General features: G+C 49.6%; 6 protein-coding genes across 19 annotated transcripts; 4 read left to right on the top strand and 2 right to left on the bottom strand.

Moving 5' to 3' along the window:
* The first annotated feature begins 765 nt into the window (after positions 1-765).
* Positions 766-86,199, top strand: LOC121286697 (SHC-transforming protein 2-like). 2 transcript variants are annotated; one of them, XM_041203675.1, is made up of 16 exons: positions 766-819; positions 1,418-1,568; positions 9,137-9,194; positions 27,761-27,919; positions 36,624-36,694; positions 61,466-61,526; positions 62,096-62,215; positions 62,758-62,811; positions 63,613-63,664; positions 69,078-69,204; positions 70,398-70,566; positions 73,640-73,727; positions 77,751-77,927; positions 78,909-79,240; positions 79,944-80,080; positions 84,799-86,199. In XM_041203675.1, the coding sequence occupies exons 2-15, from the start codon at positions 1,564-1,566 to the stop codon at positions 80,070-80,072; spliced, it is 1,602 nt and encodes a 533-aa protein (XP_041059609.1). In that variant the 5' UTR covers positions 766-819; positions 1,418-1,563; the 3' UTR covers positions 80,073-80,080; positions 84,799-86,199. The 2 variants fall into 2 exon arrangements, with proteins under 2 accessions (XP_041059609.1, XP_041059610.1); XM_041203676.1 differs by lacking the exons at positions 766-819; positions 1,418-1,568 and adding an exon at positions 8,996-9,010.
* A 5,056-nt stretch (positions 86,200-91,255) lies between these two features.
* On the top strand, positions 91,256-94,282 carry tpgs1 (tubulin polyglutamylase complex subunit 1). The gene is made up of 2 exons (XM_041203814.1): positions 91,256-91,492; positions 91,909-94,282. The coding sequence occupies exons 1-2, from the start codon at positions 91,286-91,288 to the stop codon at positions 92,485-92,487; spliced, it is 786 nt and encodes a 261-aa protein (XP_041059748.1). The 5' UTR covers positions 91,256-91,285; the 3' UTR covers positions 92,488-94,282.
* Positions 94,283-102,725: 8,443 nt separating this feature from the next.
* On the top strand, positions 102,726-126,723 carry LOC121287323 (ubiquitin-conjugating enzyme E2 R2-like). Its single transcript, XM_041205103.1, has 5 exons — positions 102,726-103,187; positions 120,248-120,334; positions 121,563-121,660; positions 121,850-121,984; positions 126,246-126,723. Exons 1-5 carry the CDS (start codon positions 103,011-103,013, stop codon positions 126,460-126,462), a joined length of 714 nt encoding a protein of 237 aa, XP_041061037.1. The 5' UTR covers positions 102,726-103,010; the 3' UTR covers positions 126,463-126,723.
* Positions 126,724-143,085: 16,362 nt separating this feature from the next.
* sin3b (SIN3 transcription regulator family member B) lies at positions 143,086-198,868 on the top strand. 7 transcript variants are annotated; one of them, XR_005945115.1, is made up of 23 exons: positions 146,528-146,668; positions 150,801-150,965; positions 152,424-152,542; positions 153,756-153,915; positions 155,106-155,426; positions 159,302-159,454; positions 160,545-160,673; positions 161,868-161,957; positions 167,442-167,560; positions 168,546-168,756; positions 172,714-172,830; positions 173,196-173,434; positions 174,132-174,315; positions 174,923-175,517; positions 175,828-175,997; positions 180,076-180,249; positions 181,226-181,318; positions 181,676-181,770; positions 182,001-182,205; positions 184,271-184,933; positions 190,402-190,526; positions 197,125-197,216; positions 197,957-198,868. XR_005945115.1 is itself a non-coding variant. In XM_041204245.1 (20 exons), exons 2-20 carry the CDS (start codon positions 150,801-150,803, stop codon positions 184,499-184,501), a joined length of 3,570 nt encoding a protein of 1,189 aa, XP_041060179.1. In that variant the 5' UTR covers positions 143,086-143,151; the 3' UTR covers positions 184,502-187,052. The 7 variants fall into 7 exon arrangements, 3 of the variants coding, with proteins under 3 accessions (XP_041060179.1, XP_041060178.1, XP_041060177.1); XR_005945114.1 differs by having other exon boundaries at positions 197,937-198,868; XR_005945116.1 differs by lacking the exon at positions 197,125-197,216 and having other exon boundaries at positions 197,957-198,867.
* A 3,568-nt stretch (positions 198,869-202,436) lies between these two features.
* Positions 202,437-203,461, bottom strand: LOC121287414 (protein S100-A12-like). 2 transcript variants are annotated; one of them, XM_041205272.1, is made up of 3 exons: positions 203,325-203,461; positions 202,856-203,033; positions 202,437-202,646 (listed from the first exon to the last, which is right to left on the bottom strand). In XM_041205272.1, exons 2-3 carry the CDS (start codon positions 203,006-203,008, stop codon positions 202,512-202,514), a joined length of 288 nt encoding a protein of 95 aa, XP_041061206.1. In that variant the 5' UTR covers positions 203,009-203,033; positions 203,325-203,461; the 3' UTR covers positions 202,437-202,511. The 2 variants fall into 2 exon arrangements, with proteins under 2 accessions (XP_041061206.1, XP_041061205.1); XM_041205271.1 differs by lacking the exon at positions 203,325-203,461 and adding an exon at positions 203,181-203,215.
* A 10,974-nt stretch (positions 203,462-214,435) lies between these two features.
* Positions 214,436-239,986, bottom strand: LOC121287171 (protein S100-A1-like). Of its 6 annotated transcripts, none has more exons than XM_041204783.1 (3): positions 239,939-239,986; positions 218,774-218,949; positions 214,436-214,741 (listed from the first exon to the last, which is right to left on the bottom strand). In XM_041204783.1, exons 1-3 carry the CDS (start codon positions 239,952-239,954, stop codon positions 214,580-214,582), a joined length of 354 nt encoding a protein of 117 aa, XP_041060717.1. In that variant the 5' UTR covers positions 239,955-239,986; the 3' UTR covers positions 214,436-214,579. The 6 variants fall into 6 exon arrangements, with proteins under 6 accessions (XP_041060717.1, XP_041060719.1, XP_041060720.1 ...); XM_041204785.1 differs by lacking the exon at positions 239,939-239,986 and adding an exon at positions 232,896-233,035 and having other exon boundaries at positions 218,774-218,946; XM_041204786.1 differs by lacking the exon at positions 239,939-239,986 and adding an exon at positions 232,949-232,996 and having other exon boundaries at positions 218,774-218,946.
* Positions 239,987-243,793: the final 3,807 nt, after the last annotated feature.

Below are 243,793 nucleotides of genomic sequence, written 5' to 3'. Positions count from 1 at the left end.
CACACACAAATTACCACTATGGTCCTTAATGGACCCTACTCTTTCCCTAGTTATCCTCTTACTCTTAATGTACTTGTAAAATAACTTTGGATTTTCCTTTATTTTACCTGCCAATGTTTTCTCATGCCCCCTTTTTGCTTTCCTAATTTCCTTTTTAATTTCTCCCCCTACACATTCTATACTTCCGCTGTCTTAAGCCCTCGGTATCTGCCATAAGCCTCCCTTTTTCTCTTTATCCAATCCTGTATATCCCTCGACATCCATGGTTCCCTGGATTTGTTGGTTTTCTTTACTGGAATACATTGGCCCTGTACTCTCCCTATTTCCTTCTTGAATGAATCCCACTGCTCTGATGCAGATTTACCTAAAAGTAACTGCTCCCAATCCACTCTGGCCAAATCATATCTGATCTTACTAAAATTGGCCTTCCTCCAATTTAGAACTCTGATTTCTGGCCCATCCTTGTCCTTTTCCATAACAACCTTGAATCTAACGGAGGGGCAATAGTTAGATTCTCTCTTTTTGAAGATGGTTATTGCCTGGCACTTATGTGCCGCGAATGTTACTTGCCTCTTGTCAGCCCAAGGCTGGATATTGTCCTGGTCTTGCTGCATTTGGACATGGACTGCTTCAGTATCAGAACCTTGTGCAATCATCAGCGAAAATCCCCACTTCTGACCTTATGATGGAAGGAAGGTCACTGATGAAGCAGTTGAAGATGGTTGGGCCTAGGACACTACCCTGAAGAACTCCTGCAGTGATGTCCTGGAGCTGAGATGATTGACTTCCAACAACCACAACCATCTTCCTTTGCGATAGGTATGACTCCAACAAGCATAGAGTTGTCCCCCTAATTCCCATTGACTCCAATTATGCTAGGGCTCCTTGATGCCATACTCAGTTGATGCTGCCTTGATGTCAAGATGACAAGATCTCACACAATGACTCTCACTGGGTTCCAAACACACTGACTGTAGAACCCATACCCCAGGGACACACACTGACTCTCACTGGGATACGGGTTCCACACACACTGTCTCTTACTGGGGTATGGTTCCACAGTTGCCAGTTGCCCTATGTACCTCCACTAAGCTTCTGTCTTGCCTGGAGTAACACTGAGATGTTGAGCTGTTGAGGTGATATCAGGAATCAGACGCCTCACTGAGATTTTCCTGCCTTGTCAAGGGATCTCACAGGCTTACCACGGATCAGTTGTTGCTCATGTGGTGTCTTGGATGAGCTGCTGTGTATAGGTAACTGACTGGACTGAGCCATGGGGAGTAAAGTAACAGGATGCTCCTAATGATTCTGTTTGGCTGGTGAGAATGAGACCTGAGTGTCCAGTCAAATATGATGATGAGTGGCTAAACCAATGGTGCACAAGATACCCTCAGATTTGTTTCCTTTTATTTGACAGAATGAAGAAGGGACCAAAACAGGGGAATGAGGGGGATGGGAGAGAAAATCAATTTTACTGAGCATAACAGCATTAAAGACATAGGTTGAACAGATCATCAGCTCTTGAAATATTGTGGAAAACGGAGGGTCAAAGCCTGCTTGAAAATGCTGTAAGTAATTTGGAAAACTTTACTCCATGGGTAGGTACAGAAAGTGGGATTGGAAGAGGGATTGAGTGGTGAGGGATTCATGAAAATAATCAGAGACAGCCTTATCTGTGATTGAGACTGTGGGAATAGAGATGCCTCAGAGGTCAAGGGGATAGTGGTGAACATGAGTAGGGGAATTTCTCTGTAGAGAGGGGTTAAGGGAGGATAGAAGGTCAGAGAACTCAGAGGAGAGAGAGCATGATGAGTCCGCTTTGATATTAAGAAGAAAACCAACAAATATTTTTTAAAAGTAATTACAAACTTGTAAATGTTGATGTTCAGAGGGACTTGGGTGCACTCATTACAGGGGAGGCGATGGTGTAGTAATATTGTCTCTGGACTAGTAATCCAGGGACCCAGGTTAATGCTCTGGGGACCCAGGTTTGAATCCTGCCATGGCAGATGGAATTTAAATTCAATAAAAATCTGGAATTAAATGTCCAATGATGACCATGAAACCATTGTGGATTGTTGTAAAAACCCATCTGGTTCGCTAGTGCCCTTTAGGGAAGGAAATCTGCCATCCTTACCTGGTCTGGCCTACATGTGATTCCAGACCCACAGCAATGCGGTCGACTCTCAAAAATTAGTGATGAGCAACAAGTGCTAGCCAGCGACGCCCACAAGCGAATAAAAAAAAAATTGTCACTGCATTAGTAATTCAGAGACCCAGGTAATGCTCTGGGCAGGTTCAAATCCCACCATGGCAGATGGTGGAATTTGAATTCAAGCAATTAAAAATCTGGAATTTAGAAGTCTGATGAGGTCAATTGTCATAAAAACCCATCTGCTGTCTTTATCTGGTCTGGCCTACATGTGAGTCGAAATCCACTTTTAAGTGCCCCCCTGAAATGGTCTAGCAAGCCACTCAGTTGTATCAAACCACTAGAAAGTCAATGAGGAATGATACCAGATGGACCACCCTGCAACGACCGAGACACTGGAAATGATAACAGCAAACCCAACCCTGTTGACCCTGCAAAGTCCTCCTTACTAACACTAACATTCATTACAAACAGAATTGGGAGAGCTGTCCCACAGACTCGTCAGCAACAGCCTGACATAGTCAAATTATGTAATCATATCTTTCAGACTATGTCCCAGACACCACCACCATCATCCCTGCGTATGTCCTATCCACCAGCAGGACAGGCCCAGCAGAGGTGGCGGCACAGTGGTATACAGTTGGGAGGGAGTTGCCCTGGGAGTCCTCAGCATCGACTCTGGACCCCATGAGCTCTCATAGCATTAGGTCAAACATGTGCAAGGAAACCTCCTGCTGACTACCGCTTATGACGCCCCACACACCCCCCACCGCGGCCCCCCCCCTTCCCCCCCCCCCCCCCCCCCCATCCCCTCAGCTGATGAATCAGTACTTCTCCATGTTGAACACCACTTGGAGGAAGCACTGAGGGTGGCAAAGGCTCAGAATGTGCCTGCAGGTGGTGGTGTTCCCATGTGTCTGCTGCCCTTGTCCGTCTAGGTGGTAGAAGTCATGGGTTTGGAAGGTGCTGTTGAAGGAGACATGGTGAGTTGCTGCAGTGCATCTTGTACATTTTACACACAATTGCAACTGTGCGTCAGTGGTGGATGGAGTGAATAAGCTGGTGGATGGGGTGCTGATAAGCAGGCTGCTTTGAACTTCCTGAGTGTTGTGGGAGCTGCACTCATCCAGGCAAGTGGAATGCATTCCATCACACTCCTGACTTATGTCTTGTAGATGGTGCACAGGCTTTGGGAAGACAGGAGGTGAGTTACTTGCCTCAGCATTCCCAGCCTCTGACCTGCTCTTATAGCCACAGTACTAGACCCTGGCTGGTCTAGTTCAGTTTCTGGTCAATGGTAACCTCCAGGATGTTGATAGTGGGGGATTCAGCGATGGTAATGTCAATGGGAGACTGTTAGCTTCTCGCTTGTTGGTGATGGTCACTGCCTGGCACTTGTGTGGCACAAATGTTACTTGCTACTTGCCAGCACAAGCCTGAATGTTGTCCAGGTCTTGCTGCATTTGGACGTGGACAGCTTCAGTGTCTGAGGATTCATGAATAGTGCTGAACGTTGTGCAGTCATCAGCGAACATCCCCACTTCTGACCTTATGATGGAAGGAAGGTCATTGATGAAGCAGCTGAAGATGGTTGGGCCTAGGACAATACCCTGAGGAACTCCTGCAGTGATGTCCTGGGACTGAAATGACTGACCTCCAACAACCATAACCATCTGCCTCTGTGCTAGGTATGTCTCTAACTAGTGGAGAGTTTTCTCATTGATTCCCATTGACTTCCAGGGCTCCTTGATGCCACACTCAGTCAAATGCAGCCTTGATGTCAAGGGTAGCTACTCTTGCCTCTTCTCTGTAATTCAGCTCTTTTGTTCATGTTTGAACCAAGGCTGTGATGAGGTCAGGAGCTGAGTGACCCTGAGCAGGTTATTGCTGATTAAGAGCTGCTTGACAGCAATGTTGATGACACCTTCCATCATCACTTTGATTAAGAATAGTCTGATGTGGAGGTCAGGTTAGATTTGTCCTGCTTTTTGTGGACAGGAAATTTTCTACTTTGTCAGATGCCAGTGTTGTCGCTGTACTGGAACTGCTTGGCTAGGGGGATGACTAGTTCTGGAGCACAAGTCTTTAGTACTAAGGGATGTTGTCATGGCCCATAGCCTTTGTGGTATCAGCCATTTCTTGATATCACGTGGAGTGAATTGAATTGGTTGAAGACTGGCATCTGTGATGCTGGGGACCTCGGGAGGAGGCTGAGATGGATCATCTACTCGGCACTTCTTCCTGAAGATGGTTGCAAATGCTTCAGCCTTATCTTTTGCACTGATTGAGGATGGAGACATTTGTGGAGCCTCCTCCTCCAGTGAGTTGTTTATGTGTCCACCACTATTCACGACTGGACGTGGCAGAACTGCACCCCACACCCAATCCCTGTCAGGAACCCCAGATCCAATCCGATCTGGGGACCCATGCACTCTGTGTGCGGATATTGGGTGAGAACAGGTTCAGCACCTCCAGTGATGACTTAGTCCAGTAACAATTGTTCCTGGTCGGATGAAGACAGGTCAGATTGTGAGACTCCCTCTGAGGGTGTTTAAAAGTGTTCGAATGTAAATCGATGAAGCTTCTTTCACTGAACTGGAATCTGGTCAGCCTTCTCCCTCTATAGCTGTGGATGTGCCAGTTCATGGTTTCTTATTTCAGGTGTGTCATCTTGTTGAGCAGTTTGTTTGTAATTTTATGTTGTTGTAGGTAAAGCTGGTGTGGCCCCAGGTTGAAATGTTGTGCAAAGTTCATCAAATATTTAAACAGCTTCCTGGCAGAGGACCACGTGTGGAATCATACTCTCCACTGCCAGATGTTACAACAGGTGCTGGAACAATCCTTTTATCTTTTTTTTTACTTATTCTTTCATGGGATGTGGGCGTCGCTGGCTAGGCCAGCATTTATTGCCAATCCCTAATTGCCATTGTGAAGGGGGTGGTGAGATGCCTTCTTGAACTGCTGTAGTCCGTGTGGTGTAGAGTGCTGTTAGAGAGGGAGTTCCAGGATTTTGACCAAGTGAGAGTGAAGGAACGGCGATATATTTCCAAGTCAGGATGGTGAGTGACTTGATGGAAGCTTGCAGGTCGTGATGTTCCCAGGTGACTGCTGCCCTTGTCCTTCTAGGTGTAGAGGTCGTGGGTTTGGAAGGTGCTGTCAAAAGAGCCTTGGTGAGTTGATGCAGTGCATCTTGTGGATGGTACAAACTGCTGCTACTGTGCGTCGGTGGTGGAGGAAGTGAATGTTGAAGGTGGTGGATGTGGTACCAATCAAGTCCTATGTCCTGGATCGTGTCAAGTTTCTTGCGTGTTGTTGGAGCTGCACTCATCCAGGCAAGTGGGGAGTATTTCCTCACACTCCTGACTTGTGCCTTTGTGCCTTGCAGATGGTGGACAGGCTTTGGAGAGTCATGAGGTGAGTTACTTGTCACATAATTCCCACCCTCTGACCTGCTCTTATAGCCACACTATTCACATAGCTGGTCCAATTTCTGGTCATTTGTAACCCCCAGGATATTGATAGCGGGGGATTCAGTGATGGTAAGGCCATTGAATGTCAAGGGAAATGTTTGGATTCTCTCTTTTTGGAGATGGTCATTGTCTGGCACTTGTGTGGCGCGAATGTTACTTGCCACTTATTACCCAAGCCTGAAAGTCGTCCAGGTCTTGCTGAATGTGGGCAAGGGCAGCTTCAGTATCTGAGGAGTCGTAAATGGTGCTGAACATTGTGCAATCATCAGCGAACATCCCCAATTCTGACCTTATGATGGAGGGAAGGTCATTGATGAAGCAGCCGGAAATGGTTGGGCCCAGGACACTACCCTGAGGAACTCCTGCAGTTATGTCCCTGGACTGAGATGACTGACCTCCAACAACCGCAACCATCTTCTGTCGTGCTAGGTATGACTCCAACCAGCAGAGAGTTTTCCCCCGATCCCCATTGACTCCAGTTTTGCTAGGGCTCTTTGATGCCACACTCGGTCAAGTGCTGCCTTGATGTCAAGGGCAATCATTCACTTCACCTCTTGAGTTCAGCTCTTTTGTCCATGTTTGGACAAAGGCTATAATGAGATCAGGAGCTGAGTGGCCCTGGCAGAACCCAAACTGAGCATCAGTGAGCAGGTTATTGCTGAATAAGTGCCACTAGATAGCACTGTCAATGACCCCTTCCATCACTTTACTGATGATCGAGAGTAGACTGATGGGGCAGTAATTGGCTGGGTTGGATTTGACCTGTTTTTTTTCCACAATGCCAGTGTTGTAGCTGTACTGGAACAGCTTGGCAGAGGGCGCGGCAAGTTCTGGAGCACAAGACTTCAGGACTATTGCCGGAATATTGTCAGGGCCCAGAACCTCTGCAGTCTCCAGTGCTTTCAAGCTGTTTCTTGATATCACATGGAGTGAATCGAATTGGCTGAAGACTGGCATCTGGGTGATGCTCGGGACCTCCGGAGGGGGCCGAGATGGATCATCCACTCGGCACTTCTGGCTGAAGATTGTAGCAAATATTTCCCGAGAGCAGCAAACCTGGAAACAATGAACAAGCACCTGATGGGGAGTGGGCCCCCTTTCTGCTGTCGCGTTAGGTTAATGTGGCTCAGCAGCTCACTGCCTGAATCCATTGCCCAATGGGCAGTTTCCCCCCTGTACTCTGGAATAATTTGTTTGATCTGTCTCTGGGTTGTAATTTTGTAAAATCTAAGTTTGGTTTTGATCGAATGTGACGAAGATCCACAGGAGATGGGTGTGTGGCTGTTCAGCTTCTCATGATCACACTAATGCATGTGAAAGGAGTTCTGAAATTGAGTCTAGGTTTCTGTCCTGGTGTAAATATGAAAGCAATATTGGCAAAAGGAAAAAAATGGGTAAAAGCTCCTTAAATAAACACTGTCTTATCTCCTTTCTACCTTTCGTGATTGCCAGAAGCAAATTGGCCAGTGTTTACCTAAACTTTTAATGTGACCGACTAACCACAAACATTTACTTACAATAGAGAAATGATATACGTCGTGAGATAGGAGGTTAACTCTTAAAGTATACCTGTCTCTGTAGTTAATTAAGTCACTGTTTGTTTATTCAGCAGGGTAAGGGTCACTCACTGTGTAACTGTACAGAATCACTGTTTATTCAGGATAAGGGTCACTCACTGTGTAACTGTACAGAATCACTGTTTATTCAGGATAAGGGTCACTCACTGTGTAACTGTACAGAATCACTGTTTATTCAGGATAAGGGTCACTCACTGTGTGACTGTATTCTGTTGTGCTCATCACTGAGGAAAGTTAATTCAGTGCAATGAACCAAGGGCAGGAGAAGTTTCCTCGGGCCAGAGGTTGGAGCGTTTGGTAATTTAGTGAAACATTCAGACAACCCAGATGGCGTTTACGGCTCCTCTCTCTGACTAATGGAGCAATTGGACAAGAGCCCACAGTTCCACAAAGCCTCATTACTTATAGACTTACCTCTGAAGGCAAGAGCACTTTTGGAGAGAGATGACTCTCTAAACAGGGGCACTGGTGCCTTCAGAGGCAGCAAGCTCTCTGGGAGCCCACACCATGTCTGGGACAGGTAAGGTGGCCAACGCTGGCTGGTGGTCTTTGCAGGCATTTCAGGACTTCCTCCCAACAATTGCCTCCACACTGCTGCCATCGATCACAGACTCATCCACTGTCATGGTGGCCTTCCCCCCTCATGCTTCAGCCATTGGTCATCCTTCACATTCTGCTCACCCCATCCTGCCTTCCCTTTGTCAACTGGAAAGCAAACAGACCTCCCTGTTACCAGATTGGATGATTCCTGATATCAGCCTTTTTATAATTAATATCAAAAACATTGAAAGTTTCTCTTCAATGCTTATGGGGAAAAAGTGGGGAATGGGACTGACTGGATTGCTCTACAGAGAGCCAGCATGGGCTCACTGGGCTGAATGGCCTCCTTCTGTGCCATAATGACTCGAATGTCTATTTGACATTTTTCTCCTGGGTTGTCCTGGTGATTAAACTTTATTTACCTGATGTTCAGGCAGCACTTTGAGCATCATTGGTCTGTGCCAGTCTCCTGCAGACTGGTAGATTGGAGCAACTGAAACGTGAACCAGCTGCACAAACACAGCAGCGAGGGAGCTGAGTCATATTACAGAGTCCCTTCTAATGGAGGGAGATGAGGTATTTTTGGATGAATATGGGAACCTCACTTTGGGAAGAATGTCAAGGCCTTGGAGAGGGTGTGGAGATTTATAGAATGGTGCCAGGGATGAAGTACTTCAGTTATGGGAGAAGCTGGGATTGTTCTCCTTAGAGCAGAGAGGTTGAGAGGAGATTTAACAGAGGTGTGCAAAATTATAAGGAGTTTTGATAGAGTAAATAAGGAGAAACTGGTTCCAGTGGCAGGAGGGTCGGTAACCAGAGGGAAGCAGATTGAAGATAATTGGTAAAAGAACCAGAGGGAGAGATAAGGAGAAAGTTTTTACACAATTAGTTGTTGTGATCTGGAACATGCTGCCTGATAGGGCGGTGGAAGCAGATTCAATAATAACTTTGGAAAAGGTATTGGATAAATACTTGGAGGGGGATAATGTGCCGGGCCATGGGGAAAGAGCAGGAGAGTGGGATTAATGGGATAGTTCTGCTAAAGAACCAGCACAGGCACAATGGGCCGAATGGACTCCTTCTACACAGTATCATTCTAGGGTTTGATGGTCGGCAGTTCAACAGAAACACTCCCAGTATTTGCTGTCTGCTGCTAGCTCTGTTTACTGTAATTAGAAACTGCCGCCCACTGTTCACCATCCCTGCAGCCATTTCCTTATTCTGTGGGAGCAAGAAACACAGAGAATCAGGCTGAGGCAGCCAGTCAGCAGGTATCTGAGCTCTGAGACTCAATTATGAGGAAGTTCAATGCTCTAGCCATGTCTGGTGGTCATTCTCAAAGCTGACGTTTGTTGTGTGATGTCACAGTAAAACTGATTTGCCGTCTGTATTTTCAGAAAACACTTGTTGAATGGAGTCTTGACACAGGGAGCACGGCACCTGCAGTCAACTGAGGTAAGTGTAAGAGTCGGAGGGACGGAGCCAAGGGTGTGCAGCGCTGTCAGCGAGGAGGTGCCGAGGGTGCACAGCGCTGTTGGAGGGGCGGTGCCAAGGGAGCGCCACGCTGTTGGAAGGGCGATGCTGAGGGAGTGCTGTGGGAGCACTGTGCTGTCAGAGGGGTGGTGCCGAGGGAGCGCCACACTGTTGGAAGGGCGATGCTGAGGGAGTGCCATGGGAGCAATGTGTTGTCGGAGGGGCGGTGCCGAGGGAGTGCATCAGTGTTGGTGGTGACATCTTTCAGATGAGACTTTAAATCGAAGCTTCAGCCAATGTGAAAAATCCCAGGGTTCCTATTCAAAGACATCAGGTTCACTGGCTGTGAAACACTTTAGGATGTTCTGAGGCAGTGAAATGCTATGTAGAAATGCAAACAAGTGGTTTGTTCCTTTTCAATTTATGTGAGCAGCCTGGATCCCTGAATCTGTTCAGACATTGGCTGAGGAAGGATTTTTCTCAGCTGTGAGACTCTCCTTGGTCAAATAGCCTGAAATGAAGAAAAGTCCTTGAGTACAGAAACTACCTGGCAGTTGGGAAGCCCACAGTCCAGTGCTGCTCTCAGGGAAGAGTGGGTGGGGAGCTTGGTTGAGAGTGGGATCGATTGCAATGTCCACAGGTTTTGACTTTCACTGGGGTACGGGTTTCACACACACTGACTCTCACTGGGGTATGGGTTTCACACACACTGATTCTCACTGGGTATGGGTTCCACACACACTGACTCTCACTGGGGTACTGGTTCCACACACACTGACTCTCACTGGGGGTACGGGTTGCGCACACACTGACTCTCACTGGGGTACGGGTTCCACACACACTGACTCTCACTGGGGTACAGTCCCACACACACTGACTCTCACTGGGGTATGGGTTCTACACACACTGACTCTCACTGGGGTACGGGTTCCACACACACTGACTCTCACTGAAGTATGGGTTCCACACTCACTGACTCTCACTGGGGTACGGGTTCCACACTCACTGACTCTCACTGGGGTACGGGTTCCACACAGACTGACTCTCACTGAGGTACGGGTTCCACACTCACTGACTCTCACTGGGGTACGGGTTCCACACAGACTAACTCTCACTGAGGTACGGGTTCCACACACACTGACTCTCACTGGGGTGTGGGTTCCACACACACTGACTCTCACTGAGGTACGGGTTCCACACACACTGACTCTCACTGGGGTACGGGTTCCACACTCACTGACTCTCACTGAGGTACGGGTTCCACACAGACTAACTCTCACTGAGGTATGGGTTCCACACACACTGACTCTCACTGGGGTGTGGGTTCCACAGACACTGACTCTCACTGGGGTACGGGTTCCACACACACTGACTCTCACTGGGGTATGGGTTCTATGGATGCTTCACCATTTTGTCTAAATTGCTGTGGACAAAGTATTGGCAGAATATTGTCACCTGGGAGGAGTAGTAGAGAGAGAGAGAGAGAGAGAGGTCTGATTAACGCGGTGTCCAACCTGAGCACCTAACCTCTCAGATTAACAAACTCAACACAGAGCTAGGCTGATTCAGTCACTCACTGTCTTTACACTCCCTTCTCTGCAGCCTCTCTTTACAGAGATTGTTCAGGTCCAAGTAACCTCACTGCTACACTGCAGATTGTCCAATCCTCGATCACCCCACACCCCTTTCTCATCAATCTATATGTATCAGTGCTCGGTTTGTCCCTCACCACCCCCTCATCAAGACAGGACAGAGAGGCACATCAGATGACAGTGGACCCTGAATCAAGGAGATTTTAGGAGGAAAACAAGTAGTTTGTTCAAAAAGCCGGATATATGGGAGAGTTTTCAAGAAAGAGAGGGAAATGGAGAGCTGCAGAGGTTTAGGGAGGGGTTTAGCTTGGGGCTCAGGCAGCTGAATGCACGGCCGCCAATGGTGCGGTGATTAAAATCAAGAGTGCTCAAGAGTCCAGAATTAGAGGAGTGCAGAGATCTCGGAGGGTTGTGGAGCTGGAGGAGGTTACAGAGATAGAGAGGAGAGAAGCCATGGGGGGATTGGAAAGCAAGGATGCAAATTTCAAAATTGAGGTCTTTCCAGGCTGGGAGCCAGTGTAGGTCAGCGAGCACAGGGGTGATGGGTGAATGGAGTTGATACAGTTTTGGATGAGCTGAAGTTTCTGGGAGGTGAGAGACCAGCCAGGAGAGCATTGGAATAGTTGAGCCTGGACCTAACAAAGACACTGGCCGAGAATTTGAGTAACATTGAGATGGAGATGGAGGGGGCCGGTGATAGGATGAGATGGGGATGGAGAGGGAGTGGGATGGGGTTGATAGGACTGAGATGGAAGGGAGGGGGAGGGGTGATACGAATGAGATTGTGGGGAGAGGGTGATCAGACTGAGAAGGGAGAGTTGGAGATAGGACTGAGTTTGGGGGAGGGGGAGGGGTGATAGGTATGAGATGGGGAGGGGGAGGCAGTGAATAGACTGAGATGGGGGAACGGGAGTGGGGGGTGATAGGACTGAGATGGGGGTGAGGGCAGTAGTGATAAGACTGAGATGGGGAGGGGGAGGCGATGATAAGACTGAAATGGGGGGAGGGGGCAGCAGTGATAGGACTGAGATAGGGGGAGGGGGCAGCAGTGATAGGACTGAGATGGGGGGAAGTGGAGGGTGGTGATAGGACTGAGATGGGTGGAGGGGATGGCGGTAATTGGACTGAGATGGGGGGAGGCGGTGATAGGACTAAAATGGGATAGAGTGGTGATTGTTGCTCTAAGGCCAGCCTTACTGACTAAGGATCACATGGTCTAAACAGCCAATCAACACTGAGTGTGGGAAGGGATGGAGTTTTCCTAGTCTGGGGGTGTGTGTTGTAGCTTTGGCAGAGGCCTGCAGCTAATCCAGCAGCTCTGTAAATAAAGTTCATTGTTCAACTAAAGAAGCCTCTTGGTTGTACATCTCTACACCTGGTGACGAGGATAAATGATCCTGGCACTGCCTCTCACCCCACAACTGTGAGTATCCCGTTTTAAAGAAAGGAAAAAATATATACTCACCAGGATGCCTCTCTTTGGGAGGATCGACCTATTTGACTCCTCCATGGAGGACTGGACTCAATACATCAAGCGCCTTGGGTTTTATTTCCAGGCCAATGAAATAGGGGAGGAGGCAAAGTGCAAAACAATTCTCTTGAGGGTCTGTGGGAGTCAAACCTATAACCTTATTCGTAGTCTCACAGTCCAAGCACGCCCAACTCCAAATCGTTCAGTGAGTTCATGGATTTCGTGAAGGGACATTTTAAACCCAAACCATCTGTCATTATGCAAAGATTCAAATTTAATACAAGGGGTGAGGGCCCCAGGCAAATCAGTCGCGACTTATATTGCTAAGTTGAAGCAATTGTCAGAGCATTGTGATTTCGGAGCAACCTTGACCAACATGCTATGGGATCGGTTAGTTTGTGGCATGTGCAATGATGGCATTCAGCATCGAATGCTGGCAGAAGTCAATATAAATTTTAAACGAGCAATGGAAATAGCCCTGGCCATGGAATGCGCTGAAGAAGATTTGCAGGAAGCTACAGAGCTTGCAAAAATGGCACCATTTACCAGTTAGGGCAGGAACCTGCAGCCAGGCGTGGCACCAAAACCGCTGAAGCAGTCGTGAAGTGGGAATCATTCCCAAACACCCAGAAATCAAAAAAATATTCTGGAGGCAATCAGACAGCGCTCCTGAAGTTGGAATGTTACTGATTTGGGAGTAACTGCACTCCTGAAACATGTGGATTTAAGGAGGCTGAGTGCTATTACTGTCGCAAAAGAGGACATTTGATGAAGCAGTGCAGAGCTAAGTCCAGACTGCCAAGTAACCAGCCAGCAAAGATGTTAGAAGTACATAATATGAAAGAGCCTGAAATTACTGATTCTGACATTCACTCTCTTTTTATTCTTAAAGCCTTCAAGGCAAACCCTATTACTGTCACACTCCGTATAAATGGGAAGCCTGTAGTTATGGAGTTGGATACAGGGGTATCAGCCACAGTGAGGGTGAGCACACATTTCAGTACCTGAGAGAAGGTACCCAATCCTTGAGCCTGGAGAGAACTTCTGCTTCTGAAGATTTACATGGGAGAAGCCATAAAAGTAAAAAGCACCGCCATGGTACCTGTGAGCCAAGGGCAGCCGTCAGTGCAGCTCCCAGTAATAATAGTGACTGGGGAAGGACCAAGCCTTCTGGGCCACGATTGGCTAAAAGAAATCAAGTTAAATTGGTCCGAGATTTTTCAAGTGCAGGCAGGAGGACTGCTAGAATTGTTAAAAGATACGACAGCATCTTTTGCAACGAATTAGGAAAAATCAAAGGCTTGCAAACCAAGATTTATGCTAAACCAGAGGCAACGCCATGATTTTTTAAGGCAAGACCGGTACCATATGCCTTAAGAGAAAACAGGTTGGAGGAACAAGGCATCATACAGACATTTCCATTATCAGAATGGGCAGCATCTATCATCCCTGTAATGAAACTGGATAAGACCATCTGCATTCGCGGCGATTATAAGCTAATAGTTAATCAGGCCGTCAAGTTGGATAAGTATCCAATTCCAAGAATTGAACACTTGTAAGCAAAGCTGGCAGGAGGTCAATGCTACACTAAGCTGGGTATGAGCCACATATACCAGCAACTCGAGTTAGATAACACATCCCGGGGGTATGTCACAATAAACACAAAGGCCTATTCGAGTATACGCACCCACCTTTTGGCGTGTTTTTGGCATGTGCAATATTTCAAAGAATGATGGAGAGTTTGCTACAGGGATTACCATAGGTCGTAGTATACCTTGACTATGTCCTCATAACAGGATTGACAGAGACCGAGCATTTAGCAAATTTAGAGGAGGTATTAAAAAGATTTCTGGAAGCAGGAGTTCATCTAAAAGAAAGAACTACACTTACCAAGCCACCAAGGTTCCTATCTGGGGCACCATGTAGACGCAGTGATGTGGATCCATATAGAATAGAAGCACAGAAAATGCTAGGAAATCTCAGCAAGTCTGACAGCATCTATGGAGAGAGAAACAGAGTTAACATTTCGAAAACAAAAACAAAAATACCTGGAAAAACTCAGCAGGTCTGACAGCATCTGTGGAGAGTTTTTCCAGGTGTTTTTCTTCTAGATTTCCAGCATCCGTGGTATTTTGCCGTTATCTTAACATTTCGAGTCCATTTGATTCTTCTTCAGAGCTAAAGAAAAGTAGAAATGTGATGAAATGTATACTGTTTAAGGAGGCTGGATCAGGTGAAGCTGGATAGAAGATCAGCAATAGGTGGAGGCTGAGGAGAGACTGACAAAGATGTCATGGACCCAAAACAAAGGGAATGTGGTGGTGGCTAACGAAGGTGCTGATAGTGGCATAAAGGTAAAGAAAGCAGAATGTGTGAATGGCAGAACAAGGGTCAGCACTCTGTGAAAGACCAACATAGAATTAGTAACAGATGGCCCTTTTGGGGTGGGGCGGGGGGAGTGGATGGTGATTGGGGAAAAGGATAGATCAAGGAATAAAAAAGGTGGATAAAACAATGAATAAAAATAAGTAAATGAAAAATTTTAAAAAGGGGTGAAGATGGAGGAGAGAAGATGGATGGTCTGAAGTTGTTGAACTCAATGTTAAGTGCGGAAGGCTATAAAGTGCCTAATCGGAAGATGAGGTGCTGTTCCTCCAGTTTGCATTGGGCCTCAGTGGAACATTGCAGCAGGCCAAGGACGGACATGTGGACATGAGAACAGAATGGTGTGTTGAAATGGCAAGAGAAAGGAAGGTCTGGGCCATGCTTGCGGACAGACCAAAGGTATGACGCAAAGCGGTCACCCAGTCTGCGTTTGGTCTCCCCGATGTAGAAGAGACCGTCTTGGGAGCAGTGAATGCAGTAGACTAAATTGAAGGAGGTGCAAGTGAAGTGCTGCTTCACCTGAAAGGAGTATTTGGGCCCTTGGGCGGTGAGGAGGGAGGAGATATGCGATTGCATAGGAAGGTGCCATGGGAAGGGGATGAGGTGTTGGGGGTGATGGAAGAGTGGATCAGAGTGTCCAGGAGTGGACCAGAGGGTCCCTACAGAATGCTGACAGGGGGTTGAAGGATGTGTTTGGTGGTGGCATCATGCTGGAGTTGGCGGAAATAGTGGAGGATGATCCTTTGAATGCACATTCAAAATGGATGAAGATTTTTGAGGCGAAATCACATACATCACATGCTACCATCGAAAAGTTATGCCAGTGCTTTTTGACTCACAGATTGCCTGAAGTCACTATATCAGACAATGGACCCATATTTACAAGTGCTGAATTTCAGAACTTCACCAGTCTAAACGGTGTTAAACACATCCAAGTTGAGCCTTACCACCCAGCATCAAACGGACTAGCCAAGAGAACCGCCCAAACTTTCAAGTCAGGACTAAAAAAATTGTCGGGTGGAACCTTGGAAACCAAAATCTCACGCTTCCTTCTTAGCTACTGCACGACTCCACATACAACAACAGGTGGTCCACCAGCAGAACTGTATATGAAGCGTTGTCTCAGAACGAGACTGAGCCTCATATTTCCAAATTTGCCAGGGAGGGTAGAGAAGAACCAAGGTAATCAGATAACAAGTCACGATTTGCATAGTAGAGCCCGGAAATTTATGGTAGATGAAGCCGTAAATGTAAGAAAGTTGGTTGCGATCCGAGTTGGATCCCAGGGATTATTGTTTGTGAGACTGGACCCCTTTCATACCAAGTAGATGTGGAAGGCCAGATTGCTCGTAAACACATGTATCACCTGAGGAGCAGGGAGATTCTTCCACAGTCAGTGTTGCCACAAAGGAATGTTATCAAACCCGTAAGCACCGAAGTACCTGATCGACCTGTTATGGACATTATTGATGTCTTAAGACAAAAGCAAAAAACTATGGATGCTGGAAATTCACAACTAAAACAAAAATACCTGGAAAAACTCAGCAGGTCTGACAGCATCTGCGGAGAGGAACACAGTTAATGTTTCGAGTCTGAATGACTCCTCATCAGAACTAAGGAAAAATAGAAAAGAGGTGAAATTTAAACTGGTTTAAGGGGGGCGGGGTGGGACAGGTAGAGCTGGATAGAGGGCCAGTGATAGGTGGAGATTGCCAAAAGATGTCATAGACAAAAGGACAAAGAGGTTTTGACGGTGATATTAGCTAAGAAATGTGCTAATGGTGACATTAAGGGTAGAAAGCAGGACGAGCAAGATACAAATAGCCCTAGTGGGGTTGGGGTGGGGGAAAGGGATCGAAATAGGCTAAAAGCTAGAGATAAAACAATGAATGGAAATACATTTAAAAATAATGGAAATAGGTGGGGAAAGAAAAATATAAATTATTGGAAAAAGGGGGATCGGAAAGGGGGTGGGGATGGAGGAGAGAGTTCATGATCCAAAGTCATTGAACTCAATTTTCAGTCCGGAAGGCTGTAAAGTGCCTAGTCGGAAGATGAGGTGGTGTTCCTCCAGTTTGCGTTGAGTTTCACTGGAACATTGCAGCAGGCCAAGGACAGACATGTGGGCATGAGAGCAGGGTAGTGTTGAAATGGTAAGCAACAAGGAGGTCTGGGTCATGCTTGCAGACAGACCGAAGGTGTTCCGCAAAGCGGTCACTAAGTCTGCGTTTGGTCTCTCCAATGTAGAGGAAACCACATTGGGAGCAAATCTTCATTGAATCAAATAGTGATGAACTGCCTGTGCCAAAAGAGGTACCCGTTATCGCAGTTCCTGTTAATGTTGATCCTGTGGAAGAGCCTCAGGCTATAGAGTTACGCCAGTCTGCCTGAAACATAAAAACTCCTCAATGATTTGATTTGTAATTACAGGACCTATGTGTATAAGTGTATAAGCTGAATTCAAGAGAAAGTGCAAGTGTGATTATTTCTAAGATTTTTGATATTGTTTTCTATTCACCTGTACAAAGTAATTTGGGTAAGGAATGTAAAACAAGGAATTAAAGGGGGAAGAGATGTGGTGGTTGTTGCTCTAAGGCCAGCCTTACTGACTCAGGGTCACATAGTCAGAACAGCCAATCAACACCGAGCATGGGGAATCTCCTAAGGGGTGGAGTTTTCCTAGTCTGGGGGTGTGCTTTGCTATTAGCCAGCAGTTCTCTAAATAAAGTTTGTTGTTCATCTAAAGAAGCCTCTCATAGCACATCTCTACAGAGGGGGAGGCGATGATAGGACTGAGATGGGGGTGGGGGAGAGGGAGGTGGTAATAGGACTGAGGTGGGGGAGGGGGAGGAGGTGATAGGATTGAGGTGGGGGAGGGGGAGGAGGTGATAGGACTGTGATGGGAGGGAGGGGAGGCGGTGAGGATAGATTATACAATCTGAAAGGCACTTGGGAGGTACAGCAGGACATTAGTCAAATTGCTGATGAGTTGTTGACATTCCAGCTGAAGGAAACGGTTAACCATTAAAATAAAATAGCCACAGAAAACAAGTGTTAGCAAATCAGTCTTCGAAAAGGAAGCAGTGATGGTTTTCTAGTGTCATTTAATGGGATTATTATGGGCTGATTACTGGAAAGCTGTTTACACTCACTGACAGGCTTTTTTTTGCTGACTCTGTATTTGAATGATACATGAAGGTGGATGTGTCAGATTCTAAGGCTTGAGTATGGATTGTGTTTTGGGAGCAGTTAACTCACCTCGATCAGTGTCAGACCTATCATGGAGGGGCAGTGCTGCATTTTATTTTAGAACAGCCCCTGTTATAAACTATGAGGTACAGTAGTCACAATGCACAAAACAAGCTCCCACAATAGCAATAAGATCATCCTGAGGGGGCAGATGTGGCCTTGGTTTAATGTCTCATCCGACAGTGCAGCACTGCGATGGGAGTGTCAGTCGGGATTATGTGTTTAAATCCTTGGAGTGTGTCTTGAACCTACGACATTCTAATTCAGAGGAGAGGGTGCTACTGAGCTGTAGCTGGCACCTTTAACTCTCAATGTACAGAGTTCACTAACCAAACCGGGTCAAGTAGATGGGAAAATATTCATTGCTGACAGATACACAGACACAGCTGTACAGACAGTTACAAATCCTGCAGCTTTACACATATTATACCCAGCTGTTGCAGAGCCATAGAGGGTGAGGAGATGGGAGGGGCAGTTTCACACACTAAAATTTCTCACTTGCCACAAAATATTTCATCCAAACTGTTCACACCATTTGTATAAATCTCCACCTCCTGCTGCTGCAGCCAAATGACAGCTGAAGCAGTGAAAATGGGCAGACTGTGGACATTTCTTGCTGAAGGTCTTTCAGTGATGGGTTGGCAGGAATTGCTTGTTCTGTACTGTACATTTCAAAGATCAGAAATGAGTGGTCTGAGGATGCAGCTGTCCAGAAGGTGGCAGATGTGAAATTCCATCTGTGAGACGAGCAACAGAAGTGAGAGAAAATGTTTCTAAAGCATTTCTTATGCTCAGTGAGAGGTGTCAGAGAGCTGGCATGGTGACTGTGTCAAGGGGTATGTTTAAGAGGGTCAAAGATGATAATGTGGTAGATCACTATTTCCTCAGGTGGAGTGGGTAGTCCAAAACAAGGGACAGAACCTTAAAATTAGAGTCAGGCTGTTCAGAGGTGATGTCAGGCAACAGGAGGAGAGGGTGGCATAGTTGTATTGTCACTGGACCAGTAATCCAGAGACCTAGGGTAATGCTCTGGGGACCCCGGGTTCAAGTCCCATCACAGCAAAATTTGAATTCAATTTAAAAAATCTGGAATTAAAAATCTAATGATGACCATGATGTCCATCTGGTTCACCAAGGCCTTTAGGGAAGGAAATCTGTTGTCTGGCTTACTCCTGGTCTACAGCAATGTGGTTGACTCTTAATTACCCTCTGAAATAGCCTAGCAAGGCACTCAGTTGTATCAAACTGCTAGAAAGTCAATAAGGAATGAAAACCAGACACACTGACCTAAGAATGGGAAATTACAATGGCAACCTTAGCCCTGTCAACCCTGCAAAGTCCTCCTTAGTAATATCTGGGGACTTGTACCAAAATTGGGAGAGCTGTCTCACAGACTAGTCAAGCAACAGCCTTACGTAGCCATATTCATGGAATCGTACCTTACAGATAATGCCCCAGACATCACCATCCCTGGATATGTTCTGTTCCTCCAACAGGACAGACCCAGCAGAGGTGGTGGCAGCACAGTGGTATACAGTCGAGTGGGAGTTGCCCTGGGAGTCCTCAAGATTGACTCTGAACCCCATGAAGTCTCATGGCATCAGGTCAAACATGGGCAAGGAAACCTCCTGCTGACTATCACGTACCGCTCCCAAGTTCTCAGCTGATGAATCAGTACGTTCAAAGCCACTTGGAAGAAGCACTGAGGGTGGCAAGACTGCAGAATGTACTCTGGCTGGGGGAGTTCAATGTCCATACATTGACATAGCTGCTAGACTGGGTCTGCGTCAAGTGGTGAGGGAACCAACAAGAGGGAAAAACATACTTGACCTCATCCTCACCCATGAGCCTGCTGCAGATGCATCTGTCCTCGATCAGTATCAGTAAGAATGAGCACTGCACAGTCATTGTGGAGTCAAGGTCCTGCCTTCACATTGAGGATACCCTCCATCATGTTGTGTGGCACTACCACTGTGTTAAATGGAATAGATTTCAAACAGATCTAGCAACTGAAGACTGAGCATCGACAAGGTGCTGTGGGTCATCAGCAGCAGCAGAATTGTACTCGAACATAATCTGTAACCTCATAGACCGGCATATCCCCCACTCTACCATTACCATCAAGCCAAGGGATCAACCCTGTTTCAATGAAGAGTGCAGGAGGGCATGCCAGCACCAGGCATACCTAAAAATGAGGTATCAACCTGGTGAAGCTACAACACAGGACTACTTGTTTGCCAAACAGCATAAGCAGCAAGTGATGGACAGAGCTAAGTGAGTCCACAACCAACGGATCAGATCTAAGCTCTCCATATCTGCCACACCCAGTCCTGAATGGTGGTGGACAATTAAACAACTCACTGGAGGAGGAGGGTCCACCTGTATCCCCATCCTCAATGATGGGGGCGCCCAGCACAACAGTGCAAAATATAAGGCTCAAGCATTTTCAACAATTTTCAGCTAGAAGTACCGAGTGGGTGATCAATCTTGGCCTCCTCTGGAGGTCCCCAGCATCATAGATGCCAGTCTTAAGCCAATTCGATTCACTCCATGTGATATCAAGAAACGGCTGAAGGCACTGGATACTTCAAAGACTTTGGGCCCTGACAATATTCCTGCAAAAAATACTGAAGACTTGTGCTCCAGAACTTGCTGCACCCTGAGCCAAGCTGTTTCAGTTCAGCTACAATACTGGCATCTATCCAACAATGTGAAAAATTGCCCAGTTATGTCCTGCATACAAAAGCAGGACAAATTCAACTCAGCCAATTACTGCCCCATCAGTCTACTCTCGATCATTAGTAAAGTGATGGAAGGGGTCATCAACAGTGCTATCAAGCGGCACTTACTTAGCAATAACCTGCTGACTGACGCTCACTTTGGGTTCCACCAGAATCACTCAGCTCCTGACCTCATTACAGCCTTGGTTCAAACATGGATAGAAGAGCTGAACTCTACAGGTGAGATGAGAGTGACTGCCCTCGACTTCAAAGCAGCATTTGACCGAGAGTGGCATCAAGGAGCCCCAGCAATGGGATTCAAGAGGAAACCTCCCCTCTGGTTGGAGTCATACTTAGCACAAAGGAAGATGGTCGTGGTTGTTGGAGGACAATCATCTCAGTTCTAGGACATCACTGCATGATTTCCTCAGGGTAGTGTCTTAGGCTTCAGCTGCCTCCTCAATGACCTTCCTTCCATCATAAGGTCAGAAGTGGAGATGTTCACTGATGATTGCACAATGTTCAGCACCATTCGTGATGACTCAGATATGAAGCAGTCCATATCCATATGCAGCAAGACCTGGACTATGTCCAGGTTTGGGCTGTCAAATGGCAAGTAACATTCGCACCACACAAGTGCCAGCCAATGACCATCTCTAACAAAAGAGAATCCAACCATTGCCCCTTGACATTCAATGGTATTACCATCACTGAATCTCCCACTATCAATGTCCTGGGGGTTACCATTGACTAGAAACCGAACTGGACTACCCATATAAATACTTTGGCTACAAGAGCAGGCCAGAGGCTAGGAATCCTGTGGTGAGTAACTCACCTCCTGACTCCCCAAAGACTGTCCACTATCTACAAGGCACAAACCAGGAGTGTGATGGAATACTCCCCACTTGCCTGGATGAGTGCAGCTCCCAAAACATTCAAAAAGCTTGACACCATCCAGGACAAAGCAGCCTGCTTGATTGGCACCCCATCCACCACCTTCAACATTCACTCCCTCCACCACCGACGCACAGTAGCAGCAGCGTGTACCATTTACAAGATGCACTGCAGAAACTCACCAAGGGTCCTTCGACAGCACCTTCCAAACTCATGACCGCTACCATCTAGAAGGACAAGGACAGCAGACTCATAGGAACACCACCACCAGGAAGTTCCCCTCCAAGTCACTCATCATCCTGACTTGGAAATATGTTGCCACTCCTTATCTGTCGCTTGGTCAAAATCCTGGAACTCTCTCCCTAACAGCACTGTGGGTGATCCTATACTACACGGACTGCAGCGGTTCAAGAAGGCAGCTCACCACCACCTTCTCAAGGGCATTTAGGGATGGGCAATAAATGCTGGCTTAGCCAGTGATGCCCACATCCAATGAATGAATAAAAAAAATACAAAGGATAGTGGAAACCTGGAACTTTCTCCCCAAATACACTGTTAAGATTGGAGGTCAGGTGAATATGTCAAGACTGAATTTGATAGATTATGTTGGGTAAGAATCATAGAATGGTTACAGCACAGGAGGGAGGCCATTCAGCCCATCACATCTGTGCTGACTCTGTAAGAGTAACTCACCCAAAATCCCTTCCCCCATTTTCTCCCTGTAGCCCTGTACATTCTTCCTTTTCAGATAATAATCCAATTCCCCCTTAAATGCCTTGATTGAATCTGCCACCACCACACTCTCAGGCAATGCATTCCAGACCACAACCACTCGTTGTGTGAACAAGTTCTTCCTCATGTCACCATTGCTTCTTTTGCCAATTACCGTAAATCTGTCCCCTCTTGTTCTCAGTCCTTCTACCAATGGGAACAGTTTTGCTCTATCTACTTTGTGCAGACCCCTCATGATTTTGACTACCTCTATCAAATCTCCTCTCAATCTTCTAACATAAGAATATAAGAAATAGGAGCAGGAGTAGATGACACAGCCTGTCGAGCCTGCTCCAGCATTCAATATGATCATGGCCGATCTTGGGCTTTGACTTCATTTTCCCGCCCACTCCCCATATCCCTTAATTTCCTGAGAGACCAAAAATCTGTCTATCCCAGCCTTAAATATATTCAATGATGGAGCATCCACATCCTCTGGAGTAGAGAATTTCAAAGATTCACAACTCATTGAGTAAAGAAGCTTCTCCTCATCTCAGTCTAAATGACAGTCTAAATGATCAGCTCCTTATCCCGAGACTGTGCACCTGTGTTTTAGATTTCCCAACCAGCAGAAACAATCTCTCAGTGTCTACCCAATCAAAGCCCTTCAGAATTTTGTATGTTTCAATGAGATCGCCTCTCATTCTTCTAACCTCGGGAGAATATAAACCCAATTTACTCAGCCTCTCATCGTAGGACAACCCCCTCATCTGAGGGACAAATCTAGTCAACCTTCGCTATACCGCCTCCATTGCAAGTCTATCCTTTCTTAAATGCAGAGAAAAAAACTGCACACAGTATTCTAGATGTGGTCTCACCAAAACCCTGTACAAGTAGAGCAGGATTTCTTTATTCCTGTACTCTAATCCCCTTGCAATAAAGACCAACATGCCATTTGCCTTCCTAATTGATTGCTGCACCTGCATGCTAACTTGCTGTGTTCCTTGTACGAGCACACACAAAATCGCTTTGAACTTCAACACTTACAAGTTTCTCACCTTTCAAAAAATATTCTGCTTTTCTATTCTTACAGCCAAAGTGAATAACCTCACACTTCCCCACATTATACTCCTTCTGCCAACTTGTTGCCCACTCACTTACCTGTCTCTTTGTAGCCTCCCTGTGTCCTCCTCACAGCTTACCTTCACCTAGCTTGGTATCATCAGCAAACTTACATTACTCTCTATCTCTTCATCTAAGTCATTAATATAGATTGTACATAACTGAGGCCCCAGCACTGATCCCTGTGATACTCCACTATTCACTGCTTGCCAACTTGAAAAAACCCCATTTATGCCACTCCTTGTTTTCAATCCGTTAACTAATCCCCTATCCATAATAATATATTACCCCCAACGCCATGAGCCCTTATCTTGTGTGGCACCATACTGAAGGCCTTTTGGAAATCCAAAGGTATACTACATCTACTGGTTCCCCTTTATCTACCTTACTAGTTACATTCACAAAATAATAAATTTGTCAAACAGGATTGCCCACTAGGAAAACCATGTTGACTTATTCTAATCATACTCTGCTTTTCTAAGTGCATCGTTAATACTTCCATAATAATAGATTCCAGCATTTTCCCAACAACTGAAGTTAGAATAACTGGCCTCTAGTTCACTGTTTATCTCTCCCTCCTTTCTTGAAAAGTGGTGTAACATTTGCCAACTTCCAATCGAGTGGGACCTTCCTGAATCTAAGAAATTTTGTAAAATCATAGCTAGCACATCCACTATCTCTGCAGCTATCTCTTTTAGAACCCTAGAGTGTAGGTCATCAGGTTCCAGGGGTTTGTTGGATTTTTGAGTTTCTCCAATACTTTATCTCTGCTGATATTAATTTCCCTAATTTCCTCATTCATGTTAGCCCCTAGGTTATTGTCAGTTTCTGGTATGAAACTTGTGTCTTCTACTGTGAAGACAGACATAAAATATTTGTTCAATGCCTCTGCCACTTCCTCATTCCGTAGAGTGGTAGAGGTCTACAGCACAGAAAAATGCCCTTTGGCCCTTTGATTCTCCGCCGGTCAAATAAGTACCTAACTATTCTAATCCCATTTTCCAGCACTAGGCCTATAGCCTTGTATGCCATGGCATCGCAAGTGCACATCCAAATATTCTTAATACTTCCCCATGATAATTTCTCCTGTCTCTGTTTCTAAGGGACCAACATTCACTTTAACTACTCTCTTCCTCATCTTCTAGACCATTCTTACCAATTTAATTGTTCCAGTCTATATGAAAATTATTATATTGTCTTTGTTACAACTTCCTATAATTTCTTGTATAATGCTGTGCTCAACGGTATAACTTCTGTTAGGGGGCCTATAAACTACTCCCACCAATGTTTTCTGACTCTTGCTATTCCTAATTTCTACTCATACTGATTCTACTTCATGATCTTCAGAGGCCAGATCCTTTATCACTAATGTCCTTATGTCATCCTTTACTATTAGGGCTACCCCACCTTCTTTGCCATTTTGTCTGTCTTTCTGAAATATTATGTACCCTAGAATATTTACTTCCCAACCTCGATCACCATGTAACCATGTGTGTGTCCTGGTGATTAATCTGAACCATTTACCTCTATTTGTGCCACTAATTTATCTATCTTATTGCAGATGTTTCATGCATTAGATAAAGTACCTTTAATTTATTTTTTTTACTTCTAATCCCTGCAATAACCTTATTTGTTGATGTACATTTTTGTTAAACTCTCTGTCGCTTCCTATCCCACTCTGCTTGTCTTCACACACATCACTATACTGTTCCAAAACCTTGAACTTTCTCTTCAGATTTGTAAGTCTCCCTTCACCTGAACCCCCCATCCCCTGCCATTCTGTTAGTTTGGTAGTGCCTTCTCCAATTGGAAAACAGCCTCAGCTTCTCCAATCTATCTACATAACTGAAGTTCCTCATCCCTGGAATCATTCTCATGAATCTTTCCTGCACTCTCTCTAATGTCCTCACATCTTTTCTAAAGTGTGGTGCCCAGAACAGGTCGCAACACTCCAGTTGAGGTCGAATCAGTGTTGTATACAGGTTTAATATACTTCCTTGCTTTTGTACTCTTACGCCCCTATTGATAAAATGCAGAATACTGTATGCTTTATTCACCACACTCTCTGTCCTGTCACCTTTAATGATTTATGCAGGTTCCACTGCTCTTGCACTCCCTTTAGAATTTTATCTTTTATTTTATATTGTCTTTCTGCATTCTTCCTATTAAAATTAATCACTTCACACTTCGCATTTGGTGGTGCCAGGGGACTGGAGAATTGCACACTTGTTCAAAAAATGTTGTAAGGATAAGCCCAGCAATTACAGATCAGTTTAACTTCAGTGGTGGGCAAGATTCTAGAAACAATAATTTGGGATAGAATTGGTAGTCACATGGCAAAATATGGGTTGATAAGGAAGACCCTTTCTAAAGGGGAAATTGTGTTTAACTAACTTGCAGGAGCTTTTTGAAGAGGTAACAGAAAAGGTTGATGAGGGTAATGCTATTGATGTGGTGTACATAGACTTTCAAAAGGCATTTGACACAGTGCCACACAACAGACTTGTGAGAAAAGTTATTGCTCATGGATAAAAGGGACAGTAGCAATGTGGATACTAAATTGGCTGAAAAGTAGGAAGCAGAGAGTAATGGTCAGTGGATATCTTTCAGGCTGGAGGAAGGTTTGTAGTGGAGTTCCCCAGGGGTCAATATTGGGACCTTTGCTTTTCCTGATATATATTAATGACCTTGATGGGCAGGGGACAATTTCAAAGTTTGTGGATGATACAAAGCTTGGGAGTGTTGTGAACTTCAAGGAGGATGGTATGGAACTTCAAAAGGACATAGACAAGTTGGTGAAGTGGGCAGATAGATGGCAGATGAAGTTCAATGTGGAGAAATGTGAGGTAATGCATTTTGGTGGGAAGAACATAAAATAAGGGGTAAAATTTTGAAGAGGGTGCAGGAGCAGAAAGAATTGGGTGTATATGTGCATAGATTATTGAAGGTGGCAGGACAGGTGGAAAGAGCAGTTAATAAAGCATATAGTATCCTGGGCTTTATTAACAGGGGCATAGAGTATAAGAGCAGGGAGGTTATGTTGAATTTATATAAGACACATGTTAGACCTCAGCTGGAGTTTTGTGTACAATTCTGGGCGCCATATAGTAGGAAGAATATGAACACACTGGAGAGAGTGCAGAAGAGGTTTACAAGAATGGTCCCAGGGATGAGAAACTTCAGCTATGAGGATGGATTGGAGAGGTTGGGACTGTTCTCCTTGGAGAGAAGAAGGCTAAGAGGAGATTTGATAGAGATGTTCAAAATCACGAGGGGGCTGGACAGAGTAGATAGGGAGAAGCTGTTCCCACTCGTCAAAGGATCAAGAATGAGAAGGCACAGATTTAAAATGATTTGCAAAAGAAGCAGATGTGACGTGAGAAAAAACTTTTTCACACAGTGAGTGGTTCAGGTTTGGAATGCACTGTCTGGAAGTGTGGTGGAGGCAGGTTCAATCAAGGCATTTGATGATTATTAGAATAGAAACAATGTGCAGGGGTACGGGGAAAAGGCAGGGCAACGGCACTGGGTCATAATGCTCATTTAGAGAGCTGGTGCAGACACGATGGGCTGAATGGCCTCCTGCGCTGTTAAAATTCTGTGATTTTGTAAATTTCAACTGCCACTTGTCCACCATTCCACCAACTTGTCTATGTCCCTTTTGAAGTCCATCACTCTCCCGACGGTTCAGGTTTATGCAACTAGCGCAGGTAAATGGGGTTAAGCTACAGGTCAGCCATAATCTAATTGGTGGAACAGGGTGGAGGGGCTGAATAGTCTCCTCCTGTATCTGTATTCTTAGTTCCAATGGTTTGGCGGGGGGGGGGTGTCTCTGATTTTCAGATCTGATGTATCAAAGAGAGCAAATAAAAATCAGAGAGAAATTATGACAGTGTGCCCAAAGGAAGGATCAGCTCCAGTACAGCTGTAGCTGTCTCTCTATGCATTCTGCCTCTCCCCTGAGCTCGGACCCTTTCTCTTGCCTGTCTGTTGGTTAATGGATGATTAATTCCCCAAATGACATCAGCGGCTGAGCTGGGGAGTGTGGAGAATCAATCCCAGTCTTGAGACAGTTCAGGCAGGAGAGCTCCGCTGATGAAGCCGAAATATGACCGATTCAGGAGCGAGTCGGTGACCTCAGCTAGGGGCTTACTGCACAGTCTGACCATGAACAGCCAGCTCGGTGCCGCTCCCGTGGCCGAAGAGCCGGAGGATTCCACTACCTTCTGCACTCTCATCCCGAAAATCCCGCATTGGAAATTCTCGCCCTCCTCCTCCGGCTTCCTGAGCGGCCGGAGTCCAGCCAAGGAGCTCCCTCCCCCCCGCGCTGCCCCCCCGGCCCCCGGGCTGACCACCGTCCTGGGATCCTGTGACTCGCTGTGCCCTCCTCCCTGCGCTTTACAGGCCATGGCCAGGCTGCCCGGCAGGAAGGTCCGAGTGGAAGGCGTCAGACTGGGCGGAGAGGAGTGGAATCGCAAAGGCAGCTTCATCAACAAGCCCTCGGAGGGCTGGCTGCACCCGGACAGCAAGATCCTGGGCTCGGGAGTCTCCTACATCGTCCGAGTGAGTAACAGGGGTGGGGTGGGGTGGGGTGGGGTAAAACTGATCCCCCCCTGGGGGTGCTGAGACTCAGTACCCAGACAGCTGCTGGTACAAAGGGTGGGTCCACAGCATCCTGTGTTCAGTTGGTATGTGGCCTCCCATTCCGTCCATTCAGCCGCACACACAAGCTGTGCTGAATTGGAGATTGGGTTCAGCAGAATTCCACCCCCCTCCCCGGGCCCGGTCATTCTTCAGAAAAGGGGCTTTAGAGGAAAGTTTTAAAACAAGTTGTATTGTTGGGCAGTCAGTCATTCTGAGGATGTGTCAGGCATTGTTGTATGATTATGAGACAGAAACCAGGAAATTATAGACCTGTTAGTCTAACATCTGTTGTGGGAATATTTTTGGAATCCATAAGGATAGATTGACTGAGCACTGAGAGAAATTTGAGTTGATTAGAGAGAGCCAACATGGATTTGTAATGGGTAGTTTATGCCTAACCAGCCTGATTAAATTTTTTGAGGAAGTAATTAAAGTAGTGGGCAGGGGAATGTCGATGAATATAGTTTATAAGGATTTCCAGAAGACGTTCTGTTATAGGATAATTACAGCACAGAAAAAGGCCATTCAGCCCCTCACATGACAGGGTAGATGCTGAGAGAATGTTTCCTCTCATGGGGAATGGGGGGTGGGGGGGCAGAGTTTCAGAATAAGGGGTCCCCCATTTAAGACAGAGGTGAAGAGGAATTTTTCTCTGAGGGTCATTAGTCTGTGGAATTCTCTTCCCCAGAGAGCAGAGGAGGCTGGCTCATTGAATATATTCCAGGCTGAATTATTCAGATTTTTGATTGACAGGGAAGTCGAAGGTTATGGGGGACAGGCAGGAAAGTGGAGTTAAGGTCACAATCAGATCAGCCATGATCTTATTGAATGTTGGAGCAGACTCAAGGGGCTGAATGGCCTACTCCTGCTCCTACTTCATATGTTCTTATGTTCATTTCAGCTCCTGAAGAACACCTCAGCTAGTCCTACTCCCCAACCTTTCCCCCCCATCCCTGAATATTTTTTTCTATTCAGATAATTATCCAATTTCCTTTGGAAACCTGTGATTGAATGTGACTCCACCACACACTTAGTTCCAGATCCTGACCACTTGATGCGTAAAAAAGATTTTCCTCATGTTGCCTTTGGCTTGTTAGCTGATCACCTTAAATCAGTGTTCTCTGGTTCTTAATCCTTGCGTCAATGGGAACAGTTTCTCTCTATCTACTGTTTAGACCCCTCATGATTTTGAACACTTCTATCAAATCTCCTCAAAGTTCTCTGAGGAAATTAACTCCAGTTTCTCTAATCTATCCATCTAACTGAAGTTTCTCATCCCTGGAACCATTCTTGTGAATTCTTTCTGTACCCTCTCTAATGCTTTCACATCCTTTCTAAAGCATGATGCCCAGAATTGGACACAATTCTCCAATTGAGGCCAAACCAGTGTTTATAATCTCCTTGCTTCTGTACTCTATATCCCTCTGTTTATTAAGCCCTGGATCCCATACACTCTAACTGCTTTCTCAACCTGTCCTGCCACTTTCAATGATTTGTGCACATATACCCCCTGGTCCCTCTGCTCCTGCACCCCCTTTAGAATTGTATTCTTCACTTTATGTTGTCCCTCTGCATTCTTCTGACCAAAATGAGTCACTTCACAAGTCTCTGTATTAAATTTTACATGCCACATGTCCTTCCAATCCACGAGCCTTCTATGTCCTCTTGAAGCCTATTGTATTATCCACACATTTTGAAATAGCGCTATGCACACCCAAGCCTGGGTTATTGATATAGATCAAGAAATGCAGTGGACCTAATACTGATCCCTGGGAAATACCACTGTATACCTTCTTCCAGTCTGAAAGACAACAGTTTAGCACTACCCTCTCTCTCCTGTCATTCAGCCAACTTCATATCCATGCTGCTATTGATCCTTTTATTCCATGGGCTTTAACTTTACTGAGAAGCTGTTGTGTGGCACTTATGAAATTATTATTAAATAATTATTAAATTATTATCAAATACTTTTTGAAAGCCCATCTACACCACATCAACTCCATTATCCTGATCAAAAAGCTCAATCAAATTAGTTAAACATGATTTTCTTTCAACAAATCTGCACTGGCTTTCCTTAATCAATGTACTTTTGTCCAGGTTACTTAATTTTGTCCTGAATTATAACTTTTTAAAGCTTCCCCACCATTGATGTTAAACTGACTGGCCTGTAGTTGATGGGCTTATCCTTACTCCCTTTTCTGAATAAGGTTTCCCCAGACCTCTGGCACCATCCCTTATCTCAAGAAGATTTGAAGGTTATGGCCAGTGCCTCTGCAATTTCCATCCTTACTTTCTTCAGCATCCTTGGATACATCCCATCTGGTCTTGGTGTCTTTTCAACTTTTAAGTATATCTAACATTTCTTATACCTCCTCAATATCAATTTTTGGACTACCCAGTATCTCAACTACCTCCTCTTTCACTACGACTTGGTAAAGACATTTTATTCATTTAGTGCCCTATGATGCCCCCTGCCTCTGTGTGTAAATCCACTTTTTGGTCCTTACTTGGGCCCCCTTCCCCTTTTATCACCTTTATACTATTTAAATGCCTCTAGAAGCTTTTTGGATTTTCTTCTATGTTAGCTGCCAGTCTCTTCTCATACTTTCTCTTTGCTTCTCTTATTTACTTTTTAAATTTCCCTCTTAACTTCCTATATTTAGCCTGGTTCTCATTTGTATTGTCAGGTATGACAGACCTGACATCTGTCATGCGTACACCTTTTTCTGCTTTGTCTTACTCTCTCTTTTGTTGTCCAGGGAGCTCTGGCTTTGTTTGTTATACCTTTCACACTCATGATAAGGTTCCACGTAAGAGAATATTAGCTCAAATTAAACCTCATGGAATTGAAGACAAATTATTGACCTGGTCAAAAGATTGGTTAGATAGTAGAAGACAGAATAGGGATCATGGGTATGTACTCGAGTTGAAAAGAGGTGATGAGTGATGTCCCACGTGGACCAGTGTTGAGGCTTCAACAATTCACCATATAGATTAATAACTTAAATAACACAGTAGAGAGCCATATAACCAGCTTTACCAATTCCACAAAGATTGGTGGAATAGTGAGTAGTGTAGACGGGAGTATAAAATTACAAAGAAACATTGATAAAATGAGTGAGTAAAACTGTGCCACAAGGAATCAACACAGGAAAGTGTGAGATCATCCATGTGGAGCCAAAAAAGGGATTGATCCCAGTATTATTTCAATAGTGTAAAGATAGAAACAGTGGAGGTTCCCAGAGATTTAGGAACCTCTGTATACAGATCATTAAAATGTAATAGGCACTAAAAATAATCAGAAAGGCTATTGGAACGTCAGCCTTTATAAGTAAAAAGCGGGAATATAAAGGGGAGTATGATCTACAGTTATACAAAGTTAGACCACATCTGGAGTAACAAAACCTTAAATCTGTATTCCCTGGCTCTTGTACAATCAGTTAATGAAAAGAGATTTTTTTTTGTCTGCCTTATCCAAGCCTTTCATCATCTTGTGCACCTCTGTCAAATCTCCCTCAATCTCCTTTGCTCCAAGTAAAACAACCCCAGCCTTTCCGACCTAACCCTGTAACTAAAATGCCCCACCATCCCTGGAACCATTCTGGTAAATCTCCTCCGCATCCTCTGAAGGAGCCTCATATCTTTTTGAAAATGTGGTGACTGGAGCTAGACACTAATACTTTAGTTATGGCCTAACCCAGATCTTTAAACAGTTTCAGAATAATTTTCCCTGCTTTTGTACCCAACACCCCTTTATATGAAGCCATACAGCTTTGCTAATTTCTCTCTTAATTGTCCTGCCACCTTCTGTAATCTGTGCCCATGAACCCCCAGGTTTCTCTGTCCCGATACACTCTTTAGAATTGTGCCATTAAGTATATTGATCTCCTTATCCCTTCTGTCAAAATGCATCATCTCACACTGCTCATTCCATCTGCCACTTTTCTGTCCATTCTGCTAGTCTATCTATGCCATGCCTGTACAAGGCATTGGTGAGACCGCACCTGGAGTACTGTGCACAGTTTTGGTCCCCTTACTTAAGGAAGGATATAGTTGCATTGGAGGCGGTTCAGAGGAGGTTCACTAGATTGATTCCAGAGATGCGGGGCTTGTCTTATGAGGAGAGATTGAGCAGTTTAGGCCTATACTCGCTAGAGTTTAGAAGGATGAGAGGAGATCTAATCGAGGTATATAAGAAGCTAAAGGGGATAGACAAAGTAGACATGGAGCAGATGTTTCCCCTTGTAGGGCATTCTAGAACAAGAGGCCATAGTTTTAGGCTAAGGGGTGGTAGAGTTAAATCAGAGATGAGGAGGAATTACTTTGCTCAAAGGGTCATGAATCTGTGGAATTCACTATCTCAGAGTGCAGTGGATGCTGGGATGCTGAATAAATTTGAGGCTGAGATAGACAGATTTTTAATTAGTAACAGGTTGAAAGGTTATGGGGAGAGGGTGGGAAATTGGAGTTGAGGTTGAAATGAGATCAGCCATGGTCGTATTGAATGGCGGGGTAGGCTTGAGGGGCTGAATTGTCTACTCCTGCTCCTAGCTCTTATGTTATGTTGCAGTTGATTGGTATCATCCTCAATCTGTATCACCCTATTTTCCTCTATTTACACAGACTGACTTGTTGCTTGGTCAGTGTCAGTTTCCACTGTACAGTGATACGTGGTTTGTACCCGAAGTGAAATGTGATGAGTTCAGTCTCGCATGTATTGGGCAGTGAGAGATGATAGTGGTTGAGAGATGCTGGGCAGAATCCTAAATGATTCAGCACTTTATCCATTCCCAACATTATTTGTGCCCTGTGTGACCTTGCCTCCTCATTTGATGCAGTGGGAGCTGTGATGAGCTACTTAAGAGACCAAAATGTAATTTGAGCAGCTGTGAAACTCTGTTTCCAACCCTCCCGCAGCCAGTGGTATCCCTCCAGCCTCTCAGGCAGTGCTGTCAGCTCTTCTCTGCATTAATTCTGATACATTACCTCTCAGACACAGCCCTGAATCTTTGTGTGAAATGTATCTTCCTAGGTTTCAATCATGTTTGTATTGTTTGTGTGTATGTGTGTCTGCGTGCATATGCGTGTGTGTGTGTGAGTGCTTCTTAATGTTCTTCTCTCCTGAAGACTCACTAACCATCCCCTTGATTAGCAACCTCAGTCACTTCCCAACAGTGACTGGACAGTGATCAGGAGCAGGAACCCTGGCTGGTTTTCCCCTCTTCGGCCCTAAATGTAAAGGAGCCCCATGTGTGGCTTGTCCTCTCTGAATACAGATACAGGGGGAGAACAAATTGAGAAGCCTATTTAAAACAATAAGCGTCCAGGCTCTTTGGTTTTATTAGTAATGGATTTGAATACAAAGCAAGAAAGTTACACTGAACTTTTATTAAGAAAGTAAGAAATAGGAGCAAGTGACCATTTGGACCCTCCAAAACAAAAACAGAATTACCTGGAAAAACTCAGCAGGTCTGGCAGCATCGGTGGAGAAGAAAAGAGTTGACGTTTCGAGTCCTCATGACCCTTCAGCAGAACTGGGTGAATCCAAGGAGAGGGGTGAAATATAAGCTGGTTTAATGTTGGGGGGGGTGTTGGGTGGGGGGAGAGAAGTGGAGGGGGGTGGTGTGTGGTTGTAGGGACAAACAAGCAGTATTAGGAGCAGATCATCAAAAGATGTCACAGACAAAAGAACAAAAGAACACAGGTGTTGAAGTTGGTGATATTATCTAAACGAATGTGCTAATTAAGAATGGATGGTAGGGCACTCAAGGTATAGCTCTAGTGGGGGTGGGGGGGGCATAAAAGATTTAAAAATAATGGAAATAGGTAGGAAAAGAAAAATCTATATAAATTATTGGAAAAAACAAAAGGAAGGGGGAAGAAACAGAAAGGGGGTGGGGATGGAGGAGGGAGTTCAAGATCTAAAGTTGTTGAATTCAATATTCAGTCTGGAAGGCTGTAAAGTGCCTAGTCGGAAGATGAGGTGCTGTTCCTCCAGTTTGCGTTGGGCTTCACTGGAACAATGCAGCAAGCCAAGGACAGACATTTGGGCAAGAGAGCAGGGTGGAGTGTTAAAATGGCAAGCGACAGGGAGGTTTGGGTCATTCTTGCGGACAGACCGCAGGTGTTCTGCAAGTCTCTCTGGAGAGACCAAACGTAAACTGGGCGATCGCTTTGCTGTTTCTTCCCCCTTCCTTTTGTTTTTTCCAATAATTTATATAGATTTTTCTTTTCCTACCTATTTCCATTATTTTAAAATCTTTTATGCCCCCCCACCCCCCACTAGAGCTATACCTTGAGTGCCCTGCCATCCATTCTTAATTAGCACATTCGTTTAGGTAATATCACCAACTTCAACACCTCTGTGTTCTTTTGTTCTTTTGTCTGTAACATCTTTTGATGATCTGCTCCTATCACTGCTTTCTTGTCCCTACAACCACACCACCCCCCCCCCCACTTCTCTCCCCACACCCAACTGCACCCCCCCTCCCCCCACCTTAAACCAGCTTATATTTCACCCCTCTCCTTGGATTCACCTAGTTCTGTTGAAGGGTCATGAGGACTCAAAACGTCAGCTCTTTTCTTCTCCACCGATGCTGCCAGACCTGCTGAGTTTTTCCAAGTAATTCTGTTTTTGCTTTGGATTTTCAGCATCCGCAGTTTTTTGTTTTTATCTGTTTGGACCCTCCAGCCTGTTCTGCCATTCAATAAGACCATGCTGACCTTATACTACAACTCCATCTTCTCGCATTATCCCAATAATTCTTAGTTCCCTTAGAGTCCAGAAATCTATCGATCTCTGTTTTGAATATACTCAACGACTGAGCTTCCACAGTCCTCTCAGGTAGAGAATTCCAAAGATTCACAACCCTCTGAGTGAAGGAATTTCTGCCCATCTCAGTCCTAAATAGTCAACCCCTTATTCTGAGACTGTGACTCTTCAATCCAATTTCCCCAGCCAGGGGAAACATCCTTCCAGCATCTAAGCTGTCAAGCCTCTTAAAAATGTTATATGTTTCAATGAGATCGCTTCTTATTCTTCTAACTCTAGGGAATATAGTTCTAGTCTACTCAAACTGTAGGATTTATCCTAGGAATCAGTCTGGTGAACCTTTATTGTGCTCCCTCTAAGGCAAGTGTATCCTTCCTTGGATAAGAAGACCAGAATTGTGCACAATACTCCAGGTGTTCTCTCACCAAGATTCAGTTGTAGTATGACGTCTTTTACTCTTGTACCTCAATCCCTTTATAATAAAGGGATTTCCTCTTCCTAATTACTTACTATACCTGCATGTCAACTCTCTGTGATTTATGAGCAAGGACATCCAAGTCCCTGTCAGCTGGAGTGTTGTGTGCAATTCTGGGCACCACAAGGAAGGATGTCAAGGCCTTGGGATGCAGAGGAGATTTATGAGAATGGTTCCAGGGAGGGAGAACTTCAGGGATTTTTCTTTCTTTATTCTTTCTTGGGATGTGGGCATTTGTTGCCCCAAAGTGGGCAGCCATTTCAGAGGGCAGTTAAGAGTCAGCCACATTGCTGTGGGTCTGGAGGCACATGTAGGCCAGACCAGGTAAGGGTGGCAGATTTGCTTCCTGAAAGGTTTCATGGTCACCATCACTGAGGCTAGCTTTCAATTCCATATTTTATTACGTTAATTTAAATTTCACCAGCTTCCCCTCTCCTAAGAGCAGAGAAGATTAAGAGGCGATTTAATAGAGCCTTTCAAAATTATGAAGGGCGTTGACAGAGTAGATAAAGAGAAACTCTTTTCACAGGCAGAAGGGTCGGCAATCAGAGGACACAGATTAAAGGTGATTGTCGAAAGAACCAAAAGCGACATAAGGAAACTTTATTTAGACAGTAAGTTATGATGGTGGGGGGGAGACGGTGGCATAGTGGTAATGTCACTGGACCAATAATCTAAAGGTCCAGGCTATTGCCCTGGAGACATCGGTTCAAATACCACCATGGTAGCTAGTGGCATTTAAATTCAATTAATTAAATTTACATATTTGTTAAATTCAGTTAATTATTAAATCTGGAATATAAAGCTAGTTTCAGTAATGGTGACCATGAACTTATCATCGATTGTTGTAAAAACCCATCTGGTTCACTAATGTCCTTTAGGGAAGGAAATCTGCCATCCTTACCCAGTCTGGCCTACGTGTGACTCCAGATCCACAGCAATGTGGTTGACCCTGAACTGCCCTCTGAAATGGCCTAACAAGCCACTACCAAACTGCTCCAGAAAATTCAAAAGGATTAAAACTGGACAGACCACCCAACATCGACAGCACTGTGGGAATACCTGCAGTAGTTCAAGAAGGCAGTTCAGCATCACCTTCTTAATTAGACCTTCGGAATTAGAGAAGGGCAACAAATGCTGACCTTGCCAGCGAGGCTCACATCCCATGAAAGAATAAAAATTCACGATGGAAGCAGGTTCAACAGTAACTTTTAAAAGAGAATTGGAAATAGCAGGGCAGTGGTACAGGATGGCTCTTTCAAAGAGCTGGCACAGGCATGATGGGCTGAACGGCCTCTTTCTGAGCTGTGATATTCTATGATTCTGTGTCTAATTTTAGTTGTATATATGTTTTATCCTGGATCTTCTTGTTGCAGTATATGGGTTGTATCGAAGTGGTAAAATCAATGAGATCCCTTGATTTCAACACTAGAACACAGGTCACAAGGTAAGACACTGTATATATTGCTGACAGAATGTGCACAGGATGGGTCAATACATGGGACTAAACCTGTTTATGATCATTGATTGTTATTCAACCAAAGAAGCTTAGAACCAAATAAGTTAAACTGTAAATATAATCAATATTCAAATTTCACCCTCAAAGATGTTTCTTCAGGATAGCATCTGCTTATTGGGTTGTTTTCACTTGGGGAGTCAGTCACTGGTCATTCTTCACAAATATGCACACATTCCCTCTCTCTATTTCCTGCATATCTCCCTTCCTCGTCCACGCTCTGTCTCTTTCTCTCTCAATCTTTTTCTGTCACTCTCTAAGACTACCTCTTGGAGTTTGCCTCTCTGTCTCTCTGAGTCACTCCATCTCTTTCTCTCTGAGTGCTTCTCTCTCTCTCTCTCCCTGAGACTGTGCATGTTTCTCCACTTGTCTGTCTCTCTGAGCCTGTGTGTGTTTCTCTCTCTCTATGTTTCTCTATCTGTCTGTCTCTCTGGAGCCTGTGTGTGTCTCTCTCTCTCTGAATCTCCCTGAGTCTGTCTCTCTCTCCGTGTATCCCTCTCTCTCTCCCTGAGTCTCTCTCTCTCTCTTTCCCTGAGTCTGTCCCTTTCTCTCTCTTTCTCCGAGTCTGTCCCTTTCTCTCTCTTTCTCCGAGTCTGTCCCTTTCTCTCTCTTTCTCCGAGTCTGTCCCTTTCTCTCTCTCTCTCCCTGAGTCTGTCCCTTTCTCTCTCTCTCTCCCTGAGTCTGTCCCTTTCTCCCCCTCTCTCCCTGAGTCTGTCCCTTTCTCCCCCTCTCTCCCTGAGTCTGTCCCTTTCTCCCCCTCTCTCCCTGAGTCTGTCCCTTTCTCCCCCTCTCTCCCTGAGTCTGTCCCTTTCTCCCCCTCTCTCCCTGAGTCTGTCCCATTCTCCCTCTCTCTCCCTGAGTCTGTCCCATTCTCCCTCTCTCTCCCTGAGTCTGTCCCGTTCTCCCTCTCTCTCCCTGAGTCTGTCCCGTTCTCCCTCTCTCTCCCTGAGTCTGTCCCGTTCTCCCTCTCTCTCCCTGAGTCTGTCCCATTCTCCCTCTCTCTCCCTGAGTCTGTCCCATTCTCCCTCTCTCTCCCTGAGTCTGTCCCATTCTCCCTCTCTCTCCCTGAGTCTGTCCCTTTCTCCCTCTCTCTCCCTGAGTCTGTCCCTTTCTCCCTCTCTCTCCCCGAGTCTGTCCCTTTCTCCCTCTCTCTCCCCGAGTCTGTCCCTTTCTCCCTCTCTCTCCCCGAGTCTGTCCCTTTCTCCCTCTCTCTCCCTGAGTCTGTCCCTTTCTCCCTCTCTCTCCCTGAGTCTGTCCCTTTCTCCCTCTCTCTCCCTGAGTCTGTCCCTTTCTCCCTCTCTCTCCCTGAGTCTGTCCCTTTCTCCCTCTCTCTCCCTGAGTCTGTCCCTTTCTCCCTCTCTCTCCCTGAGTCTGTCCCTTTCTCCCTCTCTCTCCCTGAGTCTGTCCCTTTCTCCCTCTCTCTCTCTCTCCCTGAGTCTGTCCCTTTCTCCCTCTCTCTCTCTCTCCCTGAGTCTGTCCCTTTCTCCCTCTCTCTCTCTCTCCCTGAGTCTGTCCCTTTCTCCCCCTCTCTCTCTCCCTGAGTCTGTCCCTTTCTCTCTCCCTCTCTCTCTCTCCCTGAGTCTGTCCCTTTCTCGCTCTCTTTCTCTCTCTCCCTGAGTCTGTCCCTTTCTCGCTCTCTCTCTCCCTCTCCCTGAGTCTGTCCCTTTCTTGCTCTCTCTCTTTCTCTCTCTCCCTGAGTCTGTCCCTTTCTCCCTGAGTCTGTCCCTTTCCCTCTCTCCCTCTCCCCGGGTGCCGTTCCCTCTCCCTCCCCGAGTCCCATTCCCCACCCCGAGACCCATTTCCCCCCTCCCCCGCACCAAGATCCTTTCCCCCTCCCCCGCCCCGTCCCTTTACCCCCCCTCCCCGCCCCGAGTCCCTTTACCCCCCCGCCCCGAGTCCCTTTCCCCCTCCCCCTCTCTACCCCTCCCCCTCACTCCCTCCCGCCCTCCCCCTCGCACCGCCTTCCCCTCCGCCCTCGCCCTCGCCCTCCCCGAGTAACTCTCCTCCCCTCTGTCCCTCCTCCTCCCCTCTGTCCCTCCACCTCCCCGAGTCCCTCTCTCTCCCTCCCTCCCCGAGTCCCTCCCTCCCCGAGTCCCTCTCTCTCCCTCCCTCCCCGAGTCCCTCCTTCCCCGAGTCCCTCCCTCTCCCTCCCTCCCCGAGTCCCTCCCTCTCCCTCCCTCCCCAAGTCCCTCCCTCTCCCTCCCTCCCCGAGTCCCTCCCTCTCCCTCCCTCCCCGAGTCCCTCCCTCTCCCTCCCTCCCCGAGTCCCTCCCTCTCCCTCCCTCCCCGAGTCCCTCCCCCTCCCTCCCTCCCCGAGTCCCTCCCCCTCCCTCCCTCCCGAGTCCCTCCCCCTCCCTCCCTCCCCGAGTCCCTCCCTCTCCCTCCCTCCCCGAGTCCCTCCCTCTCCCTCCCTCCCCGAGTCCCTCCCTCTCCCTCCCTCCCCGAGTCCCTCCCTCTCCCTCCCTCCCCGAGTCCCTCCCTCTCCCTCCCTCCCCGAGTCCCTCCCTCTCCCTCCCTCCCCGAGTCCCTCCCTCTCCCTCCCTCCCCGAGTCCCTCCCTCTCCCTCCCTCCCCGAGTCCCTCCCTCTCCCTCCCTCCCCGAGTCCCTCCCTCTCCCTCCCTCCCCGAGTCCCTCCCTCTCCCTCCCTCCCCGAGTCCCTCCCTCTCCCTCCCTCCCCGAGTCCCTCCCTCTCCCTCCCTCCCCGAGTCCCTCCCTCTCCCTCCCTCCCCGAGTCCCTCCCTCTCCCTCCCTCCCCGAGTCCCTCCCTCTCCCTCCCTCCCCGAGTCCCTCCCTCTCCCTCCCTCCCCGAGTCCCTCCCTCTCCCTCCCTCCCCGAGTCCCTCCCTCTCCCTCCCTCCCCAAGTCCCTCCCTCTCTCTCTCTTCCCCCCCGAGTCCCTCCCTCCCCGAGTCCCTCCCTCACTCTCTCTCTCTTCCCCACCCCGAGTCTCTCTCTCGCTCTCTCTCTTCCCCCCGAGGCCCTCCCTCTCTCTCTCTCTCCCCCCTGAGTTCCTCCCTCTCTCTCTCTCACCGTCTCTCTCTCACCCTCTCTATGCGACCCTCTGCCTCTATGCGACCCTCTGCCTCTATGCGACCCTCTGCCTCTATGCGACCCTTTGCCTCCCTCTGCGTCGCTCTGTCTCTCTCCCTCTGCGTCGCTCTGTCTCTCTCCCTCTGCGTCGCTCTGTCTCTCTCCCTCTGCGTCGCTCTGTCTCTCTCCCTCTGCGTCGCTCTGTCTCTCTCTCTCTGCGTCGCTCTGTCTCTCTCTCTCTGCATCGCTCTGTCTCTCTCTCTCTTTGCGTCGCTGTCTCTCTCTCTCTGCGTCGCTCTGTCTCTCTCTGCATCGCTCTGTCTCTCTCTGCGTCGCTCTGTCTCTCTCTCTCTGCGTCGCTCTGTCTCTCTCTCTCTGCGTCGCGCTGTCTCTCTCTCTCTGCGTCGCTCTGTCTCTCTCTCTCTGCGTCGCTCTGTCTCTCTCTCTCTGCGTCGCTCTGTCTCTCTCTATCTGCGTCACTCTGTCTCTCTCTCTCTCTCTCTGCGTCGCTCTGTCTCTATCTGCCTCGCTCTGTCTCTCTCTATCTGCCTCGCTCTGTCTCTCTCTATCTGCCTCGCTCTGTCTCTCTCTATCTGCCTCGCTCTGTCTCTCTCTATCTGCGTCGCTCTGTCTCTCTCTATCTGCGTCGCACTGTCTCTCTCTATCTGCGTCGCTCTGTCTCTCTCTATCTGCGTCGCTCTGTCTCTCTCTATCTGCGTCGCACTGTCTCTCTCTCTCTCTCTGCGTCGCTCTGTCTCTCTCTCTCTATCTGCGTCGCCCTGTCTCTCTCTCTATCTGCGTCGCCCTGTCTCTCTCTCTATCTGCGTCGCCCTGTCTCTCTCTCTATCTGCGTCGCCCTGTCTCTCTCTCTATCTGCGTCGCTCTGTCTCTCTCTCTATCTGCGTCGCTCTGTCTCTCTCTCTATCTGCGTCGCTCTGTCTCTCTCTCTATCTGCGTCGCTCTGTCTCTCTCTCTATCTGCGTCGCTCTGTCTCTTTCTCTCTGCGTCGCTCTGTCTCTCTCTCTCTGCGTCGCTCTGTCTCTCTCTCTCTCTGCGTCGCTCTGTCTCTCTCTCTCTCTGCGTCGCTCTGTCTCTCTCTCTCTCTGCGTCGCTCTGTCTCTCTCTCTCTCTGCGTCGCTCTGTCTCTCTCTTTGCGTCGCTCTGTCTCTCTCTCTCTCTGCGTCGCTCTGTCTCTCTCTCTCTCTGCGTCGCTCTGTCTCTCTCTCTCTGCGTCGCTCTGTCTCTCTCTCTCTGCGTCGCTCTGTCTCTCTCTCTCTGCGTCGCTCTGTCTCTCTCTCTGCGTCGCTCTGTCTCTCTCTCTCTGCGTCGCTCTGTCTCTCTCTCTCTGCGTCGCTCTGTCTCTCTCTCTCTCTCTGCGTTGCCCTGTCTCTCTCTCTCTCTTTCTCTGCGTCGCCCTGTCTCTCTCTCTCTCTCTCTCTGCGTCGCTCTGTCTCTCTCTCTCTCTCTCTCTCTCTGCGTCACTCTGTCTCTCTCTCTCTCTCTCTGCGTCGCTCTGTCTCTCTCTCTCTGCGTCGCTCTGTCTCTCTCTCTCTGCGTCACTCTGTCTCTCTCTCTCTCTCTGCGTCGCTCTGTCTCTCTCTATCTGCCTCGCTCTGTCTCTCTCTATCTGCCTCGCTCTGTCTCTCTCTATCTGCCTCGCTCTGTCTCTCTCTATCTGCCTCGCTCTGTCTCTCTCTATCTGCGTCGCTCTGTCTCTCTCTATCTGCGTCGCTCTGTCTCTCTCTATCTGCGTCGCTCTGTCTCTCTCTCTCTCTGCGTCGCTCTGTCTCTCTCTCTCTCTGCGTCACTCTGTCTCTCTCTCTCTATCTGCGTCGCTCTGTCTCTCTCTCTATCTGCGTCGCTCTGTCTCTCTCTCTATCTGCGTCGCTCTGTCTCTTTCTCTCTGCGTCGCTCTGTCTCTCTCTCTCTGCGTCGCTCTGTCTCTCTCTCTCTCTGCGTCGCTCTGTCTCTCTCTCTCTCTGCGTCGCTCTGTCTCTCTCTCTCTCTGCGTCACTCTGTCTCTCTCTTTGCGTCGCTCTGTCTCTCTCTCTCTCTGCGTCGCTCTGTCTCTCTCTCTCTCTGCGTCGCTCTGTCTCTCTCTCTCTGCGTCGCTCTGTCTCTCTCTGCGTCGCTCTGTCTCTCTCTCTCTGCGTCGCTCTGTCTCTCTCTCTGCGTCGCTCTGTCTCTCTCTCTCTCTGCGTCGCTCTGTCTCTCTCTCTCTGCGTCGCTCTGTCTCTCTCTCTCTCTCTGCGTTGCCCTGTCTCTCTCTCTCTCTTTCTCTGCGTCGCCCTGTCTCTCTCTCTCTCTCTCTCTGCGTCGCTCTGTCTCTCTCTCTCTCTCTCTCTCTGCGTCACTCTGTCTCTCTCTCTCTCTCTCTGCGTCGCTCTGTCTCTCTCTCTCTGCGTCGCTCTGTCTCTCTCTCTCTGCGTCACTCTGTCTCTCTCTCTCTCTCTGCGTCGCTCTGTGTCTCTCTCTCTCTCTCTCTCTCTCTCTCTCTCTGCGTCACTCTGTCTCTCTCTCTCTCTCTCTCTCTCGGCGTCACGCTGTCTCTCTCTCTCTCTCTTTGCGTCGCTCTGTCTCTCTCTCTCTCTGCGTCGCTCTGTCTCTCTCTCTCTCTCTCTGTGTCGCTCTGTCTCTCTCTCTCTCTGCGTCGTTCTGTCTCGCTCTCTCTCTGCGTCACTCTGTCTCTCTCTCTCTCTCTCGGCGTCACTCTGTCTCTCTCTCTCTCTCTGCGTCGCTCTGTCTCTCTCTCTCTCTCTGCATCGCTCTGTCTCTCTCTCTCTCTGCGTCGCTCTGTCTCTCTCTCTCTCTCTGCGTCGCTCTGTCTCTCTCTCTCTCTCTCTGCGTCGCTCTGTCTCTCTCTCTCTCTCTCTGCGTCGCTCTGTCTCTCTCTCTCTCTCTCTCTCTGCGTCGCTCTGTCTCTCTCTCTCTCTGCGTCGCTCTGTCTCTCTCTCTCTCTCTGCGTCGCTCTGTCTGTCTCTCTCTCTCTCTGCGTCGCTCTGTCTCTCTCTCTGCGTCGCTCTGTCTCTCTCTCTCTCTCTCTGCGTCGCTCTGTCTCTCTCTCTCTCTCTCTGCGTCGCTCTGTCTCTCTCTCTCTCTGCGTCGCTCTGTCTCTCTCTCTCTCTCTCTCTGCGTCGCTCTGTCTGTCTCTCTCTCTCTCTGCGTCGCTCTGTCTCTCTCTCTGCGTCGCTCTGTCTCTCTCTCTCTCTGCGTCGCTCTGTCTCTCTCTCTCTGCGTCGCTCTGTCTCTCTCTGTCTGCGTCCCCCTCTCTCTCTCTGTCTGCGTCCCCCTCTCTCTCTCTGTCTGCGTCCCCCTCTCTCTCTCTGTCTGCGTCCCCCTCTCTCTCTCTGTCTGCGTCCCCCTCTCTCTCTCTGTCTGCGTCCCCCTCTCTCTCTCTGTCTGCGTCCCCCTCTCTCTCTCTGTCTGCGTCCCCCTCTCTCTCTCTGTCTGCGTCCCCCTCTCTCTCTCTGTCTGCGTCCCCCTCTCTCTCTCTGTCTGCGTCCCCCTCTCTCTCTCTGTCTGCGTCCCCCTCTCTCTCTCTGTCTGCGTCCCCCTCTCTCTCTCTGTCTGTGTCCCCCCCTCTCTCTCTGTCTGCGTCCCCCTCTCTCTCTCTGTCTGCGTCCCCCTCTCTCTCTCTGTCTGCGTCCCCCTCTCTCTCTCTGTCTGCGTCCCCCTCTCTCTCTCTGTCTGCGTCCCCTCTCTCTCTCTGTCTGCGTCCCCCTCTCTCTCTCTGTCTGCGTCCCCCTCTCTCTCTCTGTCTGCGTCCCCCTCTCTCTTTCTGTCTGCGTCCCCCTCTCTCTTTCTGTCTGCGTCCCCCTCTCTCTCTCTGTCTGCGTCCCCCTCTCTCTCTCTGTCTGCGTCCCCCTCTCTCTCTCTGTCTGCGTCCCCCTCTCTCTCTCTGTCTGCGTCCCCCTGTCTCTCTCTGTCTGCGTCCCCCTCTCTCTCTCTGTCTGCGTCCCCCTCTCTCTCTCTGTCTGCGTCCCCCTCTCTCTCTCTGTCTGCGTCCCCCTCTCTCTCTCTGTCTGCGTCCCCCTCTCTCTTTCTGTCTGCGTCCCCCTCTCTCTCTCTGTCTGCGTCCCCCTCTCTCTCTCTGTCTGCGTCCCCCTCTCTCTCTCTGTCTGCGTCCCCCTCTCTCTCTCTGTCTGCGTCCCCCTCTCTCTCTCTGTCGGCGTCCCCCTCTCTCTCTCTGTCGGCGTCCCCCTCTCTCTCTCTGTCGGCGTCCCCCTCTCTCTCTCTGTCGGCGTCCCCCTCTCTCTCTCTGTCGGCGTCCCCCTCTCTCTCTCTGTCGGCGTCCCCCTCTCTCTCTCTGTCGGCGTCCCTCTCTCTCTCTCTGTCGGCGTCCCTCTCTCTCTCTCTGTCGGCGTCCCTCTCTCTCTCTCTGTCGGCGTCCCTCTCTCCCTCTCTGTCGGCGTCACTCTCTCTCTCTCTGTCGGCGTCACTCTCTCTCTCTCTGTCGGCGTCCCTCTCTCTCTCTCTGTCTGCGTCTCTCTCTCTGTCTGCGTCCCTCTCTCTGTCTGCGTCCCTCTCTCTGTCTGCGTCCCTCTCTCTCTCTCTCTGTCAGCGTCCCTCTCTCTCTCTCTCTGTCTGCGTCCCTCTCTCTCTCTCTGTCTGCGTCCCTCTCTCTCTCTCTCTCTCTGTCTGCGTCCCTCTCTCTCTCTCTCTCTCTCTCTCTCTCTGTCTGCGTCCCTCTCTCTCTCTGTCTCTCTGTCTGCGTCCCTCTCTCTCTTTCTGTCTGCGTCCCTCTCTCTCTCTCTCTCTCTGTCTGCGTCCCTCTCTCTCTCTCTGTCTGCGTCCCCCTCTCTCTCTCTCTGTCTGCGTCCCTCTCTCTCTCTCTCTCTCTCTCTCTGTCTGCGTCCCTCTCTCTCTCTGTCTGCGTCCCTCTCTCTCTGTCTGCGTCCCCCTCTCTCTCTCTCTGTCTGCGTCCCCCTCTCTCTCTCTGTCTGCGTCCCCCTCTCTCTCTCTGTCTGCGTCCCCCTCTCTCTCTCTGTCTGCGTCCCCCTCTCTCTGTCTGCGTCCCCCTCTCTCTCTCTCTGTCTGCGTCCCCCTCTCTCTCTCTCTGTCTGCGTCCCCCTCTCTCTCTCTGTCTGCGTCCCCCTCTCTCTCTCTGTCTGCGTCCCCCTCTCTCTCTGTCTGCGTCCCCCTCTCTCTCTCTGTCTGCGTCCCCCTCTCTCTCTCTGTCTGCGTCCCCCTCTCTCTCTCTGTCTGCGTCCCCCTCTCTCTCTCTGTCTGCGTCCCCCTCTCTCTCTCTGTCTGCGTCCCCCTCTCTCTCTCTGTCTGCGTCCCCCTCTCTCTCTCTGTCTGCGTCCCCCTCTCTCTCTCTGTCTGCGTCCCCCTCTCTCTCTCTGTCGGCGTCCCCCTCTCTCTCTCTGTCGGCGTCCCCCTCTCTCTCTCTGTCGGCGTCCCCCTCTCTCTCTCTGTCGGCGTCCCCCTCTCTCTCTCTGTCGGCGTCCCTCTCTCTCTCTCTGTCGGCGTCCCTCTCTCTCTCTCTGTCGGCGTCCCCCTCTCTCTCTCTGTCGGCGTCCCCCTCTCTCTCTCTGTCGGCGTCCCTCTCTCTCTCTCTGTCGGCGTCCCTCTCTCTCTCTCTGTCTGCGTCCCTCTCTCTCTCTCTGTCTGCGTCTCTCTCTCTGTCTGCGTCCCTCTCTCTGTCTGCGTCCCTCTCTCTCTCGCTCTGTCGGCGTCCCTCTCTCTCTCTCTCTGTCTGCGTCCCTCTCTCTCTCTCTGTCTGCGTCCCTCTCTCTCTCTCTCTCTCTGTCTGCGTCCCTCTCTCTCTCTGTCTGCGTCCCTCTCTCTCTCTCTCTGTCTACGTCCCTCTCTCTCTCTCTCTCTCTCTGTCTGCGTCCCTCTCTCTCTTTCTGTCTGCGTCCCTCTCTCTCTCTCTCTCTCTGTCTGCGTCCCTCTCTCTCTCTCTGTCTGCGTCCCCCTCTCTCTCTCTCTGTCTGCGTCCCTCTCTCTCTTTCTGTCTGCGTCCCTCTCTCTCTCTCTCTCTCTGTCTGCGCCCCCTCTCTCTCTCTGTCTGCGTCCCCCTCTCTCTCTCTGTCTGCGTCCCCCTCTCTCTCTCTGTCTGCGTCCCCCTCTCTCTCTCTGTCTGCGTCCCCCTCTCTCTCTCTGTCTGCGTCCCCCTCTCTCTCTCTGTCTGCGTCCCCCTCTCTCTCTCTGTCTGCGTCCCCCTCTCTCTCTCTGTCTGCGTCCCCCTCTCTCTCTCTGTCTGCGTCCCCCTCTCTCTCTCTGTCTGCGTCCCCCTCTCTCTCTCTGTCTGCGTCCCCCTCTCTCTCTCTGTCTGCGTCCCCCTCTCTCTCTCTGTCTGCGTCCCCCTCTCTCTCTCTGTCTGCGTCCCCCTCTCTCTCTCTGTCTGCGTCCCCCTCTCTCTCTCTGTCTGCGTCCCCCTCTCTCTCTCTGTCTGCGTCCCCCTCTCTCTCTCTGTCTGCGTCCCCTCTCTCTCTCTGTCTGCGTCCCCCTCTCTCTCTCTGTCTGCGTCCCCCTCTCTCTCTCTGTCTGCGTCCCCCTCTCTCTCTCTGTCGGCGTCCCCCTCTCTCTCTCTGTCGGCGTCCCCCTCTCTCTCTCTGTCGGCGTCCCCCTCTCTCTCTCTGTCGGCGTCCCCCTCTCTCTCTCTGTCGGCGTCCCCCTCTCTCTCTCTGTCGGCGTCCCCCTCTCTCTCTCTGTCGGCGTCCCCCTCTCTCTCTCTGTCGGCGTCCCCCTCTCTCTCTCTGTCGGCGTCCCTCTCTCTCTCTCTGTCGGCGTCCCTCTCTCTCTCTCTGTCGGCGTCCCTCTCTCTCTCTCTGTCGGCGTCCCTCTCTCTCTCTCTGTCGGCGTCCCTCTCTCTCTCTCTGTCGGCGTCCCTCTCTCTCTCTCTGTCGGCGTCCCTCTCTCTCTCTCTGTCTGCGTCTCTCTCTCTGTCTGCGTCTCTCTCTCTGTCTGCGTCCCTCTCTCTGTCTGCGTCCCTCTCTCTGTCTGCGTCCCTCTCTCTGTCTGCGTCCCTCTCTCTGTCTGCGTCCCTCTCTCTGTCTGCGTCCCTCTCTCTGTCTGCGTCCCTCTCTCTCTCTCTCTGTCGGCGTCCCTCTCTCTCTCTCTCTGTCTGCGTCCCTCTCTCTCTCTCTGTCTGCGTCCCTCTCTCTCTCTCTCTCTCTGTCTGCGTCCCTCTCTCTCTCTGTCTGCGTCCCTCTCTCTCTCTGTCTGCGTCCCTCTCTCTCTCTCTCTGTCTACGTCCCTCTCTCTCTCTCTCTCTCTGTCTGCGTCCCTCTCTCTCTCTCTCTCTGTCTGCGTCCCTCTCTCTCTCTCTGTCTGCGTCCCTCTCTCTCTCTCTCTCTCTCTCTGTCTGCGTCCCTCTCTCTCTGTCTGCGTCCCCCTCTCTCTCTCTCTCTGTCTGCGTCCCCCTCTCTCTCTCTGTCTGCGTCCCCCTCTCTCTCTCTGTCTGCGTCCCCCTCTCTCTCTCTGTCTGCGTCCCCCTCTCTCTCTCTGTCTGCGTCCCCCTCTCTCTCTCTGTCTGCGTCCCCCTCTCTCTCTCTGTCTGCGTCCCCCTCTCTCTCTCTGTCTGCGTCCCCCTCTCTCTCTCTGTCTGCGTCCCCCTCTCTCTCTCTCTGTCTGCGTCCCCCTCTCTCTCTCTCTGTCTGCGTCCCCCCCTCTCTCTCTCTGTCTGCGTCCCCCTCTCTCTCTGTCTGCGTCCCCCTCTCTCTCTCTGTCTGCGTCCCCCTCTCTCTCTCTGTCTGCGTCCCCCTCTCTCTCTCTGTCTGCGTCCCCCTCTCTCTCTCTGTCTGCGTCCCCCTCTCTCTCTCTGTCTGCGTCCCCCTCTCTCTCTCTGTCTGCGTCCCCCTCTCTCTCTCTGTCTGCGTCCCCCTCTCTCTCTCTGTCTGCGTCCCCCTCTCTCTCTCTGTCTGCGTCCCCCTCTCTCTCTCTGTCTGCGTCCCCCTCTCTCTCTCTGTCTGCGTCCCCCTCTCTCTCTCTGTCTGCGTCCCCCTCTCTCTCTCTGTCTGCGTCCCCCTCTCTCTCTCTGTCTGCGTCCCCCTCTCTCTCTCTGTCTGCGTCCCCCTCTCTCTCTCTGTCTGCGTCCCCCTCTCTCTCTCTGTCTGCGTCCCCCTCTCTCTCTCTGTCTGCGTCCCCCTCTCTCTCTCTGTCGGCGTCCCCCTCTCTCTCTCTGTCGGCGTCCCCCTCTCTCTCTCTGTCGGCGTCCCCCTCTCTCTCTCTGTCGGCGTCCCCCTCTCTCTCTCTGTCGGCGTCCCCCTCTCTCTCTCTGTCGGCGTCCCCCTCTCTCTCTCTGTCGGCGTCCCCCTCTCTCTCTCTGTCGGCGTCCCCCTCTCTCTCTCTGTCGGCGTCCCCCTCTCTCTCTCTGTCGGCGTCCCTCTCTCTCTCTCTGTCGGCGTCCCTCTCTCTCTCTCTGTCTGCGTCTCTCTCTCTGTCTGCGTCCCTCTCTCTGTCTGCGTCCCTCTCTCTCTCTCTCTGTCGGCGTCCCTCTCTCTCTCTCTCTCTCTGCGTCCCTCTCTCTCTCTCTGTCTGCGTCCCTCTCTCTCTCTCTCTCTCTGTCTGCGTCCCTCTCTCTCTCTGTCTGCGTCCCTCTCTCTCTCTCTCTGTCTACGTCCCTCTCTCTCTCTCTCTCTCTCTGTCTGCGTCCCTCTCTCTCTTTCTATCTGCGTCCCTCTCTCTCTCTCTCTCTCTGTCTGCGTCCCTCTCTCTCTCTGTCCGCATCCCCCCCTCTCTCTCTCTGTCTGCGTCCCTCTCTCTCTCTCTCTGTCTGCGTCCCTCTCTCTCTCTCTCTCTCTCTGTCTGCGTCCCTCTCTCTCTCTGTCTGCGTCCCTCTCTCTCTGTCTGCGTCCCCCTCTCTCTCTCTCTGTCTGCGTCCCCCTCTCTCTCTCTGTCTGCGTTCCCCTCTCTCTCTCTGTCTGCGTCCCCCTCTCTCTCTTTGTCTGCGTCCCCCTCTCTCTCTCTGTCTGCGTCCCCCTCTCTCTCTCTCTGTCTGCGTCCCCCTCTCTCTCTCTGTCTGCGTCCCCCTCTCTCTCTCTGTCTGCGTCCCCCTCTCTCTCTCTGTCTGCGTCCCCCTCTCTCTCTCTGTCTGCGTCCCCCTCTCTCTCTCTGTCTGCGTCCCCCTCTCTCTCTCTGTCTGCGTCCCCCTCTCTCTCTCTGTCTGCGTCCCCCTCTCTCTCTCTGTCTGCGTCCCCCTCTCTCTCTGTCTGCGTCCCCCTCTCTCTCTCTCTGTCTGCGTCCCCCTCTCTCTCTCTCTGTCTGCGTCCCCCTCTCTCTCTGTCTGCGTCACCCTCTCTCTCTCTGTCTGCGTCCCCCTCTCTCTCTCTGTCTGCGTCCCCCTCTCTCTCTCTGTCTGCGTCCCCCTCTCTCTCTCTGTCTGCGTCCCCCTCTCTCTCTCTGTCTGCGTCCCCCTCTCTCTCTCTGTCTGCGTCCCCCTCTCTCTCTCTGTCTGCGTCCCCCTCTCTCTCTCTGTCTGCGTCCCCCTCTCTCTCTCTGTCTGCGTCCCCCTCTCTCTCTCTGTCTGCGTCCCCCTCTCTCTCTCTGTCTGCGTCCCCCTCTCTCTCTCTGTCTGCGTCCCCCTCTCTCTCTCTGTCTGCGTCCCCCTCTCTCTCTCTGTCGGCGTCCCCCTCTCTCTCTCTGTCGGCGTCCCCCTCTCTCTCTCTGTCGGCGTCCCCCTCTCTCTCTCTGTCGGCGTCCCCCTCTCTCTCTCTGTCGGCGTCCCCCTCTCTCTCTCTGTCGGCGTCCCCCTCTCTCTCTCTGTCGGCGTCCCCCTCTCTCTCTCTGTCGGCGTCCCTCTCTCTCTCTCTGTCTGCGTCTCTCTCTCTGTCTGCGTCCCTCTCTCTGTCTGCGTCCCTCTCTCTCTCTCTCTGTCTGCGTCCCTCTCTCTCTCTCTCTGTCTGCGTCCCTCTCTCTCTCTCTCTGTCGGCGTCCCTCTCTCTCTCTCTCTGTCTGCGTCCCTCTCTCTCTCTCTGTCTGCGTCCCTCTCTCTCTCTCTCTCTCTCTGTCTGCGTCCCTCTCTCTCTCTCTGTCTGCGTCCCTCTCTCTCTCTCTCTGTCTACGTCCCTCTCTCTCTCTCTCTCTCTGTCTGCGTCCCTCTCTCTCTTTCTGTCTGCGTCCCTCTCTCTCTCTCTCTCTCTGTCTGCGTCCCTCTCTCTCTGTCTGTCTGCATCCCCACCTCTCTCTCTCTGTCTGCGTCCCTCTCTCTCTCTCTCTGTCTGCGTCCCTCTCTCTCTCTCTCTCTGTCTGCGTCCCTCTCTCTCTCTCTCTGTCTGCGTCCCTCTCTCTCTCTCTCTGTCTGCGTCCCTCTCTCTCTCTCTCTGTCTGCGTCCCTCTCTCTCTCTCTCTGTCTGCGTCCCTCTCTCTCTCTCTCTGTCTGCGTCCCTCTCTCTCTCTCTGTCTGCGTCCCTCTCTCTCTCTCTGTCTGCGTCCCTCTCTCTCTCTGTCTGCGTCCCTCTCTCTCTCTCTCTCTCTCTGTCTGCGTCCCTCTCTCTCTCTGTCTGCGTCCCTCTCTCTCTGTCTGCGTCCCCCTCTCTCTCTCTCTGTCTGCGTCCCCCTCTCTCTCTCTGTCTGCGTTCCCCTCTCTCTCTCTGTCTGCGTCCCCCTCTCTCTCTTTGTCTGCGTCCCCCTCTCTCTCTCTGTCTGCGTCCCCCTCTCTCTCTCTCTGTCTGCGTCCCCCTCTCTCTCTCTGTCTGCGTCCCCCTCTCTCTCTCTGTCTGCGTCCCCCTCTCTCTCTCTGTCTGCGTCCCCCTCTCTCTCTCTGTCTGCGTCCCCCTCTCTCTCTCTGTCTGCGTCCCCCTCTCTCTCTCTGTCTGCGTCCCCCTCTCTCTCTCTGTCTGCGTCCCCCTCTCTCTCTCTGTCTGCGTCCCCCTCTCTCTCTCTGTCTGCGTCCCCCTCTCTCTCTCTGACTGCGTCCCCCTCTCTCTCTCTGACTGCGTCCCCCTCTCTCTCTCTGTCTGCGTCCCCCTCTCTCTCTCTGTCTGCGTCCCCCTCTCTCTCTCTGTCTGCGTCCCCCTCTCTCTCTCTGTCTGCGTCCCCCTCTCTCTCTCTGTCTGCGTCCCCCTCTCTCTCTCTGTCTGCGTCCCCCTCTCTCTCTCTGTCTGCGTCCCCCTCTCTCTCTCCGTCTGCGTCCCCCTCTCTCTCTCCGTCTGCGTCCCCCTCTCTCTCTCCGTCTGCGTCCCCCTCTCTCTCTCCGTCTGCGTCCCCCTCTCTCTCTCCGTCTGCGTCCCCCTCTCTCTCTCCGTCTGCGTCCCCCTCTCTCTCTCTGTCTGCGTCCCCCTCTCTCTCTCTGTCTGCGTCCCCCTCTCTCTCTCTGTCTGCGTCCCCCTCTCTCTCTCTGTCTGCGTCCCCCTCTCTCTCTCTGTCTGCGTCCCCCTCTCTCTCTCTGTCTGCGTCCCCCTCTCTCTCTCTGTCTGCGTCCCCCTCTCTCTCTCTGTCTGCGTCCCCCTCTCTCTCTCTGTCTGCGTCCCCCTCTCTCTCTCTGTCTGCGTCCCCCTCTCTCTCTCTGTCTGCGTCCCCCTCTCTCTCTCTGTCTGCGTCCCCCTCTCTCTCTCTGTCTGCGTCCCCCTCTCTCTCTCTGTCTGCGTCCCCCTCTCTCTCTCTGTCTGCGTCCCCCTCTCTCTCTCTGTCTGCGTCCCCCTCTCTCTCTCTGTCTGCGTCCCCCTCTCTCTCTCTGTCTGCGTCCCCCTCTCTCTCTCTGTCTGCGTCCCCCTCTCTCTCTCTGTCTGCGTCCCCCTCTCTCTCTCTGTCTGCGTCCCCCTCTCTCTCTCTGTCTGCGTCCCCCTCTCTCTCTCTGTCTGCGTCCCCCTCTCTCTCTCTGTCTGCGTCCCCCTCTCTCTCTCTGTCTGCGTCCCCCTCTCTCTCTCTGTCTGCGTCCCCCTCTCTCTCTCTGTCTGCGTCCCCCTCTCTCTCTCTGTCTGCGTCCCCCTCTCTCTCTCTGTCTGCGTCCCCCTCTCTCTCTCTGTCTGCGTCCCCCTCTCTCTCTCTGTCTGCGTCCCCCTCTCTCTCTCTGTCTGCGTCCCCCTCTCTCTCTCTGTCTGCGTCCCCCTCTCTCTCTCTGTCTGCGTCCCCCTCTCTCTCTCTGTCTGCGTCCCCCTCTTTCTCTCTGTCTGCGTCCCCCTCTCTCTCTCTGTCTGCGTCCCCCTCTCTCTCTCTGTCTGCGTCCCCCTCTCTCTCTCTGTCTGCGTCCCCCTCTCTCTCTCTGTCTGCGTCCCCCTCTCTCTCTCTGTCTGCGTCCCCCTCTCTCTCTCTGTCTGCGTCCCCCTCTCTCTCTCTGTCTGCGTCCCCCTCTCTCTCTCTGTCTGCGTCCCCCTCTCTCTCTCTGTCTGCGTCCCCCTCTCTCTCTCTGTCTGCGTCCCCCTCTCTCTCTCTGTCTGCGTCCCCCTCTCTCTCTCTGTCTGCGTCCCCCTCTCTCTCTCTGTCTGCGTCCCCCTCTCTCTCTCTGTCTGCGTCCCCCTCTCTCTCTCTGTCTGCGTCCCCCTCTCTCTCTCTGTCTGCGTCCCCCTCTCTCTCTCTGTCTGCGTCCCCCTCTCTCTCTCTGTCTGCGTCCCCCTCTCTCTCTCTGTCTGCGTCCCCCTCTCTCTCTCTGTCTGCGTCCCCCTCTCTCTCTCTGTCTGCGTCCCCCTCTCTCTCTCTGTCTGCGTCCCCCTCTCTCTCTCTGTCTGCGTCCCCCTCTCTCTCTCTGTCTGCGTCCCCCTCTCTCTCTCTGTCTGCGTCCCCCTCTCTCTCTCTGTCTGCGTCCCCCTCTCTCTCTCTGTCTGCGTCCCCCTCTCTCTCTCTGTCTGCGTCCCCCTCTCTCTCTCTGTCTGCGTCCCCCTCTCTCTCTCTGTCTGCGTCCCCCTCTCTCTCTCTGTCTGCGTCCCCCTCTCTCTCTCTGTCTGCGTCCCCCTCTCTCTCTCTGTCTGCGTCCCCCTCTCTCTCTCTGTCTGCGTCCCCCTCTCTCTCTCTGTCTGCGTCCCCCTCTCTCTCTCTGTCTGCGTCCCCCTCTCTCTCTCTGTCTGCGTCCCCCTCTCTCTCTCTGTCTGCGTCCCCCTCTCTCTCTCTGTCTGCGTCCCCCTCTCTCTCTCTGTCTGCGTCCCCCTCTCTCTCTCTGTCTGCGTCCCCCTCTCTCTCTCTGTCTGCGTCCCCCTCTCTCTCTCTGTCTGCGTCCCCCTCTCTCTCTCTGTCTGCGTCCCCCTCTCTCTCTCTGTCTGCGTCCCCCTCTCTCTCTCTGTCTGCGTCCCCCTCTCTCTCTCTGTCTGCGTCCCCCTCTCTCTCTCTGTCTGCGTCCCCCTCTCTCTCTCTGTCGGCGTCCCCCTCTCTCTCTCTGTCGGCGTCCCCCTCTCTCTCTCTGTCGGCGTCCCCCTCTCTCTCTCTGTCTGCGTCCCCCTCTCTCTCTCTGTCTGCGTCCCCCTCTCTCTCTCTGTCTGCGTCCCCCTCTCTCTCTGTCTGCGTCCCCCCCTCTCTCTCTGTCTGCGTCCCCCCCTCTCTCTCTGTCTGCGTCCCCCTCTCTCTCTCTGTCTGCGTCCCCCTCTCTCTCTCTGTCTGCGTCCCCCTCTCTCTCTCTGTCTGCGTCCCCCTCTCTCTCTCTGTCTGCGTCCCCCTCTCTCTCTCTGTCTGCGTCCCCCTCTCTCTCTCTGTCTGCGTCCCCCTCTCTCTCTGTCTGCGTCCCCCTCTCTCTCTCTGTCTGCGTCCCCCTCTCTCTCTCTGTCTGCGTCCCCCTCTCTCTCTCTGTCTGCGTCCCCCTCTCTCTCTCTGTCTGCGTCCCCCTCTCTCTCTCTGTCTGCGTCCCCCTCTCTCTCTCTGTCTGCGTCCCCCTCTCTCTCTCTGTCTGCGTCCCCCTCTCTCTCTCTGTCTGCGTCCCCCTCTCTCTCTCTGTCTGCGTCCCCCTCTCTCTCTCTGTCTGCGTCCCCCTCTCTCTCTCTGTCTGCGTCCCCCTCTCTCTCTCTGTCTGCGTCCCCCTCTCTCTCTCTGTCGGCGTCCCCCTCTCTCTCTCTGTCGGCGTCCCCCTCTCTCTCTCTGTCGGCGTCCCCCTCTCTCTCTCTGTCGGCGTCCCCCTCTCTCTCTCTGTCGGCGTCCCTCTCTCTCTCTCTGTCGGCGTCCCTCTCTCTCTCTCTGTCGGCGTCCCTCTCTCTCTCTCTGTCGGCGTCCCTCTCTCTCTCTCTGTCGGCGTCCCTCTCTCTCTCTCTGTCGGCGTCCCTCTCTCTCTCTCTCTGTCGGCGTCCCTCTCTCTCTCTCTGTCTGCGTCCCTCTCTCTGTCTGCGTCCCTCTCTCTGTCTGCGTCCCTCTCTCTGTCTGCGTCCCTCTCTCTGTCTGCGTCCCTCTCTCTGTCTGCGTCCCTCTCTCTGTCTGCGTCCCTCTCTCTGTCTGCGTCCCTCTCTCTGTCTGCGTCCCTCTCTCTGTCTGCGTCCCTCTCTCTGTCTGCGTCCCTCTCTCTGTCTGCGTCCCTCTCCCTCTCTCTCTGTCGGCGTCCCTCTCTCTCTCTCTCTGTCTGCGTCCCTCTCTCTCTCTCTCTCTCTGTCTGCGTCCCTCTCTCTCTCTCTCTCTCTGTCTGCGTCCCTCTCTCTCTCTGTCTGCGTCCCTCTCTCTCTCTCTCTGTCTACGTCCCTCTCTCTCTCTCTCTCTGTCTGCGTCCCTCTCTCTCTTTCTGTCTGCGTCCCTCTCTCTCTCTCTCTCTCTGTCTGCGTCCCTCTCTCTCTTTCTGTCTGCGTCCCTCTCTCTCTCTCTCTCTCTCTGTCTGCGTCCCTCTCTCTCTGTCTGCGTCCCCCTCTCTCTCTCTGTCTGCGTCCCCCTCTCTCTCTCTGTCTGCGTCCCCCTCTCTCTCTCTGTCTGCGTCCCCCTCTCTCTCTCTCTGTCTGCGTCCCCCTCTCTCTCTCTGTCTGCGTCCCCCTCTCTCTCTCTGTCTGCGTCCCCCTCTCTCTCTCTGTCTGCGTCCCCCTCTCTCTCTCTGTCTGCGTCCCCCTCTCTCTCTCTGTCTGCGTCCCGCTCTCTCTCTCTCTGTCTGCGTCCCCCTCTCTCTCTCTCTGTCTGCGTCCCCCTCTCTCTCTGTCTGCGTCCCCCTCTCTCTCTCTGTCTGCGTCCCCCTCTCTCTCTCTGTCTGCGTCCCCCTCTCTCTCTCTGTCTGCGTCCCCCTCTCTCTCTGTCTGCGTCCCCCTCTCTCTCTCTGTCTGCGTCCCCCTCTCTCTCTCTGTCTGCGTCCCCCTCTCTCTCTCTGTCTGCGTCCCCCTCTCTCTCTCTGTCTGCGTCCCCCTCTCTCTCTCTGTCTGCGTCCCCCTCTCTCTCTCTGTCTGCGTCCCCCTCTCTCTCTCTGTCTGCGTCCCCCTCTCTCTCTCTGTCTGCGTCCCCCTCTCTCTCTCTGTCTGCGTCCCCCCCTCTCTCTCTGTCTGCGTCCCCCTCTCTCTCTCTGTCTGCGTCCCCCTCTCTCTCTCTGTCTGCGTCCCCCTCTCTCTCTCTGTCTGCGTCCCCCTCTCTCTCTCTGTCTGCGTCCCCCTCTCTCTCTCTGTCTGCGTCCCCCTCTCTCTCTCTGTCTGCGTCCCTCTCTCTCTCTGTCTGCGTCCCTCTCTCTCTCTGTCTGCGTCCCTCTCTCTCTCTCTGTCTGCGTCCCTCTCTCTCTCTCTCTCTCTCTCTGTCTGCGTCCCTCTCTCTTTCTCTCTCTCTCTGTCTACGTCCCTCATTCTCTCTCTCTGTCTGCGTCCCTCTCTCTCTCTTTCTCTGTCTGCGTCCCTCTCTCTCTCTCTGTCTGCGTCCCCCTCTCTCTCTCTCTGTCTGCGTCCCCCTCTCTCTCTCTGTCTGCGTCCCCCCCTCTCTCTCTGTCTGCGTCCCCCTCTCTCTCTCTGTCTGCGTCCCCCCCTCTCTCTCTCTGTCTGCGTCCCCCTCTCTCTCTCTCTGTCTGCGTCCCCCTCTATTTCTCTCTGTCTGCGTCCCCCTCTCTCTCTCTCTGTCTGCGTCCCCCTCTCTCTCTCTCTGTCTGCGTCCCCCCTCTCTCTCTGTCTGCGTCCCTCCCTCTCTCTCTCTGTCTGCATCCCTCCCTCTCTCTCTCTGTCTGCGTTCCTCCCTCTCTCTCTCTGTCTGCGTCCCCCCCTCTCTCTCTGTCTGCGTCCCCCCCTCTCTCTCTGTCTGCGTCCCCCCCTCTTTCTCTGTCTGCGTCCCCCCCTCTCTCTCTGTCTGCGTCCCCCTCTCTCTGTCTGCGTCCCTCTCTCTCTCTCTGTCTGCGTCCCCCCCTCTCTCTCTGTCTGCGTCCCCCTCTCTCTCTCTGTCTGCGTCCCCCTCTCTCTCTCTGTCTGCGTCCCCCTCTCTCTCTCTGTCTGCGTCCCCCTCTCTCTCTCTGTCTGCGTCCCCCTCTCTCTCTCTGTCTACGTCCCCCTCTCTCTCTCTGTCTGCGTCCCCTCTCTCTCTCTCTCTGCGTCCCCCTCTCTCTCTCTGTCTGCGTCCCCCTCTCTCTCTCTGTCTGCGTCCCCCTCTCTCTCTCTGTCTTCGTCCCCCTCTCTCTCTCTGTCTGCGTCCCCCTCTCTCTCTCTGTCTGCGTCCCCCTCTCTCTCTCTGTCTGCGTCCCCCTCTCTCTCTCTGTCTGCGTCCCCCTCTCTCTCTCTGTCTGCGTCCCCCTCTCTCTCTCTGTCTGCGTCCCCCTCTCTCTCTCTGTCTGCGTCCCCCTCTCTCTCTCTGTCTGCGTCCCCCTCTCTCTCTCTGTCTGCGTCCCCCTCTCTCTCTCTGTCTGCGTCCCCCTCTCTCTCTCTGTCTGCGTCCCCCTCTCTCTCTCTGTCTGCGTCCCCCTCTCTCTCTCTGTCTGCGTCCCCCTCTCTCTCTCTGTCTGCATCCCCCTCTCTCTCTCTGTCTGCGTCCCCCTCTCTCTCTCTGTCTGCGTCCCCCTCTCTCTCTCTGTCTGCCTCCCCCTCTCTCTCTGTCTGCGTCCCCCTCTCTCTCTCTGTCTGCGTCCCCCTCTCTCTCTCTGTCTGCGTCCCCCTCTCTCTCTCTGTCTGCGTCCCCCTCTCTCTCTCTGTCTGCGTCCCCCTCTCTCTCTCTGTCTGCGTCCCCCTCTCTCTCTCTGTCTGCGTCCCCCTCTCTCTCTCTGTCTGCGCCCCCTCTCTCTCTCTGTCTGCGTCCCCCTCTCTCTCTCTGTCTGCGTCCCCCTCTCTCTCTCTGTCTGCGTCCCCCTCTCTCTCTTTGTCTGCGTCCCCCTCTCTCTCTTTGTCTGCGTCCCCCTCTCTCTCTCTGTCTGCGTCCCCCTCTCTCTCTCTGTCTGCGTCCCCCTCTCTCTCTCTGTCTGCGTCCCCCTCTCTCTCTCTGTCTGCGTCCCCCTCTCTCTCTCTGTCTGCGTCCCCCTCTCTCTCTCTGTCTGCGTCCCTCTCTCTCTCTCTGTCTGCGTCTCTCTCTCTGTCTGCGTCTCTCTCTCTGTCTGCGTCCCTCTCTCTGTCTGCGTCCCTCTCTCTCTCTCTCTGTCTGCGTCCCTCTCTCTCTCTCTCTGTCTGCGTCCCTCTCTCTCTCTCTGTCTGCGTCCCTCTCTCTCTCTGTCTGCGTCCCTCTCTCTCTCTGTCTGCGTCCCTCTCTCTCTCTGTCTGCGTCCCTCTCTCTCTCTCTGTCTGCGTCCCTCTCTCTCTCTCTGTCTGCGTCCCTCTCTCTCTCTCTGTCTGCGTCCCTCTCTCTCTCTCTCTCTCTGTCTGCGTCCCTCTCTCTCTCTCTCTCTCTCTGTCTACGTCCCTCATTCTCTCTCTCTGTCTGCGTCCCTCTCTCTCTCTTTCTCTGTCTGCGTCCCTCTCTCTCTCTCTGTCTGCGTCCCCCTCTCTCTCTCTCTGTCTGCGTCCCCCTCTCTCTCTCTGTCTGCGTCCCCCCCTTCTCTCTCTGTCTGCGTCCCCCTCTCTCTCTCTGTCTGCGTCCCCCTCTCTCTCTCTGTCTGCGTCCCCCTCTCTCTCTCTCTGTCTGCGTCCCCCTCTCTCTCTCTCTGTCTGCGTCCCCCTCTCTCTCTCTCTGTCTGCGTCCCCCTCTCTCTCTCTCTGTCTGCGTCCCCCTCTCTCTCTCTCTGTCTGCGTCCCCCCCTCTCTCTCTGTCTGCGTCCCCCCCTCTCTCTCTGTCTGCGTCCCCCCCCTCTCTCTCTGTCTGCGTCCCCCTCTCTCTCTCTGTCTGCGTCCCTCTCTCTCTCTCTCTCTGTCTGCGTCCCTCTCTCGCTCTCTGTCTGTGTCCCTCTCTCTCCCTCTCTCTTTCTCTCTATCTATGTCTCTCTCTCTCTCCCTGGGCCTCCCCCTCCCACTCTCTCTCTCTCTCTCTCTCTCTCTCTCTCTCCCCCTGAGTCTATGCCTGTTTCTCTGCCTGTCTCTCCTTCAACAATTAGTAGTTGACTGTGAGTGACGGGTGTTTGTGAGGTCACTGCACAGGGGCTTGAGGAGCAGACAAGACCCTGTGCTGACAGTTTTGCACTTAAAGATGATCAGCTCCTTTGCAGTGATCAGCACAGTAAATGATGCGTTGATGAGAGAGTGGGAGTAGGAATAGCAACAGCGATCAATAGGGTAAAGTGAATGCTGACTGCAGCACTAATCTAATATTGATGATGTTCCTTAAAGAACCAGCCTCGTTCTTATATAACTAAGAATGTCTGGATTGGTACAAAGCAGAGACCAACCCACAAACAATGAATAAAATTATAAAGATCCTGGGTGGAAGATTGGATGCCCTGTTGTTTGGGCATTAGGGATGCCATTTGGCGGGTAGTAACTTCATCTTAAAACTGTACCCAACATGTTCTTGGTAAAGGACAAACAAGAAATGTCCCTTTCCCACATCTGAGCAGAAATTAATCATGTTTGACACAACTCCTGCCTGTGCGCAGCATGTAGCAGAATTTATTTTGAAGTTGATTTTGTTTTAAAATTTATTATTTGCTTAATATTTACATTTGCAAATAATTGGACCAACAATGGCAACTTATATACAACACCTTTTAACATAATAAAATGTCCCAAGGTGCTCACACTTGTTTCTAGACTCTGCTGCAACTTTGCTTTTTCTGAGGCAGCTGGCGCTCATTGGCTCCGGGAAACTCAATGCTTAAAAAAAGGCAAAATCTTCCGATAAACACCATCTCTGCGAGTCCTGAAATCTCCAATCTCCGTTCTTCCTTCTCACCCGGGTACAGGTTTCCCTCCTCTCCTGAAGGTGCTGATTCTCATTGGAGTGCAGGTCCCCCTCCTCTCCTGAGGGTGCTGACTCTCATTGGGGTGCAGGTCCCCCTCCTCTCCTGAAGGTGCTGACTCTCACTGGGGTGCAGGTCCCCCTCCTCTCCTGAAGGTGCTGACTCTCACTGGGATACAGGTTCCTCCCTCCTCTCCTGAAGGTGCTGACTCTCATTAGGGTGCAGGTCCCCCTCCTCTCCTGAAGGTGCTGACTCTCACTGGGGTACAGGTCCTCCTCCTCTCCTGAAGGTGCTGACTCTCACTGGGGTTCGGGTCCCCCTCCTCTCCTGAAGGTGCTGACTCTCGCTGGGGTACAGGTCCCCCTCCCCTCCTGAAGGTGCTGACTCTCACTGGGGTACGGGTGCCCCTCCTCTCCTGAAGGTGCTGACTCTCACTGGGGTACGGGTCCCCCTCCTCTCCTGAAGGTGCTGACTCTCATTAGGGTACAGGTTCCTCCCTCCTCTCCTGAAGGTGCTGACTCTCACTGGGGTACAGGTCCCCCTCCCCTCCTGAAGGTGCTGACTCTCACTGGGGTACGGGGTCCCCCTCCTCCCCTGAAGGTGCTGACTCTCACTGGGGTACAGGTTCCTCCCTCCTCTTCAGAAGATGCTGACTCTCACTGGGGTACAGGACCCCCTCCCCTCCTGAAGGTGCTGACTCTCACTGGGGTACAGGTCCCCCTCCTCTCCTGAAGGTGCTGACTCTCACTGGGGTACAGGTTCCTCCCTCCCCTCCTGAAGGTGCTGACTCTCACTGGGATACGGGGTCCCTCTCCTCTCCTGAAGGTGCTGACTCTTGCTGGGGTACAGGGACCCCTCCTCTCCTGAAGGTGCTGACTCTCACTGGGATACAGGGTCCCCCTCCCCTCCTGAAGGTGCTGACTCTCACTGGGGTACAGGTCCCCCTCCTCTCCTGAAGGTGCTGACTCTCACTGGGGTACAGGTTCCTCCCTCCCCTCCTGAAGGTGCTGACTCTCACTGGGGTACAGGTTCCCTCCTCTCCTGAAGGTGCTGACTCTCACTGGGGTTCGGGTCCCCCTCCTCTCCTGAAGGTGCTGACTCTCGCTGGGGTACAGGTCCCCCTCCCCTCCTGAAGGTGCTGACTCTCACTGGGGTACGGGTGCCCCTCCTCTCCTGAAGGTGCTGACTCTCACTGGGGTACGGGTCCCCCTCCTCTCCTGAAGGTGCTGACTCTCATTAGGGTACAGGTTCCTCCCTCCTCTCCTGAAGGTGCTGACTCTCACTGGGGTACAGGTCCCCCTCCCCTCCTGAAGGTGCTGACTCTCACTGGGGTACGGGGTCCCCCTCCTCCCCTGAAGGTGCTGACTCTCACTGGGGTACAGGTTCCTCCCTCCTCTTCAGAAGATGCTGACTCTCACTGGGGTACAGGACCCCCTCCCCTCCTGAAGGTGCTGACTCTCACTGGGGTACAGGTCCCCCTCCTCTCCTGAAGATGCTGACTCTCACTGGGGTACGGGGTCCCCCTCCTCTCCTGAAGGTGCTGACTCTCACTGGGGTACGGGGTCCCCCTCCTCTCCTGAAGGTGCTGACTCCCTCTGGGGTACAGGTCCCCTCCTCTCCTGAAGGTGCTGACTCTCACTGGGGTACAGGTTCCTCCCTCCCCTCCTGAAGGTGCTGACTCTCACTGGGATACGGGGTCCCTCTCCTCTCCTGAAGGTGCTGACTCTTGCTGGGGTACAGGGACCCCTCCTCTCCTGAAGGTGCTGACTCTCACTGGGATACAGGGTCCCCCTCCCCTCCTGAAGGTGCTGACTCTCACTGGGGTACAGGTCCCCCTCCTCTCCTGAAGGTGCTGACTCTCACTGGGGTACAGGTTCCTCCCTCCCCTCCTGAAGGTGCTGACTCTCACTGGGGTACAGGTTCCCTCCTCTCCTGAAGGTGCTGACTCTCACTGGGATACAGGGTCCCCCTCCCCTCCTGAAGGTGCTGACTCTCACTGGGGTACAGGTCCCCTCCTCTCCTGAAGGTGCTGACTCTCACTGGGGTACAGGTCACCCTCCTCTCCTGAAGGTGCTGACTCTCACTGGGGTACAGGTTCCTCCCTCCCCTCCTGAAGGTGCTGACTCTCACTGGGGTACAGGTTCCCTCCTATCCTGAAGGTGCTGACTCTCACTGGGGTACAGGTTCCTCCCTCCCCTCCTGAAGGTGCTGACTTTCACTGGGGTACAGATTGAAATTCCCACTGCAGTACCGAGGAAGTGCCATACCATGGAAGGAGCCGTTTTATGGCAACTAATTAAAAACCATGGCCCCCCTCTACTTCCTCAAGTAAATGTAAATGATCCCACAGCCACTATTCAAAGATGACGGCAGGTGTCTTCCACAATATTCATACCTCAACCAACAGCCTTAAAAAACCATCTGACTTATTTTACATCACGCTGTTCATGGGATCTAGCTATGTTGATATTACATTACAATAGTGACTACACTTTGTAAGTGGGTCATTGGCTGTAAAGCACTTTGGGATGTGCTTAATGCAGGAACGATGTTTGAGATGATTACCCAGAGCAGCATCTGTTATTCAAAGCTGGAACTTCTCACATAAATTATGTTTCCTTTTGCAGGGAAGCCATTAATCGCCTGCATGAAGCTGTTCCAGGAGTGAAAGGCGTCTGGAAAAGGAAGGTACAAACCAGTACAGTGAGCGAGCTGGGATTGTGTCTGATTTATTGCACATAGGGTGGGCTGCCCTGCTTCATTTTGGTACATTGTCATGGTGATGTGAGGATCAGATAGCTTTTGGAGAACCAGAGATTGGGTCTCACACTCCATGTTCCGCCCTCCTACTTATTGTACCAGTTCTCCCCTTGGAGGCTGAAGATTCTCAATACCCATTGTGACAAGCGAGGGGGTCTTCCCCCAAGACTCCACAGTGACACTCAAACCCACTCATTGAAGAATGGGAATCAGATAGGGAATGGTAGTGATGAAGGAACATGAGGAATGTTCTGAGGATACAGGTTCCACATGCACTGACTCTCAGTGGGGGTTGGGCTCCACGGGCAATATCTGATTAATCCTTTTGCTAACCCTAAGGATGATGGGGCCACTGCAGTGCTGGTGCATCAGCTAAGTGCATCACCAGGACTGATCCTAGGAGTTCAGGATTGTGTGGCTTGGTTATTCACTAGCTGGTGACCAGTTAATTCTGTTTGGTAATTATTACCCAGCCTTATGTGTTTGATCCCCTTCAGCCTTCGAACCAATACCTGCAGTCAATCCTTGGGAGAAGCAACCTGCGGTTTGCTGGGATGAGCATCACTATCAATATCTCCATCGAAGGGTTAAACCTGGCGCTGCCGACCACCAGACAGGTAAAGGCAGGGTGGCAAGTGAGGGAAGGGGGGTAATACGGAGGGGGGTGGGGGAGGGGTTTGGGGGTGGAGAGGGGAATGGGGGCAAGGAGGGGTGGGGGCGGTGCTGTGTTGTGCTGTATGGAAGGGAAAAGTAGTCTGCACTTATACGATACAGGGTTTGTGAACAAACCCATGTTGAAGACACACTGGCTCCGGCTTCCTCTTTGGCCAGATGGGTGTTCAAAGAGTTAACACGTTTTCACCCTCACCCCGACTCTCCTTTTCCCTTCCCACACTCCATATATCATCCTCCCCCTCCCCAGACAGTCAGGCACCCTCGCTCACACTCAGACAGATGCAGGCACATCGGAAGGAATTTTCAGTCCAGCCTGGGTTCACCCTGAGTTTCTGATGCCCAGTTGAAAATCCTCCTCCCACAATGTGTGGTTATGCTGGTGTCTGTGGGACTAAAGGCTTGGGAAGTAAGTGTCAGTGTCTGCATGAGGCTGGGAGGTTCAGACTTTCTGTTCAGTGAAATGTTTTGTGTGTTTCATTCACAGATTATTGCAAACCATCACATGCAATCCATCTCCTTTGCTTCTGGTGGGGATACGGTAAGGAGCTGCTTGACCTGACATCGTCTCTGTCTCTCCTCTCCACTGCTCGTCACAGCAGCAGCTTCAGATAAAAGTCCAAACACTCCTTTTAAATCCCCCCATTGTGTTGGGCAGACCTAGGATCTGGGGTGTGGAGGAAGTGCTTAGCAACTGCTTGTTGGGTGTTTGTCAGAGGGTCTGTGTGACTGCTCTCCAATTTTTGTCACTCCCTGTAGAGAGAGCCTGATGCTGTGTTTTGTGATTCCCTCCCCGTGTTGAGACGGTAGGTGATGCCAGCCTATATATTATTGTGAGGCATCCTAGCAAGGATGGCTATGACATCCACATGTTCACTCTCACTGGATTGAGATCGGAAGCGGCAATCCTGGGGGATTTGGAGCACAGGGAGGATTCCTGAATCAGTCCCACACTCTCATAGCACGACCAGAATGGCCTGGTCCCCTAACCTCCTGAACAACATCTATTCTGTAATCATTATTCTGGGAATACTTATAAGTGTTGGCACAAAATTCCTCAGATTGCTATTTTAATGGAAATGTTAACCCGTTAACCTGTTAACCCATTAACCTGTTAACCTGTCTTTTAAGCAGGTTTGTTCTTTCATAAAAATACCAGAGAAAGAAATTTCAGAAAAACATGAGAGTCTCTGAGTTCTCTCCACACACAGCGTTAATTAGGACATGTTTACAAAGTTCTCCCCTTGTTCGAGACCCTGAAATCTGCAGTCAGGTTGGATAATGCTCCCTAGTTTTGATTGTCGCTAGAAAGTAGTTGCTAATTGGATCTCTTCTCGTACAGGATACCACAGATTATGTTGCCTATGTAGCAAAGGATCCTGTAAATCAGAGAGGTGAGTATTTACTGCAACAACTGTGGCCTTGCTTCACAGGGAGCGATTATCAAACAAAATGTGACACCAGGACATGTAAAGAGATATTAGGACAGAAACACAATGTTTGGTGAAAGAGGTGGTTTTTAAGAAGCAAATTAAAAGGAAAGGTTGAAAGGTTTAGGGAGGGAATTTCAGAGCTTAGGGCCCAGGCAGTGAAGGCAAGGCCACCAGTGGTGGAAAAATTAAAATTGGGGATGAGCAAGTGGCCAGAATTGGAGGAGTGCTGTGATCCCAAAAGGCTGTGGGACTGTAGGAGATTACAGAGATAGGGAGGGGGAGAGGTCATGGAGAGAATTGAAAATAAGGATGAGAATTTTAAAATCAAGGTATTGCAGGTCCAGGAGCCAGTGTAGGTCAGAGAGCACAGCGGGTGATGATTGAACAGGACTTGGTGTGAATTAGGGTACAGGACAACAAAGGTTTGACACACAAATTATGTCGCCAACTGGGCGGGGGTTACACTGGAACCTATTCCAGATATTAACTGTGATCCAAAACATATGTAAAAATTCATTTCAGTTGTGACAATGTAACATGGTGTCATTTTCAGGCTGATCTATTGCACATTTTGTGCTTCCCACACCAGGAAATGGTGTCAGACAAACAGGCATGACCCTCAAAAACATGGCAGTAGGGACATCGAATCGAACTCCATCGGGGGCTGGGCGGACTACAGAGGGGGTTGGGGGGGACGACTTTTTTTTATTTTTTCATGGGTTATGTGCGCCTCTGGAAAGGTCAGCATTTGTTGCCCATCCCTAATTGCCCCTTGAACTGAGTGGCTTGCTCAACCATTGCAGAGGGCAGTTAAGAGTAAACCACATATTGTGGGTCTGGAGTCACATGTAGGCCAGACAAGGTGAGGTGTCAGATTTCCTTCCCTAAAGGGCATTAGTGAACCAGATGGATTTTTACAACAATCAATGATAGTTTCACAGTCTGACTATTACTGACATTGGCTTTATAATTCCAGATTTATTTTTTATTAACTGAATGTAAATTCCACCAGCTGCTGTGGTGGAATTTGAACCCATGTCCTTAGAGTATTAGCCTGAGCCTCTGGATTACTAGTCCAGTGACATTATCATTACACCATCTCCCCAGCTGCAGAGAAAGTTGGGGAGGAGGGGCTGCAGAGGGGGTGGGGGTCTACAAAGGGTGTTGGGAGGGAGGCTGGAGAGGGAGGTGGAGGAGCTGCAGAAGGGGTTGAGGGGGGAAGGGAGGAGTGTCGTAGAGGGGGTTAGTGGGGAGTGTCATAGAGGGGGTTTGTGGGGAGTGTCGTAGAGGGGGTTTGTGGGGAGTGTCGTAGAGGGGGTTTGTGGGGAGTGTCGTAGAGGGGTTGGGAAAGAGGTTGAGGGGCTGCGTAAGGGGAAGGGGAGGAGGAATTTGGGAGCTTGCGGAAGGGGGTTAGGGGTCATGAAGAAATGTTTGGATGAGTTGAATAGGGGCAGGAGGAGCCAGCTCTGAGGCAGAGAATGATCCTATAGAAGGAGGTGGTGCTGGGAGATGCAATGAGGAAACATCACAGGAATACTGATTTTGGGAGGCCTGTGACTGCACACTGAGAGTTTCTCAGTTTCAAATTAGTGAGATAAACAGTTTGTAGGAGATCATACAACAGGAAGTGGGACAGGAAGAACCCACCACAGGTGGAAGATTTACTGATATGTCTTGAAATTGTGTCTTAATTGGGAACGTTTACCTGGATAGTCTGATTCATTAAGAATAACGGAGATAAAAACAAAAAAACTGCGGATGCTGGAAATCCAAAACAAAAACAGAATTACCTGGAAAAACTCGGCAGGTCTGGCAGCATCGGCGGAGAAGAAAAGAGTTGACGTTTCGAGTCCTCATGACCCTTCGACAGAACTTGAGTTTGAGTCCAAGAAAGAGTTGAAATATAAGCTGGTTTAAGGTGTGTGTGTGGGGGGCGGAGAGATAGAGAGAGAGAGAGGTGGGGGGGGGTGTGGTTGTAGGGACAAACAAGCAGTGATAGAAGCAGATCATCAAAAGATGTCAACGACAATAGTACAATAGAACACATAGGTGTTAAAGTTAAAGTTGGTGATATTATCTAAACGAATGTGCTAATTAAGAATGGATGGTAGGGCACTCAAGGTATAGCTCTAGTGGGGTTTTTTTTATAATGGAAATAGGTGGGAAAAGGAAAATCTTTATAATTTATTGGAAAAAAAAGGAAGGGGGAAACAGAAAGGGGGTGGGGATGGGGGAGGGAGCTCACGACCTAAAGTTGTTAAATTCAATATTCAGTCCGGAAGGCTGTAAAGTCCCTAGTCGGAAGATGAGGTGTTGTTCCTCCAGTTAGCGTTGGGCTTCACTGGAACAATGCAGCAAGCCAAGGACAGACATGTGGGCAAGAGAGCAGGGTGAAGAGTTAAAATGGCAAGCGACAGGGAGGTTTGGGTCATTCTTGCGGACAGACTGCAGGTGTTCTGCAAAGCTGTCGCCCAGTTTATGTTTGGTCTCTCCAATGTAGAGGAGACCACATTGGGAGCAACGAATGCAGTAGACTAAGTTGGGGGAAATGCAAGTGAAATGCTGCTTCACTTGAAAGGAGTGTTTGGGTCCTTGGACGGTGAGGAGAGAAGAAGTGAAGGGCAGGTGTTGCATCTTTTGCGTGGGCATGGGATGGTGCCATAGGAGGGGGTTGAGTAGGGGGTGATGGAGGAGTGGACCAGGGTGTCCCGGAGGGAGCGATCCCTACGGAATGCCGATAAGGGGGGTGACGGGAAGATGTGTTTGGTGGTGGCATCATGCTGGAGTTGGCGGAAATGGTGGAGGATGATCCTTTGAATGCGGAGGCTGGTGGGGTGATAAGTGAGGACAAGGGGGACCCTATCATGTTTCTGGGAGGGAGGAGAAGGCGTGAGGGCGGATGCGCGGGAGATGGGCCGGACATGGTTGAGGGCCCTGTCAACAACCGTGGGTGGAAAACCTCGGTTAAGGAAGAAGGAGGACATGTCAGAGGAACTATTTTTGAATGTAGCATCATCGGAACAGATGCGACGGAGGCGAAGGAACTGAGAGAATGGGATGGAGTCCTTACAGGAAGCGGGGTGTGAGGAGCTGTAGTCGAGATAGCTGTGGGAGTCGGTGGGTTTGTAATGGATATTGGTGGACAGTCTATCACCAGAGATTGAGACAGAGAGGTCAAGGAAGGGAAGGGAAGTGTCAGAGATGGATCACGTGAAAATGATGGAGCGGTGGAGATTGGAAGCAAAATTAATAAATTTTTCCAAGTCCCGACGAGAGCATGAAGCGGTACCGAAGTAATCTTCGATGTACCGGAGAAAGAGTTGTGGAAGGGGCCGGAGTAGGACTGCAACAAGGAATGTTCCACATACCCCATAAAGAGACAGGCATAGCTGGGGCCCATGCGGGTACCCATAGCCACACCTTTTATTTGGAGGAAGTGAGAGGAGTTGAAGGAGAAATTGTTCAGCGTGAGAACAAGTTCAGCCAGACGGAGGAGAGTAGTGGTGGATGGGGCCTCTGTTCGAGGAAGAAGCTAAGGGCCCTCAGACCATCCTGGTGGGGGATGGAGGTGTAGAGGGATTGGACGTCCATGGTGAAGAGGAAGCGGTTGGGGCCAGGGAACTGGAAATTGTTAATGTGACGTAAGGTGTCAGAGGAATCACGGATGTAGGTGGGAAGGGACTGGACAAGGGGAGAGAGAAAGGAGTCAAGATAATGAGAAATTAGTTCTGTGGGGCAGGAGCAAGCTGAGACGATCGGTCTCCCGGGGCAGTTCTGTTTGTGGATTTTGGGTAGGAGATAGAAGTGGGCCGTCCGAGGTTGGGCGACTATCAGGTTGGAAGCTGTGGGAGGGAGATCCCCAGAGGAGATGAGGTCAGTGACAGTTCTGGAAACAATGGCTTGATGTTCAGTGGTGGGGTCATGGTCCAGGGAGAGGTAGGAGGAAGTGTCTGCGAGTTGATGCTCAGCCTCCGCGAGGTAGAGGTCAGTGCGCCAGACAACAACAGCACCACCCTTGTCAGCGGGTTTGATGACAATGTCAGGGTTGGACCTGAGAGAATGGAGTGCAGTAAGTTCAGAGAGAGACAGGTTAGAATGGGTGAGAGGAGCAGAGAAATTGAGACGACTAATGTCACGCCGACAGTTCTCAATGAAAAGATCGAGAGAAGGTAAGAATCCAGAGGGAGGGGTCCAGGTGGAGGGAGAATATTGGAGATGGGTAAAAGGATCCGTTGAACTGGGAAAGGACTCCTGCCCAAAGAAGTGAGCCCGAAGACGAAGACGGCGGAAGAAGAGTTCAGTATCATGCCGAGCCCGAAATTCATTGAGGTGAGGGCGTAAGGGTATGAAACTAAGTCCTTTGCTGAGCACTGAACGTTCAGCATCGGAGAGGGGAAGGTCGGGGGTATAGTGAATACACGGCTGGGGTTGGGATTGGAAGAAAGGGTGGGGACGGAGGGACAGGCAGGGGTGGAGGGTCCTAGATGGGTGTTGGTGTCGATGAGTTGTTGGAGCTTGCGTTCCTTAGCACTTGAGAGAAAGAGAAAAAGTTTCTTGTTGAGGCGTCGGATGAGCCGAAGGATAAAATGAAACTGGGGGCATGCGCAGCTTTGAAAAAGGGTACGGCGGTGCTGCTGGAGGGAGAGGTCGAGTGTGTTCATATGGCGGCGCATGGCACTGAGTGTGGATTTCAGAATGTGACGGGAACAGCAGTCCGAGAAACGTTTTATGTCCCGGAGATACCTGTAATCCTGGGTGGGTTCGAAACATGAGGGGTGGAATTTCAGTTGAAATCCACATGGGGTAAGTCGGAGACGGAGACAGTCACTGAGAAAGGAGATATGGCTGTGAAAGCGGGTTTTAGTAAACACCTTGTCAAACACTAGGAGGGAAATGGAAAGCAAGGAAGGTGAGCAAGACAACAGAGAGATACGGAAATCTTGTCGCAGAGAGGAACAGAACTTCTTCAAGGAGGTAGGCATTTCTTGAAGAGCAGTGGCAGTCAATTAAACACAGAGATAAAAACAAAAAACTGCGGATGCTGGAAATCCAAAACAAAAACAGAATTACCTGGAAAAACTCAGCAGGTCTGGCAGCATCGGCGGAGAAGAAAAGAGTTGACGTTTCGAGTCCTCATGACCCTTCGACAGAACTTGAGTTTGAGTCCAAGAAAGAGTTGAAATATAAGCTGGTTTAAGGTGTGTGTGGGGGGCAGAGAGATAGAGAGAGAGAGAGAGGTGGGGGGGGTTGTGGTTGTAGGGACAAACAAGCAGTGATAGAAGCAGATCATCAAAAGATGTCAATGACAATAGTACAATAGAACACATAGGTGTTAAAGTTAAAGAATAACGGAGCCTCCTTTAATGTTCCACAGCCTGTCATATTCTGGAGTGCTGTGAGGGATTAGCACAAACGGTCATCAGCACAATTGGACAGGCCTTTGAACTGAGGTTCAAACAGTATCTCCACAGCCCCCCGAAAGTGGTTGTTCCTTTTGACAGGTAAGGTCACTTGGAGTTGGTGTGAAACAATTCGGAGCCGTGGCAGACTGAGTGATTCAGTCCCTGCAAAAAGAAGTCAGACAAATTAATCAGATCATTAAACTCGCAGTTATCAGTTTTGCCCCAGTTCCTGACTTCCTCTCCTGAATGTGTTCACTCTCACTGGGGTACGGGGTCCCTTCCTCTCTGAAGGTGTTGACTTTCACTGGGGTACGGGGTCCCCCAGCTCTCCTGAAGATGCTGACTCTCACTGGGGTACAGGTCTTCTCTGCTCCTGAAGATGCTAACTCTCAGTGGGGTGCAGGTCCTCCTCCTCTCCTGAAGGTGCTGACTCTCACTGGGATATGGGTCCCCTCCTCTCCTGAAGGTGCTGACTCTCACTGGGGTACGGGTCTCCTCCTCTCCTGAAGGTGCTGACTCTTTCTGGAGCCATTCTTGTGAATTTTTTTCTGCACCCTTCTCAAATGCCTTCACATCTTTCTTAAAGTGTAGTACCCAGAACTGGACACAATACTCCAGCAAAGGCTGAACCAGTGTTTTTTACAGATTTAACATAACTTCCTTGCTTTTGTACTCTACACCCCTATTGATAAAGTGCAGGATGCTGTCTGCTTTATTAACCAATCTCTGTCCTTTCACCTTCAATGACTTATGCACATATACACCCAGGCCCCTCTGCTCCTGTTCCATACCAGTTGGTGAAGTCAAAATTTAGTCACAGAGCCTTTCCTTGTTGAGATAATTTATTGACATTGTTCAGCATCAATACCCCTCACCCACACCCAGTGTCCCAGCTATCCCCTACTTATATGTGTTCAAATACCCATAACCTGTTTTCCTTTACAATGTAATTGACTGACAAACTTTAACAATGTATTGATAAGACATTTACACACTTTATTTTATATTGTCTTTCCATCTTCTTCCTACCAAAATGAAAATCTTCACATTTCTCCGCATTGAACTTCATCTGTCTGTCTGCTTATTCCACCAACCTGTCTATGTCCTTTTGAAATTCTACACTATCCTCTTCACAATTCACAATGTTTCCAGGTTTTGTATCGTCCACAAATTTTGAAATTGTATTCTATACACCAAGGCCTTGTTCATTAATATATATCAGGAAGAGCTAGAGCCCTAACAGATCTGTTGCCTTGGCTGTAACATTTATTTCTTGCCTGGGTTGATTGTAGGATGACCAGCAGTGAGGAGTGTACCTGGGGTGAGGAGGACGAGATGTCAGAGCATAATTATTATAATAGCATTCCAGGAAAGGAACCTCCACTGGGAGGTGTTGTGGACACCAGGAGCAGACAGCGGAATGTTCAGATGCCGTCATCCAGCTTGCCAGGCACTGTGCAGGTCAGTGTCCTTTTTGATTGTTTACTTCATGGTTCTGTTGGTAACAGGCTTCAAACCCCATATTTACATCATTCCCTTTTGTGTTTTCTTGTTGCCCTCCCTGTTGTGTCAGCACAGTCTGAATCTGGGGTTCCATGAATACCAGCTGGCCTCTGATGGTCTGTCACTGGTGGTGTTCATTTTGCACCTAGTCACTTAGTGTCAGCAAGGTATTTGGCTGGATTAGGCATCACAGTGGAGCCCCATCCTGTTCCTCACCTGATCTCTGGGAATTGTATCTTGTCATAATAAACTGGTTAACTTTGTGCAATTCTTCCAAGGGATGCTTTTGAATCAAATTAATTTTAAATGCACATTACATCTAAGACTACTGTGGAATTTTCTGAAACTTCTGGAATCTTCTGTACTGTTTTGAGAAACATTGAGCTAGAAGCCAGCTCTGCCCACAGAACTGACCATGCTGATTGAATTTAAATACGCTCCCATTTGCAGGATTTTGAGGAGGCTCAGAGAATTGATTTTTTTGTTGGGGGGGTGAGGGGGGGGTGGCACGAGGAGACTATTGGACATATTTGGAAATCTTTAAATATTATTTGAAATTTACCAAGGGTACTGCGTCTAGTTCTGGGTGCCATACTTGAGGAAGGCATTGGAGAGAGTACAGAAGAGATTCACAAGATGATTCCCGGGATGAAGAACTGTGGCTGTGAGGATAAATTGGAGAGGTTGGGGCTGTCTTCCTTGGAGAAAAGAAGGCTGAGAGGAGACTTGATAGAAGTATTCAAGATCCTGAGGGATATGGACAGGGTGAATAGTGAGAAACTGTTCCCACTCAAGAGAACATCAAGAACTAGAGGGCATAGATTCAAAATAATTGGCAAAAGGAATAAATGTGATGTGAGGAAAAGAAATTTCACCCAGAGGGTGGTTGGAGTCTGGAATAAACTTCCTGAAAGGGTGGTGGAGGCAGGTTCGATTGAGGTATTCAGAAGGGAATTGGATTGCTACCTGAAAAGAGAGAATGTGCAAGATTACGGGGATAAGGCAGGGGAGTGGGACTAGGTGGAATGTTCTTTCAGAGAGCCAGTGCAGGCTCGATGGGCCGAATGGCCTCCCAAACCCTAAAGATATTTGAAGAAACAGACTACCATACATTAATTTAACGAGAGAATGGTTCTGTAAGGTTTCTAGATTCGTTTTCAGTTATTTAAAATCAGCTACTCAGATGGTCAATAAAAGCAAAATACTGCGGATGCTGGAAATCTGAACAAAAACAGAAAATGCTGTAAAAACTCAGCAGGTCTGACAGCATCTGTGGAGAGGATAAAACAAAGTTAGCGTTTCAAGTCTGTATGACTCTTCTTCAAAGCAGGAAGTCTGCCAGAGTGTTGTCTTCCATATCTGTAATAATCTGCTCTTGTAATATTGGGCTGGAGTTTTGTTTCTCTGGATAATGTTCTGATGGAATGGGTTCTCCCTGTTATAGAACCTGCCTGATTTTCAGTTGATTGCTTTGTCTAAGAACTGGGTGAACTGTTTCTCCAGAGACTCCCCTATTGTTTTCAGTAATACTGTGTACTACCATGTCCAGTAATCAACTGGTTTGGGAACATGGTGATAGGAAACACTTGGGACAAATTCACCCTCTCCCAATCCCGGACGTTACACGATATGATGGTAATGGAATTGTTAACTAATCTTTATCAATTGTTCTATAACATGGTCAAACAGGAATTGAGGAAAAAGGCCAATGAGAGAGAGTTTTGGGGAACCCTGTGTCTACAGTCTGTTTGGAGAAGTGATTTAATGCCTGTGTTATTGTGTTTAGTTAACAATGTGTCACGACTCACTGGAGATAGTGCGCTGTAATATCCAGCCCCACTGCTCCCCAAGCCGTGACAAATGTGAAAAGTTTGACCAAACTACCAGATTGTCTCAATTCTACCTAACTGTTTAATTTAGGTAAACAGAATATGGGCACCATGTTTGTAAACTTAATAAGTAAATAACTGTTTATTGAACAAACTGTCATTAACCAGTGGCATAAGAAAGAAATACGAACTGCTTATTTCTAACTCTATTACCTAAATTCTACAACTTCTTAAATCCCTATACACAGACATACAAGACACATAAGACACACAAAAGCATGGATTTTAAGGAGGAATTTAAAACAGTTCAATAACACCAATTCTGGAGTACAGGATTCAATGGGTAGATTTTGATTGATGTCTTCCGAATTCCTTTCAGTTCTTGTTGACACAAGGTGGTCTTTCAGTATTTAGTTCACTGGTTGAGCACTTGTCTTTCAATGTCTCTAACATTGACTTTCCCCTTTGACTCTTGACAGGGGTTTTCAGAGAGAAAGCAGGTTATAGAGATATGAGGAGAAAAAGCCAGCTAGCTATTATTGTGGAATTACTGGAATCTTCCACACACAAGAAAAAGGTCTTGTTCCTTTCAGGCGAGGAGCTATTCTGCTACACTGCTCTCACACAAACCTGGTCACCTGGTCAGGAGCCAATTAAAATGTTGTTGCCAGGCAGATCCCTTGGTCTAGGACTCCTTTCCGGCACCATCCTGTCTTTCATGGCACACTCTGTTCCAGGAATGCAATATTGTATATATCTTTCATCCTGTTCCAGTGGACATGTCTTTCAACCTCTAGCCATTAATCCCCAGACCAACAGAAAATAAAAAGAGATGTTCTTTACAGCAGTCCAGCAGAAATTAAAAGATATGTTCCTTACAAATATTTTTGTGTAATGTAGTAGGTTTTAATAATAGCTTCTCAAGCATGGGTTAGATTTGACTTTAGGCTCCTGCACATTCTGGCATTGAGGATTCCTCCCTCCAATCGTATTGAGTTGAGTAACAGCTCATTGAATCATTGTGAACTGGATGATTATTCAAGGCAGTGACACATCTCCAGCCTGGATTCCTGAAATCAGACATAAACCTGAACCTCAGTCTGTTGTTAACCTTTGACATGTTCTGTGGGTCTTCACTGAACATCTGCCCTGCCCCCCCATCCACGCACCCACCCCCTCATTGAAGATTCTTTTCATTGCAGCTCAGTAATCCCCCTGGGCGGGAGATGGATCAGAATGCACAGGAGAATACCAAGAACCGCAGTGAGGACCTGGGACAATCCATGGCAGGTCAGGGATGATCCATTTTCATAACCTTTGGGAGTTGCCTGAGTGAAGGAACACAGCCCTGATTGATGTATCGGAGGGAATTTGTCCCCTGTTGTCACCCATTCCCCTTTGGTTTCCACTGACACAATCCACGACCTTGCCCACACTGTTTGTGGGATATTTAAACAAGGAGGCCATTGCTGCCCATGGTGAACTCGCTCTGAGGAACAGAAACACACGCAGATTCCAGGAATGGTCCCTGTCGAATGGGGGAGCCCAAACTGATTGCTTTTCGCCAACCACCCTTCCCACCCCAGCCCACCCCTCAGTACCCCAGAGCTCTGAGGCCAATTACAGAATCCTAACCTGCACCTCAGCTGATGCAGCAAAGTGAGAGCTGAAACAAAAGCAGAATTACCTGGAAAAACTCAGCAGGTCTGGCAGCATTGGCGGAGAAGAAAAGAGTTGACGTTTCGAGTCCTCATGACCCTTCAACAGAACTAGGTGAATCCAAGGAGAGGGGTGAAATATAAGTTGGTTTCAGGTTGGGGGGTGGGTGGGGGGGGGGTGGTTGGTGGTCGGTGGTCGGGTGGGGGGAGAGAAGTGAAGGGGGTTGGTGTAATTGTAGGGACAAACAAGCAGTGATAGGAGCAGATCATCAAAAGATGTCACAGACAAAGGAACACATAGGTGTTGAAGTTGGTGATATTATCTAAATGAATGTGCTAATTAAGAATGGATGGTAGGGCACTCAAGGTATAGCTCTAGTGGGTGTGGGGGAGCATAAAAGATTTTAAAATGATGGAAATAGGTGGGAAAAGAAAAATCTATATAAATTATTGGAAAAAACAAAAGGAAGGGGGAAGAAACAGAAAGGGGGTGGGGATGGAGGAGGGAGTTCAAGATCTAAAGTTGTTGAATTCAATATTCAGTCCGGAAGGCTGTAAAGTACCTAGTCGGAAGATGAGGTGCTGTTCCTCTAGTTTGCGTTGGGCTTCACTGGAACAATGCAGCAAGCCAAGGACAGACATGTGGGCAAGAGAGCAGGGTGGAGTGTTAAAATGGCAAGCGACAGGGAGGTTTGGGTCATTCTTGCGGACAGACTGCAGGTGTTCTGCAAAGCGGTCACCCAGTTTACGTTTGGTCTCTCCAATGTAGAGGAGACCGCATTGGGAGCAACGAATACAGTAGACTAAGTTGGGGGAAATGCAAGTGAAATGCTGCTTCACTTGAAAGGAGTGTTTGGGCCCTTGGACAGTGAGGAGAGAGGAAGTGAAGGGGCAGGTGTTACATCTTTTGCGTGGGCATGGGGAGGTGCCATAGGTGGGGGTTGAGGAGTAGGGGGTGATGGAGGAATGGACCAGGGTGTCGCGGAGGGAACGATCCCTACGGAATGCCGACAGGGGGAGTGAAGGGAAGATATGTTTGGTGGTGGCATCCTGCGGGAGTTGGCGGAAATGGCGGAGGATGATCCTTTGAATGCGGAGGCTGGTGGGGTGATAAGTGAGGACAAGGGGTCCCTATCATGTTTCTGGGAGGGAGGAGAAGGTGTGAGGGCGGATGCGCAGGAGATGGGCCGGACACGGTTGAGGGCCCTGTCAACGACCGTGGGTGGAAAACCTCGGTTAAGGAAGAAGGAGGACATGTCAGAGGAACTGTTTTTGAAGATAACATCATCGGAACAGGTGCGACGGAGGCGAAGGAACTGAGAGAATGGGATGGAGTCCTTACAGGAAGCGGGGTGTGAGGAGCTGTAGTCGAGGTAGCTGTGGGAGTCGGTGGGTTTGTAATGGATATTGGTGGACAGTCTATCACCAGAGATTGAGACAGAGAGGTCAAGGAAGGGAAGGGAAGTGTCAGAGATGGACCACGTGAAAATGATGGAGCGGCGGAGATTGGAAGCAAAATTAATAAATTTTTTCAAGTCCCGACGAGAGCATGAAGCGGTACCGAAGTAATCATCGATGTACCGGAGAAAGAGTTGTGGAAGGGGGCCGGAGTAGGACTGCAACAAGGAATGTTCCACATACCCCATAAAGAGACAGGCATAGCTGGGGCCCATGCGGGTACCCATAGCCACACCTTTTATTTGGAGGAAGAAAGGTGTGGCTATGGGTACCCGCATGGGCCCCAGCTATGCCTGTCTCTTTATGGGGTATGTGGAACATTCCTTGTTCCAGTCCTACTCTGGCCCCCTTCCACAACTCTTTCTCCAGTACATTGATGATTACTTCGGTGCTGCTTCATGCTCTCGTCGGGACTTGGAAAAATGTATTAATTTTGCTTCCAATCTCCACCCCTCCATCATTTTCACATGGTCCATCTCTGACACTTCCCTTCCCTTCCTTGACCTCTCTGTCTCAATCTCTGGTGATAGACTGTCCACCAATATCCATTACAAACCCACCGACTCCCACAGCTACCTCGACTACAACTCCTCACACCCCTCTTCCTGTAAGGACTCCATCCCATTCTCTCAGTTCCTTCACCTCCGTTGCATCTGTTCCGATGATGCTACCTTCAAAAACAGTTCCTCTGACATGTCCTCCTTCTTCCTTAACCGAGGTTTTCCACCCATGGTCGTTGACAGGGCCCTCAACCGTGTCCGGCCCATCTCCTGCGCATCCGCCCTCACGCCTTCTCCTCCCTCCCAGAAACATGATAGGGTCCCCCTTGTCCTCACTTATCACCCCACCAGCCTCCGCATTCAAAGGATCATCCTCCGCCATTTCCGCCAACTCCAGCAGGATGCCACCACCAAACATATCTTCCCTTCACTCCCCCTGTCGGCATTCCGTAGGGATCGTTCCCTCCGGGACACCCTGGTCCATTCCTCCATCACCCCCTACTCCTCAACCCCCACCTATGGCACCTCCCCATGCCCACGCAAAAGATGTAACACCTGCCCCTTCACTTCCTCTCTCCTCACCGTCCAAGGGCCCAAACACTACTTTCAAGTGAAGCAGCATTTCACTTGCATTTCCCCCAACTTAGTCTACTGTATTCGTTGCTCCCAATGCGGTCTACTCTACATTGGAGAGACCAAACGTAAACTGGGTGACCGCTTTGCAGAACACTTGCGGTCTGTCCGCAAGAATGACCCAAACCTCCCTGTCGCTTGCCATTTTAACACTCCACCCTGCTCTCTTGCCCACATGTCTGTCCTTGGCTTGCTGCATTGTTCCAGTGAAGCCCAACGCAACCTAGAGGAACAGCACCTCATCTTCCGACTAGGCACTTTACAGCCTTCCGGACTGAATATTGAATTCAACAACTTTAGATCTTGAACTCCCTCCTCCATCCCCACCCCCTTTCTGTTTCTTCCCCCTTCCTTTTGTTTTTTCCAATAATTTATATAGATTTTTCTTTTCCCATCTATTTCCGTTATTTTTAAATCTTTTATGCCCTGCTTGCCTTTCCACCCCACCCCCACTAGAGCTATACCTTGAGTGCCCTACCATCCATTCCTAATTAGCACATTCGTTTAGATAATATCACCAACTTTAACACCTATGTGTTCTTTTGTCCGTGACATCTTTTGATGATCTGCTCCTATCACTGCTTGTTTGTCCCTACAACCACACCACCCCACTTCATTTCTTTCCCCCCACCTAACCCCCCCCCCCCCCACCTTAAACCAACTTATATTTCACCCTCTCCTTGGATTCACCTAGTTCTGTTGAAGGGTCATGAGGACTTGAAACGTCAACCCTTTTCTTCTCCGCCGATGCTGCCAGACCTGCTGAGTTTTTCCAGGTAATTCTGTTTTTGTTTTTTGTTATTAAAGTGAGAGCTGATCCTGGGATACTGTAAAGCTCAGAACCACATAAGCTTGTGCATTTAACCACTGAGCCGGTGACACAGTCCAGGAAGGAATTTTGACCAATGTCTTCAGTATTCAAGTTGCTCTCAATCAGAATGAGCAACAACCTCCCCATGACACTGATATAGAAGCTCAGGGAGTGAGACCAGAACAAAGCCTGTACACCAGCCTTCACCATTACTGCATGGCACTGACTACAGTCGTGGGATTGTAAATTACAGGTGCGTTCAGTGACGGTTATCTCCGGCCATATGGAAAATCCACGTGTGAGGAGCACATGTACGTTAACACTCAGTCCCTCGACCAGCAGGAATGGAGCGGCAGTGAGATGAGAGTAACTCTGAACGGAGCATCAGGGGACACGATGGAGAGTCCCGAGAAAGACATGTTTGACATGAGTAAGTGTTTATATGACATACACCCAGCACCGCAGTAAGGTCCAGGCAGATGATTGGTTCCTTTCACTGCCTGTGACCAGTTAACTCTCACAATCAGAATCATTGCCTGAAGCCATTTTAGCAAAATCACGATGAGAAACAGTAGCTCAGAGATTGGATTCAATCCACATTCTGTTTCCCAGCCCTGGGTAATTGTTTCACATTCTCTCATCCCTCAAACCTACCGCAGGATTCCCTCAGGAATGTATCACTGTTGACAGCTTCTCAGAATTATTTTTCAGGCCAACATTCCCAGTACGGTAAAAGCAAAATACTGCAGATGTTGGAAATCTAAAACAAAAACAGAAAATGATGTAAAAGCTCAGCAGGTTTAACAACATCTGTGGAGTGAGAAACAGAGTCAACGTTTCGAGTCCGTATGACTCTTCTTCAGAGCTGTACTCCCAGTGTGGTCCTGACGGAGTGCTGCACTGTCGGAGGGTCAATACTGAGGGAGCACTGCATTTTCAGATGGTCAGTACCCTCTGCTTCTGTAAACTCCTGCAGCACTACAACCCTGCAAGGCTTTTGCATTCCTCCAGTTCTGTCCTCTTGGCTATTCCTGATTTTAATTCTTCCACCATTGGCAGCCTTGCCTTCAGCTACTTGGGATTCCTTCCCTAACCTTCTCCACCTCTCTCTCCTCATTTAAGATGCTCCTTAAACCCTACGTCTTTGACCAAACATTTGGTCACTTGTACTAACATCGCCTTACATGGTTCAGTGTCAACTTTTGTTCAGTCAGACTCCTTTTGTTGTATTATGTTAAAGATGCAATATAAACACAAGTTGTTGTGTGTGTCTATCTGTGAGACTGCGTGTGAGTGAGTTATGCGGTCTCTCATTGTCTGTTCACAGGAGAAAGTGGGTGGAGGCTGTTTGTACTACAATGCAGACAAACTCAGCCTGGCCTCTCTCACGTTTATTATCTTTCCACTAAAGGGCCATTTGAGGATGCCTTAAAACTGCACGATGCCAAATCCAGCAAATGTAAAGGAGGAGGAACGGGAATCTCGCGGTTAAATGTCGGCACAGGCAGGGCCATGGAGGAGGAGCAACTAAAGCGGCAATCCTGGTATCATGGGAAAATTAGTCGGAAAGTGGCCGAGAAGCTCCTGGTGTTGGATGGAGATTTCCTAGTGAGGGAAAGCCTGACAAACCCTGGGCAGTATGTCCTGACTGGAATGCACAATAGCCAAGCCAAGCATCTGCTACTGGTGGACCCAGAAGGAGTGGTGAGCAAGCAACGGGGCTGGAAGCTCCAGTGTCTGTGGGTAAGGGAGGGTTCCTGTTGCTCATGGCTGTGCATTGTCTGCTGCTAGAATGTTCCTGTGGGGCGGGGCGGGGGTGGCGCAAAGAGGGGGTGATGCTTCTGTGATTGAATAGTTTGCTGACACTCACTTCCAGGTGCAACTTTAAAGAACTGCTTCCCATTCAAAGTGCTTTTCGCTTCCTCCTGCCCCCGCTGCTCCCCCCTGTGCCTACCTCTCCCCTGCTGCTCCCCCCTCCCCTGCCGCTCCCTCTTCCCCCTGCTGCTCCCTTTTCCCCCTGCTCCTATCTCTCCCCCTGCCCCTACCTCTCCGCCTGCCCCTGCTGTAATGGGGTTGGTAACAGAACATGTCTGTTAGGGAAGTCTTTGTAGTCTTCTGTGTGTTAACAGCAAGTCTTTATTAAATACCTGTAACTATATACATATATACAGTAAGGATACAGGCAAGGAGCTAGCTGTTAACACGTCTCTGGCAAGCACCACACTGGGTGGGTTCCCTGCTCTGGGTCATGTGCCTTCCTACATCACTATGTGGGCAGTTCTGTACTCAGTCCCACATTCACCCTGTACATACCAGACCCTTATACTACACCTCCCTCATCTTTCCACCACTCCCATCTCTTCCCCCGCCCTCCGTCTCTACCTCTCTGCACCTCTTTGCCCCTGCCGCCTCCAGCATTGGCTCTAACTCTGCTTCTTCCTTCCAGGTTCGGACGAAGGATTTATTGTTTGAGAATATCACTCACCTGATTAACTATCACTTTGAGAGTGAGGTTCCAATTGTAGCAGCCGAGAGTGAAGTTTGCCTGAAGCAGATCATCAAGAGGAGGCACTGAGTGCAGCTGTAAGTGTCAGTGTGACAGTCTGTCTGGATTAGAGACTGATTGGAAAGGACACGTTATTATACAATGAGGGCCAGCACGAGTGTCACTACACAGAATGTTTCTCCATTTAGCATTTTTCTAGAAATGGAATCATGGGCTTTCGAGTGTGACCTCTAGAGCCGGGAGAATCTCTCAGAGACGCACCCTAGATATGGGCATCGGGAGAATTGCACAGAGATGCACCCTAGATACAGGCTCCAGGAGAATCTCACAGAGACACACCCTAGATACAGGTATCGGGAGAATCGCACAGAGACGCACCCTAGATGCAGGCATCGAGAGAATCGTACAGAGATGCACCCTAGATACAGGCACTGGGAGAATTGCACAGAAACTAACCCTAGATAAGGGGACTGGGGGAAGTGCACAGAGACGCACCCTAGATAAGGGCACTGGGGAATCTCACAGAGACACACCCCAGATACGGGCACCAGGAGAATCTCACAGAGATGCACCCTATATACGGGCACTGGGAGAATCTCACAGAGATGCACCCTATATACGGGCACTGGGAGAATCTCACAGACGCACCCTAGAAATGGGCACCAGGAGAATCTCACAGAGACGCACCCTAGATATGGGCACTGGGAGAATCTCATAGAGACGCACCCTAGATATAGGGACTGAAGAAATCTCACAGAAACGCACCGTAGATACGGGCATCGGGAGAATCTCACAGAGACGCACCCTAGATACGGGGACTGGGAGAATCTCACAGAGACGCACCCTAGATATGGGCATCGGGAGAATCTCACAGAGACGCACCCTAGATACGGGCATTGGGAGAATCTCACAGAGACGCACCCTAGATACGGAGACTGGGAGAATCTCACAGAGACGCACCATTGATACGGGCACTGGGAGACTCTCATAGCGATGCACCCTAGATATGAGGACTGGAGGAATCTCACAGAAATGCACCCTAATATGGGCACCGAGAGAATCTCACAGAGATGCACCCTAGATACGGGCACTGGGAGAATCTCACAGAGACGCACCCTAGATATGGGCACTGGGAGTCTCTCATGGAGACGCACCCTAGATATGGGGAGTGGAGGAATCTCACAGAAACGCACCGTAGTTATGGGCACCGGGAGAATCTTACAGAGACGCACCCTAGATATGGGCATCGGGAGAATCTTACAGAGACTCACCCTAGATGCGGGGACTGGGGGAATCTTACAGAGACGCACCCTAGATACGGCAACCGGGAGAATCTTACAGAGACGCACCCTAGATACAGGAACTTGGGGAATCTTACAGAGACATACCCTAGATACGGGCACTGGGAGAATCTCATGGAGACACACCCTAGATACGGGCATTGGGAGGATCTTACAGAGACTCACCCTAGATATGGGCAGTGGGAGACTCTCATAGAGACGCACCCTAGATATGGGGACTGGAGGAATCTCACAGAAATGCACCCTAGATATGGGCACCAGGAGAATCTCACACGCACCCCAGATACAGGCACCAGGAGAATCACACAGAAATGTACCCAAGATACGGGGACTGGGAGAATCTCACAGAGACGCACCCTAGATACGGGCATTGGAAGACTCTCACAGAGACGCAACCTAGACATGGGGACTGGAGGAATCTCACAGAAATGCACCCTAGATATGGGCACCAGGAGAATCTTATAGAGACGCACCCTAGACACGAGCACTGGGAGGATCTCACAGAGACCCATCCTACATACGGGCACTGGGAGAATCTTACAGGGTGCACCCTAGACACGGGCACCGGGAGAATCTCACAGAGACTCACCCTAGATACAGGGACTGGGAGAATCACACAGAGACACAGCCTAGATACAGGAAGAGTGCCAAGGAAAAGCTAAATGAAAGATTTGTATTTTCATAGTGCCTATCACATCGTCATGATGTCTCAAAGTATTTTACCGCCAATGACAAACATTTTGAAACGTAGTCCCTGCTAAAATATAGGAAACACGGCAGTTAATTTGCGCACAGCAAGACCCCATAAACAGCAATGTGATAATGATCAGATCATTTCTTTCAGTGATGTTGTTTAAGGGATAAATATTGTTCAGAACATCGAGCATAATATCGCTGCTCTTCTTCAATGTGGTGGTCATGTGATCTGTTACACCTACCTGAGTGTTATGACCGATGCAGTTAATAAAGCAGAGTTATTTTAAAATCCCAGAGGGAAATTCTAAACAACTGTCATAACCTATCATTTTAAGCGTTATGTTTGAGATGTGACTCTAAATTCAGGAATCAGACCACCAGTTCTTGAGGTTTTACATTAAATTAAATGAAACATTTTATTAATTTACACAGGTTAAAATATACACACACATGGCTACAAACTACTACTATCATAACTTTTAACAAATTGCCAAACTAATCTCCATTAAGGCAACAGCTACCCATAGACTTAACCAGACACCAGGCAAAGCATTTTCACCGTACAAATTCAAAATGAAGTTCTTTTCACTTTGGTTCCTGTGCAAGCAGTGGTAGGCTCACAGCTGCTTTGATGTTATATTGCCTCTGCCCTACACACACAACACTGCTGAAGTTATACCTCATCCAGCCTATTGAATGTAAATTCTCAATGTATCATCAACCTCTGAACTAAACCTCTTTAACAATGAAACCCCTTTCCTAGTACCAATTTTATTAGTAATATAAACATATCGTTTGGTAGCTGCTAAATAGGTGTCAGTTTTCACCCGACTTCTTGAATGCTCTATTCAAAAAATGCAAATGCACCCTATCTCTCTTACTTATCAAAACTAGTGCACATCAAAGCCCCCAGACTAGCTACCTTTAATCCAATTAAGATATACCCACAGACTAAACTTCTATTTTAAAATAAAAATATTTTCCAATAATATTATATACACTAATGGCTTCATGACACTGAGACACCAACAGGGCCTCTGTTTAACGTCTCATCCACAAGACTGCACCTCTGACAGTGTGACATTCCTTCAGCACTGCACTGGAGTGTCAGCTTGGATTATGGAGTGGGACTTGAACCCTTGTGATTCAGAGACAAGAATGTGACCCACTGAGGCACAACTGACACAAGAGGAGTGTAAATCATTGCAAATGGGGAGGATTAATTGACGTCATGTCCTCCATGTCTGGCTCATGGGAAGGAGAGCAAAACTCTTCCCCAAAGCTGGACAACAGAGGGGCAGAGTGTGATCAGTGAGTGGATCTCTGAGAGGACAGAGAAGGGAGGGAACAACAATTGAGGGGACAGATCGGGGAGAGGCCGGATTTTCACCAGCGGATGATCAGTAACTGAAAGGGAGAAGGAGATCGGCTGCAGGGAAGGGAATATATTCCAGCGTCACAGGGGCTGGGCAGTCAGAGTGAGAAACTGTTCAATATTGGAAAAAATTCCAACTCTGTCACTATCAACAATAAGTTGCATTTCCATAGCACCTTTTAAAGTCCCAAAATACTTCAAAGGAGTTTTGTGCCCTGGGGATATGTAAGAGGCCAGAATTAGATGTGTGCGTGGATATTTCAGAGGATTGTAAGGGCAGGAGGAGGTTACAGAGATAGGGAGAGTTGTGGGGGCAGGAGGAGGTTACAGAGATAGGGAGAGTTGTGGGGTCAGGAGGAGGTTACAGAGATAGGGAGGATTGTAAGGGCAGGAGGAGGATACAATGATAGGGAGGGTTGCAGGGGCTGGAGGAGGTTACAGAGATAGGGAGGGCTGTAGGGGCTGGAGTAGGTTACAGAGATAGGGAGAGTTGTGGGGGCTGGAGGAGGTTACAGAGATAGGGAGGATTGTAAGGGCAGGAGGAGGTTACAGAGATGGGGGGGATTGTCGTGGCTGGAGGAGGTTACAGAGATGGGGAGGATTGTCGTGGCTGGAGGAGGATACAGAGATAGGCAGGGTTGTAGGGGCAGGAGGAGGTTACAGAGATAGGCAGGGTTGTAGGGGCAGGAGGAGGTTACAGAGATAGGGAAGATTGTAAGGGCAGGAGGAGGTTACAGAGATAGGGAGGGTTGTAGGGGCAGGAGGAGGTTACAGAGATAGGCAGGATTGTCATGGCTGGAGGAGGTTACAGAGATAGGGAGGATTGTAAGGGCAGGAGGAGGTTACAGAGATAGGCAGGGTTGTAAGGGCAGGAGGAGGTTACAGAGATAGAGAGGGGTGTAGGGGCAGGAGGAGGTTACAGAGATAGGGAGGATTGTAAGGGCAGGAGGAGGTTACAGAGATAGGAAGGATTGTCGTGGCAGGAGGAGGTTACAGAGATAGGCAGGATTGTCATGGCTGGAGGAGGTTACAGAGATAGGGAGCATTGTAAGGACAGGAGGAAGTTACAGAGATAGGCAGGGTTGTAGGGGCAGGAGGAGGTTACAGAGATAGGGAAGATTGTAAGGGCAGGAGGAGGTTACAGAGACAGGGAAGATTGTAAGGGCAGGAGGAGGTTACAGAGATAGGGAGGATTGTAAGGGCAGGAGGAGGTTACAGAGATAGGGAGGATTGTAAGGGCAGGAGGGGGTTACAGAGACAGGGAGGATTGTAAGGACAGGAGGAGGTTACAGAGATAGGGAGGGGTGTGGCTGTGGAGAGAGATTTGAAAACAGGGTTGCCATCACTATCATTCCTATCACTGTTGCTAATGTCATTCTAGTTCCTATCTTTAGTAAGCTCTGTATGTTTCTCCTGCTCACAGATGGCGGTTGATATGATTTGAATATCACCCTGGATTCCGAAGATATCTGGAGGTTTCAATTGGGAAACCGATGTTCCCGAGCAGCAGAGTTGCTTTGATTATAGACTGGAGTTAAGGTGTTTACAGGAGGGGCTGAGATTCCTCTCTCTCATGACCAGCTTTCTCTCCGCTACTGCTGCTTTACTGGGCATGTTGCTTACTGCAGTCAGAGTAATAATCACTACCTCGGCTGTCAAGAAACAAAATTCAATTGAACTTGAAAATTAATTGTTTATATTGATGATGTGTTCAGGACACATTGTGATGACAAAAGATGGACGGATGGAGGGAATCATGAATTCTGGGACTATACGTGTCTCAATGTCAACTCCTGTACATCTGTACAACACACACAGCGGTAAAAGGGGATGATTCACCTTCAGTCAGTGCTGTACGCCCTGTGTTATGTGTAAACATCAAATTACAGGGAGTTAAACCATCACCCGAGTTGGTAGGGCTGGTGCTGGAGACTGAGAGTCAGGGAGTGTCTGGGTGTGTGGGGATGGAGTGAGCGAGGGTGGGTGGTGGTTTATCAGAGAAAAAGGGTAGGACTAACATGGGATTGCACAGGGGGAGAGATTATCTTCAACATCCCCACATGGGAAACTCTGGGGAAACTAAACAACACCTCTAATCCATGAGACTGAGTATAGGGAGCTTCGACACTACAGACAGGCAGCCTCGAGCTCACTGCCTGAAAGGGTGGTAGAGGCAGAAACCCTTGTTACACTTAAGAAGTATTTGGATGTGCACTTGCGATGCCATGATATACAGGCTATGGGCCTAGTGCTGGAAAATGAGATTAGAATAGTTAGGTGATTGTCTGACCAGCACAGACGCAATGGGCCGAAGGGCCTTTTTCTGTGCTGTAGACCTCTATGACTGTGCCTCTTCTGACATGGATGTGATGGCCTGAATGGCCTCCTTGTGTGCTATAATGACTCTGTGTCTCCGTCCTGTGCTGGTTAGGATCAAGATGTCTCTTGAACTCATCAGTGCTTAAGATGCTGATGGAAGAATTCAAAGAACCTGCCCCTGTTTTACCATCCAGAGCATCAAGAACTCACTCCACAAACATTTCAAAAAAAATGATTTGCGGACCAGGGAGGCAGGTAGTGCTGAGAGTTCTGTCTCACTTTCTCTCTCTGTCTCTGCCTCCTTCTCTCTCACTGTCTCTCTCTCACTGTCTTTCTCCCCCTCATCCACTGTCTTCCTTGCCTGCTGCCTTGCTTACTCTCTCGGGTTCACTCACTGTTTCTCTTTCCCTGCCTGTCTGTCTCTCTTTCTCCCATGTCTCTGATTCTGGTGATATTTGTCAATAAGAAGTTTTGTGATTAATCTTTGAAATAAAAGTGATGATTGGAAGGTGTTTTGTGTTAATCCCATTTGTCCTGCATGCGGTGCATCCTCTAGGCAAAGAATGGGAGATCTGCTGAGCTGGGCATTGAACCTCGAGTTCAGCTGGAATCTGAATGCAGCAAAGACTATGACCATGTCGGGATGATTTGTTCATCATTGTTGGTTTGCGCCCCCCCACCCTGTCCCCTGGCCCACCCCCACCCCAGGACAATGTCCCCAGTGCAGCCACAGGCTGCTTCTCTATTAGTGTCAGTCCAGAGTCTTCCAGTGTCATAGAGTCAAAGGGCAAAATTTTTTAGCTTGGCGGACATGGGCACGCCCAGCCCACTGAGCGTGAAATGACACGCGTTGACATCGGGCGAGCTTCCCCACGTCATTGCGCATTCGTGCGATATTTTGATCGGCGGGCACGTGCCTGAGTTGGCAGCACCCCCGCTGATAATTAAAAGGCCTGTTAAGGCCATTAAGTTATCAGTTAAGTTAAAATTTTCACTGCCAGTCCAGCCTTAGAGTTGGCGGGCAGGCGAAAAGGCCAAGCAGCCTTTGCACTTTTTAGGAAAACTCTTCCAGGGGCGGGATGAGGTTTCCTAAAGCAAATAAAAAAAATAAACATTTTTTAATCTTAATCACAAGAGGGGACATATTTTATTACATTTTTAATTTCTTTATTTTTTTTTATATATAATTCATCCCCCTGAGGCAGCTCTGTGCCTCAGGGAGATTATCAAACAGGCGCATGCGCCAAGTTCGCGCTCGTTCTGCTCGCAATCCCTCCCCTGTCCACACAGGCAGCACTGAGCACTGCTGCTCGTAGGTGGGCCTTAATTGGCCCGCCATCATGAAATCGCAGTCCGGCCCCGATTGCAAGCAGCAGTTGGCAACCCAACCACCCCCACCCGGCCCCCCAACAAAGGCTAAGTTCTGTCCATAGAGTTAAACTTCACAGAAACAGGCCCATTGTGTCCATGCTGGCCATCAAGTGCCTATCTATTCTAATCCCATTTTCCAGCACTTGGCCCTTAGCCCTGTATGCTAAGGCGTTTCAAGTGCTCATCTAAATACTTCTTAAATGTTGTGAGGGTTTCTGCCTCAGGCAGTGTGTTCCAGATTCCAACCACCCTCTGAGTGAAAAAAATTTCCTCAAATCCCCTCTAAACCTCCTGCCCCTTACCTTAAATCTATGCCTCCCTGGTTATTGACACCTCCACTAAAGGGAAAAATTTCTTCCTCTCTACGCCCCCTCATAATTTTGTATACCCCTATCAGGTTCCCCCCCCCTCAGCCTTCTCTGCTCTAAGGAAAACAACCGCAGCCTATCCAGTCTCTCTTCATAGCTGAAACGCTCCAGCCCAGTCAACATCCTGGTGAATCTCCTCTGCACCCTCTCCAGGTCAATCACATCCTTCCTATTGCATGGTGACCAGAATTGCACACAGTGCTCCAGCTGTAGCCTAACTAGTGTAGCTCCAACATAACCTCCCTGCTCTTATATTCTATGCCTCAGCTAATAAAGGCAAGTATCCCATATGCCTTTTTAACCACCTTATCTACTTGTGCTGCTGCCATCAGGGATCTATGGACATGTACACCCGGGTCCCTCTGATCCTCTGTACTTCCTAGGGCCCTACCGTTCATTTTTTTTTTATTTGTTCATGGGATGTGGGCGTCACTGGCTAGGCCAGCATTTATTGCCCTTCCCTAATTGCCCTTGTTCAGAGGGCATCAAAGAGTCAGCTGCATTTCTGTGTGTCTGGAGTCATGTGGAGGCCAGACCAGGTAAGGATGGCAGATTTCCTTCACTGAAGGACATTAGTGAACCTGATCGGTTTTTACAACAATCTGCAATGGTTTCATGGTCATCATCAGACTTTTAATTCTAGATTTTTATTGAATTCAAATTTCACCATCTGCTGTGGTGCAATTCGAACCCAGGTCCCGAAAGAATTACCCTGGGTCTCTGAAATACTAGTCAGCGACAATACCACTACGCCACCACTTCCCCTAAGCTGTGAGTATTCCTTTGCCGTGTTACTCGTCCCAAAATGCATCACGTATCACCTACATCTCCAATGCTTCTGGAATGTTCTGTTGGGGCTGGAGCTACAAGGCTGTCAGTGTAATGGTGTTTTGGAGAGGGCTAGAGTGTTTCTGGGACCCCGTCTAGCATCAGAGCTACCACACCCCGAGACCCTTGTTGAAGCTTGGTGTCAGAATCTGAATGCACAAATCAGAGAGAGATGGTGGGGGGGCAGGGGGTTGCAGAATTTTAATTATGAAAACGTTATCTTCCCCAGGTGACAGAATCAACAATTTCCTAACCCTTTTCAGCCCTCAAAACAGACACATTCCCAAATTGCTCTGCTATGTTTAACAATGGGTCTCCCAATCCTGACCCCCTCAGCAGGGTTGACAGGAATAAGTGCAAGGACTGGATCTCACCCCCTCCCCCAGTACTGTCAGAGGGTCAGCACTGAGGGAGCGCCGCACTGTCGGAGGGTCAGTATTGAGGGAGTGTTGCCCTGTCGGAGGGTCAGTACTGAGGGAGTGTTGCCCTGTCGGAGGGTCAGTACTGAGGGAGTGTTGCCCTGTCGGAGGGTCAGTACTGAGGGAGTGCTGCACTGTCGGAGGGTCAGTACTGAGGGAGTGTTGCACTGTTGGAGGGTCAGTACTGAGGGAATGCTGCACTGTCGGAGTGTCAGTACTGAGGGAGTGTTGCATTGTCGGAGGGTCAGTACTGAGGGAGTGCCGCACTGTCAGAGACACTTCCACAGTACTGACTGGAATGAGGTTCAAAACCATAACCTTGATATACTGAGATATCAGTGCTACCTGCTAAGTTATGATTGGTCAAGCTGCAAATGGGGTTGATGCAAAATCAGCTTTAACCGGGTGTCCATTGAAGAGCCCAACTAATCTTAAAAAGTTGTGAACTAATTCTAACCCCAATTTCCAATTCCCAATTTGCAACTACAAAATGTAAAGGAAGACTAAACAGATTCATGGACACTGATTTAAAATAAAACATCTGAAACATTTTTTCTTTGGATCTTTGGTGCACCCCTGCACCCCTTACCCCCAAGGATCTATCCTTGGTCCTCACCTATTTATCATCCACATTCTGCCCTTTGACAACATTATCTAGTTTTCAGATGTATGCTGACCTCAGCTCTACCTCACCACCACCTCTCTTGACTCCTCCACTATCTCAAAATTATCAGACTGCTTATCAACATCAGTATTGGATGAGGTGAAAATGAAGTATTGGGAAGACTGAAGCCAACGTCTTTGGTTCCCTGTCACAAAATCCATTCTTTAGCCACTGTCTCTATCCCTATCCCTCATAACCGTCTGAGGCTGAACCTGTCAGTTTGCAACTTTGGAGTCATATTTAACCCCAAGATGGTCTTCTAACTTCATATCCAAATCCACGATCACTACCACCTAGAAGGACAAGGGCAGCACCTGGATGTTCCCCTCCAAGTCATTCACCATCCTGACTTGGAAATATATGTCCATTCCTCCACTGTCCCTGGGTCAAAATCCTGGAACTCCCTAACAGCACTGTGGGTGTATCTACACCATATGGACTTGCAGCAGTTCAAGAAGGCAGCTCACTACCACCTTCTCAAGGGCAACCAGGGATGGGCAATAAATGCTGGCCCAGCCAGTGAAGCCCACATCCTGTGAATGAATAAAAAAAAACCTGCACTGTCACTAAGAATGCCTATTTCCACCCCTGTCACAGTGCCCACTCTGCCACTTTCATCTCATGCCATTTTTACCTTTAGACTTGACTATTCCAATGCACTCCTGGCTGCTCTCCCACCTTCCACCGTCCATAAACTTGAGATCATGTAAAACTCTGCGGTCCATGTCCCAACTCATATCAAGTCCCATTTGTCCATCACCCCCAGTATATGCTAACCCACCTTGGCTATGGTCCAGGAATGCCTCAATTTTAAAATTATGATCCTGGCTTTCAAATCTCTCCATTATCTCACCCCTCCCTATCTCTGTGATCTCATCCAGTGCCACAACCCTCCAAAAGTCTCTTTGCTCTTCCAGCTATGGCCTCTTTTTCATCCCTGATTTTGATCACTCCACTATTGATGGCTATGCTTTCAGCTGCCTAGGCCCTAAGCTCTGGAATTTCCTCCCCAAATGTCTCTTGTCTCTTTACCTGCTTTTCCTCCTTTAAGGCACTCCTTAAAACTTACCTCTTTGGCCAAGCTTTTGGTCATCTGATCTAATTTTTTTTCGTCTTCATTCACAAGATGTTGGAATCACTGGCAAGGCCAGCGTTTATTGCCCATCCCTAATTGCCCTTGAGAAGGTTATGCTGAACTGTCATCTTAAGTAAAACTGAGTGGCTTACTTGGCCATTTCAGAGGGCAGTTAGGGGTCAACCACATTGCTGTGGGTTTGGAGTCACATGTAGGCCAGACCAGTAAGGATGACAGATTTCCTTCCCGAAAGAGCATTAGTGAACCAGATGCATTTTTACACCAGATAAAAACAAAAAAACTGAGGATGCTGGAAATCCAAAACAAAAACAGAATTACCTGGAAAAACTCAGCAGGTCTGGCAATTTTCTTCGCCGCTGTTGCCGCCAGACCTGCTGAGTTTTTCCAGGTAATTCTGTTTTTGTTTTGCATTTTTACACCAGACTGTTACTGATGTGTTTTTTCATTTTAGATTTATTTAATTTAAATTTTAGAAGTTTAAATTTCCCAGCTGTTATGATGGGATATGAACTCTAAGGCTGTATATTATTCGTCTAGGCCTCTACATTTATTAGATGTATAATAATCTAACTATTATACATCTATTATATGTATTATTAACCACTATTTTACTACATTGGAGCCTTAACGTGGCTTGATGTCAATTTTTTTTGATAACATACCATGTGAAACACCTTGGAACATGTTACTACGTTAAAGGTGCTATATATATGCAAATTGTTGCTATTTCTCGTTGCACTTTTTATCTCAGGTGAAGTCAACCCGCCGGAACTAAAGTTCCGCTCCCGGTTTCCCGGAGGGGGGGACGGGGCTTCCGGTGACACTAGTTGCTGCCCCGCACAAAAATGGCGGCGGCGGTGGTTTCCAGTCGGACGGAGCCGCTCTTGGAGCCTCCTGTCCCGGCCGCTCTCACACCCACACTCCGGGAGGCGCTGCTCAAGATCCTGGAGAACAGGCCTGAGGATCCCGTCTCTTTTCTGAGCGAATATTTCGAAAACCTGGCGGCGGCCTCGGAGGGAGCGGCGGAGAAAGCTGCCCCGAAACAGCAGCAGGTACGCGGACCGCGGGAGTAACCGAGCCCGAGGCCTCGTCCACTGAACCAGAGCCTTCACCACATGAAACACGGGCGCCCGGAATCTCCCTCCAGGGGCGTGATGGCATCCACGGTAGAATAGCCGATGGCCTCACTGCATTGGTTCCGGCGGAGTGGGGCGTCAGTGAGTGTTGTGGAGGCTGGGGGATCGGTGAATGTCCGGGGGGCTGCGGGTCAGGGGGTCGGGGTCAATGGTGGTGTGAGGGGTTGGTGAGTGCCAGGGGAGTCATTGGGTGTTTTGTGGGATGGTGATGGTTGGTGTGTCGTGGAGGGTTGTGGATGTCGAGGGGGGTTAGCAGGTGCAGGAGGTGTCAGTGGGTATCGGGTTGTAGTTGAATTTGGAGAGTAACCGAACCTCCTTTGCTTTCTGTATAGGAGCTTGTCCCCAGAGCCTTGAAGCAGTTGCTGCTTTGTCACTACAGCAGACCGGCCTTCAGCAGGAACCTGGCTTCGGCTTTCCAGATCCTCAGCTCCCCCATCGGTAAGAAGAAGAAAGCTGGCCTGAAGGGTCGAGCCTACACCGAGCTCCTGAAACAGATCTGTGCAGATGCCCAGCTCTCATCCTGCTCCCTGATCCACAAACTGCAATGCTGGGATCATGAGGCTGTTCCTTTCGGTGTCTTCAGACACGGGGTTTTAACCTGCCTCATCTTCTTGGAGTTTGTGAAGATTTCCGGCAGATTGTTTGATGTGGTTGCTGATTCTGACGAGGCTGATCGGACATTGTGTCAGGTTCTGCTTGAAGCTCTGAAAGATGCAGTCAGCATCGGAGACTCCTCCAGCTCTGTCGGGTATCTCGATGCTGGCTCAAAGCTGGCTCCTGACCAGCTTGGACAGGCAATGGAAAGAGCATTGAGGCTCCAGAAAAATGAATCGATTCCGTCAATATCCAAGGAAGAGTTCATCCTGCTCACTGCTCCTCTCTTCATTGAGAAAGTAAAACCTGTCTGTTGATTCTCAATGTACAAAAACAGGCAGTGGACACACTGACCACAGAATGGCCAAGATCCAACCGAATAAGTCCCTCCACAGCCTGTTTCTCATGGTGCTGGCTCATTGTTACCTGCCTCAACACACAATGCATTGTTACAGATGCAGACTGCAGGGAGGCAAGTTCCCTCGTGCCCTATCCCTCAGATCCCCCCTCTGTCCAGCCATCCTGCTCATCCCTGTGCCCATTTTGACTTTGTTTCCTTTGCTATGTGCTTGCTATAGAGGCAGTTTATTCAATGTTCCTGCATTGTTCGTGTTGCTTGATGTCTCCCCACTTCCACCTCCCACCAGCCAGAGATAGTCCAAGTCTGTGTCAGTGCTGCACTGTCTCCCTGTCTCAGACTGCAGACTGCTCTTGTCTTGTCCAGCTTGAATATCTGAGGCATAAACAGCAGGAATTGGCAGCATATTCAGCTCTAGGGATTGAATTCACACACACCCCCTCACCTTGGGGAACTGGATATGGAGCAGGAGTCAGAATGCTGGCTGATTTTGTTCTTCTGCTTCCTATGCAAAGGGTGCAGCCCCTGACTCTGTGTTTAGGGTTCTCGCAGTATAGTGCAGCAATTTGAAACTGGGTCTGTATTACATGGATAGTGAGCTACTGCTGCTCCGCATTCACTTTGTTTGTCTGTTATTGAGGATTATCGAGTGCCTGGTTATATCCTGCTTTGTATCAGTATTGGATCTAGCACTTCGATTGGATATAGCACTCTTTGCTGTGCTAAACAGTCAAATTAAAACATAACCTGATCCAGTCACAGTTCTTGTAATCATTCAGTTCCATTTCCCATACTCAGCAGTCTTTGGACACCGTATTCAGAGCCAGAATGTCACTGAAAGTATTTTGTACACAGGATGTTCTTGGTGGAATGCAGTGATGTTATTTTGTTTCAGTCTGTACCCCTGGAGCTGTGTGTCTTAAGTTGTGGTACAGATCAGACAGCTGAGAACCTTTCACCACAGGGCAAAAATCGTGAATCAGCTCATAATGGCAACCTGGCATTAAAGCAAAATTCTGTTCTTAAACTAGGCACAGCCACTCTAGCCTTCAGTGAGATTATTGTTGATCTGTGATCTCACTTCATATGTTCATCATTGGCACAAAATTCCTTCATGGCTTTGATTTATAAGATTCTATTAACCTTGGATTAAAAGTTAACAATTCATCTAGCATCAATTGCCATTTGCAAAGAGCGTTCCAAACTTCTACCACCCTTTGTGTGAAGAAGTGTTTCCAAATTTCATTCTGGAAGGGTCTGGCTCTAATTTTTAGACAAATTTTTAGTCATATTCTCTCCAAGCAGCAGAAATAGTTTCTCTCTATCTACCCTTTCTGTTCCTCTTAATATCTTGTAAACTCAATCAAAGTTAATCTACTGCATTCCAGGGAATACAACCCTCTAAATTAATGCTTGGAATCCAGGTACCATTGTGGTAAATCTATGCTACACTGCCTCCAATTAAGTCAAATAATTCAGAGTCTTTTCATTCACAATAACAACGTTTTAATGCAGACATTTTATCTAGGATGTGTACCAAGGTGGGGAATAGTCCTGAAGTCACAACAGAGAGTGTGTCAGCAACTGCTGTCAGCTTGGTGACTGCCTTGCTGCTCTGAAGAGGGAGCTCAGAATTGAGGGTCTTTTATTTCAAAAATTATGCATATATAATACCAAGCTCCAGTGACTTGCATTACTTGAGACTTGCTGAATGTTTCTAAACATGTGAATGGAATTATAGACCTTGTGATCAATTCTGACCATATTGGATTTGACTTATTTCTGTCTATCCAGCACGTCATCAAACCAGCGTTTTATACGTTCCTTCCCTGCTCGCCTCAATGATCTGTGTCTGCCCTCCTCACGCAGCTGTTGTCGCCGAGTGCTTCGTCGTCCAAGTTCTAACCTGCTGCTATTCAAAAGTGCTGCATTTGGCCTTGGGCTGTCTCTGCCTGGCATTCCTTTGGTGAAGTCAGTCCTAGGAGTCTGAAACATTAGGTTTGGAGTCTTTTGTGCACTCTGCACAGTTGCCCCTCCCCAAGAGGCTCTGCGACTTGGTGGAGGGATTGAAAGAGCTGTTGATTCCATGACACGCTCTGGAGGCGTTTGGAGAAATGAGTGAAAATCATACTTGTCAAGACTGTCAGTATCATCCAATTCCAAACCTAATGAAGCCAGGATCCTATCTCCAGCCCACTCCCACCAAGCCAAGAACATATTTGCAACAAATATTCTCCAGTCTGGGAACAACAGTATTAATAGATGCCATATAGCCATTCTATGTTTTCTTCCCCCAACCAGCTGAGATGCTCTGCTCCATCACATCTCATTTAAAGACTAAATGTGAATGAGGTGAAATCAGTTGAATTTGAATGACCATCATTTGCCGCAGTCATAATGTTGGTGTGATGTCGTACTGGATTAAATCATTGGAGGGGGAGAGCCACACACAACCAAAATTTTGATTAAAAACTTGAAGTTGATTTCAAAATGTGGGGAACAGGAAGTTCTCTAAGCTTGGTGGAACTGAGAGCAGCAGCATAATGAGAGCACTCATACCCAAATTCCCATCTGAAATATTCCAATCCCTGAGGTGGATTATACAAAAAGTAGAGTACATGGGGGAAAACACCAATTAACACAAGCCCTTGATTAGACTCGAGTCTGTAACTCACTCCCGGGTCTCTGTAATTCTATATACAAACCACCCAAATCCCTCGATTAGATTCCAGTCTGTAACTCTGTCCCAGGAATCTTTTTTGTATTTATTCATGGAATATGGGTGTCGCTGGCTGGGCCAGCATTTACTGTCCATCACTAGTTGCCCTTGAGAAGGTGGTGGTGAGCTGCCTTCTTGAACCGCTGCAGTCCGTTTGGTGTGGGTACACCCACAGTGCTGTTGGGGAGGGAGTTCCAGGATTTTGATCCAATGACAGTGAAGGAAGGACGATATATTTCCAAGTCAGGATGGTGAGCGGCTTGGAGAGAAACTTTCAGGTGGTGGTGTTCCCATCTATCTGCTGGCCTTGTCCTTCTAGGTGGTTATGGTTGTGGGTTTGGAAGATGCTGCCTATGGAGCCTTGGTGAATTTCGGCAGTGCAGGAATTGCTACTGTGCTGGGATGGTGGAGGGAGTGAATGTTTGTGGATGTGGTGCCAATCAAGCAGGCTGCTTTGTCCTGGACTGTGTCAAGCTTCTTGAGTGTTGTTGGAGCTGCACTCATCCAGGCAAGTGGGGAGTATTCCATCACACTCCTGATTTGTGCCTTGTAGATGATGGAGAGGCTTTGGGAGTCAGGAGGTGAGTTACTCGCCGAAAGATTCCTAGCCTCTGACCTGCTCTTGTAGCCACAGTATTTATATGGCTAGTTCAGTTTCTGGTCAATGGTAACCCCCAGGATGTTGATAGTGGGGGATTCAGCGATGGCAATGCCATTAAATGTCACAGGGCGATGGTCAGATTCTCTCTTGTTGGAGATGATCATTGCCTGGCACTTGTGTCGCGCGAATGTTAATGCCACTTGTCAGCCCAAGCTGGATACAGTCTAGGTCTAGCTGCATTTGGACATGGACAGTTTCAGTATCTCAGGAGTCGTGAATGGTGCTGAACATTGTGCAATCATCATCTAACATCCCCACTTCTGACCTTCTGATGGAAGGAAGATCATTCATAAAGCAGCTGAAGATGGTTGGGCCCAGGACACTACCCTGAGGAATTCTTGCAGTGATGTCCTGGAGCTGAGATGACTGACCTCTAACAACCACGACCATTTTCCTTTGTGCTAAGTACGGAGAGATTTCCCCCTGATTCCCATTGATTCCAGTTTTGGCTCCTTGATGTCACGTTCAGTCAAATGCAGCCTTGATGGCAAGGGCAGTCACTTTCACCTCATCTCAGGAGTTCAGCTCTTCTGTTTGAGCCAAGGCTGTACTGAAGTCAGGAGCTGAGTGGTCCTGGCAGAACCCAAACTGGGCGTCAGTGAGCAGGCTATTGCTAAGCAAGTGCCACTTGATAGCACTATTGATGACCCCTTCCATAACTTTACTGATGATTGAGAGTAGACTGATGGGGTGGTAATTGGCTGAGTTGGATTTGCCCTGCATTTTGTGTACAGGACATACCTGGGCAATTTTCCACATAGCCTGGTTGACGCCAGTGTTATAGCTGTACTGGAACAACTTGGCTAGGGGCACAGCAAGTTCTGGAGCACAAGTTTTCAGTACTATTGCCGGAATGTTGTCAGGGCCCATAGCCTTTGCACTATCCAGTGCCTTCAGCCGTTTATTGATATCACGTGGAGTGAATTGAAGACTGGCATCTGTGATGCTGGGGACCTCCGGAGAAGGCCAAGATGGATCATCCACTCGGCACTTCTGGCTGGAGGTTGTTGCAAGTGCTTCAGCCTTATCTTTTGCACTGATGTGCTGCGCTCCCCCATCACTGAGGATGGGGATACTTGTGGAGCCTCCTTCTCCAGTGAGTTGTTTAATTGTCCACTATCGTTCATGACTGGATGTGGCAGGACCACAGAGCTTAGATCTGATCCGTTGGTTGTGGGATTGCTTAGCTCTGTCTATCACTTGCTATTTATGCTGATTGACACACAAGTAGTCCTGTGTTATAGCTTCACCAGGTTGACACCTCATTTTTAGGGATGCCTGGTGCTGCTCCTGGCATGCCCTCTCGCACTCTGCATTCAATTAGGGTTGATCCCCTGGCTTGATGGCAATGGTAGAGTGGGGTATATGCAGGGCCATGAGGTTGCAGATTGTGGTTGAGTATATTTCTGCTGCTGCTGATGGCCCACAGTGCCTCATTGAATGCCCAGTCTTGAGTTGCTAGTTCTGTTCAAAATCTATCCCATTTAGCACAGTGGCAGTGCCACACAACACGATGGAGGGTACCCTCAATGTGAAGGTGAGACTTCGTCTCCACAACGACTGTGCGGTGGTCACACCTACCGATACTGTCATGGACAGATGCATCTGTGGCCAACAGGTTGGTGAATTTGAGGTCAAGTATGTTTTTCCCTCTTGTTGGTTCCCTCACCGCCTGCCTCAGACCCAGTCTAGCAGCTACCGAGCCACTCTTGGTGATGGACATTGAAGTCCCCCATCAGAGTACATTCTGCGCCCTTGCCATTCTCAGTGCTTCCTCCAAGTGGTGTTCAACATGGAGGAGCACTGACTCATCAACTGAAGGAGGGTGGTACTTGGTAATCAGCAGGAGGTTTCCTTGCCCATGTTTGACCTGATGCCAGGAAACTTCATGGGGTTCGGAGTCGATGTTGAGAACTCCCAGGGAACTCCCTCTCAACTGTATACCATTGTGCTGCCTGTGGGACAGGACAAACCCAGGGATGGTGATGGTCGTGTTTGGGACATTATCTGTAAAGTATGATTCCGTGAGGAAGAATATGTCAGGCTGTTGCTCGACTGGTCTGTGAGACAGCTCTCCCAGTTTTGGCACTAGCCCCCAGTTGTTAGTAAGGACGACTTTGCAGCGTCGACAGGCCTGAGTTTGCTGTTGTTGTTTCTGGTGCCTGGGTCGTTGCCAGGTGGTCCATCTGGTTTTATTCCTTTTTTGAGACTTTGTAGCAGTTTGATACAGCTGAGTGACTTGCTAGGTCATTTCAGAGAGCACTTAAGAGTCAACCACATTGCAGTGGATCTGGAGTCACATGCTGGCCATACCAGGTAAGGCTGGCAGATTTCCTTCTCTAAAGGACATTATTTATATAATATCTTATCTATATATAAACCACCCTGAACTCCTCAATTAGATTCCAGTCTGTTACTCTGTGCTGGGTATCTGTTATTCTATATATAAACCACACTGTACCCCTCGATTAGATTCCGGTCTGTAATTCACTCCCGGGTATGTCATTCTATTTAAACCCTCTCTGAACACCTTGATTAGATTCTGGACTGTAACTCAGTCCCAGGAATCTGTTATTCTCTTTGTAAACCACCCGAATTGATTCCAGTCTGTAACTCACTCCAGTTCAAGAACCCCCCTTTCGTGTGTCTAACATATGAATATACAGATTAAGAGCAGGAGTAAGCTACTTGGCGCCTTGAGCCTGCACCGCCATTCAATAGGATCATGGCTGATCTGAATGTAACTTTAACCCCACATTCTTGCCTACTCCCAATAACCTTTTACCTCTTTGTTAATCAAGAATCTATCTAGCTCTGCCTTAAAAATATTCAAATATTCTGCTTCCACTGCCTTTTGATGTAGAATTCCTAAGATTCCCAACCATCTGAGAGAAAAAAATTCTCATCTGTCTTAAATGAGTGAGCCCATATTTTTAAACTGTGGCCCCTGGTTCTAGATTCTCCCACAACAGGAAACATCCTCTCCACATCCACCTTGTCAAGACCCCTCAGGATCTTAAAGGTTTCAATTAAGTTGCCTCTTACTCTTCCAGACTCCAGTGGATATAAGCCTAACCTGTCCAGCCTTTCCTCATAAGACAACCAGCCCATTCCTGGTATTAGTCTAGTAAACCTTCTCTGAATTGCTTCTGACACATTTACATCTTTCTTTAAATAAGGAGACCAGTACTGTACACAATACTCCAGATGTGGTCCCACCAGTGCCCTGTACAACTGCTGCATAACCTCCCTACTTTCGTAATCAATTCCCCTCACAAATGTTAACATTCTCTTAGCTTTCCTAATTACCTGCTGTATCTGCATTCTAGCCTTTTGTGATTCGTGCATTAGGACACAGTTGCCCATATTATACTCCATTTGCCAGATCTTTGCCAACCAATCTATGTCACTTTGTAAAAGCAAAATACTGCGGACGCTGGAAATCTGAAACAAAAACACAAATTGCTGGAAAATCTCAGCGGGTCTGACAGCATCTGTGGAGAGAAAAACGGTTAATGTTTCGAGTCTGTATGACTTCTTCAGAACTAAAGAGAAGTAGAAATGTGGTGAAATATATACTGTTTAAGGGGGGTAGGACAGATGAAGCTGGATAGAAGGCCAGTGATAGGTGGAGGCAAAGGAAAGATTGCAAACAGTGTCATAAACAAAAGGTCAAAGGGATGTTGACGGTGGTGATACTGGCTAAAGGAGGTGCTAATGGTGACATTAAGAGTAGAAAGCAGGTGAGTCCGTGATGTGGCCCTAATGGGGTGGGGGGAGGGGATGGTGTGGGAGAAAGTATCAAAATCGGATAAAAAGTGGGAATAAAACAATGAATGGAAATAAATTTTAAAAATAATAGAAATAGGTGGGGAAAAATGTATATATAAAAATTAAAAAATATTTTAAAAAAGGGATCAAAAAGGGGTGAGGCTGGAGGAAAGAGTTCATGATCTGAAGTTGTTGAACTCATTGTTAAGTCCAGAAGGCTGTAAAGTGCCTAGTTGGAAGATTAGGTGCTCTTCCTCCAGTTTGCATTGAGCTTCACTGGAACAATGCAGCAGGCCAAGGATGGATATGTGGACATGAGAGCAAGGTGGTGTGTTGAAATGGCAAGCGACAGGAAGGTCTGGGTCATGCTTGCGGACAGACTGAAGGTGTTCCGCAAAGCGGTCACCCAGTCTGCATTTGGTCTCTCCAATGTTGAGGAGACTGCATTGGGAGCAGTGAATGCAGTAAACTAAATTGAGGGAAGTGCAAGTGAAATGTTGCTTCACTTGAAAGGAGCGTTTGGGCCCTTGGACTGTGAGGAGGGGGGGATGTAAAGGGGCAGGTGTTGCATCTTCTGTGATTGCATGGGAAGGTGCCATGGGAGGGAGGTTGAGGTGTAGGGGGTGATGGAGGAGTGGACCAGGGTGTCCCGGAGGAAACGGTCCCTACGGAATGCCGACTGGGGGTGAAGGAAAGTTGTGTTTTGTGGTGGTATCATGCTGGAATTGGCGGCAATGGTGGATGATGATGCTTTGCGGAGGTTGGTGGGGTGAAAAGTGAGGACAAGGGGGACACTATCATGGTTCTGGGAAGGAGAGGAAGGTGCGAGGGTAGAGGCGCGGGAGATGGGTCAGACGCAGTTGAGGGCCCTGTCAACCACTGTGGGTGGGAAACTTCGGTTAAGGAAGACGTGTCAGAAGCACTGTTTTGGAAAGTAGCATCATCGGAACAGATGCGACGGAGGTGAAGGAACTGAGAGAATGGGATAGAATCCTTACAAGAAGTGGGGTGTGAGGAGCAGTAGTCGAGGTAGCTGTGGGAGTCAGTAGGCTTGTAATGAATATTGGTGGACAGTTTATCACCAGAAATTGAGACAGAGAGGTCAAGGAAGGGAGGTGTCAGTGATGGACCATGTGAAATTGATGGAGGGGTGCATCCAGTGGTTCCCCTTATCCACAGCACATCTGACTCCATGTGTATTCCAGTGCTCTGGATATAAAGTCCAGCATTTCATTTGTCTCTTTGATTATTTTCTGATTTTGACATTTTAATGAGACACTTGGACCACCAAGACACATTGGACCTCCACTGTTGCTAGCTTTTCACTAATTTTAGGTCCAAAGTGGATGACCTACATTTTTTCTACATTGAAATCTATTTGCCACAGCTTTTCCCCCTCACTTAATCTTTTAATATTTCTTTGTAAGTTGATGCTTCCATCTACACTGTTTACAGTGCCACCTATGTTTGTGACATTGGCAAATTTGGATTTGTGACTTTCTATCTCATCAACTATGTTGTTCAGAAATACAGTGAATAGTTGAGACCCCAACATAGATTCTTCCGAGACATTGCTAGTCTCACCCAGCCAATTGGAATACCTGCCCGTTATTTCCTACTGTGACTCCTGGCACTGGACCAATTTCCTAGCCAGCTCAATAATTTGCCTTCAATTCCCTGGGTTCCAACTTCAGTTAACAATTTCTCTGTAGAGATTTTGAAATGCCTTTTGAAAGTACCATCCCCGTTCGCCTGTCCACGCTTTGCAATTCCACCTCTGCCTAGCACCCTCCGCAATACCTGTCCCTTTACTTCCCCTCTCCTCACTGTCCAAGGGCCCAAACACTCCTTTCAAGTGAAGCAGCATTTCACTTGCACTTCCCTCAATTTAGTCTACTGCATTCGCTGCTCCCAATGCGGTTTCCTCTACATTGGAGAGACCAAATGCAGACTGGGTGACTGCTTTGCGGAACACCTTCGGTCTGTCCGCAAGCATGACCCAGACCTCCCTGTCGCTTGCCATTTCAACACACCACCCTGCTCTCATGCCCACATGTCTGTCTTTGGCCTGCTGCAATGTTCCAGTGAAGCTCAACACAAACTGGAGGAACAGCACCTCATCATCTGACTAGGCACTTCCGGACTGAATATTGAGTTCAACAATTTTAGATCATGAACTCTCTCCTCCATCCCCACCTTCTTTCCGATCCCCCTTTTTTCCAATAATTTATATAGATTTTTCTTTTCCCACCTATTTCCATTATTTTTAAATGTATTTCCATCCATTGTTTTATCTCTACCTTTTAACCTATTTCGATTCCTTCACCACCCCACCCCCACCCCCCACTCCCACTAGGGCTATCTGTACCTTGCTCATCCTGCTTTCTACCCTTAATGTCACCTATTAGCACATTTCTTAGCTAATATCACCACCATCAATACCTCTTTGTCCTTTTGTTTATGACATCTTTTGGCAATCTCCACCTATCACTGGCCCTCTATCCAGGTCTACTTCTCCCACCCCCCCTTAAACCAGCTTATATTTCACCTCTCTACTATTTTTCATTAGTTCCGTTGAAGAGTCATGCGGACTCGAAACGTTAACTGTGTTCCTCTCCGCAGATGCTGTCAGACCTGCTGAGTTTTTCCAGGTATTTTTATTTTTGTTTTTGTTTTGGATTTCCAGCATCTGCAGTTTTTTGTTTTTATCCGCCTAATCTATATTGGCTTGCTAATGGAGATTGGCCTCTAGGGCCAGCACAGGCTCGATGGGCTGAAAGGTGTTGGACAGCGAGAACTCCACGTCCCAGAATGCATGGCGCACTTCAACTCACGTGACACTACGATCACTGATTGGTGGCCTGAACTCCCCACCGCTCTGATTCGCGCGGATGTTAAAAGCGGCTGTTTGATTGGACAGTTTTCGTGCTGCTTTCTGATTGGAGGAGCGGTCCTTCTGATTTGCTACTCTTGTTGTCCTGGCCGCTGATTGGCTGAGGGCGGCACTAATCGCTGATTGGACACATTATGATTTGCTACTTTGTGGCTGTGCTCCGATTGGTCGGCCCAGCTGACGGGCTCATTGTACCCGGACAGCGGGGCTGAGAGGCCTCAGAGCCGGCAGCTCAGTCACTCTGAGGCCGGGGCTTGAAGCGAGGCCTCCCGGACACAGCCCAGTGCCACCCGCACACACACAGCCCAAAGCCCGAGCTCCGGCTCAGGCGTCGCTGCCTCTCCTTCCTTCCGCGGCCTCGGCCTCTCCTTCCCTTGTCCCCGCTGGGCGGGCGGGTGGTCCGGCGGCCCCGGGAGCCCGGCTCCGGCCCGGGTGGCCATGGCTCACCAGCAGAGCAGCAGCTCCCAGAAGGCGCTGATGTTGGAGCTGAAGAGCCTCCAGGAGGAGCCGGTCGAGGGTTTCCGCATCACCCTGGTCGATGAGTCCGACCTCTATAACTGGGAGGTGGCGATCTTCGGGCCACCCAACACTCACTATGAGGGCGGCTACTTCAAGGTGAGGCCGAGGCCTCGCGTGGGGGAGCAGGGGACGGAGGAGATTGGGGGGAAAAGGAGGAGTAGATGAAGGGGGAGAGGGGGGGAGGGGGGGGGGAGGGTGAAGGGAGAGGGGGGGAGGGGCAGGGTGAAGGGAGAGGGGGGTGGGGAGACGGAGGGAGTGGGGGGGAGGGGGGGGCAGGGTGAAGGGAGAGGGGCGTGGGGAGACGGAGGGAGTGGGGAAGGGGGGGAGACGGGGGGAAGGGGGGGAGACTGGGGGGGGAGTGGTGGGGAAAGGGGTCAGTGGGGAGGTAAGGTGGGCGAGACTGAGGGAGTAGTGGTGGTGGTGGGGAATGTGGGGGAGGGAGAGGGAGAAGGGGAATGTGGGGGAGGGAGAAGGAGAAGGGGAAAGGAGGGGAGAGAGAAAGAGAGAAGGGGGGGGGGAGAGAAGGAGAAAGGTGGGGAGAGAGAGAAGTGGAGATGGTGGGAGTGATGGTGGTGTGGGAGTGATAAAGGGAAAGTGGGGGAGAGAGAGGTAGAAGGGAAAGGGGAGCTAGACTGAAGGGGAAAGGAGGGGAGCTAGACTGAAGGGGAAAGGAGGGGAGCTAGACTGAAGGGGAAAGGAGGGGAGCTAGACTGAAGGGGAAAGGAGGGGAGCTAGACTGAAGGGGAAAGGAGGGGAGCTAGACTGAAGGGGAAAGGAGGGGAGCTGGAGAGAAGGGGAAAGGAGGGGAGCTGGAGAGAAGGGGAAAGGAGGGGAGCTGGAGAGAAGGGGAAAGGAGGGGAGCTGGAGAGAAGGGGAAAGGAGGGGAGCTGGAGAGAAGGGGAAAGGAGGGGAGCTGGAGAGAAGGGGAAAGGAGGGGAGCTGGAGAGAAGGGGAAAGGAGGGGAGCTGGAGAGAAGGGGAAAGGAGGGGAGCTGGAGAGAAGGGGAAAGGAGGGGAGCTGGAGAGAAGGGGAAAGGAGGGGAGCTGGAGAGAAGGGGAAAGGAGGGGAGCTGGAGAGAAGGGGAAAGGAGGGGAGCTGGAGAGAAGGGGAAAGGAGGGGAGCTGGAGAGAAGGGGAAAGGAGGGGAGCTGGAGAGAAGGGGAAAGGAGGGGAGCTGGAGAGAAGGGGAAAGGAGGGGAGCTGGAGAGAAGGGGAAAGGAGGGGAGCTGGAGAGAAGGGGAAAGGAGGGGAGCTGGAGAGAAGGGGAAAGGAGGGGAGCTGGAGAGAAGGGGAAAGGAGGGGAGCTGGAGAGAAGGGGAAAGGAGGGGAGCTGGAGAGAAGGGGAAAGGAGGGGAGCTGGAGAGAAGGGGAAAGGAGGGGAGCTGGAGAGAAGGGGAAAGGAGGGGAGCTGGAGAGAAGGGGAAAGGAGGGGAGCTGGAGAGAAGGGGAAAGGAGGGGAGCTGGAGAGAAGGGGAAAGGAGGGGAGCTGGAGAGAAGGGGAAAGGAGGGGAGCTAGACTGAAGGGGAAAGGAGGGGAGCTAGACTGAAGGGGAAAGGAGGGGAGCTAGACTGAAGGGGAAAGGAGGGGAGCTGGAGAGAAGGGGAAAGGAGGGGAGCTGGAGAGAAGGGGAAAGGAGGGGAGCTGGAGAGAAGGGGAAAGGAGGGGAGCTGGAGAGAAGGGGAAAGGAGGGGAGCTGGAGAGAAGGGGAAAGGAGGGGAGCTGGAGAGAAGGGGAAAGGAGGGGAGCTGGAGAGAAGGGGAAAGGAGGGGAGCTGGAGAGAAGGGGAAAGGAGGGGAGCTGGAGAGAAGGGGAAAGGAGGGGAGCTGGAGAGAAGGGGAAAGGAGGGGAGCTGGAGAGAAGGGGAAAGGAGGGGAGCTGGACTGAAGGGGAAAGGAGGGGAGCTGGACTGAAGGGGAAAGGAGGGGAGCTGGACTGAAGGGGAAAGGAGGGGAGCTGGACTGAAGGGGAAAGGAGGGGAGCTGGACTGAAGGGGAAAGGAGGGGAGCTGGACTGAAGGGGAAAGGAGGGGAGCTGGACTGAAGGGGAAAGGAGGGGAGCTGGACTGAAGGGGAAAGGAGGGGAGCTGGACTGAAGGGGAAAGGAGGGGAGCTGGACTGAAGGGGAAAGGAGGGGAGCTGGACTGAAGGGGAAAGGAGGGGAGCTGGACTGAAGGGGAAAGGAGGGGAGCTGGACTGAAGGGGAAAGGAGGGGAGCTGGACTGAAGGGGAAAGGAGGGGAGCTGGACTGAAGGGGAAAGGAGGGGAGCTGGACTGAAGGGGAAAGGAGGGGAGCTGGACTGAAGGGGAAAGGAGGGGAGCTGGACTGAAGGGGAAAGGAGGGGAGCTGGAGAGAAGGGGAAAGGAGGGGAGCTGGAGAGAAGGGGAAAGGAGGGGAGCTGGAGAGAAGGGGAAAGGAGGGGAGCTGGAGAGAAGGGGAAAGGAGGGGAGCTGGAGAGAAGGGGAAAGGAGGGGAGCTGGAGAGAAGGGGAAAGGAGGGGAGCTGGAGAGAAGGGGAAAGGAGGGGAGCTGGAGAGAAGGGGAAAGGAGGGGAGCTGGAGAGAAGGGGAAAGGAGGGGAGCTGGAGAGAAGGGGAAAGGAGGGGAGCTGGAGAGAAGGGGAAAGGAGGGGAGCTGGAGAGAAGGGGAAAGGAGGGGAGCTGGAGAGAAGGGGAAAGGAGGGGAGCTGGAGAGAAGGGGAAAGGAGGGGAGCTGGAGAGAAGGGGAAAGGAGGGGAGCTGGAGAGAAGGGGAAAGGAGGGGAGCTGGAGAGAAGGGGAAAGGAGGGGAGCTGGAGAGAAGGGGAAAGGAGGGGAGCTGGAGAGAAGGGGAAAGGAGGGGAGCTGGAGAGAAGGGGAAAGGAGGGGAGCTGGAGAGAAGGGGAAAGGAGGGGAGCTGGAGAGAAGGGGAAAGGAGGGGAGCTGGAGAGAAGGGGAAAGGAGGGGAGCTGGAGAGAAGGGGAAAGGAGGGGAGCTGGAGAGAAGGGGAAAGGAGGGGAGCTGGAGAGAAGGGGAAAGGAGGGGAGCTGGAGAGAAGGGGAAAGGAGGGGAGCTGGAGAGAAGGGGAAAGGAGGGGAGCTGGAGAGAAGGGGAAAGGAGGGGAGCTGGAGAGAAGGGGAAAGGAGGGGAGCTGGAGAGAAGGGGAAAGGAGGGGAGCTGGAGAGAAGGGGAAAGGAGGGGAGCTGGAGAGAAGGGGAAAGGAGGGGAGCTGGAGAGAAGGGGAAAGGAGGGGAGCTGGAGAGAAGGGGAAAGGAGGGGAGCTGGAGAGAAGGGGAAAGGAGGGGAGCTGGAGAGAAGGGGAAAGGAGGGGAGCTGGAGAGAAGGGGAAAGGAGGGGAGCTGGAGAGAAGGGGAAAGGAGGGGAGCTGGAGAGAAGGGGAAAGGAGGGGAGCTGGAGAGAAGGGGAAAGGAGGGGAGCTGGAGAGAAGGGGAAAGGAGGGGAGCTGGAGAGAAGGGGAAAGGAGGGGAGCTGGAGAGAAGGGGAAAGGAGGGGAGCTGGAGAGAAGGGGAAAGGAGGGGAGCTGGAGAGAAGGGGAAAGGAGGGGAGCTGGAGAGAAGGGGAAAGGAGGGGAGCTGGAGAGAAGGGGAAAGGAGGGGAGCTGGAGAGAAGGGGAAAGGAGGGGAGCTGGAGAGAAGGGGAAAGGAGGGGAGCTGGAGAGAAGGGGAAAGGAGGGGAGCTGGAGAGAAGGGGAAAGGAGGGGAGCTGGAGAGAAGGGGAAAGGAGGGGAGCTGGAGAGAAGGGGAAAGGAGGGGAGCTGGAGAGAAGGGGAAAGGAGGGGAGCTGGAGAGAAGGGGAAAGGAGGGGAGCTGGAGAGAAGGGGAAAGGAGGGGAGCTGGAGAGAAGGGGAAAGGAGGGGAGCTGGAGAGAAGGGGAAAGGAGGGGAGCTGGAGAGAAGGGGAAAGGAGGGGAGCTGGAGAGAAGGGGAAAGGAGGGGAGCTGGAGAGAAGGGGAAAGGAGGGGAGCTGGAGAGAAGGGGAAAGGAGGGGAGCTGGAGAGAAGGGGAAAGGAGGGGAGCTGGAGAGAAGGGGAAAGGAGGGGAGCTGGAGAGAAGGGGAAAGGAGGGGAGCTGGAGAGAAGGGGAAAGGAGGGGAGCTGGAGAGAAGGGGAAAGGAGGGGAGCTGGAGAGAAGGGGAAAGGAGGGGAGCTGGAGAGAAGGGGAAAGGAGGGGAGCTGGAGAGAAGGGGAAAGGAGGGGAGCTGGAGAGAAGGGGAAAGGAGGGGAGCTGGAGAGAAGGGGAAAGGAGGGGAGCTGGAGAGAAGGGGAAAGGAGGGGAGCTGGAGAGAAGGGGAAAGGAGGGGAGCTGGAGAGAAGGGGAAAGGAGGGGAGCTGGAGAGAAGGGGAAAGGAGGGGAGCTGGAGAGAAGGGGAAAGGAGGGGAGCTGGAGAGAAGGGGAAAGGAGGGGAGCTGGAGAGAAGGGGAAAGGAGGGGAGCTGGAGAGAAGGGGAAAGGAGGGGAGCTGGAGAGAAGGGGAAAGGAGGGGAGCTGGAGAGAAGGGGAAAGGAGGGGAGCTGGAGAGAAGGGGAAAGGAGGGGAGCTGGAGAGAAGGGGAAAGGAGGGGAGCTGGAGAGAAGGGGAAAGGAGGGGAGCTGGAGAGAAGGGGAAAGGAGGGGAGCTGGAGAGAAGGGGAAAGGAGGGGAGCTGGAGAGAAGGGGAAAGGAGGGGAGCTGGAGAGAAGGGGAAAGGAGGGGAGCTGGAGAGAAGGGGAAAGGAGGGGAGCTGGACTGAAGGGGAAAGGAGGGGAGCTGGACTGAAGGGGAAAGGAGGGGAGCTGGACTGAAGGGGAAAGGAGGGGAGCTGGACTGAAGGGGAAAGGAGGGGAGCTGGACTGAAGGGGAAAGGAGGGGAGCTGGACTGAAGGGGAAAGGAGGGGAGCTGGACTGAAGGGGAAAGGAGGGGAGCTGGACTGAAGGGGAAAGGAGGGGAGCTGGACTGAAGGGGAAAGGAGGGGAGCTGGACTGAAGGGGAAAGGAGGGGAGCTGGACTGAAGGGGAAAGGAGGGGAGCTGGACTGAAGGGGAAAGGAGGGGAGCTGGACTGAAGGGGAAAGGAGGGGAGCTGGACTGAAGGGGAAAGGAGGGGAGCTGGACTGAAGGGGAAAGGAGGGGAGCTAGACTGAAGGGGAAAGGATGGGAGCTAGACTGAAGGGGAAAGGAGGGGAGCTAGACTGAAGGGGAAAGGAGGGGAGCTAGACTGAAGGGGAAAGGAGGGGAGCTGGAGAGAAGGGGAAAGGAGGGGAGCTAGACTGAAGGGGAAAGGAGGGGAGCTAGACTGAAGGGGAAAGGAGGGGAGCTAGACTGAAGGGGAAAGGAGGGGAGCTAGACTGAAGGGGAAAGGAGGGGAGCTAGACTGAAGGGGAAAGGAGGGGAGCTAGACTGAAGGGGAAAGGAGGGGAGTGATGTTGGTGGGGGAGTGGGAAAGGGGAGAGAAGGAGAAGGGGCAAATGGGGGGAGAGGGAGAAGGGGCAAATGGGGGGAGAGGGAGAAGGGGCAGAGGGGGGAGAGGGAGAAGGGGCAGAGGGGGGAGAGGGAGAAGGGGCAGAGGGGGGAGAGGGAGAAGGGGCAGAGGGGGGAGAGGGAGAAGGGGCAGAGGGGGGAGAGGGAGAAGGGGCAGAGGGGGGAGAGGGAGAAGGGGCAGAGGGGGGAGAGGGAGAAGGGGCAGAGGGGGGAGAGGGAGAAGGGGCAGAGGGGGGAAGAGGGAGAAGGGGCAGAGGGGGGAGAGGGAGAAGGGGCAGAGGGGGGAGAGGGAGAAGGGGCAGAGGGGGGAGAGGGAGAAGGGGCAGAGGGGGGAGAGGGAGAAGGGGCAGAGGGGGGAGAGGGAGAAGGGGCAGAGGGGGGAGAGGGAGAAGGGGCAGAGGGGGGAGAGGGAGAAGGGGCAGAGGGGGGAGAGGGAGAAGGGGCAGAGGGGGGAGAGGGAGAAGGGGCAGAGGGGGGAGAGGGAGAAGGGGCAGAGGGGGGAGAGGGAGAAGGGGCAGAGGGGGGAGAGGGAGAAGGGGCAGAGGGGGGAGAGGGAGAAGGGGCAGAGGGGGGAGAGGGAGAAGGGGCAGAGGGGGGAGAGGGAGAAGGGGCAGAGGGGGGAGAGGGAGAAGGGGCAGAGGGGGGAGAGGGAGAAGGGGCAGAGGGGGGAGAGGGAGAAGGGGCAGAGGGGGGAGAGGGAGAAGGGGCAGAGGGGGGAGAGGGAGAAGGGGCAGAGGGGGGAGAGGGAGAAGGGGCAGAGGGGGGAGAGGGAGAAGGGGCAGAGGGGGGAGAGGGAGAAGGGGCAGAGGGGGGAGAGGGAGAAGGGGCAGAGGGGGGAGAGGGAGAAGGGGCAGAGGGGGGAGAGGGAGAAGGGGCAGAGGGGGGAGAGGGAGAAGGGGCAGAGGGGGGAGAGGGAGAAGGGGCAGAGGGGGGAGAGGGAGAAGGGGCAGAGGGGGGAGAGGGAGAAGGGGCAGAGGGGGGAGAGGGAGAAGGGGCAGAGGGGGGAGAGGGAGAAGGGGCAGAGGGGGGAGAGGGAGAAGGGGCAGAGGGGGGAGAGGGAGAAGGGGCAGAGGGGGGAGAGGGAGAAGGGGCAGAGGGGGGAGAGGGAGAAGGGGCAGAGGGGGGAGAGGGAGAAGGGGCAGAGGGGGGAGAGGGAGAAGGGGCAGAGGGGGGAGAGGGAGAAGGGGCAGAGGGGGGAGAGGGAGAAGGGGCAGAGGGGGGAGAGGGAGAAGGGGCAGAGGGGGGAGAGGGAGAAGGGGCAGAGGGGGGAGAGGGAGAAGGGGCAGAGGGGGGAGAGGGAGAAGGGGCAGAGGGGGGAGAGGGAGAAGGGGCAGAGGGGGGAGAGGGAGAGGGGGCAGAGGGGGGAGAGGGAGAGGGGGGAGAGGGAGAAGGGGCAGAGGGGGGAGAGGGAGAAGGGGCAGAGGGGGGAGAGGGAGAAGGGGCAGAGGGGGGAGAGGGAGAAGGGGCAGAGGGGGGAGAGGGAGAGGGGGGCAGAGGGGGGAGAGGGAGAGGGGGGAGAGGGAGAAGGGGCAGAGGGGGGAGAGGGAGAAGGGGCAGAGGGGGGAGAGGGAGAAGGGGCAGAGGGGGGAGAGGGAGAAGGGGCAGAGGGGGGAGAGGGAGAAGGGGCAGAGGGGGGAGAGGGAGAAGGGGCAGAGGGGGGAGAGGGAGAAGGGGCAGAGGGGGGAGAGGGAGAAGGGGCAGAGGGGGGAGAGGGAGAAGGGGCAGAGGGGGGAGAGGGAGAAGGGGCAGAGGGGGGAGAGGGAGAAGGGGCAGAGGGGGGAGAGGGAGAAGGGGCAGAGGGGGGAGAGGGAGAAGGGGCAGAGGGGGGAGAGGGAGAAGGGGCAGAGGGGGGAGAGGGAGAAGGGGCAGAGGGGGGAGAGGGAGAAGGGGCAGAGGGGGGAGAGGGAGAAGGGGCAGAGGGGGGAGAGGGAGAAGGGGCAGAGGGGGAGCAGGGAGAAGGGGCAGAGGGGGAGCAGGGAGAAGGGGCAGAGGGGGGAGAGGGAGAAGGGGCAGAGGGGGGAGAGGGAGAAGGGGCAGAGGGGGGAGAGGGAGAAGGGGCAGAGGGGGGAGAGGGAGAAGGGGCAGAGGGGGGAGAGGGAGAAGGGGCAGAGGGGGGAGAGGGAGAAGGGGCAGAGGGGGGAGAGGGAGAAGGGGCAGAGGTGGGAGAGGGAGAAGGGGCAGAGGGGGGAGAGGGAGAAGGGGCAGAGGGGGGAGAGGGAGAAGGGGCAGAGGGGGGAGAGGGAGAAGGGGCAGAGGGGGGAGAGGGAGAAGGGGCAGAGGGGGGAGAGGGAGAAGGGGCAGAGGGGGGAGAGGGAGAAGGGGCAGAGGGGGGAGAGGGAGAAGGGGCAGAGGGGGGAGAGGGAGAAGGGGCAGAGGGGGGGAGAGGGAGAAGGGGCAGAGGGGGGAGAGGGGGGAGAGGGAGAAGGGGCAGAGGGGGGAGAGGGAGAAGGGGCAGAGGGGGGAGAGGGAGAAGGGGCAGAGGGGGGAGAGGGAGAAGGGGCAGAGGGGGGAGAGGGAGAAGGGGCAGAGGGGGGAGAGGGAGAAGGGGCAGAGGGGGGAGAGGGAGAAGGGGCAGAGGGGGGAGAGGGAGAAGGGGCAGAGGGGGGAGAGGGAGAAGGGGCAGAGGGGGGAGAGGGAGAAGGGGCAGAGGGGGGAGAGGGAGAAGGGGCAGAGGGGGGAGAGGGAGAAGGGGCAGAGGGGGGAGAGGGAGAAGGGGCAGAGGGGGGAGAGGGAGAAGGGGCAGAGGGGGGAGAGGGAGAAGGGGCAGAGGGGGGAGAGGGAGAAGGGGCAGCGGGGGGAGAGGGAGAAGGGGCAGAGGGGGGAGAGGGAGAGGGGGGGAGAGGGAGAAGGGGCAGAGGGGGGAGAGGGAGAAGGGGCAGAGGGGGGAGAGGGAGAAGGGGCAGAGGGGGGAGAGGGAGAAGGGGCAGAGGGGGGAGAGGGAGAAGGGGCAGAGGGGGGAGAGGGAGAAGGGGCAGAGGGGGGAGAGGGAGAAGGGGCAGAGGGGGGAGAGGGAGAAGGGGCAGAGGGGGGAGAGGGAGAAGGGGCAGAGGGGGGAGAGGGAGAAGGGGCAGAGGGGGGAGAGGGAGAAGGGGCAGAGGGGGGAGAGGGAGAAGGGGCAGAGGGGGGAGAGGGAGAGGGGGCAGAGGGGGGAGAGGGAGAAGGGGCAGAGGGGGGAGAGGGAGAAGGGGCAGAGGGGGGAGAGGGAGAAGGGGCAGAGGGGGGAGAGGGAGAGGGGGGAGAGGGGGGAGAGGGAGAGGGGGGAGAGGGAGAAGGGGCAGAGGGGGGAGAGGGAGAAGGGGCAGAGGGGGGAGAGGGAGAAGGGGCAGAGGGGGGGAGAGGGAGAAGGGGCAGAGGGGGGAGAGGGAGAAGGGGCAGAGGGGGGAGAGGGAGAAGGGGCAGAGGGGGGAGAGGGAGAAGGGGCAGAGGGGGGAGAGGGAGAAGGGGCAGAGGGGGGAGAGGGAGAAGGGGGAGAGGGAGAAGGGGCAGAGGGGGGAGAGGGAGAAGGGGCAGAGGGGGGAGAGGGAGAAGGGGCAGAGGGGGGAGAGGGAGAAGGGGCAGAGGGGGGAGAGGGAGAAGGGGCAGAGGGGGGAGAGGGAGAAGGGGCAGAGGGGGGAGAGGGAGAAGGGGCAGAGGGGGGAGAGGGAGAAGGGGCAGAGGGGGGAGAGGGAGAAGGGGCAGAGGGGGGAGAGGGAGAAGGGGCAGAGGGGGGAGAGGGAGAAGGGGCAGAGGGGGGAGAGGGAGAAGGGGCAGAGGGGGGAGAGGGAGAAGGGGCAGAGGGGGAGCAGGGAGTGGTGTGGGAAAGTGGGGGGAGATGGAGGGAGTGGTGGGGTGGAGGGAGAGAAGGGGAAAGGGGGAGATTGTGGGATTGGTGGGGAGGAAGTGGATGGAAGCGGGGTAGATGGAGGGAGTGGGGGAGAGAAGGGGATATGGGGGGGATGGAGTGGTTGGTGGTGGGAGGTGGAGAGTGAGAGAAGGGGGAGATGGAGAGAGTGGTGGTGGGCAGGGATGGACCGAGAAGGGGGATTGGAGGGTATGGTGCTGGTGGAGAGTGGCGAGAGAAGGGGGAGATGGAGGGAGTGTTGGTGGGGGAGAGAGAGATGGGGAAAGGGGGGAGAGAGAGAGAGAGATGGGGAAAGGGGGGAGAGAGAGAGAGATGGGGAAAGGGGGGAGAGAGAGAGAGATGGGGAAAGGGGGGAGAGAGAGAGAGATGGGGAAAGGGGGGAGAGAGAGAGAGATGGGGAAAGGGGGGAGAGAGAGAGAGAAGGGGAAAGGGGGGAGAGAGAGAAGGGGAAAGGGGTAGATGGTGGGAGTGATGGTGGTGGGGGAGGGAAAGGGGGAAGAGAGAAGGGGAAAGGGGGAAGAGAGAAGGGGAATGGTGGGGGGGAGATGGTGGGAGTGGGGGGGAGATGGTGGGAGTCGGGGGGAAAGGGGAGCAGAGGGGGTTGGGGGCAGAAGGGGAAAGGGGTGAGAGACGAGGGACTGGTGGGGTTGGGGGAGAAGGGGAATGGTGGGGTGAGACGGAGGGAGTGGTGGTATGGGGGGAGAAAGGGAAAGGGAGGGACTGGGGGAGAAAGGGAAAGGGAGGGACTTGGTGGGGGGAGAAAGGGACAGGGGGGCAGAAAGGGAAAGGAGGACTGGGAGGGAGAAAGGGAAAGTGGGGGACTTGGTGGGGGGGGAGTGGGGTACTGGGGGGAGAAAGGGAAGTGGGGAACTGGGGGGAGAAAGGAAAAGGGGGGGACACTGGGGGGAGAAAAGGAAAGGGGAGGACGGGGGGCGGAGAAAGGGAAAGGGGAGGAATTGGGGGAGAAAGGGGACGGAGGGGAATGGGTCGGGGGAGAAAGGGAAAGGAGGGAATGGGGGGTGGAGAAAGTGAAAGGAGGGGAATGGGGGGGAGAAGGGGAAAGGGGGGATTTGGAGAAAGGGAAAGGGGATGGTGGGGAGAAAGGGAGAGGGGGGACTGGGGGGAAGAAGGGGAAAGGGGGAATTTGGAGAAAGGGAAAGCGGGGGACGGGGGGGTGAGAAAGGGAAAGCGGGGGTGGGGGGAGAAAGGAAAAGGGGGGACTGGGGGGGAGAAAGGGAAAGAGGGGGATTTGGGGAAAGGGGATGGTGGGGAGAAAGTGAAAGGGGAGGACTTGGGGGAGAAAGTGAAAGGGGAGGACTTGGGGGAGAAAGGGAAAGGGGGGACGGGGAGAAAGGGAAAGGGGGGACGGGGAGAAAGGGAAAGGGACGGGGGAAGAAAGGGAAAGGGGGGGACTGGGGGGAGAAAGGAAAAGGGGGGGACTTGGGGGGGAGCAAAGGAAAGGGGAGGACTTGGTGGGGAGAAAGGGGAGGACGGGGGGCGGAGAAAGGGAAAGGGGAGGAATTGGAGAAAGGGGATGGAGGGGAATGGGTTGGGGGAGAAAGGGAAAGGGGGAACTGGGGAAGGAGAAAGGGAATGGGGGGTGGAGAAAGTGAAAGGAGGGGAATGGGGGGGGGAGAAGGGGAAAGGGAGGATTTGGAGAAAGGGAAAGGGGGGACTGGGGGGAAGAAGGGGAAAGGGGGAATTTGGAGAAAGGGAAAGGGGGGACTGGGGGGAAGAAGGGGAAAGGGGGGATTTAGGGAAAGGGGATGGTGGGGAGAAAGGGAAAGCGGGGGACGAGGGGGCGAGAAAGGGAAAGCGGGGGACGGGGGGCGAGAAAGGGAAAGCGGAGGACGGGGGGGCGAGAAAGGGAAGTTGGGGACGGGGGGAGAAAGGAAAAGGGGGGACTGGGGGGGGAGAAAGGGAAAGAGGGGGATTTGGGGAAAGGGGATGGTGGGGAGAAAGTGAAAGGGGAGGACTTGGGGGGAGAAAGGGAAAGGGGGGACGGGGAGAAAGGGAAAGGGACGGGGGAAGAAAGGGAAAGGGGGGGACTGGGGGGAGAAAGGAAAAGGGGGGGACTTGGGGGGAGAAAAGGAAAGGGGAGGACTTCGTGGGGAGAAAGGGGAGGACGGGGGGGCGGAGAAAGGGAAAGGGGAGGAATTGGAGAAAGGGGATGGAGGGGAATGGGTTGGGGGAGAAAGGGAAAGGGGGAACTGGGGAAGGAGAAAGGGAAATGGGGGGTGGAGAAAGTGAAAGGAGGGGAATGGGGGGGGAGAAGGGGAAAGGGAGGATTTGGAGAAAGGGAAAGGGGGGACTGGGGGGAAGAAGGGGAAAGGGGGAATTTGGAGAAAGGGAAAGGGGGGACTGGGGGGTGGAGAAAGTGAAAGGAGGGGAATGGGGGGGGAGAAGGGGAAAGGGAGGATTTGGAGAAAGGGAAAGGGGGGACTGGGGGGAAGAAGGGGAAAGGGGGAATTTGGAGAAAGGGAAAGGGGGGACTGGGGGGAAGAAGGGGAAAGGGGGGATTTAGGGAAAGGGGATGGTGGGGAGAAAGGGAAAGCGGGGGACAAGGGGGCGAGAAAGGGAAAGCGGAGGACGGGGGGGCGAGAAAGGGAAAGCGGAGGACGGGGGGGGCGTGAAAGGGAAGTTGGGGACGGGGGGGGGAGAAAGGAAAAGGGGGGGATTTGGGGAAAGGGGATGGTGGGGAGAAAGTGAAAGGGGAGGACTTGGGGGAGAAAGGGAAAGGGGGGACGGGGAGAAAGGGAAAGGGACGGGGGGAGAAAGGGAAAGGGGGGTACTGGGGGGGAGAAAGGGAAAGGGGGTACTGGGGGGGGAGAAAGGCAAAGGGGGGGGACTTGGGGGGAGAAAGGGAAAGGGGTGGGAAAGGAGGGGACTAGGGGAGAGAAAGGGAATGGGGGGGACTGGTGGGGAGAAAGGGAAAGGGGGGGAGAAAGGGAAAGGGGGGACTGGGTGGGGGGGGGGAGAAAGGCAAAGGGGGGACTGGTGGGGGGGAGAGAAAGGGAAAGGGGGGGAGAAAGGCAAAGGGGGGACTGGGTGGGAGGGGGAGAAAGGCAAAGGGGGGACTGGGTGGGGGGGGGAGAAAGGCAAAGGGGGGACTGGGTGGGGGGGGGGAGAAAGGCAAAGGGGGGACTGGGTGGGGGGGGGGGAGAAAGGCAAAGGGGGGACTGGGTGGGAGGGGGGAGAAAGGCAAAGGGGGGACTGGGTGGGAGGGGGGAGAAAGGCAAAGGGGGGACTGGGTGGGGGGGAGGAGAAAGGCAAAGGGGGGACTGGGTGGGAGGGGGGAGAAAGGCCAAAGGGGGGACTGGGTGGGGGGGGGAGAAAGGCAAAGGGGGGGACTGGGTGGGGGGGGGGAGAAAGGCAAAGGGGGGACTGGGTGGGGGGGGGGAGAAAGGCAAAGGGGGGGACTGGGTGGGGGGGGGGAGGAAAGGCAAAGGGGGGACTGGGTGGGGGGGGGTAGAAAGGCAAAGGGGGGACTGGTGGGGGGGGGTAGAAAGGGAAAGGGGGACTGGGTGGGGGGGGGGAGAAAGGCAAAGGGGGCCTGGGTGGGGGTAGAAAGGGAAAGGGGGGACTGGTTGGGGGGTAGAAAGGGAAAGGGGGGACTGGTTGGGGGGGAGAAAGGGAAAGGGGGGACTGGTGGGCGAAAGGGAAAGAGGGACTGGGGGGCAGAAAGGGACTGGGGGGCAGAAAGGGAAAGGGGGGACTGGGTGGGGGGAGAAAGGCAAAGGGGGGACTGGGTGGGGAGAAAGGGAAAGTGGGGACATGGCAGTGGGTGAGAAAGGGAAAGTGCGGACTGGGGGGGAAGGGAAATGGGATTTGGAGAAAGGGAAAGGGGGGACTGGGTGGGGGGAGAAAGGGAAAGGGGGGACTGGGTGGGGGGAGAAAGGGAAAGGGGGACTGGGTGGGGGGAGAGAAAGGGAAAGGGGGGACTGGGTGGGGGGAGAAAGGGAAAGGGGGGACTGGGTGGGGGGAGAAAGGGAAAGGGGGGACTGGGTGGGGGGAGAAAGGGAAAGGGGGGACTGGGTGGGGGGGAGAAAGGGAAAGGGGGGACTGGGTGGGGGGAGAAAGGGAAAGGGGGGGACTGGGTGGGGGGAGAAAGGGAAAGGGGGGGACTGGGTGGGGGGGGAAGGGAAGGGGGGACTCGGTGGGGGGGGAAGGGAAGGGGGGACTCGGTGGGGGGAGAAAGGGAAAGGGGGGACTGGGTGGGGGGAGAAAGGGAAAGGGGGGACTGGGTGGGGGGTGAAAGGCAAAGGGGGGACTGGGTGGGGGGTGAAAGGCAAAGGGGGGACTGGGTGGGGGGAGAAAGGCAAAGGGGGGACTGGGTGGGGGAGGGAGAAAGGCAAAGGGGGGGAACTGGGTGGGGGGAGAAAGGCAAAGGGGGGGACTGGGTGGGGGGGGAAGGGACGGGGGGACTCGGTGGGGGGAGAAAGGGAAAGGGGGGACTGGGTGGGGGGAGAAAGGGAAAGGGGGGTACTGGGTGGGGGGAGAAAGGGAAAGGGGGGTACTGGGGGGGAGAAAGGCAAAGGGGGGTACTGGGTGGGGGGAGAAAGGCAAAGAAGGGTACTGGGTGGGGGGTGAAAGGGAAAGGGGGGACTGGGTGGGGGGGAGAAAGGCAAAGGGGGGACTGGGTGAGGGGAGATAGGCAAAGGGGGGACTGGGTGGGGGGGGAAGGGAAAGGGGGGATTCGGTGGGGGGGACTCGGAGGGGGGAGAAAGGGAAAGGGAGGGTGGGGTTGGGAGAGAAGGGGAGAAAGGGAAAGGGGGGAGAGAGTGAAAGGGGGGGACTGGAGGTGGGGAGAAAGGGAAAGGGGGTACTGGGGGGGGAGAAACGGAAAGGTGGGTACTGGGGGGGGGAGAAAGGGAAGAGGGGGACAGAGAGGTGGTGCAAAAAGGGAAGGGGTGGAGAAGGTATGGGGAGAAAGGGAAGGGGCCAGAGGGAGGGAGTGGGTGTGTTGGGGGTAGAAATGGAAGTGGGGGGAGTGAGTGAGAGGTAGGGACGGGGTGGGGTGGTTGGGGGAATGGGTGAGTGGGGTAATGTGAGGACGAGAATCGGAGTGAGTGGGGGTGGAAGATGATGTGATGTTGGTGCTCAAACATTGGGGAACTTGAGTCTCAGTGAGTGTGAGGAAGATCAGTGGGATTAATATCTGACAGATTGGATGGTGAGGGCGTATTATTTTCACTGTGAACTGATGATCTGGGCTCCACCTTTTTTCTAAGTTTCTGATTTTTTAATTTAATTTGCCAATATGCCAATCAAATACTTTGAAATGAAATTGCTACTGTAATGTAGGAAATGTGACTAATTTGTGCACAGGAAGATCCCACAAACTGTAATTTGATAATGACCAGATAATCTGTTTTATGGATGTTGATTCAGACTAACTGCACCTCAGCACTCTACAATGAGGTGTGGTTAGTATGGTGGGGCTGAGGGCCTCCAGTAAGTTTCTCAAACATTGTCCTCGCTTTTGTTTGATCCAGAGCAGTACAAGTGATGGAAACTGTGGAATCTCCCCATGAACAGCTGAGAATTCCTGTTCAATTATTATTCAGCAGCTGTTTGTTGAGTTGGAGATTGAAGAGTAACAGCTCCGGTTGTCTTTAAATAATGCACTTAAAAATTCAGTCTGGTGCTTTGCCACTGCTCCTGCTGGTTTAGTCTCTACTGGTCCGTCCCCAGCTGCTGTTTAGTAACTGTGTTGTGGGAATCCAAGGATTCTCAGGCCCTAAGCCTGGCTGGTATGAGTAAATTAACTGAACTAAATAGCGAGTGATGGAAATTGGGGATGAGCAAAACCAGGTGAGACACAATCTGGATAACAACAAGGTTAGAAGATGGACAATTGGATATGTTTTAGACAGAGGAGTGTGACAAGGCTGTGTACTGTCAGCAAAATTATTCAATCCGTTCACAGAACAAATGTTCAAGATTAGCTGTACTCCTGGGGGTAAAAATTGGAGGGAAGAACATAATGAACTGTGGTATGCACTACTTGCAGAATCAGAAGGAGGCCCTACAAAATATGGTAGATAAAGTAAAATCTAGAATTGAGTATGAGAACATCAAAAGGACAAAAACAATGTTAATCAGAAGCAATACAGAAAAAATGAGTGAAGATTGAAGTGGCTGGTGTCACACCGGACAAGGAGTTAACTGTGCTTATTTAGGACAAATGATAACAGAAACTGGCCGATGTGAAACTGAAATCAGAAGGATAGAGATAGCCTGAAGTAATCTTGTAAAGATGAAGCATGTGTTAACGAGAAAACTCAAACTTGTAACAGTGAGGGGGTGGGGGAATGTTTTCCTGGACCTGAGGAAAACAATAAAGGATTTTGAAATGTGAATGCTAAGAGGTTTGCTAAAAGTTCCATAAAAGGACTAAGACAAATGAAGAGGTGCTTAAAATTGCAAGAACGAAAAGAACTTTTAAAAAATGGCATCCAGGAAAGAAAGTGTCGGTATTTCAGGCGTTTGATCGGAACTGGAAAGCTACAGAGATCTCTTCCAGAGGGCAAAGTGGACAGAACAGAAAGAGGGATCTACCTAGCTGGAGCTGGATGACGGACGTCACAGAGTGGTTGCAGGCGAGCTACAGTGATGTGTGAGGATGGAGCAAGACTGACGAGTGTGACAAACCATGACAGCAGATCCCCTGGCAAAGCAGTAGCAGCAGATGAACTGGTGCAGCTTGGCGCACTGTCCACCCAGGCTGAATGGGACACAACACTCAGATCTTGCTGAGTAACAGCTGCACCCTTTGTGTCTGTGGTCTGACGGTAGTCAAGCAGTCAGTCTGATTCCGCTCCTGGTTCATCCGCTTCTCGTTTCTGTCCTTTGACCAGAAGGTTGTCGACTGTCACTTGAGATGTTTTGTCAGATTGTTACAGGGAGTTGGCAGGTGTGACCCTGCTCCCTCCCCCCTCCCTCCCTCCCTCCCTCCCTCCCTCCCTCCTTCCTCCATCACCATCTGAGCCTTTAGTGATGCTCATTGGTGGAGGTGTCACTGAGCTCCATCCTTTCCTTGCCTGTTGTCTGTTTGACACATGTGACCTTGCCTCCCCCACCCACAGCAGTGGCTGGTAATCAGGAGACGTTCATTGCCCTGCAGGCTGCACTGGTGTTTGAGTCCTGTAATCCTGGGCACTTCCTGTAGAAAAACTTGCACCACACAAGTGCCAGGTAAAGACCATCTCCAATAAAAAAGAGAATCCAGCCATCACCCCTTGATATTTAATGGCATTCCCATCGCATCCCAAGCACAAACATTCACTCCCTCCACCATTGACGCACAGTAACAGTGTGTACCATCTATAAGATGAACTGCAGAATTCACCAAGGCTCCTTAGACAGCACCTTTCAAACTCATGACCACTACCATCTAGAAGGACAAGGGCAGCAGATAGATGGGAACACCACCACCTGGAAGTTCCCTACCAATCCACTCACCATCCTGACTTGGAAATATATCGCCGTTCCTTCACTGTCGCTGGGTCAAAATCCTGGAACTCCCTAACAGCACTGTGGTTGTACCTGCACCACATGGACTGCAGTGGTTCAAGAAGCTAGGAAGTGTTTATGACTTGCCTCTTATTAAACATGTCTCAGTCAGAGGGAGCACACCTGACCTGACTCCAAAGATTTAATCTTTGACCAACATCAGAGAATCCTGTCAAATTGCTGAGGATTCCATGGTGAGGGGTTAGGGAGCGATGTGACTGGGAAGAGTCCTGGGGTTAAGCAGCTTCTTGTCTTCATACTGGGATCAGAGTGGAGGGGGTTTGAGATGCCTCAGTTGAGGGTTGATGATGTTCCTGCCTCTACCCCTCTAACCACTGCCATTTGTTTCTGCTAGGCACAGCTTACGTTCCCCATGGATTATCCGTACTCCCCACCAGCATTCCGCTTCCTCACTAAGATGTGGCATCCGAATATCTATGAGGTAAGAGTGGCTCCTGAAAAGGTGGGGGAAGGTGAGTGTTGGGGTTCATAGGGTTGGGCAGAGAGTTTGGGCTCTCCCGGGGGGGGGGGAAGGGGCTTTGACCTGCTGGGCTCAGTATGGAGCGGGGCTGGACCAGTTCCGGCAGATCGGAGGGTGGAAAATGTAACCCTACTATTTAAAAAAGGAAGGAGGGAGGAAAGAGTGAATTACAGACCGGTTAGCCTAACATCAGTAGCAGGGAAAATGCTAGAGTCTATTATAAAGGATGTAATAACAGGATGCTTAGTAAATATCAGTGGGATTAGCCAAAGTTAGCATGGATTTATGACAGGGAAATCATGTTTGACAAACCTACTGGAGTTTTTTGAATACGTAACTAGCAGAATAGATAAGGGGGAACCAATGGATGTGGTGTATTTGGATTTTCAGAAAGCTTTTGATAAAGTCCCATGTAAGAGGTTAGTGTGTAAAATTAAAGCACATGGCATTGGGGCGAATGTATCAGCATGCATTGAGAATTGGTTAGCAAACTGGAAACAGAGAGTAGGAATAAATGGGTCTTTTTCAGAATGGCAGGTGGTGACTAGTGGGGTACCTCAGGGATCAGTGCTTGGGCCCCGGCTATTCACAATATATATCAATGATTTGGATGAGGGAACCAAATGTTATATTTCCAAGTTTGCTGATGACACAAAACTAGGTGGGAACGTGAGCAATGGGGAGGATGTTAAGAGGTTTCAAGGTGATTTAGACAAATTGGGCAAATACATGGCAGATGCAGTATAACATAGATAAGTGTGAAGACTGGATGCAAGGATGATGTTTCCTCTGGCTGGGCGGGGTCTAGAACAAGGGGTCACAATCTCAGGATCTGGGGTAGGCCATTTGGTACTGAGATGAGGAGAAACTTCTTCATCCAGGATGGTGAATCTGTGGAATTCTCTGCCACAGAGGGCTGTGGATGCCAAGTCACTGAATATATTTAAGAAGGAAATAGAGTTCTAGACTCTAAAGGGCATCAACGGGTATGGGGAGAGAGTGGGAGTATGGCGTTAAGATAGAGGATCAGCCATAATCATATTGAATGGTGGAGAAGGCTCGAATGGCCGAAGGACCTACTTCTATTTGTCTATGTGGTCAAGGTGCTGGGAGCTCTGAGCTTGTTCTCTGGGACTGGGTCCTTTGTACTTGGGTTTGAGGGAATAATCTCTTTCCATTTCTCCTGCAGAACGGGGACGTGTGTATTTCAATTCTGCATCCGCCAGTCGATGACCCCCAGAGTGGAGAGCTCCCCTCTGAGAGATGGAATCCCACCCAGAATGTCAGGTACTGGCCCCTGGAAATCAGTGAAATCATTTTTGGAGAAATCTGCTACAAATCATGCCAGTGCTTTCTGCTGTTTGTTTAATTTGCCCTCATCTGTGCATGCTCTCTCTCTCTCTCTCTCTTTCTCTCCCCTCCCCTCCCCCCAGTGTGTCTGCCTGTCTGTGACTCTGTTCCTGATTTTCAATACAGGACAATTCTTCTCAGTGTCATCTCGCTGCTGAATGAGCCAAACACTTTTTCTCCCGCTAATGTGGATGCTTCAGTGATGTTCCGGAAATGGCGAGATAGCAAAGGAAAGGATCGAGAGTATGCAGAGATTATTAGGTGAGTTCAAAGCTGTTTAAAATCTTCCCTGTTCTAGATTCCACATGATCTGTGATTATATAGTGAGTGCCTGGCTAGTGCTGAGACTCTGGCACCAGGAAGAAAGTTGCAGTTATGTGGGAAGGTGATGAAGTGTAGAATTGGAGCTGTGCTCTGTCATATTTGAGTGAAGAAGCAAGATCACTTGGCAATATGCATCACTCTTATACTCAAACAGCCAAGATTCTGGCTCAAGCACACGCATGCACACACACTCATCTCTCCCTCTCCCTGTCTCACACACCTCTCCCTCCCTCTCTCTCACACACCTCTGCCTCCCTCTCCCTCTCTCGCGCTCACCTCTCCCTCTCTCACACACACCTCTCCCTCTCTCACACACACCTCTCCGTCTCTCGCGCACACCTCTCCCTCGCCCTCTCTCACACACACCTCTGCCTCCCTCTCCCTCTCTCGCGCGCACGCCTCTCCCTCTCTCGCGCGCACGCCTCTCCCTCTCTCGCGCGCACGCCTCTCCCTCTCTCGCGCGCACGCCTCTCCCTCTCTCGCGCGCACGCCACTCTCGGCCTCCCCTCTCCTCGGCGCGCACGCCCTCTCCCACCTCTCGCGCGGCACGCCTCTCCCCCTCTCGCGCGCAGCCTCTCCCCTCCTCGCGCGCAGCCTCTCCCCCTCTCGCGCGCACGCCTCTTCCCCCTCTCGCGCGCGCAGCCTCTCCCCCTCTCGCGCGCACGCCTCTCTCGCGCCGCCTCTCCCCCTCCGCGCGCACGCCTCTCCCCCTCTCGCGCGCACGCCTCTCCCCCTCTCGCGCGCACGCCTCTCCCCCTCTCGCGCGCACGCCTCTCCCCCTCTCGCGCGCACGCCTCTCCCCCTCTCGCGCGCACGCCTCTCCCCCTCTCGCGCGCACGCCTCTCCCCCTCTCGCGCGCACGCCTCTCCCCCTCTCGCGCGCACGCCTCTCCCCCTCTCGCGCGCACGCCTCTCCCCCTCTCGCGCGCACGCCTCTCCCCCTCTCGCGCGCACGCCGCTCCCCCTCTCGCGCGCACGCCCTCTCCCCTCTCGCGCGCACGCCTCTCCCCCTCTCGCGCGCACGCCTCTCCCCCTCTCGCCGCGCCACGCCTCTCCCCCCTCTCGCGCGCACGCCTCTCCCCCCCTCGCGCGCACGCCTCTCCCCCTCTCGCGCGCACGCCTCTCCCCTCTCGCGCGCACGCCTCTCCCCCTCTCGCCGCGCTCGCCTCTCCCCCTCTCGCGCGCACGCCTCTCCCCCTCTCGCTGCGCACGCCTCTCCCCCTCTCGCGCGCCTGGGAATACGCCTCTCCCCCTCTCGCGCGCACGCCTCTCCCCCTCTCTCGCGGCGCACGCCTCTCCCCCTCTCGCGCGCACGCCTCTCACCCCCTCTCGCGCGCACGCCTCTCACCCTCTCGCGCGCACGCCTCTCCCCCTCTCGCGCGCACGCCTCTCCCCCTCTCGCGCGCACGCCTCTCCCCCTCTCGCGCGCACACACAAATACATCCCTCCCTCTTGCACTCCCCTCACGTGCGCACTCCCTGCCCTCTTGCACTCCCCTCGCGTGCGCACTCCCTGCCCTCTTGCACTCCCCTCGCGTGCGCACTCCCCCCTTCTCTCTCTCACGCGCGCACTCCCCCCTTCTCTCTCTCACGCGCGCACTCTATCTGACCCGCTTGCCCCATGCTCTCTCTTTGGTTCTCAAGGGCAATTAGGGATGGGCAATAAATGGCCTAGCCAGCTTCGCCTATATCCATGAGTGAATAAAAAAATTATTATTAATTCAATAGGGTAGATTGAGGGAAACTATTTCCTCTTGTGGGGGCAGTTCACAACAAAGGGGCAGAACCTTAAAATTGGAGCCCGGCCATTTTCGGTGATGTCAGGAAGCAGTACTACACACAAAGAGGAATGGAAATCTGGAATTCTTTTCCCACCACCCCTCCAGAAAGCTGTTGAATCTGTGGGGTGGGAAGGAGATGGCGGTGGGGGGGTCAGCTGAAGATTTCAAACCTGAGATTGAAAGACTTACATTTATATAGTGCTTTAACCTGGATTCCTCCAAAAACCTTTTGAAAAGTAACAATGCAGCAAGTCTGTTTGTTCCTACATGCAGCAATGTGATAACGACCAGATAATGTGTTTTTAGTGATGTTGAATAAGGAATAAATATTGGCCAGGACCCTGGGGAGAACTCCCCTACTCTTCATAGAAGCTGTGTTGTGGGATCTCGTAAACCACCCAATCAGGCAGGTGGGGCTTTGGTTTAACGTCTCGTCTGAAGGACAGCATCTCTGACAGAGCAGTACTCCCTCGGTACTGCACTAGAGTGTCAGCCTTGAGTTTTGGGCACAAGCCCTAGACAGGGACTTGAACCTGTACCTTGTGATTCAGAGGCACCCACTGAGCCACAGCTGACACTGGTGGAACCAAGGTGGGTAGAGTTAAGGCACTAGTCAGCTATGATTTAATTGAATGGAGGTGCAGGCTCAATGTGCTGAATGGCCTCCATCAGAGCTTGCTGTGCTTCATTGCTGAGGACCCTGGTTCAGTTCGGATGTGTCTAGTTGGAAAGTTACTCTCCTGAACAGGTAGGTTTACATCTGATGAACTCAATATATTGGAGGAATAAATACTCGATTTCCTTGAAATTTGCTTACATTTTAAGAATTCATCATCGAAGAAAACTGTTTCATAACCACCAATATTATTTCATGATGCACTTGCTGTTTAGGATTCCAGTTTTGTAGCAACATTCTAACTGGCACTTACTTGAGTTTAATGACCATTGCCCATTGGAGTTGGACTGTGCCGAAACTCTGAAGGGTATAGACTGCTATCATCTTCATCTATAGAATCAATGCTTATGTGTTCTTCTAATTCACTTGACTGCTTTTCTGAAACCTTTTTCATTCTAATTTAGTGAATCTTCATTTTTAGTGCAAAGAATAGCTTTTGAATGGTCAACTAACTGTCCCTGACATTTGTCTGCAGTTAATCAATTTTATCACCTCATCCCCTCTCTCCCATGCCAGCACAATCCCACTCTTGCAATTCCCATTCCTATCCATCCATCAATCCTGTCCCTTATGGAAATAATCTCTCCGGCTGGGTAAACTTTGGGCTTCCTTTGGCTGTTTTTGTTCTCCATCAGCTCATCTCTGCTGCTGTTGTACACGTGTCACGTGCTGCAGTCCTCTACACACCCTCGATGCCTCTACTGGGACCAGGAACTGACCACCAACAGATGCACCACTTACCTGACCAACTGACAAAAAGTGACTATAGTTATAGATTCAAAGCAGAAAATGCTGGAAATACCCAGCAGGTTTTCCACCCATCTGTGGGGAGAAACAGAGATCATGTCTCAGTTCTGATGAAAGGTCACAGACCTGAAATGTTAACTATTTCTCTCTCCACTGATGCTGCCAGACCTGCTGAGTCTTTCCAGCAATTTTCTGTTTTTATTTCAGATTTTCAGCATCTGCATGTTTTGCTTTTCTATTAATATGAATTATTTGAGGGATAAATATTGTCCAGGACACTAGGAGAATCCCCTGCTCCTCTTTGAAATTCTGGCCATCCTCCTGAGAAAGCACAGGGGGTTTTGATTTCAGGTGAGGTGCCGTCTTGATGCTGCCTCTCCGACAAGGTGCAGGGTGACTGTGCCCTTCTCTATCCCGTGTTCCAGACTCCATGAAAATGCTACCTGCCTGCTTGGTCTCCATATGGCAGGAAAATGGCTAAAGTACAAAACAGATTTGTAAGGACGACTTAAGACCAAACCAACCGGAAAGGCTGACTGGAGCTCCTCTCTCTAGAAAAGAGAAGGCTGACAGGTGATCCCATTGAAGTTTTTACATCTACCCCTATCAAATCAACAAAGTTGTTTCCACTGGTGGGACAGACCAGAACTAGAGATATTCAATATAAGAGAGTCACTGAAATCCTAATAAATTTGGGGGAAACTCCTTTTACCCAGAGAGTGGGGAGCAAGTTCCACATTCTCACACAGGGCATGGTTGAGGTGAATCATATGGATAGATTTAGCGAGTTGGATAAATGCACAAGGAAGAAAGGAATAGAAGGACATGGTGATGGGGTGAGATGAAGAGGGAGGGCGGAGATGCTAGTGTGGAGCAGATACCATTTGGGCTGAATGGTGGGTTTCTGTGCCACTTTCTGCATTTTGCATTCTGTTCAGCCTCCTGCTGGCCTGAGGCTTCACTAAAACTGAAACAGTTTGTTTTTGTCTTTCTCAGAAAACAGGTTTTAGCCACCAAGGCAGAAGCGGATAAGGACGGTGTGAAGGTACCGACAACCCTGGCGGAATACTGTGTCAAGACTAAAGCCCCACCACATGACAATAGTTCAGACTTGCTGTACGACGACTTGTATGATGACGATATGGATGATGATGAAGATGGCGATGGTGATTACTATGACGATGATGATGACTCAGGAAACGAGGAATCATGACCAACGCTGGGCGGGAGGGGGGTGACCAGCCAATCCTCTTCCCCACCTCCCCACACTCTTTCTCTCCCCCCCCTACCCCCCTCCTTCCTCCAGGAGCCAACGGCTGCTCTTGCCCTGGGTCTGAGACCAAGCCCACAGTGTGATATTCATCCTTACTCCCTCCCCCACTCCCCAGTAAATGTATTTGGAGCCTGTGTCACATGAACACTGATCTTCCAGAGTAAAGTGTTTCCTGGCTGGGAGGGGGAGAGGAGGGGGTTGGCTTTGGGGGGGTGGCGCAGGGGGGGTTGGAGGGGCTGGTTTATATTCTTGTCCTTGTATCTGATGCTGTGTCTGTTTTTTTTGAAGCCGACGGTGAAACATTTATGGGGCAATGCTGCATCGCTCCATGTAATTTGCTGATAAAGATTTGCCTCTGGTGATACTTTCTACCTGATAGTCCGCCCCTTTCTTCCCCACGTGTGTCTTGGGGAATGCGGGGGGTGCTCAAGCTCCAACCCCTTCCCCAGTCAGCTTTCAGTTCTGATCCTGTTTCCAAAACTGCCGATTGGGAATTTCAATCCGGATTGTTATTTGTCTACTGGTGCAGTCAGTAAACTTAGTTGCCCCTCATCAGCCCTGGTTTTCTCACTGGGGGAGGGATTGATTTTTGGGGCATTCTTTCTCTCTCTCTCTCTCTCTCTCTCTCTCTCTCTCTCTCTCCAGGGTGAACGTGTGCTCAGCCCACCCCACCCTCCCCCCAAACCCAACTCACTGAATAAAGTGGAGCTGTGTCTGCGCCTGTCCTCTGCCACTGACTATCCATTGCTCCTTACAGGTCTGGTTGCACTTGGTTTGAAAGCTGCAGTTGTTTCCAAAGTAGTGTAAAGGCTGATTTCAGCAATGTGATACTATAGGACTGTACACATACCAGCCTGCCTAACCCTAACTCACTCACATCGCTGTTGCAGTGACACATTCAGTTCCATCAGTCACAGGTTTGAAAATGAAAGAAAGGTTTTGGGGTTGTGCATATGTTTCAATTTGAAGTTGTTTTTGGTGAATCATTCCCCTTCAAAGGGATTCTGACATTGAGATTGTCGGCAGTCTTTCTCTGTGCCCGGTCACCTTGAACCCCAACTCACTCGTGCTGAATTCCTGGTTAGAAGGTGGTGACTGAAAGGGACAAACAAGATGTCCAGCCCTGTGACTGCCACAGTTTTTGTTTTAAAAGAGCGTGTGTATTAATCCAGTCGTTAAGTTTTTTCCTGCCTTCTAACACTTTGTAAGTGATTCTCCCAGCTCCCCGTCCACTCTCAGTTCCTATTCAGCAACTGGTAAGAGGCGTTTCATGAACTCCCAGTGCACAAACCTTTTGTTTTCTATGATTCAGTTAGTAAAGTTGAAAATTCCTGACTTGTAAATTTAAGAATTGATGGTTGTTAGAATTTCTAAAGGCTGGTGTGATGCATTGTGGGATTGGCCTGAGCTGTGAGTCTGTTCTTGGTCAAGTGGCCTTTCAGTGTCCATGGGCATAAGGTACTGGTCAAAACTTCAGTGAGAGTCTGCACCTTCAAGAGAGGAGGGGGACCTGTATTCCAGTGAGAGTCAACACCTTCAAGAGAGGAGGGGGACCTGTACCCCACTGAGTCAGCACCTTCAGGAGAGGAGGGGGACCCGTACCCCACTGAGAGTCAACACCTTCAGGAAAGGAGGGGGACCTGTACCCCAGTGAGAGTCAGCACCTTCAGGAGAAAAATGTGCAGTTTCGGCTTGGTATTTTTCCCCATTGGGGCAAGTGTGACCAGGGTCTCTGGGTGGGGAGGAGTGCCCGGGAGTGAGCAGTGTCATGCAGCGGGTTTCTGAAATGGGGAGAGGTCGGTGTAAATACAGGTTCCAAAATCTACCTTTGCTGTTTGTTTTGGATAATTTGCTCTCAGATAGCTGGTGTGTAGTTCTTACTGTGTGAACTCATTGTGCAATGCCCTTTATTGCCAAATGGTGGTGGGATATCTAACTGCAGAAATGAGACTCTGCTCTGGTGGCTGGAACCTGTTCTGCAGTCAGCTGCTGCTGACTAATTGAAACCATGGCCCACCCTGAGGGAGAGGAGATTCAAGAGGATGGGATAGTGGACCCTTGAGATGTTGCTCTGGCCTCAAGGCTGGGCTGTCCATAGAGCAAGGGTGACAATCCCAGTGTCCCCCTCGCAATCTGTGCTTAGAAGGTTTTAGTATTTGGTTTGTCATTCTCTGGTGTCCAGAACCCTCAACTGTACAGCAAGCTGGGGCTTTTGTGGGGGGTGTGGCGGATTGGGGGGTGGGGGGGGGTGGTTGATGGATTGGGAGGGTGTCTCTGGTGTAGGTGCTCCCTCTTGATTTCGAACACTGATGCTGTTGTTCACTGGGGCAGCTCACTCCTAAATGTGTGAAACCGGTGAAACGTTTGCAAGTGTCTGGGTGCACAGTCGCTTAGTCCATGTTTGCTGCAGCCAGAATTTTGATTTTTTGAAGTCTTTTATTTCTTTGTTTCTAAATCTAATAAAGAACTTTTCAGGAGCCTGTGTGTGTGTTGTTTGTACTTGTATCACTGAGGCTGATTCTGACTTGTTACACCCAATACTGGAGTGGGGGCGTGACCCCTCCTCCCCCCTCTCTTCCTCCTTCCCAATACTGGACTCATGTTGGAATAGCTAATATGACAGAAGCCTCAACAGATCACCAAGCAGTTGCTAACATGAGCCTCACAACTCGATGCAAAGCTCAACCTCATGTTTCGTTTTCCTCAGTACCCTCGGGCTACTGGAATCTCCTTAACCCCCCTGTTCCAAGATGCATTTTTAAATCTGCCCAAGGGTATTTGAAGTATTTAGCAAGTGGGATTTGTGCTATCTGGCTGGTGGGTGTTCCTGCCAGGAGAGTGTGCCTGGATTCAGCCCCTTGAAGCGTTCTGATGGAATTCATATTTGATATTGTTACCTTAATTAGCCAGCAAGAAATGACTTGCATTTCTATAGTGCCTACCTTAACTTCAGGATGTCCCAAAATATTTTAAACAAGCTTATAATGTAAGAAAGGTGACAGGCACATTGTGCATGGCAAGATCCCACCAAAAGCAAATGAATGGGAAGCTGATCTGTCTTGATGTTTAGGGGATAAATATTTGCTCAAGCATTTGAGAACTCTCCTGCTCCTTTCCGAATAGTGGCTGATGGTTCCTATCCTGTGGTCTGTCGGGTGTAAATCTGCAGTTTCCACTGTCTGTGCTGCTCAGTTGGTGAAGTTGCCCTCTGCTCAGAACTGATCAATTTGACTGAGATGTGGTAGTGACTTGAGTCACAAACTTCAGCAAATCAATTCAATATGGGGCAATGTGACCCCGACCATAGGTCGATGCTAAAAAAAAAAAAATCCAAGCTGGCAGTTTATTCCCAGCAGGTTCCTGTTTCGATTTCACTGTTCACTCTGCCTGAGCAGCTCTTCGCTGGACTGTTTTTCAGCAAAGAGGCTTTTGCTTTACAGTAAGATAAAAGCAAAAAACTGCAGATGCTGGGAATCCAAAACAAAAACAAAAATACCTGGAAAAACTCAGCAGGTCTGGCAGCATCTGCGGAGAGGAACACAGTTAACGTTTCGAGTCTGAATGACCCTTCAACAGAACTAAGTAAAAATAGAAGAGAGGTGAAATATAAGTTGGTTGAAGGGGGAGTGGGACAAGTAGAGCTGGATAGAGGGCCAGTGATAGGTGGAGATAACCAAAAGATGTTACAGACAAAATGACAGAGGTGTTGAAGGTGGTGATATTATCTAAGGAATGTGCTAATTAAGGGTAGAAAGCAGGACAAGCAAGGTACAGATAGCCCTAGTGGGGGTGGAATGGGGTGAAGGAATCAAAAAAGGCTAAAAGGTAGAGAGAAAACAATGGATGGAAATACATTTAAAAATAATGGAAACAAGTGAGAAAAGAAAAATCTGTATAAATTATTGGGGGGAAAAAGGGATCGGAAAGGGGGTGGGGATGGAGGAGAGAGTTCATGATCTAAAATTGTTCAGTCCGGAAGGCTGTAAAGTGCCTGGTCGGAGAATGAGGTGCTGCTCCTCCAGTTTGTGTTGAGCTACACTGGAACATTGCAGCAGGCCAAGGACAGACATGTGGGCACGAGAGCAGGGTGAAGTGTTGAAATGGCAAGCGACAGGGAGGTCAGGGTCATGCTTGCGGACAGACCGAAGGTGTTCTGAAAAGCGGTCACCCAGTCTGCATTTGGTCTCTCCAATGTAGAGGAAATAGCATTGGGAGCAACGAATGCAGTAGACTAAATTGAAGGAAGTGCAAATGAAATGCTGCTTCACTTGAAAGGAGTGTTTGGGCCCTTGGACAGTGAGGAGAGGGGAAGTAACGGGGCAGGTGTTGCACCTTCTGCGGTTGCATGGGAAGGTGCCGTGGGAGGTGGTTGAGGTGTAGTGGGTGATCGAGGAGTGGACCAGAGTGTCCTGGAGGGAACGATCCCTGCGGAATGCCGCCGGGGTGTGAAGGGAAGATGTGTTTGGTGGTGGAATCATGCTGGAGTTGGCAGAAATGGCGGAGGATGATCCTTTGAATGTGGAGGCTGGTGGGGTGATAAGTGAGGAGAAGGGGGACCCTATCATGTTTCTGGGAGGGAGGAAAAGGCGTGAGGGCAGATGCATGGGAGATGGGCTGGACACGGTTGAGGGCCCTGTCAACCACCGTGGGTGGAACACCTCGGTTAAGGAAGAAGGAAGACATGTCCAAGAAACTGTTTTTGAAAGTGGCATCATCAGAACAGATGCGACGGAGGCGAAGGAACTGAGAGAATGGGATGGAGTCCTTACAGGAAGCAGGGTGTGAGGAGCTGTAGTCGAGGTAGCTGTGGGAGTCGGTAGGCTTGTAATGAATATTGGTGGACAGTCTATCACCAGAAATTGAGAGAGAGGTCAAGGAAGGGAAGGGAAGTGTCAGAAATGGACCATGTGAAATGATGGAGAGGTGGAAATTGGAAGCAAAATTAATAAATTTTTCCGGGTCCTGACGAGAGCATGAAGCAGCACCAAAGTAATCATCGATGTACCGGAGAAAGAGTTGTGGAAGGGGGCCGGAGTAGGACTGCAGCAAGGAATGTTCCACATACCCCATAAAGAGACAGGCATAGCTGGGGCCCATGCGGGTACCCATAGCCACACCTTTTATTTGGAGGAAGTGAGAGGAGTTTAAGGAGAAATTGTTCAGTGTGAAAACAAGTTCAGCCAGATGGAGGAGAGTAGTGGTGGATGGGGATTGTTTGAGCCTCTGTTCGAGGAAGAAGTGGAGAGCCACCAGACCATCGCAGTGGAGGATGGAAGTGTAGAGGGATTGGATGTCCATGGTGAAGAGGAGGCGATTGGGGCCAGGGAACTGGAAATTGTCGATATGATGTAGGGTGTCAGAGGAATCACGGATGTAGGTGGGAAGGGACTGGACAAGAGGAGAGAGAATGGAGTCAAGATAGCACGAAATGAGTTCCGTGGGGCAGGAACAGGCTGACACGATCGGTCTGCCGGGACAGTTCTGTTTGTAGATCTTGGGTAGGAGGTAGAAGCGGGCTGTCCGAGGTTGGGAGACTATCAGGTTGGAAGCTGTGAAAGGAAGATCTCCAGAGGAGATGAGGTCAGTAACAGTCCTGGAAACAATGGCTTGATGTTCAGTGGTGGGGTCATGGTCCAGGGAGAGGTAGGAGGAAGTGTCTGCGAACTGACGCTCAGCCTCTGCGAGGTAGAGGTCAGTGCGCCAGACAACAACAGCACCACTCTTGTCAGCTGGTTTGATGACAATGTTGGGGTTGGACCTGAGAGAACAGAGTGCAGCAAGTTCAGAGAGAGACAGGTTAGAGTGGGTGAGAGGAGCAGAGAAATTGAGACGACTAATATCACGCTGACCGTTCTCAATGAAAAGATCAAGAGAAGGTAAGAATCCAGAGGGAGGGGTCCAGGTGGAGGCAGAATATTGGAGGTGGTAAAAGGATCCATTGAATGGGGAGAGGACTCCTGCCCAAAGAAGTGAGCATGGAGACGAAGGCAGCAGAAGAATAGTTCAGCATCGTGCTGAGCCCGAAATTCATTGAGATGAGGGCATGAGGGTATGAAACTAAGTCCTTTGCTGAGTACTGAACGTTCAGCGTTGGAGAGGGGAAGGTCAGGGGATATGGTGAATACACGACCGGGACTGGGATCGGAAGACGGGATGGGGACAAAGTGACAGGCAGGGGTGGAGGGTCCTGGATGGGTGTTGGTGTCGATGAGTTGTTGGAGCTTGTGTTCCTTAGCACCTGAAAGAAAGAGACAAAGTTTCTTGATGAGGCGTTGGATGAGACGAAGAATAAAATGAAACTGGGGGCACGCGCAGCTTTGAAAAAGGGTGTGGAGGTGCTGCTGGAAGGAGAGGTCGAGTGTGTTCATGTGGCGGTGCATGGCACTGAGTGTGGATCTCAGGATGTGACGAGAACAGCAGTCTGAGGAGGGTTGTATGTCCCGGAGATACCTATAATCTTGGGTGGGTTCGAAACATGAGGGATGGAAGAGTTGAAATGCACGTGGGGTAAGTCGGAGATGAAGACAGTCACTGAGGAGGGAAATATGGCTGTGAAAGCGGGTTTTAGTAAACACCTTGTCAAACACCAGGAGAGAAATGGAAAGCAATGAAGATGAACAAAGCAAAAGAGAGATATGAAAATCCTGACGGAGAGAAGAACAATACTTCTTCAAGGTAGGCATTCCTTGAAGAGAAGTGACAGTCAATTAAACACTAAGATAAAAGCAAAAAACTGTGGATGCTGGAATTCCAGAACAAAAACAAAAATACCTGGAAAAACCAAGCAGGTCTGGCAGCATCTGCGGAGAGGAACACAGTTAACGTTTCGAGTCCAAATGACCCTTCAACAGAACTAAGTAAAAATAGAACAGAGGTGAAATATAAGCTGGTTTAAGAGGGGGTGGGACAAGTAGAGCTGGATAGAGGGCCAGTAATAGGTGGAGATAACCAAAAGATGTCACAGACAAAAGGACAAAAGAGGTGTTGAAGGTGGTGATATTATCTAAGGAATTTAATATCACTATCTTCAACCTCTTTGTATTTTGTCTGTGACATCTTTTGGTTATCTCCACCTATTACTGGCCCTCTATCCAGCTCTACTTGTCCCACCCCCTCTTAAACCAGATTATATTTCACCTCTGTTCTATTTTTACTCAGTTCTGTTGAAGGGTCATTCAGATTTGAAACATTAACTGTATTCCTCTCCGCAGATGCTGCCAGACCTGCTGAGTTTTTCCAGGTATTTTTACTTTTGTTTTGCTTTAGAGGGCTGGTATGTTCGGGGGCAGATAATAGCAGGGCAAAATCAGTGCAACCAGCTCTTGGCAGCAAACCCAGCTTTAGCGTGGCAAGATCATCTCTCCTCATGAACCCTTTGAGGACCAGGCATCACCGATGGCAGAGGCTTAAAGCCAACAGTGATCTTCATTCATCCCCTTCCCCCACACACTGACTTTCACTGGGGTACGGTTCCACACACACTGACTCTCACTGGGGGTACAGGTTCCGCACACACTGACTCTCACTGGGGTATGGGTTCCACACACACTGACTCTCACTGGGGTATGGGTTCCACATAAACTGAGTCTCACTGGGGTATGGGTCTCACTCTCACTGACTTACTTGGGTACGGGTTCCATGTACACTGACTCTCACTGGGGTACGGGTTCCACACACACTGACTCTCACTGGGGTATGGGTTTCACTCTCACTGACTCACTAGAGTACAGATTCCACACACACTGACTCTCACTGGGTTCCACACGCACTGACTCTCACTAATCACCCAACGTTATATAACCAATAGATGGAAATCTTCATGTGTGTATCCAGAGAGCAGTGCTGTCCAGCCTCTCTTTGTCCATCTGCTGACTTCCCAGCCTGAGTCACTGAATAGCAAACAGGTACTCCCAAGTAAAGTCAACTGTAGCTCTCCCAACTGTTCCCAGGTTGACCCACTACAGAGAAGGGATTAAACCTCAGTGGGTTATTATAGGATTGTGATACATTACCTCCAACGCAAGCTTGGGGAAGAAAGCATTGAATCTCTAGTTAATTCCCTTTATTAAATTTTTTTTATTCATTCTTGGGGTGATGCCCAATCCTAACAGCATTTAAGAGCCAACCACGTAAGGACAGCAGATTTCCTTTCCTAAAGGATATTAATGAACCAGATGGGGTTTTACTTCAATTGACAATGGTTTCATCATCATCGTTAGACTTTTAATTGATTTTTATTGAATTCAAGTTCCACCATCTGCCTTGGTGGGATTCTAACCTGGGTCCCCAGAGTATTACTGTGGGTCTCTGGATGATTAGTCCAGCAACAATACATTTACACCATCGTATCCCCTGCTTATATAGCTCAGACAGTGAGATATATAAGATACTGACGATAATATTAGAATCACATACCAGGGAACCCTTCAGCAGATCAAAGCATGTTGTCTTGATAGCTTTCCTTAACCTGAGTAAGACTAGATCAAAACTAAATAGTGAAGACAAGGGATCAAGTGAGGGAAGATGTGATAAATTAAAGAGAGATGACAATGCGGGAGCAAGGTAACAATAAGGGTAACGACAATCAGCGTGGCAGGAGGAACACAGCGTACAAACATAAGACTGTGTCAATAGATAAGGCCAGAGTTTACAAAAATAGTAAAAAGTTGAAACTAAAGGCCCTGTATCTGGCCGCCCGTGGCATTTGTAACTAAACTGATAAATTGTCAGAAAAATAGCAATAAATATGTATGATCCGATAACCATTACAGAGATGTTGCTATACGGTTACCAAAACTGGGACATGAATATTCAAGGATACTTGACATTTCAGAAGGACAGGAAGCTAGGAAAAGGTGGTGGGGTAGCTCTGTTAATAAAGGATGACAACAAAATAGAGAGAGATAACAGTTCCAAAGATCAAGATGTAGAATCAGTTTGTAGTAACCTGAAATAGCAAAGGTAAGAAGTAACTTGTGGGAGTAGTTCGGTCCCCCAGCAGTAACTACACTGTAGGTTGGGGTATACAGGAAGAGAATGGGGTTTGCAAGAAAGATAGGGCAATAATCATGCATGATTTTAATCTACATATAGATTGGATGAATCAGGCTAGTAAAGGTAGCCTTGAAAATGAATGCATGGAGTGTTTTCAGGACAGATTCTTAGAGCAGCAAATTCTAGAGCCAACCAGAGAGCAAGCTATTCTAGATCTAGGTATGTGCAATGAGATGGGATTAAGTAATGACCTCATAGTAAAGGAGCCTATAAGTAGCAATGATCATAATATGTTTGAATTTTGCATTCAGTTTGAGAGAGAAGAGCGGGTCTAAGACTAGTGTTTTGAACTTAAATAATGGCAATTAGAAGGTTATGAAGACAGGGCTGGCTAAAGTGAACTCGGAAATTAGGTTAAGGAGTGGGTCAGTTGAGATGCAGTGGAAGACGTTTATGGTGATGTTTCATAACAATCAGCAAAGGTACATTCCAGTGAGAAAGAAAGATTCCAGGGGAAGAATGACCAGCTGTGACTAACTGAAGAAATAAAAGATAGCATCAAATCGAAAGAAAAAAGTTATATTCCAGTGAAGATTAGGGGCAGGTCATAAGATTGGACAGAATATAAAAATTGGTAAAGAAAAACTAAAAAAATAATGAGTGAGAAGTTTGCGAGAAAGCTTGCCAGAAATATTGTTTTAAAAAGATAGTAAGAGTTTCTACAAACATTTAAAAAGGAAATGAGTAAGTAAAGTGAGCATTGGTTCTCTAGAGAGTGAGTCTAGGGAATTATGAATGGAAAATGAGGAAATGGTGGATGAATTGAACAGAAATTTTGTGTCTGTCTTCAATGTAGAGAATACAAATAACACCCTAGAAATATGCGTGCATTGAGTGGTGAAAGGGAGGGACAGGGAAATAGTAATGAGAAAACTGTTAGAACTAAAGGCTAACAAGTCCCCAGGTGCTGATGGACTTCATCTTAGGGCCTTAAAGAAGTGGCTACAGATATAGTAGATTCATGATATTAATTTTCTAAAATTCCCTAGATTCTGGAAATATCCCATCAGAATGGAAAATAGTGAATGTAACTCCTCTATTCAAGAAAGGAAGGAGACAGAAAGCAGGAATCCAAAGGCCTAACATCTGTCATAGGGAAAATGCTGGAATATATTATTTAGGAGGTTATAGGGGGACACTTAGAAAATCTCAATGCAATCACACAGAGTCAACATGGCTTTTTGAAAGGGAAATCATGTCTGACTAATTTACTAGAGTTCTTTGAGGAAGTAACAAGCAACGTGGATAAAGGGGAACCTGTAGATGTAGCGTACTTGGATTTGCAGAAGGCATTTAACAAGGTGTCACTTCAAAGGTTACTACACAAAATAAGAGCTCATGATGTAGGGGGTAACATTTCAGCATAGCTAGAGGGTTGCTAAGCTAACAGGAATCAAAGAGTAGGGATAAATGGGTCATTTTTGGTTTGGCAAGATGTAATGCTTGGAGTTTTGCTACAGTTGTTGATTGGACTGCATTTGGAGTACTGAGTAGTGTTTTGGTCTCCTTATTTAAGAAAGGATATAATTGCATTGGAAGTAGTGTAGAAAAGGTTCACTTGACTGGTCCTGGGATAAGGGGTTATCTTATGAGGAAAGGTTAGACAGGCTGGGCCTGTATCCATTGGAGTTGAGAAGAATGAGAGGTGATCTTATTGAATCATATAAGACCAGGAGGTGACTTGACAGGGTGGATGGTGAAAGGATGTTTCCCCTTGTGGTAGAGACTAGAAATAGGGGATACAGTTTAAAAATAAGGGAACTGTCTTAAGATGGAGATGAGAAGAAAGTTATTTCTCTCAGAGGATCCTAAGTATTAGGAATTCTCTATCCAAGAGAGCAGGTGGAGCAGGGTTTCTCAATATTTCTAAGGCTAAGTTAGATAGATTCTTAAACAAAAACAGAAAATTCTGCAAAAACTCAGCAGGTCTGGCAGCACCTGCAGAGAGAGAAACAGAGTTAGCATTTTGAGTCTGTATGACTCTTCTTCAGTTTTTAAAATTCATTTATGGGATGTGGGTGTCGCTGGCTAGGCCAGCGTTAATTGCCTATCCCTAATTGCCCTTGAGAAGGTGGTGGTGAGCCACCATCTTGAACTGCTGCAGTCCATGTGGTGTAGGTACAGAAATGATCTTGGATTGGAAGATGTGAATTCATATGGGTAGAGGTAAGAAATAACAAGGGGAAGAAGACACTGGTGGGAGTAGTCTATAGGCCCCTAACAGTAGCTATGCTGTCAGACAGAGAATAAATCAGGAAATAATGAGGGCATGCAAAAAAGGCAGAATATTAATCATGGGTGACTTTAATCTCCATGTAGATTGGGAAAATCAAATTGGCAGAGGTAGCCATGAAGAGAGAGGCCAAAGCCAATATAGATCCCTTAGAGAATGAGGCTGGGGAAATAATAATGGGGAACCAGGAAATGGCAGAGGAGTTGAATAACTACTTTGCATCAGACTTCACAGTAGAAGACACTAATAGCATTCCAAAAATACTAAATAATCATGGGGCAAAAGGTAGAGAGGAAATAAATACAATAATTATCACTAGAGAAAAGGTACTCGGGAATTTTTTGAGGAGGTAACAAGCAGGATAGATAAAGGGGAATCAGTAGATGTAATATATTTGGATTTCCAAAAGGCATTTGATAAGGTGCCACACATAAGGCTACTTAACAAGATAAGAGCCCACGGTATTGGGGTTAGTATATTAGCATGGGAAGAGGACTGGCTAACTAATAGAAGACAGGGAGTTGGGATACGGGGGACATTTTCAGGATGGCAACTTGTAACAAGTGGAGTGCCACAGGGATCAGTGCTTATTAATGACTTGGATGAGGGAAGTGAATGTACTATCGCCAAGTTTGCAGATGACACAAAAATAGGTGGGAAGGCAAGTGGTGAGGATGACACAAAGAGTCTACAGAGGGATATAGACAGGTTAAGCAAGTGGGCAAAAAAATGTGGCAGATGGAATATAATGTGGGAAAATGTGAGGTTATGCACTTTGGCAGGAAGAATAGAGGAGCTGAATATTACTTAAATGGAGAAAGACTGCAGAAAGCTACAACACAGAGGAGTTTTGGGATCTTTGTGCATGAATCCCAAAAAGCTAACATACAAGTTCAACAGGTAATAGGGAAGGCAAATGGATGGTGTCAAGCTTCTTGAGTGTTTTGGGAACTGCACTCATCTAGGCAAGTGGGCAGTATTCCATCACACTCCTGGTTTGTGCCTTGTAGATAGTGGACAGGCTTTGGGGAGTCAGGAGGTGAGTTACTCGCCACAGGATTCCTAGCCTCTGACCTGCCCTTGTAGCCACAGTATATGTTTAGCCCAGTTCAATTTCTGGTCAATGGTAACGCCCAGAATGTTGATAATGGGGCACTCAGCGATGGTAATGCCATTGAATGTCAAAGGGTGATGGTTGGATTCTCTCTTGTTGGAGATGCTCATTGCCTGACACTTGTGTGGCACGAATGTCACTTGCCACTTGTCAGCCCAAGCCTCCATATTGTCCACGGCTAGCTGCATGTGGACATAGACAGCTTCAGTATCTGGGTCGCCGTGAATGGTGCTGAACATTGTGCAATCTACAGCGAACGCATCCACTTCTGACTTCATGATGGAAGGAAAGTCATTGATGAAGCAGCTGAAGATGGTTGGGCCGAGGACACTACCCTGAAGAACTCCTGCAGCGATGTCCTGGAGCTGAGGTGACTGACCTCCAACAACCACAACCACCTTCCTTTCTGCTAGGTATGACTCCAACCAGTGGAGAGTTTTCCCCCAATTCCCATTGACTCCAGCTTAGCTAGGGCTCCTTGATGCCGCACCCAGTCAAGGGCATTCACTCTCACCTCACCTCGGGAGCTCAGCTCTTCTGTCCATATTTGGACCAAGGCTGTAATGAGGTCAGGAGCTGAGTGGCCCTGGCAGAACCGAAACTGGGCATCAGTAAGGAGGTTATTGCTAAGCAAGTGCCTCCTGATAGAACCTTTTTTGACCCCTTCCATTACTTTACTGATGATGGAGAGTAGACTGATGGGGCGGTAATAGGCTGGGTTGGATTTGTCCTGCTTTTTTGTACAGGACATATCTGGGTCATTTTCCACATTGCCGGGTAGATGCCAGTGTTGTAGCTGTATTGGAACAGATTGGCTATGGGTGGAGCAAGTTCTGTAACACAAGCCTTCAGTACTATTGCTGGAATATTGTCAGGGCCCATAGCCTTTGTAGTATCCAGTACTTTCAGCCCTTTTTTTGATAACAATTGGAGTGAATTGAATTGGCTGAAGACTGGCATCTGTGATGTTGGGGACCTCCAGAAGGGGCAGAGATGGATCATCCACTTGGCACTTCTGCCTGAAAATTATTACAAATGCTTCATCCTTATCTTTTTGCATAGATGTGCTGGGCTCCCCCAATATTGAGGATGGGGATATTTATGGAGCCTCCTCCTCCAGTGAGCTGTTTAATTGTCCACCACCATTCACGACTGGTTGTGGCAGGACTGCAGAACTTAGATCTGATCTAATTTGGAATTTTTAAAAAATTCATTCAAGGGATGTGGGCGTCGCTGGCTGGGCCAGCATTTATTGGCCATCCCTAATTGCCATTGAGAAGGTGGTGGTGAGCTGCCTTCTTGAACCACTGCAGTCCATGTGGTGTAGGTACACCCACAGTGCTTTTAGGAAGGGAATTCCAGGAATTTGCCCCAGCGACAGTGAAGGATTGGTGATATATTTCCAAGTCAGGATGGTGAGTGACTTGGAAGGGAACTTCCAGGTGGTGGTGTTCCCATCTATCTGCTGCCCTTGTCCTTCTAGATGGTAGTGGATGTGGTTTTGGAAGGTGCTGTCGAAGGAGCCTTGGTGAATTCCTGCAGCACATCTTGTAGATGGTACACACTGCTGTAATTGTGCGTTGATGGTGGAGGGAGTGAATGTTTGTGGATGTGGTAGCAATCAAGCAGGCTGCTTTGTCCTGGATGGTGTCAAGAATCTTGAGTGTTGTGGGAGCTGCACTCATCCAGGCAAGTGGGGAGTATTCCATCACACTCCTGACTTGTGTCTTGTAGATGGTGGACAGGCTTTGGGAGTTACGTGTCGCACGATTCCTAGCATCTGACCTACTCTTGTAGTCACAGTATTTATATGGCTAGTCCAGTTCAGTTTCTGGTCAATGGTAACCCTAGGATGTTGATAGTGGAAGATTCAGTGATGGAAATGCCATTGAACATCAAGGGGCGATGGTTGGATTCCCTTTTGCTGGCGATGGTCATTGCCTGACACTTGTGTGGCACAAATGTTACTTGCCACTTGTCAGCCCAAACCTGAACATTATCCAGATCTTGCTGCATTTGGAAAGGGACTGCTTCAGTCTATCGCTTGCTGCTTATGCCGTTTGGCATGGAAGTCGTCCTGTGCTATAGCTTCATCAGGTTGACACTTCATTTATTGATATGCCTGGTGCTGCTTCTGGCATGCCCTCCTGCACTCTTCATTGAACCAGGGTTGATCCTCTGGCTTGATGACAATGGTAGAGTAGGGGATATGCCGTATCATGAGGTTACAGATTGTATTCGAGTGCAATTCTGCTGCTGCTGATGGCCCACAGCACCCCATGGATGCCCAGTCTTGAGTTGCTATCCCATTTAGAATGGTGGTAGTGCCACACAACACAATGTGAAGGCGAAACTTTGTCTCCACAAGGATTGTGCAGTGGTCGTTCCTACTGATGCTGTCATGGGAGAGTCATAGGACAAGTGTCATATGGACTTGAAACATTAACTCTGTTTCCCTCTCCACAGATGCTGCAAGACCTGCTGAGTTTTTCCAACATTTTCTGTTTTAATTCATATTTCCAGCATCTGCAGTATTTTGCTTTTATATCAGATAGATTCTTGATTGACAAGGGAGTCAAAGGGTTTAGGGGGCAGACAGGAAAGTAGAGGTCACAATCAGATCAGCCATGATCTTATCAAATGGTAGAGCAGGATCGAGGGGCCTGCTCCTAATTTGTATGTTCTTAAAAGGAATTCCGATGTCTGTATCTTTTCAAGGTTGAATTAATGAGATTCTCTGAGTGTATTTCTGTCTATGTCAGCGTGTTGTGATTGTATCTGGTTAATCTCCTTTTAACAAGTCAACACAATAGTAACATCTCTCCACCCACTAATGAAAAACCCTGGCTTTTCCCAGAACATCCAATAATAAGGCTGTTCATCCCACATCATGTTCTGATTGTCACTCATCTGATTTATGACACACACACACCTGCTGTATTTTTTAATCTCTTCCAATGGACAGTTAGTGATATAATGTCTCAACTATCCCAGGTCCAATTTGCCTATCATCATTATAGAATGGGTATTAACGTGTGATTTTAAGAGTTTATTTGGATACTCCAATTTTCATAGCTATTACATACAATTACACTCAGGACTACCAGGGATTATTTTACTTAGCTTTCCAAAAGTTGTCACATCTAGTTTATAATTAGTAATACATCTGTTGAAGGATTCACAGAAGGAGGCAGTATAGAAGAAGGCCATTTGGCCTATCATGCATATGCTAGCTTTTGCTCAAAGTTATGCAATTATTCTTACTTACGGGCTTTTCTCACTAACCCTTCAATTTTTTTCTCTTAAAGGCTACATCCTTCAGAAAGTTATTACATCCCTTACTTTGCCCATTCCAGCTAACTTCATCTGTGTCATCATTGACCTCCCTCAATATTGACCCTCCGACAGTGTTGCACTCCCTCAGTACTGACCCTCTGACACTGCGGCACTCCCTCAATACTGACCCTCCGACAGTGTCACAATCCCTCAATACTGACCCTCCGACAGTGCGGCACTCCCTCAGTACTGACTCTCTGACAGTGTGGCACTCGCTCAGGACTGACCCTCCGACAGTGTAGCACTCCCTCAGTACTGACTCTTTGACAATGCGGCACTCCCTCAGTACTGACCCTCTGACAGTGCCGCGCTCCCTCAGTACTGACCCTCTGACAGTGCCGCGCTCCCTCAGTACTGACCCTCTGACAGTGCCGCGCTCCCTCAGTACTGACCCTCTGACAGTGCGGCGCTCCCTCAGTACTGACCCTCTGACTGTGCGGCGCTCCCTCAGTACTGACCCTCTGACAGTGCGGCGCTCCCTCAGTACTGACCCTCTGACTGTGCGGCGCTCCCTCAGTACTGACCCTCTGACTGCGCGGCACACCCTGAGTATTGCACCGGAAATGTCGGACTGTATCTGGGATTGCAATCCCAGCAGACGGATGGTGTAGATGGAGATTTGTTGCGTATCTGAGTCGCTCTCCTGCTGCTGATCTCGGGCTCCGGGCCTTCAGTTTGAGTCCCACGGCCTTTCCCCGGAACCACTGAACAGGAGTCGCGCTGGTGGCCGGACCTTTCCGGGCCTGCAATTGGCGGCCCAGCGCTGCGATTGGCTGGCGAGAGGCGCCCGCCCAGGGGGATGGGTTTCACTGACGGACCGGAAACGGGGAGCCGACGGGGGCGCGGAGCCGGAACCGAGAAACGAAGCGCGGGGCCCGGGCCGGAGCGGCGGGTGAGAGAGAGACCGGGCGGGGAGTGGGGGGGGTGGGGGGGGGTGCTCGGCGCTGGGATCGCAGATCAGGCCTGAACGCGATGTGGGGAATGGGGAACGGAGAGCGGACCTCCCTCCACCCCTCCCCCTCCCCCCCTCCCTCTCTGTCCGACTCCCCCCGCCTGAATCCCCCTCCCTCTGTCCTATTCCCCCCTCCCTCTGTCCTATTCCCCCCTCCCTCTGTCCTATTCCCCCCTCCCTCTGTCCGACTCCCCCCCCTCCCTCTGTCCGACTCCCCCCCCTCCCTCTGTCCGACTCCCCCCCCTCCCTCTGACCGACTCCCCCCCCTCCCTCTGTCCGACTCCCCCCCCTCCCTCTGTCCGACTCCCCCCCCTCCCTCTGTCCGACTCCCCCCCTCCCTCTGTCCGACTCCCCCCCCTCCCTCTGTCCGATTCCCCCCCTCCCTCTGTCCGACTCCCCCCCCTCCCTCTGTCCGACTCCCCCCCCTCCCTCTGTCCGACTCCCCCCCCTCCCTCTGTCCGACTCCCCCCCCCTCCCTCTGTCCGATTCCCCCCCCTCCCTCTGTCCGATTCCCCCCCTCCCTCCCTCTGCCCGCCTCCCCCCCTCCCTCCCTCTGCCCGCCTCCCCCCCTCCCTCCCTCTGCCCGCCTCCCCCCCCTCCCTCCCTCTGCCCGCCTCCCCCCCTCCCTCTGCCCGCCTTCTCCCCTCCCCCTCTGCCCGTCTCCCCTCCCCCTCTGCCCGTCTCCCCCCCTCCTCTGCCCGTCTCCCCCCTCCTCTGCCCGTCTCCCCCCTCCTCTGCCCGTCTCCCCCCTCCTCTGCCCGTCTCCCCCCTCCTCTGCCCGTCTCCCCCCCTCCTCTGCCCGTCTCCCCCCCTCCTCTGCCCGTCTCCCCCCTCCTCTGCCCGTCTCCCCCCTCCTCTGCCCGTCTCCCCCCCTCCTCTGCCCGTCTCCCCCCCTCCTCTGCCCGTCTCCCCCCCTCCTCTGCCCGTCTCCCCCCCTCCTCTGCCCGTCTCCCCCCTCCTCTGCCCGTCTCCCCCCTCCTCTGCCCGTCTCCCCCCTCCTCTGCCCGTCTCCCCCCTCCTCTGCCCGTCTCCCCCCTCCTCTGCCCGTCTCCCCCCCCCCTCCTCTGCCCGTCTCCCCCCCTCCTCTGCCCGTCTCCCCCCTCCTCTGCCCGTCTCCCCCCTCCTCTGCCCGTCTCCCCCCTCCTCTGCCCGTCTCCCCCCTCCTCTGCCCGTCTCCCCCCTCCTCTGCCCGTCTCCCCCCCTCCTCTGCCCTCTCCTCCCCCCTCCTCTGCCCTCTCCCCCTCCTCTGCCCGTCTCCCCCTCCTCTGCCCGTCTCCCCCCCCTGCCCGTCTCCCCCCCCTGCCCGTCTTCCCCCCCCTGCCCGTCTCCCCCCCCCTTGCCCGTCTCCCCCCCCGCCCGTCTCCCCCCCCGCACGTCTCCCCCCCCCGCCCGTCTCCCCCCCCTGCCCGCTCCCCCCCCCCTGCCCGTCTCCCCCCCCCTGCCCGTCTCCCCCCCCCCTGCCCGTCTCCCCCCCCTCCTCTGCCCGTCTCCCCCCCCTCCTCTGCCCGTCTCCCCCCCCTCCTCTGCCCGTCTCCCCCCCCTCCTCTGCCCGTCTCCCCCCCTCCTCTGCCCGTCTCCCCCCCTCCTCTGCCCGTCTCCCCCCCTCCTCTGCCCGTCTCCCCCCTCCTCTGCCCGTCTCCCCCCTCCTCTGCCCGTCTCCCCCCCTCCTCTGCCCGTCTCCCCCCTCCTCTGCCCGTCTCCCCCCTCCTCTGCCCGTCTCCCCCCCTCCTCTGCCCGTCTCCCCCCCTCCTCTGCCCGTCTCCCCCCCTCCTCTGCCCGTCTCCCCCCCTCCTCTGCCCGTCTCCCCCCCTCCTCTGCCCGTCTCCCCCCTCCTCTGCCCGTCTCCCCCCCTCCTCTGCCCGTCTCCCCCCCTCCTCTGCCCGTCTCCCCCCCCTCCTCTGCCCGTCTCCCCCCCTCCTCTGCCCGTCTCCCCCCCCTCCTCTGCCCGTCTCCCCCCCTCCTCTGCCCGTCTCCCCCCCTCCTCTGCCCGTCTCCCCCCCCTCCTCTGCCCGTCTCCCCCCCTCCTCTGCCCGTCTCTCCCCCCCTCTGCCGTCTCCCCCCCCTCCTCTCCCTCTCCCGTCTCCTCTCCCGTCTCCTCTGTCCGTCTCCCCTCCCCTTCCCCCCTCCCCTTCCCCCCTCCCCTTCCCCCCTCCCCCTTCCCCCCTCCCCTTCCCCCTCCCCTTCCCCCCCTCCCGCCTCCCCCCTCCCCTTCCCCCCTCCCGCGTTCCCCCCTCCCGCTTCCCCCCTCCCGCTTCCCCCCTCCCGCTTCCCCCCTCCCGCTTCCCCCTCCCGCTTCCCCCTTCCCCCTTTCCCCTTCCCCTTCCCTCTACTCTCTTCCCCCGCTTCCTGCCTCCCTCCCCTTCTCCCCTCCCTCTCCTTCCCTCTCCCTCCCCTCCCCCCTCCTTCCCCCCACTTCCCCCCTACTTCCCCCTCCTTCCCCCTCCCTCCCCTCCTTCCCCCCTCCCTCCCTCCCTCCCCCCTCCCTCCCCCCTCCCCCTCCCTCCCCCTCCCTCCCCTTCCCCTCCCTCCCCCTCCCTCCCCCTCCCTCTCCCTCCCCCCTCTCTCTCCCCCTTCCCCACCCTCTCTCACCACCTCCCCCTCCCTCCCCCTCCCTCCCCCTCCCTCCCCCTCCCTCCCCCTCCCTCCCCCTCCCTCCCCCTCCCTCCCCCTCCCTCCCCCTCCCTCCCCTCCTTCCTCCCCTCCTTCTCCCTCTCCCTCCCCCTCTCCCTCCCCTCCTTCCCCCTTCCCTCACCTCCCTCCCTGTCCCCTTCCCCCCCTTCCCCATCCCCCTCTCTCCCACCCCCCTTTCCAGAGATAATTGGGAGAAAGCCAACTTCAGTGGGGTCAGAATGATCTGCGCCGAATAAATTGGAGTCAAAGGTTTTCAGGAAAATCAGTGGATGAACAAAGGGCTATCTTGAAAGAAAAGAGAGTTCGGACACAGTCAAAGTACATTCCCTCAGAAGGGAAATGTAGTGTCAACGAATCCAGAGCTCCCTGGATAACAAAAGAGATAGAGATTAAGATAAGAAAGAAAATGTGTGCTTATGACAGGTGATATGTGGAAAATACAATTGAGAACCAGGCTGAATATAGAAGGTTCAGAGGGGAGGTGAAGAAGCAAGTGGAGAAGCAAAGGGGGAGTATGAAAAGAGACTGGCAGCTAACATGAAAGGGAATCCCAAAGTCTTCTATAAGCATATAGAGAGTAAAAGGAGGAGGAGGATCAATCAGGGACCAAAAAGGGGATTTACACATGGAGTCAGAGGGCATGGCTGAGCTATTAAAGAAATACTTTGCATGTGTCGTTACCAAGGAAGAAGATGCTACCCAGGTCGTGGTGAAAGAGGAGGCAATTCAGAAACTAGAAGGGTTCAAAATTTATAAGGATATTGGATGGGTTGAACATACTTTCGGCACAGGACCGGATAAGATGCATCCAAGGATACGGAGGGAAGTGAGTGTGGAAATTGTTGAGGCACTGGCCATAATTTTTCAGTCTTCATTAGATTTGGGGGTGATGCCGGAGAACTGGAGAATTGCCAATGTCACAGCCTTGTTTAAGAAAGGGTGTAAGGGTAAGCTCAGCAACTACAGACCGGTCAGTTTAACTTCGGTGATGAGGAAACTTTTAGAAACAATGTAGGGACAAAATTAATAGTCATCTGGACAAATGTGGATTGATTAAGGAAAGCTAACATGGATTTCTTAAGGGAAAATCATGTTTAACTAACTTGCTGGTGTTTTTTGAAGAGGTAACAGAGAGGTTTGATGAGGGCAATGCAATTGATGAAGTGTACATGGACTTCCAAAAAATCATTCGATACAGTGCCACACAACAAACGTGAGCAAAATTATAGCTCATGGAATAAAAGGGACAGTAGCAATGTGGATATGGAATTAGCTGAATGACAGGAAACAGACAGTAGTGGTTAACGGGTGTTTTTTGGACTAGAAGAAGCTTTGTAGTGGAGTTTCCTAGGTGTCAGTGTTGGGACCCTTGCATTTCCTGATATATATTAATGATCTAGACCATGGTGTACAGACACAATTTCAAAGTTTGTGGATGATATAAAACTTAGGAATCATTGTGAACTGTGAGGAGGATAGTGTCGAACTTCAAAAGGACATAGACAAGTTGGTGGAATGAGCTGAGAGGTAGCAGATGAAGTTCAATGTGGAGAAATGTGAAGTGATTCATATTGGTAGGAAGAACATGGAGAAACAAGATAAAATAAGATGTACAACTCTAAAGTGGGTGCAGGGGCAGAGGGACCTGGGTGTATACGTGCATAAACCATTGAAGGTGGCAGGACAGATTGAGGCAGCGGTTAATAAAGCAAATAGGAGCCTGGGTGTTATTAATGGGGCATAGAGTACAAGAGCAAGGAGGTTATGTTGAACCTGTTTAAGTCACTGGTTCGGTATCAGCTGGAGTATTGTGTCCAGTTCTGGGCACCGCACTTTAGGAAGATATGAAGGTATTGGAGAGAATGCAGAAAAGACAATGGTTTCAGAGATGAGGAAGTTCAGTTATGAAGATAGATTGGAGAATTTAGGACTGTTCTCTTTGGAGAAAATAAGGCTGAGAGGAGCTTTGATAGAGGTATTCAAAATCATGAGGGACCTGGATGGAGTAGATAAGTAGAAACTGTTACCAATCGTGAAAGGATTGAGAATGAGAGGGCACCGAGTTAAAATGATTTGCAAAAGAAGCAAACGTGATATGAGAGGGAACTTATTCGCACGATGAGTAGTTAAGGTCTGTGATACACCGTCTAAGTATGTTGTGGAGGCAGATTCTGTTGCATTCAAAAGGGAATTAAACTGTTATATGAAAATGAAAAATGTGCATGGTTACAGGGAGAAGGCGGGAGAATGTTACTGAGTGATTTGCTCATTTGGAGAGCTGGTGCAGACATAATGACCTCCTGCCACGTAACAATTCTGTGAAAAAACACCATCTCTTTGTCGGCATCAACTTGATTTGAGGATGACGTTTATTTGGGGTGGCAGGTTTCTGCCACGGGTCTTCATGTGACTGAACTGGCCGATTCACGACCTGCAGGTCTTTGGGCACATGGGACAGGATGTCCCACGAGGTAGTGGGATCCGGAGTGCAGGATTTGCTTCCTTTCCTTCTCTGCCTCATCGGAAGGAGCTGTGACTCAAAGCATGATGCAGCTCGATGGACAAGATGTCACTATTTTGAACGATTGGTAATAAGCTCCTCCCAGTCATGAATATCAATGCTGCTGTGCTTCAAGGAGAGCTTCAGAGTGTCGTTGAAGTGTTTTCTTGGTCCTCCGCTGAAATGTTGGCCATTTAGGAGTTGGGGAAACAGGACTTGTGGGGGAGACGGTTTTTGACCATCTGGACATGGTGTCCAATCCATTGAAATTGATTTCTCGAGTTTTGCTGAAATGCTTCAAGAAGGACACTGGCGTTTGCTTGATGGTCCTTCCATTGAATCTGGAGGATGTGCCAGAGGCATTGCTAATGGAATTTCTCTGGCGCTGTTATGTGTCACTGATACAGAGCCAAGGTATCACTGCAGCAAAAGAGCATGGTGATGACAACTGCTCTGTACATTAAAACTTTTGGTGACTTGTGAAGGTCTTTGTTGTCGAACACTCGCTGCCGTAGTTTATAGAAAGCTGAGCTGGCGCAGCTGATCCACTGTTAGATCTCCTCATCAACGGTGACCTTTAGAGAGGTGGCTGTCAAGGATGGAAAGCGCTGAGCATTATCCAGAGTGCTTCCTTCATCATATATGGGAGGTGAAATATCTGGCTGACCAAATGTGGGTTGATGTGAGTTTTGTTTTGGCAACATTCAAGGACAAGGCCATACAGTCTCTTCTATGCAGAATTGAAGAGATCACAAATGGCTTGCAAATCTGTTGCAGAGTGGGCAGCAGCACTGCAGTCATCCGCAAACTGTATGGTGGTCAGTTTAGTTTTGGCATGGAGGCGACTGAGGTTAAAGTTTTCTATCTATGCAGTACTTAGTACTCTCAACAGATGGCAGTTGATCTTTGATGAGGTGACCAGCCACTGTCAGGTGGATTGTAAATAGTATGGGGAGTATCACACAGCCTTTAACTGTTTGATTTGATAACATCAGATTTTGATAACATCTGTTTCAAATCTCCCACTCAAGACAGTTGCAGTTATTTCAATCATGAAACAGTTGCAGGATTGTGGTGTAATATTTTGGACATCCAAATATTTGGAGCACAATCCCCAGAGCTTTGCGATTTAGAGTCAAAAATGTTTTAGTCAGGTCAGTAAATACAATGAAGAGTTCCTGGTCTCAACATTTTTCTAGGATTAGTCTGTGGGTGGCCTGAGGGACTTGTGAAGCAGAAAAACCTGGGAGTTAAAGTGGTGTATCTGGCACCAACTGTAGTTGGCCTGTGATGGAGACAGTAATCTGAGAGGTTGTATTTTTATGTTGCATTGAAGGAGAATTTTCACTGAAATAATTTTAGTATTTACCTTAGCCACGTTGTTCCTTTGGTAGAGGAATCCCAGAACCAGAGGGCACTTGTTAATAAAATCAGAAGATACTTTTTCACTCAAAGGGAGTGGAAACCTGCAACATTCTCCTTCAATATTTGGGGGACAAATGAAGCTTTCCAGAGGCTCAAGGGGCTGAATGGCTTCTTAGTGTGCCTGTGTAACAGGCTGAATGGCCAACATTATATATTTTTTTTTCCTTTATTCTTTCATGGGATATAGACATCACTGGCAAGGCCAGTATTTGTTGCCCATCCGTAATTGCCCTTGAACTGAGCGGCTTGCTGGGCCATTTCGAGGGCAGCCAAGAGCTGATCACATTGCTGTGGATCTTGAGTCACATGTAGACCAGACCAGGTAAGGATGGCAGATTTCCTTCCCTAAAGAGACATTAGTGAACCAGATGAGTTTTTGCAACAATCAACGATAGTTTCACAGTCACCATTACTGAGTTTAGCTTTCAATTCCGGATTTATTAATTGAATTTAAATTCCACCAGCTGCTGTAGTGGGATTTGAACCTGTGTTCCCCAGGCCATTAGCTAGGCCTCTGGATTTTTAGTCCAGTGACATTACCACCACACCACCATCCCTCCTGCTGCACTCCTAACTGTTCTCATTAGTTTTTTTTATGTCTTTGTCGATTGTGGATATGAGCTGTCTCATTCTCTGGTGGTTCGTGTTACTGGACTGTTCTGAGTTGCGGCTGAGCTGCATAGAGAGGAAAAGAGTGAGGTTTCATAGCTGAACCTATGCTTAGTTACGACAGCAAACTGACCCTATACTTGGTGCTAGGGTTGCAGTATCTGGGGTTGTTGCTCTGCATTTAGGCAGCTGTTTGGGAGATGACACTGACAGGAATGAGGAACTGCAGTTTGTTAACTCAACACAGGTGCTCGTCTCTGGTTGGAAAGGTGAATGCTTCCATACAGACCCTAAATCACAATCCCGGATAAGTATCTGTATTCCTCTTCCCTTCTTCCTCCACTCTCTCGTAGCTTCTCTCTTTCTCCCTGCTCCTTGTCCCACTTCAGACTGAAGGCCTCATTTTCTGTCCTTTCTCCAATAGATGCCTGGGGTGAACCAAGGCTCAGACCTGGAACCTCCACTGTCCCAAATACAGCGGCGTGGAGGAGAGACCATGGCCAAGATTCAGGCCCATCTTCAGCAGATTCAGGCTCAGAGCTTTGTGGTACAAAAACAGGCCCAGCAACAACAGTTCCAGAGGCTCAAGGTAAGACTTCCTGACAGATTGAAGGAATGCACTGGGCTCCCAGCTATGCATGTGACAGAATCCACTGCCAATGCATCTGAAGTACATTTACCAACAGGTGCTCTCACTGTTCTGGAGAGGTCTTCAGCTGGTGAAAGAGTTCGCTTTACTTCCTGGCTTAAATAGGTAAAATAACTCAGAGTACCCTCCGTTTTCAGGAATAGTGATGTTCCTCTCAGTTAAATAAGTGTTAAATTTAGCCAATACATGGCAGAGACGTGCTGTCTCAGGGTAAGAGCCTAAGGTTACAATTATCCTGTATCCTATAAAGAAACTTGAAGCACACAGTCTGGACAGGTGTACTGAAGGAGAGGTCACATTTGAATGTTCCTCCTGCATTGTGTGTAAACTCGCTGATCCGGCAGCTTGTGTTAGTGATGTTACAATAACTTGTGAATGTTTCTCTGGAGAAGTCAAGCCCCGTGAGGACCTGTGCGAGTGCTGACATGAGGACCGTTGTAAGCAGCAATGCTAATTTGGGGAAGCAAGTGTATTACTGGCTGAAGGAGGATTCACAACCATTACACTATTGAAGAAGTTTATGATTGATTTCAGTTACTTTGTCAGAAGCTCCCTGACGTGGAGGTGACACTTCTTGTCCCAGATGGGTTTGGGATCCTTGCCTCAGAGAATTTCAGAGTCTATTGAAGAGAAATGCTTGGCCTGCGACACTGTGTTTGAGTGTGTGCACGCCTGTTTGTATATTTATGTGAGCCTGCATGCACATATGATGTATTTATGTTATTTAATGCAGATAGACTTTTTGGCATGCTGCAGCATTCATAAAAACATGGCTGGCAGCAAAAAGCAATAGGGTTCATCAAGCTTGCCCCACACTGCTGTAATGCTGAAACATTGTGATTGGACTCCCCTTGACCTTCGACCCATGAGCAGCAGTGCACTGGTTTCCTGAGAGGGGCAAACAATCAGGTTAAAAATCTGGACAATTCCCCTCTGAGTCCCTTGGGATTGAAACTTGCTCAGGAGATCATATTGACTGTGCTAATATTCCTGGATTTTTAAAAATATATTTTATCGCTAATTTGTATAATACTTGATCATACCCCCAACTCTCATTTGCATATATGCAGAATCAGCAGTCATTGTGTGAGCTGGCAAGTTGTTCCATCGGCCTCTAAGAACAATTAAACTTCAAACCTGGTCCTACGCTCACCTAATGTATACTTGTGGCCCCTGGCCTTGCCCAGATTGAAATAATCTGTCAGTAGGAATGATGAAATAACTCTGAAGTCTATTTACCTCTGCAAAATCCAGTTATCTGGTTAGCTATGATGTTTTAAGCCTCAAAGAGAGGGGTGCTAGTTTCTAAATGTGCTCTAAGGGTTTTGTACAAAGATAAAATAGTGTGTTTTGTTTTGTACTGAATAGTCCTGTTAATACAACCTCATGCGTTATTAGTGTGCTTTTCAGGTGGAAGATGCCTTGTCGTACCTGGACCAGGTTAAGATGCAATTTGGGAACAACCCGGCTGTTTACAATGAGTTCCTTGACATCATGAAGGAATTTAAATCACAAAGGTACATAAACAGGCTGTGGGCACCAACACCTCAAACTGAGAGCAGTGTGAAAATGGCTATCTCACTCTCACTAGTAGAAGTTGCATTAGAAATACCTTCAGCTCGCCAGACTTTCACTTAAAGGCTCGGAATGCTGGGAGCCTATGGAACTTTTAGTAAATAAAGACTTGAATTTCTATAGCGCCTTTCATGGCCACCAAACATCTCAAAGCACTTGACAGCAAATGTACTTCTGAAATGTAGTCACTGTTGTAGGAAACATGACAGCCAATTTGCATTCAGCAAGATCCACCAAACAGCAATGTGTTAATGACCAAATAATCTGATTTTTGTGATGCTGATTGAGAGATAAATATTGGCTAGGACACTGGGGAGAACTCTCCTGTTCTTCAAAATAGTGCCATGGGATCTTCTACATCTGCCTGAAAGACAGCATCTCCAACACTGCAGCACTCCCTCAGTTCTGCATCAGTCAGCCTTGATTTTCATGCTGGACTGGGACTTGAACCTGAAACCTTGTGATTCAAAGGCAAGAATCTTAGTGATTGAGCCACAGCAGATAGCTTTTTTTGTTGGATAAGGGTATCAGAGGTTACAAAATAAAGTTGGGTGGTTGGAATTGAGTCATAGATCTAGAGTCATAGTTCCAGAATAGGCTCAAGGGGCTGAATGGCCTCCTATTCATCAGCATCCAGGTTCCTCAGTATCACAGCTTCATTTTTCTCTGAGTGCCAGGGAACCATACCATCAGGTCCATACCAGCTCTCTAGATCAATCGATTTAGTCCCACTACCCTGCTTGATCCCCGTAATCCTGCAAGTTTATTTCCTTCAAGTGCCCATCCAATTTCCTTTTGAAATCATTGATTGTTTCCACACCCAGCACCTTTAGAGCAGCGAGTAATAAGTTACTATCGTTCGCAGCATAAAAAATTTCTTCCTTACATTCCCCTTGCATCTCTTGCCCAAAATCTTAAATCTGCCCCCCCACCTGGAGCTTGTACAATCAGCTAATGGGAAGAATTTTTCCTTGTCTATCATCTAAACATGTCACAAACTTGTGCACTTCTATCAGGTCAGGTTGCAAAACTGATTTATCTGCTGGATTTAAGCAAGGGGTTTGAGCTGTTGGTAGTGGGAGGGGTTTGTAGTAAACAAGTCATGTTGTAACCTCCTTGATTGTGTTACTAAATATTTCTTGTTCTGGGTTGCAGCATCGATACGCCTGGTGTGATCGACAGGGTTTCGCGTCTCTTCCAGGGCCACCCTGACCTTATACTGGGGTTCAATGCTTTCCTGCCACCAGGTTACAGGATAGAAATCCAGAAGAACAAGGCAGTTAGTGTGCATGGACCCACGCCAGCGGAGACTCAGGTACATCAACAGAGCTGCAAGAGTGTGCGTGTTTGTGTGAGTGTGCACACCAGCGCAAGAGTGAGTGCGCTGTGCGTGAGAGTGTGTGTGTGTGGCGTGAGAGAGCGCATGCAAGAGGGTATATGCGCGCGCATGTGAGAGAGCGCTCATGTGTCTGTCTGTCTCTGTTCCCTGCTTCCTTCTGATGAAATAACCTAACACTATTCCTTATCTAAAGTCACATTTGAAGGGCCTTTCATAGAGTCATTTACAGCACAGAAGGAGGCTATTTGGTCCATCATGTCCATACCAGCTCTTTAGAGCAATCCAGGGAATTGGTTTGAAGTCTCATTCAAAAGGCTGCCTCACCTTCAGTGCAGCATTCCCTTGGCACTGACCCTCCGACAGCAGCGCACCCCCTCTGACAGCGCTGCACCCACTCAGCACTGACCCTTTGACAGTGACGAACCTCCAACAGCGCAGCGGCCCCTCATCGTCGGCCCTCCGACAGTGCTGCGCCCCCTCAGCGCCGAACCTCCGACAGTGACGAACTTCCTACAGCGCCGCCCCCTCCCAGCGCCGAACCTCCGACAGTGATGAACCTCCAACAACGTGGCGCCCCCTCAGCGCCGGCCCTCTGACAACACGGCGCCCCCTCAGCGCCAACCCTCCGATAGCGTCGCGCCCCCTCAGCACGAACCCTCCTACAGTGCAGTGCCCCCTCCACCAACCCTCCTACAGCGCCGCGCTGACCCTCTGACAGCGCCGCACCCCCTAGTGCCAACCCTCCTACAGCACAGCGCCCCCTCAGTGCCATCCCTCCTACAGTGCAGTGCCCCCTCAGTGCCAACCCTCCTACAGTGCAGTGCCCCCTCAGCGCCAACCCTCCTTCAGCGCTGTGACCACTTAGCACCAAACCTCCGACAGCGCTGCGCCCCCTCAGCCTCGACCCTCTGACAGCGCGCGCCCCCTTAGCACCAACCCTCCTACAGTGATGAACCTCTGACAGCGCTGCGCCCCCTCAGCGCCGGCCCTCCGACAGTGCAGGTTTAAATGCCACCAGCGTCAGTCTGTGGGTGTAATTGTCCCCGTGGTCAGTCTGATGGTTTGATGATTTGATTCCCCCAGGCTCAGTCTGCCTGCTCTCTCTCTCTCTCTCTCTCTCTCTCTCTCTTTCTCTCTTTCTCTCTCTCCCTTTCTCTCTGTGACAGGTGCTGTCTGAAGCAGCCCACGAACACGCTGCTGCCACTCCCCCTAATGTCACCGCTGGTACCGTCACTCCGGTTACCCGTTCTGATCCCGCTCCATCCCAGAGCCCCCTGGTGGTTCACAAGGATGAGCGTGTGGAACGCCGCCCGATCCGAGAGGAACTGACTCCGCGACTGCTAGATCACCATGATGACATTGCATCTAATGACCCGCATCCTGTGGAGTTCGACAATGCAATAAGTTATGTGAATAAAATCAAAAACCGATACTTGGAACGTCCTGAAGTTTACAAATCCTTCCTGGAGATTCTGCACACTTATCAGGTAAAAATCAAATAAACTGATTTCATGTCTATCTGATTCCTCCATAACTGTAACAGCTTGTATTTATATGTAAAGTAATAAAATGTTGCAAAGGGACTTCACAGAGCGATTATTAAACAAAAATGAACACTCAGCCTCATAAGGAGATATTAGGACAGGTGACCAAAAGCTTACTCAAAGAGATCTCTTTTAAGCAACATCTTAAAAGAGAAGAGGCAGAGAGGTTTAGGGTGGGAAATCCAGAGCTTAGGGCCCAGGCAGCTGAAGACAGCCACCAACGATGGAGTGATTGAAATTGGGGATGCGCGTTGTCACAACTCACTGGGGATAGTGTGCTGTAATATCGAGCCCCACTGCTCCCCAAGTCGTGACAAATGTGAAAAGTTTGACTAAACCACCAGATTGCCTCAATTCTACCTAACTGTTTAATTTAGGTTAACAGAATACGAGCATCAGGTTTGTAAACTTAATAAGTAAATAACTGTTTATTGAACAAACTGTCGTTAACCAGTGGCAAAAGAAAGAAATATGAACTGCTAACTTTTAACAGTAATTTCTAACACACACACACACACACACAAGACATATAAAACCTGGATTTTAAGGGTGGGATAAAACAGTTTAGTAACACCAATTCTGAGTACAGGATTTGATGGGTTGATTTTGATCGATATCTTCCAAATTCCTTTCAGTTCTTGTTGATGGCATGAGATGATCTTCCAACACTTTCAGTATTTAGTTCACTGGTTGAGAACTTGCTTTTCAATGTCTCCAACAGTGGTTTTCCCATTTTCCTTTTTACTGTGGTTTCCTCAGAGAGAGAGAACAGGTTATAGAGATATGAGGAGAAAAGCCAGCTAGCTATTATTGTGGAATTACTGGAATCTTCCACATACAGGAGAAAGAGGTTTTAGGTCTTGTTATTTTCAGGCTAGGAGCTATTCTGCTGCCCTGCTCTTCACACGAACTCTGTTCAGGAGCCAGTTAAAATGCTGTTGTCAGGTAGCTCCCTTGGTCCAGGAGTCCTTTCCGGCACCATCCTGTCTTTCATGGCACCCTCTGTTTCAGGACTGCAACGTTGTATATGCCTCTTGCCCTGTTCCAGTGGACATGTCTTTCAATCTTTAGCCATTGTAATTCTAATCCACAGTCCAACAGAAAATAAAAAGATATGCCCCTTACAGCATGGCCAGAATTGGGGCAGAGACCTCAAATGATTGTAGGGCTAAAGGGGATTACAGAAATAAGGAGATGGTAAGGCAATGGAGGGATTTGCCAACGACACAGAAATAGTAGGATGTGTAGAGGATACAAAGAGGCTACAAAGGGATATAGATAGGTTAAGTGAGTGGGCAAAGATCTGGAAAATGGAGTACAATGTGGGCAAATGTGAAATTCATTTTGGCAGGAAGAATAAAAAAGCATATTATCAAAATGGTGAGAGATTGCAGAGCTCTGAGATCCAGAGGAATCTAGGGGTCCTAGTGCATGAACCATCAAAGGCTAGTATGCAGATATCGTAGGTAATTAGGAAAGCTAATCGAATGTTATTTATTGTGAGGAGAATTGATTACAAAAGTAGGGTCATTGTGCTTCAGTTGTAGAGGGCATTGGTGAGATGACATCTGGAGTACTGTGTACAGTGTTGGTCTCCTTATTTAAGGAAAGAAGTAAATGTGTTGGGAACAGTTCAGAAAGATTTATTAAACCAATACCTGGAATGGGCGAGTTGTCTTATGAGGAAAGGTTGGACAGGCTAGGCTTATATCCGCTGGAATTTAAAAGAGTAAGAGGCAACTTGACTGAAACACATCAGATCCTGAGGGTCTTGACAGGGTGGATGTGGAGAGGATGTTTCCTCTTGTGGGATGATCTAGGATTAAGGGTAACTGTTTAAAAATAAGGGGTCGCCCATTTAGGACGGAGATCCGAATTTTTTCTTATCTCAGGGCAGAGAGTCTTTGGCACTCTCTTCCTCAAAAGGCAGTGGAAGCAGAGTCTTTGAATATTTTTAAGGCAGAGGTGAATAGATTCTTGATCAGCAAGGGGTGAAAGGTTATCGAGGTAGGTGGGAATGTGGAGTTGAGGTTGCAATCAGATCAGCCATGATCTTATTAAATGATGGAGCAAGCTCGAGTGGCCTATTCCTCCTAATTTGTGTGTTTGTATGATTCAAATAAGAGATGATAATTTAAAAGTTGGAATGTTGCTGAATCGAGAGTCAATATAGGTCGGCAAACACAATGATGATGGGCGAATAGGACTTAGAATACCGCAGCAGAATTTTGGATGAGTTTAAGTTTATTTGAGGAGACAAATGAGCTTGTACCCTGGAGCACTTCCAGAGACATTTAGACATTGCTGACAAGAGCAGAACTACAGGGAGTGCTGTCCTTGCTATTGTAACTGTGTTAGGTCATATAGTTATGAGCTTTTCCTGTTTATCTTACCTTCCCCCATCCGACTCTTCTAATTCCTTCTTTCTTCCTCCGCTCCCCACCACCCCCTCCCTCTCCCCTCAACCCAACCCTGCTCCCCATCTCCCCTCCTCCGCCCCCCACCCCTCTGCCCCCCTCTAATCACCACCCCCACCCCCCATCCCGCTAACTTCCCCTTTCCCACCCACTCAAAGGGCTGTTGCTACAAACGGCGTTTGGAATCAACTTGATGTCATGAGAGTCTGAGTTCTGGTGCGTGTTTTTCTGGACAGATTCCTGTTCAATGCTCTGCTCTACTCACTGTTTTTCAATCTGAGCATATGTTGCAAGAAAGCCTGTTTAGCGTCTGTAAACCTGGATATTGCACGTCTGAAAAAAAAACAAATTTTTTGCCTCATATTCTCCAAAGGAAAAGTAATCACAATCTTGTATTTCTCAAACATTTGTTAACCGAAAATCTGGCATAACATTGCCACTAAAATAAGATTTCATGCAGTTCTAAATGTCACTAAGTGATGTGTTCAAAATTTCCACTGGTATTTGTTTTAATAAAGCTGCCAACTTTTCTGTGGGTGAGCTTATTCTTCAATTTTGAGTTTTTATTGAATGGTCTACAAAGCTGTGAAGACTCTGGAATCTGGGTGTGATCCTAGCTCAGACGCAGGGGCTGAGGTGAGCATCTGAACCAGACATCAACTCCCAGCATCTTTGGCGGTAATTGCTGTGTGTTTGGTCTCTGCCTTCACTTGTACACCCCGGTTTAAATAGTTAAATGCAGTGAGTATAGGATGACTGAACCCAGCTTCAGGGAACATTAGCCTACTTAATGAAGCCCCCTGTGGGGCTCAGATTGGACCAGGCTGTACACTCTTCTCCGAGAAAAGAGAAGACTGAAGGGCAATCTGATTGAGGTCTTTAAAATTATGAAAAGGTTTGATTGGATAGACACAGCAAAGATTATGGTGGAATCCAAAACTAAAGATCAAAAATATAAGAAAGACACTAATAAATCCAATAGGGAATTCAGGAGAAACTCCTTTACTCAAAGTGGTGAGAATGTGGAACTCGCTCCCACAGGGAGTTGTTGAGCTGAATCGTATCAATAATGTGGATATGTGGATACATACAAGGTGAAGCTGGATAGACACATGAAGGAGAAAGGATATTGAGGATCTGTTGATGTGATTAAATGGAGATGAGGGTGGGAGGAGATTCATGTGGAGCATAAGCACCATGGACTAGTTGGACTGAATGGCCTGTTTGTGTTGTCTATTCTGTGGAATGCAGAAAGCTCAGATGGTGCAGAGAATGGAATGTCTCAGAATGGAGAAGGATGTGCTTCTATTATCAATGGAGATTTACTTTGCAGGTAACCAGTTCCACACTCAGCCTGTGACAGTGCAGCCTTCCCTCATGCTGTGTCTTCTGTCTTGTTAGAAGGAGCAGCTGATAGTGAAGGATACCAAGGGGAAGCCTTACTGCAGCATGACAGAGGATGAAGTCTTTGCGAAAGTTGCCAACCTATTCAGAGGCCAGGAGGATTTGCTGACTGAGTTTGGCCAGTTTCTCCCAGACGCCAAGCGATCTTTGGTATGTAACAAACTGGTGCTGGTGAATTAGACAGAAATGGTGGAGTTACCAACCCTCCAGGATTGCCCTGGAGGCTCCAGGAATTGAATATTAAGTGAAGAATTGGCAACCATACCTAAATTTATTGTACTCATGAGAAGCTCTTCTTTGAAATTGAGGTCCTTTTCTCCGAACTGTCACGATGATGCAGCGTGTTAGCTGTCAATTTGTGGTGCAGTTCAGTGGAGGTGAGTTTTTTTGATGAGGCAGAAGATTTCCTGCTTGTTATGCCTGACTGCCCCACAGTTTATTCTCCATCTTGTTGATGGAGATTTAAAATAATCATACAAAGCAAGTCAGAATGTTTATATTGCAAATCGTCTTGTTGGTCTGGCTCGGCTGCTGTCTCTGCAGCTTCTGGTCTAAAGGTTGACAGCAGGAATCCTGCTCCAGATGTTTGAGCACATAACCCAGGCTGAGCATCCAGCACAGGACCATGGGAGTGCTGCGTTGTTGAAATAATTAAACCCAGGCCCCATCTGCATATTCAGAGATAGAGATTACAGGTAGGGTAACATAATGGTCTCATTACTGGATTAATAATCCAGAGGCCCAGAGTTCAAAACCACCTGGCAACTGGGGAATTTAAATTCAATTACTTAAATAAATCTGGAATAAAAACTTATTACTAATGGTGATCATGAAACTAATGGATTATTGTAAAAATCCATCTGGTTCATTAATGTACTTTAGGGAAGAAAATCTACCGTCCTTACTCCGGATCGACAGTAATGTGGTTGACTCTTAACTATTCTCTGAAATGGCCTCGCAAGCTGCTCAGTTGTATCCAAAAAGGTACCTCACTGTCAGCATCTCGGGGGCACATAGGGACAGGCATTAAATGCTGGCCTTGCCAGTGATGCTCACATCCCATGAATGAATGTCAAGAATGATGCAATCCCTCCAAAAGGAGTCAGGCTGTGAATGACTGCATCGAAAGAGTGAAGTTCACAGGGAAGAGAGTGATTTGTTTGTTATATGTCTAGCCTCTATTACAGAGTCGCAGTCTGTATACATTACTGAGGATTAAAGTTTCCCATTTGATTTTCAGTTCACTGGAAATGCTGCGTCTGAAAAGGACGAGAGTAAAACGGTCGACGAGGACGAGGGATCGAAACACAGTCAAAGCAAGAAACGTTTGAGGCCAGCACTCCTGCCCCAGGTGCCACCTCCTCTCAAGGTAAATGCGCACATTCTGTAACTGCCGTATGCATTGGAAAAATATTTTCATCAACAATGTGACAGGAGCCCAGCTTGTTGTTTGCATAGTGATGACACAGTTAGAGGAGTCCAGAACTCACCTGTGATTTGTTTAAACTTTGTGCTTATCAAGCTGAGGGCCATTAGTTGCAGCATCAGATCAAACACTCCCAGGACAGGTACAGCACGGGGTTAGATACAGAGTAAAGCTCCCTCTACACTGCCCCCATCAAACACTCCCAGGACAGGTACAGCACAGGGTTAGATACAGAGTAAAACTCCCTCTACAGTGTCCCCATCAAACACTCCCAGGACAGGTACAGCACAGGGTTAGATACAGAGTAAAGCTCCCTCCACACTGTCCCCATCAAACACTCCCAGGACAGGTACAGCATGGGGTTAAATACAAAGTAAGTCTCCTTCTACACTGTCCCTATCAAACACTCCCAGGCAGGTACAGCACGGGGTTAGATACAGAGTAAATCTCCCTCTACACTGTCCCCACCAAACACTCCCAGGACAGGTACAGCACGGGGTTAGATACAGAGTAACGCTCCCTCTACACTGTCCCCATCAAACACTCCCAGGACAGGTACAGCATGGGGTTAGATACAGAGTTAAGTCTCCACTACACTATCCCCATCAAACACTCCCAGGACAGGTACAGCACGGGGTTAGATACAGAGTTAAGCCCCCACTATACTATCCCCATCAAACACTCCCAGGACAGGTACAGCACGGGATTAGATACAGAGTAAAGCTCCCTCTACACTGTCCCCATCAAACTCTCCCAGGGCAGCTACAGCATGGGGTCATATAAAGATTTGTTTGAATGGAAGATAAGTATGTCCAGGTTTTTAACTACATAAGGGTGGGGTAACCTGCCTCCTTCATGAAATTGGTTCAGTAAGTGTGTTACCAAATAATTATACTGAATTGTTTAGGTAGCTTTATTTAATTTACCCCGCTTACTGCGTGAGCTGCTCAAGAGGCTGATTGTAATTTTTCACATATCAGGTCCATAAGGCTCTTCCAGATTTTGATCCCCCTCTGATCAGCCAATGTGAATGCTTGAACACATGGCAATAATCGCTTTGGTGTTGCAGCATCTCACTGACTGCTGTGCTTATCTTTTAACCACAGCTCTGTCTGTCTTTATTTAAATGTTTTTCAGAAAAAGCTGAAGTTGTCAAGTGTGAAGGACCGGTCATTGGCCTCCGCAGGCAAGCACGGCACCCTGCGAGAATTCAGCTTCTTCGACAGAGTGAGTTAGCTGATGGCACGGGAGTATTGACTGCTTTATCCTCAAACATCCTCCTAAATTTGTACAATAAATTTGTGTAGCAAGAGAGAGACGGTGGGGGGTGTATATGTACACAAATCTTCGAAGGAGGCAGGGGATATTGATCCAGTTAGGCTTCATTAATTGGAGAATTGAGTACAAAAGTAAAAAAGTTATGCTAAACCTTGGTAGATCATTGTTTAGGCCCCAGCTGGAGTAATGCGTCCACCTGTGGGCACCACACTTAGAAAAGATGACAAGCCCTTGGAGAAGGTGCAGGGGAGTTTATGAGAATGTTCCCAGGGATGAGGGATTTCAGATATGTGGTTATTCTGGAGAAGCTGGGATTGTTCTCCTTAGAGCAGAGGAAGTTAAGAGGGGATTTATTGCAGATGTTCATAGCTTTGATAGAGTACATATGGAGAAACTGTTTCCACTGGCAGGACGGTTGGTAACAGATTAGAGGTAATTAACAAAAGAACCAGAAAGGGAGATGGGGAGAATTTTTTTTGTGCAGCAAGTTGTTCTGAGCTGGAATGCACTGCCTGAAAGGGAGGTGTATGCATTGTTGTATGATGCTGAGTGCGCCTGCATGTCATTGTAATTAAAGGTGCTCGGCGGAGCAGGGGTTAATGTGGGACTGGAGAATAGCACCACCCACAGTATGATGTATAGAGTCACTTGGTAATGGACTAAGAGAACAGTTTTGAGCAGGCTTCTTCAACCTTTTCGCTTGGCGGGGGGGCACATTTGCATACTTTCTCTCTCAAGGGGCTGATGAGCAAATTTCGGAAAGATAAGGTTTGGCACAACCATACACTCGGTCTCTTGCACTCCAACCCCGCCCCTACATATTAAACGGAATTTCAAAAAAAATGTTGGGCTTTAAGGAAAGAAACAACTGCTGAGCAAAAGTACAAAAATATCATAGCAGTAAATTGTTAAATTTAAAAAAAAGTAATTAATAAAAATGACCAGAGTGTAAGAGGGTCAGTGTGTGTGTGTATGTACAGCTCACTCCTGGCCTTGGGGCTCACACACACACACCCTCATCCACTGTGAGCGGGTGTGTGTGTTGGTGTGTGGTGGCGAGAGTGAGTGAGAAACTTGAAACTGGACGCAAGGCAGACTTGCACTCCCTGACAGCCCACACACACAGTCTCTGGCAATCCTCCTCCCAACCCCACCCCCGACACACACAGTCTCTTGCACCCCCGTCCTCACCGCCCACATACTTGGTCAGTATCCCATTCTCTCTCCACACCCCACCCACCCCATCTACAGTCTCTTGCACTGCCTGCCCCAGACATGCACTCAGTCTCTCACACTCCCCACCTGATGCGCAGACGCACCACAGCACAATCCCGTCCCTGGGCCTGATGCATCATCACCCTTCCCACCCCCGCGCCACCACCCTCTCCAATTCTGATGCACCGTGGTCCCCCCCACCCCTGGGCTCCGGCCCCGGCCCTGACGCGCCTCGGCTCCCCCGGGGCTCAGCAGCCCTCAGCATGTTCACCAATGCTGGTGTCCGCTGCTCCTCCAATCGGAGACTGTTTCTTTCCCTCATTTGCCTCGTTTCCCTCTTTCCATCTCCCTCAACGCAGGAGCGAAGCAGTCTCTGATTGGAGGAGCTGCTCCATGCAGAACCTTGCATGAAACTTACCCATTTGACCTGAATTTTGAAAACTGGCCTCGGGCGTCACATAGAGGGCCCTCACAGGCCGCATGTTGGACAAACCTGGTCTAGAGAGAGCACTCTGGAACCCGCTTAATGCATGACAATAACCTGAGATCTGTAAATAGTTAAGGGTTAACAATAAACGGTTTTACATATTTAACTATGTAAATCTCAAGATCTTATTGTTGGGGCACTATCACGCACCATATTAAAACATGCTTGGCAGCGGTGGCCGCTCCTACAAGCTATCACATCAGACAGATTACCATAATCTGACATGGTGATCCGCAGTTATATGAAAAGTGTCAGCTAAAAGCATGAACCCAGAACTGCATCTGAAGGCATGAAACACTAAAAGCAATTGAAGCCTAACTAGAGTGACATGCACCTAAGAAGAAAATTACACTACAGACTTGGAAGTGAGGAATCCACCAACGCCAGTGGAAGTCCATTGCAGAAAATTGCAAGAACCTGAGTGACACAGTTCATGAGATGGTGAGCAAAAATACTAAAAAGTAGCTGTACTTACATTTTAGAATAGGTAGTGGCCCCAAGTGCTCAGCATCCAAAGAGTAGCGGAAAGAGAGCTGCAAGTAAAACACCAAGGTTTAAAAAATTTGTAAAAATCAACTGGCAGAGTCAAAAGTTTAAATAGAAAAACTTGCAAGGCACAGTAAATAAAAAAGGAAAAAGCCTGCAGTGTTTAAGAGAAAGGCAACCCTTTTCCTGTATATAAAATAAAAAGTACTGCTGTTCTTCCAGCCCAGTACAGTACAAGAAGCTGGAACACTATGTACCTGGCTTGATATATTTATTGCAAAATATGACACCTGCAAAGTAGTTTTTTTTAAAATTGAGCCAAAAGCTCCCTAGCCCCAGGCTAAAAAAAAAAGACGTTAGAGGGAAGTCAACTGTATCCTAGCAACTACAGCCTGAGTTAAAAAAAAATGGTTGCTGCACTCAGCCTTAAGGGAACAAGACGAATTAAAGCTGTAGCTACAGGAAAAGAAAACTGACAGAAAATTGGAAGAGACCCCAGAGAGAAGTAACTGTGCCAAGGGCAACAAGAGACCCCAGAGAGAGGGTAACAGTGCCAAGGGCAACAAGAGACCCCAGAGAGAGGGTAACAGTGCCAAGGGCAACAAGAGACCCCAGAGAGAGGGTAACAGTGCCAAGGGCAACAAGAGACCCCAGAGAGAGGGCAGCCAAAAACCCAGAGAGAGAGCAACGAAAGACCACCGAGAGTGGGTGCCGCAGGGCCCCCGTGGGCGGGCAGCCTGACAGAAAACACCAGAGGGTTCCAAAAGATACCAGAAAGAGAGAGACTGACAGCAGTGCAGAGTGAGCAGATGACTGTGAATATAGGAAAGCTTTCTGAAGTAACTCAAAAGAAGAAAAACATGCAAAAAGTACATGAAGCTATTCTACAGGATAATGTTCGCGTCAGAGCTGAACTGGAAGCTTTGAAATGTAAAATTCAAGCTGATTATATACCTTTGAAAATGCACGATAAACTGAAGTCTTCAATGAATCAACTCAGATCTCTGTTTGAGATCTGAGGAAACAATTTTTAGAGACGACACAAAGATATCAGGAGGAAATAACAATCCTCAATTCCACTGTTTGGAAATCAAAGGAGGAGTTGGGAAAACTCAATCAGATGTACAACCAGGCAAAACAGCAGGCGGAAAAGGCACGCAAAGAAGTTGCCACCCTGAAAGACTCCTTGAAGAATCAATATGTAACTATGGAAAAACATGAGCTACAGAGGACCTTGACTATTACTTCAGAAAAATCAGCACCAGAACTATCAGTAGCAACAAAATGATGCACTGAAGCTCAGTTAGTTGGCAAGAGGTTAACAAGAAAATGAACAATTGAGAAAAGAGTTACTTGTCCTTCAAGATCAAATGCAAAAGGAATGTGTAACCATTCAGCAATGTGAAGAAATGTAGACTGTCTTAAACAGCAGAATGGAAGCATAGCAGAGGGAACTCGAGACTATGCCGAATTACAGGAAAGTTCAAGATGAAGCTTCGCAAAGAAAAGGAAAACCTGTTGACAGACCTTCACATGCTAGAAGAATTCCTTGGGACAAAGTTTATTCCTCTGGAAAATTACGAAAATAAGGAAAATGAATTTATCTTCACTCTGAACTGATGAATCAGTTGGCAGAGAAGACTCAGCAATGTTCTATATGCCAGGAGGAAGGCGAAAACTACAAGAAATAGACTGAAGAGCTGAAGAAGCAGTTGAATGGAAAAGATGAGGCATTGAAAGGAAAAGCTGTTGAAGTTTCCAAACTGAGAGGATAATGAAGCCAAGAGTAGCACAATTACAGAACTGAAACAAGCTCAGACTTCGCCGGATACAGACCTAGCCAACAGTGAAACCAAAATGAAGGACAAGGACAAAGTTCTGTTGCAGACAGAGAAAGAAAAGACAGAAATAACATCGTAAAATGTAAATCTAACACTGAAATGCAACGAACTAGAAGAAGGAAAAGCACTGGATGTCACAAATGTATGAGAACCATTGAGCTGAATGAAAAGATTCATAAGCTTACAAAACTGTTTGAAAATAAAACAGCAAACAAATATTGGCTGAAATTGCGAAACAAGTGGAAATGAAGGTTCCATTTGCAAAGTGTATACGTTCAGCAAGAACGTGGCAGGCATCATGGAAAAAGAAAATTCGAGTCTACTCTAGGAGCAGAGTGCACATTCCCTTTGGAAGGGACGGGACATACCCACAGTGTCCGAAAAAAGCAGATGGGTTGTTAATAAAGAGAAACACAAATCAAAGGAGCGCAAAAAGTAAATCAAGTGGAGACAGCCAAGTACCAGAAACAGAGTACCACTACCATTCCTCTAAACGTGAAGGACCGCAATATGGAAGAACTGTCAAGTCTCAAGACTGTCTTGAATTTATAAAGTCAGAGACTTGAGATGGGGGAGCAGGGATAGCAAGTAAAGATGGTATTACAAATAGTTATACTCCGTCGGAAGGGAGGAAAGTTTTCTTCAGAGAAGAAAAGGGGATGTTATATGATGCTGTGTGTGCCTGCATGCCATTGTAATGTAAAGGTGCTTGGCAGAGCAAGGGTTAACGTGAGACCGGAGAATAGCACTGCCTGTAGTATGATGTATAGAGTCAAATGGTAATAGACTGAGAGAACAGCCTAGAGAGAACACGCTGGATCCAGCCTGCATGGAGACAAAAGCTCCATGCATGACAGTAAATACTTAAGGGTTAACAATAAACAGTTCATATTTAAATATACAAACCTCAAGATCTCATTATTGGGATCACCGCACACCATATTATAGCATGGTTGGCAGCGATGGGATATCAGTGCTATCAGCATAGTACAACATGCAGATTCAGCAGGAACTTTCAAAGGAGAATTTAGAGGGCTAAGGGCAGAGAGCAAGGGAGAGTGGGATTAATTGAAAAGCTCTTTCAGAGTACCACAGAGACTCTCTGTGCTCTGATGTTTTATCATTCCAGTGATCTTTTAATGTCTAGTTTGTTTCTGCAGTGTGTGTGGCGGGGGGCAGTGTTTCTGTCATGAATGCTGCTGATTACTGATCGGTGAATCACTCGTACATAGACGGGCACTTAGCTGGTTACTGGGATGTTGCACAGTGTGTTTGCTCATCACAGTGTAAAATATCTTCACCCAGTCACTGTTTTAGCTGGGCGCAGGAATGCCCTTCCTTCAGTGCTGTTGAGTGAGGAGTATCGGACTCTGAGTGATCCTGCTGAATTGTTTCTTTTCTCAGGTACGCAGGATTCTGAAGAGCCAGGAAGTGTACGAGAATTTCTTGCGGTGCATCGCCCTGTTCAACCAGGAGGTGGTTTCTGGCTCAGAGCTTCTTCAGTTGGTCACTCCATTCCTGGGGTAAGTCAGTTCAGCTTGTTCACTCACTCTTGACTAAAGACTGGAATGTCCAACAGTATTCATCAATAGCTTCACTCATAGTTTCACTTAGAAACTTGCAGAACACACAGTGAATGCTGTTGCTGTCTCACTTCAATCTGAGTATGCAACACCATGAATGGAGTCAGGTTCATGACAAGTGTGATTTGACATTTATTTCGGTTGTTTAACAACAGCTGTTGGAGACAGGAATTTAAATTCCTTTTTACGCCTGTGTGAGGTTAGTACAGTAACAGTGCTGGTGATCGGGGTTGATCTACACTGTTATCAAATGTGTTATACATTTTGGTTGCAGTACATATGAATATCTTAGTACGTGGGAAGGAAAGATTGGATTTGTTACCAGCTACTCTGTGCTGTGAAAACCAAAGGATGTTTCCCTCTACTGAAGGTGACTAATGCATGCTTCATTTTTTTCCTCAACTTTTTCAATTCTTTCATGCATCCCTCTCCCTCCCTGACACACCTCCATCCCTTCACTCCCCCTCCGCGCCCCCTCACTCCCCCCTCCGCGCGCCCCCTTTGCTCCCCCTTGCACACCCTCCGTTCCCCCCTCACTCGCCCCTCGCGCCCCCACCCCTCACCGCAACCCCTCCGCTTGCCCCTTGCCGCTCCCCCTTGCACCCCCTCCGCTCCGCCCTTGCTCTCCCTTCGCACCCCCGCCCATCACCACGCCCCCTCCACTCGCTCCTCGTCGCGCCCCCTCTGCTCGCCCCCTCACCATGCCCCCTCCGCTTGCCCCTCGCCGCGCTCCCTCCACTGGCCCCTCGCCTCGCCACTCCCCCTTGCCACACCCTCTCTGCTCCCCCACCTCCCCCTGCTCCCTCCTCACCACGCTCCCCTGCCCCCTTCCCTCATCCATCCAAATGTTCGCTCCCTCATTTGGTCCCTCGCTTGCTCTGTTGCCCTCTCCCTCTTTCCCTTTCTCTGGCACTTAATCAAACAGGAAGTTCCCTGAGCTTTTTGCACGTTTCAAGTTGTTCTTGGGCCAGAGGGAACTCTCACTCACACAGCCTTTACAAAGAGACCGGCCTGTGGATGGAATTGCCCGGGAGATTGACTATGCCTCATGTAAGCGGCTGGGCTCCAGTTACAGAGCTTTACCCAAAACCTACCAGCAACCCAAGTGCAGTGGGCGGACTGCTGTCTGCAAGGAGGTATGAACAATTCCTCAGACTCTGTGAAAATCAAGCATTTGATTGTTTTACTCATTTACTGAAACTAGAGGCACTTTAAAATAAAGAGTGTATAATAGATGTATGTGAGGTCATTTACAGGAGCTTGTTCCCAACTCCCTTCTCCTGGCGGGAAGATGGTCTGACTCTTCTCTCTCGTGTTTTCTTTTTTTTATTCATTCATGGGATATGGGCTTCGCTGGTGAGGCAAACATTTATTGCCCATCCCAAGTTGCCCTTGAGAAGGTGGTGATGAGCTGCCTTCTTCAACCGCTGCAGTCTGTGTGGTGTAGGTACACCCACAGTGCTGTTAGGGAGGGAGTTCCAGGATTTTGACCCAGCGACAGTGAAGGAGCAGTGATATATTTCCAAGCGAGGATGGTGTATGCTTGGAGGGGAACTTCCAGGTGGTGGTGTTGCCATGTGTCTGCTGCCCTTGTCCTTCTAGATGGTAGTGGTTGTGGGTTCGGAAGGTGTTGCCTAGGAGCCTTGGTGAGTTGCTGCAGTGCATCTTGTAGATAATACACACTGCTGCTACTGTGCGTCGGTGGTGGAGGCAGTGAATGTTTGTGGATATGGTGCCAGTCAAGCGGGCTGCTTTGTCCTGGATGGTGTCAGGCTTCTTGAGTGTTGTGGGAGCTGCACTCACCCAGTCAAGTGGGGAGTAATCTTATCACACTCCTGACTAGTGCCTTGTAGATGGTGGTCAGGCACTGGGGAGTCAGAAGGTGAGTTACTCACCACAGGATTCCCAGACTCTGACCTACTCTTGTAGTCACAGTATTTATACGGCTATTCCAGTTCAGTTTCTGGTCAATGGTAATCCCCAGGATGTTGACAGTGGGGGAATTCAGTGATGGTAATGCCATTGAACGTCAAGGGGCGATGGTTGGATTCTCTCTTGTTGGAGATGGTCATTGCATGGCATTGTGTGGGCCGAATGTTACTTGTCAGCCCAAGCCTGGATATTGTTCAGGTCATGCTACATTTGGACATGGACTGCTTCAGTATCTGAGGAGTCGTGCATGATACTCTTTCGAGTACAAACCTGTTTCCATCTGTTTCAGATGAAGTTACATGTTTCACAGTTTGCCATTGTGAGATTTGAACTCTTGATCTCAGGGTTACAAACCCAGTACCATAACCACTTGGCTATTTAGGCCAAGCTGTCGTGCATGATGTTGAACATTGTGCAATCATCAGTGAACAAGCCCAATTCTGACCTTATGATGGAAGGAAGGTCAATGATGAAGCAGCTGAAGATGGTTGGGCTGAGGACACTACCCTGGGGAACTCCTGTAGTGATGTACTGGAGCTGAGATGACTGACCTCCAAAACCAAAACCACCTTCCTTTGCGATAGGCATGGCTCCAACCAGCAGAGACTTTTCCCCCTGATTCCCATTGACTTCAGCTTTGCGAGGGCTCCTTGATGCCACACTCAGTCAAATGCTGCCGTGATGTCAATGGCAGTTGCTCTCACCTCACCTCGGAAGTTCAGCTCTTTTGTCCATGTTTGAACCAAGGCTATAATGAGGTCAGGAGCTGAGTGGCCCATGCGGAACCCAAACTGGACATCAGTGAATAGGTTATTGCTCAGCAAGTGTCGCTTGATAGCGCTGTTGATGACCTCTTCCATTACTTTATTGATGATCGAGAGCAGACTGATAGGGCGTGATTGGCTGGATTGGATTTGTCCTGCTTTTTGTATACAGGACATGCCTGGGCAATTTTGCATATAGCCGGGGTAGATGCCAGTGTTGTAGCTTTACTAGAACAGCTTGGCCAAGGGCTTCGCAAGTTCTGAAGTACAAGTCTTTAGTATTATTGCTGGAATATTGTCAGGGCCCATAGCCTTTGCTGTATCCAGTGCCTTCAGCCATTTCTTGATATCATGTGGAGTGAATTGAATTAGCTGAAGACTGGCATCGGTGATGCTGGGGACCTCCGGAGGTGGCCGAGGTGGATTATCTGCTCGGCATTTCTGGCTGAAGATTGTAGCAATGATGTGCTAGGTTCCCCCATTACTGAGGATGGGAATATTTGTGGAGCCGCCTCCAGTGACTTGTTTAATGGTCCACCGCCAATCATGACAGGATGTGGTAGGACTGCAGACTTTAGATCTGGTCCTTTGGTTGTGGGATCACTTAGCTCTGTCTATCACTTGCTGCTTATGCTGTTTGGCATGCAGGTAGCCTTGTGTTATAGCTTCACCGGGTTGACACCTCATTTTTAGGTATGCCTGGTGTTGCTCCTGACATGCCCTCCTGCACTCTTCATTGAACCAGGGTTGATCCTTTGGCTTGGATGTAATGGTAGAGTGAGGGATATGCCAGGCCTTGAGGTTACAGATTGTGTTCGAGTACATTGCTGCTGCTGCTGATGGCCCACGGCGCCTCATGGATGCCCAGACATGAGTTGCTAGATCTGTTTGAAATCTGTGCCATTTAGCATGGTGGTAGTGCCACACAGAACGATGGAGGGTATCCTCAATGTGAAGGCGGACTTCGTCTCCACAAGGACTGTGTGGTGGTCACTCCTACTGGTATTGTCATTGATAGATGCACCTGCGGCAGGCAGGTTGGTGAGGATGAGCTCAAGTATGTTTTTCCTTTTTGCTTGTTCCCTCACCACCTGTCGCAGACCCAATCTAGCAGCTATGTCATTTAGGATTCAGCCAGCTACTGAGCCACTCTTGGTGATGGACATTGAAGAGCCCCACCCAGAGTACATTCTATGCCTTTGCCACTCTCAGTGCTTGCTCCAAGTGATGTTCAACATGGAGGAGCACTGATTCATCAGGTGAGGGAGGGCAGTATGTCGTAATCAGCAGGAGGTTTCCTTGACCTGATGCCGTGAGACTTCATGGAGTCCGGAGTCAATGTTGAGGACTCCCAGGGCAACTCCCTCCTGACAGTATACCGCTATGGCATCACCTCTGTTGGGTTTGTCCTGCTGGTGGAACAGGACATGCCCAGGGATGGTGATGGTGGTGTCTGAGACATTATATGTAAGATATGATTCCGTGAGGATGACTATGTCAGGCTGTTGCTTGTCTACTCTGCGAGACAGCTCTCCCCATTCTGGCACTAGCCCCCACATGTTAGTAAGGAGGACTTTGCAAGGTCAACAGGGCTAAGTTTGCTGTTGTCATTTCCGGTGCCTGAGTCAATGCCAGGTGGTCCGTCCAGTTTCATTCCATTTTTGAGACTTTGTAGTGCTTTGATACAACTGAGTGACTTGCTAGGCCATTTCAGAGGGCATTCAAGAGTCACATGCCTGAGTCACACGTAGGCCATGTCAAGTAAAGACAGCAGATTTCCTTCCTTTCTCATCTTTACCTTGTTTCCTTGAGAGTTGAGCTTTTTTCCAAAAGGAACATTTTGTATGGGTCAGGATCTTGAAATCTTATGCAGATCACAGTGAAATCCAATTTTTTTCACCTTTCTGTAATGCTTAAGTTCCTAATACCCAGAAACTACATGTTTCAATCTAATTAACAAGTGCTCTCAATTAGAGAATCGCCAGAGTTCTATTTCTCTCTAAGTCACCATTCTGACTGGTGTTTGAAACAGTCCAGGCAGAAGCCATGTTGTTAAAAGCTGAATTCCTGTGTTTGTAGCAGTGAAGTTTGTGGATGTGGAACAACACTTGCCCTGGTGCACATCTCAAATCCCATTGCTCATGGTCCATGTGTTATACCTCCCCCACACCCCAGCCCACCTTGGTGCACTGCAGTGCATGTCCTGCTCTCCAGTTCAAACAGGCTTGGGGTGTGAATGCTGCAAGTCTTGTTGATTGAAGGGTTCCCCTTTGTTTCTAATTTGATTCACTTCTTCCACCATCTTTTCCATCATCCTTGAACCCACCAAAATTACCAGTCAACCTTCATTGATTCTGCCTCTGATCGATGTGCTCGTGTTTCACCCTCTCTTTTTAGGTTCTCAATGATACTTGGGTCTCATTCCCCTCTTGGTCAGAAGATTCCACCTTTGTCAGCTCGAAGAAAACTCCGTATGAAGAGCAGCTTCATCGTTGTGAGGATGAGAGGTTTGAGGTAATGAGCTGCCTTTGCAAAACACGCTGCAATAAGTCAGTCACAGTAGCTGTGAAATCTTTTATTGTTTCAGACTTGATCCTTCACCAGAACTAGCATTTGTTACCTGATGTTGGGTTAGGGGAGGGGTTGGGTTGTAGGCAGCGGGATTGTTTTAGGATTAGGGAAGGTTGCAGTGGTTGTCTTGGGATTTAATTTGAGGAAAGGTATATGGCCTAATTGCCCTGGGGATTGGTTTGCATTTGATGGAGGTGTCATTGTCACAGTTCATCTGGAATTGAGTTTGGAGAGGGGTACATTGGCAGTGATGCTCTGCTTCGGTTAACCATTGAATATCCACTTCTGGGTTGTTTCTTTACATATAGCTTGATGTTGTATTGGAAACCAACCTTGCCACAATCCGTGTGCTTGAGAGCGTCCAGAAAAAACTAACTCGGATGTCTCCGGAGGATCAGGATAAATATCGTCTCGATAATTGTCTGGGAGGAACATCGGAGGTCATCCACCGCAGAGCCATCTATCGTATTTATGGAGATAAAGCACCAGAAATAATCGATGGGCTTAAGAAAAATCCAGCAACAGCTGTACCTGTGGTGCTGAAAAGGTGAAGTTTAATGTAATGAGACTTCCCATTGGGGCTCTGTCACCAAACAAATCTTCAGGACACATTAGAATTGCAGAATGTTACAGAACACAATGAGTCCATTTGGCCCATCTTGCCTGTGCTGGTTCACTCTGAACTATCTGTCAGCTCCCTGGCCTTACCGATTTAAATTGCCTTGGTGATAACCAACTCTCTCTAGTTTGGACTGCATTCCATTATGACACAACAAAAGTCTTAAATCCATATTACCCCAGCTGGAAATCCCCTCAATCTGATCACTTATTTGGCAGCAATTGTAGTGCCCTCCATGTTACAGTATCAGTAGAAGTCCTAACATCAGGTTAGCAGTTAACAGCAGTCGATGTGCTCCAGTCCACCTCTGCAATTGAGGTGGATGAAGCCAGTTATTCCTCAAGGAGCCCTATTTAGGATCAATTGAAACATTTGAGTGGCACAGTTTGAAATATGTTCAAAGATTTCAGCAACTACATTCCTGTTTTAAGTGGGATGGAGGGGCAGTGGTGGGGTGTTTCTGGGGTGTTTGGTGGTGATTCAATACAAACAATGAGCGAAAGTCTTGCACTGTTGAGAATTAACTGTTCTTTGCGAGTCTTATTCCTCAAAGCCCAGTCCTCGGTGTAAAGGTTTGTAACCAAGTTACAGATTTGGTAGTTTTATTAAATTTGGACTGTCGCAGATTGAAAGCCAAGGAAGAGGAGTGGCGGGAGGCACAGCAAGGGTTCAACAAGATCTGGCGGGAACAGTACGAGAAATCCTACCTGAAATCACTGGACCACCAGGGTGTCAACTTCAAGCAGAATGACACCAAGGCGCTCCGCTCCAAGAGTCTGCTGAATGAGATCGAGAGCGTTTATGATGAGGTAACCTGACATTTTTCCAATGATAAACCCCACAGCTTGCCAGCTAAATGACAGGTATTGTAAACAGAGCATGTGGAGGCATGTAAAAGAATTTCTCAGCACAGACCTTTGTTTAATTTTGTGGTGGTGAGTCTCATTAACAAGGGACAGAGTCCCAACCACAGCCCACAATGAAAGATTGACACCCCCTGGAAACAGTGCAGACACCTGAAGGAACTTGTATGATTTCTCATAATTTAGTTGAAGTATCTTTAATTTGTCACTGCTTTAAAGTTTGATTCAGGAAGAATGTTCTGTGCAGGGGGTGGGTCTGAGAGGCAAGGGAGAGTTCGACAACAGTAACAGGATCTGAAAGATGGGAGGCCACATCCTCCTTTTATTTCCGATTTCCAGCTTGTCTTCCACTGGAGGAATGACTTCCATAGCTATAACCAAGTTAGGATAAGTTCTCCTGTAAGTCAGGCCTGGTTAGGGTAATCAGCCAGCCAGGTACTAGACCCAGTTTAGGGTTAGTTGGTCAGTCCTGAGACTACAACCGTCGGTATTTTTCTGCCTGGTCCAAATGTAAAGATCTGGGAAGTTAACCCTTTCTCTCCTGTTGATTTAGCGCCAAGAGCAGAACTCTGAGGAGGGCTGCCCAGGTGTCAATGGGCCCCACCTGATGTTCGTCTACGAGGATAAACAGATCATGGAAGATGCTGCATCTCTCATCATTTATCATGTGAAGCGACAGCCAACCATTCAGAAGGAGGACAAGGACCACATCAAGCGCATCATCTACCACTTTGTGCCAGACTTGTTCTTTACCCAGCGTGGTGAGCTGAGCGAGTCGGAGGATTCAACAGACGATGAGATGGAGAGTGTTCCTAGGCATAGTCAGAGTAGCAATGCAGACACGGGACAAAAAGGAGCAGCATCCCCGGAGAGTAGCCTAGCTGAGGAGCGGCTGGACCTGCGTGACCAAGTGGCAGAATATCAGAAAAACCTGGATGATGTCTACAATCTCTTCTTTGTAAATAACAATTGGTACTTTTTCCTGAGATTACATCAGATTTTGTGCTACCGGCTGCTGCGAATTTATAGACAGGCTGAGAAACAGCTGCTGGAATATCAAATGGAGAAGGAGAAGGAGAAACAATTACAGGATGGGAGGAAAGAGAAAGCGAGTGATCCCGCCGTGGAACTCAGGCTCAAACAGCAAAGTACGATTCAGTTTCCCAAAAATTTGCTCTGTTTTCCCCCTTTCTCTCCCAACAGTGCTGGCAGGAGGAGGCCATTCAGTCCCTCAAAATGGTCCTGTCATTCAGTTAGATCATGTGTGAGCCAACACAGGGAATGTGGTCAGGCTATTTGTCGGAAGCATTGCAGCTGAACCTCGCCCCATCTGGCTGAGTTCAGATAACTTGGCACAGATTGAGGATCAAAGCTTCAACCCTCTTATTTCCAATCTCGTGTATGTCCAAACGTTGAGGTGGTTGATATATTGAAATATTTCTATTTTTGGATCTTTAGGTGAGATTGAGTTGGAGGAGTATTACCCAGCCTTCCTAGACATGGTGAGGAATCTGCTGGATGGAAACATTGAGCCTACACAGTATGAAGATACATTGCGTGAAATGTTCACCATCCATGCCTACATTGGCTTCACAGTTGATAAGCTGATTCAGAACATTGTACGGCAGGTGAGTGCCACTCTGAGGATCTACTAGCAGGTGAGTGCTAGTGCTTTCTCATTGAGGGGATGGGGCTGAGTAGGAGATTTGGGATGTAATCTGGTTTCAGCTCCCTCAGTGTGGAGAGGGGGTATAGGTGAGATGAAGGCTACTGCACTGATGTTGAGTCACAGGTCCAGAACATCATGAACTAAGTCTGTTGCTGCACTGTGCCTCAAGCTGTGGGGTGGGTCTCTTCGACTAGAGACCGTCTCCCTCCTGCATCTGGCTGTGGTAGCTCACAAAGCCGAGCAGCCTCTTCTCTTTGCTGACCACACAAAACTTCTATCTATCTTTGATATTCATTGAATTGTAGGAAAGCCTGTAACCTGATCTCAAAATTGGCTTCCTCTGCACTCTTCCTACGGCAGCGTGAAACAGATGATCTGTGGTAGAAATGCTGATTTAGCTATTTTGACTTTGAGTCTCTTTCATCTTAGAAGTAGCTGGATAGTTTACAGCACAACTGCTTACAACCTGATTCATTCAACATCTTTCTGGGACTTTGGGAGACTCTGAGTCTAACTATTTTGAATGCTGCGACAGCTACCATTGTCTATAGCTGTGAATGCACATGCCATCGTCCTAGTTTTTTTTTCATTCACTCATGAGCTGTGAGCTTCGCTGGCCGGCCAGCATTTATTGCCCATCCCTAGTTGCCCTTGAGAAGGTGGTGGTGAGCTGTCTTCTTGAACCACTGCAGTCCATGTAGTGTAGGTACACCCACAGTGCTGTTAGGAAGGGAGTTCCAGGATTTTGATCCAGCAACAGTGAAGGAACAGTGATATATTTCCAAGTCAGGATGGTGAATGACTTGGAGGGGAACTTCCAGGTGGTGGTGTTCCCATCTGTCTGCTGCCCTTGTCCTTCTAGATACTAATAGTCGTGGGATTGGGAGCTGCTGTCTAAGGAGCCTTGGTGAATTCCTGCAGCGCATTTTGTAGATGGTACACACTGCTGCTACTGTGTGGTGGTGGTGGAGGGAGTTAATGTTTGTGGATGTGGTGCCAATCAAGCGGCTGCTTTGTTCTGGATGGTGTCAAGCTTCCTGAGTGCTGTGGGAGCTGCACTCATCCAGGCAAGTGGAGAATATTCCATCACACTCCTGACTTGTGCCTTGATGGTGGTGGACAGGCTTTGGGGAGTCAGGAGGTGAATTATTCGTTGCAGGATTCTTGGCCTCTGACCTGTTCTTGTAGCCACAGTCTTTAAATGGCTAGTCCAGTTCAGTTTCTGTCAGTGGTAACCCCCAGGATGTTGATAGTGGGGGATTCAGTGATGGTAAAGCTATTGAACATCATGGTTAGATTTTCTCTTGTTGGAGATGGCCATTTTCTGGCACTTGTGTGGCACGAATGTTACTTGCCACTTGACAGCCCAAGCCTGGATATTGTCCCGGTCTTACTGCATATGGACATGAACTGCTTCAGTATCTAAGGAGTTGTGAATGGTGCTGAACATTGTGCAATGATCAGCGAACATCCCCACTTCTGATGTTATGATGAAAAGAAGGTCATTGATGAAGCAGCTGAAAATGGTTTGGCCTAGGACACTACCCTGAGGAACTCCTGCAGTGATGTCCTGGAACTGAGATGATTGACCTCAAACTAGCACAACCATTTTCCTTTGTGCTTGGTATGACTCCAACCAGTGGAGAGTTTTACCTCTGATTCCCATTGACTCCAGTTTTGCTAGGGCTCCTTGATGCAATATCCAGGCTTGGGCTGACAAGTGTCAAGTAACATTCGTGCCACACAAGTGCCAGGCAGTGGCCATCTCCAACAAGAGAGAATCTAACCATGGCCCCATGACATTCAATGGCTTTACCATCACTGAACTCCCCACTAGCAACACCCTGACCAGAAACTGAACTGGACAAGCCATATAAATACTGTGGCCACAAGACCAGGTCAGAGGCCAGGAATCCTGCAATAAATAATTCAGCTCCTGACTCCCCAAAGCCTGTCCACCACCTACAAGGCACAAGTCAGGAGTGTGATGGAATACTCCCCACTTGACTGGATGAGTGCAGCTTCCACAACCCTCAAGAAGCTTGACACCGTGAAGAACAAAGCAGTCTGCTTGATTGGCACCACATCCACAAACATTCACTCCCTCCACCACTGATGCACAGTACAACTCGGTCAAATGTGGCCTTGATGTCAAGAGCAGTCACTCTCACCTCACTTCAGGAGTTCTGCTCTTTTGTCCATGTTTGAACCAAGGCTGTAATGAGGTCAGGAGCTGAGTGGCCCTGGTGGAACCCAAACTGGGCATCAGTGAGCAGGTTATTGCTAAGCAAGTGCCGCTTGATAGTACTGTTGATGACCCCTTACATTACTTCACTGATGATGGAGAGTAGACTGATGGGGCGGTAACTGGCTGGGTTGGATTTGTCCTTTTTGTGTACAGGACATACCTGGGCAATTTACCAGAGCCCCAGGTAGATTCCAGCGTTGTAGCTGCACTGGAACAGCTTGGCTAGGGGCACAGCAAGTTCTGGAGCACAAGTCTTCAGACCTATTGCTGTAATATTGTCAGGCCCATAGCCTTTACACTATCCAGTACCTTCAGCATTTCTTCATATCACGTGGAGTGAATCGAATTACCTGAAGGCTGGCATCTATGATGCTAGGGACCTCTGGAGGAGGGCGAGGTGGATCATCCATTCGACACTTATGTCTGAAGATTGTAGCAAATGCTTCAGGCTTATCTTTTGCACTGATGTGCTGGACTCCCCCGTCACTGAGGATGGAGATATATATGGAGCCGCCTCCTCCAGTGAGTTGTTTAATTGTCCAACACTATTCAAAACTGGATGTGGCTGGACTGCAGAGTTTAGATCAGATTTATTGGTTGTGGGATTGCTTGTCTATTACTTGCTGCTTATGTTGTTTGGCGTGCAAGTAGTCCTGTATTATAGCTTCACCAGGTTGACACCTCATTTTTAGTTATGCCTGGTGCTGCTCTTGGCATGCCCTCCACTCTTCCCAGTCTAGCAGCTATGTCCTTTAGGACTTGGCCAACTCGGTCAGTGGTGGTGCTACCGAGCCACTCTTTATGATGGACATTGAAGTCCCTCACCCAGAGAACATTCTGCGCCCTTACCACCCTCAGTGCTTCCTCCAAGTGGTGTTCAACATGGAGGAGCACTGATTCACCAGCTGAGGGAGGGAGGTACGTGGTAATCAGCAGGATGCTTCCTTGCTCATGTTTGACCTGATGCCATGAGACTTCATGGGGTCCGGAGTCGACTGAGTTGAGGACATACCCGGGATGGGTGATGGTTGCGTATGGGACATTATCTGTGAGCATAGATTCCATGAAGATGACTATGTCAGGCTGTTGCTTGATGAGTATGTTAGACAGTTCTCCACATTTTGGCACTAGCCCCCAGATGTTAGTAAGGAGGACTTTGCAGGGTAAACAGGGCTGCGATTGCCATTGTCATTTTGGTGTCTATGTCGATACCGAGCAGTCTGTCTGGTTTCATTTCTTTTTGTGTGACTTTAGTGCTTTGAAACAGCTGAATGGCTTGCTAGGCCATTTAGCTAGAGGGCATTTAAGAGTAAGCCAGACCAGGTAAGGACGGCAGATTTCCTCCCCTACAACAATCGACAATGGTTTCATCGGCAATGGTTTCATCGACAGTGGTTTCATCGACAGTGGTTTCATCGACAGTGGTGGGATTCGAACCCTGGTACCCAGAGCGTTACCCTGGGTCTCTGGATTACTGGTCCAGCCATAATACCACTACACATACGCCTCCCCTATCAGTTACACAATTTGGGCCTCCCTTTAACTGCCCCAGACCTGTTGTCAAGCAAATTTCATTACAGGCCACTTTATTTCAGATTAAAGACAAAGTTTCAAAACATAACCATCTCATAGACCTCATAATTGTAACTAATGACACCTCTGATTGTGTAACATTGCCTCGGTACACTGCAACGGAGTGCCTGCTTTAACTCTGTTCAAGTCCTGGAGTGGGATTTGAATCCACTGAGCTGCAACTAACACTTGAATCTTGGTTTCTTGTCTCCCACAGCTGCAGCATCTGGTAAGTGATGATGTGTGCGTGCAGGCAACCGAGGTTTACCTGAGTGAGAGGAAGCGAGGAGCAGCTGGAGGGAGTTTGCCCTCCCAGTGTGTTAGAGCAACCCTAGAAGCAGCCTACCAGCTGAAGGCTGAGCGCATCATGCCAGATGAAAATTGCTTCAAGGTAAGACTGCTCACTAAATCTGTGATCTTTCCCACTGAGCTGCACTGATACAGGTGGTCTGCTCCCGGTGAGCTGCGCTGATACAGGCGATCTGCTCCCGGTGAGCTGCGCTGATACAGGCGGTCTGCTCCCGGTGAGCTGCACTGATACAGGCGGTCTGCTCCTGGTGAGCTGCGCTGATAAAGGTGGTCTGCTCCCGGTGAGCTGCGCTGATACAGGCGGTCTGCTCCCGGTGAGCTGCGCTGATACAGGCAGTCTGCTCCCGGTGAGCTGCGCTGATACAGGCGGTCTGCTCCCGGTGAGCTGCGCTGATACAGATGGTCTGCTCCCGGTGAGCTGCGCTGATACAGGCGGTCTGCTCCCGGTGAGCTGCGCTGATACAGGCGGTCTGCTCCCGGTGAGCTGCGCTGATACAGATGGTCTGCTCTCGGTGAGCTGCGCTGATACAGGCGGTCTGCTCCTGGTGAGCTGTGTTGTCATGTTCAGTCTGTTTAGGATATTCGCATTTTCTTTCCCCTTCGCCAGCAGTGAAGTTTTTTGAGATTCTGTTTTGCGAATGAGATCTTGGTAGTTTGTGCTCTCGGAGATGGGTTGTTGTGACTAATGTTTCTGCACCCACAGACTTTACAAAGAATCGAGACACATGGTAACATAATCAATTAAAGCTAGACAAGGTGCAGTGAAAGGACTAACCTAGGGGGAAAATAATAATTGGCTCAAAGGCTTTGGGGCTAACTGTTGATAGGTAGGATAACGTTCAGCCAGATTGATCAGGCCAGAACAAAGTGAGAACTGTCACATGATCTGCTGCATAGGTTTGGGGATGATGAGAGGGAGGCTGTGATTAGGGGAATGATGTGAATCTGGATGGGGCTGCGTAGATGAAGACGTGGGGATGAGATGAGAAAGGATTAATGACAGAGGTTGTGAATCAGTGTAATGAGATTCAGTAAATTCATGTCACTTTTTGCTGCAGATTATGTTTATCCAGAGTAAGGGACATGTTTCCATGACGATTGAGCTATTGGACACGGAGGAGGCACCTTCTGATGACCCCTTGGAACTGCAGGTAAGAATTGTCCTTGCCTCACAGTGCATTGCCTGTGTGGGCTGCATAGAACTCACATCCCTGAGTGTCCCACTGCTGTATCTGGGAGTCAGGGCTATGATTTAAATACTCAGTTATTACAGTGGAATGTTTTCTTGTGTAAGAATAATTTAATGATGCAGCACAGAAAGGTCATTTGACCCATCATGCCTATGCAAACTCTTTGAAAGACCAGTCCTATTTATACTCATCAATCTTGTTTGAGATTCCCAGCACCTGGAGTGATCTGCTTTCAGTTCATCTCTAGTTGTGTTCCAGCAGGAACTCTGCATAGCCACATTGATTGTAACTCTCCTCCCTCATCTTTCTCATTGGCAGAATTTAACAAGCTATATGGAGCAGTACGCTGGCCCGGAGGCAATGCAGTTCGAGCAGACAGATGGGTTCTTTTATAAACCAGTGTTTTTACCCAGGTGAGTTCATACTGAGCTGTGTACAAAATGGAGCATCTATTTCCCTTTTATGCCTGATAACTCTGTCTTATGTATAATACATTACCACTTTACCCGACTAATCTGACCTTTTATACAGCACCATTTCTCAGGTCCTTAGATCTTTAAATAGCAACTTTGGAGATGTGGAGGGAAAGAGGGGTTTAGTTCAACAATTCCACGGTTGTTAACATAGCTTCTGTGTTTTGCAGAAATCTTCGGAAATTTCGGAAATGGCAACAGAAGCAGTTTCTGTCAATGAGAAATGAGAGCAGGAACAACAAGCAATGCTGTGTAGGCGTAGAGAACTCAAACAATATTGACTGCAAGTTTAAGCTGAACACTCACAAGCTTGTGTACGTCATGAACTCTGAAGATTTCATGTATCGTTGTGGAGCCTTGCACCGGGCTCGTGAGGTAACTGCTTTTCCATCTCTCAAACGCTCCGAGATATTAGACATTGTGAACCATTGGAATATGGCAGACACACTCAGTTTGAATTACCTTGCCCCACATGCCTGTAACATGGCTGCAATAATTAGTAACCACCTGCCCATCCACCGCCCTTCTCTGTTGCCTTCATACATATCAGACTGGAAAAAAAGGATTGGGTGTTCGGGCCACTGTTTCAGGGCGATGTTAGAACGATAGATCCCTAAAAACTAGGGTTCTTCTGAGTTAGGGGACTGAGACCCATCTGGAACAGTGTAGAGGGAGCTTTACTCTATATTTAACCCCGTGCTGTACCTGCCCTGGGAGCATTTGATGGGGACAGTGTAGAGGGCGCTTTACTCTGTACCTAATGCTATGCTGAAACTACTCAGGGATAGTAGGTGCATGAAATGGACCGGAGGCAATGCAGTTCGAGCAGACAGATGGCTTCTTTTATAAACCAGTGTTTTTACCCAGGTGAGTTCATACTGAGCTGTGTACAAAATGGAGCATCTATTTCCCTTTTATGGAAATGGAATTTATTCCATTCAGGGTAATGACAGGCTCAACTCAAAGAGCAGTTGTGTGTTTGCATGTCTGTTATCTGCAGCTCCAACATTCTGCACTGCCTGCATTTATTTGTTACTGAAATTTATCAATGGGTTGCACACGGTAGTGAATGTCTGTGCTTTATGCTACAAACATTGACACTCCTATTCTGATTTTCTCTCTGTCTCTGCACCTGTTCCCTTATTACCTTCCCCTTGATATTACCTCCCCACCTCCCACCCCTCGCTCCCGCCTCCCCCTCTCTCGCTCCCGCCTCCCCCTCTCTCCCTCTCCCACCTCCCTCCCTCTCTCGCTCCTGCCTCCCTCCCTCTCTTGCTCCCGCCTCCCACCCCTTGCTCCCGCCTCCCTCCCTCTCTCGCTCCCACCTCCCAACCCTCGCTCCCGCCTCCCCCTCTCTCGCTCCCGCCTCCCCTCTCTCGCTCCCGCCTCCCCCCTCTCGCTCCCGCCTCCCCCTCTCTCGCTCCCGCCTCCCCCTCTCTCGCTCCCGCCTCCCCCTCTCTCGCTCCCGCCTCCCACCCCTCGCTCCCGCCTCCCCCTCTCTCGCTCCCGCCTCCCCCTCTCTCGCTCCTGCCTCCCCCTCTCTCGCTCCCGCCTCCCCCTCTCTCGCTCCCGCCTCCCACCCCTCGCTCCCGCCTCCCTCCCTCTCTCGCTCCCGCCTCCCCCTCTCTCCCTCTCCCGCCTCCCTCCCTCTCTCGCTCCCGCCTCCCACCCCTCGCTCCCGCCTCCCCCTCTCTCGCTCCCGCCTCCCACCCCTCGCTCCCACCTCCCCCTCTCTTGCTCCCGCCTCCCTCTCTCCCTCTCCCGCCTCCCCCTCTCTCGCTCCCCCCTCCCCTTCTCTCGCTCCCGCCTCCCCCCTCTCGCTCCCGCCTCCCCCTCTCTCGCTCCCGCCTCCCCCTCTCTCGCTCCCGCCTCCCCCTCTCTCGCTCCCGCCTCCCCCTCTCTCGCTCCCGCCTCCCCCTCTCTCGCTCCCGCCTCCCCCTCTCTCGCTCCCGCCTCCCCCTCTCTCGCTCCCGCCTCCCCCTCTCTCGCTCCCGCCTCCCCCTCTCTCGCTCCCGCCTCCCCCTCTCTCGCTCCCGCCTCCCCCTCTCTCGCTCCCGCCTCCCCCTCTCTCGCTCCCGCCTCCCCCTCTCTCGCTCCCGCCTCCCCCTCTCTCGCTCCCGCCTCCCCCTCTCTCGCTCCTGCCTCCGTCCTTCTCGCCTCCCTCCCTCTCTCCCTCTCCCGCCTCCCTCCCTCTCTCCCTCTCCCTCCTCCCTCCCTCTCTCCCGCCTCCCTCCCTCGCTCTCCCGCCTCCTTCCCTCTCTTCCTCTCCCGCCTCCCTCCCTCTCTCCCTCTCCCGCCTCCCTCCCTCTCTCCCGCCTCCCTCCCTCGCTCTCCCGCCTCCCTCTCTCCCTCGCACTCCCGCCTCCTTCCCTCTCCCGCCTCCCTCCCTCTCTCGCTCTCCCGCCTCCCCTTCGCTCCCCCCACCTTCTGTCCCCTGCAGTCGCAGTGCCAAGTTACCAGATACCAGCACCAGCAGTTTCTGGAATGGCACAACCGTTGGCTGGAGAACCATGTGACTGATGAGATGGGAGAGCTGGTTCAGGATTGGCTGATGGGCGAAGACGTCGAGGATCTAATCCCATGTAAAACCATTTGTGAAACCGACACCATCCATGACATTGCTGTCAACAGATACCGTGTTCAATACAGCCGCTTCCCTCCGTCGCCATGAAACGCTTCTGCACGCACTTGTGCTTACACACTCACACACCGCAGTCGCAAGTGTACTGCGTACCCACGTGTGGTCAATACACGATGCTTAAGGCTGGTGAGGTGATTGTGTTAGCTGCCTGACTCCTGTATAAGAGAATGATCATTGCAGCACCAACCTACTGAACACAGCCAGTATTATCAATGAGGAAATGCATTTGACATGAATCTACTTGTGATCCTTGACCCCGTTTTCTTTCTCTCTTCATCCCACTCCTGCCCCTTCCCTGCCAATTGCTGTATTCGCATCCCCAACATCTTGCAAAAGATTGGTCAAACTTTGTGACACTGCATGAGATATTTTTGGTAATGCACAGCTTGCTGATGTGTACACTGTGTGATTCTGTGCACAGGAGATAGACTGAAGCAACTGGACCACTGGATAGTAGGACTGGTAAGTGATGACTCGTGTGGTCTCGCCATTGCCCCTCTCCCCGCACTCCCCCATCCTGAAAGAAAAGCAGAGGGTATCATTGCTTGAAGATGTAGCTCACCTTTTACACGTAGTATATATCTGGTGCAGCCTTTGAGAAACATTGGGAGATTTGTGAATCTGTCAACTCGGGAAGCTGTGCATTGACCTTGACAGTCAGACTTGAGGCTGAGCCACTGTTACTGTGGAGTCTGCACCTGCCTGAGGCATCAGTCAACTCTGGAGTGGCTGCATTCAACTGAGAGCTCAAACTCTACACCAATTCAAACTGATCAGGACCCACACAGTCCAGCTTTGAATGAACCCGAGGAGTTACCAAGTTGCCGAAACCTGTTGTTTTCTCAATTTGCAGCAGTTGAGTGTTATTAAATGTTGGGACTGTCTGTGAGCTATGATGTCCTGATGTTAGAGCTGGTGGGCAGCTTTGTTCCAGTCTATACCCAGCATTCAGTATTCCTGTCTGAGAAAGTATTCCTGTTCTTGATGTACGGAAGCCAAGTTAGTGAGAGTTGAGTCTGTGAGCATACAAACGGAGTCAAAGCTACCAACTGAAACTTCAAAGTAATTAGTGTGTCTTTCTGAACTGAAACTCAGTCTGGGCTGTGAGCTCAAACTGCTGCTTGCTCAGAGATGGACTAAGTTGACTCTGATTCTGACTACAGTGGAGAAGGATCAGTGAATGGAGATGGTTTTTCTTGGGAGTCGAGAACCTGCTCATTTCACAGGGCTCCTTTTGTTTCTCTGACCTTCACAGCGACATTTGTTTGAACCCTGTTGAGTGTTTAACTTTCTCTGAAGCTGTGCTGTGTATGAAGTGATAATGTACATTACCCTCTGAGTGAGATGGCTGGATGAGAGTCTGGAAATGCAAAAGCAAACACACAAATGCGTTTTTGTATTAACTGCCTGAAATTCAGGGGATTCTTTTGTGTAAGTATTATGGAAAGGTTTCAGGTTTTAGGCTCTTTCACTTATGGAAAGATCACAGTTTAAGTTGGTGTCTTGTTGGAGTTTCACTGTCCCCAGGAGAATTTTTTGAAATGGTTTTGTGTGTAGGAGCATCTTTTCCGGGAGGCTTAGAAACTCTTCACCTTTAAACAAGGGATGATCTTGGCTTGTTTAGGTTTCAGGATGCTAAGCAGCGGAGGTGTGTGGGATGCAGAATGATTGCTTGTGGCCGTGGAGAGTTTACCAGAAGCTCCCTGAACGCCTGGGTCAGTAACCAAGTCTCTCAGATCCATAGTTCATGCTGTGTTAGCTGATCTCAGTCAGCATTAGAGTTAAGGAGGGGCAACCAGAGGGGGCTCCTATTTATGCTCATTATCCTCTGATCTTAACTGGCAAGATGCTTGTGCAGATGTCAATTGAGGATAGAATTGGGTTTGAGTGTAATTCTGCCATGCTGGATTATCCCCCTGGCACCCACTGTCCAACATAATGCCTGAAAGAATAGCCACTTGGGTGAGATACTGAGTGGCTTTATAGAGGACAATGGAGAAAACTGGTGCCAAATAATAAGCTTTCCATCATACAAAGTTTTGTTTATTGTGGACCTGGTGTGGGCTGACCTGTTGGTGCTGGTCACCTCTCTGTCTGAGCTCTTGATACTGCTCCTGTTTGACTGTCTCGTCCAGTTATGGACACTGGCTGACATGCCTCCTGCGTCCCCTGATGGTGATGTGCAGGAATCAGATCAGCTGACTTAGCACAGAGCTGGGATAGGGACCCAGAGTCCCCTGATCACTAAAACTCAGTACCACATCTGTGGAGGGAGGTGTGTGTGTTTATTCTGTGTTACAGACAAGGAGTCTGTACCATTGTCCACTACAGCCACCCAGTCCGACAGCTCAATGAAATGGACACTCTTGTGACTCTGCAGTATCTGCCAGGTTAAGTTATCAATGAGGAGGAGGGCTGCACTTTGGAGAGATCATGGACCTGTTCTCGATTGAAAGCTGCTCGTTCGCAGCTCGGTATTTAAAATGCCTCTTGCCCCGGATTGCTGTGATTTGGAAGTGTGCGCAGTACCGAGTCTTTGCCTCCCGATGTCACTGTTGCACTTTGTCCGCCTGCAGAGGGGAGAGGGAAGGGGGGGGGGGGGGTGGACGGGGGAGCCCAGAGGCACAGGGCTTCCCGAGCCACTCTGCAGGGTCTCCGCCACACAACCAATCACGGACATTAGCACAAAGCCAGGGGAACTCCTGTCAATGTGTGCCCCCCGTGGAGGGGCATTTACAGCACCTTAGCTGTAACCTGACTTATTAATAAGGGGCTGGGAGGGAGAGTTATACATAATGTCTTTAGCAAGCATTTTGACGATGCTTTTTAAAATAAAAATGTTAAGATGCACTAAGTGGCATGTTCAGTTTCAGTGCGGGGGTGGGGGTGGGGGTATGGGGGCGGGGGGCCGCTGCTGTTGGTGTGACCTCACCGCCAGCCTGCATCTGAAGCATCCCACTTTTATTTATTATATTTGGGAGGGGAGGGCCACCGATTCACTGTTTGGACTTCAGCCCCCCACCCCCCCTCCACCCTCACCCTGCAGCGTTGCCTGGTGAAGCGGGGGCGGGGAGCTGCGGGGAGAGGAAATTTAAAAGTTCACTTGGACTGGAGTTATACTGGGGAGTAAGAGGCCATGAGTGCGCATCCCAAAATGGGGGTGTGCCAGATAACGACATTGCCACGGAGACCAATCCTTCGGTAGCGGGCTAGCTGCTGGAATGTTGCCTGGTTACAATGAATAAATTTCATTTTGTTCCTAATGTGTGTGAAACACTTGATGTGATTTTAATTGTGATAATCTGAATCTATGGAATTATCAATGTTTAAAGAAAATCTTTGTGTCGATGCTGTGCTGCGTCTGGTTGTTTTTGTAATGAGGATGGTTATTTGTGAGGTCACTTTTACCGGAACTTTCTCTCTCGATTTTAAACTTTGCTTCTGCCCCGTACAAAATCATCTTCACTGACATAAACTCTTTCAGACTGGGGGGAGGGGGGTTGCTTGAGGAGCCAGATCCCCACTGTGGGGGAGGAGGAAGGGCGGGGGGGGGGGGGGGGGGGTGGTGCGGAGACGGGCCTGATCCCCACAAGGGGTGGGGCTGGATCTCCACGGGGTGGGGGGAAGCCTGAGAATCGTGATCCCCACTGGGGGTAGGGGCCTGAGGGTCCTGATCCCCACTGGGGGTAGGGGCCTGAGGGTCCTGATCCCCACTGGGGGTAGGGGCCTGAGGGTCCTGATCCCCACTGGGGGTAGGGGCCTGAGGGTCCTGATCCCCACTGGGGGGGGGGGCAGGGTCCTGGGGGTTTGTAATTCTGAGTATTTAAGTTCTCCATCATTGCTGATGATTCTTCATTCAGATTGATTTGAAACAGAGCTGTACAGGGAGGGGGTATTTGGGGAGTAGGGTGGTCAGCGATTCCAATTCCCTGCATTCCAGTGTTCCTCACTCTTTGAAACATTGTACCTTCACTCAAAATAATAAAAGCGAAAAATGGATTGTTCCTGGACTCTGGCAGTTTGCTGGCATGGGAGTCAGTGAGGGTGTGGGTGTGCTATGGTTGTCTGAGGGTTGTGGGTATGGGGGTCAGTGAGGGGGATGGGAATGGGAGTCAGTGGGGGGAGATGGGTGCGGGTATGGGTGTCAGTGAGGGGGGTGTGGGTATGGGTGTCAGTGAAGGGTGTAGATATGGGAGTCAGTGAAGGGTGGGTGGGGGAATGGGAGTCAGCGAGGGGGGGTGGGTGGGTGTGGAAGTCAGCGGGGGGGTGGGTGGGTGTGGGAATGGGAGTCAGCGAGGGGTGGGTGGGTGTGGGAATGAGAGTTAGCGAGGGGGGGTGGGAGGGTGTGGGTATGGGAGTCAGCGAGGGGGCGTGGGAGGGTGTGGGTATGGGAGTCAGCGAGGGAGACTGGGTGGGTATGGGAGTCAGCGAGGGGGCCTGGGTGGGTGTGGGTATAGAAGTCAGCGAGGTGGGTGGGTGTGGGTATAGAAGTCAGCGAGGGGGGTGGGTGGGTGTGGGTATAGAAGTCAGTGAGGGGGTGGGTGGGTGTGGGTATGGGAATTGCGGTGAGATTTGGTTGGGATGAGGAGTTTGGTGGATGGGAGAGGGGCTGGGTGGGTGTGGGTATGGGAGTCAGTGAGGGGTGGGTGGGTATGGGAATTGCGGTGAGGTTTGGCGGATGGGAGAGGGGCTGAAGTCAGTGGGGCAGAAAATGGTGAAGAACTTGATACTTCTATCTGTTTTGACTATTGCCCTCAGTGCCTGGGCTGCTGGAGGCACAGGAGTGGGGTGGAAGGGCATTAGAAATGCTCTGTGCCAATGCCTGGTGGGAGTGGCACAGGTGGATGGGGCTTCTGAAATACCCTTTTTCCTCAACCGAGGTTTCACCTGTTCCCCTGGCTGTCAGGAGCTTTGATTGTGTCTAACCCGTATCCGCCACTACTCTCACCCCCTCCCATCCTGCCCCAAAAACCATTATCAAATTCCCCTTGCACTTAGCAGCCTCTCGTTCAGTGGAACATCACAAGCCACCTCAACCGTCTGCTTCCACATCTTCCAGACCCCCCCACTCCATTTTTCAGTAGAGTCGTAGAGGTCTACAGCACAGAAAAAGGTCCTTCAGCCCATCGAGTCTGCACCGGACAAACAAGTACCTAACTACTCTAATCCCATTTTCCAGCACTAGGCCCATAGCCTTGTATGCCATGGCATCGCAAGTGCACATCCAAATACTTCTTCAATGTTATGAGGGTTTCTGTCTCTACCACCCTTTCAGGCAGCGAATTCCACATTCCCACCAACCTCTGGGTGAAAAAATCCTCCCTCACATTCCCTCTAAACTTCCTGCCCCTTACCTTAAATCTATGCTCCCTGGTTATTGATCCCTCTACCAAGGGGAAAAGTTCCTTCCTCTCTAACCTATCTATGCCCCTTATAATTTTATACACCTCAATCCTGTGATAAAAACAAAAAAACTGCGGAAGCTGGAAATCCAAAACAAAAACAGAATTACCTGGAAAAACTCAGCAGGTCTGGCAGCATCAGTGGAGAAGAGTTGACGTTTCGACTCTTCATGACCCTTCAACAGAACTGATTTTTCTTTCCAAGGAGAGGGGGTGAAATGCCCACCTTAAACCAGCTTATATTTCACCCCTCTCCTTGTAAAGAAAAATCAGTTCTGTCGAAGGGTCATGAGGACTCGAAACGTCAACTCTTTTCTTCGCCGATGCTGCCAGACCTGCTGAGTTTTCCCAGGTAATTCTGTTTTTGTTCTCAATCCTGTGATAACCCTAATCCACCCTAACACTTTTGATTAGACACTTTGCAAACTTCTGAACTCAACATTTGAGTTCAACGAGTTTAAATAATTTAATGTCTCTCTTTCCTGTTTCTCAGACTTCCATTTTGAGCATTTTCTGTTTTTATTTCAGATTTTGTATTTATGGCCCTGTGCTCCAGTTATTCCAGTCCTCTATTTACCACCCGTAGGATAGGGTGTTAGTCTGGCGGCCGGACGCACGGACCACTGAGATCAAAGTTGGAGGCAAGTCGAAGGGTGAGCGCGAAACCGCCAGGTGGATTAAGCCGGGAGGGGGTAGAGCGAAAGCCACGGATTGATAGGGGTGAGAATCACTGCAGGAGAGAGGACAGGAGCAAAGGACGGCTTTAATATAAGGAGAAGCCCCCATGAAGTGGTGGTCAGTGAGAGCAGTGACAACAACTTTAGTTGGGGGCCCGAGGGGTCAATAACTAAATTTTGGGTGGGTAAGAGAGACGATGGTGAAGAAGAAGAGCTGGAATTCGGGGATCCGCCAAAGCGCAAAAGACCGAGTGGGTCACCCCGAACAAGGACAGGGAAGATGAGGCGATAGTGATTGTGATTGTGATGTGCTATTTGGAATTGGGAAAATCGACCCGGGAATTTACCGACAAGAGGAGCAAGGTCTGGGCCACGGTTCATGGCTCCAGGTAGAAAGGACTTTGAGCGGATTGGTCTAGACAAGGAAGCCGAGCCATGTGACAGTGATATTGCGGGGGAACCCGCCCCATCTCTAATGGGCCAAGTCCCACTTTACCACCCAAGGGTGGGGGGGATTGTGTGCCAATGGCACCCAAAACACAGGGACAGGGTGATAGAGGCAACTCGCGGAACGTGTGCCCTTCACTCCGGCTGAGAAATGAGTGATGGCCAAGAGCTGCCTACACCCTGAGGCACAAGCAGACCAAACACCCAACTCCGGGATAAGCCAGAGGAAATGATGTACATTCATAGGCTCAGGACCTGGTTCGGTCCAAACTGCCAGATCCTGTGGTCAGAGATGTCGGGCACAGTTGGGTTAAATTAGTAGCGCGGAAAAAAAAATAGAGATTTAAACAACTGGTCAAAGAAGGACGGGGAGGTAAACGGGCCAACTGGTCAACAAGGGGGGGGGGGTCACGGGGTGTGAGTGGCCGGAGTGTTCCTGATGTCCGGGCCCGGGACAGGCAAGACTGGGGTAGTAAAACCCACCAAGTGCCAAAGGGACAGCCTCACCCACTACCCAATAAAGGCTGAGACCCGCCCAGCGATCAGTCCAATTGTCCATCAGCCCGGCAGGGGGTGGGGGGTGGGGGGGGGGGGGGGGGGGGGGGGGGGGGGGGCGGTCCTGAGACCCCAGCATACCCGGCACCAACCTCCCCAGGGCGGCCAAGTGAAGAAACCCCACCCGGCCCTGCTGACTCCCGGTCAGCCGCACTGCCCTGAATGGAGTAGCCCCAGAAGCTTTCCCCATTGGAAAGAGCCCAGCCCCCCAGCCCCCCATCTCCAGCGGGCGGGGCAGGGCCCCCAGACCCCCGGTATCCACAGGACTGGACACAGCCAATGGCCCCTGGGCGATACCCTGCTGAGGAACCCGGCAGAAACTCGCCTTCATCTTGGATGACTCAATACACGTGGACCAGGTGCCACAGGTGCCAATATTCCCCTGGGCCATGGGTGGTGTCCTGGGAGCAGCAGAATCCTACATAATGTAGACCATTCACCTCACCTCCACCTCACAGGGGATCGGAAGGAGGATGTTGATAAGATGCCACGACTGGGCAACGTGTGGAGTAGGGGGAGGGGGTGAGGGAGGGTAAGAGGGGGTGGGGGTGAGAGGAGGTGAGGGGAGGGGGGTGAGGGAGGGTAAGAGGGGGTGGGGGTGAGAGGAGGTGAGGGGTGGGGGGGTGAGGGAGGGTAAGACTTGGTAGGGTGAGAGGGGGTGAGGGGTGAGAGGGGGAGAGGGGGTGAGGGGTGGGGGGTGAGGGAGGGTAAGAGGGGGTTGGGGGAGGGGTGGCGGTGCGAGGGAGGGTAAGTGGGGGTTTGGGGGGTGAGAGGGGGTGACGGGTGGGGAGGGGTGAGGGGGTGGGGGGGTGGGTGGGAGCGGGGAGAGGGGGTGAGGGGTGGGGGCGTGAGGGAGGGTGAGGGGGTTGGGGATGAGGGGGGTTAGAGGGGGTAGGGGGGTGAGAGGGGGTAGGGGAGGGGAGTGAGAGGGGTGGGGGGAGGGGTGGTGGTGTGAGGGAGGGTAAGTGGGGGTTTCGGGGGGAGGGGAGTGAGGGGGGTGGGGGGAGGGGTGGCGGTGTGAGGGAGGGTAAGTGGGGGTTTGGGGGGTGAGGGGTGGGGGGTGAGAGGGGATGAGGGGTGGGGTGGGGTAGGGTGAGAGGGGGAGGGGGTGAGGGGTGGGATGGGGTAAGAGGGGGTGAGGGGTGGGGTAGGGTAAGAGGGTGAGGGGGTGAGGGGTGGGGGGTGAGAGGGGGTGAGGGGTTGGGGGGTGAGAGGGGGCTGAGGGGTGAGGGGTGGGGGGGTGAGAGCAGGAGGGGGTGGGGGGTGAGGGGGTGAGGGGTGGGGTAGTCTGGGGGCTTTTTAATTAATGCTGCAATTTTATTGCAGGCTTCACAGAGATGGGCCACACCAGCACAGCACCCAGTGAACAGGGGCTGAGCAGCCCTGGACACCGTTGAGTTGGGGGGGGTGGGGAGGGCAGTAGAAAGAGGTGGATGTGCTCCTGAGCACTCCCATGTGCCCCCGCCCTGGCTCTACCCCAAATAGGGCAGCCCCTCCATCTGTTCACTAATAAGGACCGCAGGGTTCACAGCGCCCTGGATACCAGGCTCAGGGGGATGGGATGCAGCCGGAATGTACAGACCTAGGAGCAGCTGTTGACCAGAGACATGTCGGTGCAGCTAATTGGGGATTTGGCAGCAGCGCCGCTGAAGATGCTTAGATACCGGGTGAGTGTGGGGGAGACCCAGACATCGCAGACCCTGGGGTGGTATCCTTGAGGATCCCTGGAGTGAGGTAGACCTCACCTTGTTCACAGGTGGGTCACGTTGACATGTGGCCTGCTGCCCCAGAACAGGGTGGGTGGTGGTAGATGTGGAAGGAGATATCCCAGCGAAAGGAACCCTCCCTGGGGAACTGTCTGCCCTGCCCAAGTAGCGGAGTTAACAGCCCTCAGTGAAGCTTTGAAGTTAGGAGAAGGCAAGGCTGTGAATATATACACCGACGCTGGACTGGTGATCTAGAGAGCCAGGGGAATGCACTGGGGGTCCAGGTTTTACCACCACCTGGAAGTTCCCCTCCAAGTCACTTACCATCCTGACTTGGAAATACATTGCCGTTCCTTCACTGATGCTGGATCAAAATCCTAGAACTCCCTCCCTAACAGCACTGTAGGTCCCTTACTGTCTGAAACAGGGGAATTTATAATGGTGAACAAAGAAATGGCTGACCAACTAAATACTACTTTGGTTCTGTCTTCACAAAGGAGGGCACAAATAACATACCAGAAATGTTGGTGAACATAGGGTTTAGGGCGAGGGAAGAACTAAAAGAAATCAGTATTAGCAGGGAAATGGTGTTGAGGAAATTGATGGGACTGAAGGCCGATAAATCCCCAGGCCTGATAATCTACATCCCAGAATACTTAAGGAAGTGGCCGTAGAAATAGTGAATGCATTGGTGGTCATCTTCCGAGATTCTATAGACTCTGGAACAGTTCCTACAGATTGGAGGGTAGCTAATGTAACCCCACTATTTAAAAAGGGAGGTAGAGAGAAAACAGGGAATTATAGAAGAGTCAGCCTGACGTCGTTAGTGGGGAAAATTCTAGAGTCCATTATAAAAGATTTAATAACTGAGCACTTGGAAAACAGTGGCAGAATCGGACAGAGTCAGCATGGATTTACGAAAGGGAAATCATACTTGACAAATCTACTGGAATTTTTTGAGAATGTAACTAGTAGAGTTGATGAGGGGGAGCCTGTGGATGTGGTTTATTTGGGCTTTCAGAAGGCTTTCGACAAAGTCCCATATAAGAGATTAGCATGTAAAATTAAAGCATATGAGATTGGGGGTAGCGTATTGAGATGGATAGAAAACTGGTTGGCAGACAGGAAACAAAGAATAGGAAAAAACTTTTTTCGAATGGCAGGCAGTGACTAGTGGGGTACCACAGGGATCGGTGCTTGGAACTCAGCTATTCACAATATATATTAATGATTTAGATGAGGGAACTAAAAGTAATATCTCCAAATTTGCAGATGACACAAGGCTGGGTGGGAGAGTGAGCTGTGAGGAGGATGCAGAGATGCTTCAGGGTGATTTGAACAAACTGAGTGAGTGGGCAAATGCTTGGCAGATGCAGTATAATGTGGATAAATGTGAGTTTATCCACTTTGGTAGCAAAAGCAGGAAGGCAGATTATTATCTGAAAGGCTATAAATTGAGAAAGGGGAATGTGCAACGAGACCTGGGTGTTCTCGTACACCAGTCATTGAAGGTAAGCATACAGGTGCAGCAGGTGGTAAAGAAGGCAAATACCTTCATAGTGAGAGGATTTGAGTACAGCATCAGGGATGTTTTGCTGCAATTATACAGGGCCTTGGTAAGACCACACCTGGAATATTGTGTGCAGTTTTGGTCTCCTTATCTGAGGAAGGATGTTCTTGCTATAGAGGAAGTGCAGCAAATGTTTACCAGACTGATTCCTGGGATGGCGGGACTGACATGAGGAGGGATTGAGTAGGTTAGGATTATATTCGCTGGCGTTCAGAAGACTGAGGGGGGATCTCATAGAAACCTATAAAACTCTAACAGGACTAGACAGGATAGATGCAGGAAGGATGTTCCCGATGGTGGGGGAGTCCAGAACCGGGGTCACAGTCTGAGGATACAGAGAGTGATGAGCCTGTGGAATTCGCTACCACAAAGTAGTTGAGGCCAAAGCATTGTATGTTTTCAAGAAGGAGTTAGATATAGCTCTTGGGGCGAAAGGGATCAAAGGATATGGGGAGAAAGCAGGAGCAGGCTATTGAATTAGATGATCAGCCATGATCATAATGAATGCGGAGCAGGCTCGAAGGGCCGAATGGTCTACTCCTGTTCCTATTTTCTATGTTTCTATAGGTGGTGCGAGCAGATAGCAGCTGGCAGGAGAGAGATGAATGGGATAAAGCTGGTGCGGTTGAGGGGAAGGATGGGAAATGGAGAAAGGATGAGTGAGTGGTAACACCCGAGTACATACGACGGGCCATAGTCCAGCTCTAACATGGATATCAGCACTCAGGGTGCCCTGCCATGATCCGACGTCTTGAACGATATTGGTGGTGGCCCGGCATGGAGCAGGAGGTGTATCGTGTGTGTCCAGTATCACACAGAGAAGGCCATAAAGGTGAAATGATCCCATCAACCGCTGCCAGAGGGTCCCTGGGAACACCCCCAAGTGGACTTTATAGGACCGTTGCCCCCAGTAGAGGCAAGGGACATTGTTTACTTGTAATAGATCAATTTATGAGCTGGCTTCAGGTCTTCACCGTTAGGGACTGTCCGGCCAACAGGTGAGCTGCATATTCGCCTGGACGGGGTGCCCCTTGCAAATAGATTCTGATCAAAGGACACATTTCACAGGCAAGGTTATCAAATAGGTGCACACTTGGATGGGGATAAAACAGAAATTTCACATCCCATACCACCCGCAGAGTTCGGGAATGGCAGAACGCATGAAACGGGCACATAAGACATTGTCAGCCAAGGCCATAGCCGAGGGTGGGAAGGGATGGGCGGACAGGTTGCCTAGTATCCCAAGGAGATTTAGGGCTATGGGATTGACATCATTCGAGCTGATGACAGGGTGAGCAATGATGGGATATGCACTGGGACAGAGGGTATAGGCCCAGGCAGGGAGCGGGCAAAGAGCTTTGTGAAGGGAATGTGTCAGATAGGAGGTCAGAGACAGACTGTTAATCGAGGACTTAGAACTGGAGCGGAGCAGGGCGAAGACCCGGGATAAGTGATGGTCAAGGTAGCGCTGAGATGGACCATATGAGATTGTCCCTCAGCAGCGATACCTATGCTTGCGCAGGTGTGAGAGGCACAGCCGGTGGAAGCAGTGGCTGCAACTTAAAAGGTGTAAAGAAGTGAATAAGGACCAAGCAGTGATGGCTGGGAAATCCGCCTCTGCTCAGTATCCACACGGTGATCACACTGAGGATGCTGATCTTCACCGGAACCTACGGGATAGTTTGTGGGCACCCAGAAGTCAAACGCACAAATACAGACACGGGTGACTCACCCCAACTGATTTACTCCTGGATGAAATATGTGCCATTAGGCTGGGGCATTTGGAGGTGAGTGAAGGGGAGCGGATATGTACAGGGTGTACTCGAGGTACCAGGACCTTTGCTGGGGCAGATGAGGGAGGAGGGTGGACGGTCAGTTTTGTATGGATAGCCCCAGCACTACGGGAAGTTCCAGTTGGCCGCCCTGTGCATCGTAAGGGGTAATATTCAACCACCTGTAGATATACCAATGAGTTCGTACTTGACCTGCCCCAGGGGTTTTACCCCAGGGTGTCCCAGGTGGGTGATGTGTTGGAACAAGAAGCGCGCGACCACAACACATGTACCAACGACCAGGACCCTGAGGGGCACCTGTTATTACTGCTCTTAATGAACTCCCAAAATGCCCAACAACATGAGTAGGGCCACAGAGCAGGTTAATTTTAAGGGGCACCGATAAAATCCTGTTTGAAAATGTACAGCATGAAATGCTATCAGTGATACTAAATATAAGGCAGGTAGAACTCTGTGTGGCGCAGGGACAAAACTAGAGAGTTATATCACACATTGCTTTCCAGGCACCGGGAGCCGGGCATTGCGAGACCACTCCGGCCGCTGTTGAACCTGCTCCCTCGCTCTGGCCCATCAAAGACGCCAGCTTCTGCTTCAGGTCAGAACTCCCCAAGACCATCGGACTAATGCCAATAACATACTTGCGTTATAAGAACATAAGAAATAGGAACAGGAGTGGACCATTCGGCCCCTGGAGCCTGCTCCGCCATTCACTAAGATCATGGCTGATCTTCTCGATTTCCACATTCCCATCTAATCCCGATAACCTTTCATTCCCTTGCCTAACAAGAATCTATCTACCTCTGTCATAAAAATATTCAATGACTCTCCACCGCCTCCTGAGGTAGAGAATTCCAAAGTCGCACAAGAGAAAAAAATTCTCCTCATCTCTGTCCTAAAAGGGTAACCCCTAATTTTAAAACAGTGCCCCCTAATTCTGGACTCACCCACAAGAGGAAACATCCTTTTTTACGTCCACCTTCTCAAGGCCGTTCAGCATCTTATATACTTCAATCAGATCACCCCTCACTCTTCTAAACTCCAGTGGAAACAAGCTCAGTCTGTCCAACCTTTCCACATAGGACAACCCACTCATTCCAGGTAGCAATCTAGTAAACCTCCTTTGAACCACCTCCAATGCATTTACATCCTTCCTTAAATAAGGAGACCACAACTGCGCAGAGTATTCGAGGTGCGGTCTCAACAATGCCCCTTATAACTGAAGCATAACACCCTTACTTTCATGTTCAAGCATTCCATTAGCCTTCTTAATTACTTGCTTTATCTGCATCCTAACTTTTTGTGATTCATGTACTAGAACACCTTCCTCCACTGTAGGAGCAGATCAACATCTTGGAAGGACTGACGAGGTATCTGGAGCACGATGGGGTCACCATTCCCCAAATACTAGAGCAACTGATGGGAGTGTGGAAGGAGGCCCGAGGGGCAGTGGAGCGGTTCCATCAGATACGCTGAGAGTTGCAGCAGCTGGAACACGACGTGGAGGTTGTGTTGGTGGGTGAGCCATGGTGATGGAGGCTCTGGGACTGGGGCAGCAGCGTTGGGTGACGATTGCATCACATATGTTGGTGCTGGTACAGCTGATAGTTTGGCTCGGGCTTGTGAATGAATGGGGCACTGGCGAAGGCACTATCTGAAGGGTTGTGGGCAGATAGACAGGAGCTACTGGGGAGGTATGTAATATAACCGTACAGACCCATTGGAACTCACGAATCCAACGTACAGACTGGCCACTGGAAACGGGAGCGAGGAGCGAGCACCACCAATGGTAATGGCTTTCCTGGGCACTGCCAAGGGCCACATGGAGGGGGGGTGCGGAGGAATTGAAGGAAGATATAGATACAGAAATTATTAGACAACCATATAGAAAGGGGGTGACACATAGCTGTAGGCATCAAAAGGGGGTCAGACATTTAACTGAAAATTGAGACCTGTTTAAAAGCACAAGGAGGACATGTTCACTGTACAATATGTAAAGCAGGAAGTAGCTTAGCTTTAAAATGAAATGATTACTGTAAACAGAGTGGATATCTGTTTTAAAAACACAAAATGACCACTGTCAAATGCCTCAACTGCAGTGTCATCTAGTTGCACAAAGAAATGCAAAGTACTATAATAGTTCAGCATAACTTGTAGTCATATAATAACCAGAACACCTAAGTCACCGACATGACTGTAAAGTGTATCAATGTGTAAAACGAACTACGCTCGGGGAGGCAGGCTGTCTCTGAGCTGTATCCCCTGTGTGTACAGCTATAATAAAGCCGTTGTTCGGAACTCCACCGTCTCTGTCTCTAGTGTCGCTTGAACTCTACAACATCAACAACTTAGTGGAAGGATGGTCTCCATGTCTATCGCTCCCTTTCCTAATTTTAAAGACTCCTATTAGGGTCCAACTCAGTTTCCCTTTCTAAAAAATGCTGAGTCTCTTTGATCTGTCCTGCTACTTATATCCTCATGGTGCTGCTCTGCTAAACTTCTTCAATCTTTTTCACATTTTTAAAAATAAAAGTGGAGACCAGAACTGCTCTCGGTCCTCCAAATACATCAGCCCCAACTCGGCAGTTTTGATGGACTGGCGGCTTGTATCCCACAAAATGCACGGAAACCCCGTGCACCTCATATTTTACTGAAAACCTCAAGGTTCAATTGAAAAGCAGTGGGGTGGGTGGGGGGGAGGCGGGTGTGGGCGAGAGGTGTGGGGGTGGGGGGAAGAGGTATAGAGGGTTGGGAGGAGAGAGGTGTGGATGGGGGCGTGTGGGTGGGGGGGGGGGAGCTGCAGGGGGCGGGGAGGGTAGAAGTGTGGGGTGAGAGGTGTTGGGGTGGGGGGGGTGAGAGGTGTCGGTTGGGGGTGAGAGAGGTGTCGGTTGGGGGGGGTGAGAGGTGTCGGTTGGGGGGGTGGTGAGAGGTGTCGGTTGGGGGGGGTGAGAGAGGTGTCGGTTGGGGGGGGTGAGAGGTGTCGGTTGGGGGGGTGGTGAGAGGTGTCGGTTGGGGGGGTGGTGAGAGGTGTCGGTTGGGGGGGGTGAGAGGTGTCGGTTGGGGGGGGTGAGAGGTGTCGGTTGGGGGGGTGGTGAGAGGTGTCGGTTGGGGGGGTGGTGAGAGGTGTCGGTTGGGGGGGTGGTGAGAGGTGTCGGTTGGGGGGGGTGAGAGGTGTCGGGGGGGGGTGGGGTGTGAGGTGTCGGGGGGGTGGGGTGTGAGGTGTCTGGGGGGGGGTGGGGATGAGAGGTGTCGGTTGGGGGGGTGGTGAGAGGTGTCTGGGGGGGGGTGAGGGGTGTCTGGGGTGGGATGAGAGGTGTCTGGGTGGAGGGGGTGAGAGGTGTCCGGGTGGGGGGGGTGAGAGGTGTCGGGGGGGTGGGGTGAGAGGTGTCAGTTGGGGGGGCGAGAGGTGTCGGTTGGGGGGGGTGAGAGGTGTCGGTTGGGGGGGGTGAGAGGTGTCGGTTGGGGGGGGGTGAGAGGTGTCTGGGGGGGTAGGGGGTGAGAGGTGTCTGGGGGGGTAGGGGGTGAGAGGTGTCTGGGGTGGGATGAGAGGTGTCCGGTTGGGGAGGTGTGAGGTGTTGGGGGGGTGGGGTGAGAGGTGTTGGTTGGGGGGGTGAGAGGTGTCGGTTGGGGGGGGGGTGAGAGGTTTCGGTTGGGGGGGGGGGTGAGAGGTGTCGGTTGGGGGGGGGGGTGAGAGGTGTTGGGGAGGGGGTGAGAGGTGTCGGGGGTGGGGGGTGAGAGGTGTCGGGGGTGGGGGGTGAGAGGTGTCGGGGGTGGGGTGAGAGGTATCGGTTGGTAGGGGGGTGAGAGGTGTCGGTTGGGGGGGTGAGAGGTGTCGGTTGGGGGGGTGAGAGGTGTCGGTTGGTAGGGGGGTGAGAGGTGTCTGGGGTGGGGGGTGAGAGGTGTCGGTTGGGGGGGTGAGAGGTGTCGGTTGGTAGGGGGGTGAGAGGTGTCGGTTGGTAGGGGGGTGAGAGGTGTCGGTTGGGGGGGGTGAGAGGTGTCGGTTGGGGGGGGTGAGAGGTGTCGGTTGGGGGGGGTGTGAGGTGTCGGGGGGGTGGGGTGTGAGGTGTCTGGGGGGTGGGGTGTGAGGTGTCTGGGGGGGGTGGGGTGTGAGGTGTCTGGGGGGGGTGGGGTGTGAGGTGTCGGTTGGGGGGGTGGGGGTGAGAGGTGTCGGTTGGGGGGGTGGGGGTGAGAGGTGTCTGGGGGGGGGTGAGAGGTGTCTGGGGGGGTGTGAGGGGTGTCTGGGGTGGGATGAGAGGTGTCTGGGTGGGGGGGTTGAGAGGTGTCCGGGTGGGGGGGTGAGAGGTGTCGGTTGGGGGGGGTGAGGGTGAGAGGTGTCGGTTGTGGGGGGGTGGGATGAGAGGTGTCCGGGTGGGGGGGTGAGAGGTGTCGGTTGGGGGGGGTGAAGGGTGTTGGGGGGGGTGAGAGGTGTCGGTTGGGGGGGTGGGGGTGAGAGGTGTCGGTTGTGGGGGGTGGGGGTGAGAGGTGTCGGTTGTGGGGGGGTGGGGGTGAGAGGTGTCGGTTGGGGGGGTGGGGGTGAGAGGTGTCGGTTGGGGGGGTGGGGGTGAGAGGTGTCGGTTGGGGGGGGTGAGGGGTGTTGGGGGGGGTGAGAGGTGTCGGTTGTGGGGGGGTGGGGGTGAGAGGTGTCGGTTGTGGGGGGGGGGTGGTGAGAAGTGTCGGTTGGGGGGGTGGGGGTGAGAGGTGTCGGTTGGGGGGGTGGGGGTGAGAGGTGTCGGTTGTGGGGTGGGGGTGAGAGGTGTCGGTTGTGGGGGGGTGGGGGTGAGAGGTGTCGGTTGGGGGGGGTGAGGGTGAGAGGTGTCGGTTGTGGGGTGGGGGTGAGAGGTGTCGGTTGTGGGGGGGTGGGGGTGAGAGGTGTCGGTTGGGGGGGGTGAGGGTGAGAGGTGTCGGTTGTGGGGGGGTGGGATGAGAGGTGTCCGGGTGGGGGGGTGAGAGGTGTCGGTTGGGGGGGGTGAGGGGTGTTGGGGGGGGTGAGAGGTGTCGGTTGGGGGGGTGGGGGTGAGAGGTGTCGGTTGTGGGGGGGTGGGGGTGAGAGGTGTCGGTTGGGGGGGTGGGGGTGAGAGGTGTCGGTTGGGGGGGTGGGGGTGAGAGGTGTCGGTTGGGGGGGGTGAGGGGTGTTGGGGGGGGTGAGAGGTGTCGGTTGTGGGGGGGTGGGGGTGAGAGGTGTCGGTTGTGGGGGGGGGTGGTGAGAAGTGTCGGTTGGGGGGGTGGGGGTGAGAGGTGTCGGTTGGGGGGGTGGGGGTGAGAGGTGTCGGTTGTGGGGTGGGGGTGAGAGGTGTCGGTTGTGGGGGGGTGGGGGTGAGAGGTGTCTGGGGGGGGTGGGGTGTGAGGTGTCGGTTGTGGGGGGGTGGGGGTGAGAGGTGTCGGTTGGGGGGGTGGGGGTGAGAGGTGTCGGTTGTGGGGGGGATGGTGAGAAGTGTCGGTTGGGGGGGTGGGGGTGAGAGGTGTCGGTTGGGGGGGGGTGGGGTGTGAGGTGTCTGGGGGGGGTGGGGTGTGAGGTGTCTGGGGGGGGTGGGGTGTGAGGTGTCGGTTGTGGGGGGGTGGGGGTGAGAGGTGTCGGTTGGGGGGGTGGGGGTGAGAGGTGTCGGTTGTGGGGGGTTGGGGGTGAGAGGTGTCGGTTGTGGGGGGGTGGGGGTGAGAAGTGTCGGTTGTGGGGGGGGTGGTGAGAAGTGTCGGTTGGGGGGGTGGGGGTGAGAGGTGTCGGTTGTGGGGGGGGTGGTGAGAAGTGTCTGGGGCGGTGGGGGGGGGGTTGGTGTTTGCTGCGCGCTCCCATTTAATACATACAAGAAATGCGGAGACGTTATCATCTTTGGAAGGAGTTTATTGTTGAACAGGGTTCGTGTGGGCTGTTTACAGGCTTCACACTGTCTCATTGTCATCACTTGGATAGCTCCTGGTCACAACAGACCACGATGGTCGCTAAGAGGCACATGAACTCTTTAAAGTCGACATTACTCCTTTCATCTCCTTCCAAAGTCCTGAAGAAACCTTCGAAACGCTGTTCAAAGTCACCCTGTTGAGAGAGACCAGGGAGATTGTTAGTGTCACAGAAACATCAAACCACTCACTCTTCACCCAGTGTTTACACCATCACCACCCCCCCACCAATATATCTCCCCCCCACCTCCCCCCAACACCAACCCGCACTGTCGCCGCCCTCCCCTCCCACTCGACTGTTATACTGGGCGGCGAGGGGAGCCCAGATTCGTGCCCGCTTCTTACATGCACTAAAGATGGAAGCTGCGTCTTCATCAGCTGATGGAGCTCCTCCCGGTTCAGAGTTGTCTTGTCTCGGTCGCCACTTGCTGCTGCTTCTTTGAACACTTTGAGCAGGGCGTGCAAAGCAACATTCACATTTGTTAGGTCGTGAGCCATGATGAGATCTGGGTAGGGCACAGCACTGAGAGCAAAGAGAAAAACCGAGTCATTGGCACGTCAAATTCAAGCAATAGATAGGAGACCAGGAAACAGTTAAAAAGATAGAAAGATGAGGTAGAGGGATTACATATCCCCAGCACAGGAGGTGTAGACACTTGCCCAAACTTACCCAGAAAGTAAACATTCCATTTAAAATAACTAATATCCAAGTAAAAGAAAAAGCTCGTCAGCCTGTCCATACCCCAGACAGTCACAATTCCCATTCCAACTCCCAGTTTCTGCTGCTGGAATTTCTACTCCAATGTTTACTCACCTGACAGATAATCAGGATGGGAGGAATGAAGCCAGAGGTTTGGGAGCTGAACTATATACAGCTGTTTCATTCCCCCGCCTCCTGTCAATCACATCATATTTTGCAATAGGTTGGTCTTTGTTCTGCTGACACCCAGGATTTAGTGATTGGATTAGAGCAAGTTTCCAGGTGGATGTGGTTGTCCATCAATGAGTCATAGTGGAGAGGAAATGGCCTAGTGGTATTGTCGATGGGCTAGAACCCCAGGATAATGCACTGGGGACTCAGTTTCCAATCCAACCATGAGGTAAATTCAATAAAAATCTGGAATTAAAAGTTTAATAACCATCATAGCTGTACACCCTACAGCTAAGGCCTCAGCTCCACATCATGGGGAGAAGGGAGAATATTGCAGTTGACCTAACTCCTGTAAGGAGGGCTCACCTGAGGTGAGCAAAACATCTTATGATTACCAGTTGCTTAACATGAAGCAGAGGGTGATGGTCGAGGGGTGTTTTTGTGACTGGATGCCTGTGTCCAGTGTTGGGTGCCTTGCTGTTTGTGGTATATATAAATGATTTAGACTGGAATGTAGGAGGGTTGATCAGTAAGTTCGTGGATGACATGAAAATTGGTGGGGTGGTAAATAGTGAGGAGGATAGCCTTAGATTACGGAAGGATGTAGACGGGCTGGTCAGATGGGCTGATCAGTGGCAAATGGAATTTAATCTGGATAAGTGTGAGGTGATGCGCTTGGGCAGGACAAACAAGGCACGGAAATACACGATGAATGGTAGAACCCTGGGAAGTGCAGAGGGACCTTGGTGTACTTAAGGTAGCGGGACAGGTAGATAAGGTGATTAAGAAGGCATTTGGGGTACTTGCCTTTACTAGCCGAGGCATAGAACATAAGAGCAGGGAGGTTATGCTGGAACTGTATAAAATGCTGGTTAGGCTGCAGCTAGAGTATTGCGTGCAGTTCTGGAACCTCCATTATTGGAAGGATGTGATTGCACTAGAGAGACGGCAGAGTGCAGAGGAGATTTACCAAGATGTTGCCTGGGCTGGAGGGTTTTAGTTATGAGGAGAGATTGGATAGACTGAGGTTATTTTCCTTGGAGCAGAGGAGATTAAGAGGGGACATGATTGAGGTGTATAAAATTATGAGGGGCATGGATAGGGTGAATAGGAAGGAACTTTTCCCCTTGGTGGAGGGGTCAATAACCAGGGAGCATAGATTTAAGGTAAGGGGCAGGAGGTTTAGTGGAGATGAGAGGAAGAAGTTTTTCACCCAGAGGGTGGTTGGAATCTGGAACTCACTGCCTGAAAGAGTGGTAGAGGCAGAAACCCTCATAACATTTAAGAAGTATTTGGATGTGCACTTGCGATGCCATGGCATACAAGGCTATGGGCCTAGTGCTGGAAAATGGGATTAGAATAGCTAGGCACTTGTTTGACCGGTGCAGACTCGATAGACCGAAGGGTCTTTTCCTGTGCTGTAGACCTCTATGACTCTATGACTGTATGACTATGACACAGGGTCTATTTACAGGAACCACTGACACCCGCCTCCCACTCCCCGCCCAGGTACATCTACAGATTCATTTCTGTTCTTGTACCAGAACTCCCTGACCACAGGATCCCAGTGTTTTCCTGCTCCACATATCCCTCAATTCCCATCTCTCCAGAAATGCATCCAATTGCCGCTTGTCTCACTACATTGACTGCACCAATGTGCAGCCCTGGTAAGTTACTCCACTCTGGGTGATTATCGCCTGCCAGAATTCCCTCCTTTCTCTCGTTCCTGTTTTTAGTTGGTGTCATTGCTCAGTGATGCTGATTCTCAGCTTTGTGCTGATGTCCAGTTTTGATGGTTTCTCTGGTTTCCATGATGGGCATCAGGGAGTTTGACTCTCTGCTGTCTATTGATGCCCCACTTGGGAAGTTGCTAAAGATTGTGTAATGATCTATTATTCTGCGATAATCCTATAATAAACATCCGAGGACAAATATTTGCAGAAGATGTTGTTACACCAGGTGTATCCTGTGTCATTTATGGTCATGGCCACAACTTTGCAGAAATACATTAAACTATTCATTTTGACAAAAGATCCATGTATCTGATCAGTAACCGGTTGTTCAATTGAGTGTTTAACCTGCGCCAAGGCATTTGCTCTTGGGAACCCTGGCTGATCCCCCCCCTCAACCCACCCTCTCTCACCGAGGGATCACCGGACAGTGATCCAGAGCAGGAATCCTGGCTGATTTCCCCTCTCTCTCTATCCCAGGGGCCACTGGACAGTGATCAGGATCAGGGAGCCTGGCTGATTTCTCCTCTCTTTTCTGCAAGTGAACTGATGGGCACTGAGGCCAGATGTAATGCAAGAATGACTGGGCTGTATCTCTCTCTCTCACACAGTGGCCTGTGTCTCCCACTCACACTGGGGCGTAACTCTCGATCGCACTTGGCTGTATCACTTTCTCTCTCACACTTAGCCATATCTCTCTCTCATACTGGGCTGAATCTATATCACATTGGGCCCGTACCTCTCTCTTATTAGGCTGTCTCACTCTTTCTCTCTCTCACACACTGGGCTGTCTATCTCTCTCTCTATCTCTCTGGGCCATATCTCTCTATCAGTCTCTTGCACTGGGCCCTCTTTCTCTATCTCTCCCGCTGGGTCATATCTCTCCCTCACTGGACTGTTTTTCCCTCTTTCTCTCTCACTCACTCACACTGTGTCTGTATATCTCTCTCTCTCATTGGGCCATATATCTCTCTCACACTGGTCCATATCTCCCTCTCACACTGGGCTATATCTCTCTCTCTCCCTCTCTGTCTCACACTGGGCCGTCTCTCTCTCTTTCTGTCCCACATTGGGTCGTATCTTGCTCTCTCACACTGGGATGTAACACATATTCTCACACTGGGCCATATCTTTCTCTCACACTGGGCTCTTTCTCTCTCACACTGGGCCGTCTTTCTCTGTTTCTCAAACTGGGCTGTCTTGCTCTCTCTCTCACACTGGGCCGTATCCCTTGATATCCCTTACCCAACAAACTCTCAGTCTCAGTCTTGAATGCTCTGACTGTCCCTTCGCCGTGTCCCGTTTTTTATGGGAGAGAATTTCAGATTTCCAACAGGCGGTGTGAAAATATTTCCTAAATGAGTTGGTTAAATGCCGATGGGACTTTGCTGACACATCCGTCTCTGGATTGTGTGCCATGTCTTTGCAGCAATGAAGCTGCAACAAAGTGTTTCTCCTCCTGTGCATGAACGCTGCTCTTTCAACATCCACCCCAAAGTCATTTTGATACCATCCCATTTCCAGGGATTTGATCTCTTTGCTGCTAAGGGTCCTGTATTGCCTGCTCTTCCCACTCCTTCTCCATCTGACCCCATCACCATATCCTTCTATTCCTTTCTCCCTTGTGTGTTTATCCAGCTTCCCCTTTAAATACATTGATGCAATTCACCTCAACCACTCCCTGTGGGAGCTAGTTCTACATTCACCCCATTCTCTGGATAAAGAAGTTTCTCTTGAATTCCGGATTGGATTTATTGGTGACTATCTGATATTAATGGCCCTGACTGTTGGTTTCCCCTGTAAGTGGAAACATCCTCTCTAGAGCAATCTCTATCAAACTCTTTCATAATTTTAATCGGGTCACCCCTGAAGCTTGTCTTTTCTGGAGTTTAAGTGTAAACACCCACAAACCAGTTGGAGAATCTGGGAGCTCAGAGTGCCACTTTGGAGAAATATTCAGGTCTACATTTACCTTAACATCTGGCAATAACTGAGATTCCAGGAGCAGGAAATCTGGATTCCAACAGATTTTCAACAGGTTTCATCTTGTTTGTCTTGCTCAGGCACAATAATGGAACCATCCTAAAGACTATAGACTGTGGGAAGTGTCAGGAAGGTATAATAATGTTACTGGAATTTATTGTAAAATAGTGGTATCTGTCCCTACATGTGCCTATGTGTGTGCATGGGATTTAATTGAGTTAAAGGCAGCTGGTCTGGAGGCTTTGATGTAATAGAAGATAAGCTAGTTTTGAAACATTAAATAGGCAAACCTACAGGTAAAGGGAACATTTGCATTTTTAAATAAACCAGACTAACATGAAAGCAAAAGGGGAAGTGAAATGTTTCACCTAGTCAGTAGACGTTAAAAAATAGTGTCTTTATTTTTCCCAAAGATTACTGGTAAAATTGGTACTATGAGAGATTTTTATTATCAGAGAGGTAAATTCCAAAGACATAGTGAAACAATGGGAATTTGCATTCAAAGGGGAAAATATGTATAAAGGAGCGAAGGCTGCGTGTAAGGGTAGGCATTTTTAGGATCTAACAAGTGTGAAAAGCCTTCAGCATTTATGCCTCAAGCTGCTGTCTACAACAAACTAAAGTTAAGAAAACTCACTTTGAGTTGGATTGTTCAGGGTAATACGTTTCTTCACCTGGATTTTTAAAAAATCTATGCATCTTACAGTTGCCTTAATGAAAGTGTAGCTGGGGGGACGTGGAGCTGATCACTACCCGCGATTGGTTGTGGGCCGCCATTTTGCGTGGGTGGGCCAATTAAGGCCTGCCCAGCGTGATGTGCACCTGGAAGGGCTCAGCGCTACCTGTGCGGGCAGGGGGAAGAGGGAGAGTTGGGGCCTGCGCTCTTTCTCGTATGAGCGCAAAAGAGCGTAGAAATCTCTCTGAGGCACGGAGCTGCCTCAGGGAGTTTCATTTAAGAATAAAACGTTGCAGAAAAGAATTTAAAAATTACTCAGGCATGTCCCCTCACGTGACAGTGTCACATGAGCTGGGAAATGTTTATGTATCTTAATAAAAATTTTTATTTAATTTATAAACCCTTCATGAAATCTCATCCTGCCTGTGGATGAGGTTTCATGAGAAATGTGAAGGCCGCCTGGGCTCTTCGCCTGCCCGCCAACCTTAAGGTTGGATGGGCAGACCAAACAATCAGTTTAATTAGGTACTTAATGGCCTTAACAGGCCTTTGACAGTTCGGCGGGCAGGCAACCGATTCTGGTGCACGCCTGCGGAGCTGAAGATCGCAATGACACGCGGTGACGTTGGGATGCATGCCCGATGTCACCGCGCATCATTTTAAGCATCGGCGAGCGGGCCCCGCCCTTGCACGCTGACCGGAAGATTCTGGCCTGGGAGTTAGATTATTTAGGGGATTTAGAAGTTATTATAGTAGTAATTTGTTAACAAAGCTTTGTGCTTAAAATCATTTCTCTTATTAATAAATGTTTAATCTAGCTTTGCAAAAACCTATAAGGCTTGGTGGTCTTATTACTACTGAATTCAAAGCCCGCATCTCGAAACATACAAATTGGCAAAAATAGTTGTGGCAGTTGTAGGCTCATAGACTCATAGACATCTACAGCACAGAAAAAGACCATTCAGCCCATCATGTCCACTCTGGTCAACACAGATCTGACTACACTAATCCCATTTTTCAGCGCTTGGCCCACAGCCCTGGAGGCTATGGTAATGCAAATGAATATCTAAATACTTCTTAAATGCAATGAGAGTTTCTGACTCAACCATCCTTTCAGGCAGTGAGTTCCAGACTCCCATCACCCTTTGGCTGAAAAAATTTCTCAACTCCCCTCTTAGCCTTCTACCTCTTATCTTAAATCTATGCCCCCCTGGTTATTGACCCCTCTACTAATGGAAAAACTGCCTTCCTACCCACCCTATCTATGCCCCTCATAATCTTATACACCTCTATCAGGTTCCCTCTCAATTTTCGCTGCTCCAAGGAAAACAACCCCAGCCTATCCAATCTTTCCTCATAGATCAGACCCTCCAGCCCACGCAGCATCCTGGTAAATCTCCTCTGCACCCTCTCCACTGCAATCACATCCTTCCTATAATGTGGATTGCAGAACTGCACGCAGTACTCCAGTTGTTGCCTAACCAGCGTTTTATACAGTTCCAGCATAACCTCCCTGCTCTTGTATTCTACACCCCGACTAATAAAGGTAAGTATCCTACATGTCTTCTTAACCACCTTATCTACCTGCTCAGCTACCTTCAGGGGTCTATGGATATGCGCACCAAGGTCCCTCTGATCTTCTTGTCTCAAGTTTTCCTATGGGATTTGAACAGCTCAGCATTTACCATCGGCTCTGCCATAACAGAGAGGGTGTATCTGTGTCAGTGTCTCCACTAGTTCACATCCATTCTCCACTCAGCTCCTGCACTGTTCCCCAATCAGCAGAGATTCATAGAATCTTGCACCTCAGAAGAAGGCCATTCGTCTCATCGTGCCTGTGCTGGGTTTTTGAAAGACGTATGCAATTACTCCTTTGCAAAAAATTTCCCTTCGAGTATTTATCCAGTTCCCTTTTGAAAGTTCCTATTGAATCTGCTCCCACCACCCTTTCAGGCAACGCCTTCCACAACAGCTCGCTGTGTAAAGAATTGTTTCCGCATATCACCTCTGGTTCTTTTGCCAATTATTTTCAATCTGTGTCCATCTTGTCACTGGCCCTTTCTCCTTATTTACCCCATCGAAACCTCATGATTTTGAACACCTCGATTAAATCTCTCCTTCCTCTGCTCATCCCTGATGCCATTCTAGAAAATCTCTTCAGCACCCCTGTTCCTGCATTCTCATTTAAATGGTACCGTTTAGTTTATTTTGCTTTTCCTCTTTCTTCCCACCAAATGCAATACTTCACACTTCTTTGTGTTAAATTTCATTTGCCGTATTTCTGTCCATTTTACCAATCTCTCTCTGTCCTGTTGAAGTTTACTACAATCCTCTACACTGTTAACTACCTCCTGGAACTTTGTGTCATCTGCTAACTTTGAAATAACTCTCTGTTAACCCAAGTCCAGGTCATTAACATATAATTCAGTTTCATACCCTTACGCCCTCACCTCAATGAATTTCGGGCTCGGCACGATGCTGAACTCTTCTTCCGCCGCCTTCATCTCCGGGCTCACTTCTTTGGGCAGGAGTTCTCTCCCCGTTCAACGGATCCTTTTACCTGCCTCAAATATTCTCCCTCCACCTGGATCCCTCCCTCTGGATTCTTACCTTCTCTTGATCTTTTCATTGAGAACTGTAGGCGTGACATCAGGTGTCTCAATTTCTCTGCTCCTCTCACCCACTCTAACCTGTCTCTTTCTGAATTTGCCGCACTCCGTTCTCTCAGGTCCAACCCTGACTTTTTCATCAAACCCGCTGACAAGGGTGGTGCTGTTGTTGTCTGGTGCACTGACCTCTACCTCGCGGAGGCTGAGCATCAACTCACAGACACTTCCTCCTACCTCCCCCTGGACCATGACCCCACCACTGAACATCAAGTCGCTGTTTCCAGGACTGTTACTGACTTCATCTCCTGTGGAGATCTTCCCTCCACAGCTTCCAACCTCATAGTCGCCCAACCTCAGATGGCCCGCTTCTACCTCCTACCCAAAATCTACAAACAGGACTGTCCCAGCAGACCGATCGTGTCAGCCTGTTCCTGCCCCATGGAACTCATTTCTTGCTTTCTTGACATCATTCTCTCTCCCCTTGTCTAGTCTCTTCCCACCTACATCCGCGATTCCTCTCACGCCCTACATCATATCAACAAGTTACAGTTCCCTGGCCCCAACCGCTTCGTCTTCACCATGGACGTCCAATCCCTCTACACCTCCATCCCTCACCAGGATGGTCTGAGGGCCCTTAGCTTCTTCCTCGAACAGAGGCCCGAACAATCCCCATCCACCACTACTCTCCTCCGTCTGGCTGAACTTGTTCTCTCAATGAACAATTTCTCCTTAAACTTGTCTCACTTCCTCCAAATAAAAGGTGTGGCTATGGGTGCCCACATGGGCCCCAGTTACGCCTGTCTCTTTTTGGGGTATGTGGAACATTCCTTGTTCCAGTCCTACTCAGGCCCCCTCCCACAACTCTTTCTCCGGTACATCGATGACTGCTTCGGTGCCGCTTCATGCTCTTGTCTGGATCTGGAAAAATTTATTAATTTTGCCTACAATTTCCACCCCTCCATCATTTTCTCATGATCCATCACTGACACTTCCCTTCCTTGACCTCTCAGTCTCAATTTCTGGTGATAGACTGTCCACCAATATTCATTACAAGCCTACTGACTCCCACAGCTACCTCGACTACAGCTCCTCACACCCCGCTTCCTGTAAGGACTCCATCCCATTCTCTCAGTTCCTTCGCCTCTGTCACATCTGTTCTGATGATGCCACTTTCAAAAACAGTTCCTCTGACATGTTCTCCTTCTTCCTTAACCGAGGTTTTCCACCCACGGTCGTTGACAGGGCCCTCAACCGTGTCCAGCCCATCTCCCCCGCATCTGCCCTCATGCCTTCTCCTCCCTCCCAGAAATGTGATAGGGTCCCCCTTGTCCTCACTTATCACCCCACCAGTCTCCGCATTCAAAGGATCATCCTCCGCCATTTTCGTCAACTCCAGCATGATGCCACCACCAAACACATCTTTCTTTCACCACCCCTGGCAGCATTTCGCAGGGATTGTTCCCATCTGTCCTTGGTCCATTCCTCCATCACCCCCTACACCTCAACCCCCACCCACAGCACCTTCCCATGCAACTGCAGAAGGTACAACACCTGCCCCTCTACTTGCCCCCTCTTCACCGTCCAAAGGCCCAAACACTCTTTCCGAGTGAAGCAGCATTTCACTTGCACTTCCCTCAATTTAGTCTACTGTATTTGCTACTCCCAATGCGGTCTCCTCTACATTGGAGAGACCAAATGCAGACTGGGTGACTGCTTTGTGGAACACCTTCAGTCTGTCTGCAAACATGACCCAGACCTCCCTGTCGCTTGCCATTTCAACACTCCGCCCTGCTCTCTTGTCCACATGTCCATCCTTGGCCTGCCGCAATGTTCCAGTGAAGCTCAACGCAATCTGGAGGAAAAGCATCTTCCGACTAGGCACTTTACAGTCCTCTGGACTGAATACTGAGTTCAACAACTTTAGATCATGAACTCTCTCCTCCTTCCCTACCCCTTTTCCGATCCCCCTTTTTCCAATAATTTATATAGATTTTTCTTTTCCCACATATTTCCATTATTTTTAATTGTATTTCCATCCATTGTTTTATCTCTACCTTTTAGCCTATTTCGATCCCTTCCCCCCACCCCACCCCCATTAGGGCTATCTGTCCCTTGCTCGTCCTACTTTCCACCCTTAATGTCCCCATTAGCACATTTCTTAGCTAATATCACCACCGTCAACACCTCTTTGTCCTTTTGTCTATAACATCTTTTGGTTATCTCCACCTATCCCTGGCCCTCTATCCAGCACTACCTGTCCCACCCCTCCCTTAAACCAGCTTATATTTCACCACTTTTCTATTTTTCCTTAGTTCTGTTGAAGGGTCATAAGGACTTGAAACGTTAACTGTGTTCCTCTCCGCAGATGCTGTCAGACCTGCTGAGTTTTTCCAGGTATTTTTGTTTTTGTTGTCATTAATATATATTTGTCCTGGCATCATTAACTAGTTAAACCCAGGTACAGTGACGTTGTGGTTGTTTGAACTAGCCAATCCAGAGTCCTGACTAATAATCCACAGAAACAGGAATTCAAATCTCTCGTGGGCATTTTGACAATGCAAATTCAGTTGCAAAAGCCTGTCTCTGTGAAAGTAATCACAAAGCAGTTGGATTGTTATTAAAATTCACCTAATACATTAAGGTCTTTGAGGGAAGGAAATCTGCCAACCTTACCCACTCTGGCCTACATGTGTATCCAGAACCACACCAATTGGTTGGGCCTAGAACACTACCCTGAGGAACTCCACTTTACCATTGCCAGATCTGTTCTTACCCCATTGAGAAATTGGCTGTCCCTGACTTCGCTGGGTCAAAATCCTGGAACTTCCCCCCTCACCCCCAGAACAGCACTGTGGGTGTGCCTACACCACATGGACTGCAACGGTTCAAGAAAGCAGCTCACCACCACCTTCTCAAGGAACAATTAGGGATGGGCAATAAATGCTGGCCTAGCCAGTGAGACCCACATCCCCTGAAAGAATAAAAAAAATAATTTTACTCTGGATTGTTCTTCGTCCTTTTCCATAGCCAGCCTTATGATACAATGATCACTGTTCCCTAAGGTTCTCCCACTGACACTTGATCTACTTGGCCCATCTCAATCCCAAGAACCGGGTCCAGCAGTGCCTCCTTCCTCCTATGGAAACATATCACGGTAGAAAATTCTCCTGAACACAATCCAGGAACTCTTTCCCCTCTGTTCCCTTTACACTAATACTTAGTATGAGGATAATTAAAATTCCCCATTATATTAACCACTCTTTAGCGCTTGCGCCTGTATGTAATTTCCTTGCAAATTCAGATTCCTTTGAAAGGTAATGTGAATTATGGTTGCCTTTTCTGGAGATGCCGTGTGACAGACTGTTCTTGTTGATATGGGTGGGCTTTGTTCTTTTGACAGTGAAACTGAGACCTACAGTACACTCAGCCTGTTCTAATTGTTAAGTGCCTGAATATAGTGGCTACTCTCTGAGTAATGGTGCCCACTGAGTTCGTGTTCCAGGTGTGAATCAGATGAAGCCTGTTCGGATGGAGGTGGCTGCAAAGTGATTAATCAGTGAACAATCTCAAAACAAAACTGACCCCTCCATGGCCTATGATTGGTGCATTCTTTAGGCAGTTAGAAATATTCCCATTTCAATAAGAAACTGAAGCTTCCACGGCCTCACCCCTCCCTATCTCTGTAATCTCCTCCAGCCCTACAACCCGCTCAGATTTCTGCACTCCTCTAATTATGGCCTCTTGAGCATCTGCAATTTTTTCCATCATTGACAGCCGTGCCTTCAGCTGCTCAATCCCGGAGCAGTGGGATTCCCTCCCTAAACCTCTCTCCTCTCCTTTAAGATGCTCCTTAAAACCGACCCCTTTGACCAAGCTTTTGGTCACTTGTCCTAATATCTCCTGTGGCTCGATGTCCGATTTTGTTTGATAATTATTCCAGTGAAATGCCTTGGATAGTTTTACTGCATTAAAGGTGCTATATAAATACAAGTTGTTGTTGTTGAATTTCAAACTATTGTAAAACCCTGAACTAGTGAATGAAATTGGAGAAGCTGCTGCAGCCCGAGAATCACTTTTATTGGAGCTGCTGAAACAATGTCCAGTGTTTAAGGGTTTACAGTGATGATTCTGCACTGGCTTGTGCACAAAGAGTATACACAGCACACACTCAGTACGAGATTGGCCCCTTCATCTTACTCCTCACAACTTGCCCTGTTTCTTCAGGAGCTCGACAAAGAACTCATTGCAGGCGATGGTGAGTGCTGTCACCAAATGAATAAACTCCTGGAAATCCACCTGCCCATCACGGTTCATATCCAAATCTCTCATGATGACTTCGACAGAGTTGGGATCTTTCTGATACTGTAGGACGAGAAAAGATTAAAACTGACAGTTTGTACATTCTCTACTTTCTACCATTAACAGTTCCTTAGTGGGAAATCACTCGACAGGGTGATGGTCCCGTGAAGCTAACGTCTCCACTGAGAACACACATGTTCTCTATCCATTGCTATCTGATAGCTTGCCTTCAGACAATAGTTGGATAATGGATTTTGTGATTTCACAAATTCAAATGTTTTCTGATTTAGGGTTAAATATTGGCTCAGAGACACCAGAGAATTCTCCTGCTGATTTCCACCTGACAGAGTCTTGATTTAATTAAAGATGGGACCTATGGCAGTGCAGCGCTCCCTCGGTGCTGACCCTGCGGCAGTGCAGCGCTCCCTCGGTGCTGACCCTGCGGCAGTGCAGCGCTCCCTCGGTGCCGACCCTGCGGCAGTGCAGCGCTCCTTCGGTGCTGGACTGGGAGTGTCAGCGTGGGTTTTGTGCTCCAGTCTGTGGAGTGGGACTTGAACCCACAACCCTCTGACTCAGAGGTGAGAGTGTTTATTGAGCCATGCTAAAGATTTCACAGACAGGTGGAAACATTAATTCTGTGATAATTGGAAGATGATTTCTGCGGTGAGAAGAATACTGAGAGATTGTTTAATAAATGTACAGCAGGGTGGTGCACAACAAAGTCTGTCCTTTTGTAATGATGGGGTGTGCTCGAGTCTGGTGTGCGTTATGTGTAATCAGGTTTATATTTTGCTTCCAGACCCTGTATCTGTGATTCTGATCTGTCCAGCGTGAATCTGGATAGGGAGAGGCCGGTCTCTTCCCAGCTTAGTTCAACATAGCGGGATATGGGTTCCACAGGCACAGACTTCTGGGGCTCAGTGTTGCATCGGTATTCGGGTGCACATGGTGGCAAGAAATTTCTAAATATGGTGGAGATAATAAATTGCATTTGGTGGTGAAGGTCCCATAGTTAAATATCACTTTAGTATTCCATTCATAAATTCACACAGAAACTATGGCCATCTGGGTGCAAATGCACCCAAAAGTTACTCTTCACCCCTCTACCTCCAACCCCTCACCCACTCCATCTCCTCTTCTCTCCCCTCCCCCACGCCCCTCCTCCATTCTCTCCCCTCCCCCACGCCCCTCCTCCATTCTCTCCCCTCCCCCACGCCCCTCCTCCATTCTCTTCCCTCCCCTCCATTGTTGCCCCTCCCCCATTCCTTTTCCTGACAAAAAAGCATTTGGCAATTTCCACTGAAGATTCCTTTCTGCAAGAGCCTTACTAATCTCAGACAGTTTGTCACCTCAAACATTCATTAAAATCTCAGCTAGTAATTATCTCACATTTTTGGAGGAGCTTTGTAAATCCCTCTCAGGACTTAGAACTGAGTAATCAGTGCTCATATACGGAGCCCAAGCTCCTGATTGTTGTAAATACCTCAGTCCCACCCTGTGCAGACTCTCCCCTTCTCTATAAATTATTCGGAGCCCGTAAACTTTCATTACTCATTGGAAGGATTTCAGAAACTGGAAGGCATTAGTGGTGAGTGTTTCACACAAACCCCAGGTACATTCCCACATTTCTTCTCTGGTGACCCAGGGTGCACAGATCCCGGGAATAATTTGGCCGTTAACAGAGTGGTTGGGTCTCCAGCCACTTACTCCCAATGTAAGTGATCCTGTGTTATTTATCAAATCAGATTAATTGGGTTACTTCCTGCTGCTCTAGGGTGAGACTGTTTTCTGTGGGGACGTTGTGGAAATACTATTAAGACAATTAATTTGAACAGGGCTCTTGCAAATTGTTTCCACATCAACATGTCTGTCTGCAATCTCATCCCTCACCATCTCATCGTGCCTCCCCCTCGTCAACTACATTCCATCCCCACCCCGCCTCCCTTCTCCATTCCCCTCCTCATCCCCTACACCCCTCTCCCTGACCCTGTGCCCTATCCCTTTCCTGTTTGGACTCTTTTGACTCCCAATGATCCAGTGCTGACTCCCAGCCCAATCCCACTGAGAATGAGGAGGAGATGGGGGTTTGATTTCGGGCAGAAGGTCCCTGGGGAATGTTCTCAGGTATCCTGGTTGATCTGCAAGTGGGCGTTCTGTAGATAATTGGGATCGGGGAAGGGAGAGGGACCTGTGGATGCCCTCCCAGGATCCAGCAGCGGGGCTCTATAATCACGGAGAGTAAACTAAGAGTGGAAACAATCTAGACCAATTCTCATCATTAACCTCAGCTGTTGATTCTATAAAATCTACACTTTCAATCATGAGATTTGTTTTCTGGAGATGGAATCATTTGACAGTCTTTATCCCAGATTTCCACCTTTAAGCCTTCTTTTTCCAGAGGAACAAGTGAGATTCTTATCAAAAGAACAAACTACAGTGTCTGCTTTACATCAAAATTACAGCACAGAACCAGGCTGTTCGGCCCATCCACACCAAACTCGTGCTTCTGCTCTACATGAGTCTCCTCCAACCCCCTCTCCATCTCACCCTATCAGCATTCCTTCTATTGCCCTCTCCCTCGTGTGTTCACCCAGCTTCCCCTTAAATACATCAACACTATTCACCTCAACCACTCTCTGTGGTAGTGAGTTCCACATTCTCACCACTCTCTGGGTAAAGAAATTTCTCCTGAATTCCCGGTTGGACTTATTAGTGACTGTCTTATATTGATGGCCCCTAGTTACAAGTGGAAACATCTCTACATCTATCCTGTCAAACCCCTTCATAATATTAAAGACTTTGTTCATGGCAACCCTCAGTCTCTTCTTAGGCATTCTCCAGTGCCTCTGCATCATTTTAATAATATGGAGACCAGAACTGTTCACATCACTTTAAATGTGATCTAACAAGGTTCAATGCAAGTTCCACTCTTGTGTACCCTTCAATATCCCACCCAGTTTAATCCCATTCTCCCATTCCATCTGCCCTATAAGAAAGATCAAAAGTATCTGTTATGTTGCAATGAGTGGCTGGCTAGTGTAAACCCTTCCAGTAACTGTACAGAAATACATAGGAACTGGAAATATTCCTGTGATGGTGTCTCACAGCTTGTCATTTATTGCAGCCATGCCGTAGGGCAGCTGATGGGCTAAGGCTTACAGAGGATTCTTCCCTGAGAGATGGCTGGTCCAGCTCGCAGATTTCTTGACAGGACAGTGCAAGTTGGCACCGGGCAGAGATGCAGACATGAGTCTGCCCTCCAGTTGTTTGGTGCCTCTTTGCTGTATCCCACTGGTATCAGGCTCGCCAGGGGTCAGCTCGGGTCACTTGGAGTCAGAAGATTGTCGGTTCGAGCCTCACTCTAGAGACTTGAGCACATAATCCAAAAGCCTGGGTTGACACACACAGCACTGAGGGAATGCTGCACTGTCAGAGGCGCTGCCTTTCAGAGGAGATGTTAAACAGAGGTGTCTTCTGTCATCTTTGATAGGGTGTAAAAAATGCCATCACTATTTTGAAGAGGAGTAGGTGCTGTGGGGGCCAATATTTATCCACTAAAGGTTAATGATCTGGTCATTCTCACATTGCTCTTTGTGGGATCTTGCTGTGTACAAATTGGCTGCTGCATTTCCTACATTACACTGACTACACTTCAAAAAGAAATGTAATTCATGGGCTGTGAAGCTTTTGGGATGTTCTGAGGTCACAAAAGACATTATAGAAACCGGATTTTGTCTCCTTCCAAATAAACAGACTGTTGCTTTCCCCCAAAAGTTAGCAATTTGGATCTAATTGGTGGATTGCTAGACTGATCTGCACCAATCAGATCTCACCCAGCAGATACTAGCAGCCACAAGAAAGGCCTGCCTCCAGAGAACATCATCACTTATCACCTCTTAACATTTAAATCCATCACAGAAATAAACATCATGATTCTAGCCCTATGATCTGACTTGATAACTCTCAGAGGTCATCAGAGTCCCAACATTTCCAGTAGAGGAGAGCCAATCAGCTCTGGCGCCACAATCCAGGATTCACAGAATCAGTTTCGAACCTCTCCGTTTTTGCAACCTAAGCTAACGCTTTATAATTTACCTTCAGGAAAGCTCCAAGTTCCCCTGTCAGCAGATCCTTGAGCTCAGCCTTGGTCAGAGTATATTTGTCACCTTCTTTCCCCGAGTATTTGTAGAAAACTTTGATGATCGCATCCATGGCACCTTCCAGTTGGGAGAGCATGCTGGTGATAATGTCTGTTACCGAGGGGAGAGCTGCTTCAAAGAAAACAAGGATGAAAGGAAGATGTTACTCCATCAAACAGTAAACATTCCTCACCCACAGGCAAGGTTTCTGCTAAAAACAGCAGCCACAGCTTTGCTGACCCATAGACCAATTCTCATCATCAGCTAAAAGCTTCAAATCCAAATATAACAGACTCAGCTCCTGTCCACTAAATGTGAGAACATGGCAATATGATCTGATCAATCTACCACCACTGAAGTATTTTTCAGTTAGTTCCTTCTTTCAAGAATTCTATTAAATTTACAGAGTTAACAACAATACATCAATTTAACAAACGAAAGGGCTGAACCATCTGTCCAAAGGCCACTCCAAACTCTCCCTCACTTACCAATTTGAAGATGTTAAAGGATGGGGAATGTGACTACCAGCACCTGCCCTTTATACAGGGTGCCTGTCAATCACAGCACTCAGTCCCACCTCAAATAACCTATTGGCTCATGGAAATCATTAAAAAACAAACAAGTTGAATGCTCCCCAGGGACAGTCCGCACACAACCTGCTTCCCCCAGGAAGATTACTCAGAATGGGAGCATTCTGGTAACATTACGGGACTAGTAACCCTGACATCTGGATTGATGATCTGGAGAGGTGAGTTCAAGTCACACAAATGGAAACTGAGGAGTTTAAATTCGATGAATCACAGAAATCTGGAATACAAAGCTTGTATCAATAATGGTGATGGATTGTCATAAAAGACCAGCTGGTTTGCTAATGTCCTTTAGGGAAGGAAATCTACCATTGTTTTCATTTTTTCACGGGATGTGGGCTTCGCTGGCTGGGCCAGCATTTATTGCCCTCCGTAATTGCCCTTGAGAAGCTGGTGGTGAGCTGCCTTCTTGAATCGCTGCAGTCCATGTGGTGTAGGTACACCCACAGTGCTGGTAGGAAGGGAGTTCCAGGATTTTGACCCAGCGACAGTGAAGGAACGGCCGATATATTTCCAAGTCCGGATGGTGAGTGACTTGGAGGGGAGCTTCCAGGTGGTGGTGTTCCCATCTATCTGCTGCCCTTGTCCTTCTAGGTGGAAGTGGTCGTGGGTTTGGAAGGTGCTGTCTAAGGAGCCTTGGTGAGTTCCTGCAGTGCATCTTGTACACACTGCTGCTACTGTGTGTCAGTGGTGGAAGGAGTGAATGTTTGTGGATCTGGTGCCAATCAAGTAGGCTGCTTTGTCCTGGATGGTGTCAAGCTTCTTGAGCGCTGTGGGAGCTGCACTCATCCAGGCAAGTGGGGAGTATTCCATCACACTCCTGACTTATGCCTTGTAGATGGTGGACAGACTTGGGGAGTCAGGAGGTAAGTTACTCTCCTCACGATCCCTAGCCTCTAACCTGTTCTTGTAGCCACAGTATTTATATAGCTAGTCCAGTTCAGTTTCTTGTCAATGGTAACCCACAGGATGTTGATAATGAGAGATTCAGCAATGGTAAAACCATTGAACATCATGGGGAGATGGTTAGATTCTCTCCCTTTGGAGATTGTCATTACTTGGAAACTTGCGTGGAATGAATGTTACTTGCCACTTATCAGCACAAGTCTGAATGTTGTCCAGATCTTGCTGCATTTGGATATAGACTCCTTACCTGGCCTGGCCTACATATGACCCTACAGACTAACCTCTGAAATGGCCCAGCAAACCACTCAGTTGCATCAAATGCCCACGAAAAAGTGTAATAATAAAACCAGACAGACCACCCAACATTGACCAGGGCACCAGAAATGACATTGGCACACCCTGTCCAGTCAACCCTGCAGAGTCCTCCTTATTAACATCTAGGGGCTTGTGCCAAAATTGGAAGAACTGTCCCACAGACTAATCAAGCATCAGCCTGAGATAGTCATCTTCATGGAATCATACCTTACAGATAATGTTCCAGACACCATCATCAGCATCCCTGGGTTTGTCTTGTCCCACCGGCAGGACAGTCCCAGCAGAGGTGGTGGCACAGTGGTATACAGTCGGGAGGGAGTTGCCCTGGGAGTCCTCAACATCAACTCCGGACCCCATGAAGTCTCATGGCATCAAGTCAAACATGGGTGAGGAAACCTCCTTCTGATTACCACATACCACATTCCCTCAGCTGATGAATCAGTGCTCCTCCATGTTTAACACCACTTGGAGGAAGCACTGAGGGTGGCAAGGGCACAGAATGTTGTCTGTGTGGGGGACATCAATGTCCATCACCAAGAGTGGCTCGGTAGCACCAGTACTGGCCGGGCTGCTTAAGTCCTAAAGTGGTCAGAAGTGGGGATGTTTATTGATGATTGCAAAATGTTCAGCATCATTCGTGGCACCTCAGATACTGAAGCAGTCCATGTCCAAATGCTACAAGACTGTGACAACAACCAGGCTTGGGCTGATAAATGGCAAGTAGGCTGAAGGACAAGGGCAGCAGACACATGGGAACACCAATCCCATGGAAGTTTCCCTCCAAGCCACTCTACATTCTGACTTGGAAATATATCGGCCGTTCCTTCACTGTCGCTAGGTTAATGTCCTGGAACTCCCTTCCTAACAGCACTGTGGGTGTACCTACACCACATGGGCTACAGCAGTTCAAGAAGAGGGGTTATTAGGGATGGGTAATAAATGCTGGAGCTGCAAGTGATGCCAACAGCTCATTAATTAAAAAGAATATCTCTCCTGAAAACCTTGCACTCCCCAGGGGGGAATCTTTGCTCATGCAAGCATCAGGGGGAATCCTCAGGCACTGACTCCCCAGGGGTCAGGGGGAATCTTCTCTCAGGCACTGACTCCCCAGGGGTCGGGGGGAATCTTCTCTCAGGCACTGTCTCCCCAGGGGTCGGGGGAAAACTTCTCTCAGGCACTGTCTCCCCAGGGGTTAGGGGGAACCTGAGGCTTTCCCTCCCCAGGGGTCGGGGGGGAATCGTCGCTCAGACATTGTTTCCCAGGTGGTGGGGGGGGTGGTGAGACAGGGACAGGGGCTGTCCCTACTCTCTGAGTCAGAGAATTCTGTTTGGGCTGGGGATTCCACAGAACAAGCTAAATGTTCTTAAAATCTAGAGTTGGCCCAACCTGCAGATGTTCCCTATGCAGTGTTCAGATACCTGACTGTCTGCCCCTCTTCCGTGGCTACGTTTGTGGCTGGGTGTCCCTGGAGAGGGAGCACGCGGTGTCTGCCGGCACCGTCGAGGCCTTCCATGGCCGGTGGGCACCGCGGGGGCTGGGGTGCTTTCTCGATCCTCTTAATCACATTTTGATTTGATGCTTGTAAGTTTCCTTTAAACTTTGTGTTCACCCCCTACAGCACAACACTGACTAACACAAGATGAGTTTGAGTTGCTTTTCATTCGGGTTAGGCTATTAAGAGTAACAAGGCAGCTGGATGGAGTTGAGCTTCAGCCATAACCTCACTGAATGACTGAACAGATTCAAGGGGGTGAACGACCTGCACCTCTTTCTGCGGTGCCCGCCGCCCGGACATGCCCTGGCGTGCCTTGTTGCCGTCTGGCGGCGGAGTTCCTTGTTGGGAGACCCTCTACGGAGGTGTCCTTCTGCTTTCCATTGGAGACTTGGGGTGGAGGGTGTTGCACAAGGCAGTCCCCTATAACCGGAGAATGTGTCGGTTCACGGACTCCCAGGATACCTGAACTTTTTGCGGTCTTGTGGAGTCCGTGGACCACGTTCATGCAGGGTGTTGTAGGCTGCACTCCCTTTTCAGTTATCTAAAAAACCTTTTATTACTGTTTTGTTTGCACTTCAGTCCCACACTCCTGATCTACGGACACCGGGTGGGGAGGGGGGCCAGGAGGGAGGAGGACTCCCCGTGAACCTGCTCCTGGGCCTGGCCATGTTGGCCATTAACAGATCCAGGCAGTGGGTGATTGAGGGGATCGTCCAACCCGACTGTTTGCCCCTCTTCCGCGGCTACATTCACGGCCGGGTGTCCCTGGAGAGGGAGCGCGTGGTGTCTGCCAGTACCCACGAGGCCTTCCATGCCTGGTGGGCACCGCGGGGGTTAGGGTGCTTTATCAACCCCCTTAATCACATTTTGATTTGATGTTTGTAAGTTTCCTTTAAACTTTTTCTTTGGTTTTACAGCTGACCTGACTTAGGGGCTGTGTTTCCTTTATCCCTCATTTTTGTTGATTTAGTTTATTAGGTTGGCTTTAAAAGAGCTGCACCTCTTTCTGTGAGACGTCCTGAGGTTGTGAAGAAGACAATATGAATGAAAGTTGTTTTTCTTCTCCATGTTTGAAGATGTTATGTTTTGAACAGGATGTTCCTGGTTTTCGAGTTCCAGCCCATGAAGTAAACATGGTGAGAACTGGAAAAGCCAGCTGTGTGGGGCTGATGTGATCTTGTTTGAACATGTATTTTGCATCAGGCAAATGAAGAAGCCGTTTGTTCTGAATGAATTCTCTGTGTCGTTGCCATTATCGATGCTGTTCTGGGTCAGCCCAGTTCCGGCCCATTATTGACCCAGTATTGGCTTTGTGTTATTCTGAGTCTGTGCTTCCATGATGGATTTTGTTATTTCTGAGTTTGTTTGGGCCATAACAGAGTTTATTTAAAAATGAACCAACGTACATCGTCACTGAAATCCTTACTTGAGATCAGTCAGTCACAGGGACACAACCCAAACTGAAACCGGGGGACTTTCAGAGGGAGGTCGTCCATCCAAGTTTTCATAAAATATCCCCCGGTTTGATTTTTAAACAGTACCTTCTTGTTAATCGGCTGATTAAAACCTATGGGAGCATGGGAACAGGAGGAGGCCATTCAGCCCCTTGAGACTGTTCCACAATTCGATCAGGGATGATTTCTATCACAAGTCCACATGCCCGGCTTGGCTTCATGTCCTTGTTTGGTTTTTGATTGTCCACAAAATGAATGAATCGATATGTTATCTGGAATTTGGAATTGCAATTTGTTTAAAGTTAGTCTGTACTAGAAAATATTTTGTTAGTACTTAAGAAACATCCAAAATGCTAATTTAGAGAGAAGCATTCGCACTCTCAGCATTTCCCAAATTGCTTTACAACAACTGAAGTACTTTAAAACTGTTGTAATGTGGGAAACCTGGCAGCCAATTTGCACACAGCAAGATCCCAAAAGACCCCATAAACAGAAATGTGATAATGACCGGATAACTTGTTTAGTGATAAGGGGATAAATATTGTTTTATAAATGTTAAATATTAATAAATATAATTAAATTATTTATAGTGGTTAGGGGATAAATATTGACCAGGACACTAGGGAGAACTCCCCTGCTCTTCTTCGACATTGTGACGGTGGGATGTTTGCAACTCTGACAGTGCAGCACTCCCTCGGTGCTGCACCAGGTTATCAGGCACCATCATGTGCTGAAACTCTGTCTTGGGTCTTGAACACACCAACTCCCAACTCAAGTGATTGTGTCTGAAATATCACAGGAATTAATTTCCTGGACGATAGATTCTGTGAAACCCAAAGCTGATTTGTATATTGCCCCACAAGCGGCAGAGTGAGGGAGTTTCTGTATCAGTCTGGCTGTCGTTGTGACAGATCACTGGATAATGCTTGAAGTTATGTTGACATCCTTGAGGGGAGATTGTGGAACAGATATCGGTTTGTCTTGCATCCATTTCTCGGGTGTGATCCAACATGGGGTTGGGGTGCTTGACCCCAAGGAGAATTCTTCCACATTCAAAGGTAAATTCCAATGTATTTTTAACAAAAGGAAACTGATTCGATTCAGCCTGGGGAAGGTTTGCTCGCCCCTCAGTAGCTTACTCCATTACCCCACCCAACCCCAGGCTGCACAATGTTGATCCAGTTGCTTGAGGGAGGGGACTCGCATCCCAGGTTGATGAATCTCGAAAATTCCTCAGCTTTCTGGGTCTGGACAGGAGCTAGGCCAACATCCGCACTCCTGGAGTGGCTCATCAGTCCAAGTGGCCATACGTGGCCAGCACTGTTTAACGCCACAGTTACACATTCAGTATGAATTGTACCCTCCTTGGAGACTGCAATGACAAACAGACAATGGAAACCTGTGTGAAAGCTCCAGATGGATTTAGCTCTTTAAGGAATAACAGATCTGAACAGGGCAATGGAAACCCAGGAACTCAGCAAGGGCTTAGAACCAAAATATTGTTGGATTTTGTTGTTGGAAAGTCCTGTGTGAGGGAGCATTTTATTTTTACATTTTTCTTAATTAGATAGCAGGCTTGTGACTTGGAATAATTTCTGTTAATTGTAGCAGAGGCCCTGTGGGGAGGGAGTTTAATTGCTGAACTTGTATTTAAATGGAGCACAAAGCAAAGCTTACCTTTTAAACACTTAGAAAACTGTCTGAATTTTGAAGATGTATATATGTAATATACATTTATATAAAACCAGCTTGGTTACTTGCTCTGTTGCCAGTACCTCTGTTGGAATCATTTCATGTGGTGGGGAATTACCCTGGGGGAGATCTGCTGTATTGGTGTCAGGAACCTGTTCCTTGTTGTCCCCTCCCTCAAAACTGTTGCAGTATTTCCCCAGAGCCGCTCGTGATTCCAGGCCACATTCTGTCTATTTAGGGAAGTATCAAGATGTTTAAAATAGTTATCCCCAAGCCAAGAGGAGATTTAATAGAGTTACTCAAAATCATAAAAGGTTCGGAAAGAGTATTGTAGATGACGGTGTATAAGCTGACCAGACATTTAAGCCAACCCAATTATTTGACCCCAAAAATCCTGTTTTTGCATATTCTCTGGGTATAAGTGGACCTCGCTTTTCAGCCAGGACATACTATACATGCACTAGTGGTCAGTCTTAATTGTTCACCCTACAAATGGATGTTTCACTGACTAGGGCCTTAGGTCTGGGCACAAGGGATCAAGCAGGTGACCCAGGTTGTGTTGTGAAGATCCACGGGAGTTTAATACTTGCACACACAGAGCAGGCCCCACATGGCGAACACCCACACTCACACTCAGGCCCACACTCAGACCCACACCCACACTCACCCACACTCAGACCCACACTCAGACCCACACTCACTCTCACACTCACACTCAGGCCCACACACACCCACACTCACCCATACTTACAAACACACTCACATTCACATTCACACACACACCCATACCCACACACACTCACACTCACACCCAAACTCACACACACTCATTCCCACACAGACCCACACCCACACTCACACTCACCCACGCCCACACACATACTCACATCCACACCCATACCCATGCTCACACCCACACTCACTTGCACCCAAACTCACTCCCAAACTCATCCTCACACACACCCACACTCACTCCCACACAGACCCACACATACACCAAACTCATACTCACTCACACCCACCTGCACACTCACATCCACATCCACAGCCATGCTCACACCCACACTCACACTCACCCACACTCACACCCATAGTCACACTCACCCACACCCAAATTCACACACACACCCATATTCACACTCACACCCATGCTCGCACCCACACTCACACTCACCCATACCCACACCTAAATGCACATTCATGCCCACATTCACACCCATGCCCAAACTCACACTTACACTCACTCTCACGCTGGTGCTCACACTCACGCTCACACTCACATTCACCCACACTCATACCCGCACTCACACTCACATCTACACCTAAACTCACACTCACACTCACACACACTCACTCTTAATCTCACACTCACATTCACCCACACTCATCCACACCCACACTCACATCCAGACTCACACTCACAGCCACACCCAAACTCACACTCACACCTACACTAACACTCACACCAACACTCACACCCACACTCACATCCACACTCACATCCACACTCACACTCACACTCACACCCACACTCACACTCACACCCACACTAACACTCACACCCACACTCACATCCACATTCATCCTCACACCCACACCCACACCCAAACTCACACACATCCAGGCATGCACCCACACTTGCACCCATACCTACGTCTGCACGTGCACATGCACACCCACATGCACACATCCACATGCAAACAAACACATGGTTCCAGGCCTCTTAGTGAGACACCGAACAACCTTACAACATGGTGGCAGTGAAGGATGGACCCTGAAATCCCAGAGAAGCTGGAGAAGGAACCCAGAATCTCAAAGCATGAAAAACTAAAGAAAACTGAAGCCTGACCTGAGAGAAATGCACCTAAATTAAAGACACAGTTGGTGATTGTCTGAAAAGAAGCTCCATTACAGATTGGGATCTGAAGGATTTCATCATGGCACGTGGAGCTCCACTGCCAGACCTGATTGAACACAGAGTCAAGAGACCTGGCCAAATCACAAGAAGGGTGAGCAAAATACAGTAAAAAAAAAAAGCTGAAATTACCTTTTAAAATCAGCAGCAATCAGGATCAGCACATCCAGAGTCCGGCTGCAAGAAGCTGCAGCAAGCGGTCCACAGCCAGGACCATGACGCGCAGTGACTGAGCTCAACTGAAGGAAAAAAAATGTTTTCAAAATGGCAGGCAGAGCTAAAAAATCACCTTCCATTTGATTCTCTGTCTTAAAAAAACACGTAGCTGGCCCAAACCTCTTGTTTTAAAGGTTTCATGCCAAGTTAATAACTTGAGAAAAAAACAGCCCTGTCCTGGTTTACAAGAATGTTGCCAGGGTTAGAAAAGTGTAGCTACGAGGAGAGGTTGGATAGGCTGGGGTTATTTTCCTGAGAACAAAGAAGGCTGAGAGGTGACTTGATTGAGGTGTACAAAATTATGGGGGGAATAGATAGAGTGGACAGGATAAAATTGTTTCCCTTGGTGGAGAATTCTAGAACCAGGGGATATAGATTCAAGATAAGTGGCAGAAGGCGTAGGGGGGACATGAGGAAGAACTCATGTGGGTGTCTGGAATTCGCTGCCCAAGTTGGTAGAGGCAGAAACTTTAAACTCATTTAAAAAGTACCTGGATCTGCACCTAGAGTGCTGTAAGCCGCAGGGCTATGGGCCGGGTGCAGGAAGGTGGGATTAGAAAGGGCACCTGGCTGTCCTCGGGCTGGCATGGACAAGATGGGCCGAATGGCCTCCTTCTGTGCTGTAACTGTTCTATGGTTCTATGCAACCGGAGCTGAAAGCTAAAGATCACAGAAAAAAATGGCAGATGTGGAGCTATTTGAAGAAAAAAAACTAAGGTGCTCACCTGTTATGTAAAACGGCCATAGACAGTAAATTAAAACTGCCAGGCCAGTTTAGTCTCAGGCAAGGGCCACACCAGGAACAAAATTAGGTATCCTGGAAAAGAGAATTCTTAGATTGCAGTGGTATATCAGGATTAAGTCAAATCAGAAAAAAGTACAAGTTGATATGTTTTTATACTCATTGGTGTACCTGTGGTTGAAGTAAACCTAATGCAAAGGCTTTGAGGAACCCTCAACCACATTTGGTGAGATATTAAAAGCCTTTAACATATATCTTAAATTCCAAGTTGTGGAGAGCATGGATCTTAAGTGAAGGTATAAAACACTCCCAATAAAGCACCAAAGGGGCAAAAAGAGCCCAGGATGAGGCAGACATGAGACTTCAGAGTGAGTGAGTGAAGGAGCAGTTCAAGAAGGCAGCTCACCACCACCTTCTCAAGGGCAACTAGGGATGGGCAATAAATGCTGGCCCAGCCAGCGAAGCCCACATCCCGTGAATGAATTAAAAATAAAGGCGACCCACAGCAAGGGAGAAAGGAGACCCCAGGCTGAGAGAGACAATACATAAGCAAACCGCAAGATGGTCAAAGATCATGTCAGCGCAATGAGGTGCACGAGCCGAAAAGCTCAGTGCAGAAGAAAGAAGACAAAAGGCTTAAAAATTGAGCTTTTTGAAAATGCCAACACATTATCCAAACTGTAACAGCAGGTGGGTAGTACAGAGAAAGCAGCTGGCTGTGAATGAAGGAAACCTATCTGAGGTAACCCAAGAGAAACAAAATTTGCAAAAAGAAAATGAAGCTGTTACACAGGAAAATGTTTGTTTCAAATGTAAGTTGGAAGAACTCAGCTAGAAGTACAGCCAGACACAGCAGGCAGAAAGGGTACTTAAAGAAGTCACTGCCCTGAAAGACTCTTTGAAGAATCAATATGTAGCCGTGAAAAAATATGAGCTAAGAAATGTATTAAATAATACTGCAGAAAAAGTTGCATTGAACCATCAATAGCAACAAAGCAACGCACTGAAGTGCAGCATGAGTTGGCAAGATGTCAACAAGAAAATACATGGTTGAAAGAACTGCTGATTATCCTTCAAGATCAAATACAAAAGAATTACGTGACCTTTCAGCAGCACAAAGAAGTGAAGACTGTCTTGAACAGCAGGATGGAAGAACAGAAACAAAATCCAGAAGACTCTGCTAAATTACAAGAAAACTCAAGAAGAAGCAATTGAGCTTCACAACAAAAAGGAAAATCTGTTGAAGGATCCCTCAGGTCTAAGTTTGTTCCTCCAGAAAATTACGAACAATGAATGAATTTAAAGTCACTACGAACAAACTGAAGAACTAGTTGCCAGAGAAGACTCAGCAATGTTCTATACACCAAGAGGAAGCCAAGTGGTACAAGAAACAGACTGAAGAGCTGAAGAACCAGCTGAATGGAGAAAAGGCATTGAAAGGAAAAGCCATAGAACTTTCCGAGCTGCGAGTGGATATTGAAACCATGAGCAGCACAATAACAGAATGAAACAAGTGACTTCACCAGAGACAGACCTGGACAACAGTAAAATGAAAATGAAGGACACGGACAAAGCTCTGCTGCAGGTAAGAAAGAAAAGACAGAAATAAGATCGGAAAATGCAAATCCGATGCTCAGGTTCAAGGAATTAGAAGACAAAGCACTGGATGCCTTAAGCGTACTCAGAACCAGTGAGCTATTGAAAAATCAGATGGCTGAAATTGTTTAACAAGTGGAAATGAAGATTTTTGAAATGTTAGCTCCAAGGAAGAACATGGTGGACTTCACGGAAAAGAAAATCGGAGTCCACTGTAGGAATGAAGAGTGAACATTCCCTTTGGAAAGTACAGGACAAACCCAGAGTGACCAAACAAAACACACAAGTTGGTAATAAGAGAAATTCAACTCGACAGAGCACAAAATGCAATTCAACTGGAGATAACCTAGTGCTGGAAACACCGAGCACTACAATTTCAACGCCAAACTGACAAAGTCAACCCAAAACAACTGAGATTACCATTCCTCTAAAGCTGACAAAACAGAATCTGGAAGAACATCTGAGTTTATAAAGTCAGAGACTTGAGGGGGGAGAAGGGCTAGCACGATGAATGGTAGGATCTTGGGAAGTACCGAGGATCAGAGGGACCTTGGTGTGCATGTCCACTGGTCCCTTAAGGTAGCAGGACATGTAGATAAGGTGGTTAAGAAGGCATATGGGATACTTACCTTTATTAGCCAAGGCATAGAATATTAGAGCAGGGAGGTTATGCTGGAACTGTATAAAACGCTGGTTAGGCCACAGCTAGAGTATTGCATGCAGTTCTGGAATCCACATTATAGGAAGGATATGATTGCACTAGAGAGGGTGCAGAGGAGATTTACCAAGATGTTGCCCGGGTTGGAGGGTTTTAGTTATGAGGAGAGATTGGATAGACTGGGGTTATTTTCCCTGGAGCAGAGGATATTGATGGGGCACATGATTGAGGTGTATAAAATTATGAGGGGCATAGATGGGGTAGACAGGAAGGAACTTTTCCCCTTGGTGGAGGGATCAATAACCAGGGGGCATAGATTTAAGGTAAGGGGCAGGAGGTTTAGAGGGGATGTGAGGAAGAATTTTTTCACCCAGAGCCTGAAAGGGTGATAGAGGCAGAAACCCCCATAACATTGAAGAAGTATTTGGATGTGCACTTGCAATGCCATGGCATACAAGGCTATGGGCCTAATGCTGGAAAATGGGATTAGAATAGCTAGGCACTTGTTTGACTGGTACAGACTCGATGGGTCGAAGGGCCTTTTTCTTTGCTGTAGACCTCTATGACTCTATGGGCAGAATTTTCTGCCTGTCGGCGGGGGGGGCAGGCCCGACCCAATCTCCGGTGGGCAGGGAGCCGATCCCCGCCAGAGAAGCAGGCCCCGCCATCATTTTATGTGGGTGGGCCAATTAAGGCCCGCCCAGTGTGACATCTGATGGGAAGCGCTATACACTTCCTGCGGGCAGGGTGGGGGGCGCGATTCCCCAAAAGCGAGAGTACGCTCTTTTGCGCATGTGCACAAAAGAGCACACATCTCCCTGAGGTTAAGGTGCTGCCTCAGGAAGATTGCTGACACTTTTAAAAACATTAAAAATAGAAAAAAATAAATTCCCTAACATGTCCCCCTCATGCGACAATGTCACACGAGATGGGACATGTTCATAATTAACATAATAATTTTACTAAAAATTTTAAAACCCTGCATGAAACTTCGACCCGCTGGTGGATGAGGTTTCATGTTTTATCTGTTTGCCGCTAGGGTTCCTGGCCTGTCCACCAGCCTTAAGGTTGGACGGGCGGGTCCACTAATTACTTTACTTGATCTGTCAATGGCCTCAAGTGGCCATTGACAGGTTAACGGGCCCGCAGCGGATTTTGTTGCACCCCCGCTTTCCTGATATTTAAATGGACTGGGATGACGTCGGAACTTCCGCCCGACATCATCCCACGTCATTTTACATGTCGGCGAGCGGGCCCACCCCCTGCTCGCCAACGGCAAAATTCTGCCCTATAAGTCTATAAGTAAAGAAGATTGTATTGTAAATGTATTTGGGTATCGACTTGGGGGGAGGTGTTTGCCAGAGTAAGGGTTAATGTGGGCCTGGGAAACAATACCACCAATAGTATGATGGAGGGAGTCACATGGTAGTAGACTGTGTGTAGCAGAGTCTGGAAGAAGCCAGCAATGGAGACAGCAGCCATGCAGGGCTCTGTCTTGGAGGTCTAAATAGCTATGACTTGTTAATAAACACTTAGTGTTCAACCATACAAGCTTTCAAACCTCTTCATGAGACACTGAACAACCTTACAACAGCCAACCTTCCATAAGCCTTTTAAAGTTATTTTTTACCTGTTCATTAGTATTCTCTGTACTTGGACCCTATATCTCATTGCTCCTGCCATTTAAAAAAAAAACCTCTGATCTTTCTTACTTGGGGAGGCCTCACACATCCCCACACTGGCCTCCATCTGCCAAGATTTTTACCCATTCAGTCTGCCTCTGTCTGTCTGTAATCTCCTGTTCCCATCTAAACAGCTTCCTGTGCCTCCCAACTTTGTGTCATCTGCAAACATGGATATGGATTTCTCTATTCTTTCATCCACGCCATTAAGAAATACAGTGAAAAGCTGAGACCTCAATACAGATCTCTGGCAAATACTATTTGTCACATTCAGGCAAGCTGAAAATGTTCCCTTTATCCTCACACTCTGGCATGTGTTGTTTGTAAATCCTATTTGGGTAAAAGTGTTGGGAGTGAGTGGGGGGGGGGTGGGGGGGGGGGGTTGCGGGGTGTGTGGTGGGGGGTGGAGGTGTGGATGGTGGGGGAATATCTGGTAAACTTGGTTAAATGCTGCCTGAACTGCCTTTGCTTTAACCTTGTGGACTGATGTGAGATAGTGAACGTTTTCAATTGTGGACTGACTCTCTACATACCAAAATTTGCAGGCAGCATTGGCTCCACACGCAAGCACTGGATACAGAAAATCCCTAAGGGAATTGTTTAGAGGGAATCTCTACAGAAAAAAAACACCAACTGGAAACACAATCTTCCCCCTCCACCATCTTGACTGTCTCAGTGACCCCAGGGAACAGGTGCAGAAACTACCGCCCACTGTTTACAGGCAGTGACACACCTGTGCTGGTGCAGGTTGCCACTGTTGTCCTCTTTACATCACATTAACACCTTCATTCCTTTCCTGCTCTCCCTCTGTCACACTGACCTCTGCAGGAACACTGATAATTTCAGGAAACGTAGCTTCCCCAAATGAGCCACCTTGTGCATTAGTGAATGTCGAGCAAGCAATGTAATTCAGGAACAGTCGAGAGAGGTGGTGGTGAGGTAGAGCTGGGTGTTGTCAGTGTACATATGAAAACTAACACTGTGCTTTCAGATGATGTCACCAAGGAGCAGTGTGTAGATGAAAAATGGGAGGGGCCAGGATAGATCCTTGGGGACACCTGAGGTAACAGTGCGGGAACAGGAAGGGAAGCCATTGCAAGTGATTCTCTGGCTATGATTAGATAGATAAGATTGGGAGCAGGTGAGAGCAGTCACCCCCAGCTGGACAACAGTGGAGAGGGGTTGGAGGAGGATGGTGTGGTCAAATTGTGTTGAAAGGCTGCAGATAGGTCAAGAAGGATGAGGAGGGAATGTTTACATTTGTCACAGACACAGAGGATATCATTTGTGACTTTGATGGGGGCTGCCCAACAGAGGTTCCAGCTAGCAGGGCAATTGGAGGGGTAGAATGCCACTTGAGTGGCCACCCTGAAGCCAAGAAAGGGTAAGGTTGTAAAGGCTTTTGTAATGACTGGACAGATTGGACAGGTTTCAACAAGAAACAGATAAACTTTATTACAGAGAATTTTTCAGATGCTACATGCTCGATCAGGACTCTTGTCAGGAAGCTTGCCCCTCTGGATTACCCGCACTTAGGGCTTATTGGTTGGAGCCTTCAAGAATATCACATGATCCCTGATAGACAGCAAGAGAGGCTATACCTTCAGTTACTACATTCCCTCCCCCTTTAGTTTTTTTTTACAGTTTGCATACGAACATATGAACAAGGAGCAGGAGTAGGCCATTCAGTCCCTCGAGCTTGCTCTGCCATTGAATAAGATCATGGCTGCTCTGATAGTAACCTGAAATCTGCATCCTGCCTACCCCCGATAACCTATCACCCCCTTGCTTACCAAGAATCTATCCATCTCTGCCTTAAAAATATTCAAAGACTCTGCTTCCACCACCTTTTCATGAAGAGAGTTCCAAAGACTCACGACCCTCTGAGTGAAAAAATTTCACCTCATCTCTGTCTTAAATGGGTGACCCCTTATTTTTAAACAATGACCCCTAGTTCTAGATTCTCCCACAAGAGGAAACATCCTCTCCACATCCACCCTGTCAAGACCCCTCAAAATCTTATATATTTCAGTCAAGTCGCCTCTTACTCTTCCAACCTCCAGTGGACACAAGCCTAACCTGTCCAACCTTTCCTCATAAGACACCCTGCCCGTTCCAGATATTAGTCGTGTAAACTATTTCTATTTACAGAGAACATTTGAATATCCAACAACATATACATATTTACAACTTCAGGTGCTTAAAGATTAAGTCTCTGAGGTGCTTTCCTTATTCAGTTCTTCGACATGATCAGGAGCTGCAGCACAAGATACATCATTAGAAAGTGGGCGTTCAGGTTTTGGCAACTCTACAGAGACATTGGGTATGCCTATGGTAGGTTGATCTGTCGCCTCAGGGATTAATAGTTCGACATTAATCACAGGCAAAATAGCTGGTTGTTGGAATGTTTTTCTATCACGAATATAGTCCTTGTGTTCTCGAACAACTTTGTCTTCCACTTCCACCTGGAAGGATAAGGGACCAGTTTCTGAGACAATGGTTCCAGGAACCCAACAAGGGCCACTTCTGAAATTCTGCATGAAAACCGTGTCTCCTTCAGTGAATGTGCGAGCTTTGCTATGAATATCGTGATTCAATTTCTGATCATTCTGATTCCTCTCTACCCTCCCCTCTTAGTTTGGAAACACCAGATTTAACCTTGTACATAGGTGGCATTTCATCAATAATTCAGACGGTGTTGAACCCCTAGTCGAATAAGGTGATGTACAAAAATGGAGAAGAAAGTGGGAAAGTTGAGTTTCTAGAGTCCTTTCTGATAACCTCTTCATTCGAGATTTGAAAGATTGCACAGTTCTCTCAGCTAAACCATTTGATGAGGGATGGTATGGGGCTGTTTTAATATGTCTGATTCCATTCAGATTCATGACTCTCTGAAAGTCTGTACTGGTAAATATTGTACCGTTATCAGAAACGATGACTCCTCGTAGGCCATGCATAATAAAACAATGAAGCAGCTATTCGACAGTTGCGTTTGATGTTGGTGATCTGACTTTGTATACATCCATCCATTTAAAATATGCATTTACGATGCACGGTACCTAAGGTTGGTCCTATATATCAATACGTATTCTAACCCAGGGTTGACCAGGCCACTCCCATGGATGCAGTGGAGCTGAAACAGGCAACTTCTGTTGTTGCTGGTGCTGGAGACAGTGCTTGCCCATGCCTTCAATGTCACTGTCAATGCCTGGCCACCAGACATAGCTTCGCAAAAGCATTTTCATCTTTGATATGCCTGGATGTGCACTGTGAAGCTCTATCAAGAGTGGTTCTCTTCCTTGCAAAGGGTCGACAACTCTTGATCCCCACAACAAGATTCCATCTTGACAACTTAACTCTGTTTTTCAGGCATAGGATGGCCTCATCTCTTGACTGATGAATTTGACTACCCTTTCAATACAAGGTCTTGGACTTCTGACAAAATTGGATCACTGTTCATCCAATGCTTTGCACACACAGGCTAAGAATCCAAGAAATTCAGTGTTAGCACAACTTCTTGTGGCACTGGAACAATGCTATCTGATAATGGAAGATGACTGAGTGCATCTGCATTTTCAATATATAAGCCAGGAAGGTACATAAAGGTATATTCATACACAGATAATATCAAAGCCCAATGTTGTATTCTTGCTGATGTTCTTGGTGGAATGGCTTTATCCTCACTAAATAAACCCATTAATGGTTTATGGTCCGACATGATGGTGAAATGTCATCCATGCAGGTACTGGTGGAATTTCTTCACCCTGAATATCACCAATAAATCTTCCTTTTCTAGTTGGGAATAACCCCTCCCGGCTGTGGAGAGGGTTTTCGAGACATAGCCAATGGGCCTTTCTGATTCATTTTCCATTCTATGTGATAACACAGATCCCAATCCATAGGGAGAGGCATCACATATTAATACCAACCCCCTCGATGGGTCATGGTATACCAATAGACATGACGAATGCAACAGCTTCTTAACTTTCACAAAGGTTTCTTCCTGTTGTTAATTCTACAACCAACGGTGATTCTTTTTTAACAACAAGTGTAAAGGTGCCAACACCAATTGATAAGTTTGGCAAGAAGAGGATTTAGGAGTTGATCATACCCAGGAAAGACTTAAGTTCGGTTAAATTGGACGGTGAAAGGGCATCTTTTATTGCCCGAACTTTATCTTCTACAGCAAATCCATGGCATCCACCCTATGACCCAGGTAAGTGACTTCTGGCATTTGGAATGTACATTTCTCTTTCTTTAATTGTACACTGACTTCCATGAATCTTCTTAGCACCTCCTCCAGGTTCGCCAAGTGTTCGGTATCAGTTGACCCTGTGATTAGAACATCATCTAGGTAAATTAACACTCGGAGAAGTCCTTGCAAAAGTCTCTTCATTGTCCTTTGGAAGATTGCACATGCAGACGATACTCCGAAGGGTAGGCGAGTGGACTGATAAAGACCCTTGTGTATGTTGATAGTCACATATCCTCAAGATGTGCTATCCAGCTCTAATTGTTGGTAGCATGGCTCATATTCAATTTTGTATAGGATTTGCCTCCAGCTAGCTTTGCATATAAGTCATCTATCCTTGGGATAGGATATTTTTGCTGCCTTATTTACAGTCAATTTGTAGTCCTCACAAATACATATGCTTTGGTCAGGCTTCACTATTGGGGCTATGGGCACTGCCAATTCCAAAAATTGGACCGGTTGGATGATGCCCAGCTTTTCTAACCAGCACAGTTCCGTATCCACCTTCTCCTTCAATGCATAAGGCACAGGTCAGCCTTAAAGAAACATTGTGTCCTGTTATTACACAGCAGTTTGTAAAGCTAAGGTATTTAAAAATCCCAGAGGGAAACTTTAAACAACTATCATAACCTATGTTTTTAAGTGGTATGTTTGAGATGCATCTCTAAATTCAAGAATCAGACCACCAGTTCTCGAGGTCTTATATTAAACTAAATGAAATATTTTATTAATTTACACAAGTTAAATATATACACGTGGCTACAAATTGCTATGATCATAACTTTTTAACAAATTCCCAAACTAATCTCCATTAACGCAACAGCAACCCATATACTTAACCAGACCCTGTGCAAAGCATTTTCACCTACTGAGTTCAAAATGAGGTTCCTTTCACTTTGGTTCCTGTGGAGACAGTTCTAGGCTTACAACTACTTTGATCTTACATTGCCTCTGTCCCGCACACATGAAAACTGCTGAAGCTATACCTAGCACAGCTCATTGAATGTAAATTGTATTACCAGCCTCTTTGACAATAAAACCCCTTTCATAGTAGCAATTTTATTTGTAATATAAACATATTGCTTGGTATCTGTTAGCTGGGGGCCAGATTTCACTTGCCTTCTTGAATGCTCTACTCAATTAAATGCAAATACACTCTACCTCTCTTATATCTCAAAACTAGTACACACCAAAGCACCCAGACTAGCTGGCTTTAATCCAATTAAGACACACACACCGACTACTTTCTTTTTGAAAAGAAAAATATTTTCCAATAATGTTATATACATTAATAGCTTCATGACAGTTGCCTGAGGATCCACATATATTCTAACCTGCAGGCCTTCTATTCCTTAATTTGTCCTGAAAAACCTGTCATATTCCCTTATCAGATCAGGAACTCCTCCTGTTTTCAAATGAAATATTTCAGACCAGCCAAACTTGATTTTCTGTAACCTGCCTCAACCCAGAAGACGCAACCTTTCTCCTGTCACTATGATCATTGGAAGCTGGGCTGTCTGTTGGCTAAAAGACATAGGTATTGTGGTGATGCCCTTTACCTGTGTAGATTCTCCAGTGTAAGTCTTCAATTTAGCAGGTGTCTGCTCCAGATCCAGTGGATGGTATCTTCATTTAGGTATCTAAATATGTGCTCTCCCACCACTGTGGTTGAGGCTCTCGTATCTACCTCCCTTATTAGTCGTTTCCCCTTAACTTGGATTGTGACAGTGATAGGTTCAGTTTTTACAGCTGTGACGTTATACAGGGAATAAATGTCAGTGTTGGCGGCTTCAGGTTCTGCTGTATTTTTCAATTCAATCATGTTGGTTTGCTGCTTTATGAACTGTTTTGACCTCACCCTGCATTGCCTTACTACGTGACCTTTCTTAGGGCAGTAATGGTATTCTGCCCCCTTGAATCTGCAGGTGTCTGGTCCATGATCACCCGCTCCACATTTATAACAGATTAACCTTGGAGCCGCTGCTGTGTCTCTGGTTTTCGCACCACGCTCGGCAGTAGGTTCCCACCCCACGTGAAGAACAGTGCCATGTTGTGCATGTTACAAAGCCTGCGGGAGTCTCGCAGCACTTTCCATGGCAAGGGATATTTCCAGGGTGTGCTTCAAGTCGATGTCGACCTTTGTGAGTAAACAGCACTGAATGGCATCATCCTGATCTCCACAAACTAATCAGTCCTGCAGCATATCACTGAGTGTGCTCCCAGAGTCACAATGTTCTGTCAACTGCTTCAGCTTCACTACATAGGTTGTGATAGATTCTCCTGAGGCCCTAGCTCTGGGAATAAACTTAAACCTCTGCATTATTACGGATGGCTTCGACTGAAAGTGGATTTTCCACGAGGTGTGCTAATTCATTAAAGGACTTAGAATTGGGTGGGCTTGGGGCCGTCAGACTGTGGATGAGATTGTTTGTCTTGCTGTCACATACACTCAAAAAGATTGCTTTTAGCTTTATCTCTGTGGTAATTTCGTCTGCTACGAAATAAAAACCAAGGCGCTCTACATACTGGCTCCAGTCTACCATAGTCACATCTTAAGGAGCAATTCTGGTGAAGAGTGGCATGGCTGGTGAGTAGTCTTTTCTTTTTCTTAAGATTCAATATACTCATTTTAACAGATCGAGTTGCAGCATCGGAGACGTTTTACCCTCATCACCAAATGTAAAGACTTGATGGAGCGGACAGGTTTCAACAAGAAACAGAGACTTTGTTAGAGAGCTTATCAGATGCTACATGTTCGATCAGGACCCTCGTCAGGAAGCCCTGCCCCCACGGATTACCCATTAGGGCTCATTGGTTGGAGCATCCAAGAACATCATGTGACCCCTGATAGACAACAGGAGGAGTAGGGGGTCTCTTGATTGTATCCCAGGTTGGGGGAAGGGAGGTTGCAAATGAAGGATATTCTCAGCCCGGGGCAGTTGTTAGAGGCAAGGTGGGTTTACAGGGAATTCAAGGCTGTAAGATTCAGCCTGAAGAGAAAGATCAATTTTTAAGAAACTTTCTCTCCAATGTTTCAGCTCAGATTTGCTAACACTTTGAAGCTGACATACATTGTCACCCTCTGCTGCTCCTGCACTGGGTACTCCCAAAAAATAAGCAGGACAATCACTCACTCCCCGGCCAGGAATTTCTCACAGCATTCCTGCTCCATTGTTATCATTACCATGGTGATGGGGATATCTGAAACATGCTATATAAACAGCAGATGGACAGTTAATTGTTGCAGGATATTTGGAAAGGACACAAGAGGAAGTAGGTGTGGCTTTCTGGATGATGACATCTCTACAGCCCCACACTCACCACATTGTAGCATTAGGCTGTTTGGGACTGTAAGGTTTAATCTGAGACTGGGGAAACAGTACCGCCCATGTTATAATGTAGAGAGTCACATGGGAGTAGTAGAGATAGTGGTGACTCTGATAGAAGCCAGCATGAAAATAGCTCCTGGTCAGGACTGTGTCCTGTACATAGTTATGTGTTACCACTAAACAGCATTGTTCAACCATGCAAGCCTCTAGACCTCTTCATGAAACATCATACAACATTACAACACATATCTGCCAGAAATGGGACGTTGCACATCAGCTCACCTTCAGTCCCCAACATAGCCCTGGTGCATGACTTCTCCTGTAGTGCAGTCGGTTAATTCTAATCGTTTAATATGCTAATCACATAATGTGTATATCATCACTGGAAGTGATGCAACATCACATGGTTTGGTCTCTCATGCAGCCTCATGGAAGACATAGCCAGCAGTAAGATGAGTTCAAATAAAATTTCTGTTTTACATACATATCTCTGCGGACTCATCCTGTGTTAGTCAAACAATACCAAGAGTATTATGTGGTGGCAGCATGTGAAAAATAATGATGGAGGCTTCTCTGCCATTGCCCGAAAGCTTTGAGAAGCTCACTGGCCTCAACCAAGCAGAAGCATGGCTGAATTGGCATTGAAGATTTGCCAGATATTACACTGTGTTGGACCTCATTGTGAAGACAAACAATGAGCAGGTCAGTACACTGTTATATGTAATGAGTCAATGTGCAGATGATATACTTGTCATGCAGGGTACCAATGAGGAAAAAGCCATATACAATGAAGCAATCAAAGCACTTGATACATACTTCATTCTGAGAAGGAACACTATTGTTGAATGGGCTAAATTTAACAAATGTACCCAACATCGAGGGGAAAGCATTGATGCATTCATGAAGGACATATATTGACTAGCACAGGACCGTGAGTGTGGCAGCTTGAAAGATGAACTGAGCAGGGACAGAATCATTACCAGAGTGTTGGATGATGCCTTATTTGAGTCTTGAAGTGAAGAGAAGATGTAACCTTAGCAAAGACAATCCAATTGAGCAGACAAGATGAAGTCAGGAAACAGAATTGATCTATAGTTCAAGGTGACAGGGAGAGCCCTATCTCAAAAGCAGCTGAGTATATCAAATTTAAAAAATGAAAAGTTGTCATTAAAAGCAGGGGAGACAGAGCATTCATCAACAGCCCAAACTAGCTGTAATCGGTAGGAATATCAGAACAGGAGTAGGCCATTCAGCCCATTGAGCCTGCTCTGCCAATCAATTAGATCATGGCTGATCAACCTCAATGCCACTACCTCTATATATCTTGATGTCATTGGTCTCCAGAAATCTGTCTTGAACATGTTCAATGATTGAGCTTCCATTGCCCTCTGGGGTAGAGAGTTCCAGAGATTCACCACCCTATGAATGAAGAAATTCCTTCTCATCTCAGTCGTAAATGGCCTACACCTTATTCTGAGATGATGCCCCCTGATTTTAGACTCATCAGCTGGGAAAACATCTTATGTACATCCACTCTGTTAATAAATTGTAAGTTTCAAGCGGTCACCTCTTATTCTTCAAAACTCTAGAGAATACAGGCCCAGTCTCCCCAGTCTCTCCTCATAAGACAATTCTGCCATCCCAGGGGTTAATCTGGTGAATCTCTATTGCACTCCTTCTATGGCAGATATATTCTTCCTTAGATAGAGGGACCAAAACTGTGCACAATAATCCAGGTGAAGCTCTGAAAAACTGCAGCAAAACACCCTTATTCCTGTATGCAAATGCCCTCGTGATGAAGGCCAGCATATTATTTGCCTTCCGAGTTGCTTGCTGCACCTGCATCTAACTTTTAGTGAGTCATGAACAAGGACACCCAGGTCCCTTTGGACATCAACACTTCCCCACCTCTCACCATTTAAGAAATACTCTGCCTTTCTGATTTTTCTACCAAAGTGGATAACTTCACACTTATTCGCATTTTATTCCATCTGCCATGTTCTAGCCCATTCACTTAGTCTGTCCAAGACCTCTTGAAGTTTCCTTGCATCCTCATAATTTACATTCCCACCCAGTTTGGTGTCATTAGCAAATTTGGAAATATTACATTTAGTCCCTACATCCAAGTCATTGATATAGACTGTGAGCAGCTGTGGCCCCAACACTGATCCTTGCGGTACCCCATTAGCCACAGTCTACCATCCTGGGAATGATCCGTTTTTTCCTACTCTCTGTTTTCTGTCTGTTAACTAATTCTCAATCCATATGAGTATATTTTCCCCAATTCCATGTGCTCTAATTTTATTTACTAACCTCCTGTGTGGGACCTTATCGAAAGCCTTCTAAAAATCCAAATCCACCACGTCCACTGGTTCTCCTTTATCTATGCTACAAGCAACATCCTCAAAAATTCCAAGTTTGTCAAACATGATTTCCCTTTCATAAATCCATGTTGATGCTGCCCAATTTTACCATTCTTTTCTAAATGTCCAATTATCACATCCTTTATAATAGATTCTAACATTTTCCCTATCATTGACATCAAACTAACAGGTCTGTAGTTCTCCATTCTCCCTCTTCCTCCCTTCTTAAATAGTGGGGTTACATTTGCTACTTTACAATCTGTAGGAACCTTTCCAGAATCTATAGAATTTTGAAAGATAATCACCAATGCATCCGCTATTTCTCTAGCCACCTCCTTCAACGCTCTGGGATGAGGCTCATCTGGTCCAGAGGATTTATCAACCTTCAATCCAGTTAATTTTTCAAGTACTACCTATTTACTAAATACTTATTTCTTATAGTTCCTCAGTTTCACAAATCCCTTGGTGGCTTAGTATTTCTGGGAGATTTTCTCTATCTCCTTCTGTGAAGCAGACATAAAGTAACAGTTTAGTTCCTCTGCCATTTCCCTGTTCTCCATTATAAATTCTCCTGTTCTCTCCTGTAATGGGCCCACATTTGTCTGCGCTAATCTTTTCTTTTTCACATGCCTAGAGAAGTTTTTACGGTCCGCCACTATGTTCCTCACTAGTTTTGGTGTGGCAGGAAGAAAACAGATGGGAAAACTGCCCTGTCAAGGAGGCATAAAGATGGGCCATTTCCACACTGTGTGCTGTAGCAAGATGCCTGTATGGAATACGTACAAAGGGAAGCCTTCAAAAGGTGGCAAGATCTGAAGTAGACGATATTCATGATATTGAGGTGCTTTTCCTCAGAGAGTTGCAGAAGTGGAAGCTTCCTGAGTGCTGATATCCGAGTAGACGGAAAGAAACAGAGCTTAAGTTAGACACAAATGCAGCAGTTTCGGTTCCTTCTGACGCTGAACCATGATTGCAAAAGATCTCTCTTCAGCCATCATGCAAAAAATTACATGAGCCAGAGGATTAGAACTCAAGGTCAGCGGAGAACTGAAGGCAACCCTCCAAAAACAAGAGAAAGAAATCAAAGAAACATTGGCTGGGATTTTCTGGTGCCCCTGAAATTCAATGGATTTTTGGGTTGGTCCTCCAAATTTTCCATTCCCACCTGTGATGGGTCCCACCAGGAAAATCCCAGCCATTGTATGTGAATTAGAATCAGGAGTGTTCACTCTTAAGCAGGGAAGCCTGTCCTGACTCACATCGGATTTGCAGAGTAGAGGAACTGGAAAGCCGAGAAGATCAGCCCAAAAACTTCAGGGCTGCATTCCCATGGCTGTTCTCAGGAGTAGGAAAGCTGAAGACAGTGAACCACATCACTCTACATCCTGAAATGCAGACACTGTGTCTGTTTACACCCAGAAAAGTTCCTCATCCACTCTTGCCTAAAGTAGAGAAGGAAATTGACTCCGTGTTGAAGCAGAGTTATTTTACCTGCGACAAAAGCAAGCTGGCGCTCAGGGGTGGTCCTGGTGCCAAAACTTAACGGATCTATCAGAAGTTGTGTAAATCTTACCCAGCTGAACACAACAGGTGAACACAAAATTCTTCCCCACGTCATCATTGGGAAAGAGTTCAATATTCACAAAACTTAATGTAAATAGTGGCTTTTGGCAACTACCCCTCGGTGAAGGGTCCAAATTGCCTTCACTACATCATGTGGGTTTGCTTCAACTGGTTATCCTTTGGTATCACATCAGCTCCAGAAACCCTCCAG

This window comes from Carcharodon carcharias, chromosome 14, assembly GCF_017639515.1.
Source record: "Carcharodon carcharias isolate sCarCar2 chromosome 14, sCarCar2.pri, whole genome shotgun sequence".
Lineage (NCBI taxonomy): Eukaryota > Metazoa > Chordata > Chondrichthyes > Lamniformes > Lamnidae > Carcharodon > Carcharodon carcharias.
This window is presented reverse-complemented; position numbering and strand designations above follow the sequence as displayed.

Bases quoted from the DNA above. Each gene is read 5' to 3' on its own strand.
- LOC121287323 (XM_041205103.1), top strand. From the start codon at position 103,011: ATGGCTCACCAGCAGAGCAGCAGCTCCCAGAAGGCGCTGATGTTGGAG. The intron at 120,335-121,562 runs GTAAGAGTGGCT...TTTCTCCTGCAG, and splicing joins GGCATCCGAATATCTATGAG to AACGGGGACGTGTGTATTTC. The intron at 121,985-126,245 runs GTGAGTTCAAAG...TGTCTTTCTCAG, and splicing joins GAGTATGCAGAGATTATTAG to AAAACAGGTTTTAGCCACCA.
- LOC121287171 (XM_041204783.1), bottom strand. The intron at 214,742-218,773 runs GTAAATTATAAA...CTCGTCCTACAG, and splicing joins AACTTGGAGCTTTCCTGAAG to TATCAGAAAGATCCCAACTC.
- sin3b (XM_041204243.1), top strand. From the start codon at position 146,645: ATGCATCCAAGGATACGGAGGGAA. The intron at 167,561-168,545 runs GTAAGTCAGTTC...TTAATCAAACAG, and splicing joins TTGGTCACTCCATTCCTGGG to GAAGTTCCCTGAGCTTTTTG. The intron at 174,316-174,922 runs GTAACCTGACAT...CTGTTGATTTAG, and splicing joins TCGAGAGCGTTTATGATGAG to CGCCAAGAGCAGAACTCTGA.
- LOC121286697 (XM_041203675.1), top strand. The intron at 36,695-61,465 runs GTAAGACACTGT...TTCCTTTTGCAG, and splicing joins ACTAGAACACAGGTCACAAG to GGAAGCCATTAATCGCCTGC. The intron at 62,216-62,757 runs GTAAAGGCAGGG...TTTCATTCACAG, and splicing joins CGCTGCCGACCACCAGACAG to ATTATTGCAAACCATCACAT.
- LOC121287414 (XM_041205271.1), bottom strand. From the start codon at position 203,200: ATGGAATGTTTACTTTCTGG. The intron at 203,034-203,180 runs GTAAGTTTGGGC...CTTTGCTCTCAG, and splicing joins ATGGAATGTTTACTTTCTGG to TGCTGTGCCCTACCCAGATC. The intron at 202,647-202,855 runs GTAAGAAGCGGG...CTCTCTCAACAG, and splicing joins AGCTTCCATCTTTAGTGCAT to GGTGACTTTGAACAGCGTTT.
- tpgs1 (XM_041203814.1), top strand. From the start codon at position 91,286: ATGGCGGCGGCGGTGGTTTCCAGTCGGACGGAGCCGCTCTTGGAGCCT. The intron at 91,493-91,908 runs GTACGCGGACCG...CTTTCTGTATAG, and splicing joins CTGCCCCGAAACAGCAGCAG to GAGCTTGTCCCCAGAGCCTT.